Genomic DNA, 247,797 nt, shown 5'->3' on the forward strand with positions numbered 1-247,797 from the left:
GATTGTGAGGCGAAAGAGGAAAAAGAGCCATTTATCCCAATCTGGATTATGTGGTGAAGCAAAACACATATACTTTGTCTCAGCAAATGCACATTTCAGCTCATGAGATATAAAATCTGTGGTAAATGGGCTTTAAGAATATTATTTTCCTTGCTTATTTTCTCGTGTGTCCTTTACTCGAAACTTAGGAAAAAACCTCTGACATTGAGATGAGAGATACCAAAAGGAGACCAAACCAGAATGCAAGAAGAACGTCATTTACATCAAAAATCATCTGCTGGTCTTTGCTGTTAAACAAAATCTGTTAGCCTGGTTTAATGGCCACGGCTCAGTCTGAATGGGGTAAATTGTGCTGAAAGAAAATATTGTGCATTTATCTTCCTTTCCTCTGTGTGTAAAGCAGGTTCTGACATTATTTATGCAAAGAAGACTGGCATTTAATGGCTCTGTATTTGCATAATGACTATTCTTTTGCTGTCCCAGCTAATTGCCTTAGAATACCTCTACCACATCTGTTGGGTTGTACCACTTTCTAATAGATTCAAAATCCTCAATCCCAGCCAAATCCACACCACCTAAATCAAATTTTGAAACATGGGAATGTATGTAGCATCCAAAATTTGTATGATTTGCTGGTGACAAGATCATACTCTATCAGAAAGAAGGTAACAATCCAGAAAGGACACAGAGTCATAAAAGGAAAAAAAAATAAAAATGCTGGTGTTTCTATGTCCTCCGTACCTTTCTGGAATAAGCTTTGAAGAAAGCTTTGTTTCTTCTTGTGCTACAGAGATCTTCCTATTCATGGAGTCCAAGATTCTGCATGCCCGATGGTTCTCCTGAGCTCTGTTGGGTCTCTTTTACAGTATCACTAATTTCATTCATGAGGGCTCCACCTCATGACCTAATTGATGCTGGAGGGAGGGAAGCAGGGCACAACCATTACAAAAATAACCTGGTCATTGAGGACACAGCAAAAACCAAGGTTAGAACCATCTAGGTCCAAGATAGCGGAAAAATCATCTCCCAGCAGACCTTGAGCCTCATTATGCCCACAGACACCGTGACAATTCCCAGGCTGACCATAAAAGGACAAATACGGGCAGTGGCCCAATTCCTGGAAACCCTGCCTTTCCTGAAAATAGTTGGAATACTCCTCCCACTCATTAGCCTATGAAATTCCCTGCCCATAAAAACACACCACCGGGTTTCAGCCACTCTCACCTTCTGAGACAGACCACATTCTGCCAGTGGAAAGTGTGTCTCTCTCAGTAAACCTGCTTTCATTTCACTAAGGCTCCGTCTTGAATTCTTTCCTTTCATGAAGCCCAGGCCCCTCAGCTGGTGGCCCATCTTAAGAACTTTCCCAAGACCTGGAACGTGGCCATCCTCTCACACCGTGTTTTCCTGAAACCTCTTTATAAAGGATACTAATAGGAGTTCCCGTTGTGGTTTACTGGGTTAAGAACCTGATGTTGTCTCCGTGAGGACACACATTCCATCCTTGTCCTCACTCGGTGGGTTAAGTATCCAGTGCTACAGTGTAGGTTGCAGATGTGGCTTAGATCCCAGTGTTGTGGCTGTGGCTGTGGCTGTGGCTAGGCCATAGCCACAGCTCTGATTCGACCCCTGGGAACCTCCATTTGCTGCAAGTGCAGCCCTAGAAAAGACCAAAAAAAAAAGACCCCCTTCCCCGTGGGACACCACACACCTCCAGCTTTCTCAAGATTACGAGACCACCCTACCTCGAGACACCTCTGACTTTCTCATGACTATGTGACCACCAGAGTCCAGCTGGAAGCCAAAGATAAACCTAACCCCCTCCCTCCCCGCTTCAGGGAATCCAATTTCCCATCCACATGGTACAAGAAGGCCCCAAGAGAAGGCCGAGGAGGCCAGCTCTTCTCAAGCGTCAGTCACCCTCTGCCTTTCTCCTCTAATAAGTTTTCTTCTCTTTGCCTGAACACCTGGCTCATTCTCTTTTTCTCTATGCTCACCTTACACTTATCTCTTTCTTTTCCAAATTATATGTCTTCTATCATATTGTTCCATCACACAAAAATGAATTAAAATTTTTTTTAAAAATTTACAAAATATGAGAGTTGTGATGTTTCTGTCATAAATAAGGAACAAAAGGTAAAGCTACTTTATGTGGCAAGAGTTAACAATCCTCTATAAAATCACCCCATCTCCTGGGAGAAGAGTTAGGCTAAAAATAGAGCATTTGAATGCAGGCAAAGCCAAAATGTGAATAAGAAAGAGGAAATAACAAGCTGTGGACCAGGTGCCACCCTCCCCAAATAGAAAAATTTGTGTGCGTATCAGGAACCCCGGAATTGCTTTATTTATCAGTCATTTGAGGACATACAGGCTGCACAACAACTGTCTTCGTCTGCAAAGAATTTCTGCTTATTATCAGACAATTAAGGCACAATACCAAGAGATAAATGTCTAGCACAGACTTCCTGTTTCCGATGGAACACTAGATGATGTAGGTATGGTTTCTAAGGCCATTCCTGTTCCTTGGTTCTTGGCTAGCAAGCCCAAAAATTTGTTTTTTGGGTTTTTTTTTTTTTTTTTTCAGGGCCACACCTAGGGCATATGGAAGTTCCCAGGCTAGGGGTTGAATCATAGTTATAGCTGCCGGCCTACCACAGCTCATGGCAACACTGGATCCTTAACCCACTTAGCGAGGCTAGGGATCGAATCTACATCCTCATGAATCCTAGTCAGGTTCATTACCACTGAGTCACGACAGAAACTCCCGACAATTTCTCTCTCTCTCTCTTTTTTTTTTTTTTTTTTTTTTTAAGGGCTGCTCCTGCAGCATATGGAAATTCCCAGGCTAGGGATCTAATCAGAGCTACAGCTGCCGACCTATACCGAGCCACATCTGCAACTTGCACCATAGCTCACAGCAATGCCGGATGTTAACCCACTGAGTGCTGCCAGGGATCAAACCTGCAACCTCATGGTTCCCAGTCGGATTGTTTTCCGCTGCGCCATGACAAAAACTCCCAACAATTTCTTGATATAACATTTTCCTTTTCCTTTTAAGACTAATGCTGAGGTGTAAAAGTGTTTTGCTAGTCTTAACATGACTCAAGGAACTCCTGAAATATTCAAGGTAGCCTCAGGGGACAGAATGCTGCCTTCTGCTGGGAGACACTTCTCTGCAGGTACTGCATTTCTGCTTGTCTCGTGCATTACCTGCCCTTGGGTTTGACTCCCTTTTCCAGGATGTCAGTGTAGTGAACAGCCTTGGAAGCTAGTGTCCAGGCCAACCCTAGCTAATGACTCCCTCTACTGTGAAGTTCAGGCAGGTTGCCTTGCTGTCCGTTATAAAAGATATCTTACAAATAATGAAATAAAATTCATCATTTATGGTTAAACAAGAAAACTGTAAACATAAATTTTTTTTCTCTTCCCACTCAGGCCTCTTCCCTCCCCTTTAGTGTGTGTTGTGCCTCTGCCTTAACCAGGCCTCCCGAGGAGATAACCTTCCTTCTTAATTTGTAATGGATCATAATGATCTACTAGGTCTGTAAACTGTCAGTAGATCATTTGATATATAATCCTTTGTCTCAAAAACACACATAACTGCTTTGATCTCTAACAGGCGGAACAGTCCTCAGAATTTAAAGACTGTCTCTTGGGTTGTCTCGAATAACATTTTTCCTTTCTTTCTTCGATCAAACTATTGATTAATTTTTCATCGACATAAATATTCTATAAACAACCTTTAGAATCTATGTTGCCCTGCAGCCAATCACTGAGAGTCCTTTGAGACAAATGGATTGATGAAGACTAGACTTTAAACTTCTATTTTAAATTGGGAAATTTGGCCATTTAGGCAATTTCACTCCTTTTGAAAACAGACTCTAGGAGTTCTCTTGTGGCTAGAGTTCTCTTGTGGGTTAAGCATCCAGTGTTGTCCTTTCAGCGGCTTGGGTCACTGCTGTGGCACAGGTTCGATCCCTGGCCTGGGAACTTCCATGTGCCATGGGTGTGACCAAAAAAGAAAAAAATACAGAGAACACATTCTAGTTTGTATTCTTGTTAACAGTAAACCTTCAATGAATTCTCGTTTCAATGCTGCAGCTTAGTAAACAACTCTCCTTTGGGGACCTTATGATAGAGTCCAAGTTGGCCACACTTGGGGCAAAGCAGCCTGGGAGAAGCTGCAGCTGAAGGGAAACCTGTTACCTGCCCAGTGGCCAGAGGTGGCTCAGAAGCCAGAGCAGCAGCTGTTTGGACACGCACAACCAAGATGAACCTACGATAGGTTAAGTAGCCTTGTGAATTGTGAGGGGATCCTGGTCAAAGACGACTTTTTTTTTTTTTTTTAGGTCTGCAGGTGCAGCATATGGAAGTTCTCAGGCTAGGGGTCAAATTGGAGCTCCAGCTGCCAGCCTACGCCACAGCCATAGCAATGCCAGATCCCAGCCACATCTGCAAACTACACTGAAGCTCATGGCAACGCCAGAGACTTAACCCACTGAGCAGGGCCAGGGATCGAACCCGCATCGTCATGAATATTAGTCAGGTTCATTACCACTGAGCTACAACAGGAACCCCTCATTTATTTTATAAGTCATACTCGTGTTTCAGTTATCTATTTTCTGATTGATTTGCTATGAAATATGCAACAAAAAAATTTAACTTCTAGGCAGATGATCCCAATTTTTAAAATAGTAAACTTAGCAAGAAGTTTTGAATCTCCCCGAACTGCAATTTGTTTTAGACTAACATATTCCTAGATTTTAATTCACTTTCCTTGAGTCTACAGTTCTTTTTTTCATAATAAAAGAATATCTTTCTAAACAATAGCACTTATTATGTAGGAATGTTTTTCTATCATAAAGCGCTCTCTCTGTCGTCTTTTATATTATTAGTTTATCTAGTCCTTGAGCTCCATTAATTTTTTTTTTTTTTGCTTTTTGGGCTGCACCCTTGGCATATGGACACACCCAGGCTAGGCATCGAATTGGAGCTACAGCTGCCAGCCTACACCATAGGCTTGGCAACTTGGGATCCAAGTAGTGTATGCTACCTACACCACCACAGCTCATGGCAACACCAGACCCCTGATCCACTGAGGGCAGGGGTCGAACCTACATCCTCATGGATCCTTGTCAGATTTGTTTCCACTGTGTCACAGTGGGAACTCCACACTGTTAATTTTTAAATGCTTAATTACACACTCTAAAAGTTCAGGAGAAAAGTCACTTTCCCTATTATTTTTCAATGCTTACTAACCCCCAATCCCAAGGATGTGTGGAAATAAAAAATAGAAGTAGAATCAAGCCTGCCTTTTAATGGAAACCTCACTCTGTGCTGAAACCAGCCCACTCTTTAAGAAAAAATTAGGCCTAATTGTTGGTGGTTGAAGGGAGGAAAAGGAGAGTGAAAAAGGAGACTCAAAAGGATCATCAGAGGTGTTGGAAGAAAACCAGACAGGTGTTTTGTCATGAAAGTCAAGATGACAGTCTTTCTTGTTTGAGTTTGAATCTGAAGAAAAACAGAGAAGGCAGGGTTGAGCAAGAAATTATACTGACAAGCCATTTTTTTGAGAAAAAAAAAATCTTGCAGTGAAGTAGAGTTAATGCAAAATATCCAGCAGCAACTTCTAGGGCTATTATTAATCTTAGCTAAAATATAGCAAAGGCTAAAACTATTGGTATATGTGAAACCCTCAATCATAACAAAAATTACTTGGGCACAACATTATCAAACATACATAACCCTCTCTCCATGGACTTCTTGTAAATAGGAACAATAGGTCAAGGAACACCTTTCTTTAAAAGATGAGTTTAGAAACCAGACGGGGATATACATTTAAAAATACTCCAAGGGAAAAGTGAGAACAAGAAAAATTATCTGAATAATGTTGACATAAAGGAAACAGAATATGTGACCAAAGATATACCCATCAAAAAAAAAAAAAAAAAAAACAACCTTAAAAAACAACCCCACTACATAACAAGAGCACAAGGCAGAGAGATACAAAGACAACATGGTGAGAATGACATTAAAAAGTGGAAAAGCAAAACATAGGCAAAACACTCTCTGACATCAAAATCATGAATATTTTCTCAGGTCAGTCTCCCAAAGCAATAGAAATTAGAGCAAAAATAAACCCATGGGACCTCATCAAACTGAAAAGCTTTTGCACAGCAAAGGAAACCCAAAAGAAAACAAAAAGACAACTTACAGAATGGGAGAAAATAGTTTCAAATGATGCAACCGACAAGGGCTTAATCTCTAGAATATATAAACAACTTATACAACCCAACAGCAAAAAAGCCAATCAATCAATGGAAAAATGGGCAAAAGACCTGAATAGACATTTCTCCAAAGAAGATATACAGATGGCCAACAAACACATGAAAAAATGCTCAACATCGCTGATTATAAGAGAAATGCTAATCAAAACTACCATGAGATACCACCTCACACCAGTCAGAATGGCCATCATTAATAAATCCACAAATAACAAGTGCTGGAGGGGCTGTGGAGAAAAGGGAACCCTCCTGCACTGTTGGTGGGAATGTAAACTGGTGCAGCCACTATGGAGAACAGTTTGGAGATACCTTAGAAATCTATACATAGAACTTCCATATGACCCCGCAATCCCACTCTTGGGCATCTATCCGGACAAAACTCTACTTAAAAGAGACACATGCACCCGCATGTTCATTGCAGCACTATTCACAACAGCCAGGACATGGAAACAACCCAAATGTCCATCGACAGATGATTGGATTCGGAAGAGGTGGTATATATACACAATGGAATACTACTCAGCCATAAAAAAGAATGCCATAATGCCATTTGTGGCAACATGGATGGAACTAGAGAATCTCATCCTGAGTGAAATGAGCCAGAAAGACAAAGACAAATACCATATGATATCACTTATAACTGGAATCTAATATCCAGCACAAATGAACATCTCCTCAGAAAAGAAAATCATGGACTTGGAGAAGAGACTTGTGGCTGCCTGATGGGAGGGGGAGGGAGTGGAAGGGATTGGGAGCTTGGACTTATCAGACACAACTTAGAATAGATATACAAGGAGATCCTGCTGAATAGCATTGAGAACTTTGTCTAGATACTCATGTTGCAACAGAAGAAAGGGTGGGGGAAAAAATGTAATTGTAATGTATACATGTAAGGATAACTTGATCCCCTTGCTGTACAGTGGGAAAATAAAAAAATTTTTTTTAAAAAGTGGAAAAGCAGGAGTTTCCACTGCACAGTGGGTTAAGAATCCTACTGCGGCAGCTCAGGCTGCCCCAGAGATATGGGTTCGATCCCCGGAAGTGCGGTAGGTTAGAGGATCCGGTGTTACCAGTGTTGGAAGTTCCTGTTGCCGCTCAGCATGTTTCAAACCTAACTAATATCCATGAGGATGTGAATTTGATCCCTGGCCTCATCAGTGGGTTAGGGATCTGGCATTGCTTTGGCTGTGGCGTAGGCCAGCAGTTGCAGCTCTGATTCAACCCTAGTCCAAGAACTTCCAAATGCTGCAGGTGCAGCTGGAAAATAAAGGGGGGGGGGTGGGAATTCATCTAGAGGGAATTGGGAGCCAGAGAGAGACAGCCATAAACAGCCCCCCAAGGAGGTGTCAGCCACATTTGGGGAAATTTAGATGAGATCTCCAGAGATGGAGAGGTCTCCCCAAACCCCACAAGTATTAAGTAATAAGGGATGATATGAAGGGAGCAGATCTCATAGTTGATGTGCATGGGTCCCAAGCCTGCAATCAAAATAAAGCCTATAATCTTGTACAAAATTGGAAACTTAAAATAGTGCAGTGGTTGCTATAGATAGAATTTATTATGGGTTTACAGTTCATACAACCATTTGAAACTGCATCTATTAGAGGAGCTTACAAGGGCATTTTTCAAATGGGATTTAAGTAAATCATGTTTAAAATAGACCAATGAGTGTTCACTACCAGTCAGTCACCGAACCAAGAAATGTATGGGATTTAGTCATTTGATCCCTCACAGTGACCCAGTGAGATGGGAACTATCATTGTCACCTTATATAGATGAGAAAACTAAGGTGGGTAGTTAAATTACTTTTACTTTTGCGAAGTCTCATATTTGGTAAGAAGTAAAGCCATGGATTCAAACCCATGGAGACTTAGGAGCCACTGGTTCTAGCTCATACAAGGCTGTCTTGTTTGCAGACATGATGGTCCATTATCCATCCACAGGTAAACTCATATGCCCCAAATCACAGACCCTTACTTTTTTGTTTAGAAAATATTACAACCTCCCTTTAAATATCTAAAATATTTCAGTATTACACTTGCCTTCTCAATCTTGGTATTTATTTTGAAGTCACTGTTTTAGTTTATGAAACTATAACTTCTGTTTCAAAATTTGAAAGATGATTCATGCCCACTTCTCCTTAACAGTCCCAGGTTGTGACTTTGGGGTAACTGTGGGATACTTTTTAAAAGCTGCCCAGGAGTTCCCATTGTGGCTTAGTGGTAACAAACCTGACTAGCATCCATGAGGACTCGGGTTCGATCCCTGGCCTCGCTCAGTGGGTTAAGGATCCATGTTGCCGTGAGCTGAGGTGTAGTTCTCAGATGTGGCTCAGATCCCATTTGCTGTGGCTCTGGCATAGGCTGGCAGCTACAGCTCTGATTCAACCCCTAGCCTGGGAACCTCCATATGCCGCAGGTACGGCCCTAAAAAGATGATAGATAGATAGAGAGAGAGATAGATAGATAGATAGATAAAACCTGCCCAAATGACTGAAACAAACTGGTAGCTTTCCTGTTCTCCACCATGCCTGAGGGCTCTTCTGGTCTGAGTCATCTTGCTCTATAATGTCATATCCCACTGGGAGGAATTCTCAGGTACATTGACTTAGCTAGTACTGGACACCAACCATGTTCTAAGAACTTTAAAACCCATTATTTCACTTAAATAAACCATAAGAGTATCCTGTGTTATAAGACAACAAAGAGGTTAAAAGTTTTGTCCATAACCAACGAGCAGGAATAGAAGTCTTACCCACATATTTTATCAGAGGTTTCATTGATTTAACAATGTTCCATTTTAGCCTCCATTTTAGATTGCACTAAGACAAATTAAATGACTTTCTGATCAATAAAACTTTACAATGTCTTAAAATATTAAGTTTCAAGAAAAATCCTTCTATCTTGAGTCTCTGGATGAAGTAAACACTACTAAAAAGTTCAACAAGTTTTAATTATGATTGTATTCCCTGGGTTAATACCGTGACTACTTTAGGCTGGTAAATTATCATTTTGTCTGATTCCAGTTCTCTGTAGCAGAAGAAAAAAATGTTTAATGAGAAACCCAGCACCATTAAGTGCTACCTGATAAAATGCTAATTGAGACTTTTTAAAGGCAAATAGGCAGGATGGCACTTCTGGTGCCCTCTAGTGGATATAGTTGGTTTCAGAAATCACTTGCTAGGTTTTAATGTGAAACCAGCCATAGAAAGGAATCCCGGCTCCCTAAAATCAGTCCTCTCTCCTTTCTCCTTCTTTAGTCATAATCCAGGTTCCCAAGATCTGCTGACAACATCACTCAGTGTTAAAGCTAATATAACTCTATTTACAAAAATAGATTAAAAATGGTCACACCCATGCCTTCACATATTGTTTGGCAGGTTTTGTACTACAACGGGAAGAGTTAAGTAGTTTCAGCAGAGACTCTGACCCACAGGGCCTAAACTGCTATCTGCCTGTTTGCAGAAAGTCTGCTAACCTCTAGTCTGTCAGCATTAGCACCAGTTCTGAAAATGCTTGGGCCAGGAAGAGCTGGCTTGTCCCTATCAACATGTTTGGAAAACCTCCACCGCCCACCATGAAATGTACATGGGCAATAAGGAAGTCTCTTTCATTTTATTTGATTCCATATTTCCCTAATTTGTTTAATCAAGGACCTCCTTTCTCACCTAATAGCTATTAAGGTCTTGTTCAGTGGGACTTATTTTGGGAAATGCTATAGTATTATTCTTACATTTAAGACTTAAGTCTTATGGTATTATTTTGTTCATTTTTATGGCTGAGTAGTAGTCCACTGTATATATGTACCACATCTTAATCCATTCATCTACTGAGTGAAGTAAGTCAGAAAGACAAATACCATATGATGTCATTTATATGTGGAATCTAAAACAGGTGGCACAATGAACCTATCTTCAGAACAGAAACAGACTCACAGACATAGAGAACAGACTCGTCGTTGCCAAGGGGGAGGGGAAAGGGAGTGGGATAGACTGGGAGTTTGGGTTAGAAGATGCAAATTATTACATTTAGAATAGATAAGAATTAATGTCCTACTGTATAGCACAGGGAACTGTATCCAATCTTTGAGGACCTTGGGAAGACAGTGTAAGAAAAGGAATGTGTGTGTGTGTGTGTGTGTCTGTGTGTGAATGTATGGGTCACTTTGCTGTACAGCTGAAATTGGCACAGCATTCTAAATCAACTATACTTTAATTTTCAAAAATGTAAAAGAAACAAAAAACAAGACTCGTCTTATTATACTTCCTATCAATCTAAGAGGAAATTATTATTATTATTATTATTATTATTGGTCTTTTTAGGGCCGCACCCACAGCATATGGCAGTTCCCAGGCTAGGGGTTTTATCAGAGCTGTAGCTGCTGGCCTGTGCCACAGCCACAGCACAGCCAGCTCCAAGCCGTGTCTGCAACCTACACCATAGCTCACGGCAATGCTGGATCATTAACCCACTGAGTGAGGCCAGGGATCAAACCTGGGTCCTCATGGATGCTACTCAGTTTCATTTCCACTGAGCTACAACTGGAACGCCTAAGAGAAAATTCTGTCTTGCAGCATTATGCCATTGGAATCAAATAATATAGAGTATAATTTAAAATAGTTCACCAAAGGCAGTGTGACATATGTATGTTAAGTTAGCTTTAACTACCTAGGGGTAGTTAAAAGGCTTTTGAGGTACCTGAGTTACAGGTGATTATTTAGCCTTTGATTAATTCTTGTCAGTCTATAATCCAGAGGTGGCTACCAAAAGCCTTTCAAATATTGCTATCTCAGCAGATTTTAACACTAATAAATTTGTAATCAACATAAAGGAGAGGTAAGTTGTGTTCAAGATATGCATACTAGCTAGAAACATTGTACAAGCTCCTCCAAGCATGAAAAGAACTCAGAAATCCAGTTAGGCCAGTAGCCTTTACCCATTTGAGTGGTATTCTGAGCCTAAGGCTAAATTCAGTCCTATTTCCAGTCACTAAGTAAGCAGAGGATTCTGCCACCTGATTCCAACCTGCAGGTTAGCTGAATCTTGCCACTCATTATCATATCTGAATTGAGTGACTATTTCTGCCAAAAAGGCCAGGAACTAGGACTTCCCCAGGCATCTAAGAATAAGCCAAATGCCTGCTTTGTGAACGTGCGGTATTTGCATGTTTAGCAGAGTTTATCGTAATGTACCAGCCAGCAGAGAGCCTGAGAGGGAGGAGAGCTAAGGCTAATATGAACACACATCCCCGTGTGCCTGAAACATGTCTAGTTTATGCCTGTTGTCTCATTGTAATTATTAAAACACCCCCTTTCACTCTCAAAAATGCCTCATTTGGGGTGAAAATTTAAGCAGTCATCCTAGTTCTCACTCTCATCTATCTAGTAAAGACTACAAATAATCTGTCCAAAAGAGCCTATTGTGAATGGCAAAACTGACCACAGCAAAGACTAGTAAGAGTTAGTTTTTAATGACCAATGATCAAAAAATAAAATTGACAGGCAAGCTGAGATTTGAGTGTCATTATTTTGTATTTAATTGAGCAAATGAGCTATCATAAACTCAATTTTTATTTTGATGTCCTTAAGTAGAAAATTAATCTTTGAGCAATCCGTCACATTTTTAGGGGCATATTTCAAAATATTGGCCTAGCCTCCTGGAACTTTTAAAGGGTAATTAACATTTCCATGATGTTCCTGAAAACTTGATAGAAACAAACGGCATATAAAAGAAAATCATGGACTTGGAGAATAGACTCATGGTTGCCAAAGGGGAGAGGGATGGAGCAGGATGGATTAGGAACTTGGGGTTAATAGATGCAGACTATTGTCTTTGGAATAGATAAGCAATGAGATCCTGCTGTGCAGCACTGGGAACTATATCTAGTCACTTATGTTGGAGCATGATAATGTGAGAAAAAATGAGTGTATACATGTATGTGTAACTGGGTCACCATGCTGTATAGTAGAAAATTGAACAGTAGAACAGTATAAACCAGCTCTAATGAAAAACAAACAAACAAACAAAAAACATAAAAGATCAAAAAAAAAAAATCTGCAGCTGAACACAGTGCTTCTCAGACTCTGTGGTGCAACGTTTCTTAGTGTGGTGTCAAGTCCCTTAGAGTCAGGGCTTGTTAAAATCCCAAGATTTAAAACAAACAACGAAACCAAAACCCAACAACACAAATAAGATGACTGGCCAGAGACAACCCACTCTCAACCAGACCAACAAAACTGGTCAGGGCAGGTAGACCAAATTGTTGGGGAGGAAGCCTCTGGAATTGCATTTTTAGTAGCTACCCCAGTGATCATGCCCACGCATTTTGAGAACCACTGCTTTATGGAGTTCCAAAGGCTGAAAGATTCTATAAGACACCTTAGCTCTTGGCTAAGTGCAATGTGGATGTCAGAACACTAACTTTTTCATGGTCTATGCCCATACCCTGAGGTGTGATAAATGTTTTTCTGTTTGTTTGCTTGTTTTTATTTTTTGCTTGTTAGGGCTAAACCTGTGGCATATGAAAGTTCCCAAGCTAGGGGTCAAATTGGAGCTACAGCTGGCAGCCTACGCCTCAGCCACAGCTACACAGGATCTGAGCCGTGTCTGTGTCCTACACCACAGGTCACGGCAACTCCAGATACTTAACCCACTGAGTGAGGCCAGGGATCAAACCTGCATCCTCTTGGATACTAGTCAGGTTCATTACCACTGAGCCTCAATGGGAACTTTCTGTGATAAATGTTTTATCAAATTACTCTCCAGGAGAAAAAAAAAAGTTTTTAAACTGATATAAAGTCTTTGAAGCACACATGAGACAATAATAAAAATGCAATATTCTTTATGGTAAATTCCACATAGCCCACTGATTCTCAATGAGCTCTTGGATAACCAACCTGAGCTAAGATTCACAGATAAAAGTAATTCCAGTATGATGCTGGTTGATATTTTTGTTTACTCTAAGGAGGAAGAGGAAAAGTGAGATGGCACGTCCACTCCTGTTCATCAATAGACATGAACAACTGCTTTGAGAGGAATATTTCCTTAATTATTGGTGCTATTCATGTGACAGCTACAGGCAGGCAATGTGTTAAAGTTTAATCTACATTATTAACATTTCTCCATCACTTTCTTAGTTTGAGAGTAAGCAAAAATCAATACAGCAAACCCGGATATGCAGCCAAACTTCTCATTATGGCCAGTTTCAATCTACCAGAGCCAGACAACACGGAGTTGAAAAGAGATAGGACTGAATGCAAAGTTGGGAGATGAGTGGCAGCATCCCATTAGGTAGTAACCCTTTCCACCCATGCCCCGCCCCCCCATCCCAGACACAATAGACACAAACCACAGTGCATTAGGGAACCATTGACCAAAACCACCAGCTGTGACCAGGCACAATAATGCTTGCTTGAGATGTCTCACAACAGGAGGTCTTGATAAGAAACATGGAACTAACTAGTTGCCACCAAAAGGAAGAATATGGGAGGGTCCAAGGAGGAGGAGACCCCAGCCCATGATATGTCCTGCCAAACTCACAGAAACCTTTACCCCGGAATCCATCCTGACTGAGCGATGTTCGGGGCAGCACGAAGGGCCAAGTTGGACCAAATATGGGCACAAGCAAGATGACTGGCCAGAGACAACCCAGAAGGCTAAACCCACCCAACGCCATAATCCCGGAATCTGCAGCAGAGCCATCCTCCCGTTCCCTTACCTGCTGCTCTGCACCCCCAGTGGCCTTTCCCAATAAGGTCTTTGGCTTTGTCAGTACAGGTATCTCCTCCGGCAGTTCATTTCTGGGTGTTACACAAGAGCCACTCTCGGCCCTGGAAGGGGTCCCCCTTCTGGTAACATAAGTTACAGCAAAATATTTAGCAAGCAAGGAACTTTCAGTAGTACTTTCATTTTGAATATACTGTATTTAGCTGTAAGTTTATGTAATTGGATTCTTCAGGAGGGTTTGTGTTCACAGAATTCCTGAATATTAATAATTGGCTCTCAACTGTGTTGTAAACATGTTTCAGGACACACTATATCTATGCCTCCCTCTCCCTCTCAAATTTGCTCTCTTCGCAGGACATTTTTATAAACCCATGGCCCTAAACTTCCAAGAGGAAAATACTCATGCCCAGATGTGACCACCTTCTCCACCTTGCCGCAAACATTCCAAAACACAGGGCGGAAAGAATGGAGGCGCCAAGACCCACGTGAGACCTGCTGCACGAGCAGCGGTAGCAGAGGCATAGACCAGCAACCTGCTCTCAAGAGTTGTTTTGTGCCCAGGTTTTGAATCCGCAGTCTTTCTGAACCTGAAAAGTGGGGTTCACTGATCTCTTCTCACTTTTGTGCAGTTTCCTGGGAGGGTTGATGGGATGTGGACTTTAAAAACCATGGCAGCTTCCGGTGGCAGCCCTTCACTTTCCAGGATGGAAACCTCCCTTCCTCTGTCTGTGCTTTGCATTAAAATTCCCTATTGTTCTCTCTTGCCCCCAAATATCCCTTCTCTAGTTCAAGTTATTTTGAGAGCAGACTTTCTAAGAAACAGATTAGCAATAGTCTTCAAAAGATTCAAATTGTTTTATACTACATCCTGGTGGAATGTTTATTCAGACAGACCATTCATTCACATGCAAGAAAAATACCACTTTTTTTTGGCCCTTCACAAACATCCAGTTATCAGATGTGTCCTTTCCTGCCACCATGTACTGCACAATTAATTCATGCGTTGCCTCCGCATCTGAGGAGAAAGAACTGTTTCAAGTTTTAGGAAAGCTGAGTCTATCAGTTTAAAAATCAAAACAAAATCATGAGAGGTGGGGACAGACGACACATGATATGCAAACCTTTCCTCTGAGGTGAAAAGCTACAGCCCGATAATTCTAGGGTTGACCCTAAGCAAAATTATGAAATGGGTCAAGTTCTTCTTCACCATCCTACCCCCTCCTCTTTCGGAATCACCAATCCCTGCCCCTCCACCAGCGTGCCTCACCTGCCTCCTAAACACCACTCTGTGTCCCATTTAGTCTTGCCTCACTCTTAGCCTTCCTAAAAAATCTTATATTTTACAGATGGATGAAGGTACCCTATTAGGGTACCTACAGGCACCTGCATTTTAATGGAGTCTTCTGGAAGTCAGGCCTAAGGATATGAATCTCTTTTTTTTTTTTTTTTTTTTTTTTTTTTTTTTTTGGTCTTTTGTCTTTTTTTGTTGTTGTTGTTGTTGCTATTTCTTGGGCCGCTCCCACGGCATATGGAGGTTCCCAGGCTAGGGGTTGAATCGGAGCTGTAGCCACCGGCCTACGCCAGAGCCACAGCAACGCGGGATCCGAGCCGCGTCTGAGACCTACACCACAGCTCACGGCAACGCCGGATCGTTCACCCACTGAGCAAGGGCAGGGATCGAACCCGAAACCTCATGGTTCCTAGTCGGATTCGTTAACCACTGCGCCACGACGGGAACTCCCAGGATATGAATCTCTAATGGAAGAATTTCACTTGAAACTGAAAGTTATTTGGGCTGCACAAGTTTCAAAATACTCAACCCTCTTCTAAGTAGCCAACTGATAAGGTAATTCCTTTTAGGAGGCATTTCCTTAGCTGTGTGATAAATGGGCCCTGTTCCTTGCTGCTTTTACAAGGCTCCACTGCAAAGCCTCAAGTGCCTTGCTTGTCATCAGAGTTCTCATCTATCCAATGTCTTGTACTTTTACAGTTAGGATGACTTTCTCTTTCTTTAGAGTAAGTGCAGTCCACTCTTAGGCCCCATTCCTCTTACTCCTTTCCAGAGTGTCTTTCTGGATTCCTATCTTCCCCACCTCCACTCTCTTCAACAGCTTGCCATAGATGCTTGAGAGAGGCAGGTGGAATTTCAGGCTAAATTTTTCCATGTGCATGTAATTTGTAGTATTCTTTGTCTAGTTATGCTACAAGCACGAGCTAGGTATGGTTTCCACCTGCTCTTCTTATTGATTTATATTCTCATTTGGAGAATGAAAGATTTAGATTTAGCCAGACACTATTATCCTACAGACACCTGGCAATAAACAGTCTGGTTTCATTTGTCTGAAAATCTCTTTGTTTCACTTCCAACCTTGAAAGTATTCTTGTGGTTTAGAATTCAGGCTTAACCGTTTGTAGGGTTATCTTCAAAGGGTTGAAAGAAACTATCTTCTGGCTTCTGTTATTTTTGTTGAGAAGTCTATTGGTTGAATTGCTGCTACGGCTCAAGTTAGTTTTGTCTTCAGTACTCAAGACTGTTTCTCCCTTTGTCTTTAATTTCCAGCAGTTTCATGACGATGCATCTGAGTATAGGTTCCTTTTTATTTATGTTGTTTGGGATTTACTGAACTCCTTGGATCTGTAACATGATGTCCATCTTGGAAAATTCTCAGATTCTACAGTGTTCTGTTCTATCTTCTCCTCTTTCTAGGACTCCACATAAATACACGAAACTTTTTCACTGAATTCTGTATTTTTCTATAAACTTTCTTGGTCTCCTTTCCACCCTTGTTGTCTCCTTGCTTCAGCTGCAGTTATTTCTTCTGACCTATACCTATCAAATGCAGTCTTGGCTTCTCAGCTGCTTCTTCTAAGTGGGCAAACCGTCCAAGATGAAAAGCTCATCTCTCTAGACCTTCTTCTCCTGGATTTTGGTTCTCTAATACCTGCTATAATAATACGGTTGGGTGTACATTTTAAATAAAGAATATGGTGCAGTGGAAGTGAATCTGACTAGTATCCATGAGGATGCGGGTTCCAGCCCTGGCCTCACTCAGTGGGTTGGGGATCTGGCATTGCCATAAGCTATAGTGCATATCGCAGACACGGCTCAGATCCAGCATTGCTGTGGCTGTGGTGTAGGCCTGCAGCTGTAGCTCCGATTCGACCCCTAGCCTTGGAACTTCCATGTGCTGTGGGTGTGGCCCTAAAAAGCAAAATAAATAAATAAATAAATAAATAAATAAAATATCGTTCTCAGACTTTTTTTAAAAGGCATCTAATAAATCTATACAGTGAATAGCATGTCTTTATTCTATTTACAGTACATTTGTTATAAATATAATACATTTTTGAAAAGCTTAATTAACTTGAGTAGATTTATATTTTAAACAGATCAACTCAATTGTTAAAGTTACATAATAAAGAATATGATAATTTAAACGACAAAAATCCCATATTGTGAAATAGTGCACTCTATGCTGAGATGAATGAGGGCAGGGAGGGGGGAGTCAAACTCCTCCCAAAACTATATTCGAAGGAGAAAAAAATTTTTTTCTTTTTACAAAGTTATGTATAAGCCATAGGAACCACCAGATACTGAAGTATGAAGACTCTATAACCAAAGTTCAAAACTGATTTTAGAGAATTGTGTGAAGCAAGACAGGAAAATCTGTATTTAACACTCTATAGAACTTCACAGTAAAGCTGGAATTTATAGACTAATGGCTTAACAGGAGTATTGCCAACAAGGCCTTTTCTTCCTCAAAATCATCCCCTAAGGTTCATATACCATCATTCAGTTGTAACAGCAGATTTAGACATTGGTTTTAACATGGGGCTTAATAAGGTGCATGGATATGTTGAAATTCTGTTTATGAGCATGTAAATTATTACCAGGGTTTAAAGAAATACAAAAAAAGAATTTAAGTATTATCAGTCCAACGTGCTTTGCATTATCAACACATTGACAAGTCAAAGGTATTTTGCAGTGATCCAATACCAACCTCTCAAACAAGTTAGATATTTCAAATACTGCTGTAAAACCTATTCAGTAAAATAAAACTGATTCCTGTGGATCTCGGTACAAATTTGTAAGTTGTCACACATTATTGATGATGATTAGGGCAGGCATGGAGTTCTGCTGACTTGTTTCAAACACTGTGACTTGGTCCGATAACTTGGCAAATACCCTGGGAGTTCCAAGGTTATAAACACCGGTATGGACAAAACATGCTTTCAGCTGCAAACTGTGAATCTCCTGGCTTTTAAGCTGAAGTTTATATTGTGTTTGTCCAAGCCACGTAAATGATCCATGGATTTCCAATGCTTCTGGGCTAAAGGAGGAGGAAAATGTAAGTTGGAAGATGTTTTGCTTCATACATTTTCCCCAGAATCTCAATAACACATCCCTTTCATCTAGCAATTCTATTTCTAGAAATTATTTTATGATGTCAGCTGTTTATTAATAATAACAGTAATGGCAATAGCTATTATTATATAATAACTAACATTTATTAATAGTTACTGTGTTCTAGGCATGATGCTAAGGATGAATTATCTTATTTAAACCTCATAAGAGCAGCTAGTAAATGATGGAACCTGACTTAAAACCTGAGCTCTTAGTCACCTGGTTATCCATACATAATGCAATAACAATCAGTATACACTTCACATTGCTTTTCTAAAAAAATCCAAAAATTTCTGATTTCCAAAAAACATTCAGCTCTTGGAGTACCAGATGTGAAGGCATGGACCTATATATCTTTTTAAGTGTTATTTTATAAATCATAAAACAAGACAAAAAACCCTTCTATCACAAACTTGCTGATATTTAATTTTAGAATTCTTTATTACCAATGCACTTTTATAAAAGTTTTGTGTCAGGCCAAAATAATTTGCTGCTTTTGGACATTGCTTTCCATTTTGTCACTACTGAAATGCTAAGACAATTCTCTGTAACTCTTCTCTAATACTTCTGTAATACCAAACAAAAAAAATCAGGGTATGCCTGAGTAAATTTTCTTTATCCATAGTAAGTAATTATTTGCATAATTTCAAAATATAAACTGCCTCCTAATCAATCTTTAACTACAAAAAAACTTGCCCTAAATAAATCTTTACCTTGTTGTTTTATGCCGAAGATCAACTATTACATCAACGTCAGCCTTTGAACAATTGGAAAGTAAAAGGGTCACTGGTACTAAACAAAGGCTATGGGAAAAAAACAAACAATGGTTAGCAGGGTATTAAAAAGGAAAAAAAACCTTCTCGAAAATATAACTTTTTTTTTTTTTTTTTGCTTTTTAGGGCCACACCCACAGCATATGGAGGTTCCCAGGCTATGGGTCAAATCATCGCTGTAGCTGCCAGCCTACACCACAGCTCACGGCAACAGTGGAACCTTAATCCACTGAGCGAGTCCAGGGATCAAACCTGCATCCTCACAGATGACAGTCAGATTCATTAACTGCTGAGCCACAAAGGAAACTCCATTGAAAATAAAACTTAAAGAGTACCTAACAACATAGCTCCTCAAAAACAATTAGATTCAAGAAAGGAAAAAAATTGAGTTATAAAATCATTCAAGACAAAATTATTCATATAAATAAGAAGTAAGACATATTAATACAATGCCTGAATACTAAATACCAGAATATACACATCCACAAACTATTTTATTTCCATTTATTACAGGTAATCTTAAAAAATAACTCTTAGGTGGAAACTAAAATAAAGGCCTAAAAAAGAATAAGTCTGCATGACTCACTGACCCACCTGCAGTCTACCTTATCAGACCTCCACAGGCAAAACAACCAAGCCCACAAAGTGGCTGACTTTCCAAAGACAAAAACAGCCCCAAGGACAAAGTTAAATTGTATACCATGATTCCAACTGCCATCCCAGACCTGTAGAACTCAGCACATTCACCCCCTGCCTATAAAACCTGATTCTCTCCCAAAGGCGGGGGACCTGAGTTTTTTACTTGCTCAGGGCTCCTGGCCACTCTGTTGGTCTATAAACCCTGCTTGCGATCTCACTGCTCCAGCCTCTTCCTCCTTCCTCCCCGCCGCCTTAACAATAACCAAAATGTTTCTAAGTGGTTATTTCCTAAAATAAAAACCTGAAGTAAATAATTGCAACTAAGATCAATGGAGAAAAAAAAATCATGAAAACGCCAACTGGTCTTCTCTATGTTTCTTGAAAATTACTTTGAGCACCTGGCCTAAACTGACATTTGCTCTTCTGTCAAATTTGCATAAAAGCCATCATATTTGGAAGAATATGAGAGTTATTTCTGCAAAGCAAGTTATAAGGAAAGTCCTTTCAAGTAAACAGATTTGCTCAATTAACCTAATTTCCCATCTCACTTTGTAATTAATAAATCACTAAAGCATAGGAGAAGGACAGGCCGTGAAGAGAACTCATGAACAGATTGGTGCAGATTTCAGATAGAGGACATAATAAATGAACATCATCTATGCACAAATGAAGCCTGGTTACATACTATTATTTAAAATATTTTACTCTATTAACACAAAGAATAAAGAGATAACTAAAAAAAGAAAAACAATCTTATAAGCTCACACTAAATAACTATTAATTCTGCCCAAATAATGTATTTTATGCTTTCAGAAATTTTATATCCTCTTGCTAAGAAATACTTTCCAAACCATACTGCAAATAACAGATTTCCATACACAAAAACTAAAATAACTTCAAAAACTTATCCTTAGGTTGTACTGACGATATGCCCTTACCTCCCCCACAAATTTCTCACAAGGAAAGGACGGCAACAAGGACTACCAAATAGGTTTCCAGTCTAGAGCACCTCACTAAGTTAAACTCCAGTCACATCATTTGTAACCGAAAGCAAAACCTCAGGACCTTTGCTATTCTGTTCCCATTTGGCCTCAAATTCTCCATGCTTCATCTAGATGCCTCTAGCCTGAGAAGAAATGAGAACATCTGGATGTTTCCTAGCCCCAAAGTCATGCCCTTCATTTCTGTTTCCTCCATGCACTGTTTCAGTGAAGAGCTCACCCTTCTCCCCAGCAAGCCTTAAGGCATCATACCAAGTATTTAAGTAGGAGTGGGGGCTACGGCCTGCTTCTCCCCATTCCCAATTTTCTACTACTTTTCACAAATTCCTGTCAATTCTGTCTCCCACACAGCTCTGGAACCTGGTCTTTCACTCAGTCTTCACTTTCCTTACAAATTCAAGTCATCACCTCTCCTGCTTTATGCAACTTCTAGCCTCTCACTCTGATATAATCCAATCTTATTTTTATTTTTTTAAATGATTTTTTTCCCATTATCGCTGGTTTACAGTGTTCTGCCAATTTTCTACTGTACAGCAAAGTGACCCAGTCACACATATATACATACACTATTTTTCTCACATTATCCTCCATCATGCTCCATCATAAGTGACTAGATATAGTTCCAATCCAATCTTTATACAGGGTGTTTCTCATACCTGACTCGTGGTCCTCACACCATGCACCTGAGAGCTTGTTCAAAAAAAGACTGCTGGGCCCAACCCCCTGGGTTTCTGATTCAAGAATTTACATTTCTGGAGTTCCTGTCATGGCTTAGAGGAAACGAATCTGACTAGCATCCATAAGGATAAAAGTTTTATCCCTGGCCTCACTCAGTGGTTTAAGGATCCGGCACTGCCACGAGATGTGGTGTAGGTCGCAGATGCGGCTCAGGTCCCACATTGCTATGGCTGTGGTGTAGGCCGGCAGCTACAGTTCCAGCAGTTCCAGTTCAAACCCTAGCCTGGGAACCTCCATACGCCGCACAAGTGCGGCCCTAAAAAGACAAAAAAAAGAAAAGAAAAGAAAAGAAAAGAAAGAAAAAGAATTTACAGTTCTAACAAGTCCCCTGCTGCTGGTCTGGGAATACATTTTGAAAACCACTGCTTAATACAAAAGCCTTTGTAAAAATGCTAATCTGATGCACTGTCACTAAATTGTGGCATTATTAAAGGCATGAGTTCCAGAGTCAGATGCAAGGGTTCGTTTAAATGTCAGCTCAATAATTCTGTACCTCAATGTTCTCAACTGTAAACTGAGAAAAATAGCTATATCTACCTCTTTGGTTTGTTGTGGTGACTCGGTAAGATCAAATACGCTAAGTGCTGACAATAGTGTCTAACACAAGTTCAAGAGTTCCACAAACATTAACTAATATGGCTTCTGACTTTAAGGAGCTGTGGCAGGGAGTTCTTTTGTGGTACAGCGGGTTAAGGACTTGGTGTTGTCACTGCAGTGGCTTGGGTCACTGCTGTGGTGAGGGTATGATCCCTGGCCCAGGAACTTTCACATGCCACAGCAGCTAAACCCAGTATGATTCATTATCTCTGGTCACCTACTGTTTCCTATACTCTCATTCCTCTGCTGCCATGTGTTCCACTGCCATGACCAAACCTCCTCCTGTCCCATTCCTCCCACGTCTCCATTACTAAGAACATGCCACTAATCCTCAACCTCTTCTCTTTATGTTTCTACATCTTGCTTCCACTGAGATCTGGCTGAGTACACAGCTTCCTCTACAGTCCTCTCAATAACAGATGCTGCTTTTCTTCCAACATCTTCCACATCTCAGGTCAGAATGTCTTGTTAATGAAGCTAATACCACTTCTTCATTTTTTTCCCTCCTATCACACCCATAAAAACATCTCCATCCTTGTTATAAACTACTCCAAGGTTTTTATTCTTTTTATCTATCCCCATATTGACAAACTAAAACCAGTGGTAGTAAATCAGTACAGCAGAGATTCGGGGAGGGATGAGGTAAAGATGCTTCACATGCGCACGTGCGTGTGCGCGCGCACACACACTCACACCCTCTGCTTCCTCTAATACGTCTGCCAAGCAGGCATACCACTTAGACAGGACAGACTGCTCAAGGCTTCTTTTCCATATCTTCTCAGTTTTACCTATTAAAAGCTTCTGCATGAGTTTGCTTTCTTTCCTTCAACCCTGATCTCTGTCTTTCTTTTGGAGAACTTCCCTCCCAAGTTGGATGACTCATTCAGTTCCTTCTCAAACCCTGACCTGTCACCTCCACAACCACCAGTACTATTCAAAACTCAGCCATCTAACTTCCATGATGAAACTGCAAAATTTTTTTAGTCACCTTAAATAACTGCCTCTGAAATACTACTCTACTCTCTGACAACTATCTCCAACTCTCCAGCTGTCTCACTCAATTACACTTCTGATCTTTAGTTTTATAAGGATGCCCACTCACTCAACTCTCTATTTCACTGATTCTCAATCCTGGTTACTGTGGTAACTGTAATTACTGTTGGCAGTTACTCACTTCCCTTACCTTCCTACTGTGGGATTGTGGATATTACTGTTGACTGTGAAGGAGAGGCTATCTGGCCAATGGAATTATAAATGATTTTGATGCAAACAGAAGCCTTAAATGTACTATTGCGATACAGCTCACTTTTTGTACTCCAGAGATATGCCATGAGAAGAACACATCCTAGGTAGCTGCTGCCCATGTGGACTGACCCCAAAACATATGTGTCAAAGACATGAATCTAACCAACCCACAGCCTGAAGGAGAGCTTCAGCCAAATCATAGTTGGCCTGCAGACCCATGAGTGTGGGAATAAGTGCCTTGTAAGCTAGTGAATTCTGGAGGGGTTTACCACAAAGCATTATCATGGCAATAGTAACTGATACAGATTCACTCTGGTATCACCTGAGGATTTATTTAAAATATACAGACACCCAGGAGTTCCCTGGTGGCTTAGTGGTAAGGATTCAAAGTTGTCATTGCTGTGGCTCAGGTTCAATTCACAGCCTGGGAAGTTCCACATGCCATGGGTCCTACTCCCAGAGACTTTGGCTGGAGCATCATGATTTTCAAAAACTCTTCAGGGGATTCTATTGTGCAGCCAAAGTTGGAAAAAACTGCCATATCTTGTCCTTCTCAAACCAGCCTTATTTTGGTACTTCCATGCATAATTTTGATTCTGTGATGCTTTATTGTAACCCACTACTCTGCTTCAGTTTGATCAAACCTGTCCACTTTCACATACTTCTCTGCACTGCCTAAATTCTATGACACTTTTTACCATAAGAGAATCATGTGGAAAAGTCACTAGTATCCATGAAGATGTGGGTTCGATCCCTGGCATCGGTCAGTAGGTTAAGTATCCAGTGTTGCTGTGAGCTGTGGTGAAGGCCAGTAGCTACAGCTCCGATTGGACCCCTAGCCTGGGAACCTCCATATGCCATGGGAGCGGCCCAAGAAATAGCAACAACAACAACAAAAAGACAAAAAAAAAAAAAAAAAAAAAGAAGAATCTGGCATTGCTGTGAACTGTGATGTCAGTTGCAGATGCAGCTCAGATCTCATGTTGCTGTGGCTGTGGCGTAGGGTGGCTGCAACAGCTCCAATTCGACCCTTAGCCAGGGAACCTCCATATGTCTCAGGTGCAGCCCTAAAAAGATAAAAGACAAAAAAAAAAAAAGCCTTTCTATGGAAGAATGTGAAGTCAAGACAGGTTCACTAGGAATAAAACAATTTTTTTCTCAACTTTGGCTGCACATCAGAATCATCTGGAGAACTTTAGGAAATCTGGATGTCCAGCCTCCACCCTCAACCAATCAAATCAGACCCTCTGGGAGCAGGACCAAAGCATCTGTAGTTCTTCAATTTCCCAGGGATCCCAGTGTGCATCTGTGAGTCAAAAGCACACAGGATGAGTACAGAACAATTAAGACCTGGATAAAGATTTAAGACCAAACGTATTTCAGAATAACTTAAAAGGCTAAAATTTTAAAGTCTGACAATACAATGTGTTGGTGAAGGTATGAGTAGAGGGAACTCCCACACACTACTTATGGGATGCATAAATCAGTAAACTCCTAGATAAGGCAACATACATGCATCAGGAGATACATACAAAACTCAGGGAAGAATTCAAAATAGTTGAAATATAAAAATAATCTAAAAATCCATCTAGAGTGGATCTTCTTCAATATTTAGGTTACTGCCATTGTCAAAATAAGTCTGTGTGTCTCTGTGTGCATGTACACACAGGTTTGTGTATTGTGGAAAACTTTTTTTTTTGGTCTTTTTGTCTTTTAGGGCTGTAGCCACGGCATATGGAGGTTCCCAGACTACGGTTCCAATCAGAACTGTAGCCACAGGCCTACGCCACAGCCACAGCCACAGCCACTAGGGATCTGAGCCATGTCTGCAACCTACACCACAGCTCACAGCAGTGCCAGATCCTCAACCCACTGAGCAAGGCCGGGGATCAAACCCGCATTCTCATGGATGCTAGTCGGGTTCAATAACCACTGAGCCACAATGGGAACTCCTATTGTGTAAAACTTTTAACAAAAATATATCTCAAACCTTTTTTGATGAAAGGGATGATTAAAGGATTCTGGATAGTGAAGACTCATTTTAATGAGATTAGAAAGCTGCTCTACTGATGGTCTTGAAGAAACTGTAGTGTTTTCTGGCCTGAAAAATTTTAATAGTTCCATTTCTGGTGGCTCCTGAGAAAAGAAAAGAAAAAAATACATGACAATAAAAACACTGCTTTGTTAAATCAAGAATAGCATACACAAACGAAGTTAAAATTAGTAGAGATAAAGGTAAAGCATGAAAAATACTTTTCCTGCTGTTATTTAAACAACCAGTTAGAATCATACGCAATATAATCAAGGATAAAGACACTAGGATCCATAATCACTTACTATGCATTCTCTATTATGTGATGGGGTTAGACTTGAAATCCAGCAACTTCACACATTAGCTCTGTAATCCTGGCTGTGTTATTTAATACTTTTAAGACTTAATTTCCTCATGTGTAAAAAGGGGTTCACGATAATAGTAATTTCAAAAGTTGCTATGGTTCTCATCTAACAAAACTGCTTGCTACTTAGGCTGCAGATATTCAATTGCATAGCATCTGTTTTAACAGTTAAAGGACCAAAACTGCTTTAGAATTTCATTTCTGAAAATGGATTGCTGAGTTTCACAGATTACTGTGCCTCAACTACATTAACTGAAGGTTAACATGTATGTAAAAGTCTTAATATAGCTAGTGTTAGGCACACTGTAAACATTTCAATAAATATCACTGTCATCTAAATAAAAATAGAGAATAATGTCCCATTTCTATCATTATTAGTTTCTTTCTTGGTTATTTTTTTCTCTGTTTTCTTTCACCATCTAGAATATTCTGATTTTTAATTTTCTGCTAGCCTAGTTAGATTCTGATCTATACACAGGATTGGCAAACTACACCCCATGGGCCAAATGCAGCCTGCCTCCTTTTTTTATAAAGAAAGTTTTATAGAAACACAGCCACATCCACACATTGTTTACACACTAGCTACGGTTGCTTCTGGACTCCAAACAAGAGATGAGTAATTCTGACAAAGACCTTCTGACCAGCAAATTCTAAAATATTCACTATCTGGATTTCCTGAGAAAAGGTTTCCGGACCCTTGATTTATAGTTGCAAAAGCAAGAATTAATGTGCTTTTGACTTATGAGTGGGAGACACGTAACTAGAGGTTCACTCTGAAGGAGGGAAGATGCATGCCAGGAAGAGAGCACAGAACTTTTGGAGTGCTGGTCATATTCTCTTTCTTGATTGGGTCCTAGTTATGCTGAAGTGCTCTTCAATTTGTGAAAGTTGATAAGCTAGTCTACACTTTAATAAAAAGTTCAAAGAATGTACTATTGTTTAAAATCATATAAGAAAAACAAGCTATTTTGGGGACTTCTAATTATACTAAATAAAGCTCTATATACCACTTACCATAAGAAGAAAAACACACAATGAAGAGTTTCCCTTTCAGCTTAAAAGTAGCAACAAGTATTTTCACAATCAACACTGGACAATTTGTACAGTAGTTTCACAATAAGTACTTGACTCAACCTTATGACAGACAGTTCCACCAAAAGAGAACCAAGGTGTGTAATACTATTACCGCAGGTTTATAAGAAAGCTAAAGTTTATCAAGTTATGAGAGTAATTTGCACTAACTACATCATCAATCTGAAAGCCTCTGGGTCCAATATATTACTCTTAATATGATGAACCTGCTATATCTCCCAACCCAGTAAATCATATGAACAGAACATAAAATACTTCAAAGGTGAAATACAGAGAAATAAAAAAGGATATGCTCCCCCCCACACACAAAAAAAAGGATATGCCCTACATTGTTTTAGTAAAATGGGACTATAACAAGGGTAAATTTTGGAGTTCCCATTGTGTCTCAGCAGGCTAAGGACCCAACTTTGTCTCCGTGAGGATGCAGGTTTGATCTCTGGCCTCACTCAGTGGGTTAAGGATCTAGCATTGCCTCAAGCAGCAGTCTAAGTCATAGATTCAGCTCAGATTCTGCGTGGTCGTGGCTGTGGTGCAGGCCCCAGACGTGACTCCAATTCGACTCCTGGCCTGGGAACTCCATATGCCCCAGGTGAGGCCATAAAAAGAAAAAAGAGAGTAAATTTAATAGAAAACACTGCTTCATTTTCTAAATGCTAATCCTGCCTTTTTGACATATTCTAAATGATCAAAATATGACAATTTACAACTAAAACTAGGGATTCTTGTATTAATCAAACCAGTTTGAGAAAAAGAATTTTCTTAAAAATAAGAAATAGACTTGGGGTTAAATTTGATATCTTCATCAAACCTAATGGAAAATTACCATTAGTAATCACTAAAGTAAACTTTGATTCAAAGTACAGAATTACCAAAGGAAGCTAAAACTATTGACCTAACTTTAATGAGACATCAGATATTTACATAGTCCCAAATTATCTCCCCACCTTATTACTTATTGTTATAAAAAGAAAAAACAGTAACTTTATTGAGAAGAAAAGGCAGACACCTCCTTAATCAAATGATCCATCACTAATCATAGGACAAGTTAATATCATGTACCTTCTGATGTAATTTAGTGATGAAGACATAGCATCACCTAGGTAGTATTTCAGCCAAAAACGTATAATCTTAATCTGATCATGAGGAAACATAAGATAAATCCAAAGAGGTATTATTCTACATTAAAACGACTGGCTAGTGCTCTTCAAAAATGTCAATGTTATAACTGACAAAGGTTCAGAAACTGTTCCAGATTAGAGACAAGATAGGTAAATGCAATGTGTGATCCTGGACTGAATTCTTGATGGGAAAAAACAAAGTCTTACAGCCAAGGCCTTTGATGACATTTGAATATGGACTGTATAAGAGTACTGTACCAATGTTAAACTTCTGGACTTTACTAATGGTTTTGTGATGATGTAAGAGATTGTCTTTGTCCTTAGGAATACTCAATGAAGTATTTAGGGGCAGAAAAGCAAGGTGCCTGCAATTTACTTGGGAGTAATTACTTGAGAATGATTTAGAAAAAAATTAATATGTACATGAACAGAGAAAGAATAGTAAAGCAAGTAAGGCAAAATGTTAACCAACGGTAAACCTGAGTGAAAGGTATAACAGAGTCCTTAATATTATTTTTGCAGCTTTTCTCTAAGTTTGAAAATTATTTCAAAATAAAAGTCGTCAAAAATAATAGGGAGAAAAGCTTGAAAATTAAAACCCATTATTTATAAACACAATACAAGGTCACTGTTTGAATCACAGGACTAAATGTCCTTAAATTTTATTTATATATATTCTAACAACTTTTAGTAGGATTAAACAGTATTTGAGGAAAAATAAGAAAATAAACAGTATTACCAGCTGTTGCACAACTCCAGAAGCCATCCTTTACATTGTATGATAGGACCCCTACAGTTCTGAAATGGTGTGTGGGCCTGTTAAACTATAAACAAGGTAACATAGAGCATATGGTTCCCTTTCTCTCAAGCAAATCAATTCTTTTTATAACTATGAATTCTAAATTCAATAAAGATCTTAGGAAACTCCAAGATCACAAAAGCATCTTAATACTCTTACAAAATGCACTAGTGAACTTTAAAATCAATTTATGTTCATTTCTAATTTGAATCAGCCTTCTGCCACCAACACCAACTCAAATCCCAATATAAAAGCTCACACAAACAGAAAGCTTCAAAAACACAAAAAACAATCAAACAAAAAACTGCACAAGCTCACAGGAAATCCCCACAGCAAATTCGGTCATTACCTGTTTCTGAGGATAGGAAAAAGCTTCTTTTCCTATAGTGTGAAGAACAACATGATGCTGACCTTCCAAAATAAGCTGCTTATTGTCCTCCACTACGTATGCCTAAGAGGTAAAACGCACAAAAAAATGTTACCCTACCTGGCAGTAAACTCAAAAATAACCAATGCAATATTTGAGGGAAAGTAAAGGTATTCTGGCTAATATCTATCAATCATCAATACTCATAGCTGTGTCAGCATTTCTTCCTTTTTTTGGCAGCACTCACCACAAGTGGAAGTTCCTGGGCCAAGGATCAAACTTATGCCACGGCAATGACCAGAACTGCAGCAGTGAGAACATAGGATCTTTAATCCACTGAGATACAAGGGAACTCCAGCATTTCTACTTTTATTCTTTTATTCAATCAATAAAGCATCTGTCAAAATCTGCTCTGCCTCAGTATAAAACAATTGGTCTGGGGGTTCCCTGTGGTACAGCAGGTTAAGGATACAGAATTGTCACTGCAGCGGTTCAGGTCACTGCTGTGGCAAAGGTTTGATTCCTGGCTTGGGAACTTTGACATGTTGCAGGCATAGCCAAAAACCAACCAAACAAATAAACAAACGAAAAGAGTTGGCCTGGATATCCAAGAGACGTTTTGAAATCTTTTCCAATTTTCTCTAGATTGCTTAAGAAACCAGTCCAAAAGAATAGTGCCATTACATAATGCAAGCTCTTTTCTTTACTGGACTGCCAATATACAGGTAAACGGCTTTTTCTTATGGTCTTGTTTCTGAAATGCAACCATGGTTTAATCATGTAGTAGAGCAAAATCAGTGAATATAATCATAAATCCTGTAAGTGGAAAAGCCATGTCTTTGGATATCTTAAATTTAAGTGCATATACTTGGGGGGCCGGAGGGCTTTTCCTTTCCTATAGAGTGAACTGATTTCACCTATATTAAAACACTTATGGGAGGTCCCGTCATGGCACAGCGGAAACAAATCCGACTAGGAACCATGAGGTTTCAAGTTCAATCCCTGGCCTCATTCAGTGGGTTAAGGATTCAGCATTGCTGTGAGCTGTGGTGTAGGTCGCAGACGCAGCCTGGATCTGGCATTGCTGTGGCTGTGGCTAGCAGCTACGGCTCCTATTCGACCCCTAGCCTGGGAACCTCCATTTGCCGTGGGTGCAGTCCTAAAAAAGACAAAAAGACAAAAAGACAAAAAGACAAAAAACAAAAAACACCACTTATGCCAGCATCCAACTCCTTGAACTTCTGTCCTCGAGAAAATAAATTCTTATGGCTCTAATATATGGTTATTGTCACATTGTGCAAATATGAATGCTTACATTTTTTTTAACAAGCTCAATTTTTTTTACTGTTAGATTTAACAAACAGAAAATACTCAGCCAAAATCCTTACGAAAGTTCATAAAAGTTTATTTTTAATACTTCTCATGATGAATGACAATGGATCACACTTGGAGAAGGGCTGCACTAAGGCACAGCACAGCCCAGGGCCAGCTCAGCAACCATCCATACACAACCCAGAAATGTACAAGTTAAATACCTGATGGGGTGACCTTTGGATTATAGCTAATAGGTAAGGTCCTGAGACAGGTCAATTATCTTTTCCAGTGGTCTCATAAGACTGAGCAAAAGTCACCCACTATCATGAATAATCCTATAAAGCACTGTGTTCCCTGCACAAAGGCTTAGTTTTTCAGTATGAACCTGGTTTTTTTGTTTTGGTCTTTTTAGGGCTGCACTTGTGGCATATAAAAAGTCCCAGGTCGAATCGGACTGCAGCCACCGGCCTACACACACCATGGCCACAGGAATGCAGGATCCTTAACCCACTGAGCGAGGCCAGGGATGGAACCTGAATCCTCATGGATCCTAGTCGGGTTTGTGACTGCTGAGCCACAATAGGAACTCCCCAACATTTATTTTTGGTTAAGATTGGTTAAGAGTTGTACTATATCCTCTTTCCAACTACATTTTACAAGAATGTTGTCCAAGCTCGTAGTTTTCTCCTGTATCATATTTTATTAGAGTACTACACTTCATATGCATCCCACTCCACAACTTAAATGACTTGTCAAATTTTCATTCAATAGGGTCCTTTGTGCATTACCTACAGCCTTCACTAAAGAAAAGCTACTGATCACTTTCTCAAATGAGTTGAATAATAAACTTATCATAGTTCCTAGCCACTACCAAACTTAATACACTATTCTATAATCTATTCAAATTTCCATTTCCTAATCAAGGAGAATCACAATCTTGGGTAGTTTTCTTCTTCATATGATCAGCAATACTAGTAATGGGTTTTTATTCAGGGTAATTTTTTTTCAAAAGATTAACTCTTTCACCTAATTGCCCCCACCCCAAGGTTACGGTGGGCTCAACAGTGAGTACAGAATAAAGCATACATTACGCAAAATCTTGTCTCAGAAACACTAAAAATGGTTATGTAGCATGAATTTGTGGAGTGACAGTTACAAATGCCAAATGTCTATCATACATTTATTTAGTGGATGGTTGGTTTACATTAAGGGGGACAATGCTACTGAGCCTGAAAATAGGATCCTCTTGATTCTCTGCTTCAAGAACATCGGATTATCAAGCTAATAATGTATACTCATCTTTTGAACATTAAATGCCTTCACCTCTATAATCAACAAAAGTACCAATTTGCTTTAAGCAGTTTTATTAGAACTCACAAAGGCAGCTTGTTCTCAAAAGAGCTTATTTTAAAATGTGCAGTTTAGTAAAAAGAACAATCTGGAACATCTGAGTCAATTTAAAGTGCATGTTCTGTTCATCTACTATGAGTACGTCTGTGTGTTAGGTCTTATATCAGACAACACAAAATCAAACTTGTCATAGTTCATGTGAATATCACTGAGGAAGATCCTAAATTTCACTGTAAAATTATTTTCTGAAAAATAAACAAATGATACAAACTAAGTTACAAATGGGCATGCTGGGAAAAATAAATCTCCTCTGTATTATAGTTCAGTTAACTTTAGAGAAAACCAATGCTTAAACAAACTTATTCTAGCATGCTATGTGTGGATCATATTTGAATTTTTTTAAAAAAATTAAAATGAGGAGTTCCCATCATGGCTCAGTGGTTAACGAATCCAACTAGGAACCATGAGGTTGCAGATTCGATCCCTGCCCTTGCTCAGTGCGTTAAGGATCTGGCATTGCTGTGGCTCTGTAGTGTGGGCTGCAGATGCAGTTCAGATCCTGCATTGCTGTGGCTCTGGCATAGGCCGGCAGCTACAGCTCCAATGGGACCTCCAGCCTGAGAACCTCCATATGCCGCAGTAAGCAGCTCTAGAAAAGGCAAAAAGACAAAAAAAAAAAAAAAAAAAAATTAAAATGACATTTTCAAATAATCTAGAAAAATTAAAGACCAACAAGTAGATAATTAAAAATTACTCTTAATTGGGTGAGATAATAATATAGTGGGGTTACAGTCCTCATCTGCTAGAAGTACATATAAACGTATTTACATATGAAATATTATATCATTAAAAAACACAACAAAGTATAAAGGAAGGCAGAAATAAAAGAAAGGAGCTAAAAGGAAGAGATGAAATATGAACAGCAACAAATTAGTGGCTACTGAAGCCTCCTGAATAATAGATACCCAGAGGTTCCTAGTGCTATTTTTCCTTTTTCAGAGCTTGAAAAGGCCCACAATAAAGAGTTTAATAGCACTTTAAGGAGTTCCCACTATGGCACAGTAGATTAATGACCTGGCTTGTCTCTGCGGTGGCCCCGGTTTAATCCCTGGCCCAGCACAGTGGCTTGGGGATCTGGCGTTGCTGGAGCTGCAGCTCAGATTTGATCCCTGGCCCAGGAACTTCCACATGACATGAGTGTGGCTCCCCAAAAAGTAAAAATAGCACTTATCACATCTACAATATTCTCAATAGCATTCAGAAGTAATAATAAGACAGAAGAAAGTCACCTAATTTGAATGAATTTAAACTGTTAAAGAAGTCACAAAGTAACTTTAATACTGAAACTGGAAATTTTAAGTAGAAAAAATATAAGCAAGAGCTTACATTTAATCTTCAGCTTAAGAATCAAGTACAGGAGTTCCCGTCGTGGCGCAGTGGTTAACGAATCTGACTAGGAACCATGAGGTTGCGGGTTCGGTCCCTGCCCTTGCTCAGTGGGTTAACGATCCGGCGTTGCCGTGAGCTGTGGTGTAGGTTGCAGACGCGGCTCGGATCCCGTGTTGCTGTGGCTCTGGCGTAGGCCGGTGGCTACAGCTCCATTTCGACCCCTAGCCTGGGAACCTCCATATGCCGTGGGAGCGGCCCAAGAAATAGCAACAACAACAACAACAAAAGACAAAAGACAAAAAAAAAAAAAAAAAAAAAAGAATCAAGTACAAGTGAGGCTTGCTGAAATAATTTAATAACACATACCTTCCACAATACAACAATATTCAAATCTACTTCATTGCACTTCTGAATTAATCTCACAGCATCCTCTATTGACTGTTTTTCTGTATGCAGAGAAGACTGAGCTTGTGGTTTCTTCAATTCAGAGGATAAACTTCGATAAAAGAAGTCTGCACATGGGCTTGCCGAACTTACTATCTGTTAAAAGATAATCATTTGTCTATGTAAGTGTTTTCAATTAGATATACCGTCAAAATGTATATTTCTACAAGTTACATATACCCAAAATGCTTATTCAATAATTTTTTATCAGTTTGGTTGAATACAAGGAGGCCATCCCAAGACTTGAACCCCTAAAATATGTGGTACGAATTACCCTCAATCTTAAAAGCTCAAACTTCAAAATCATAAATCTACATTGCTATGACATTAGTGTTGACTTTCTGAGTATCCAGGTAGGATGAATGGGTATCACTAAGAGAATGGAGCGTTCCCGTTGTGAGTCAGTGGGTTAGGAACACAACATAAGTCTCTGTGAGGGTGCAGGTTCAATCCCTGGCCTCACTCAGTGGGTTAAGTATCCAGCACTGCAGCAAGCTGCAGCATAGGTCACAGATGCAGCTTGGATCTGGTGTTGCTGTGGCTGTGCTAGAGCTCCAATTCAACCCCTAATCTGAGAATTCCTATATGTTGCAGATGCAACTATAAAAAGAGAGAGAGGGAGGGAGGAAGGGAGGAAGGAAAGAAGGAAATGAATAAAAAGTAAATTGTTGAAAAGAAATTATTATTTTTTTACTACTAAAATAACCTAAGTGGAGTTCCCACTGTGGTAGTTGGTTAAGAATCCAATTACAGCAGCTTGGGTCACTACAGAGGGTGTTGCCACAGCTGTGCCATAGCTGTGGCATAGGTTGCAGCTGCAGCTTGGATCAATCCCTGGGAACTTCCATATGCCACAGGTAAAGCCATAAAAAAATTTTAAATTAAGACAAAAAATAAGTACTTCAAATATTTGTAACACTAGGTGATATTCAATGAATAAATGCAAATGGAGTTACTGGCATTAACTTGGCTTTTATAATTGAAGGGAGAGATCAGGAGAAAAGATTTTTAAATGGAGGACAGGACCACTTTATTAACGGAATAATGTGTTTCATAGTAAAATCTCTACACTTAATAATTTCCTGCATTATAAACTATATTATGTAGATATTAAGCTTCAAGTTAATTATTAAATATTAATAAATATATAGATTTTCCCCCTTAGATGTGACCTTTTTCTGGGAAACCATTGTCCACATAGTTATCTCATTAACCAGTAGTGTTTAGTAAGTTCTGTTTACTCTGATTCATCAAAAGGGAAAAGGCCTTTGTTTATGTCTTCTTCAGAGTGCTTATTCAAAATTAACAGCAAATACAATAAAAGTTACAACCTTAATATAATTTAAAGTTCATGATGATATTTTTAGGGATTTTAAATTTTTTCAGAAAGACATGAACAAAAAAAAAAAAAAAAAAAAAAAAAACAACAACTGAAGTCCTAAAAGCTAAACTTCACCCATTCAGGAAGCACAGTATCTCCAAAAGTCATACTTGCTTTGGAATTATTGGATTTTTAGTGCTCTGGGATATTTTTAAATAGCTGCTTCCTCAAATGACCAAAAGAGAGTTCAAAGAGTGAGTCAGACAAAGGCAAATAGTAACAGAAATACAAAAGTGTAAGTACGTTTGGAAATATCAAGAAGAGCACAAAGAAGAAATAATACCAGTAACAGCACACAACTACAGGGAATTTGGTCCAGTATTTATCAAAGCAGGTCCCCAGATCATCTCTTCATATTATTTGCAGGGCTGAATGAAAATGTGTATTCCCTAATTCCACCCAAAGTATTATGAACCAGGGCTTTATTTTTTTGTTTGTTTGATTTTTGCTTTTTAGGGCCACACATGTGGCATATGGAAGTTCCCAGGGTGGAATTGGAGCTACAGCTGCCAGCCTATGCCAGAGCCACAATTGCGGGATCCGAGTGGTATCTACAACCTACACCACAGCGCACAGCAACGCCAGATCCCTGAGTGAGGCCAAGGATCGAACCAGCATCCTCATGGATATTAGTCAGATTCGTTTCTGCTACATAATGGGAACTCCTGAACCAGAACTTTAGAAGTGGGGAGGCAAAGCTTTCATTTTTACAAAAATTCTCAATGTAAAAAGTAGGGTGTGCAGATTGATAACCCCAATACCACCTAGGAGCTTTAGCAATTTAGAACCCCAGGTCTCATTCAGTCCCACTGATTGAGAATTTGCATTTATTTTAACAAGATTCCCAGATGACTTCATATGCATATTATTTCCAAGTGTGAAAACCATTCTCTATGTGATTCTAACATATAATTAAGTTGGGAGTAACACTGTCCTAGACAACAATACATTTAAAATTACAAACGAGCATGTTATTTGGTTCTCAGAACCATACGATATTCCAAAATCCAGAGGATTATCATCTACATGTTCCACTGTGACCACTTTCCCAAATAAAGAGGTTCCCTCATATGATTCTATTTCTCTTTTTAACCCTAAGCACTATACTTATCTCATGTGGCATATGGAAGTTCCCAGGCTAGGGGTCCAACTGGAGCCGCAGCTGAGAAGGTACCAGCCTATGCCACCGCAACAGAAATGCCAGATCCAAGTAGCATCTGCGACCTACACCACAGCTTACGGCAATGACAGATCCTTAACCCATTGAACGAGGCCAGGGATCAAACCCACGTCCTTATGAATACTAGGCAGGTTCGTTACCAGTGAGCCATGAGGGGAACGCCAGAAACTATTGTAAATAACTAATTTAAATAGTATACGCCGTATAGTATTTCTCTTTGCTCTGGAGCATGAAGACAAGCTGCAAAACCCAACAAAGCTGATATGTTCACCCAGTAAAGAACATGGAGATTACTAAGGAATCTTTTGCCAAAACAGAAAAGATATTACAGAACTGTGACTTTTAAAATCAGATGCTACTGTGCTTATTTGCATACCTGTTCATTTCCAAAGATGATATCTGCAAAGGTGTACTTTTCTGGGGACTGTGTGGCAACTAAAAAAACAGGGAAAAACAAACTAATCATATCATTGACGTGAGACATAAAATGACCATTTAAGAAAGTGTGAAAATAAAATGGATTTACCTTCTTCCTCCTTACATCGTATTGCCTTGAAACAAAATTTTCCCTTCTCCCTACTGGCAAGTTTGGCATCTAGAAAGAGAAAAAAGAAAATTTCAAAGATGTTTCTCAGTTTATAGCATGGTAAAATCTAATTCATTATTCAGACATCCTCCATCAAATTGGAAATTTATTCACAATTAGAAATGTTTAATGAAAAAAACTTCATTTTCATCTCAATAAAGCAAATCTCATTCAGCTCTTAAAAAGGATAAGACTAAGTTTTCTTGAAATATATATTCATATGTACATACATATTCATATACATATGACATTACAGATAAATAGAAAGTTTGAAAAACTAGAACTTGGGAGCCAGAGAATCCACAATTCCACCAATCTATCATTTTTTTACTTCCCTTCAGTATTTTTTCATATGATTATACCAATATTATTATATAAACAAACTTTGCTATGTATGATGCATTTTTTCACTATTGCACATTTTGAAAGATAATATATCTCAATGACCACAAAATAATCTGAGCTGTAGCTTAACTGTACACTCAATTTTTCTCTATTACATGTAATCTTGCAATAAACTGCTTTGAATATATGGATCTTCTCATATTTTGAATTAATTCCTTTGTATAAATTTCAAAAAATAAAGATTATTGTGAGGCTAGGTAAGATGTTAAACATTTTTCTTTATCTTTTGAAATACATTGTATAATTCTTTCCAGAAAGAGCAAATATCATTTTGCCAGCTTCAATCCACTATTACAAGCACTAGGCATTCTCATAATACTGGCAGGATGATAAACTGATAGAAATATTTTGGAAAACAATTTGACAATATGTATTACAAGTGTGCATATTCTTTTGTTTGAATGTTATATGAGTATAGAAATAAACAGAAAAGCCAGTCAATATATAAGTATGGCTGTACACAGAAAAACCAGCCTACCAATAGCAAAGGAAACAAAGAGAAACTTTCAATTCTAATATATGTTTCTGTACTGTTTGAAATTTTTACAGTGATCACCATGTATTCAGGCATGAGTTTTACAATTAAATTTTTTTAAAGAAAAAACAACATATGAATAGAAAAGACATGGAATAAAAAGAATCGATTAAGATGGGTATGTACAGTCACGTAGTCACGTAATGAAAGCACAATTTAATGCTTTAAAAAGTTCATTATAAGGCATCAACAATCTTATGATATTCTGGTACTATTCTGTAAAAAAAAAAAATAACCAATGACAATATCAGAATTTATTATGAAGAGGGAAAAAGGCACAAACCTTTGTTTTCAGAGAGATTTACAGATTTCTGTAACTTCCAGTGTTTGCTACTACTTGATACTTGTACTATGTGGAATTCCTTAACACCTGCTTCACTCTATCCAAAAGAAATAAGCATCATTTAGGATTCAGGAGTACTAACCTTGAATATTCAAGAGATCAATATTCAGACCATGCTACCAAAGTAACTATCAATTAACATAAGATGAAATTTTTATTTGTAAATCAACAATATATATTTTAGAAATCTAAGTTACTTAAATCCCTCTATAAACTTTCTTAAAACAGTTGTCATCTTATCCAGAAATATATTTAACTATAATGCACTCCCAGTGGCAAATTTTTAAATACTGAAAGGCATTCAATTATTAGGATCTATTATAATGAGCTATTGGCAGTATCTAAAATATCGAAAATTATCTGTTGTCAATTTGTAATCAAAACTGTAGCATTTCCTTTTTACTTCTTTTGATCTTTTTATCACCATCCCAACAGGGCAAAATCCAAACAGTAAGAATCCCAGTACACAGCCAATATACATAAAGTTATTTAAATTGCATATGTTTTATTCTCCTGAACAAGAGCTAATTTGAAGTACCCTCCTTCACTGTTGGTGGGAATATAAATTGGTACAGCACTATGGAAAACTGTATGGAGGTACCTCAGAAAACTAAACACAGGACTATCATATGATCCTGCAATCTCACTCCTGGGCATATATCCAGACAAAACTTTCCTTGAAAAAGACACATGCACTAGATCACCTTGCTGTACCATAGAAAACAGAACACTGTAAACCATCTATAATGTGAAAAATAAAAATCATTATAAACCCACCCTCCCCCCACCCTCCCCCCAAAAGATACGTGCGCCCCCTACATTCACTGCAGCACTATTCCAAACAGCCAAGACATGGAAACAACCTGAATGACCACTGACAGATGAGCAGATTAAGAAGATATGGTATATACATACAATAGTATACTACTCGACCTTAAAAAAAACAAACTAATGCTATTTGCAGCAACATGGCTGGAACTAGAGATTCTCATACTAAGTGAAGGAAGCCAGAAAGAAAAAGACAAATACCATATGATATTCACTTATTTGAGGGATCTAAAATATGGCACAGATGATCTTATCTACAAAACAACAGATCACAGCCAAGGAAGGGAGATTTGAGGTTCCCAGTGAGGAAGGGGGAGGAAGTGGGATGGATGGGTGGTTTGGGGTTTTTGGATAAAAACTGTTATATTTGGGTTGGATGGGCAATGGGGCCCTACTGTACAGCACAGGGAACTGTGTACGACTGGATCACTTGCTGTAGAGAAAAAACATTATAAATCAACTACATTCTAATAAAAATTTGTTTTGTTTTGGTTTTTGTCCTTTTAGGGCCACACTAGCAGCATATGGAAGTTCCCAGGCTAGAGGTCTAATCGGAGTTATTACTGCTGGCCTACACCAGAGCCACAGCAACACCAGATCCGAGCCGCATCTGCAACCTACACCACAGCTCATGGCAACGCCGGATCTTTAACCCACTGAGCAAGGCCAGGAATCGAACCCACAACCTTATGGTTCCTAGTTGGATCTGTTTCCGCTGAGCCACGATGGGAACTCGTAAAATTTTTTTTTTTTTTTAAAAGAGCTATTTGAAATAATTAAAAATTTCTAATTCTTACAAATACTGATTTTTGGGATAGATCACAAAAGCATCAGCACACTGATGCTGATCTTAAACATCCTAAAAAGAGGTATTCTTACAAATTTATGAACCTAAAAGAAAAGGACATCACAGAATTAATAAGTAATATTTCAAGTAGGTATCTAAACTAGGTCAATCTGAAGCTATGATCTCGTTTTATTTTATTTTTTAACTTTATTTATTTATTTTTGGCTGCATTTGTGGCATGCAGAAGTTCATGGGCCAGGAATTAAGTCCACACCACAGCTATAACAATGCTGAATCGTTAACCCTCAAGCCGCCAGAGAATTTCAACTAAAACCCTATTTAATCATATTATTCCCTTCTTCAAGAATATTCATTCTGATACTAACAGGACAAAAACAAGAATGATAAAATGTTTGAAATACTTTAATATAAAGGAAATGGTATGGTGAGAAAAGTATAAGTAAAGGGTTATCAAGTTAGCACTCAATGTGAAATCCTAATAGAACTTCCGAATTTAATAATGTATGGGAGTTCCCATTGTGGCTCAGACGTAACGAACCCAATTAGGATCCATGAGGACTTGGGTTCGATCCCTGGCCTCGCTCAGTGGGTTAAGGATCTGGCATTGCCATGAGCTGTGGTGTAGGGCAGAGATGAGGCTCAGATCCCACGTTGCTGCGGCTATAGCATAGGCCAGCAGCTGCAGCTGATTCAACCCCTAGCCCAGGAACTTCTATATGTCACAGGTGTAGCCCTAAAAAGACAAAGAAACTTTAAAAAAAATAAAAACTTAAAATTAAAAAATTTTTTTTTAATTTAATTACATCAAAAGACCTATTCTCAATGGTGAGAGTAGAAAGCACTATATGACATCTCTTTTGGGTTGAATTACTGGTGTATATGGCTATATTCCATACGATTACATAATATGTTAGTGCCGCCATGTTCTTTTATTTGAAAGACTGAGGGATAAAATTACAAAGCAAATCAAGGAGTTCTCGTCGTGGTTCAGTGGTTAATGAATCCGACTAGGAACCATGAGGTTGTGAGTTCGATCCCTGGCCTTGCTCAGTGGGTTAAGGATCTGGTGTCGCCGTGAGCTGTGGTGTAGGTCACAGATGCGGATTGGATCCCATACTGCTGTGGCTCTGGCAAACGCTGACAGCTACAGCTACGATTAGACCCCTAGCCTGGGAACCTCCATATGCCATGGGAGTGGCCCTAGAAAAGGCAAAAAGACCAAAAAAAAAAAAAAAAAAAATTACAAAGCAAATCAAGAATTAACATGTTTTCACATTCTATTCTATGTGAACAATTCTAAATTCCTAGCTTTTGCTGTCCTGTGAAGGAAAAAAAAAAATCCATTATTAAAAACAACATTTAGTTTTAAACCAACTTACAGTATTGGTATTTTCCACATCCACAAAGACTAGCATATTGCCTCCTCTGCCCTCCTCATCTTCAAGAGAATTACTTCTGCAGACGGTGGCTCGTACATTCAGAGATCGACTGGTACAAATGACTGCTGTGTGTCTCAATATTCTGTGACTAAAGAGTAAAAATTACAAATTTAACCTAAGAACCACTCTGTGTTATGATTCTCTAATTCCAAATAAAGCTTTTAAAACCTCATCACTCTCAGGACCATCTACACTATAAAAAAACAAACACAATAAGGTAAAATTATCTAGTTAGCCTAACTTTAATTCACTTCTTTATTCATAATTAATTAATTAATTTGGAAGGAAACTATTAGTCTTTCTGACTCTTAAGCTTTTTCTCTGCTCCATCCATGAAAATAATCGTCATATAGTCATGTCTTGATTATGCCTCTTCTCTGACAGCAGTTCTAAAGTTAATGAATGCCTACCAAGTAAATTCTAAACTTTCACCTAGCATTTAAGGCTCACCACAATGGAGCTTTACAATTTAATGTTTATTCCCCTTTTACATATGTTTTACACTGCAGCCAAGCTAAGTGTACTCAGTTTATATTTCCTAGCTTGAATGTTTTCATTCAATATATACAGTTACTTGGAATGCTCACTACTCTACTGCCTATCCCCTTTGATATTCAAATTCTGAAATCTTTACTTTCCTTGGGAACTTGTTTAACCACTAACTTTCACAAAGCCTTTCTGGACTGCCCTGCTTTTCTATCATTTTCTTAAGGGGAATTAACATTTATTAAGGACCTAAAATGTACTTGTTCTTAAAATTATATCATTTTGTTCTCATAGTAACTTTCACAAAATATTTTGAACATTCCATTAAACATTACAATGTAGCATAGCTATTTCTTTTTTTTCTTTTTTTTTTTTTTTTTTAATGGCCACACCAACATATGGAAATTTCCAGGCCAGGGATGGAATTGGTACTTCTTCGGCAACCCAAGCCATTGCAGATTCTTTTTTTTTTTTTTTTTTTTAATTACTCAAATGAATTTATCACATCTATACTTGTATAATGATCACAACAATCTGATTTCATAGGATTTCCATCCCACAGCCCAAGCACATCCCCCCACCCCCTCAAACTGTCTCCTCTAGCGACCATAAGTTTTTCAATGTCTGCGAGTCAGCATCTGTTCTGCAAAGAAGTTCAGTCTGGCCTTTTTTCAAATTCCACATATCAGTGAAAGCATTTGATGTTGGTATCTCATTGTACGGCTGACTTCACTTAGCATGATAGTTTCTAGGTACACCCATGTTGCAAAAAATGCTGGTATTTCGTTCTTTTTAATGGCTGAGTAATATTCCATTGTGTATATGTACCACCTCTTCTTGATCCACTCCTCTGTCGATGGACATTTAGGTCATTTCCGTGTCCTGGCTATTGCAAATAGTGCTGCAGTGAACATTGGAGTACATGTGCCTTTGAGAGTCATGGTTTCCTCTGGATAGATGCCCAGGAGTGGGATTGCTGGATCAAATGGTAGTTCTATATTTAGTTTTCTGAGGCATCTCCATACTGTTTTCCACAGTGGTTGCACCAATGTACAATCCCACCAACAGTGTAATAAGGTTCCTTTTTCTCCACACCCTCTCCCACACTTATTATTTGTAGACTTTTGGATGATGGCCATTCTGGCTGGTGTAAGGTGGTACCTCATAGCAGTTTTGATGTGCATTTCTCTAATCATGAGTGATGCTGAACATCTCTTCACGTGTTTTTTGGCCATCTGTATGTCTTCTTTGGAGAATTGTCTGTTTAGATCTTCTGCCCATTTTGTGATGGGGTTGTTTGTTTTTTTGGTATGGAGCTGCAGAAGTTGTTCATAAATTTTGGAGATTAATCCCTTGTCAGTTGATTCATTTGCATAGATTTTCTCCCATTCTGTGGGTTGTCTTTTTGTGTTGTTTAGGGTTTCCTTTGCTGTGCAGACACTTTTAAGTTTGATTAGGTACCATCTGTTTATTTTTGTTTTTGTTGTCAATACTCTGAGAGGTGGATCTGAGAAGATGTTGCTGTCATTTATGTCAGAGAGTGTTTGGCCTATGTTTTCCTCTAAGAGTTTTATAGTGTCTGGTCTTCTATCTAGGTCTTTAATCCATTTGGAGTTTACTTTTGTGTATGGTGTTAGGGAGTGTTCTCATTTCATTCTTTTCCATGTGTCTGTCCAGTTTTCCCAGCACCACTTACTGAACAGGCTGTCTTTTGTCCATTGTATATTCTTGCCTCCTTTGTCATAGATGAGTTGGCTGTAGGTGTGTGGGTTGAATTCTGGGCTTTCTATCCTTTTCCACTGATCTCTATTTCTGTCTTGGTGCCAGTGCCAGGTGGTTTTGATGATTGTTGCTTTGTAGTATAGTCTGAAGTCCAGGAGCCTGATTCTTCCAGCTCCATTTTTCTTTTTTAGGATGTCTTTGGCTATTCTGGGTCTTTTGTGCTTCCACACAAACTTTAAAATGTTTTGTTCAAGTTCTGTGAAAAATGTCCTTGGTAGTTTGACAGGGATTGCATTGAATCTGTAGATTGCCTTAGGTAGTATAGTCATTTTGATAATATTAACTCTTCCAATCCATGAGCATGATATATCTTTCCATCTATTTGTGTCATCTTTGATTTCTTTCATCAGTGTCTTATAGTTTTCAGAGTACAGGTCTTTTGTCTTTTTAAGTAGGTTTACTCCAAGGTATTTTTTTCTTTTGGATGTGATGGTAAATGGGACTGCTTCCCTAATTTCTTTTTCTGCTCTTTCATTGTTAGTGCATAGCAACGCCGTCAATTTCTGTGTATTGATTTTATATCCTGCAACTTTGCCAAATTCGTGGATGAGCTCTAACAGTTTTCTGGTAGAGTCTTTAGGATTCTCTAGGTATAATATCATGTCATCTGCAAATAGTGATAGTTTTACTTCTTCCTTTCCAATTTGGATTCCTTTTATTTCTTTTACTTCTCTGATTGCTGTGGCTAGGATTTCCAGAACTATGTTGAAGAGTAGTGGCGAGAGCAGTCATCCTTGTCTTGTTCCTGATCTCAGCAGGCATTCTTTCAGCTTTTCACCATTGAGAATGATGTTTGCTTTGGGTTTGTCATATATGGCCTGTATCATGTTGAGGTAGGTTCCCGTTATGCCCACTTTCTGAAGGGTTTTTATCAGAAATGGGTGTTGGATTTTCTCAAAGGCTTTTTCCACGTCTATTGAGAGGATCATATGGTTTTTATTCTTCAGTTTGTTAATATGGTGTATCACACTGATGGATTTGTGGATATTGAAGAACCCTTGCATCCCTTGGATAAATCCCACTTGATCATGATGTATAATCCTTTTAATGTGTTGTTGGATGCGGTTTGCTAGTATTTTGTTGAGGATTTTTGCATCGATGTTCATCAGTGAAACTGGCCTGTAGTTTTCTTTTTTTGTGGTATCTTTGGTTTTGGTACCAGGGTGATGGTGGCCTCATAGAATTGGTGGCTTCCTCTGCAATTTTTTGAAATAGTTTCAGAAGGATTGGTGTTAGATCTTCTCTAAATGTTTGATAGAATTCGCCTGTGAACCCATCTGGTCCTGGACTTGTGTTTGTTGGAAGTTTTGTTTTTTTTTTTTTTTTTTTTTTCTGCCTTTCCTAGGGCCGCTCCTGTGGCATATGGATGTTCCCAGGCTAGGGGTCGAGTCAGAGCTGTAGCTGCTGCTACAACTACAGCTCATGGCAATGCCGGATCCTCAACCCACTGAGCAAGGCCAGGGATCAAACCCACAACCTCATGGTTCCTAGTCGGATTCATTAACCACTGAGCCACAACGGGAACTCCTGTTGGAAGTTTTTTAATCACAGTTTCAATTTCAGTTCTTGTGATTGGTCCATTCATCTTTTCTATTTCATCTTGGTTTAGTCTTGGAAGATTGTATTTTTCTAAGAATTTGTCCATATCTTCTAGGTTTTCCGTTTTATTGGCATATAGTTGCATATAGTAGTCTCTTATGATCCTTTGTATTTCTGTGATGTCTGTTATTACTTCTCCTTTTTCATTTCTAATTTTGTTGATTTGAGTCCTCTCTCTTTTTTGCTTGATAAGTCTGGCTAAGGGTTTATCAATTTTGTTGATCTTTTCAAAGAACCAGCTTTTCGTTTCATTGACCTTTTCTATCATTTTTTTCATTTCTATTTCATTGATTTCTGCTCTGATCTTTATGATTTCTTTCCTTCTACTAACTTTAGGTCTTGTCTGTTCTCTCTCGAGCTGCTTGAGATATAATGTTAGCTTGTTTATTTGAGCTTTTTCTTATTTCCTGAGGTGGGCTTGTATTGCTATAAACTTTCCTCTTAGAACGGCTTTTGCTGCATCCCATAGGTTTTGGAGTGTCGTATCTTCATTGTCATTTGCTTCTAGGTATTTTTTAATTTCCTCTTTGATTTCTTCAGTGTTCCATTAGTTGTTTAGTAGCATGTTGTTGAGTCTCCACATGTTTGTGTTTTTTGCAGTTTTTTTCTTGTTGTTGATTTCTAGTCATATAGCATTGTGGTTGGAAAAGATGCTTGATATGATTTCAATTTTCTTAAAGTTACCAAGGTTGGATTTGTAGCCCAGGATATAATCGATCTTAGAGAATGTTCCATGTGCACTTGAGAAGAATGTGTATTCTTCTGCTTTTGGATGAAATGTCTGTAAATATCTATTAAGTCCATCTGGTTTAATACATCATTCAGGTCCTGTGTTTCCTTATTGATTTTCTGTCTGGTTGATCTGTCTATTGCTGTATGTGAGGTGTTAAAGTCCCCCACTATGACTGTGTTATTGTCGATTTATCCTTTTAAGGTTGTTAGCAGTTGCCTTATATATTGCAGTGAACCTATGTTGGGTGCGTAGATATTTAAAATTGTTATATCATCTTCTTGGACTGATCCTTTGATCATTATGTAATGCCCTTCTTTGTCCCTTAAAATATTCTTCATTTTAAAGTCTATTTTGTCTGATATGAGTATTGCTACTAGTCATTGCAGATTCTTAGCCCACTGCACCACAGCAGGAACTCCCAACATAGTTATTTCTTGTTAATTTTGTAAAAATGAAAATGGCATTATTACAAACTATTCTGCTGTGCAATACAGAGGCGACAGATGCTTGTCGCTTGTGTTGGTTAGGTTTGATTTCTTCAGAGATCCCCCCAACACCACCCAAATCATCTCTTCTGCAAATACACATATTTTGTGAGGTAAGACAGGGAGTGAAGAGAGGAGGCAATAGGAAAAAAGAAAAGCAAAATAAAATAATTTTCTTTAAAGAGGATGACTGTAGGCAGGTTGACTTCATGCTAAATAACACTCTATGTTAATACATGCTACTTGTGAATTTCACTATTATGTGATAATTTTATCCACAATACTTAACTGTGTCAAAGAATCATGAAGTTTATAGACAGAAGCACGAAAAACATTTAATGTAGCTTAATTTTTTCCCCACTTTTGGCTACTCAAAACTTAGATTAGGGACAATCTCAGATATAAACTTCACACATAATTTGGAAGGGGGTAATTCGTCAATAAACAATGGAATATAGATGAATATTAAATACAGAGGTTAAGTCTAAAAGGTTTTTTTTTTTTTCTTTAACACTCACCGTATTTTGGGCTGCTTTTTAACACTTTCATAGTAAAACAAAAAGTTAATTTCATGGACACCTTCTTCATCTGGCCCACGCAACCACATCGGCAGCTGAACTGAAGCTCCAGGCAGAAGAACAGTGTCAGGAAGGGGAACAGGAATCACCTCTGGCTGACTTCCTGTGCCAATGCCAAAGTCTACAGAAGAAGCTGATGATGTGAGTGCTGTACACACAGAGGTAGGATCTGTCACAACAGTCTTGTAAGCACTACAGTTCTCAGAGGCTGAGGGACTTAGCGGTGTTAGAGCAGCCGTGTTACCACCGAAAGTAAAGAACTCTGGACGTTTAGAAACAACCCTCAATCCAGTAAGAGGACATTTGCTGACGTTGACAAATTCTACATATGCTTTTCGGATTTCCCCACAGAGGAGCCCTGTAGGAAAATGTATAAAGAACACCTGCATTGGAGGGAAAAAATACCATTATATTGTCTGTTAAGAATTCTGAACCTCTAACGAATAACACTTTAATTCTCTACTACAGGTTTACAAGTATTTTATTAATTCTCTTTGATATCTCCCTGAGTTATGTGGCAATTATGTGGCAATTAAGAATTTCACTTTTTTAAAAAAAGATGAGAGAGACCAGTGTTACTCAGCAACAGATTTCAAAGTTCTGAATTGAAGGAACAAGGTCATTATCTAGAGAGCTATCGGCAAAACTTTCACAACTGTGTAGATTACAGACAAGAGAAGCTGCAGGTAATTTAACATGGTCAAATGAATTAAACAATTAACAGTTGAAAACCCCTTAATATTTTCAACTTAAAAAACATATCAACTATCTATTTATACATTATTAAAACGAAAAGACACGCGGACTTCCTGTTGTGGCTCAGTGGTTAACAAATCCGACTAGGAACCATGAGGTTGCAGATTCAATGGGTTGCCTTGCTCAGTGGGTTAAGGATCTGGCATTACCATGAGGTGTGGTGTAGATCCAAGACGCAGCTTGGATCCCTCATTGCTGTGGCTCTGGCATAGGCCAGTGGCTACAGCTCCAATTAGACCCCTAACCTGGGAACCTCCATATGCCTCAGGTGCAGCCCTAGAAAGGAAACAAAAAGACAAAAAAAAAAAGAAAGAAAAAAGACATACAATATGTCTTAAAAGGGAAAAATGTACAAATGCATGATTCCATATCCATAGTTTTAAAACCCAATTGCTCTGAACATCTTCAGGCTTTCAGTAACCCATGTGGAAGCATAAACTGATCTTGCAAAACCTTATCTTCCCATGTGGTGCAGCTTGTTAAGGATCTGGCATTGCCACAGCTATGTGCAGGTCACAACTGCAGCATGGATTCAATCCCTGGCCCACCCTTCCAATGCTATGGGTGTAGCACCCCCTCAAAAAACACCTGACCGGACTAATGGAGGCTCTTTATAGTCTTTCTCATTTAGTGTGATATTCATATGGTTCACAAAGCCACATTAATGTGCTTGATGACAAGGTGCTGCCACAAACCTAACAAGCCAGATAACACTTTAGATGTAAACACACACATACACATGCACAATTTCTAAAAAAGTTTTTAAAGAACTGACTTTAAAAATCAGCTTGGGGAGTTCCCGTCGTGGCGCAGTGGTTAACGAATCCGACTAGGAACCATGAGGTTGCGGGTTCGGTCCCTGCCCTTGCTCAGTGGGTTAACGATCCAGCGTTGCCGTGAGCTGTGGTGTAGGTTGCAGATGCGGCTCGGATCCCGCGTTGCTGTGGCTCTGGCGTAGGCCGGTGGCTACAGCTCCGATTTGACCCCTAGCCTGGGAACCTCCATATGCCACGGGAGCGGCCCAAGAAATAGCAACAACAACAACAACAAAAGACAAAAGACAAAAAAAAAAAAAAAAATCAGCTTGGCTTAAGAATTTCAGATAAGGGATTACGGACCTGTACCAAAGAGTTACAAATATGGGCTAACAAAATCATCAATTAGGTCATTTTTATTTAAAAGACCCACAAGTGTAAATGTCAGAAATACACTGACAACATTTAAAAAAGGAGGAATATAAAGGCAACAGTATGAGGAATGAAGTTATAGCTGGCTGTCCCAAAGGAGTTATTAAAGGCCAGCAGAAATATCTGCGTCTTTTAATTTAAGTTTGAATGGGACTTTATTATGGCCATAGTCTTAAGAAATTAGATAAAACTGGGAGAAACCTGAGGCTTTAAAAATGGATGTAAGACAACAAGGGATTAACATAGATACCCGAAACTTCTTAATTCAAGAGATTAAGAAGACAGGAGGCGTTCTCCCGTGGCACAACAGGTTAAGGATTTAGTGTTGTCACTGCAACAGCTCAGGTCATTGCTGTGGTGTGGGTTAAATCCCTGGCCCGGGAACTTCCACATGCCATGGGTGTGGCAAAAAAAAAAAAAGGAAAAAATAAACTAAGTATAGTATTATATTGAAGACACTACCAGTGTACTGATTAGCTGGTGCTGATGAGCTTAGTCAAATAAGCTAAAATTTGTGAGGAATTTTGATTTGTTACATCAAAAACAGCTGCCTGAGTAACAAGTGAAATAGAGTACTGTAAACACACACTAAAACACACCCAGACACCTGGATACTATAAAGAAGGCTGCAACACTTGTAAAATGAGGTGAGTAATGGAATAAGTAAAAGACCAGTGATACACCATTTGTAGGACATTATGCAATTTATCTTCAGAATAAACATTTTACTAAATATACAATGTTGACTCTTTAAAGAGAATCAGTATATGGAGCCTTTACTTCAAACGCATTGTTACTAAATGTCCTTTGAAACAGCTGATGTTTTGGACAGCTTCCAATTTAAATGAAAAATAAGGCCAGGAACCAGGAATCATACTTCTAATTTATCCTAAAGATGCATGTGTGATATGCATATACATGATGCATGGTATGCGTAACGTTAGTCACTGTGGTTTTAGCTGTAACAGCAAGTGATTAGACACCTGTCTATCACAAAAGTCTGGCTGAATAAACTACATATACACAACACACTGCCTATGCAGTGGAAACCTGAAGGAGCTTGATCTTCTGTTTTTTTATAAAAAGTTTTCCTAACAAAAAGTTTAAAAAAAAAAAAAAAAAAAAAGGAATTCCTGTGGGTTAAGAATCCATCTGCAGACATTAGGATTTCTTTTTTTACTAATATTGATGTCTACTATTGTTCATCAAAAAAAATTCATAGAATATTCCCATTGCTAATATTTTATGCAGATATATCGTACAGAATTTAAAGTGTTTAAGGAACAAATTAAGTACTGCATAAACTGCTTCCATCTATACCTTGAAGTCCAGCTACTACCAATAGATAAAATCTGGACATATATTATACTTAGACTACTTGACGATTTTCTTTAGATTCCCACACTGAAGAAACAAAAACTCGAAACTTAAAGTGTCAACTTATGGATGTGCCTGAATACATGAAAGATGAAATGAAACTCATATTAGGAAACCAAACAACACAAAGAACTCATAGAAAAGGCCTCTAACTAAATCTGCACTATATCAACTCTTTGTGATTATTTTCCAGGTTTTCATTTATCTTTTTTCTTTGCTCATGTATGTTTTGCCATACAAGAGATTTGCTTGTTAAAATCTTATTATATAATTAAGTTAAATTAAATCAAAATATTTTTTCTTGGTGATTTTGAAAAAAAAAGTGAATGTACAGTTGTTATGTAGAATAGGAAGTCCTCTGCTTTAAAATATCCTCTTAAGGGAGAATGGCATCTATAACAATAAAATTTGAAAAATAAAACACTATAGTATTCAAGAAGCAAAGTATAGAACCAGCAGTATCAAAAACAAGATGAATGTAAATTTAAAGACTGTTAAAGAGAACTTAAAAGTCAAGTATCATCTGGTTCACTCTCCTATACTACTAGTGGGAAGATAAATTGGTACAACCACTATGGAAAACAGTATGGATGTTCCTTGAAAAACTAAAAACAAAACTACCATATGACCTAGAAGTCCCACTCCTGAGCATCTATCCAGAGAAAACCATAATTCAAAAAGATACATACACCCCAAAGTTCACTACAGCACTATTTACAACAGCCAAGACATGGAAACAACCTAAATGTCCATCAAAAGAGGGAAGATAAAGAAGATGTGGTAAATATATACAATGGAATATTTAAAAAAGAATGAAATAATGCCATCTGTGGCAACATGGATGGACTTAGAGATTATCATGCTGAGTGCAGTAAGGCAGACAGAAAAAGACAAATATGATATGATATCATTTCTATGTCGAATTTAAAAAAAAAAAAAAGATAGAAATGAACTTATTTACAAAACAGAAACAGACTCACAGACTTCAAAACAAACTTATGGTTACCAAAAGGGAAAGGGGCAGAGGGAGGGGATGCACTGGGAGTTTGGGATTAACATATACACACTACTACATATAAAATAATCAGCAATAAAAAAGAATGAAATAATGCTATTAGCAGCAACACAGACAACCAGAGATTATCATACTAACTGAAGTCAGAAAGAGAAGGACAAATACCATATGATATCATTTACATGTGGCATCTAAAATACGGCACAAAAGAACCTATCTACAAAACAGAAACAGACTCACAGACATAGAGAACAGACTTGTGACTTGCCAAGGGGGAGAGGGGAGAGAGTGGGATGGACTGGGATGTTAGGGTTAGTAGTCTCGAACTATTACATTTAGAATGGATAGATAACAAGGTCCTACTGTGTAACACAGGGAATTATATCCAGTCTCCTGGCATAAACCATGACGGAAAATAACATTAAAAAAGAATGTGTACATATATATGTAGGACTGAGTCACTTTGCTATACGGCAGATATTGGCACATTATAAATTAACTATACTTAAACTAATAAAAATAGATAATCAACAAGGAGCTACTGTACAGCACATAATAACCTACATGGGAAAAGGATCTGAAAAAAGAAGGGATATGTATACATATAACTGAACCACTCTGCTATACACCGGAAACGAACACAACATTGTAAATAACTATACTCCAATGTAAAGTTAAATTTTTAAAAAAGAATTACAAACTCTAAATAAAAACCACCATCTGGTTCAACTTACTTCATTATATAAGTGAACAAACTTTCCAAGATCAGTTAATTAGAGCTGGGCTTAGACAGAGGCCAAAATGCTGAACTCTATCCATTAACAATATGTGCCTGAGAAGCATGGCACTTAAAAACCACCGGTACATTTAACAATCTTAATAACTGAAAACATTTAACTGACATAGTAAAATAAAAATCATAAGCTAGTAGAACCTACAAAAATGAGTATTTTGGTATTCTCTACTGATTTATCTTGCAACTTTAACCAGAGATCAGAATCTCCCCTTTTGCAAGTAAGCTCTAACAAATTCCCATTTAAAATGTTTATTAGTTAATGACTTCTAAATTAAAGTGGTATCAGAGTTCCCGTTGTAGCTCTGTGGTAACAAACTCAACTGGTATCCATGTGGATGTAGGTTCAATCCCTGGCCCTGCTCAGTGGGTTAAGGATCCGGCATTGCCATGAGCTGTGTTGTATATCACAGACGCAGCTTGGATCTGGCATTGATGTGGCTGGGGCATAGGCCAGCTGCTGCAGCTCTGATTCAACCCTTAAGCCTGGGAATTTCCATATGCCACGGGTGCAGCCCCCTCCCCCCAAAAAACTACAATGGTATTGAATAGCCCTAAAATAACATTGGATACCAATTCATCTTCTGCCTCAAAAATCCTACCTATGGCAATGCAATCCTAATAAAATTCCAATGCCTTTATGTGGGAACCTGACAAACCTGGTCAAAAGTGGTGTAAGTATAAGAAAAAAAATTAAAAATTGTAAGGCCTTGGCTTGCTAGATTAAAAAAAAAAAAAAAAGATGATAAAGCAAGAGTATAGTACTGACACCAAAAGAGAAAAGAAAATGTCCAGGAGAATAGGCATCATGCAGAAATTTAACAGGTATGGATACTTTTAGCCTATCAGTATATTAGAAAGAGCCATCATGAGTTGCCAATATTAATGGTAATTAGGACTAGAAGCAAAGTTTGACCTGTACCCTTCAACAATCAGAAGAGTATTTTCATTTGTATTTAAAAAAAGACATTAAAAAACGAAATATAAAAGTTTTGACTATGTAAGTCTCTGTAATACAAAACCTAGAAGAAACCAAGTAGAAGACTATCAGACATGATTTCATGCAAGTTAAAAACCTTAAAATGGTGAACGATACCAATTTGAATTAAAATACGTACAAATATTTATCAACCATAAACTAGCACTGAAGTCAATTTAAGTCTTTTATTTGCCCTACACAACTCCTTAAACACAACATAATTAAGCAAGTATAAAGTCTGGGCAGAACCCAGGCAGTACCTTTCTCAACAATACCTTTCTCTCAACAAACACACACATCACCGTTTTCATGAGAATGTTCCCTACTCCACCACTACATGTATATGATTAGTACACATAAAAATCACCCAATGAGAAAAAGGAAATACACCCAACTAAAAGGAATCATTTGGATATATGAAAGAAAAAATCATATGGACAAAAAAAATACCAAGGTTGACCAATCTTATCAGTTATCAGAGAAATGCCATTTTTCACCAGCCTGATTTACAAAAGTTAAAAAAACAAACTGATAATATCCAGTATGTCATAGATGTGAAATAATGGGCACTTTAATTCTGAAGAAAAGTGCCCAATTACTACAGCCCTACTTAGGATAATTTCGTAGCATATTGCAAAATTGACCCAATAATTCCATTTCTAAAAGTCTAAACTAGAACATGGACAAAATATATACATAATGATTTTTACTGCAAAACTATTAGTAATGATAAGAAACTAGAACCACACCTATCATACCTAAGTGATTAAAATACATTACAACATATCTAAATAAAGGAATACCATATGTAGCTGTTAAAGAATTTGTACTGAATGAAAACAAAGACCAAGTTATATTGTTAAGGACAAAAAGCAAGTCACTGGCTAAAATGTGCAGAATTAATACTAAAAAGACAAGTGTATAATAAAAGGTCTGAAAGGAGAAACATCAATTTGCTCTCATTGTCACTTTCTGAAGGTGCCTACTCGGGAAATTTGAGTATGGAGGAGGAAAAACATCCTTCCAGGGTTCACACTTAAACTACAAGGCCTTGATATTGGCCTCAGATAGATATCTAATTCAGGGTAGGTCAGATCTCTCTCTTAAAAACTAGAAATTTGTAGTGATGCAGCATAAAGACCAGAAGTTGTTTTTTTGTTTGTTTGTTTGTTTGTTTTTTGTCTTCTTTTTTTTTTGCCTTTCCTAGACCCGCTCCCTCGGCATATGGAGGTTCCCAGGCTAGGGGTCGAATTAGAGCTGTAGCTGCCGGCCTACACCAGAGCCACAGCAACGAGGGATCCGAGCCACTTCTGCAACCTACACCACAGCTCACGGCAACGCCAGATCCTTAACCCACTGAGCAAGGCCAGGGATGGAACCCCCAACCTCATGGTTCCTAGTCGGATTCGTTAACCACTGAGCCATGACAGGAACTCCCATAGAGACCAGAAGTTGTTAAACTAAGATCATACTAAAGGCAATGCTTTCTAAAGGCTTTACAAACATTTGCTGCCAAATTCCCCAGAGCTGCTAAGTCCTTATTCTTTTTTGGGACAAGATGTTCTATGATACCTCAGTTTCCATGAGATATTCCAAAGTCCTTCAAACTAAATAACATTATTTTCTATTTTGGGGCATATGCTACCTAGCATCAGTTTCTACCTTTTGCAACTAAAAGACATTGAATACATATGGCATGAGAAGTAGGACAGGGTGGGATACAAAGAAAGTGAAGGGAATATTGCTTTTATTCATATGCTTATCTATACTGCTAAATTTTTCATATTGCTTAAATTTTTACAAGAATTATTTCTTATATTATTTTTACATATTACTGAAAAAGAATCATTGGTTTTAATAACAACCAAAGTGTTCTTTCAGAAGTGTTCTCCCAACTTCCAGAAATATTTTGAGGATTATATCTTATAACTTGTCTGTGACTAAATGCCAATTTGCATGATAACCTTATCTTTGTGAATTGTATCTATTTAACACTAGCTTAACAATAATTTAAAAGTTTGGTTCAACATATCAATTATCTCAAAGTCTAAAATTAATTTACCAAAGTATCATCTCACCTTATAGATCAATTATTAAGTCCATGAAATTTTAAAAAGTGAAATACCTCCAATAGTGGCATTTCCTCAGTGATTATGGGATCTAAACGTCGATCAGGACCATATTTAATAGATGTTTTCTCTTCTTTTGTGTTGTTAAGTCGAGGACCTTGAATTTCTAAATCCTGTCTCCCTCGGACTGACATACTCAAGGAATGTTTTCCTGAAATAAAAAACAATTGATGCCCTAAAATAATTTGGTATGTTAACTGATATCAATTTAGCTTGAATATATGCATTCTATAGGTTTCAGATTATTTGTAGAAAAATTTTAGACAATTACTGATTAACATGGTTAATCAAATAATTTAGCATATTTTATTTTCATGTTTAATCACCTCTATTGTATACTGCTTAAGTTCTCATTTCATAAGGATTTACTTACCTTGCAGTAGGACTACACATCACTAAATAGGAAGTTTTTTGAAACTGGTATTTAACCATAATGAGATGATAAACCAAAAAGATCTGAGAGAATAGCTTTGGTGGGACCTATAATTTGATTCAGACTAAGAAAAGACCTATTTTCAGAGGAAAAAATATTCTACAATGTTGAATAGGTCAACTTTTCACTTTTACTCATATTCATATATATATATATAAACTTTATATATACACACACACTAATTTGAATTATTTCTGGATTACAAATAACTGCATCTTCTCAATAGATTGCACAAAGAAAATTAAAGATTTTTAATCTCAAACTTAAAACTCATTTAATATTCATGCCTTTTTCCAAAGGTTTCTAAGCAGTACATGCAGGTGTGAAAAAACCTAGGGTATACAACTACATTTCTTTTTTTTTTTTTTTTGCTTTTTTTCGCTTTTCAGGGCCGCACCGGTGACATATGGAGCTTCTCAGGCTAGGGGTCTAATCAGAGCTATAGCTGCCAGCCTACACCACAGCCACAGCAATGCCAGATCTCAGCTACGCCTGCGACCTACACCACAGCTCACGGCAACACCAGATCCTTAACCCACTGAGCGAGGCCAGGGATCGAACCTGCAACCTCACGGTTCCTAGTCAGATTTGTTTCTGCTGCGCCACGATGGGAACTCCACACTACACTTCTTGCAGGAATAAGTATCCCGTTAGTGTGCTGAAGGCACCGTGACAGTCCCAGATCAGACATACTTCAATTCATCCAGATGCTTATTAGCATTTTACATAATAATGAACTACACTAAAACTTCATAAAAATTCTGCTTATAAGACGTAATTTGTTTTAATAATTAACTCAGGTTCTCCTGCCACTAATGTCATAAAGTACATAAATTATTATGTCATACCTATATATGGACGCTAAATGAAGCAATTACCTATATTTTATTGACAACCATAACTTTTACCTAGACGAACATCCTAGGTAGGTACAAGTAGGATAAGAAAAGAGTTGCAAAAAATTCTCAATACTCAGTTAATGTACTTAAAATATTCAAAAATTAGCAAGATATATATAAAAGAAACTTGTCCAGTGCTCGTCAATGAACCAAGATTTACACACACAGTATTAAAATGCAGAATACCAGAGTTCCCATTGTGGTACAGCGGAAACGACTCTGACTAGGAACCATGAGGTTGCAGGCAGGTTCGATCCCTGGCCTTGCTCAGTGGGTTAAGTATCTAGCGTTGCTGTGGCTGTGGTATAGGCCAGCAGTTGTAGTTCCGATCAGACCGGGAACCTCCGTATGCCGAGGGTTTGGCCCTAAAAAAAACACAAAAGACAAAATAAATAAATAAATAAAATGCAGAATACCATACTCAATTTTAATGTCAATTTTTTCTTTATAATTTTTGAATTCTTATGGATTCATTCTACTTCTGTATACTATTTTAAAAATGTTTTATTGAAATTATCCTAGATACACAGGCAAGTAGAAATAACTGAAGGTTAAAGGACCAACATGGCGTTCCCATGGTGGTTCAGCAGCAATAAACCCGACTGGTATCCACAAGGACGTGGGTTCAATCCATGGCCTTGTTCAGTGGGTTAAGGATCTGGAGTTGCCATGAGCTGTGGTGTAGGTCACAGACACAGCTTGGATCTGAGATTACTGTGGCTGTGGCTATGGCGTAGGGCCACAGCTCAGATTTGACCCCTAGCCTGGGAACTTCCATATGCTGCAGGTGTGGCCCTAAAAAGGAAAAAAAAAAAAAAACCCAACAAATTTTCCAAGTGTTCCCTAAAGATTTTCCAATATTAATAATCAGCTTTTATAAATGCTAAATTTGAATCTGCCAATGCCTATCAATTTGTTTTTTTAAAAATAAGGACTTAGCTACTAAAATGAAGAGATGGAAATGAGCGATTATATAGTAAACTCTCTCCCTAACATCTTGTCAAGTTAAACTCAAATAACCACATATAACAATTACAAGATAATGCTAGTTCTAGAAAAGTTCCCTGAATTTAAAGGGGAAAAAAAAGGTAAACCATGTTAAACATATATCTGGTACTTGTACTTCTCAAAAACATAAATCATATCATTTGGGGAACCAAGAATATCAGGTTAACACTAAAGCTCAATCCTATTCTCTTCGCAAAATAGATGCCAAAATTTAAGGTGTTTCACACTCAATGATGTGAAAACACTGGTCTTTATTTGCTCTACGTTTTTATAAATAGACAATATTCAAAATATTGAATATACTGAGACAGTTTTTGTATTGGCAGTAGACATCTTGAGATTGATGAATGGTTAGAATATATTAGTTGGAATTTACTAAATTTGGTTAAATTAAAAAAAAGAAAAACATATATGTAGAACCTAAGAATTACCAAAAGAAAATACATTAGAAGGGAATAAAGTTGTTTATTTCTGAAGCACTGGCAGGAGCTAAAAATAATTCATATTATTCATTCTTTCATCTGATTAAAGGCCTTATTAAAAGTATATTAAACCTATTTTTAAATACTTTATTTTCATTCGTTTTACTCAATGGAGATTTAATTATTAAATGTTTCTAATTGTTTAGCAATGCTATAGCTTTACCTGTGTGACATCCAGGAAGAGCACCAATGCCATCCACTGTCACGGAGCCCTGAATTGTGCCAAGATTATAAACAACTCCCAGAATATGCAGCTCCCCTATGTGATGGGGAAAGAGCTTTAGTCTCGCCTGTGGAGATATTTAAGCCACTCTTATTAATCCTTTGCATAATATCTTAAATAACACAATACCTACAATCTGTAATGTTGCAGAAATATAAACTAATGACCCAAACTTTTAAATTATCAACTTATTTCTCTTTTGAGAAGTATTTTCTTCAAAAGGAATTTTCTAAATTCAACAATTACAGGCCTAAATAAATATATTATTTTTGTTAATAAAAATCAAAATATTCTGGTCAACCAAGTATCATATGAAATTACCACACTGATCCCAAGAAGAAAGCAAAAACTTTTCACAGGCTTTTTTAGGAAATTAGTAAACCAAAGAGTACTGCAAACCTACTTTCCCAACTAATTTCCTCTTATGCAATTACAGTTACCTAATCTTCTAAATTTTAGTTTTTAAGAAAATTGGATGATAAAACAAACTGAATAAATTGATTTTTAAAATGTTTCATCTTACTTTTAGAAAGGTGTGACAGAAAAATATAAAGTAATTACCACTTTAGATTCTTCACTATTAATTAAGAATTCTGTAATAACTTCAGTTCCAATCATTTCAGATTCACCTTTTACCTGAAAAGTAAATTATTTTGTAAAATATACATTCTAATGAATAAAGTACCAGTGTATGAACATTTCTATATATCATTACTTAAGAACAATAATTATAGTTATCATTTATTAGGTTTTTACTATATGCTAAGCAACATGCAAAGCACTTTGTGTCACACCTGGAGTAAAGTTATGCAGTAATAGGCACTTGATATATTTTATTTTCATTTCATTCAGTACAGCTCAACTTCAGAGGATAAATGATCTACTCAAAATCGCAGCCATCCAGATAATAAAACTTCAATAAAGTTCACTTGCTCATTGTCAAAAATGGCCAAAATGGCCATTTAACTTAATCTTTCAATAAGAGCAATTTTTTTTATCTTTTATTCTATTCAGCTCTTTTTCCAAATTGGCTAATCATACATAGAAAAAGTAATGACCACTTAAGCTGGATACATAAGACTGGTGGACAATAAGGGCAGTGGGACAGCAAAAAAGTCCTGTCTCTTTCAAATCAATGATGTAAGAGACTGTGGTCTCTGGTCATTTAACAAAGCAGAACTAATTGGCTCACACTTAGGTAAACCTGATCCACATAAATTCCGTTTAAGAGGAACTTCAACCGTGAAATTAGTTATTTGACACAAAAAATAAAAATTGCGTTTCTCTAAATTCCAGTTCAGCATCTTAGTCCATCACCAGTAGAAACTCATGAAGAAACCCAAAGAGTTTGAAATTCATAGAAAAAAGTGCAACTTCGTTATATGCTATGAAAATTTTCACTTAACCTTCATAAACCTCCTTTAAAACCTGGTATCTTTTACAGACTAATACACTTTAAAAAATTAATAGATCTTTTAAAAAAGCTTTTCCAAGAGTGAACAATTCATACCCTTTTCTAATTTGCATTCCAGGTATCCAGAAAACATTAGAAAAATTACTGAGATTGCTAAAATTCAAGTCAGAATAGAGCCTGAGAAACCTCAACCTTTCAAAAGTATTCCCAATGAGTATAAATAATCAAAATGTTTCCAATGAATTTGAGCAGTAAGACTTAAAACTTAATAAGGCAATCTTTCAAAAAAAATAAAGTGCTTCAAGAGAAATAGTTTCTTTATTTATATATATATATATATATTTTTTTTTTTGCTATTTCTTGGGCCGCTCCCGCGGCATATGGAGGTTCCCAGGCTCGGGGTTGAATCGGAGCTGTAGCTGCTGGCCTATGCCAGAGCCACAGCAACTTGGGATCCGAGCCGCATCTTCGGCCTACACCACAGCTCATGGCAATGCCGGATCGTTAACCCACTGAGCAATGGCAGGGATCGAACCCACAACCTCATGGTTCCTAGTAGGATTCGTTAACCACTGCGCCATGACGGGAACTCTGTAGAGAAATAGTTTAAAGTTTGTGTAACAGACATCTCTTTTCAAGTTCTCCCTTCATAAATCAGTACCAAAATGTTGGGATATTTCCCACTTTAAAAATAATTTTTACTACATTATTAAAGCATATAGCAAGGTAATATAAAGAAGTTAAAGTTACATTAATAGATACTGATGAATAAACAAGTAAAAAAAAAAACTGTATTTGTTCAAGTTATTTCTGGTTACATTCAGCTTGATAACAAAAACTCCTGTTTCAAAAATAACTATCTTTAATATACAGAGCACTTATTAAAGGCATGAATAAGAAGAGAAAAAGATAAATATATACACAGACTATTGACAGAAGAAATATAAATATAAGAACTTCGACTTTACTAGAAATCAATGAGATGGAAAATAAAATAGTAAGATGGCATTTTTCAACCTATAAAATCAAAATTTTTTTTTTTTATAAATAAGAATACTTGGAGTTCCCACCATGGCTCAGTGGTTAACGAACCCGACTAGTATTCATGAGGACGTGGATTTGATCCCTGGCTTTGCTCAGTGGGTTAAGGATACAGCATTGCCCATGCTGTGATGGAGGCTGCAGACGCAGCTCGGATCCACATTGCTGTGGCTGAGGCCTAGGCTAGCTGCTACAGCTGTGATTCGACCGACCCCTAGCCTGGGAACCTTCATATGCCATGGGTGAGGCTCTAAAAAGAAAAAATTTAAAAAAAAAAGAATACTTAATCTTGCAAAGATGAGTTACCTACCCCATATGATGCTAGTGCAAAGCTTGTTAGTATGATTTTTAGGAAATCAAGAGTATTAAAATATTCATTCCCTAAAATGTTCTAATTTCATGCCTAGGAATTTCTCCTACAGAAGTAATCAGGATAAAAACTATGTACTCAAATTTTCACCACTGAATTACGATAGTAAACAAATGAAAACTTCCAAAACAACTACCAATGGAGAGATAAGACTACAGCCTACAGATCATTCATGTAACGGAATATTACGCAAAAATAAAATATTAATGTACTTTAATATCAAAATGTGCATATAAATTAACACAGAATGGAAAAAACAACATACATAATATAAGAGAATTCCATACATGAGGGGAAAACATACAAATGGAAATGATTAGAAAGACATAAAGTAAGTGTTAACTATTTCTAAATACTGAGAAGAATGGAACCTAAGAAACAAATGCACAAACATAAAAAAACATTAATAGTTAACAGATACAGAGAACAAACAGGTGGCTGCCAGAGGGGAGGAAGATGGAGGAAGAAAGAAACAGGTGAGGGAGATTAAAAGGTACAAACTTCCAGCTGCAAAGTAAATGAGTCACAAGATGTACAATGTGGGTAATATAGTCAATAACTATGTAACATCTTTGTATGTTGATAAATGACAGCTAGACTTCTTCGCAGTGATCATTCTTGAAATGTACAGAAATAGCAAATCACTACGTTGTACGTCAGGAACTCACACAGTGTTTTAGGTCAATTATACTTCAAAAACAAAACAAAAAAACAAATGAACAAAACTCATAGAAAAAAATATGGAACGAGTGATTATCAGAGGCAGAGGGGTGGGAGGAAGGGGGAACTGGATGAAAGCAGTCAAAAGGTAAAAATTTTCAGTTAAAAGATAAATAAGTACTACAGATGTAATGCACAGCATAATAAATATGATTCTGCTGTATGTTACATGAAAGTTACTGAGAGAAAATCCTAAGAGTGCTCATCACAGGAAAAATATTTTTTCTATTCCTTTAATCTTGTATCTATGAGATGATAGATTCTCACCAAAACTATGATAACCATTTTGTGAGGTATGTAGATCAAATCATTATGCCATATAAACTTACACAATGCTGTATGTCAGTGATTTCTCAATAAAACTGGAAGAAATAAATACTGAGAAGACAGTTTTACTTCTATTCCTTATATTCTTCTGTAATCTCAATTTTCAACAATTAGCATATATCATACTTTTTGAAACTAGGGAAAATAAGCATAAAAAAGACTAAGTTCAGCTCACTGAACAGAAGCAGCTGAAGTGGTATTATTCTATTACTGAAACATGCTTATTACAAATACCTTTTAACAACTTACTAGTTCTTTAACTTCTTCATTATCCTCTCCACTGACACCTTTGGGCTGAAACTTCCAGAGCAATGACAAATCAGTCAACAAAAGTGGAACCTTCAAAGGGTTTCTAAAAGCCACTTCCACTGTTATTGGTTCTATAAAAGAAAGACCTAAGTTAATAATTAAACACCACACATCACAGTAGGCTTCAATTCTCCGAACCACCTTGCTTTCATAGTTCTGCAGTTCTGCACAGACTATCTTTTATCACCTTGTACATGTCCATTTATTCAGGATCCAGTTTTTAGATCACCTTCTCTAGACAACTTCCCCAATTTCTTTGTACTAAAGAATGCTATTCTGGAGTTCCCGTCGTGGCGCAGTGGTTAACGAATCTGACTAGGAACCATGAGGTTGCGGGTTCGGTCCCTGCCCTTGCTCAGTGGGTTAATGATCCGGCGTTGCCGTGAGCTGTGGTGTAGGTCACAGAAGCGGCTCGGATCCTGCGTTGCTGTGGCTCTGGCGTAGGCTGGTGGCTACAGCTCTGATTCGACCCCTAGTCTGGGAACCTCCATATGCCTAGGGAGTGGCCCAAAGAAATAGCAAAAAGACAAAAAAAAAAAAAAAAAAAAAAAAAAAAATGCTATTCTCTCTTCTATACTCCAAAAAGCACACTGCATATTCCTGTATTAAAGCCCTCATTGCTTGGTCTTATAAATGCAGCTCACTAAACTATGAGTAATCAATTTACTTTCAGTTCCCAGCTTCCAGTCATACCTGGCATGCAAAAAATTATCTTGAATACACTGTAAGCAAAATAAACAAAAAAACCATGCATAATAATTAAAGTATATCACCTTCTACAACTGCAAGCGGAAATCTTGAGTTATCTGAATAACTATTCAAACAGTATTGTGTGGGGTGGAAATTGGATGGAATTACTCCTCTGTTAACCACAGCCACAACTTGTTCCTCAAGTTCTCGCCACTGTTGTGAGGATTCAGAGTCATATTCTTGATCAAGACTTACATGAGTAGCTGCTTGCTTTTCACCTTCAAAAAAAAAGTGTCACTATTAAAAACATATTTATTAACACCTGCCTTCAGATGAAATATATTTCAAATAAAAACCTATGGTATCCAAATAAATACATATACATGTTCTTGCCTATTTCCAATTATCTGAGAGAAACACATCCTCTTATTATTTCTAGCCTTGATTATATATATCAATATAATCTTGATATTATAAGATTGGACCTTATAATATCAATGTTCTTTCCCTCTTGGCTCTGAAAGAATACATTTTCCTAATCTTCCACAATTTTATATGGAATACTTCAAATATACAGAGAAAGCATGGAGAATAATTTAATAAACACTAGTATAAGAAAATTTAACAAATGTCAACTTTGTGTATGATCCCAAATATTTTTACCAAAGTGTTACAGAGAGAGTAGATGTCCTCTACGTCATCCTCCCCAATCCTATCTCTCCTTTATCTCCTCCCTGGCACTACTTCTTCCCAGAGCTATTCCAAAGTTGAAATGTAGCTGTGAATGCACATCCACTTTTTCTTTCCAAATATGAGTGTATACATTTTATGTCTGAAATCTATATAAATGGAATTAATCTGATTCATCATTCTGCAACATTTTTTACTCAACTTTATGTTGTGGGTAATTATCCACACTGAAACATGTAGAACTTGTTCACTCATGTCCTACCAGCATGAAACCATTGTATGAATATACCAAAATGTATGAATTCATTCCCTGCTTTTTTTTTTCTGCTATTAAAAACAATGCTGCTACAAGCATCCTAATATTTTTAATATAATACTACATTAGATCCCAAGGAGGCATATATTAAGCTCCAATTAAGAATGCTTAAAATTACAAAGTTTAACATGCATCAAGAGCTTTAATATGCAGTACTGCTATTCTAAGACTCGATGCTAAGGAAGATAATTCTAAAAAGTCTTATAACAAGAACAGCAGAATATTGGCAACTATTCTCTTCTTCTGTTTACATTTGAAGTTTTCCATAATAAAAAGTTAATATGAGTTTTATCCACAAAGATGCCCATTACAACTTGATTTTATATAAGCAAAAAGAGGGAAACAGTCTAACTATATAATAAGCAAATGTTAAAATACTTTATATGCACTGAATGGAGTATCTTACAACTATTGAAAGTGTTTACCAAGATTATGTAATAACATGAACACTCTACATAAACATTCTTTATATATAAGAAAAGCCATTTTATAATAACAGCAATTTTGTTATTGTTTTAGTTTTTAAGGCTGAAAGGAAAAACACTGAAGTTCAGGTGTCAGGATGATATATAGTATAGTTATTTATTTTCAAATATTCTTTAACAACTAAACATTATTTTTTAAACGGAGAAAGATGAAAAAGTTTAAAAAAATAGTCACTTGGTAACAAAGCCAAATAAAACTTTACTAACCATCTGCTGGTCGTCTGTCATGGCCAAAGAAAACCCGTGTGGCTGAACTGTTAATATATGGTAAAGGAAGCTGTGGTAAAGGACCATCTGGTGATAACTGACTTACATTCTAAGAGAAATATGAAAGAAAAAAGAATTTTTGAGAAAACTCCATTATCTTCAAATGCACGTCCTCATTTTTTTTAATATACAAGCAAGAATATTAAGAATTACTAGTTTTACTTCATATGTGAGAGCCATAAAGTTTTATAACTGGAAAGAACTCTAGGTATCATTTATTCTGGTCCAAGAGACTCTCTGTAAAGTTGCTCAACTAGTTAGCTCTCTCTGGATGTTAAACCTCCAAACTGTATTTTACTTCCTGTGACTTGTTATAGCATCTATCTGGCAAAATTCTAACCCATGTGACTTCAAATTAAAAAGTATATTTTGCAAGACAGATAAAATACTCAATATGTGTAAAATAGTCACTATTCGTGGGCCTTGAGGAAAAAAAATCTGAGAAAAAAATCATAGCTTTCCATTTTTTCCACAAAACAATGTTTCAAATTTACCTCCTATCTCAGTGAAGTATTTTTCCTTCCTATTAATTTTTCTGCATTACATCATAATAGTCTACAGATCCATACCTCCCCATCTTTCATAGGAAAAAGAGAAGAATGTACTTTCCCAAAGAACGGTGAGATGACCCAATACATCATAAAATCAGTAACAATTCAAAAATATATACTGAAGAAAGAGTCCAGAAAGCCCAAGGCATCTTTTTTTTTAAGATTCCAAGTACAGGCACAAATTAAATGTTCACTGGAATATTAAAATTCTCCTTTATGAGAACTATGGAAGGGCAACGCAACTCAGATCTAGGACCAAAAAAAGCCTACCCTGCCACACTTTAAGATGACAGATAATTATACATAGTCCAATAAAATCATTTAGACTCCTATTAGAACATGCTTTTTGCTAAAAATTGCAAATATAATTTTAATATCTACTCCTGAAAATAAATATTCACCTTGTAAACATAAAGATATTCTCTGAGGAAGGCCCCTTGTTGAGCAGCAGATTGTTTACTTTCATTGATTAAAATATGCCTAAAAGCAGACACAGCATTGTCCAGTTGCCTAAGAGTATAGGACTGACGCCCAATGGTGAAGTTAATGTGATCCTCTGCAAGAGACCAGCCTTTTCCTTTGTAAACTTGCATGGACTGACAATAGCAGCGTAAAGCATGTTTTTTCTGCAAGAAAATATAAAAAGCAAAGTATTACAATTCAACTTTCTCCTGGACTGAAAAAATATGAGTGCACACACACACACAAAATCAAGTAACTGGTGGTTAGCATGTGGTTTCCTTTCCTTAGAAGGAATATTATAAACCCCCTTAGGAATGTGAATGGTTTCATTTGTGATTATGATGTCTTTAGATCTTCTATTTAGCTTCTGAAATTACACAGCATATTGCTTTTAGGAAATGCCTAACAAGTAATGCCTTACACAGAAGTGGACAAAATGTGGGAAAGGATGAATTATTTGTAATGAGAGACATAGGACCATTCCACATGCTTAATGTATTTTGTAGATTTTTGAATAGAACACTTTTAAGCAAAGATAAACAATGGGATGTTTCAGATGCATTTATAATTATTATGAAAAAAGGGCTGTGACTAATGACAGGGTTTGGGAGTTCGCATTGTGGCTCAGCGTATTAAGGATCCAACATTGTCTCTGTGAGGATGTAGGTTTGATCCCTGGCCCTCGCTCAGTTGGTTAAGGATCCAACATTGCCGCAAGCTGTGATGTAGGCCTCATCTGCAGTGTGGATTCAACCTCTAGCCTGGGAACTTACATATGCCAAAGTCTGACCATAAAAAGAACAAAAAAATTAAAAAAAAAAAAAAAAAGAGAGAGAGAGAGTTTTAAAATTTTTCCCCACTTCAGAACCTGAGAAATTCTAATTCATAAAGTGCATCAATTATTACAAAGACCTTTAATTTTATAAATATTTTTACAGTTTTGTATTTAATATAAAGCAAGTTCACATATTTTCTACCTTGCCAGTTTCCAAAAATAGAGGAAGGAACCCAATCTTGAAAAGTTGGCTTTTATAATCCGTTCTTAAATGAAATTGAGAATAATGTTGTCTTTTTTTTTTTTAGGGCTGCACCCACAGAATATGGAGGTTCCCAGGCTAGGGGTCTAATCAAAGCTGTAGCCACTGGCCTACACCACAGCAATGCCAAATCCAAGCCAAATCTGCAACCTACACCACAGCTCATGGAAACCCCAGATCCTTAACCTACCAAGTGAGGCCCAGGATCGAACTGCGTGCTCACGGAACCTAGTCAGATTTGTTTCCACTGAGCCACAACGGGAACTCCAAGAATAATTTTTAAACATCTTTATTTATTTGTACCTTTGAAATAACATACAATTTACAACACTGGCATGTTTTGGTTATCACAGATTTTGAAAACTGTTAAGAATGTACATAAAAATTCATATAAACTAAATTTTTTTACAACCCTCATACTCTCCTACCAGATTAAAAAGTTCCTTAAGAGATAAGACCATATTAGTTTTATTGGTGTAAGCGTGGCTCCTACAAATACAGAGATGATTATTCATCCACACATCTATCCATATTTCAAGTAAACCATCATGCCTCACTGTTGTTACCACTCTCTGCTTCTAGAAAGTTCTAACTAATGCTTAAAAGAACAATTAGGGCCAGAAAAGTACCTCTAAATTAAAAAAGATCTCTTGTCCCTAAGTGCTCCCAGGGACAAGAGACAGAAGATTTTTATCCATTAAATATTTAGTAAATACCATTAAAAGACACTCTGAGAGACAAGACCAGAGTTGAAGTAGGGAGAGTTCAATCATCTTTAAGAAGAATTTAAATTACTTAAGTGCAGTACACCAGGCCTTCTCGTATATGATTTAGTTTAACCTCACAAAAACTTGGGAAAAATTCCAGATTTTATAAATGAAAAAATGGAGGCTCAAAGAAGTAACTTAACAACGTCAAGTTGTGACCAGAAGATCAAGATTGAAACTCAGATTTGCCTAAATCCAAATCTCATTTCCTTACTAATATAACACATTACCTCAGAAAAAAATTTAATTCCATTTTTAGAATTTTAAATCATAAAAAATTGACAAATAATGTACATTTATAAAATAAACAAATTATAACAAATTAAAATTAAAACAACAAATTATTTTCTCTTTAAAGAAAATGCACTCACCTGTCCTGCCTTACTAAATCGATGGCCTGCCAATATCATGTGAAAAGCGTATTTTCTGACCATGGGACTCTTCATGTTTATAAAGCAATGTGCTGCCTGTTCCAAAAGAAGTGCACTTCGAAGATCAGAGTCCTATTGAATGTTTAAAGAAAAAGGTTAGTTTCACAAAACTAAAAGATAATTACTGAAAATACATTTACATTTTAAAAATAACATACAGCATATACAATGTTTAACTTAGGCATATCTGAGGGCAAAGGTCAAGAAACAATCCAGTCTTGACGATTCTTTCTTCCAATGAGCACACACAAAAAAATTTTTAATGTTCAAAAAATTCTCTATCATGAAGTATTTTCTTTTGCTTTTCACAGAGCCAAATGTCTGGTTATGATAAGCACATGTAATAAATCTGCAAAGAAATGTAATCCCTCCTCGAATGGCAAAAAAGAATATAAACCAGGAATTTAATACAGGTATACAGATTTAAAGATATACCACAAAATGGAGTACAGAAAGAAACAGATTCACTCCAATCTAATTTCTCCTGAAAACTGATTTGTGACATACAATAGCATACTTCCATCCATCCAAGAAAAAAGGAAAGATAAAACAAAATATGTACAGTTGATGAAATAATCTAATCTACTACTTCATCCTCTGTAAAGTTTTACTGTACTTAAAAGGAATTCCCAGTTTTTGCTCTAGTTCAAGAGGGCCAAAATGACTGCTTTTCATTAACAAGTCTGGAAGGCTTCCCCTTCAAAGATTATCAGTATATTAGTAAATGATACAACTCAAATTCCACTTCAACTGACTTACAACAGTGTCTACAAAATCACTTACTGCACTTATGGCCTCACCCATAAGGACAGCCTTTCAACTCAAAGAGCCATCATCACTTTACAAAAACTGAGAAAGTACTGAAGGTTGCTGATCAGGTATCAACAACATCTTCACCAAACTTTCTCTAGGTTTTCAGCTATTCTCAAGCTGAACTTACCATGCCCTTCCATGTGTTCTGCTGCCATTATTTTCCCCAGGGAAAGTTGAAAATAGAAAACATTGACTTTAAATGAAATAATTTCAACAAATAATAGTTACATCAAAAAGTGTTCATAGACCATTGATTACTATAACTATCTCTGCAGCAATCATAAAATTATATTATGGCAGAAAAAGATCTGAGGAAAACCATCTAGAAAGCATTCAACAAATGGTAGATGATACTATCTATTTCAATCCCTTCATAACAAAAACCAAATGATCAGATGACCTTTCTAGTAAATTAGATCCAAAGGTTAATGAGTGGGAAAATCAGGACTATACATTAGCAGGCAGTTCTTAACCAAGGGTTTGCATAAAAACTACTTGGGGGAGGTAGGGAGCTTACTTTTTTATTTTTTAGGAAAATATTTTCTTGAAAATTATTAACACAGCCTCTTTCTCTAAAGAATAAATGTTTGAAGAAAAAAATGAATAGCTCTCTCTTTCCCACCTCATGCCTCATCCAATTTGCCAGAGGCAACTACCATTACCAACATAGTGTTCATTTGTGTCATTTCTCTCTCCATATTTAATTTGTGTGTGTGTTTCTAAGTATACTTATACATTAAGTACAACATTTTTTAATACTCTTACTTTCTTATACATAAATGGTATTATACAGAGTATTCTTTATCTTGCTTTTTAACTTAATATCATGGACATCTTTCCAAGACATCTACATCTCTCATTTCTTTTATTTTTTATTCTCATTTCTTCTAAAGCCACAATGTATCCCATTATATAAATGTACCATAACTTATTAACACAGTCTCCAACTGATCAATTTAATACTGCTACATATTTTTATTACTACAAAAAATGCTCCAATAAAAGTCTTTATAAATAGATTTTTGATAAATTATACAAATATTTTTATTAGACAAGTTTTTAGAAGCAGAAGTGCTGAGTTAATGAAAGCTATGTATACTTCAAGTTCTAATTGATAGGGCCAAACTGGTACAAATAAAAGTTATACCAATAATAATTCCATCAACAGAGAATGAGAGTTTGTTTTCTGCTCTACCCAACCAAAAATAATTTTTTAAAAACTTAAAAAATGGGTTTTTGTGATTATCTGGTTCTGTAAGAGCCCTCTGTACACTTAATCAATATTAGGCCTTTGTCTCATTCGCAAATAGTACTTCCAAGTTTTGACATGAAAGAGTCTACTCTTTAATAGTTATACATACTATCTTTGTTTTTATGGCTTCAAAATATTGTATCAAATTAGAAAAGAATGTTATCATTCTTAATTTTTAAAAATGCTCTCCCATATTTTCTTGTAGGTTTTATTTTTTCATATTATAACTTAATCAAGCTATATTACCATCTAATGAATAGGACAGGAATCAACTATTTGGATGTCACAATACTATTTAGTGAATAACCTCACATTCCCCACTAATATAATTAACAGCTACTCTTATTTTTTTTTTTTCCTTTGTCTTTCTGTCTTTTTCTGGGGCCACACCTACGGCATATGGAGGTTCCCAGGCTAGGGGATTAATTGGAGCTGTAGCCAAATAAAATTTTATTTTAGTTGTAGTTCATGTCCATGCTATGACAAATCTATTATATATGCTCTATAAGGAACTAAGAAAAAAAGCCTGTGATACCACCTTGACAAGAATGCCAGCCTACGAACTCTGCCCACAACCAAGACATAATTTTTTAAAAAGCTGAAGAGGCAACATTAACTTAAATATGAGGATAGGGAGTTCCTGCCCATAAGTTAAGAATCCAACAGTACTGGCTCAGGTTGCTATAGAGGCACCAGTTCAATCCCCAGCCCAGTGCAGTGGGTTAAAGGATCTGCTATAGGTCACAGCTTGGATTCAACCCTTGGCCTGGACACTTTTATCTGCCACGGTTGCAGCTACATATGTGTGTGTGTGTGTGTATTTGTATGTGTATATACATGTATACATATACTTGTGTGTATATATATATATATATATATATATATATATATACACACACACATGTGTGTGTGTGAGAGAGGGTAAACATAGGGGAAAAAAATCTTTGCGTTAGAGGCTTCAATGAGCACATCCATAAAAACAGTTATAAAGGCACCAGTTGCACAAACTTAATTGAATCAAATCTCAAGGACGGTATGATACTAAGAAATCTCTTCTTTGCATACTTGCAAAATTAGCAAAAAAGGTGCTAACAGCTGATCAACTTACAGCAGGTACAGTTCCTCCCCAGCTGGAGACACTTAAGAAAAACCTGCTGCTATTACCATCCCTGAGAAACTGATGTATTTAAAAGGAGTAACAGACAAAAGGGTCATAAGACCAAAATAAACATTCAACACTGAAACACAGACACAAATAAAAGGAAAGTATCATGTCTTATGTACCAAAATTTAGTCATACTACCTATGTGCTGGTAAATTTGGCATGTTTTATCAATAAGCTGGGTTTGGTCTGCCTTGCTGAAAACCCCAGGGCGTACACAAGAATAAGATCCTCTTGCCCATAAACTAACAGTGCAAAAAAAGGAAGTCAAAACACAACTTGTTTTATCCAGGCCTCATAGCTGTCTTTTACTATAATGGTATTAACAAAAATTTAGGAAAAGCAATTACTGAATATCAAGACTATGTAACTCAGTTCCCTAGCCTCAAGACAAGTGCACTTTTCATTTTATTCAGCCTTTCTGGTCAGCAAAATTACAAAATTTAACAATCTTAGACACATTATCCCTAGCAGTCTCTATTTTCAAGTATCTTAAAGAAATACCTGAAAGGCATACTAGAAAAGGCCACTGAAAAATCACAATTTCTGGGGAAATACATCACATTTACCCCCATTCATCACCTCAAGGCAATAAATGACAATGATAAATTCCCTAGAATTTCACAACAAAGTCAATCATCCAGGTTTGAAATAGGTGAAACAAAGAGTTGGAAAGAGTATAAAGAGTATAATGATGCAGACAGAAGAATTTGCTCTAAAGAAATTTTATTCAAGCTCCCAAACCATGTATTTCTTTTACATTCACTGATAATCTCTGGCTTGAAAAACATACAACACATTTAAACCTAAGTTAAGACTATTATAGTACAGAACATCAACACACTCAAAAGCCTACATTCAGCTCTGCCAAACAGTTTATGTCCAATAACTGTTCATACTGGGCAGTGTCCACAGAATAACAATTATTAAACAGTTTTAATATCATCCCTTAGCCTACTTAGCTATATCTTACAGAAATCCTTTCAGAATAATTATGGTTCAGTTCAACAAACATTTGTAAATCATATACCATTGTCAAGCGGTAGGCACTAGGGATAAAAATGTAAAGGCAACACAGTTCCTTATGCTCAAGAAGCTGAGAGCTTAAATATAATTTCCAATATAATACGGCAAGTCAGCAGATATGAGGGCAGGACAGAGACACTTAGGACAACCTAGGTACTAGAGACGATTATCTGGACATGACTGATACCAGTACTACCAAATTAGGTTTAGAAAGAGGAAAAAGGCCATACTAAGTCCAAAAGGACATTAAGAACATGGGCCAGGGCATCAGTGGGGGAGATATGGGAAGGAGGGGTGGTTTAAGTAAAATATTTGAAGATATAAAAAGCAGCGTGCTTGGAAGTAAAAAAAAAAAAATCCCTATTTGTGTCACTGACAGTATAGAAGAATAAAGGAGCATCTCAAGCAGTTTCTGCCTTGAGCAAATGAGAACCTGGCTGGTTATAATTTAAGATCATGAACTAAAGTGAGAAAGAAGTTTGGTCACTGATAGTCGACTCTAAAGGTGCACTGGAAACACCCAAGAAGGTAAGTCTAAACAACAGTTGGCCAATCCAAATCTAAAGCTCAAGGAGCAGTCAGGGTTGGAGAAGATTTGAGAGTGAAAATCATGACTATAAATAGATCACCCAAAACAGGTAGAGAATCAAAAAAGTACAGTGGTTCAAGGGTTAAAACCTTAGGATACATTATTTGAAGGACAAACGAAGGTGTTTGATTTTGCTTTTTCCATTCTTGAGCATTTATCTAAAAAAATATGTCTTTAACCATACTTAGAAAGAATGACTGCCATTCTTTACAAGCCTATATAGTCAATGCAACTAAATGTCTGTTGAAAACCTTAAACAGTGACTATAAATGAATTTTTCTCCCTTTTGAAATATTCATAATACAGATTTTTTAAATGCTTAAGATGATTTTTTAACAAGTTCATGAGTGAAAATAAAATTAAAAATTCCTGAGTAATTACTTTTTTAAAATATCAATCTTATACTAGGAATGATGCATATGTATGTCGCTTTAAATACTGTTATCCTTAAGTCAAAATCTAATACACAGAAGACACACAATGCATGTTTGTGTTTAATAATAATGTAGACTTAAAATCTGTAAAAAAATAAATTCAGTTTACAAAATACTGCACTTTAAAACAGTTCAACAAATCACTAAAGTAGCCAGGTTATAAATTTCCAAAGAGAGATTCCCCTCTGATTTTGTTTTGCATACCCTCTCAAGAAAAAAGAAATACTTTTAAAAATATATGAAATAATACTAATTTAAACAAAAACTATACAGTTTCAGTACCTCACTAGTTAACCGTATTAGGAGAGCTGCAGCCTCTGAATATTTGCTTTGGCTTTTTAAGATTTCAGCACTAAGTAATACACATCTTTCAGCCAACATCATATTCCTAAAGAAAAAGAGAAGAAAAATAGAATTAGCACTACGATAATACTTCCGTACATCACATGGCGTTCCCACCATGGCACAGTGGGTTAAGAATCTGAATGCAGTGACCCGGATCACTGTGGAGGTGTCTGGTGTGGTGAGTTACAGGCTCTGGTGTTGCCACAGCTGTAGCTCAGATTCAATCTCTGGCCCAGGAACCTGTATATGCCATGGGTGCAGGCAAAAAAAAAAAGCAATAGCTGGTACTTTAGTACGTCATAGTAACCATGTGTTCAAGAAAAGTTTCCACTTCCAGTTTTCATGTAAAAAGAAATACAAGTCCTTGTTTTCTACTTACTAAAAAGGTTTTTAAAAACTTTAAAGAATCTCATAACTCATCAAAATGCTTTATCACTGCATAATTTTGTAGTAAGAATACAATACAAAGTCACATTTCCTATATGAAAAAAGCTAGACCCTAGCTCATATCTCTAAATCAGCAGTTAGTAAAACTTGTTTTCAAACATAAAGGAACATAAACATTTCACCCAGATTTCTTTTCTCTTCCTTATTGTAAACTCTGGTTGTATTTCATTTTACTGATTGCTTTTAGGAATAATTAGGCATCTTCTCTCTGGTAGTACTATTGCGATATTTTACCTGGAGACAGCATGGAGCCAATGCTGCCTGACTGATTCCTGAGCAAAATCTTACCAGTTATGGTAACTTAGAATGGAGGTTATAAGGTAAATGCACGACAGTAAGTGTATTTAGAAGAAGAATATACAGTCTGTTGTGAACAAGAGAGAAAACTAGATAGCCACAGCTTATTTAGCTATCTGAGTCAAGAGGTATTAGCACTTTCCTTTTGCATCATTCTATGCGCATTTATCCAAAAGCTCTGTGTTTCATGAAAACAAGGCAAATCTTTTCAGAGAAAAGAATTTACTGCTCTGGCTTCCTTAATGCCTCACTCTTATAGTCTTTCTACCTTTTAAATCTCTCAAAAGGTTCCTCTTTTGAACAGACTTGTGGTTGCCAAGGCAGAAGGGGGAAGGAGGAATGTATTGGGAGTTTGGGGTTAACAGATACGAACTATTATATATAGACTGGATAAACAACAAGGTCCTACTATATAGCACAGGGAAATATATTCAACTTCCTGTGATAAACCATAATGGAAAAGAATATTAAAAAGAATGTACATTTGTGTTTAAATTGATCACTTTGCTGTACAGTAGATATCAACACACTGTAAAACGACTATACTTTCAATTTAAAAAATGCAACAAGTTTCTCTTTCCCAGAAAGCTGTTTCTCCTGCCAGAGTCTCCAAATATATTCTCAAATAGATTACGTAAAGTAAAAAGGGCAGGATTTAATACTGGTTCTACCATTTATTAGCTGTGTGCCCTTAGGCAAGTTAAACTCTTTACATTTCAATCTCTGTGTCTGTAAAATGGAATAATAGTACCCACTATTTCATAGGCTTGTTGTAAAGATTAAATGAGTGTATAAATTACTTTGGCATAGTGGTAAATCCTAAGCACTAAATAAATGTTATTACTACTAGTATTGTTTTAAAAACAAATTGCTATGACTACTACTTCTACTTCAACAACAATATAGAAAACAAAACTGCCTCTGTGTCTCTGTCTTCTAACCCATCCATTCTACAAAGAAAAAATCACAATCTTTTTGGAAAATAACTCATTATGTCAAGGTTCTACTCAAATATTCAGTAACTCACCACTTACTACTACATAAATCTAACTACAGCTTAAAAATAATAGTAAATAAGAGTTAGTGCTCCTTCACATTGATTTCTCTGAAAACACCTTTCCATATCCACAAAACCTCTAACCTAGCCAAGGAACAGAGATTCCTTCTCACCAGTAATGCTGAATCCAAAACACTGTTCCAGCCAGGAGTAACTCCTGAAATGTCTTCATGACTATCAAATCCCAACCACCTTCCTTTAAAGGTCTATTCCCCAAACATACCATGACACCTCTTCTGACCACTTCTGGACCCATTCACAGTCTCCTTTATAGACTGTGAGTCCTAATTCCCAGAGAGTTCCAAAAGAACTCATTATGTGTACAAAACACTTCTCATTTTCTTTCCTGGACATTATTTAACTATTTGTGTTTGCCTATTTAACAAAGGAAGTTCAAACTAGCTAACCCCTGGCTTAACAGTAGTTAGATTGCCCCAAAATACAAATCACTCCTAATAGAACACATAACCTCAACATTACCTACAAATTAGTAGGTTAGTAACAAATTCCTAACCACAAATCCAAACAACATAGGAAATGAGAATGTATCAAAACACTAATTTTAAATGATCATCTCATCTTATCTATATTAACTTGTTTTAAGAGCCTATTTAGGTTTAGAGAATAAAAAACAAAGAACCATTTATGTCTAATAACAATATAAATGTCAAATTTACCTCTAAATTGACAGAACATAAAGAGTCTAATCACCTACTTGCAGATATCCCTGTATGTCTGGATTGCTGTATCCATATAATGTGCAGGGTATGGCCTAGGAGCTCCTGGCTGAAGAAAAGCTGACACTGCTGCCATTTCCTAGAGGAAAGGACATTATTTATAATTCAAAAGGAGAATATTCTTGTAGTTTAGCATTCAGGAAGCCTAAAATTGGAATGAAGTTTGTTAAGTTTTTTTTAATGTATCCACATATATAAATTTGACAGCCTAATGAAGAACTGAAAAATATATTTATATGCTTTTAGTTTTAAAAATTCTCTAGTCAAATCCCACAGTCTGCTTTTCAAGATTTAAATGAGACTTTTCAAGACATAGCAAACACTTTCAGTATAGTGTATCTAACTACCAAGTGAGCCTAGCTTAAGATTTCTGCTACCACCTCCTCCTTATTACTCCCTATTCCTTAATAAGTAAAGAACAGATCAAGGATAGAACCACAGGCAGATATAGTAAAGTATGTCTCTTTCCAATTTACTGGCTTCGAATTTTTAAAACAGAGCTCACAACAGTTTGTACTATATATCTTCTCAGTTACTTTACACTATATTTTACATCTTATACAGAAGGCACAAAGACTATTTCTGAGACCTATATTATGTCAGTTTTCTAGGGCTTCTTATTTCATTTTAAAAACCCATTCTATGGTGTTCCCCCTGTGGCACAATAGGTTAAGAATCTGACTGCAGCAGCTCGGTTTGCTGTGGAGGCACAGGTTCAATCCCCAGCCCAGTGCAATGGGTTAAAGGATCCAACATTGCTGCAGCTTAGGTCACAGCTACAGCTTGGATTCAATCCCTGGCCCAGAACTTCCATATACCACAGGTGCAGCCATTAAAAACAACAAACTAATAAAAAAGTGTTCTAGGAGCTCCCATCATGGCACAGTGGAAACAAATCTGACTAGGAACCATGAGGTTGCAGGTTGGATCCCTGGCTTGCTCAGTGGGTTAAGGATCTGGCATTGCCATGAGCTGTGGTGTAGGTTGCAGACGCGGCTCGGATCCCGCATTGCTGTGGCTCTGGCGTAGGCCCGTGGCTACAGCTCCGATTAGACCCCTAACCTGGGAACCTCCATATGCCACAGGTGTGCCCCTAAAAAGACCAAAAAAAAAAAGATGAAAATAAAGGTGTGGGCCTCAGTAAAATGGTAAAATATTCTATTACATCCATACTTGTGGTCTCAAATAGGCCAGAAGTTTTTATAAAAATTTAACTAGACATAAATAAAACTTTCATAAACTGGGGAAAAACCTGTTAATGCCAACGCACTTTTAGGACATTTTTCTGTAACCGTTTTTAAAATATAAAAAACAAATAATTTAATTATTTAAAAACTAGGATATGGAGTTCCCGTCGTGGCGCAGTGGTTAACGAATCCGACTAGGAACCATGAGGTTGCGGGTTCGGTCCCTGCCCTTGCTCAGTGGGTTAACGATCTGGCATTGCTGTGAGCTGTGTAGGTTGCAGACGCGGCTCGGATCCCGCATTGCTGTGGCTCTGGCGTAGGCCGGTGGCTACAGCTGCGATTCAACCCCTAGCCTGGGAACCTCCACATGCCGCGGGAGCGGCCCAAAGAAATAGCAAAAAGACAAAAAAAAACCAAAAAACAAAAACTAGGATATGACTAAAGCCTTTAACCTCACAGACTGTAAGTTCCATGACAATATCAACTGTATCTGTTTCAGATTACCTCTGCATCTTAAGCACTCAGCAGTGTCTGCTCCAAAATTTACTTAAGAAACTGAATGAAAATATATCATTTCCATGTGTCACAGAGCATGTTTCTACAACTCTGAAACACCATGTTGTCTTAACTAGTTTATATTTCAACTAATGTACATAATGAATACATACAGAATTCTTTATTACACAAAACTCTAATATATATTGCATGGTATAATACTGTATAAAAATGCATTATATTTGCTACATGACCTAATATGTTGCATATATATACATCAAAAAAAGTATCAAGAATAAATTCTGTAAGAAAAATATGGCCCAAATTTTAAGTTATTTTCTAATGTAATTCTATAAGAAGTTACAAATCAATATACAAACAAACTGAAAATTCCTAGAGACAGTGAGAACATTCAGAATGATCACCCCAAGTTACTGCATGATCTTCAATAATCGACCATTAAATCATTCCTTATAGCCTACAAAAACAGATTAGTACCTTTGACAAAAACTTCCATCAAGAACTGGAGTAATATACTGAACCTCTAACTAGTTATGATGACAAATCAAACTACAAAAAAAAATTTCTCCAAAAATTCCTATTATTGGTTTTGCTATGATAAAAATTTTAACTTCATAGTTACCATCTTCTATAAGTTTCATCAAAAAAGGCAGGTAGTATAGTCTGTTATCAATTAGCTACCATGTGTATGGTAAATACGAAAGTGGTATCAGTACAAATAAAATTCTTATTCATTCATAATTTTTTTAGGCAAGGAGATCAAAAATAGCAAATACACAATTATAACCTTCAACAGGAAAGGGAAAAAGCTCTGAACATAGCTGTTGTGCAAGCAGTTTTTTAAATCTGTACTTTAAGAAAGTGTAAAATAGGGCGTTCCTGCCGTGGCGCAGTGGTTGACGAACCCAACTGGGAACCATGAGGTTGCGGGTTCGGTCCCTGCCCTTGCTCAGTGGGTTGGCGATCCGGCATTGCCTTGAGCTGTGGTGTAGGTTGCAGACGCGGCTCGGATCCCGCATTGCTGTGGCTCTGGCGTAGGCCCGTGGCTACAGCTCCGATTAGACCCCTAGCCTGGGAACCTCCGTGTGCCGCGGGAGCAGCCCAAGAAATAGCAAAAAGACAAAAAGACAAAAAAAAAAAAAAAAAGAAAGTGTAAAATGAATGCCTATACTTTGTGGCAGGGGTTTGGTCTCTACAGAGACATCTGCTCCCAGCCTTGCACAGCTCTTGGCTCAAGGCAGACTGCACCTCCTTCCATGCTCATGTTCATGGCAAATCCACTAGCTACATGCTCCTTTTCCCCACCCCAGTGTTCACATATTGATTTTGTGTGCTTTTGGTCTTTTTAGGGCCACACCTAAAGAGCCCCCAGGCTGAGGGTCAAATCGGAGCTGCAGCTACAGGCCTACACCACAGCCACAGCAACACCAGATCCAAGCAGTGTCTGCAACCTACACCAAGCTCATGACAACGCCAGATCCTTTAACCCACTGAGCAAGGCCAGAGATCAAATCCACATCTTCATAGACACTAATAGAACTCTTAACCCACTGAGCCACAACGGAAACTCCCCTGGTTCTGTGTACTTTTTTATTCCTTGAGAGAGTCTCCAGCCATGTTAAGTTGTCTCATACAAAAATATTTTATGCTCTGCTTACAAAGATAGATAGGTTTTAAGAGGACCTCCCCACCAAGCCCTATTATTCTCTACAGTCCTATTATTTTTAGGGTAGCTTTTGTAGACTACGAAGATTTTTAGGTATGCATATAATATGCTACTGCAGCTATGCCTTTATTTTCCAGTGTTAAACTACTTTTGCTCATATAGCTGCTACCTAAAATACCTTTATCTAAATGGTTTAAATGTAGTATGGATCAGATTATAGATAGAAATGAAAAAGCTTAATTACCATAAAATCACACAAATTTTTTGCCATACTTTTATTTTACCTATACACAAACGTTCAATTTGCAGATAAATATGTACAATTTTATAATTATAAACTTGTTATGAAGTACTAATGAAATAACATTTCAGTATTTCTGATTTCATATTAGATTATATTAGATGACCATAATAAAAAGACCAGAGAATATCTAGCCAAGGACAATTCACATAATTTTTCAAGTACTTCTATTTATTAAGACACTGTATTTTCAGTTCCTGAAGGTTTTTTAAAAGTTAGTTTTTCAAATTAAAACACTAGGAAATAAAAAATAGTAATTTTGCTTTACATTTAAAAATTATCCATTTTAGTTTTATGCATATATCAAAATAAATGCAAAATAGACAGCAGTTACTAGATAAGTATCTACATGATAATTACTGATGAAGTAGAGTTCTTGAATGTCTTTATTCTTTACACTTTTGTTTATGGCTTACACGTTTTGGGGGCTTTTTTGGTTGCACCCACGGCATGAGGCCGAAGTTCCCAGGCCAGGGGCTGAACCTGTGCTGCAGCTGCAGCATGGGGAACAGCTGTGGCAACGCTGGATCCTTAACCTGCTGTGCCACAGGGTAACTTTGAGCCTACGTGTTTTTGTTTTCAGGTTTTTTTTGTCTGTTGTCTTTTTAGGACCGCACCCATGGCATATGGAGGTTCCCAGGCTAGGGGTCTAATCGGAGCTGTAGCTGCCAGCCTACGCCACAGCAACACCAGATCCTTAACCCACTGAGCGAAGCCAGGGATGAAACCTGCAATCTCGTGGTTTCTGGTCAGATTGGTTTCCACTGCGCCACAATGGGAACTCCGGGGCTACATGTTTTTAAAAAGACTACACAGACAGTAACAGTGCTAGTTTACTCTTTTCTAAGCATAGAAAGCAGATTATAAATGTTTATGACATCTTTTCAAAGACATTAAAAGATTATAAGGCAACAAATAAGATTCTTTCTGAAACATCCAGATTTTATACCAATTATAAAAACACTGCTAATGCTTACTGACAGCTTATTGTATACAAGGTAATGTTAGGCACTTTACATATCTTATACCTTATCTACCCTGTACTATTAGGATTTACATTTTACAGATGAGAAAACTGAGGCTTAGAGACGTTCAATAATTTGCCTTAGATGAAAGTTTGTCTTACACTAAAGTACATATTCTTAACCAATATATAGTCTTAGATGAGAAGAAAAAATTTCAAACAATTTTAAATCATTTTTCAAGAGATCAAAAAGATCTTCTATAAAAGGTTTTTATACTGTAAATATAGTAAAAACTGTAATTCAAATTAAATAAAGTACTAATCAAATCTAAAAAACCAGTCCTCATATATGACTATGTTTGAATGCACTAATTTAAGACAAATCCATCAAGTTATCATGAATTAATTCAAAACATATAAAGCATTATATGTTATTTGGGTACAACTTTATCCCTAGGTATCTTGCCTGCCATTTCATAAAGAAAAATTTATAAGGCATTTATGGTAGCAGAAATAAGAAATTATAATACTATAGAATACCAACCAAGGCACCAGCTGCATAAAGCATTGCTTGATCATTAAGAAAATCCTTCTTTGCAGTATGATAGCAACTGTAAGCCAAATCATAATGCTGCACCAAAAAACATAAGTCAGCCATTTTTCTGATTTGAAGTTCTGGTGCTTCTGGTGGATACCTGTAAATACAAAATAAGTGAAAGGAATTTATAATTTATGACTACTAAACCATTAAATATTATAAAATGGCTAAAAAGATGCCCAACTGTCTAGAACATGAGAAAAACTAATCCTGTTTTACAAGAATTCTACCTCCAAGGAGAGTAAATTTTCTCAAGATAATTCAGAAACAAATAGTTACATCTATATCTATATAATTTATATCCCTATACTGAGAAATTCTCAAAAGTAGGCAAGCATTGTCTCCCTGGTCAAATTATAAAGTAAATGATCAATTCTAGGTAAAACTTATATACAACATGAAAGAAAATATAAAATAATTTTTATTTTCTCTTAAAATGAGATTTTATATTAAATTTCTATATATGCCAGATCTAAAAATTACTAGACCATAACATTTTAATATAGAAAAGTTAGTAAAGAATATCTAACTCCATCTTTTCACAAATAGGAAAACAAACTCAAAATAAAGTGACCTCCCTTGTTATCTTTTATTTATTTTTAGATATTCAATTACCTACAGTTCTAATTTAAAATATAATTTACTTACAGTCATTATTCTTATCTACCTGCATTCTAACCAACATGAAACTAAAAAACTAAAGAAATATTTATTTTTTACAGAACATCAAAGAGTCAAACAATAACCAGAGTTAAACATAGGAAAGCCAAAAATAATATTTACTCACAGTAATCCAGATGTATTTTTTAGCTCATTAATGCTCTTTTCTGGAACTTTACTGCCACTAAACCATTTTTTAGTTGCAGAAAATAGAGATCGACTCAAACCTTTTCTTGATATTAGCTAAGAAAAAAGATTAAAAATGTTGACAAATATAAGAATTTAATATTCTTCTTTTCATACAGAAGAAGAAACTCTAACTAAAAAGTTTTAAGAGTGAGCAAACATTCTTTTTAATAGCATTGATTTAAAGAAAACTATCCAAAATGCTGACAAAATTCCTAGAGAAAATAAATAAGCCTCATCTAGGATTTAATAGAGTTTTATCACTGATAGTAATGTTAATAAATTCTCATATTGGTCTATTCCTACAAGAAAAAAATTAAATACCTGAAATAACTTACACTACTATATTCTCACATTTACTACTTACTGACATTTTAAAAAATACTAATGCAAAAAAGTAAATCTTACCTGATCATTTAATTGCCGAATTGTTTTCTCTATATGTGGCAAAAGGCCCCGAAACGTGAACTCTTGTATAAACTGTCGAATTCTATCATGATCAGTAAGGGTTAAACATGCACCATGAATAATGCCAGTATTTGCTTTCTTTGTTTCATGTAAAGAAGCAGATTTTACATGATCTGGGCCATCAATGCTGTTAGAAGAGTCACTGGATGGGTCCAATTGGAGTGGGTGAGCTCTAAAGTTATTTGGTAAGCCATCTACTGAAAAAGAGATCTTTCGTTTACTCTCAGAAAGCCAACAGAAAATTGTGTTATTACTACCAGATTGCTAAAAGAAAAAAAGAATGTTGGAACCCTTTATCTTTCCATATGTCTTAGAAGTCTAACATTATTAAGGTATCCCCCCCTAGAATTTGAGGACATGGGTTAATATTTATTATTTATAATAAAAATTTTTTAATTCATATAAAAAATGAAGAAAAATAGCGTTAAAATATAAATTTTTTTTTTTTTGTCTTTTTGCTGTTGTTGTTGTTGCTATTTCTTGGGCCGCTCCCGCGGCATATGGAGGTTCCCAGGCTAGGGGTTGAATCTCAGCTGTAGCCACCGGCCTACGCCAGAGCCACGGCAACGCGGGATCCGAGCCGCGTCTGCAACCTACACCACAGCTCACGGCAACGCCGGATCGTTAACCCACTGAGCAAGGGCAGGGACCGAACCCGCAACCTCATGGTTCCTAGTCGGATTCGTTAACCACTGCGCCACGACGGGAACTCCTAAATAATTATTTTTAAATAGCACAACTAACCAAGAAGAAAAATTATAACAAAAAATTTTAGAGCTATCACTATCCAGACTATAATTTTTTTTTTTTTTCTTTTCTAGGGCCGCACCCGTGGCATATGAAGGTTCCCAGGCTAGGGGTCGAATCGGAGCTGTAGCCCGGCCTACGCCAGAGCCACAGCAACAAGGGATTCGAGCTGCATCTGTGACCCACACCTCAGGTCACGGCAACACCGGATCCTTAACCCACTGAGCGAGGCTAGGATTGAACCTGCAACCTCATGGTTCCTAGTCAGATTCATTAACCACTGCACCACCAAGGGAACTCCCAGACTATAACTTGAAATACAAAAATAAAGCTTTCAAAATCATCTAAATTGGGGGAATAATTATTGCTACATATCAAATCTTCCCTTGCTTTCCACAAAAAAAATTTGTAAAGAAGTCTGATTTATTACTCCTATAAAATAAATTTTTAAATGTCAAAAACCATCAAACTCAAATAACTCAAAATCTTCACAGGAAAAGCTATTATCTTTTTTCATTACAAAATTTCCCCTATCTTTTATGTATAAAGATTAGCATGCTTTAACAACAGTGCATATTTTCAATCCAAAGAGAAACTGAGAGAAAGTATATCAAGACCTTTGACTTCGTTATCTAATCCATCCAATGAAAGCAAGTTACTATCAGAATTCTTATTTGAAGTTATAGTACAAGGGCCATCTTCATATGATTCCTATCAAAATAAAATAAAAAAGCATTAACAGTTATATTTAATCATGTTTAAAATATCATCAAATTCATCAGCAACTATGGTTACTAACTGTAAACCTCATTTTTCTTTGCTACAACTTTTTCCTCCAAACCAAATTCTTAACTTTTTCCATGCATCATATTCAATCACTTTAATCCATATCTACTATATTCTTAAATTTTGTCCCATACTCAATCTACTATCCTACTTCTTCTGAATTCAAGTTACTTCTCAGTTTCTCTGTTTATATGTGATATGCATATGCCTATACGAATACCTGTATATGCATCTATGGAAAGAATAATGGCAATACAGACAGACTACCAGAGTCAAGCAAAAGTTAAAAAACAGACAAAAAAAAAGGATGGTATGGAATCTCCTGAATCATGGAAGCAGTGTTAATAGGTTGGAGTGCATTCTGAATATATAGGAGTGTTTTGGAAAAATAGCCAATGCAACATTTACTTGCATAAAGGGCACTGGTTCAGCCAACAACAACAAAAAAATTAAACTAAAAATACCCAGACTACTCCATGAGACCTAAAAATATGAGGTATTATTCTGAGTACTACACTTTGAGGAAAATATATAAACTAGAACTTAATAAGAGGAAAGTGATCAGAAGAAAAAAGTCTTAAAAAAAATTTAAGAGTTGAAAAAATCGATACATTTAGGCTAGAAAAATATTAAAAAGGAACATGAGATCTATCTTCTACAATTTGAAAATTGTCTTGATGGAAAACTAATATAGTCCCCACAGGACTGAGTATAAGCAAAGGAAGAAAATTTTTGGTTGATTCTAAAACTGCTCAGATGTGGAAGAAGTCACTTGAGAAGACAGTGCGTACTTTCACTAGATGAGGTCATTCAGTTTTAAAGCAAATTAAAGCATCAGAATAACGGTTGGGTTTGACAACCTTTAAACTATCCTCCAATTCTGGACTTCTTGGATTCTAAGCTGTAGAATTTCTGATAACTCTGTCTTCTGTTAAAAGTTCTCCAACTGGACAATCTGACTTATGTTCCTCTTTCTAACCGGAGGTGGCTGGGTTCTAAATTGAATATTTCAATATTGTTCCTATTCTGAGTGTGGCCCTGAAACACTATTTTAAAAAATTACGCTCCTCCACATCTAACTGGTTCTTCTTCTCTCAGACACTTTTCCCCAGCATTATCTTAAAGGTCGACAATTATCTCAGTATTGAAGTGAGTTAAATTATCAGTAAAGCACTGTACCTGGATTAAAAATTCCAAATATAAAATAGAAAAATAAGGCAAATAAACAAATTATTAAGCAATATTTATTAGAATATCAAAAATTACATGAACTTTATACTTCATATTTCTTAAAATAATACCACATAAAGTATAATGTAGTTTAATTGTACAAAATATAAATATATTTTCCATTTACTTAAGAAATCCTTCTAGACCAAAAACAGTCAACTCTTGATTATCTGAACTAATCATAGGAACTTGGCATCTTGACTACTAAAGTTCTATCTCAAAAGTTGGACAGAATGTGAAAACTTACACCAACACACATCAGCCAACAGAAAACAATTAACATTAGTGTAAAACTCTAGATAAGAAGAGTAGATTAGGAAGAAATAAAACTTCTTGCAAAATCAAAAGAAAGGGAAATCTGGAAAGTCAGGGAAAAAAGCCCACCCACCCAAAAAGTATAAGCTCTAAAAGGTTGGTCATAGAGAACAGCCTGTTGAAAATGAAGACAACCCCAGAGCGTGTGGATAATAAACAATTGACTGTAAGCATTCATAATGAATTAAACGTACAAGACAAAAATTCTATTCTCTACATGTCTAGCCAATCTAATTCAATTCTTAATGTGTAATTCACTTTTCTTCTTTTAAGAGACTAATTAACCCTGATATACCCGAAAGGAATACATACAAGTGATTATTACAGTTTAATTTAAAACAGCTTCTCTGGAGTTCCCGTCGTGGCTCAGTGGTTAACGAATCTGACTAGGAACCATGAGGTTGCGGGTTCGGTCCTTGGCCTTGCTCAGTGGGTTAAGGATCTGGTGTTGCTGTGAGCTGTGGTGTAGGTTGCAGACGCGGCTCAGATCCCGCATTGCTGTGGTTGTGGTGTAGGCCGGCAGCCACAGCTCTGATTCGACCCCTAGCCTGGGAACCTCCATATGCCACAGAAGCGGCCCTAGAAAATGACCAAAAAAATAAAATAAAATAAAACAGCTTCTGACCTACTGTTCACATGCTGATGGATTAAAACTAGCCAGATTCCACAAAATAACTACTAGTAATTCTACTAGTTCAACCAAGACATTAAAAATTCTACAGTGATACCATTATGTTACAAAACTGAAATACAGCTTTTGTGGTTTGCTTCATTGTTTTTTACATATACCTGGTTTTGAATACTATTTTTCTGGAGATACTGACTCCAAGGATCTGGTATCTGCTCATCTGAGGCTCGATTAGATGTTCGAGAATTAATTTTAAGTAAATAGCAACCCTGAGTTCCATATTTCTGTTTCATTTCTTCATAAATTGATTCAGCTCTAAAATTAAAAAATGGAAAAATTTCTAGTCAATGGGAAGCAGACCTTAGGCAATAATAGTTTTTAAAATACAAAAACCATCTAAGTAGTCCCCAAAAAAGACAGAACGAAGAGAAGTAAGATAATTTTAAAAATTAAAACAAAGAGCATGATCCTAAGCAAAATTTAGCTAGCCTCATGGGATAAAATTTTGCAAGATAATCCTATGTTATCCAAAGAGAAAGTTCTGGGGGTCAAATCAGTTTGGGAAACTACAATAAACAAAGCCAACCAGTTTCTCTGCAGCAGACATCTCAGAGCATTCCATTTGTAACGTGCACTATGAATTTCTAAAGAGCGACTTCAAACTTACAGATCAGAAACTCTTTCAACTATGTGGACTAGTGTCTTCAGAAAGTAAGATTTGGAGGAACTCTTAGAGAACAAACATTTATCAAAAAGTGTAAATGTTGAAATAGAAAAGTACAGTACCCCCCTTCAAAAGCCATCTTTCAGTGCTACAATTTACCCTTCTCTTAGCCCTCTCCAAAGGGATACAGTTCAGAGAAAGCAAAGAGAGAAGCAAGAAAAGCACCCGAAGTATTTATTACATAAAAATCCACCTTCCCTTGCAAAATTTGTAATAGCTGGATCCATGAGCTAATCCCAGATGTAAAAAAAAATTTTGATCTATTTAAAGTTCATTAAACTTGCTAGTTGGTAGGAGATAGATAACTCAAGTGATAAATCAGCCTAAGAATCAAATAGGACATTCTGATGGAAAATAAAATTTTGGTACATAGGGCTAACCTAATTTAAACAGGGTTTGTTTTTTTAATCAATCACTCATCTGATACCAAAAACACACACAGATAATTCTATATCATATTCAAATATAGATGCTAATACTATATAAATAACAAGCCTAACAAACAAGTTATATTCCACACTATAGAATTAAGCCTGGATAAGTAAAATAGTTATAAATTTGCATAAATACACATTTAAGTATATGGGTATGTAGATACACTTAAGTACAATAAACTAAACATCTACTCACTTTACAAATGACACTGCTAAGTATAAGAACCACTGAACTAATACTTTAATTACCGCTTAAGTATCCTAGTTACAACCATTCAATATGGAAGATATATACCACATCCAAATGCTGGAAACTAATTTTAATAGCCAGTTCAAATTATTTCTATTTATATAATATACGTTATCCAATAGGCTATAGATTGTTTATGATGTCAAAAAAATCCTGAAAATTGGTAACCCTCAGAACAATTCTTTGGTCTTACAGAGGAAAATTTATTTAAAATATGATGGCCTCTGCTCAGAACAAAGGTGAGAAATGATTTAATTGTATATCCTAAACAGCTCTGAGATGTGAGAGTAACAGTTGGAAACAAACGATTAACTTCATCCACGTCCTGAACCAAAGGTCAAAATAATCTGCAAAGCCACAAAAGCCACTTTCAATATCATCTTATTTTGCAAAAACCTTTCTTTTTATTTTTCTGGCTGCGCCTCTGGCATACATTAAGTTCCCAGGTCAGGAATAGAACATGAGCCACAGCGATGACAATGCCAAATTCTTAACCAGTAGGCCATCAGGGAACTCCTCAAGAATTTATTCTTAAAGATAAGTCATTCTCTTATCATAAAGATAAAAGGACTATGGCAAATCACTAATAACTAGTATTAAAGGGAACATAAGAAATAAGTGTTTGGATGTTTTTGAGACTGTGAAAAACATCAAGGCTAAAAACATAAAGTGATGAGAAAGTGAAGAGTGAAAAAAGAAGTGCCTGTAAGCCAGGAAATGAAAAGTTAGGGGAAAACTGGGAAAGAGAAAAGAGGGGAAAAAAATGAGAAATGATATTATATAAAATAGGAAATAACAGCTAAAACCTATACGTATAAAACGGCAAGTACTTTTGAACAAACAGCAATATATATTGAAAGAAAAGTTTGGGTAAGCACATGAAACCTAACATAAAATGATGTAATTGTTGAACATAACTCCAAATAAAGAGATACAAACTTTTATTTTCTTGGATGAAAAATATATCTAAAACTTAAGCCATGTCCAAATTAATTAACTCATTTAACAGGAAATAATTTAAAATTTAAAAAATAAAGCTTACCTCTGTTCATCTCCTGCACTTACATCATGTAAAAGTACATAATATTTAAGTGTATTTGGTATAAACCACTTGGGGTAGGAATAGTCATTGCTGTGTTGAATTCGATGCTGTTCTTGTGACAACTTTGAAAACTGTTCCACAGGTTCAGCTTCACTAGACGATGCCACCAACATGCCTTGTAAATCATATTAAGGTAATTATCACTTAACATTCAGTAATAAATATTATCCTATTAAAAAAAACTTCAGGGAAATATTTTCTACGCTAAAAGCAAAGTCTGATTTTACAGGTTTTCCTGCAAGCACAAAATAAATTCCTTAATATTTCTAAGTAATTCAAGGTTCTAAATCTTAAAGATTTTTTTGCTGGCAGTTTTTCTTAGATCATTTACATACACGATAAGGAAATGCATGAAAATGAGAACAAGTAATATGAAAATTGTGCAACTATGACCATAACGAACAACTTTGCTGAGTTGTACTCCTCTCCATTCCATCTCATTGCAATTTCACACTCTATTCCACCTCAACTTTTCTCTGCAATCTCATTAAGAAAACAAAAAAGTCATAACTATCAAAGGAGATTAATAGCTATAAAATAGGTTACTTAAAAAGTGGAAAACTGTTTTTAAATGAGCTTGTGCATAAGCAATTAATTTTGAGGCAATCAGCAAAAGCTGTTAACACTGACAGTTTACATTTTTCTTTCTAAAATAGCTTAAAATGTATTAAGCATGAAATACTCCAAGTTGGAGGATAAAGAAAAATAAGCAAGCCCTTAGTATTCTTATTTTTAATCAAAAATTATTTACACCAGTCCTGTATGTAGGATGTCATGTAACAAAAACAATAAAACTTGAAGCATCATCAATAAAAGTAATTTTTTCATCTCTACATCCTCTCAGTAATTTGGTCTTTGTATAAACTGTTTCTAAGATTAATAACTTTCAAAGCATTTGATTTTAAGAGAACATTAAGAGTCAAAGGATACATGCTAAATAGTGGTTCAGAAATTCATGATCTGATGCTGGCATCGACTGAAGAAAGGTCTCTCTGTAAGATTCAAACCATGGAGTAGTAGCTAAAATTAACAATAAATAAAAGTTAAAATTCCTCAGTTGAATCAGTTTACAAAAGACAAAACTTCAAATCCATATTCCTAAAAGGTATGAAAGATAACTTCCAGCAATAAACAATCATTTTCCATTTGTGCTTTGAGATGTATATGTGACATAGGTGGATAAGCCATAAAAACAAATATATTCATACATGACAGTATATATACCTGCAAAAATAAGTGACCTACACCACAATCCCACAACTTACATATTAATGCTTTCAATATTACTTATGTGAATAACCAGATTTTAGAACTGAATTTCTCTCTGCCACTAGCCATGCAGTCATAAGTAGCTCTTTTTCATAAACGGTATCACTTCAGAACAGTGGTTTTCAACCAAGAGTGACTGTGACCCCCAGGAAACATTTGGCTATGTCCGGAGATACTTTGGGTTGTCACAACTAGGGATAAAGACAGGGGTGATACTGGCATCTAGGGAAATAGGCCAGGAATGATGCAAAACATAATACAGTGAAGCAAACAAGACAGCCCTCTCCCCAGCTCCCAAGAATTATCTGGCTCAAAATGTCAATAGCGATGAGGCTGACAAATCCTACTTTATAATTTGATTACTTGAGTATGACAGCAACTAAACCTTTTCATACTTTATCTTATAATCAAATACGAAGTCCTGTATTTTCACTTTTTTTATACATGTATACAATGTGAGATTTTGGTTTTTTTTAAATTGCCGCACCTATGGCATATGGAAGTTCCCAGGCCAGGGGTTGTTCCGAGCTGCAGCTGCAAGCTCAAAGCAGCTGCAACAACAGCAGATCCTGTGGCAGGCTAGGGATCAAACCAGGCCTCCGCAGCAATTCAAACCACTGCAGTTAGTTTCTTAACCAATGCACCACCACAGTAACTCCTAATGTGATGCTTAAAATGTCAAATCTCTCTTGCTCCATGCTAAGCATTTTACAATACAATAATTCTATATACATATATACACATATACATAAATATACATATTATATTTTGCTTTTTAGGGCCACACATGTGGCACATGGAAGTTCCCAGGCTAGAGGCTGAATCAGAGCTGCAGCTGACGACCTATGCCACAGCCACAGCAATGTGAGTGAGATCTGAGCCACGTCTGTGACCTACACCACAGCTCACGGCAATGCCAAATCCTTAACCCACTAAGCAAGACCAGGGATCAAACCCGCATCCTCATGGATACCAGTCAAGTTCGTTACTACTGACCCACAATGAGAATACCCTATTCTAACTTTTTAAAAATTTAAATTTAGTTAAACTTAGTCATTTCACTAAGTTTTAAACAAATTATCTAAATCACAGTTTTACTAAAAGGATACTCCATTCCTAGTTACTTATGCTGACTACAAAATCTTATGTACTTTTGGTTTTACTCTTGGAATCGCTGAAAACATAGCAAATATATTTTCCGTTCATATTATCATACTATATTAAACAACTGGGAAGGTTAGGGAAAAAAAAAATCTATTCATCTAGATACTCAATAGTATATCAAACCTGGTGCCATATATACAAAAAAACCTTTCATTCCAACAAATGCCTTATGAGAATAATCCATATATTGTTTAGGAGGGCTATTACTACGAAATCTCATGTTCATTGCTCTAGAAGAGGAAAAACATTCTCAGAAATATTACTATATATATATAAAGTATATATATATATAGTAATATATATATATAAAAGTGGCAAAAACTGGAGAATAAATGAGAGGCTCTGTTAGAACAGGAAACCAATTTTCTTACCAAGCAGTAAATAAATCTTCCCTCCAAATCAGTCAAAATTAATCCTTATCTTGAAAATTAGTGTATGAGTGGCAAGAAAAGAAAATACAAAAATTGATGAAAATTTTGGTTAAATAAGAAGAAATCTTCACAGATGGAGGAAATGACTTTATAGATTCTATTTTTCTATTTACTATGTTGCTCCAATGATGCTTAAATTTAACGAATAACAGGTACATTGCAGACATATGAAAAGGGACTTGTTTCATGATGGGTTGGGGATTTCTGAATAAACAAATTAGTTCTTTTCAAAATAGCTATTCATTGCGACACTATCTGTAATAAAAGACTAGAAACCACACATGTCCATCAGGAGAGGACTGGTTAAATAAACCATGATACATACAATAAACAGATACACTATGCAGCTTTAAGGGAAAGGGGAAAATCTCCATATATCACTATAAAGTGTTCCCAGGATATACTGAGTGAAAAAAAGGAACAGCAGAAAGTATGCATTTTTGTGAAAGAAAGGGAAGACAATATAAAAAGTCACACATGAATTAGCTTATATTCTCAAAGAAAAATAACAGAAGGACAAATCTAACAAATGCCACCATGTGTAAGAAAAAGAAGAAATGAGAAAGGGGAAAGGTCTGGAACAGAAGTTAGAGTTCTGTGAATGTACTTTGTCTTATGGTTTTACTTTGGAACAATATAAACATCCACATAATGAAAAATTAAATTAAAACAAAAAAGCAAATTCATGCATATAGCAGTTCTTAAACTGAAATAATACTTTCTAAATTCTGGTACAAGAAAACACTAGGTACTTAAAGTATATAAGAAGCAAAGGAACATTTTCTAAATATATATGGCAGAAGTGGGTTTTATCCTCAGGTAGGTCACACACCAGGTTGAGGAGGTTAAGTTTTTTTTTCATCCACATGTTTCCCTGAAGGGCTAATTAAGAAGACCTCTCTGTTTACTAGCCAAGACGTCTAGGGAATCCTTCTCTTTTTGCCTTTTCAAGTGACACTTTTGCAGAAAGTAGAAAAAAAATGAGTTTAAATTTTTTAGATTAACAAAAGACTAACATTTAGTAACAATTCTCTTCCCTTAAAGTTCTCTTGTACTTATTTTGGGATGACATCAGTATTTTGCTCATATTCCTTTCCACCTCTACATGTTCTTTGGAACTGAAACAGCGACCATGCTATCCTACTAGGTAAAGTTTCTCTATGCAGAATGTACTTTGCATTGTCAAGGAAGGGTAAGGAAATCAGCAAGAGCTTAAAAACAACATAATGCTCTGTCCACTACCCACATTCACAAAATGCAACCCTCTCTCTCTCCAATTCCTCCTTTGTTCCCTTCTTAGCGCCAGGAACTTGGGACACAGTTATGAGTATTCCAGTACATATCTAACAAGGGCTGCCTGCAGTGAGCTAGAGCTAGAACAACTCTGATCCTCCTTCTATTGAAACCAAATATTATCATTTGTAACCCTAACTCCGTAAGTGAGAAAGACTAGCTATCCTAAATATAAATATTACAGATAAATCACATATTTTTAGTCACAAAAATTGAAAGTACCAGAAAGCCAATATTCAGACTAAAAAAATACTAAAAAAAAAAAATTTTTAAAAACCTGCAAATTCCACATAATGTTGGCACTCAATCTATAACTTTAGATAAAGAGTAGTAGATATACCAAAACTTAACATACTCCAGAATGAAAATATTCAAGGGAAAAAAAATCAGATAATTAGATGTCATATAATTATTTAATTCAATAAACAAACAGCCTCAAGGTCAAAAATACTTAACACTAAACACAGTGATTTTCAGAATATATGGTTTAATTCAGAGGATCTTAAGACTACAAAAACCACAACAAACTGAAACCAGAACTCATATAAAATTTATGAGCATTTTGCAAATCATAAATAATATTAAATAATATGAATAAGAAATTCCAACCCTGTATTTTTTTTTTTAATCTTTTTTTGTTTGTTTGTTTTGTCTTTTTGCTATTTCTTGGGCCACTCCCGCGGCATATGGAGGTTCCCAGGCTAGGGGTCAAATAGGAGCTGTAGCCACTGGCCTACGCCAGAACCACAGCAACGCGGGATCCAAGCCGCGTCTGCAACCTACACCACAGCTCACGGCAACGCCGGATCGTTAACCCACTGAGCAAGGGCAGGGACCGAACCCGCAACCTCATGGTTCCTAGTCGGATTCGTTAACCACTGCGCCACGACGGGAACTCCCCAACCCTGTATTTTAACAACACCCTTGAGAACTATTCTTGAGGAGATTATTTCTAATTAAGTGTTTCAGAAAAATAAGCAAAAATCAAGATATTCTAAAGAGATGAGAATCATGATTACTTATGCTCAATTATTAAATTCCTACCACAGGAGATTTTTTTAAAATCTCCTTTTTTGAAATTACATTCCTTTTAACCCTCAGTATATCAGGAAAAACAGTGCATTTACTATCTAGATCTACTTAACCCTTGATATTTTACTGTATTTTCAATTCATTTTACAAATTATTTAGAGTTAAGAATAAAACCTTGGAGTTCCTGTCGTGGCTCAGTGGTTAACGAATCCGACTAGGAACCATGAGGTTGCGGGTTCAATCCCTGGCCTCGCTCAGTGGGTTAAGGATCTGGCACTGAGTGAGCTGTGGTGTAGGTCTCAGACACGGCTTGGATCCCACATTGCTGTGGCTCTGGTGTAGGCCGGCAGCTACAGCTCCAATTGGACCCCTAGCCTGGGAACCTCCATATGCCATGGGAGCGGCCCTAGGAAAGGCAAAAAGACAAAAAAGAAAAAAAGAATAAAAACAAATTTTTTACAAATTTTAGTTAAGAACTTAAACATAGCAGGAGTTCCATTGTGGCTCAGTGGTTAATGAATGTGACATGGAACCATGAGGTTTCGGGTTGATCCCTGGCCTCGCTCATTGAGTTAAGGATCCGGCATTGCTGTGGCTCCAATTAGAGCCCTAGCCTGGGAACCTCCATATGCCATGGGTGTGGCCCTAGAAAAGGCAAAAAGACAAAAAGAAAAAGAATTTAAACATAGCAAACTCCAACTGTATTCCATATTTTCCTGGTTTTAAAGATATATGTCACAATTAGGAACATTCCTTGAATGCAACTAACTGTTCATCAATTATCATGCATAAACCTAGAAAATGACCATCATGTAAATACCAATTTCAGATTCAAATACATCTCTAACAACTTCTAGTTTATCACTACTTCTGGTTCTTCCTGCACTTGAACAGCCAAGGTGAAACATTTTAGGAAAACATGTTGGATCATAATTTTGCTGAAACAAAAGGTCATTTTTGTTTGCTCCATCACTGCAAAATATCTTCATTTTTTAGACTTCTAAATAGCAAATAGAATGGCAAGCCAATGAATTTTTCATTTCTACATCATCTAATTCCTTCCAATTACTTTCTTATATATATCTGCTTTCACCATTTGTCTACTTACAAGTCTGTAACATAAACATCATAAAAAATGAAAGAATACAGTCAAATGTCCTTTAACAAAATAGAATGGTCTGGGTTATTGTCTCAAAATATTGTATGAAGTCCTTCCCACTAAATTAGTGATTAACTGGATGAAAATATTATATTCTCTTTTTGTTCTCAGCAATACACTGCTCACTCATCAATTCTTGAATTTGAGAAAAACTTTCTAGATATCATCATCTGGACACAGAGAGACTACGATTTCCATATATTATCAATTTTACCACTGTCATCAGAGTCCAATAAGGGGTGGTCACTAGCCACATGTGGCTATTAGGCACCTGAAATGTGGCTTGTCTGAAATGAGGTGTGTTGTAGGTATAAAATACACAATTTCAAAGACAATACAAAAAAAAATAAAAATTTCCATTGATTCTATGTTGAAATTACACACATACATAATTAATAATATGTTTATTATTAATTAAAAATTAATATATTAATATTCATTTCACCTGTTTCTTTTTATTTTTTAATGCATCTACAGAACACTGAAAATAATGTAAATGGCTTACATATTTCTACTAGATAGTGTTAGTCTAAAATGCTGTATTTCACTGGATTCATCTTCTGATTATCTAATAATTATGACCAACTGTGTCTTTCATTGTCCATTTTCTTTGCCAAAATGGGCTAAAAATGATCAATTCTCAACTATGTTTAATGAAAAACAAAGAAGAAAAAGATGTTGACTAAAAAGATGGTATCTCCAGACTTCTTTCATAACTTCCTGAAAAAAGATGCAATACAAAATTTAAAACTGAAGGATGACGCAGTAGTGATGATTTATTTTACTACTACATCATCCCAGGCAATTTCATCATTCTTCCACTTTCTCATAGTTCAAAGTAATTAGTAAATGATAAATAATTCCTAGAATGAAAAATAGAAAAATATATCAAGATACTAGAAAAAAAAAAAGGCACTAAGTTCCTATTCTTGCACTACCGCATTTTAAATAAATGTCACTTTTTAAAAGGGTTCTTTGTGAGTTTTGATTTTAAGTAAAAATCTAGGGAAAAATACTAAAGAATATTTAAACAAAATCTTTTTTTTTTTTTTTTTTGTCTTTTTTGCTATTTCTTTGGGCCGCTCCTGCAGCATATGGAGGTTCCCAGGCTAGGGGTTGAATCGGAGTTGCAGCCCCCAGCCTACGCCAGAGCCACAGCAACGCGGGATCCGAGCCTTGTCTGCAACCTACACCACAGTCACGGCAACACCAGATTGTTAACCCACTGAGCAAGGGCAGGGATCGAACCCGTGATCTCATGGTTCCTAGTCGGATTCGTTAACCACTGCGCCACGACGGGAACTCCTAAACAAAATCTTTTAAAATACTTTTTTACACATGACTATTCACTGAAGTTTCATGGTATCTTTCAGAATAACAGCAATCAATAAAAAGGCAATCAGAAAAAGTATACTACATATTTAAAGGGGAGAAAATATGTTCTTTCCTATCAAAACAAGGTGCAGACCAAATTATACAATTTGAGCACAATGCCTGGATTTAGCAAGTAATCCTACAAATCAAGAGTGAACATAATAGACAACAGATGATAGAATAGATAACAAAAGTTATCACCACTTTAGAAAATTCAGACAGATATATTAACTGAAACACATACAAAAAAGTAGTAGCTGAGTAGGAAAAAAAAATATGCAAGGAGTAGAGTGTGAAAGATCTGGAAAACAGAGACCACCACAGGAAATGTCTATATACAATGAGGATTCTTCCTATTCCATCAGTGTGTCTTACCAATTATTGTACCAAGAACAATAGCTTTAGTTGACCAATCTAATGAAGAAAACATGAAACTGTTGGAGTTCCCATTGTGGCTCAGTGGAAACGAATCTGACTAGTATCCATGAAGACGCAGGATCAATCCCTGGCCTCGCTCAGTGGGTTAAGGATCCGGGGTTGCCGTGAGCTGTGGTGTAGGTCGCACATGCAGCTCGGATCTGGCGGTGCTGTGGCTAGGGATAGGCCTGCAGCTGCAGCTCCTACTCGACCACAAGCCTGGGAACCTCCATATGCCTCAGGTGCAGCCCTAAAAAGACAAAAAAAAAGAAAAAAAGAAGAAGAAAGAAAACATGGCACTGTTAAACTAAGCCTATGAGGTAAATATCTAACCTGATTTTCATAAATAGAATGGGTGAAAAGTATGCTGACTCACATTAATGGTAAAAGCCAGAAGTGTATTTCCGACAAATAGAGAGTTAATCTTACTTAAAATGGATAAAGCCACTCTTAAATCTCCAAAGTATTATTCTGTTACAATAGAATTTTGTTAAAATGAATTCAATACTTCATCATGTCACACTCCCGGTCTTCAGGAACAACATAACGATAACAACATAACAGTAAAACTAAAGAGAGGTGCCTTAAGGTAGCAGGGAAAGAAGCTGAAGCAACTGTTTTCTTCTTCTACAGTTTATCCTAACCACTTGTGGTTCTTTTTGAAAATCTGCCTACAAGATTAGTAGTACCTATAGTAGTGCCTCCACCCACTTTTAAGGGTAAATAGTACTGAATCTTTCCCTATATTGAGATGTCCCTATTGAGAGTAGGGACCTGAGGATATTAAGTAATATAATTATATAAAACTTCTCACAACCAACTCATGACCACATTGTTCCTATAAACTATAACAAACCACTTTAATAGACTCTAAAAGGATAAATAAGCCCACCCCAAGTATACAGACAACCAGACATCAGATTTAAGAATCTTTCTCTAGAACTATTAAGTGGCCCCAAATAAAAGAATTATGATTAATAAAAACTGGGCAACCCTCAAGCCTATTCACAGACTCACGACTTAATAAAGAAGTCCACAAGCTAACAAACTTTTTTATGCCCAATCAGGATTTTAATGCCTCAATTTGAAACAGAAAATAATGCCAAGGGCTCAGCAGGCATATAAGGGAAGTTTCCAATATGAAAAAGAAATCAAAACAGACTGAAAAATAATACAAATGAAAGAAAAAGCACAGGATAAAAGAAAACTTAAAAACCAAAAGAAGTCAACAACAATTTACTAACATCCTCAGAGTTAAGATACCACAACATGAAACATCACGGTACCAAAAGGGAAATCCAGAAAGCAAAGAAAGTTAAAAAAAAAAAAAAAAAAAAAGACAGTGAACATTTGAAATTCAATAGCTGGGTTGAAAGATGAAACCAATGACATCCCCCAGGATGTGAAACAAAAAGACAGAGATGTACAATATTAGAAAAAAGATAAGAACATAGGAAAAGTAACTCAGGAAGTTCTCTATCTAACCAACAATAGTTCCAGAAAGAACACAGAAAAAAACAGGGAAGATGTTAACAATATAAGAAAATTTCTCTGAATGCAACTAGAGATTCCCATACTAAGTGAAGTCAGTCAGAAAGAGAAAGACAAATACCATATGATATCACTTATATGTGGAAGCTAAAATATGGCACAAATGAACCTATCTAGAAAACAGAAACAGACTCACAGACATAGAAACAGACTTGTAGCTGCCAAGGGGGAGAGGGTAGGGAGGTGGGATGGACTGGGAGTCTGGGGTTGGTAGATGCAAACTACTACATTTAGAATGGATAAGCAATGAGGTCCTACTGTACAGCACAAGGAACTATATCAAATCTCTTGGGATAGATCATGATGGAAGACAGTATGAGAAAAAGAACATGTGTGTGTTGTGTGTGTGAGAGAGAGAGAGAGAGAAAGAGAGAGAGAGAGGGACTGGGTCACTATGCTGTACAGAAGAAATGGGCAAAATATTATAAATCAACTCTAATAAATAAATGAGATTATTGGGGAGCTTGGAGTTAACAGATACAAACTATTGCCTTTGGAATGGATTAGCAATGAGATCCTGCTGTGTAGCACTGGGAAATATGTCTAGTCACTTATGATGGAGCATGATAATGTGTGAAAACAGAATGTGTACATGTATGTGTAACTGGGTCACCATGCTGTACAGTAGGAAAAAAAACTGTATTGGGGAAATAACTACTTAAAAAATTAAAAAGTAAATTAAATTTAAAAAATGAGATTAGAAAGAAAAAGAAAATTGATAGTCTAACAGTAAAAAAAAAAAAAAAATTCTCAAGAATAAAGTGAGTATACGACCAGATTATCAAAAGGAGCTATTTAATACAGTAAGTGAAAGACATCTGCAATATAAGAAAAAAAAAAATTTTAGTATGATAGTTAATCCCTCTCTCTATGCCCCTCAGCACTTTGGCATAACCCTTATGCCATATCTCTAGTATGATGTATTGTGACTTTAAGATACTAGAAGTTAGAATATATTATAATTATTAGCTGTTATAACTATGAAGTTTTATATATAGTATGTCTTAATCATCTCTATATCTCAACACAAAACATATAGTATGAAATCAATAAACACTTTAGCAGGAGTAACAAAAATGTAAAACATAATCACAAGATTAAAGGTATAGAAAAGGCCTTAATAAATAATCTAGCCAATCCCATTTTCAGAGAATAAAACTCATTCTGAGTGACATTCAAGTTATCCAATTACTTAATAATTATGGTAGTATAAAAACCTTGACACTCTGGCATTTGAGTCATTGACCTTCATTCACACTTCAACATGAATTTTCCACTGATGACCAAAATAGTTCAAATTCCATCACTTTTTCCCAAAAATATGCAAATTTTGCCTCACACTGAAAACAATAAGCTATGCCAGGAACTGCTTAAAATACTATCCTAGAGTTCCCACTCTTGCACAGCTGAATTAGCAGTATCTTGGGAGGACTGGAACACAGGATCAGTCAGTCCCTGGCCTGGCACAGTGGGTTACGGATCCAGTGTTGCCACAGCTGCAGCTTAGGTTGAAACTGTGACTTGGATCTGATCCCTGGCCCGGGAACTCCATATGCATGGGGAAGCCAAAATAGAAAAAAAAAAATCGTGAAATGGATTCTTTTTATTTGTAAAGATACCATAATATTCTATACTTAATATTATAATGTTAACTTATCTTGCTGAAATTAAAATAACATAAAAAGGAAAAAAATTATGAACATTTAAACAAAATAAATCTATTTTACACAAGTGCAACCAACTAATTTCATGATCTAAAGTACACCACTTAAATTCTCTTCGTATGGTTGGGAAAATCTTTATGCAATTAGGGGGTGATAACAACATAAATAATATATCATACTGATCTAAAGATTACTTTATTAAGCTGCTGAAATATCCTAATTAGATGATGCATTTTTAATCTTTCCTCTCTGAAAATCTATCCCAGTCCCCCCATTAAGTCTTTTCCATACTGGAAAAGAATCACACCAAATACTGCTAACTCATTTTACATATTACTAGTAATTCTACCTACCAATCTTATTATGAAAAACCGTTCACCATTCAAATCAGATTAAGATTAAATATTTACATACTATAAACATTTCCTCCACTTAACACTAAGATAAAAAATACAATAAATTTAATGTTTTTATATAATCATAGTATTATCACAAAAGAGTAGTTGTTTTTTACCTACTGTTCTTTCATTCGAGAAATATTTTTATGCATATGTTCTAGGAATTACTTCAGATACTGGGGATAAAATAAACAGCCCAAGTTCCTGCCCTCATGAAGCTTATATTAACTTTACAATTAGAACTATAAAACAAATTTTTTCCACTATGAAAAAGTAAAATGAAATCATGTAATTCAGAGTTATTTGAATGGCTGCCTGCTTACTTGATTATAACCTCTTAAAAACAAAGACTGTTTTTTTCAACACTGCATTCAAAGAAAAATGAAATCATTTAATTCAGTTATTTGAATGGCTGCCAACTTACTTGATTATAACCCCTTAAAGGCAAAGACTGTTCTTTTTCAACACTGTATTCCCAGGCTCTAGCTCTCAGTAAGAGAGCTTGAATGTTTGCCGAATAATTTCCAAGTTACATAATTACCTTTTCTAACAAAAGAAAACTTCATTTAAAAAATAATAATAAATCTTATTACATACCACTGATGTTGAGGTCATAATCTCCTGCTGTAATCACATTAGCTACTAATCCTTCTGCAGGCTGACTGCTAGAAACAACATCATTCAAAAGCTTCCGAATGGCTCCAGGTTGAGGTGGTTGGGTAATAATGTTGCTTACTGCTATCTTCAAATTTTTAATTACATGAAGCTGATTATTGGGATCTCTCATATGAACTTAAAAAAAAAGAAAAAAACTTGAAATTAATTCTATACAAAGCATAACAAGCCAACTATTATAACAATTTAAAAATTGGGTTAATGGTTTACAAGCAAAAAGAATGCCTAATTCAGAAACCAGAAATTCCAAGTGGTACAGTCTTCCAGAATACAACTGACAACATTTCCTTATATACCAAAAGGGCTAGTGAGACAGTCTAAAATTCCTCTCCCGCAACACTACTGCTCACAACTGCTCTACTCTACATCCTTTCCTTCCTCTTATGTTTGGAGCTGCCAGGAACCAATGACCATCCATATCAAATCTCTCTCACCTCACCCTAAGGTTGGTTGAGGGCATTTCAGGGTCCATGGCATCAACAATGAACACAGTAAAAGGGAAGAAAGGGGAATTAAATGCTGCATGCAGACTTCCCAGCTTCCCCAATCATGAGGCTACATCTTCAGCCCCCATTCTACTATCATAAAAATCAATGCCTACTTTGGCTGGGTCCACGTTAGAACAGTGGGCATGCGAGAACTCTCTGTACTTTTCTTCTCAATTTTCCTATGAATTTAATCTGCTCTTTAAAAAAAAAAAAGTCTATTACAAAGAAAAAAAAAAAAAAATCATTGCCCAGATCCCTTCTCCTAACCCAATACCTCCTGCCTCCTCCCTACTATATAGGCTTTGTCTCAAATCTATGGGATTTATAACCAGTGGTTCAGAGCTTTAAGTCCAGAGAACAGGCTCTCAGGCGACTGTACCAAGACAGTGCCCAAGTGCAGAGTAGGAAATGCGAGCATATATTTTTTTCTTATAAATATAAGCAGATGAGATGATTACGTCCCATAGTAGTATTGTAAGCAGTCCACTGTACTGACTCCCCAACTTTTGGAGTTTGACTTTATTTGAAATCCCAACCCACCAGTTATTAACTGGGCTATCCTAAACAACTTTTAAACTCTTCTGGGCTTCAATTTCTTCCTCTGTAAGATGTGAAGAAAATAACCTACTTCACACAGTTATTTTAAGGATTTAGGTGAGATACTGTTAGAAGATACAGTAAGTATAAAGCTCTCAGCCTGTACCTGACACATAACATACAGTAAAGTGCTCAAGAAGTGATGGAGGCAGCATGTACAACATACTCAATTTTAAGTACATCATGGATCATCATATACAAATACTAGCCAATTCTGGAAAACTGACTTTCGGTACCTATCCACTAATAAAAGATATTTTTTCCCCAATGGAAAATGCTTTAAACCAAACTTTTAAGTTCTGGCCTGCCTATGTTTTAAATAAAATTACAGCCATTAAAAACTGTCTTCCTAAATTTCCTGTGTGTCCTCTCTGCTGACTTCTAAATTTTTAATTAAAAAACCTAAGACAAAAATCTTTTTAAAAATACTACAGGAGTTCCCGTCGTGGCTCCATGGTTAACAAATCCGACTAGGAACCATGAGGTTGCGGGTTCAATCCCTGGCCTTGCTCAGTGGGTTAAGGATCTGGCGTTGCCATGAGCTGTGGTGCAGGTCTCAGACGTGGCTCAGATCCCTCGTTGCTGTGGCTGTGGCACAGACCAGCAACTACAGCTCCGATTAGACCCCTAGCCTTATGCTGCAGGTGCAGCCCTAAAAAGACAAAAGACAATAAATAAATAAATAAATAAATAAAAATACTACATGTGACATGAATATGTGCACTTGTGTTAAAAAAAAACTAAATATACTATACATACAGAAAGTATACATGCAAATTCCATTATAATGGTTACCTATGATGAAGGAAGGGAAGAAATGGGGCTAAGGGTAGAAGGTGAAATCAACTGTATCTACAATACTTCTTTTTAAAGAAAAGGAAGATACAAAGCAAGTATGACAAGATTCGTTGGCTCTGGGTAGTAGGGAGCTGGATGTTTCTTGTATACTCTTCATCTGTAATTGCGGATGTTTTCTAAATTATTTAAACAAACATACACAGGCCTCTCTCCCTAATTAAACTTCTCAGGTGATCTATATAAGAAAAAAACTAAAAAACATTAAAATACTATGGTACATTTCTGATATTTTTAGGAACACATTGTACAAGTAGTTTCCTTGAAGGTGATCCATAATTGTCAAATAACTCAAATAGCCATGTGTGTATCAACCCTCTCTCAAAATTTTAAATTGGCTTTAGTATTCTTAAGTGTTAACACAAAAATGGTTATTCTAGTTGTACCCTATATTCAGAATGGGTTTATCAGTTATCAGGTTATTATTATTGGGTAATCCTAATAATCCAGAAATGAGTTAATGGGAGGCAGACAGCTTCTGAAATGGCACTCAATGATCCTGGTATTTCCTGGCATACACACTTGTTTCGTCCCTTCCCACCTTCCAAGACTGGTGTGTGTAAGCAATGGAACATAGCAAAAACAGTGGTATAGAGTATGGCTTCCATCCTGGGTTCTCTCTCTGATCGCTCCCTCTGAGAGAAGCTAACTGCCATGTCATAGAGACACTCAGGGAACCTATGAAGAGGCCCACAAAACAGAGAACTGAGGTTTCAGGCCAACATCTAGTGAGGAAGTGAGACTTGCCAACAGCAAATGAGTGAGCCTGGAAGCAGATCCTTCAGCCCTAGATCACTGCTGACAAACAGCTCCACCGCAACCTCAAAAGAGACCCTGAGCCAGAACCATCCAGGTAAGCCACTCCCAGATGCCTGAGAAACAAACAATAAATGCCTTTGTTTTAGGTGCTAAATTTTGGGGTAATTTGTTACACAACAATATATAAGTATTACACTGGAAGATCACAAAACCAACCTAATAAAGAGAAAGTCAAGAGCTAAAAATAATCATTTTTTTAACAGAAATGCTATTAAATAACACAAAAAGTCCAAAAGGTTCCAAATTAAATAATTATACTACGGCCTCATTAAGATTATAATATCACAAAAGGTGACTTTATACATCATATAACATCTCAATTTCAAAGTGAAATTCAGCTCTACCATTATCTTACTTTTATAGGTTGCCATATAATTTCTTTAATACTGAGAAGTAACATTTCCCAGTATGGGCTGCCCATGGAATACTGGTTGCTCAAGATAGATGTTTCTGAAAAATCAATTCCATGTTCAAATAAATTTGGGAAATACTGGATTAAGTTTTTAAAAGATCTCTTTATAGCAGGTGTTCCAGAGTAATTATATGCTAAACGACACTGTAATTCTCCCAAACACATGCTATATTAAGCAAACTTATTTGACCACAAAATTTTTTCAGTGAACATATAATACAACTGGTGTCCTATGGAATATATATATTTTTATCTTTCATTTTTATGTAGCACATAAAACTTTACTGTATTAAAAAAAACTTCAACTGCTTTAAACCACACAACTCTCCCAAAATTTTATACCCTTACTCAAAAAATCTATGACTGCCACACATTTACCATTAGATATGAAATCAAAAATTTCTTCCCTAGGAGTTCTTTTGTGGCACAGCAGGAGAAAGATCCGGTGTTGTCACTGCAGTGGCTTGGGTCACTGCTGTGGCATATGTTAAATCCCTGGACTGGGAACTCTCATATGCTGCGAGAAGAGCTAAAAAAAAAAAAAAAAAAAAAAAAAAAGGAAAATTTCTCTTCTAAAATTCAAGATCCTTCCTTATCTAGCATTTTCCCTTACTACTCTGTACTCCAATAGTGAGCTTTCCCACTAATCCCCAACCAATCATAATTTATACCTTTTGCCAATACCATTCTAACTTCATCTCTGTCCTCAACAGGGAATGTCCACCCTCTCCACTTCCACCACTCTCTACCTATCACACTCAACTGACTACGCTCCTTCGCTAAATCACTTGCGGTCTACATACGGAAAGCAAGAGTACACAGGGAAAGCAGAGTACTGATTTTAGCCTCTTCATTTTTTCTCCTCTATTCACTGCACTGTCCAGCATAGGAGGCACCAGCCACGTGTCCACTGAGCACCTGAAATATTTCTAGTCCAAACTGAGATGTGCTATGTGTAAAATGCACACGAAGTTTCAAAGACTTAGCAATTTTAAAAAATGTAAAATATCCTGTTATGATTTTTTTATATTACATGTTGAAATGGTAACATTTTAGAAACAGTGACTTAAATAAGATACATACAGAGCTATATCTCTCTATATAGATATATCTTGTTAGATATGGCACACCCATAGCATATGGAAGTTCCCAGGCCAAAGATCCAAGCCACAGCTGCAACCTATGACACAACTGCAACAACACTGGATCCTTAACCCACTGAGCTGGGCCAGGATTGAACCCTTAACACCATAGACACAACACAGGATCCTTAACCCACTGTGCCACAGCAGAAACTAAACTGGCTGGCTGCACCTGCGACATACAGAAGTTCCAGGGCCAGGGATCAAACCAGAGCCATACCCGTGACAATGCCATGCAGTTTGGTTGTACGCACCAAAAGTCCAAAGATTTTTTCTTTTTTTATGGCTGCCATTCATGGCATGTGAAAATTCCCAGGCCAGGAATTGAAATCTGAGCTGCAGCTGCAACCTACACTGCACTTGTGGCAAGGCCAAATCATTTAATCCACTCTGCCCAGCTGGGGATCAAAACCTTGCCTTGGAAGCCACCCAAGCAGCTACAGTGGGATTCTTAACCCACTGCACCACACCAGGAACTGATATATATTTAAATACATAGAGACAGATTTTTTTTTTTTTTTTTTTTTGGCCATACCCCCCTGCATGTGGTAGTTCCCAGGCCAGGGATCAAACTCACAACACAGCAGCAACCCGAGCTACTGCAATGACAATGCAGGACCCTTAACCTACTGCACAAGAGAACTCCAAAATAAATTATTTAAACTACTTTCACCCACTTCTTAGCTTTTACAACGTACCTACTAAATAACTTAAAGTTACACATGAGACTCACATCATTTTACTATTGGACAGCACTGCTCCTTCGTGTGAATAAGTATTGCCAGCAGATAAGAAGACCTGACTGAGAACACCTTCTCTTTTTTTTTTTTTTTTTTTTTTCTTTTTAGAGCCGTATCTGTCGCATATGGAGGTTCCCAAGCTAGGGGTCAAATAAGAGCTGTAGCCGTCGGCCTACACCACAGTCACGGCAACTCGAGATCCTAGCTGCGCCTGCCACCTACACCACAGCTCACGGCAATGCCCGATCCTTGACCACCAAGCAAGGCTGGGAATTGAACCTGCATCCTCATGGATACTAATTGGATTCGTTTACGCTGCATCAAGAAGGGAACTCCAGAACACCTCTTGAGTCACACTACCTGCTTTGAAAACTTTCCCACCCCTAAGACTGGACAAATTAACATCTCTATGCCTCAATGTCATCAAATTTAAGTTGGTGTTGACAGTATCTAATGACAGTACCTTTAACTCAAGGAGGACTGAGAGACAAAAGCTACATAAGCAATATCAAGTGGTATTATTCTTTATTAACAAAGTAGAAAAAAGCCTATAGATCAAAGTCAAATTGGTGCTCCCCATTTTGTTTTTTAAGAATTTAAGAATGTAGAGAGAGGACTTTGTTGTTTTTGACTTAATACTAGAGGAGATGAGACTGATGATTAACGTACAGGCTGAAGAAAATCAAGAGTTCTCAAACTGTTTTGTTTTTGTTTTTCCCTTCTTAGGGCCACACCCAGGGCATATGGAGGTTCCCGGGCTAGGGGTCCAATCAGAGCTTCAGCTTCGGGACTACACCACAACCACAGGAACGTGGGATCCCAGCTGCGTCTGCGACCTACACCACAGCTCATGGCAACGTGGGATCCTTAACACACTGAGCGAGGCCAGGGATCCAACCCGCAACCTCATGGTTCCTAGTTGGATTCGTTTCCACTTTGCCAAGACAGGAACTCTTCAAAGCGTTGTGGGGTTTGTTTTCTTTTTTAATAGCTCCCTTTCTCCTTTAAATACAAAAGAATATACACCTGTGGCATGTAAATACATAAATTTATGGCACAGCATTGTTTTTTTGTGGAGAAGTCACCATAACCAAAAAAAATCATGGTCGTTGGCTCAACACAGCTTTATTATAGGCCCGTTTATTTTATTATAGAAACTTTTTATTTTAAAGTTCTTACAAAGAACTTCACCTAAACTTTGCTATGTCCTGTTTGCAAAGTGGAGGTAAAGATACTGGTTAAACCACATTTGGGAGTTAATATTACGCTTACTTTTCCCTAATAAAGAATCCAAAGCTGGAGAAAACCAGGTAGCTCTTCAATAAGACATTTCTCCCGGTGATTAAACGCTTATCTGGAAAAAACAAATGTCAGGCCTTTTCCATTCCTATAAATGTAGATAACTCTAACTATCTCGATTAAATTAACTACAACTTGTCCTTACTTCCTAGTTCATCAGGCAAAAAAAAGGCTGTTCCAAGTTTCATTACTTTTATAATACTTCTCATTTTCTTGAGAAGTTATAATACTTTATACCTAAGGACACATTTAAATGTTGAAAAGAAAAAAGTAAAATAACTAAACATAAGTCTAGAAAAGGATGAGCCTCACTACTAAAGAATGTAATACTACTCAAGACAACTTTGAAAGCCCAGTTTAACTCCCAGGGGAAGATGATTCGTCTTCTTTACTAAGACCTCAAACGTCTAACAGGCAGATCTTACTCTCACCTTCTCTGCAACTTCCTAATTCCCTCCCTATGGCCGCAGAAACAGTCTCACTGCCCTTCTCTGGGCCCACTCTTTTTTTTACACGAATTACCTAACAGTCTAACTTGTCTGGGAAGTGCCTAGAAAAGCTGGAGGTTAGGACCACGCTGTCTTGACAACCTCTCCCCTGGCCCCTCCTCCAGCGGCCGCCCGAGAGAAAGAGGGGCCCCAGCCCGACGCCACTCTACCGGCTCCTGGATGTAAACATCGCCGTTCTCTTCCCCACCCGCGCCCAACTTCCCTCTCCCGGCCGCGGTTTTGCAGGAGCTCAGTGAAAAGGGAGACCACATACCCTCGGAAGTGAGGCGAGAGAAGGGCTTAAGCAACTCCGCGAAGCTAAGGTGATTGAGACGAGTGAGCCGCTCGGCTTCGTCGCTGCATAGCGCGGCGACACAGGGTACGAAGGAGTCCGGGATGAGCTCCTGCACCGACTGTACACACTGGGCCATCACCACGGCAGAGGCGGCGGCGTCCGCCTTTCGGCCCACTCAGAGGCTGATCCAGCGGCTGCAGCAGCTACTGCCGCCGCCCGCCAGCCTGGCCCGGCCGGGCGGGGCCCGGCACTAAAGCCTTGAAACCAATAGAAGGAACAGATGCTTCCTCGGTTCCCGGGGCACCAGCCACTGACCCCTCCCCGTCACCGCCGCTCCTCAGCACTCGCCCCGGCGTCCTCGCATTCCACCCAGATAAGTGGAGACGCCGACAATCGCCAGTTAATCCTCCCGACGGCAAAGCCTTGGTCACTGTCCCACCGGTATCGCCATATTGAGGCCGAACCCTGACCCACCAGCGTACTTATCCCATCAGCCCCCGCGCTCGCCCCTCACGTGACAGTGTCAAAGGAGGCGATAGGGGCGGAGAAAGAGAGCGGGGAGAGGGAAGTAAAAGAGCGACCGAGGCCTGTAGGGAGGCCGGCGCCGGAAGTGGGACGGGTGGGTCCCTTACTAGGCAGGGCTAGGGCGGGGACTACGAGTGCAGTGGGCGGGGCTAGGCAGACAGGCACGCAGCGTTAGGTCTGGCTTGGCAAAGCCGCTCCATGTGCGACCGGGAGTCAGTAGGTAGACGCTTGTGATCCGTGATGATACAGTGGTGGAGGCGCTCGTAAGCCTTCCACGCCCAGGGGGCCTCCCCTGGAAACAGTGGGCAAGTGATGTGGCTGTTCGCGCTGCTTCCTGCCCATTGGCCCCGCCCTTCCCACGCTCATAGTGGAGCGACTAGGGGCACCTGCTCAGGGAAGAGGTCCCCATGTCCTCCCAGTTCTTGGGGGTTTCTCTGGATCCGGCCTGAAGAGGCCGACGTATCTTTTGAACACAGCCATGCTTTTTAGAAAGCATTTAGAAAAGGTTACCACGAATGGGGACTCAAGCAGTGAGCAGAAATGTGTGCTGTTGTGGGCGCTGCAGTTAACCCGAGTGTAAGAGAAACTCCTGCGCTACTGCAGTCTTGCTGGTCTCAGAGAACGTGTGTGCCTGGGGACATCCGACCTGATCCTCCGCAGCAGCTTCCTTTTTACACTCTACTGAAATACTACTTTGTAGTGATGAAAGTGGAAAGCCAGTAATTACGTGCCAAGCGAAAGCTTGACTGGCTTCTTGCTAGCTTTCATTTTTATAGATTTTTTTTCCCTCAAAATATGTATAAGTGATTGAAAGGAAGTTTACTATATCATTCAACTGATTGGATTCCTTCAGAATTATATGCTAAAAATATAAGGCAAGGAAAAATGGAACTCTGTCATGGTTTTATGGCTCTTGATTTAAAGGACGCTTCCCCAACAACTATATCACAGATTGTCGGATTTTTTGGCACCCTGAATATTCTACCATGGTAAGAATTTATGGCAGATAAGTATGCCTTTTTCCTATAAATCAAAAAATGGGATGTAGGAAAGGACAGTAGGATATACTGACATGACACCTTAGCCACAGATCAGTCTACAAAAGATAACATGTGCAAGTTGAAGATCTGGAAAATCAGTCCCTTAAAACTTATCTGTGCCTGAGGACCTCTTGGAAATTCTTTTCTTATCCCCCGGGGTATACATATTCCCTTTTGAATACTTCAGATATATCCCTTACCTTTTTTATTTTTTATTTTTATTTATTTATTTATTTATTTTTTAATTTTTTTGGCCTGGGCCCTGGGCCAGGGGTGGAACTCACACAACAGTAGCAACCCAAGCCACTGAAGTAACAACACCAGATCCTTAACCCAATGTGCCACAAGGGAACTCCATCCCTTACCCTTTCTAATGTGAGAGTCTCCTGCAACAGAGTATAACTCAAGTTATAAGATATATTTTTTTGGTAACAGGGTTCCCCAATGCAAGCATACTACTTTGTTTATTATGCAACTCAAAACTTAAAAAGGCAATGTATTTTTTACAGTGAATGTAAAACTAGCTATATTAGACTCTTTGAGAAAGACTCTCCAAGGGTAATTTAGCCTGAATGGATTTTTGGAGATATAATTCACGTACCATAAAATTCGCTCCTTTAAAATGTACAGTTCAGTGGTTTTAAGTTTATTCAGAAAGTTGCACAACCATTACTACTAGTTCCAGAACATTTTCATCACCCCAAAAAGAAGACTGGTGCATACGAACAGTCACTCTTCATCCTAATACCCCTTCTAGGCCCTGACAATCACTAATCTACTTTCTATCTCTATGGATTTACCTATTCTGGACATTTCATATAAATAAGAATCATTCAATATGTGACCTTTGTGTCTGATTTCCTTCACTTAGCATCATGTTCATAGTTTATCCATATCATAGCATGAATCAGTACTTCATTCCTTTTTACAACTGAGCCTAAATGAATTTTTGTCCTATGCATTGACTTTACCATCTCACACCACATCTATACAGTGTTTCCAATGAATGACTTCCCTGTAAAAATCCATTTCTTTCCTAATCTATCCTAAATGATCTAAAGTGTTCATCTTCTGAAGTGTCCTCCCCTAGGAGTTCCCGTCGTGGCACAGTGGTTAACGAATCTGACTAGGAACTATGAGGTTGTGGGTTCAATCCCTGGCCTTGCTCAGTGGGTTAAGGATCTGGCATTGCCGTGAGCTGTGGTGTAGGTCGCAGACTCTGCTCAGATCCCGCGTTTCTGTGGCTGTGGCGTAGGCTGGCGGCTACAGCTCCGATTCGACCCCTAGCCTGGGAACCTCCATATGCCTCAGGAGCGTCCCTAAAAGACAAAAAGACAAATAAATAAATAAAGTGTCCTCCCCTAAAGATTAAACTGGAATCACTGCCACATTTGCTTTGCAGCCTACAGGAATGGGGAAAGAGAATGAAAAAGTATGTGACTAATGGTTTAAGATCAGATTGTAGAAATAGCATTCAACAATTTCAATCACATTCCACTGCCCCCCCCCCCAAGTCTCATGGTCACAGCTATCTCCTAAGGAGACTGGAAAATATAGGCTTGAGAGTTCTGTTGCTAAACAAAGAGGAGAATGAATACGAGATGACCGTCAAGAGTCTCCACCCTGCTTTTTTAGGAATGAGATACCCTGCAGGATAATTTTACCTAGGGTCTAAGATATCACATCTCTCATTTCTCTGACTCCTCTGGACATTGACCTTTTTTGCATCACATGTCCTTTCAACTATTTACTCTGTCCAGGAAAAATGAAGTGCTATGATTGGCCAGGCCTTGGCCTTGTGCCCACCCTCAAGGCCAAGAGGACAGGGCCTGTCACTAAAAGAGAGGAAGCTTGCTGGACAAAATAATAACAATAACACAAGCAAATAAGAACCTATTTTCCAAGTAGTAAAGATGAGCCCCAGCTTCCTTCTCTCCCCAGAATCAAAGAATCCTGTAAAATGTATGCTATGCCAATAGCCTTATACTTTGAAACACTGTGTTACCAAATGATCATGGTTTTTTTTATTTTGCATGTATGACATTGCCAGTCTCTTCTGCTGTCTGGTGTGGTCAAATTTAAAGAACACAGACACGGAAATCAGAGGTGCCTCGCATTCTTTATCTGTAAGTTTATGAACTTGGAACTAAGATTTCCGGTATTCATTTTAATTTAATGTGAAGATCTGAGAGTCTGCTCTTATTTCCATTATTATTAAATTTTACTGTGTTAACAGTAGATGGTGCTATTGGGTATTGGCTGCAAAAGCAAAAAAACAAAACAAAACAAAACATAAAGTACATGGATCTCACATAGAAGATAACCTAACTGTACATCAGAGTATTGGAGGTTGGGGGTGCTGAGAAATTTTGTTCATTAAAAGTTTATGTACAAGCTTATGTGGAATCTAAAAAACATGAATGTATATACAAAACAGAAACAGACTCACAGGCATAGAAAACAAACTAATAGTTACCAAGGGGGGAGAGGTAAGGGAGGAGGGACAAATTAGGGGTATGGGATTAACAGATACAGACCACTGTACATAAAATGGATAAGCAACAAAGATGTACTGTTTCATAGGGAAACCTACCCAATATCTTATAATAACCTACAATGGAATATAATGTGCAAAAATCCTGAATCACTAGGCTGTATGCCTGAAACTAACACAATATTATGTACAGCCGAACTTCAATTTGTAAAAAGTTTCTTTTTTATTTTTATTTATTTGTGGGTTTTGGTGTTTTGTTTTTTTTGTTTTGTTTTTTTGTTCTTGGTCTTTTTGTCTTTTTTTAGGGTTGTACCCACAGCTTATGGAGGGTCCCAGGCTAGGGGTCTAATCTGAGCTGTAGCCAGTGGCCTACACCACAGCCACAGCAACTTGGGATCCAAGCTGCATCTGCGACCTACAGCACAGCTCATGGTAACGCCAGGTCCTTAACCCACTGAGCAAGGCCAGGGATCCAACCCGCGTCCTCATGGATGCTAGTCAGGTTCGCTAACCACTGAGCCATGATGGAACTCCCAAATGTTTCTTATGTTCAAAGATTTTATAGCCTACTACTTTAAAACACTAAAAAAGAAAGATTTAAATATATAATCTACATATTGACCTACACTTTTTACTTTGTTTACTGTACTGGATGTTTTAAATCAACTTATTATCATTAAAATTCTGACTAAAACAGATGGTATCCATTTCCTGGTTATTTTAGGAATGAATCATAGCCACAGTTTTGCACTTAAAAGCTCATGATTCTATTTTATACTTACAATACATATTTAAGCCCCATATAAATCTTTGTCTAATTTAATCGGCAGCAAGTAAAAATCTTTTATACGTATTTTCTCCTTTATGCTTCTAAGATAGGGAATAATATTACTGCTTGGTTTTAAATCATATGTAAATACTTTCAAAAAGAATAGAACAAAAAGAACCAGATTTGGACAAGAAAAATATGGATGGGGGAGCAGTGAGTGGGAATACTAAAGACCTCAACTCCAAACCATTCTATAATCATTAATCCTCAAGATTCAGACTAAAAATAAATACATAGTTCTATGCCATATTGTAGATTGGTTGCATAGACCCATGACTTTCCATTTAGGAAGAGCTACAATATCATTTTGTTTTTTGTGGGTTTTTTGCTTTATTTCTGTATTTTTTTATTTGTTACTCAAATGAATTTATCACATCTGTTTTTGTATAATGATCATAACAATCCAATTTCACAGGATTTCCATCCCACAACCCAAGCACATCCTCCCACCCTTCAAACTGTCTCCTCCAGAGACCATAAGTTTTTCAATGTCTGTGAGTCAGCATCTGTTCTGCAAAGAAGTTCAATCTGTCCTATTTTCAGATTCCACATCAGAGAAAGCATTTGATGTTGGTGTCTTATTGTATGGCTGACTTCACTTAGCATGATAATTCTAGGCCCATCCATATTCCTAAGAATGCTTGTATTTCTTTCCTTTTAATGGCAGAGTAATACTCCATTTTGTATATGTACCACCTCTTCTTCTTTGTTTGTCTTTTTTTTTTTTTTTTTTGTCTTTTTGCCATTTCTTGGGCCACTCCCGTGGCATATGGAGGTTTACAGGCTAGGGTTCGTACCGGAGCTGTAGCCATCAGCCTATGCCAGAGCCATAGCAATGTAGGGTCGAGCCACATCTGCAACCTACACCACAGCTCACAGCAATGCTGGATCCTTAACCCACTGAGCAAGGCCAGGGATCGAACCCGCAACCTCATGGTTAATAGTCAGATTCATTAACCACTGAGCCACGACGGGAACTCCTGTACCACCTCTTCTTGATCCACTCCTCTATCAATGGACATTTAGGTTGTTTCCATATCTTGGCTATTGAAAAGAGTGCTGCAATGAACATTGGAGTACATGTGTCTTTGAGAGTCATGGTTTTCTCTGGATAGATGCCCAGGATTGGGATTGCTGGATCAAATGGTAGTTCTATGTTTAGTTTTCTGAGGCATCTCCATACTGTTTTCCACAGTGGTTGCACCAATGTACAATCCCACCAACAGTGTAATAAGGTTCCTTTTTCTCCACACCCTCTCCCACACTTATTGTTTGTAGACTTTTGGATGATGGCCATTCGGGCATGTAAGGTGATACCTCATCGTGGTTTTGATTTGCATTTCTCTAATCATGAGTGATGTTGAACATCTTTTCATGTGTTTTTTGGCCATCTGTATGTCTTCTTTGGAGAATTGTCTGTTTAGATCTTCTGCCCATTTTGTGATGGGGTTGTTTGTTTTTTTGGTATGGAGCTGCAGAAGTTGTTCATAAATTTTGGAGATTAATCCCTTGTCAGTTGATTCATTTGCATAGATTTTCTCCCGTTCTGTGGGTTGTCTTTTTGTTTTGTTTAGGGTTTCCTTTGCTGTGCAGACACTTTTAAGTTTGATTAGGTACCATCTGTTTATTTTTGTTTTTGTTGTCAATACTCTGAGAGGTGGATCTGAGAAGATGTTGCTGTCATTTATGTCAGAGAGTGTTTGGCCTATGTTTTCCTCGAAGAGTTTTATAGTGTCTGGTCTTCTATCTAGGTCTTTAATCCATTTGGAGTTTATTTTTGTGTATGGTGTTAGGGAGTGTTCTCATTTCATTCTTTTCCATGTGTCTGTCCAGTTTTCCCAGCACCACTTACTGAACAGGCTGTCCTTTCTCCATTGTATATCCTTGCCTCCTTTGTCATAGATGAGTTGGCTGTAGGTGTGTGGGTTGAATTCTGGGCTTTCTATCCTTTTCCACTGATCTCTATTTCTGTCTTGGTGCCAGTGCCAGGTGGTTTTGATGATTGTTGCTTTGTAGTATAGTCTGAAGTCCAGGAGCCTGATTCTTCCAGCTCCATTTTTCTTTTTCAGGATGTCTTTGGCTATTCTGGGTCTGTTGTGCTTCCAAACAAACTTTAAAATGTTTTGTTTGAGTTCTGTGAAGAATGTCCTTTGTGATTTGATAGGGATTGCATTGAATCTGTAGATTGCCTTAGGTAGTATAGTCATTTTCATAATATTAAATCTTCCAATCCATGAGCATGATATATCTTTCCATCTATTTGTGTCATCTTTGATTTCTTTCATCAGTGTCTTATAGTTTTCAGAGTACTACAGTATCATTTTAAATGTGAAGAAACAGATCTAGAGAAATCATTTCCCCAAGGTTATATCCCTAGTTAGGCACAGAGCCAGAAAAAGCTCCCCAGTTTCCTGACTTTCAGTCTCAAGCACTTTTTATCGTGCTTCTTCTGTTTATATATTAATTAAAATTGGTTTTTATTTATTTGCCCCTCCTTATTTCAGAAATAATGCCACATATATTGTTTTAATGCATACTTATTTATAAATGCTTTTAATTTCTGACTCATTAAAATGAATTTATCTATTTTAAAAAAAAGAAGAGTTACAGCTGCTAAGCAGTCCCCAAAAGCCATGTACTTTGTTAGTTAACTTGCTAGACAAGTTAAAAAAATATATGCACTTTGAAAGAAATTAAAGACCTACCTAAACACATGGAATAACATCTCACTTTCATGGATTGGAAGACTTAATACCATTAAGATGGCAACACTCCACAAATTGATCTACAGATTCACATCAAATTTGGAGGACTCAACCACCTATCTAATTGCAAGCTTACTATAGGAGTTCCCCTTGTGGCTCAGTGGGTTACAAACCAGATTGGTATTCACGAGGATGTGGGTTCCATCCCTGGCCAACCCTGGCCATCCCTGGCCTCACTCAGTGGGTTAAGCATCCAGCGTTGCCGTAAACTGGGTAGGTCATAGAGCTGCTGTGAGCTGTGGAGTATGCTCGGATCTCAAGTTGCTGTAGCTGTGGTATAGGCTTGCAGCTATAGCTCTGATTTGACCCATAGCCTGGGAACATGCCACAGGTGTGGCCCTAAAAAAAGCAAAATAAACAAACTTAGTGCAAAGCTACAGCAGAATTCCCTGATGGCCAGGGGGTTAAGAATTTGGTGTCACTTCTGTGGCTCGAGTTGCTGCTGTGGCGCATGTTTGATCCCTGGCCTAGGAACTTCCCCGTGGTTCAGGGGCATAGGAAAAAAAAAAAAAAAGCTGCAGTAATAAAAGTAGTGTGATACTGACAGGACAGACACATATATTAATGGGAATAGAAATGAGGGTCCCAAAATAAACCCTCACATTTAAGGGCAATTGATTTTTCAAAGGCTACCGAGACTATTTTAGAGGAAAATAAAATAGTCCTTTCAGCAGACAGTGCTAGGTCATCTCGTTATTTACGTGTGAAAGAATGAAGCTGAGCCCCCTACCTTACCCCATATACAAAAAAATTAACTCAAAAGACCTAAATGTTAAATCTAAAATTATAAAACTGTTAGAAGAAAACATAGGCTTGAATCATCATAATCTGGAACTAGGCAATAGTTTCTTAGATATAATAGCAAAGTCACAAACAACAACAGCAAAAAGAGATAAACTGAACATCATCATATTTTAAAAACTGTGCTTCAAAGCATACTATTAAGAAAGTGATATGAAAATTTATTTTTGTAGTATACATAGTAGTCATCAAGTCTCTTGACAGAGTATATTTTTAAAGAATTTCTTTGTGATGAATCCATAATGTCTGCAACTTTGCTGAGACATGAGTGAGGCACACTTTCCATTGTAAAGTATAACAAGGAAAAGAAAATATTAAGCAGTATTAAGAAAGTGAGATTGAGTGAGTATTCATGCAGTTGAGAAATGTGTATTAGTTACCATTTGTGACCTAGCACGGTTCTCATTTTAAACCTCAGAAGGCAAAAATGTACAAATTCTATAAATATTAATGTTCAAACACTGATAGAAATTCTAACATGAATAAAAATAATATTAAAAAAGTGAAAAGACAACCCACAGGATGGAGGAAGTTTTCTGCAAATCATATATCTAATATGATTTGATAAAAATCTGATAAAGTAAATACTGCCAAAAACTAAATATGGGTACCAAAAATATAGAAATAGAAGGGGAAAAAAATCTAGTATATATAAAGAACTATTACAACTCAGTAATAAAAAAAGACAAATTACCCTGTCAAAAATGTGCAACATCTAGTTAATATCTGTCACCATACATAGTTACAAATTGTTTTTATGGAGTTTCCTGGTGGCTCAGTTAAGGATCCAGCATTGTCGCTGCTGTGGCTCAAGCCACTGATGTGGCACTGGTTCGATCCCTGGCCAGGAACTTCTGCATGTCGCAGGCACCACCAAAAAAAAACAAAACAAAAATTGTTTTTTCTTGTGATGAGAACTTTTTAGATCTACTCTCTTAGCAACTTTCAAATGTACTAGATTTATTATGGTGACCATTTCACAATATATATAAATACTGAATCATTACCTTGTACACTTGAAAGTAGTGTGCTATTATACGTCAATGATTGTTCAATAAAAATAAAAGGAAATCCTTAACTATATATCTTTATTATGTAGCAAAGATTCATAATATTATACCTAAAGGGTAAATGTAAGAATCATTTCCTTTAAAGTCAGAATGAGACAAGAGTGTCCATTATCACTGTTTCAACACTTTTCTAGCTTCCTTATAGAAGCAGTTGGGGAGTTCCTATAGTGGCTCAGCAGTAACAAATCTGACTAGTAACCATGAGGATGTGGGTTCAATCCCTGGCCTTGCTCAGTGGGTTAAGGATCCAGCATTGCTGTGAGCTGTGGTGTAAGCTGTGGTGTGAGCTCAGATCCTGAGTTGTTATGACTGTGGCCCAGACCGGCAGCTGCAGCTCCTTCTATTCAACTCCTAGCCTGGGAACCTCCATATGCTGTGGGTGTGGACCTAAAAAAGAAAAAAAAAAAAAAAGATAAAAAGAAGCATGAAAAGAAGAAGATAAAAAGAAAAATGAAATTTTTAGGATTTCAAAAGGAAGGAAAAAAAGCCTATACTTATTTAGAAATAATATAGTGAGCTAAATATATAGTGCACCTTTATCCTCTCTTCAGTTGCTCTCCCAAAATTAGGAGGCAGAACTCATATTTTCAGCTTCTCTTATAGCTGAGACATCATCATTTGACTTGTGTTTTGTCAGCTAGACATATATGTACAAGAATCCTATTTGAAAGGAAATTATGTAAGGAAACATGTATTTGGAGAGCTTCCTTTTATGCTCACATTGATAGTGACAGAGGCACCATAAAGCTGTCTATTCCACCAAAATCAGTCCAGAGGTTCAATGCAATTGCAGTCAAAATATCCAGAGATTTTATGGAATTTGACAAACTCATCCTAAAATCCACTCTTAAGAGCAAAGATCTAAAGAATAGTTAAGATACTTCTGAAGATGAAGAAAAAGGTAGACGGAAGCAAGCAAGATATATTAAATTTATAATATGGTTATTAAGACAACAGTAGACAAACAGACCAGTGGAATAGAATGGAGAGCTGTGGGACAGACCAACTTAGAACATGAACAAAGCAATGCAGAAAGGACAGATTATTCAATAAATGGTGCTTCAATAATTGGTTATCTCTATGGAACAAAAATCCATTTAGTTTTCTATGTCACAGCATACAAAAAACTCCGATCAGGTAGAGTAAAGATGGAAACAATAATAACAAACACTTACTTCCTGCTTATTATGTGCCCAGGATGGTTTTAAGCATTTTATGTGTCCCAATTCATTTGGTCCTCATAACAACCCTGTGAAGTAGTACTACTAACATCATTCCTATTTCATAGGTGAGGAAACGGAGGCAAGAGAGATTAATTAAATTGTCCCAGGCCACAGAACCACTAAGTAAATGAGCTGTGCTTTGTACTCGGGTAATCTGCCTCTTGAGTCTCTGTTTTAAACCCCTATACTACATTACCTCCCTTTTGTGAAGAAAATAGGAACAGATTTCTTAAATAAGAATCAAAGAGTGCAAAGCATAACAAAAGTTTGATAATTGGATTACATTACATTTAAGATCTTTTTATCAGAAGATCACAAAGTGGTGAAAATAACAGCTACAAATGTACAAAGGTATAGATACACCCTAAAGAACTATAATTAATAAGAAAAAAGGTAAGCAATGCAATTGATGCTATACATGTGACAAGATACAACACATAGGATACAAGTGACAGAAAGTTACACAAGAGAAAATGTTATCAATAAGCATGTAAATATTCTGAAATTTTTTTAAAAAATGAGCAAAGGTGATAAATACATGGTTGTCCAAAAAAATGATTTACAAATAGGCAATAAACACATGAAAAGATACTCACCATTATTAACCATGATGAAAATGAAAATCAAAACCATAATAAAATACCATTTCACATCCAGTAGGATGGCTGTAATCCAAAAGACAATAACAATTGTGACAAGAATGTGGAGAAATTTGAACCTTCATGTACTGCTGGTGGGAATGCAAAGTGGTACAGCTGGTTTGGAAGACAAGCTGTTTTCCAAACTGTTAAACATAGAGTTTCTCAAGCTGTTAAACATAGAGTTACCATAAGATCCAGCAGTTTTACTCCTAAGAGAAATGAAAACATATGCCTACACAAAAACTTGTGCCTGAATGTTCATGAGTATATTCCTGACAGCCAAAGTGTGGAATCAATCCAAATGTTCATCAACAAATAAATAAGTAAAATGTGATACAGCTGTGCAATATAATATTATTTGGCAATAACAAGAAATGAAGTACTGATACATGCTACAACTTAGATGAACCTTGAAAAAATGCTAAGAGGAAGAAGCCAGTAACAAAGGGCCACATATGATTCCATTTATATAAAACATTTAGAATAGCTACATCTATAGAGACAGAAAATAGATTAGTGCTTGCCTGAAAATTGGAAGGTTATGGCTAAGGGGTACCCTGTTTCTTTTTGGAATAATGACAACATTCTAAACTGATTGTAATGATGATGTGTAATCCAGTGAATGCACTAAAAGCCATTGAACTGTAGAATTTTAAAGGGTGAATTGTATGGTATGTGAATTATATCTCAACAAAGCTGTTACCCAAAAATGTACAATGCAATGTTTTGCAGTTTAAAAAAGTCAGAGATGAGGAAAACTATTACAGTTTGTGTTGTAAGCCACAAATTTGGTAACAAAACCGCAAATCGAAAGAAAAATCTAGTCATGATTTCTCCACTGCTCAGTTGTAAAACCTTGGAACTAGTCACTTAACCTCTTTGATCTCAAGAATCATCACCTATAGATTAAGAATTGTGTGAATGCTGGTAACTCATGATTCTAAACAATGGTTCCTAGCTTTTAGAAGCACAGATCTTTTGAGAAATTGATAAACATCAGAAGCGTTCTGGTGAAAATCAGGAATGAGGCAATTAATTACTATTAATATTTAATATTGTTCTGAAACTTGGAGCTAATAAAATAAAAATAAGTATAAATTTTGGAGGAGTTCCCTTGTGGAACAGTGGGTTGAGGATCTGGCATTTTCACTTACAGCATCTTGGGTTGCTTCTATGGCACGGGTTTGATCCCTGGCTGGGGAACTTCCACGTGCTGTGGGCATGGTCAAAAAAAAAAGAAGTATAAATCTTGGAAAAGAAAAAAAGATTATTATATACTCAGAAAGGTCAGACAAATTTACAGGAAAAAAAACATAATTAATAAAAGTATTCAATAAAGGATCCTAGAGTCATAAAATCAATAGCAATAAATAAGAATAATTCAATTAGAAAAAAAATTTTAAGATACCACATTCAAATCCATATTCCTGCATGAGAAGGTTATCTCAAGCAATGAAAACGTCAATATCCATATATGACAAAAACAAAACAAAAGAAAACTCCTTAAACATTCCTCTTAAAAGGCTATAACAACAAGTAAGATCACAGTTAATGGTCAAATTCTAAATAAGCACTATTTTAGATGCATCCCACAAAATTTGGTATGTTTGGTTTTCATTTTTGTTCTCTTCAAAATACTTTCCTAATTCCTTTTGCTATTTCTTTTTCACCTACGGATTATTTAGAAGTGTGTTATTTATTTTTCAAATAGTTGGGATTTTTCAGATATGTTTCTATGATTTATTTATAATTTAATTCCATTTCAAAAGGTGCTTTGTATGATTGAGTAATTTTAAATTTCTTGAGTGTTGGTTTAAGGCTTAGAATATGGTCTATCTTGGTAAACAGAAAATGATGGGTTCTGTGGTTGTTGGAAGAATGTTCCTGTTACTGAGCCAATCTTGGATCCTCTCGCCCACATGCAATAAAGCCAATCTACTGACGTGTGGTTGTGGTGAGGCAAAGTGCAGCTTTATTGTAAGGTACCAATACAAGGAGATGAAGTGCCATGCACTCAAAACCCCCTAACTCCTCTGAAGGATTTCAGCAAAGCATTTTTTTAAAGGGAAGGTGAGGGAGGAGATCCTAGGGTGTGTGATCAACTCAGGCACAATTCTTGGTTCATGGTTGGTTCATGGTGAGGTAACATGGCAGTGTCACAGGGGTTAATGTTATCACTCCTTAGGCTCCCTAGGTCTGGGAGCTATGTGCTTTCGATCATCAAGTAGTAAACATCTTCCATTTGGTGAGCGGTTTTCATATCTGTAAAACAACTCAGCAAATGTGCACTAGATACTATTATCTAGGTACTTCAGGGAGGAGCAACAGCATAGAATATAGGGGAGGGGTCTGTCCTGGGAAAGCCTCATAGGGTCCTGCTCAGTTACGTTTTCTAAATACTAATTATGTAATATTGATTGATGAAGTTCCTCAAGTCTTCCTTATCTTTACCTTGTATTTTTCTATTTATATCTGTATTAGTTTCTTAGAGCTCCTCTAACAAAGTGCCACAAACTGAGTGGCTTTAAAACGGCAGAAATTTATTTTCTCATAGTTTTGTTACGTGATTTTTGTTTTTTAGCTGCAACTGAAACATATGGAAGTTCCCAGGTTAGGGATCAAAGTTGTGCCAAAACAGCCACCCGAGCCGCTGCAGTGACAATGCCAGATCTCCGTAACTCTCTGCACCACTAGAGAACTCCCATAGTTTTGGATTCCAAGAGTCCAAAATCAAAATATCAGCAGGACCATGCTCTCTTAGAAGGCTCAAAGGAAAAGATCCTCTTCCTTCTTCTAGCTTGTGGTGGATACTGACAATCTTTGGCATTCCTTGGCTTGTAGCAACTCCAATCTCTGCTTGTTGTCACTTGGGCTGCTTCCCTATGTCTGTGTCTTCAAAATCTCTCTTTCCTTACAAGGACCCGGCAATGCCAGATCCTTAACCCACTGAGTGAGGCCAGGGATTGAATCCGCAACCGCATGGTTCCTAGTCGGATTCATTAATCAGTGAGCCATGATGGGAACTCCTCTGGTGTATTGCTATTAATTACTCAGACAGAAGTATAGAAATCTCTGACTATAATGTGGATTTGTCTGTTTCTTACTTCAATTCTATCGGTTTTTGCTTCATGTAATTTGAAGTTCTTTATTAGGTTCATTAACTTTTAATATTGCTAAATTACTTTGATGAATTGATTCCCTTAGTTAAAAATGTCTGTGACTACTCCTATTCAGCCTAATACTGGAGGCCCTCGCTAGCATAACAAGCTAAGAAAAAGAAATACATTATTTATGGATGAGAAAGAAAAATAAATAAATCTCTTGTCATTTGGCAGAATATGTTCTGCATAGAAAATTTATTTTGTTATCACAGAAAAATTATTTACAGCAGAGAGAGTTCTAAAAGTTTACTAGATAACTGGGTCACCATGCTATACAGTAGAAAATTGACAGAGCACTGTAAACCAGTTATTATGGCAAAAAACAAAAATCATTATATAAATAAATAAATAAATAAGTTTACTAGATAAAAGATCAACATACAAAAAGATCAATTGTGTTATCACATATCAGCACAATTAGAAATTAGAAAACAGACATTTTAAAAGGTATATTTTTCAATAACAAATATTTGAGACTACTGATGTAATATTCATATGTAATAATATATGTAATTATTTTTAAAGCATGAAAATACTATGTGAGGAAAACTACAAGACTTTATTGAAAAACTTAGGAATTTAAAATATACCTAAGGGATGGAATTCCCGTCGTGGCACATTGGTTAATGAATCCAACTAGGAACCATGAGGTTGCCGGTTCGATCCCAGGCCTTGCTCAGTGGGTTAACGATCCGGCCTTGCCGTGGGCTGTGGTGTAGGTCGCAGACACGGCTCAGATCCCTCATTGCTGTGGCCCTGGCGTAGGCTGGTGGCTACAGCTCCGATTAGACTGGTAGCCTGGGAACCTCCATATGTCGAGGGAGCGGCCCTAGAAATGGCAAAAAGACAAAAAAAAAAAAAAAAAAAAGTGTACCTAAGGGAATTACCTGGTGATCTAGTGGCTAGAACTCAGTGTCTTCACCACTGTGGCCTGGGTTGAGTCCTTAAATCCTTAGTCTGAGAACCAAGATCCCACATCAAACCACTGCACACCATGGCCAAAAACCAAAAAAAAAAACGGCCAGTAATAATAATAATGAGGACACTTAAGTAGATAGATATACTCTGTTCATGAACTCAGCATTATAAAGATGACAGTTCTTCACTGTCATCTTTAATCTCTAATTCAACTCAAATTAATCTGTAAATTCAATACTAAAGTTAAGAGTATGAGAAATCAGAGTTCCCATCATGGTTCAGCTAAAAGGAATCTGACTGGTATTTATGAGGATGCAGGTTCAATCCTTGGCCTCACTCAGGGGGTTAAGGATCCAGCATTGCCATGATCTGTGGTGTAGGTTGCAGATACAGCTCAGATCTGGCATTGCTGTGGCTGTGACTAGGCCAGTGGCTACAATTCTGATTCGATCCCTAGACTGAGAACCTTCGCATGCCACTAGTCTGGCCCTGAAAAGCCAAAAAAAAAAAAAAAAAAAAAAAAACGAAAAATAAAAAAATAAATAAAATTAAAAAGAACATGAGAAATCACAAAAGAAGAAATGTGCTTTACTGATTCAAAATTTAAAACTAGGAGTTCCCATCTTGGCGCAGTGGAAATGAATCCAACTAGGAACCATGAGGTTGCGGGTTTGATCGCTGGCCTTGTTCAGTGGGTTAAGGATCCAGCATTGCCGTAAGCCGTGGTGTAGATCACAGATGCAACTCAGATCTGGCGTTGCTGTGGCTCTGGTGTAGGCTGGTGGCTACAGCTCCGATTGGACCCCTAGCCTGGGAACCTCCATATGCCATGTGTACAGCCCTATAAAGACAAACGACAAAAAAAAAAAATGTTAACTATTATTTGACCAAAAAAGTAATAAAATTCAGGAGTTCCCTGGTAGCCTAGCAGTTAAGGATTGGGTACTGTCATTGCTGTGGCTCAGATTCAAAAAAAAAGGTAATAAAATTCAGAAAACAGAGAGATAGGAGGAAAGGTTTCTCATACATGTAACAAAAACCAAACATGTTTTTCATATAAAGAGTGTCTAATAAAGACTTTAGTGAGAAACATACTTGCTTTTTTATGTATATGTGAGAAATCTTCCTCTCTTTTTGTTCTTATGCATCTCTCAAATCAGTCCCATTTCTTCTTCTCATCCTCAGTTATTGTCTTACCTTAATGCTTCATTATACCTCACCTCAATTTTTCAATGGCCACCTCAATTTTTCAATAATTATATATACTATGATATATACATAAATATTAATTGCTCTTCCCACTTCAAATCTTTCCCAGTTCCAGTTCGCTCTTCAGAGTAAACTCCCTAAAATATATATGTAAAAGAAAGTGTTACTCACTTCCATAAAAAATTTCAATGACCCTCCATAGCCTAAATCCTAGCACATATTAGGATATATCTTGACCTGGCCCTTGTCCTCCCCCCCAAGTCTTTGCTCCTCAAATGCAAAAAGTTAACGATATTTGAAACACTTGAATTTTCTTAAATCTATCAACTTTCTTTAATTACAGTAGAATTTTAATAGAATTTCCTTAAGCCTTTAGTTATAGAAAAACTGAGACCCACTCAAAGTAACTCAAGTACAATGAGAAGGAAAGTAAATTATTACAATGTAGACTTTTGCAAGGGCAGGAACTAAAATACAACTGGGCTTGATGCAAACAGAAATAGGAACGTTAGAGCCAGAGCTCCTTCCCCAGTCAGAGTTCTTAATGTCCTTTTTTATCTCAGCCTCTTTCTCTTATGGAATTTGTGCTTTTTCCTTAGCTCCTCTCTCTTTCCTCTTCTTCTCTTCCTCCCCCTCCTCCTCATTCTCTTCCTTCTCTCCCTCCTCTTTCTTCCTCTGTCTCTTACACACAGAGAGAGACACACCTCTACCTCTTTTTCTTTACTCATTTTGCACCATACTTAATATGGTTATCCAAACCCCAATTCTACATGATATAATAAAGTATCCCCTCTGTTTCCCTGTTCAATTTGTTAAAACAGATAGAAGGAGAGTTCCTGTCGTCGTGCAGTGGGGGGAAACGAACCTGACTAGGAACCATGAGGTTGTGGGTTTGATCCCTGGCCTCGCTCAGTGGGTTAAGGATCTGGCATTGCTGTGAGCTGTGGTGTGGGTTGCAGATGTGGCTGAGATCTGGCATTGTGACTGTGGTGTAGGCTGGCAGCTGTAGCTCCAATTAGACTCCTAGCCTGGGAACCTCCACCTGCCACTAGTGGAGCCCTAAAAAGAAAAGGAAAAAAAAAAAAAACAGATAAAAAGTTTGGTTGCTTTTAGGTATCCATCCTTGCTTCAACTTAGTCATGGTCAGTGACAAGAGTCATGTCTATAAAAAGTATTAGGGGAGTTCCCACTGTGGCATAATGGATTAATAATCCAACTGCAGCAGCTTGTGTTACTGTGGATGCGTGGGTTCTATCTCTGGCCTGGTGCAGTGGGTTAAAAGGATCAGGCATTGCCGCAGCTATGGCACAGGTCGCAGCTGTGACTTGGATTCAATCCCTGGCTCAGGAACCTCCATATGCTGCAGGTGTTGCCATAAAATTTAAAAAGAAGTATTGCTAGGAGAGCAGGCAAGAAACTTATATAAAACTTCTCTTTAATCCCACCACCACTTCTGCATCATCCTCTTTTCACTTTATTAATTCTTATTCTTTGAACATTAAACTCAAATTTTACCTCTTATGACATAGAATTTTCTGACCTTCAAGTCTAACCATAAGTTGTCCCTATATGTGTCTCATAGCATACCTTAATATAGAATCTATTTCATTATAATCATTTGTTTTCTTTACTGTTCTCATCTAAATTTTGAATTTTAGAGAGCACATACACAGTAGGCACTCATTTCATCACCCATGTAAGACAAATGGGTGACGGATATAAAGAAACAAGTCATAAAACTTTTACTTGGTGGTTTTGTAAATTAATGTCCAACTTATGAAAAGCAATTTGGTGGCAAGTATCAAAAGTTGTAAAAATGTTTTTACTCCTGCTCTATGAAGAATTCATTTCACTTCATTTAACAAATGTTTGTTGATGACTTTTTATAGGTTAGGCACTGATCTAAACTCTAGAGTTTAGAGCAAGGCCAACAAAGACCTGCCATAATCATAGCATGACTGTTACAAGTTTCACCTGTGTGGGTTGCTCTCCATGGTTCTGAACCATACTTGCCCATCAAGACACAAGTCTAGTTCACTAATATCTCCTATGTAATCTTATACCAGAATTGTGAAGCAGAGTAGAGAAGGGAGGATAATAAGAGAAAAATGTGGAAGAGAGAGGAAGAAATATCATTACAAAAGCATAGTCACTTAAAGAGTCAGGCAGAAAAAGATTTAAGATGATTTTCAAATAGTTTCAGCTGCAAAGTTCCACAGCAAAAAAAAACAATCCACAGAATGAAAAGGGAACATAAGTCATGGGGTAAAATATTTACAAACTAGGAGTTCCCATTGTGGCGCAGCAGAAACGAAGCTGACTAGGAACCATGAGGTTGTGGGTTTGATCCCTGGCCTCGCTCAGTGGGTTAAGGATCTGGCATTGCCGTGAGCTGTGGTGTAGGTCACAGACACGGCTTGGATCTGGCATTGCTGTGGCTGTGGTGTAGGCTGGCAGCTACAGCTCTGATTAGACCCCTAGCCTGGGAACCTCCATATGCCATGGGTGCAGCCCTAAAAACACATACACACACACACAAAAAAAATATATATATATATATATGTGTGTGTATATATATATATATATATTGTGTTGCATATATATTTATGTATTTGCAAACCATATGTTTGATAAAGGATTAATCTTTCAAAATAAGTAAGGAATTTCTACAACTCAATCTCAAATAAACTAATGATAATAAAACAGGCTAAAGACTTCAATGGACATTTCTCTTCCCCAAATACAAATGATCAACAAATATAAGAAAAATACTCAATGTCACAAATCATCAGGGAAATGCAAATCACAATTGCAATGAGATACACCTCACACCTATTAGGATGGTTATTATCGGAAAAACAAAAGACAAATGTTGGCAAGGGTATGCAGAAACTGAAACCCTTGTACACTGTTCATGGCTATGCAAAATGGTGCAGCTACTATGGAAAACAGTATGGAAGTTCCTCAAAAAAAAATTAAAAATAGAACCACCATATGCTCCAACAACCCCACTTCTGGAAATTCATCCAAAAGAATTAAAATCAAGATCTCAAAGAAGTATTAGCATTTCAGTGTTTACTACAGCACTATTCACAATGGCCAAGATATGCAAACAACCTAAATGTCCATTGACAGGTGAATGGATAAAGAAAATGTGGTGCATACATACAGTGGACTATAATTCAGCCTTAAGAAAAAGGAAATTCTACAATATGCAAAAACATGGCTGAATCTTGAGGACATTATGCTAAGTGAAATAAGTCAATCATAGAAAGAAAGACAGACCCTGCCTGATTCCACCAACATGAGGTATCTAAAAATTCATATAATCGAAGAGTGGAATAGTGGTTAACAAATGCTAAGGGAGGAGAAAATGGGGAGTTACTAATCAATGGGCACAAAGTTTCAGTCATACAAGATGACTATGCTCTGGAGATCTGCTGTACAATGTTGTACATATAGTCATCAATAATATATTGTACATTTAAAAATTTACTAAGAGGGTGTATCTCATGTGAACATCTTAAGTGTCCTTTAAGATTTAATTTAATTTTAAAATTAAATAAAAATAAAGTTGTTTGCCTAACATTATAACCTCAAAGCTATAACTAGAAGAATTTTTAAAAATAAGGAAATCTTTTTAATAATTGATAAAACAAGCAGAAATGATAGAGTCAATAAGGATATTTCATATTTGAATATTACAATTAACAAAATTGATCTAATTGTTACACAAAGTGTACATCCAACAACTAAAAAATACACCTTATTTTCAAATGCCCATGGAACAATTATTCAAATCAATCATATGGTAGCCCATAAATCAAGACTAACCATTCATCAAAGACTATAGAGTATATGCTCTCTGACTGCAAAGGAAGGAATTGAGCTAGAAATAAATAACAGAAAAGTAACTAGAGAATTTACAAATGCATGGAAATTAAGCATCATACTTCTGAATAACTCTTGGCCAAATAAAGAATCAGAATGAAGTTTGAAAAATTCTGAACTGAATGCTAATGAAAATATATCACTTTGAAATTGTGGGACTCAGCTAAATTAGTGCTTAGAGGGAAGTTTATAGACTGAAATAAATATTTATGAATAAAAAGAAATACTGAAAATCAACTACTTATGCATTCACTTAAAGAAATTAAAAGAAAATTAGCAAATCTAAAGAAAACTGGAAGAAAGTAATACAGATAGAATAAGAAATCAAAGAAATAGAAAATAAGTATACAATAGAGATAATTTAACAAAGCAAAATATTTATTCTTGGAAATTTCAGACAATAATCCTTAGCAAGATTTAACAAGAAAAAAAGCGGAATGTACAAATACGGGCACACAAAGAGAAAAGATGCTAGAGACATTAAAAGGATAATAAGAGAATGAACTACTTTACGTCAATATATTTGAATATTTAGATGAAACTACCAAACCCCTTGCAAAATGGAAACTAATAGAATATGGAGTTCCCATTGCGGCACAGCGGAAACAAATCAGACTAGGAACCATGAGGTTTCAGGTTCAATCCCTGGCCTCGCTCAGTGGGTTAAGGATCTGGCTTTGCGGTGAGTGTGGTGTAGTTCGAAGACACGGCTCAGCTCTGGCATTGCTGTGGCTGTGGTGTAGGCTGGTAGCTGTAGCTCCAATTCAACCCCTAGCCTGGGACTCTCCATATGCCACGAGTGCGGCCCTAAAAAGCAGAAAATTAAAAAAAAAATAAATACAATAATAGAACATGTGAATAAGACTATATTATGAAAGACTGCGTCTGTAATTTAAGAAACAAAAATTTCTCGCCAGGTAAATTCCAGTTCCAAGTGGCATCTTCAGTAAATTCTGTCAAATATGTAAAAAAGAAATGTATCTGAATTCTTCCAGATAAATGGGAAAGAGGAAACACTTCACAACTTATTTTACCTAGCCACCATAACACTGATACTAAAACCTGATAAATAGGGAGTTCCCATTGTGGCTCAGCGGGATAAGGATCTGGCATTGCCGTGAGCTTTGGCTTGGTCACAGATGTGGCTCAGGCTCTGCATTGCTGTGATTGTAGCAAAGGCCAGAGCTGCAGCTCCAATTCCACCCATAGCCCAGGAACTTCCATATGCTGCACCTGCAGCCCTAAAAAGAGAAGAAGAGAAAAAAAAAAAAAACCTGACAAATACATTACAAAGACAGGAACATTATACTTTACTCATAAGCATAGATGCAAAAATTATAAATAAAATGTAAGCAAATTAAATTCATGTAGATATGGGTATTACATAGTAAGTCTTATTTATTCCAGAGAATATAGAGTTCATTTAACTTTTTTTTTTTTTTTTTTTTGTCTTTTGTCTTTTGTCTTTTGTTGTTGTTGTTGTTGTTGCTATTTCTTGGGCCGCTCCCACGGCATATGGAGGTTCCCAGGCTAGGGGTCAAATCGGAGCTGTAGCCACCGGCCTATGCCAGAGCCACAGCAACACGGCATCCGAGCCGCATCTGCAACCTACACCACAGCTCACGGCAACGCCGGATCGTTAACCCACTGAGCAAGGGCAGGGACCGAACCCGCAACCTCATGGTTCCTAGTCGGATTCGTTAACCACTGCGCCACGACGGGAACTCCTCATTTAACTTTTGAAAAATCAATCATTGTAACTTATCACAATAACAAATTAAGAAAGATAAATCACTCAACAATTTCAATAGATGCTGGAAAGAATTTGGTGAAATTTGATATTCATTCATTTGAAAACACCTATTGATGCTAAAAGGTGTTAGCTAGAAGGTGACATCTTACTTGATATCAGTAAATAAGAAATAAAGGATACACCCCTTCCGATAAAAGGTATCTACAAAACTTCTACCCAAAACATATTGGATGATGAAGTATCCCAAAGCCCTCTCTGGGAAAAAGGAAACAATGTTCACTATCATCACTTTTATTCAACATTTCACTTGATGTAAACTATGCAATTAAGCAAGAAAAGGAAAGCCGCAAAGAATGGAGAGAAGAATGAAATTATTATTATTCACAGAGTATATCATTGTGTACATGAAAATACAGAACAACTCTGGATCAACTACTGCTATCAATAAGTGAATTTAATAAGGTCACTAGATATACAATCAGGATCTTAAAAAAATCACTTGTATGTCCATATACTAGAAAAAGATAAAATGTTAAAACAATATAACTTATAATAGCATTAAAAGACATCAGAGGAGTTCCCATTGTGGCTCGGTGGTAGCAAACCTGACTAGTATCCATGAGGACAAGGGTTCAATCCCTGGCCCTGCTCAATGGGTCATATGCCTGCAGCTGCAGCTCTGATTCTACCCCTAACCTGGGAACTTCCATATGCTCCAGGTATGGCCCTTTAGGGGAAAAAAAAAAAAAGACATCAGATACTTAAGGAAAAATATTAATGAAAGATATACAAGACCTATACTCAGCAAAAATAAAGCACTGAGAAGGATTAGAGGAGACCCAAGAAAATCAAGGTGTGTGCCATCTTCATGGATTTGAGGACTCAGTGTTTTAAAGATGATGATTATTCCCATATTGAAGAATCTTTTTTGTGGAAATTAAGAATTTAGTGAAAACAATTCTAAAATTTATGTCAAAATGTAAAGGACCAAGAATAAAAAATTAACATTAAAAAAAGACCAAAGTTGAGAATTTATACTATCAGATATCAAAATATTTCTAAATAAGGTATAAAAAGTGTGTTATTAATTCAAGTGCAGATAAATGGATCGGTGGAACAGGATACAAATTTCAAAAACAGACACTAAAATTTATGCCAGATGCTCATAGACTTTAGTGTGAAAAAAAAACACTTTTAAAATATAGAACATGTCCAAGACTTTAGTATATTCAAAGATTTGAATTTCAAGACACATAATGAAAGAGATTGCTAAATTGGACTTGACTAAAATTTAAATTTTTATTCAACTCAGAGTTCCTGTCATGGCTCAGTGGTTAACGAACCTGACTAGTATCCATGAGAATTCAGATTTGATTCCTGGACTTGCTCAGTGGGTTAAAGATCCAGCATTGCTGTGAGCTGTGGCATAGGTCTCAGACGTGGCTCAGATCCTATGTTGGTATGGTTGTAGTGTAGGCCAGCAGCAACACCTCTGATTCGACCCCTAGCCTGGGAACCTCCATATGCTGTGGGTGAGGCCCTAAAAAGAGTAAATAAATTTTTTTTTTTTTTTTTGTCTTTTTGCCTTTTCTGGGGCCGCTCCCGAGGCATATGGAGGTTCCCAGGCTAGGGGTTGAATCGGAGCTGTAGCCAATGGCCTACGCCAGAGCCACAGCAACACGGGATCCGAGCCGCATCTGCAACCTACCACAGCTCACGGCAATGCCAGATCCTTAACCCACTGAGCAAGGCCACAGATCGATCCCGCAACCTCATGGTTCCTAGTCGGATTCATTAACCACTGCGCCACGATGGGAACTCCTAAATAAATAATTTTTTAAAAATAAATTTTTATTCAATAAATATGCTATTAAGACAATGAAAAAGCTAGTCATGGAGTAGGAGATGATATTTGCAATACACATATATGACCAAAAAATTTACATCCAGAATATATTTGTAACTTCTACAAATCAATAAGAAAAAGACAGACTATGCATTTTTTTTCATCTTTTGAGGGCCACGCCTGAGGCATATGGCAGTTCCCAGGCTAGGGGACAAATCAGAGCTATAGCCACAGCCACATCAACGCCAGATCCGAGTCAAGTCTGTGACCTACACCGCAGCTCACCAGCAACACCAGATCCTTGACTGACTGAGGGAAGTCAGGGGTAGAACCTGCAACCTCATGAATGCTAGTCAGGTTCTTAAGCTGCTGAGCCACAACAGGAATTCCTGCAATTTTTAAATAGGCAAAGGATGTGTAGTAGTAAAAGAGGACATCCAAATGGCCATTAAACACATGAAAGGGTGCGCCACATCATTTATCACCCACAGTAATGGCTTAATTTATGCCACTGCTGATACTCAGTGTTGGCAAAAATATATAGCAACTGGAACTCTCATACTCCCCAAGTTAATTCAGTAACATTGGCTTCAGCTGTCTTTACACTTAGCATTCTGGGAATAAGTCCATTGCTAGCCTGCTTACCTAGACTAGGATCCTTTCAGGAACACAAACAAAGCACATCTCAGTTATCAAATAAAGCCAAACGTACTTTTATGGACCCAGTAATCCACTCAAATACATATTTAACCTATTTGCATATATATGCCCCAAAAGATTTATACTAGAGAGTTCATAGCAGCTTATTGATGCTGTCTCTAAACCAGAAAAACTTGGAATGTCTATTGACAAGAAATAAATTAGGATGTTTTCATATAATAGAATACTATGCAAAAAGAATAAACTAATGCTACACGTGCAAAGATACACTATACGATTCCATGTAAAGAAATAGAACAAGCAAAGTCAAGGAGTTCCTGCTTTGGTGCAATGGGTTAAGTATCTGGCATTGTTGCATCTATGGCATAGGTCGCAGCTATAAGGACAGATGTCAGAATAGTGGTTAACTTTGGTGGAGGAATATTAAATGGAAAGGGTCATAAGATAGGTTCTATGGTGTTGGTAACACTCCAGATCTTGATCTTGGGAGTGGTTGCATGGATGTATTCATTTGTAAAAGTTCATTGATCTGTAAATTTAAATTTGTTCACTTTCCTTGATATTTTATACTTTAATTTTTTAAATTACCTCCTACAAAACCTCAAGGTGACATAGATTTTTTCTCCTATTTTTCCCTAGAAGTTTTATGGGTTTTAGCTTTTGTATTTAGATTTCTAATCCATTTCAAATTAATTTTGTAAGTGGTTTGGGACAGAGTCGGTATTAATTTTTTTCATACAGATATCAAGTTATTATAGCATCATTTATTAAAAGGACTTTCATTCCCATTGAATTGCCTTGGCACCTTTGTAGAAAATCAATTTACTATATACCTGAAGGTCAATTTCAGGATTCTTTATTCTGTTCCATTAATCTGTGTCTATCCATGTGCCAGCACTGCACCGTCTTGATTACTATAGTGTTATAGTAGGTCTTGAAATCAGGTCAAGTCCTCCAACTTTGTTCTTGTTTTAAAATTGCTTTGTCTTAAATACCATATGATATCACTTATAACTGGAATCTAATATCCAGCACAAATGAACATCTCCTCAGAAAAGAAAATCATGGACTTGGAGAAGAGACTTGTGGCTGCCTGATGGGAGGGGGAGGGAGTGGGAGGGATTGGGAGCTTGGACTTATCAGACACAACTTAGAATAGATTTACAAGGAGATCCTGCTGAATAGCATTGAGAACTATGTCTAGATACTCATGTTGCAACAGAAAAAAGGGTGGGGGAAAAATGTAATTGTAATGTATACATGTAAGGATAACCTGACCCCCTTGCTATACAGTGGGAAAATAAAAAAAAAATAAAAAAATAAAAAAAATAAAATTGCTTTGTCTTATATCGTCTATCAATAAATATTTCTTGAATGAACACTGTTTTGAAAATTACTTAGCTACTCCAGGTCACATTTTAAAATAAACTTTAGAATCGGCTCAACAATTTCTACAAAAATCACCCCACTAGAATGATGATTGCGATTGTCTATTTGGGGATAACTGAGATATTACCAATATTGAATATTCTAATCCATGACACAGTGTATTTCATCGTTTATTTTGGTCTTTCTTTTCTCTCAGATATGTTCTGCACTTTTTAGAGAAGAGGTCTGCATATATTTTATTACATTTGTTCCTAGCTATTTAACACTTCATAGTAATATTGTAAATGGAATCCTTTTTTTTCAAATTTCACATTGTTTGCTACCACACATAAAAATATAATCAACTTTTGTATATTGATTTATACTTTTTTTTTTTTTTTGGTTTTTAGGGCCATACCCATGGCATATGGAGGTTCCCAGGTTAGGGGTCCAATCAGAGCTACAGCTGCCGACCTGCACCACAGCTTATGGCAACATCAGATCGTTAACCCACTGAGCGAGGCCAGGGTTTGAACCTGCAACCTCATGGTCCCTGGCCAGATTCGTTTCCACTGTGCCCTGATGGGAACTCTGACCTTATACATTTTGATCTTGCTTTTAAATTCATTATTTCTAGCAGTTGTTTTCTAGCATTTTATAAGTAAGTGGCCACATCATCTGCAAATAGAGATAGCATTACTCCTTTCTGATTTCAATGCTTTCTATTTATTTATTTATTTATTTTTATTGCTAGGACTAAGACCTCCATTACAAGAAGTAATAAAAAGAGTATCCTTAGAATTCTCTCGTGGAGCAGCAGGTTAAATATCCAACTTTGTTGCTGTAGTACTTTGGCTTGCTCCTGTGGTGTTGGTTCTGTCCCTGGCCCAGGAACTTGCACATGCCACGAGCACAACCAAAGAAAAAAGCGGCAGAGTTCCCATTGTGGCTCAGTGGGTTAAGAACCTGACTGGTATCTGTGAGGATGTGGGTTTGATCTCTGGCCTCACTCAGTGGTTTAAGGATCCGTCATTGCTGCAAGCTGCAGTATAGGTCGTACATGCAGCTCAGATCCCATGTTGCCACAGCTGTGCCATAGGCCGGCAGCTACAGCTCTGATTCGACTCCTAGCCTGGGAACTTCCATAAGTTGAGGGTGTGGCCCTAAAAAGACAAACAAAACAAACACTAAATGAAAAAATAAAAAATAAACAACAATGGAAAAAAAAGAATTTAAAGCTATAAATTTTTATCTGAGCATTGCCTTAGTTGAATTCCCCCCCAAATAGATATCTTTTTTTTTTTCTCCTTTTTTTTTTTTTTGTTTTCTTAATAGTCACACTTGCAGCATGTGGAAGTTCCTGGGCTTGGGGTCAAATCAGAGCGGCAGCTGCAGGCCTACACCACAGCCACAGCAGTACCAGATCTAAGCCATATCTGCACCCTATGCCTCAGCTTGTAGCAATGTTAGATCCTTAACCCACTGAGCAAGGCTAGGGATGGAACTAGAATCCTCATGGATGCTATCCCAGTTTCTTAATGGACTGAGCCACAACGGAAACTCCCAATATGGATATCTTGTATTTTCATTGTCATTTCATTTTGAAATCTTTTCCAATTTCTCCTGTTATTTCTTATTTAATCTATGGATTACTTAGTTTTTAACTTCTAAATATTTGAGATTTTCCAGTTGTTATGGACTGAATATTTGTGTTCCCTAAAATTCATATATCGAAGTCCTAACATGCCAGTGTAGCTGTATTGAAGATGGAACCTCTAAGGAAGAAATTAAGGTTAAATAATAGCATAAGAGTCTTATGGGGATTAGTGTCCTTATAAAAGGAAACATCAGAGTACACTGTCTTTTCTGTCACTCCTCCTCTCCCTCTATGTACCCACCAAGGAAACACCACATGAAAATGCAGCAAAAAGGTGGCTGTCTACAAGGCAGGAAGAAAGCACTTGATCTTAGACTTCCAGCCTCCAAAACTATCAGAAAATAAATTTATGTTGTTTGAGCCACCTCGGCTGTGATTTTGTTACAGCAGCTTCAGTAGCCTAATACTTCAAGATGCCTTTTTTACAATTCCTTAATTTAATCCTCTTGTAGACAGATAACATATTCTACCTGATTATGATTTTTTCATTAGATTTTTAGAAATTAGTCAATATCTTTTGGTCACTATTCATTAATCAACATGAATTCGAAAAGGAATTTGAAAATTTGAAAGGTGCAATTGAAGAGAACAAATACATAGTTATTAGGTGTCAAGTTCTGCCAGTATCATTTAACATAGTTGATGGTTTAGTTCACATTAACCATGGTGACAAATATTTTTAAGAGGTTTCTAGTATTCTTAGGTAGTAACAAAAAACAATTGATTTTGTTCTAGTTATTTTCCCATGTATGTGTAAGAACTCACTTAGTTTCATACTGATTGATGATTCTTGAGTTGACATTTTAGACTGAATCCAAGTCATGCATATTGGAATATTGGGTCCTCTCTCACATCTCAGGTTTGAGCCCTTTTTCTCCTCCTGGACAAGCATTTAGAAATAAATACACTAGCCTTGCTTTTTGCTGACAGGCAGTAGTGACACTGCAAATACAGGTTTTGGATAATATCGGCTTAAATTAAACCTAATAATGACAATTTTTTTAAACATAAAACTTAAATAGAAGTTATGCTACAACAGAGAAGTGACAGGAGCTATGTTTCCTATTTTGGGGCAAAACACTTTCACAGCCCTTTAATTTTAAGGGTCAACCTGGAAAGTTGAAACAATTATTTGCATAATTTAGTTCTTTCTTCATTCACCTTTCCTGCTGATCCCCCAATTTCCAAAATGAAGCAAACAAAATAATAAAACAAAGGAGTTCCTGTTGTGGCTAAGATGGTTAAGAAATCAACTAGAATCCATGAGAATGCAGGTTTGATCACTGGGTTAAGGATCTGGCATTGCTGTGAGCTGAGGTGTAGGTCGCAGATATGGCTCAGATCTGGCATTGCTGCAGCGGTGGCTCAGATTCAATCCCCGGTGCAGGAACTTCCATATGCCACAGGAAAGGCCCTAAAATAAAAAACAAACAAACAATAAACCAACCAATTTAGTCATAGTTATTTGGACAGTTCAAACCAAAGGGTATCATTTAGTTTGAATTATATGGTTTGTTTCCCCAGTTAATCATTCTACCTTGCCTGTGAATACATACTGTCTCAAGGTTGCTGTCATGGAAAAGCAATTGAATACATTTTCCAAAAGGTAAGGTGACTCAGCTAACTTATTTAAACAAACTCACTTTGGACTTTAACTCACCTTGCATTTAAAGCCAAGTTTATAAAAACACTAATGTGTACAAAAATGTCGACCCAAAGTTGGCTCTGGGTATTTATTTACTTTTGTTTGCAGATTATGCTTTACATGCTTAAGCAATGCTTCTTGAGATTATCAGAAGACAGAATTCCTGATATAATCTTCCTCTTTCACATCTCAGGCAAACCCCTTAATCTACATATACCTAAATTCTCTCATTTTTACACATACTTAAATTCTCTCACTTTTTAAAGAGAGAGATTTCACTTTGCATATCTAAACATTATTATATTTACATTTGTCCACTGAAGAGAGATTCTGAAATAGTAAGTGTAATTTCTAAAAAGATCAAAGATCTAGAATTATTTCACTATCCTTCAAAATATATGGTAAAATTAAGAAAACTTTTGCTTGACTTCTTAAAATCCAAGTGGAAATCCTTGTATAATGATAGCTACCACTCACAGAGCCTTTACCAAAGGCTAGGCACTGTTCAGAGTGTTCTATGTGTATTAATTCATTGAAAATTCACAACTTTTCCAAGAAGTAAGTCCTGTTATTATTTCCAGTACACAACTGAGAAAAACAAGGCACAAGAGAAATTAACTGACTCGTCCAAGAAACCACATGTAGTAAGTGGTAGAGTTAAAATATAAACACTTGGCAGGCTGTGACTCCATACTTATTATCCCTATCATATGCTACACCCTTTCTGTTGCCATGACTCTTTATAATGGCATAACTTGTATTTTGAATTTCTCCTTGATAAATACTTGATAAACGAGTCTGAATAGAATACTTGATATTGTGTTTGAGAAATAATAGAGTTGATTTTTTTGAGAAAAGCTGCAAGTTATGAAGAATATTGATTTGAAAAATAATACTTAACATTTCTGCTTTCAGAGCCGTAAGGTTAAGAATCTGACTGCAGCAGCTCAGGTTGCTGTGGAGGTACAGGTTAGATCCCCAGCCCCACACAGTGGGTTGAAGGACCTGGAGTTCTTTCATATGCTTCAGGTGTGGTCATTTAAAAAAAAAAAAAAAAAGTAATAAACCAGAACAAACTTATAAAATGCATCCTGGACCTCCTGTTCATGCTTTTAAGCAATGAAGTCAATGTCCTGGCCAAATTTCTTTCTGGACAACATTCTGCACCACAGAACTAACTCTAACTTCCAAACTACACAGTGGGCCAGAATGTGGAGTTGCAGACATGGTCTTTGTATCAGTTACTGAAAAAATAAAATACCAAGGTCATCAGTGATACCCACTAAATTTATTGACCTTTTAAAAACATTTGATATGTTCAATTTGGCAGCCATTATGCAGATGTAGGAATCCAAAAATTTCAAGAATATTTTAAAGTTTCTACAGTGTTATATTTGGTCCCATAAAATGTGAAAGAACTTTGAAAAATATAAAACAGTATTCAAATATAAAGTAGTATTTTTACCATGATCAGAATCTGTAGGCTTCTCTAGTCTTCAATACCAGTGGATTAAAATCTGAGAGTATACAGTTCTCCTTCTACATGTTCTTTAATCCATCTAAATGCCCTTCCGGAAAGGAAAGGCCACTCAATCTTTTCACAGCCGCCTTGCTCGCATCTATGCATAATCTCAACCACTCCACAGAAGGCTGTAACCACTGCTTGTAGTGGCATTGTAAGCCCTCCTTCTCCCCTTCTGCGGAGCTCCACCCTCCCATCACCCCCCCTCACCCGCCTGCATTCATTGACTCTTCTGTCACTCACACCCCCAACCCCCCACTCAGAGCAGTGCATCCATGACTGCTGCTTTATAGAGGAATCTGCCCCCACACAGGATGTGATGCCCACGGGAGGTGATTTTCTTCCTACTTCTGAAAGTCATCCTGGAATGATTCTCTGAAAATTGATAACAGGTTTTCTCTAGAAAATTGCAGGGCAAGTCGAGCTCAATCTATTTCAAGAAAATGCCCTTGAAGTTTCAATTTTTTTAAAAAGCTGCAACATTACATTTCTGGCTCTGCAAGTTATACATATCTTCAAATTATGTCCTTGAGGTCATAATAGGAGATATTTTATACTACTTATGCTGGGACATATATATCAAGAATATGAATGAGATCAAGCACAACTTTGCAGTTAGTTTAGAGCTGTGAGAAACATGGTTCCAAAAAATATCTTGATTCTGGAAGACCTAGGTTCTGTATCAAATTGTACCAGGAAAAGCTTTTCAAATGTATTACAGAATTGTACAATGTGGCCTAATTCCTTCATCAGATTCTGAGTTTTCACATTAACCAAAGGGCAAGAAGGGACATAAATTCTCATATTCAAAAAAGAATGAAAAACTACAATAATCTAGCCGGATAGTGTAGCCTCTGTTTGGTTGCCTCTGCTGATCAAATACGAAAGCAAAAATCTAGTCTACGCATTAGATTGAGCTGAAACATGCTTCCTCTGATGCCTACACTTTGTCTGCGTTTTGCTTTCCAGAGCAATATATAATACAAATGCTACCTCGTTTTACAGGTTTGAAGAGAACTCTCTGGCTATTGTGCACCATTATCATCTGCTCTTCTCTGGTCCAAAAATGCACACCCTCTTTAGCAATTCCATTCATCTATGGTTTTAAGTTCCTTCTCCATTTTTCCCTCACTTCTCTGAGAATACTTCCACTTGTCTATGTTTCTCTAAAAATGCAGTGCTTAGAATTGAACACAGTGTCCCAGATGTGATCTGACCAGTACAAAGTACAATGCAGCTATTATCTTCCATCATGGAGAGAGTATACTTTTTTTTAAAATCATCTAACAAATAAGAATTAAAAAAAAAAAAAGCAAGTTTTACAGTGACTGCCTTGTATGTAGCAGGCACTCCAAAATTACATCTAAATGTTCTTAATGAAAAGCCAGCATGTTTTGCTTGTTGGGGTTTTTTCTTTGTTTTTTGTTTGTGTGTGTTTTTGGTTTGGGTTTGGGTTTTTTTGTTTGTTTGTGTTTTGGCCACATCCTAGGCAAATGGAAGTTCCAGGGCCAGGGATCAAATTTGAGCCAAGCTGCAACCTACACCACAGCTGCTGCAATGCTAGAACCTTAACCTACTGTGTGGGGCTGGGGATTGAACCCTCGCCACAGTAACAATCCAAGCCTCTGCAGAGACAATGTCAGATCCTTAACCCACTTCACCACAGCCCCATTTGTGTGTGTTAAGGAAACTTGTACAATACAGAGTTGAAGTTTTATTGGACATTTAATTTTGTATCTACTTTCTCAATATATTACATAGTCAGGCTAATAAGGATATTCTACATTTTTTAAGGTAAGGAACAATTGCATTAGCTTCAGTAACCATTTTGAATCCGTCATCAGCCGCTCAGGAGTGAGTTTTGCCTGAATAGATTTCCTTTGGCCATGACTTAGAGCATGAATAGAGTTCTTGGCCAGCTGTTGCTGTAAGGTGGCAGCATTTATTTATATGGTTCTTCACCAGAGGAACAAAGAGGGGTGTTATTTGGGAAGCTCCCAAACAGGAAACTGGCATGATCTATTTTCTAACGTAAATGTGAGTCATGTATTTCTTTTTTTGAGCAGAGTAGATGTTTCTGTGAAATGAAGAAACTGTTTTCTGTAGCAATGGTAGTGATCAATGCTCTTATCAAAATGCACTTGGGCCGAGGTCAAAGTTAGGAATCACCATTTTGTCCAAGCAGGTAGTTTCTGGGAACAGGATGTAAAAATTATTTATTTACTATCTTATCTCCAGCTGTTGATACAATGCTTGGTGAAAAACAAGCCCCCCAGAACACTTGGAAAATAAGACAAAAAAGGAGGAGGGGAGGAAGAATTTTCAGAATTACTGTAAAAATAAAAAATATCAGATTAAAGGGCAAATATTGGTGCAGGATGGAATCTCCGAAATCAATGTCCATTGTCTCCTTATTTTAGCAATGTCAACCGGAGACACAGAAGAGTTAAGTAACTTGACTAGGGAGTTCCCACTGTGGTGCAGTGGAAACAAATCTGACTAGTATCCATGAGGATGTGGGTTCTACCCCTGGCCTCACTCAGTGGATTAAGGATCCAGCATTGCCATGAGCTGTGCTGTAGGTTGTAGATGTGGCTTGGACCCTGTGTGGCTGTGACATAGGCCGGCAGCTGTAGCGCCAATTCCACCCCTAGCCTGGGGACTTCCATATGCTGCAGGTTCAGCCCTGAAAAGTAAAAAAAAAAAAAAAATTAACTTGTCCAAGGTTACAATATTTCAGTCTAGTTGGTTACTCATTCCTAGATAGGACTCCTAACTTAATTCAGAGCTCCTTCTGTAGTAGTGGTGAAGCTGCACAAGAAATAATCAAGGGAAGACCCTGAGATCTCCCACTCTGGCCCCAGATTAGTTCCCTAAGCATGCCCAGTTTGGAGGAAGCTTGAGAGGAGGTCTTAGCTACAAACTTGGAAGAAACCATGGAATTTAAGTGAGTAATCAAAAGCAAGACATGGTAGAATATCGTGATGATCCTGAATACTACACTGAGACTGAGCAAATCAACATGTGCTGTAATTTCCTTACCGCCATGGCCACCCTCCTCTCCACACACACACCGTAGTCCCTTCTTCGTGATAATCTGAGTTAGACTGAAATAGATCAAACTCGGGGACAGGAATTATAGCTCTCACAGACAACCACTTGCCAGTAGAAATCAGAGACCACGACAGCATAAATGAAAGCTTGCTTCTCCCAACACCAGTGCTGGTGGAAGTTAATTGGTGTTATCCCTGAATACAAAAAAAAAAAAAAAAAAAAAAAAAAAAAAAATCTGCAACCAAACTTCGAAAAATGTTTAAACAGATTTCCTCATTGAAAGACTTTTATGGGATTTTAAGTACACTAATATGAGCTCTGAATCTCAAATTAGTTCTCAGACTTTGCCAAACTTATTTGACCATTGTTAAGTTAATTAAACATGGAGGGCCTTGAATCAGTGGTTCTAATACCACGTCCGTCTACTAAGCAAACTGCAGTCTAAACCTGTAAATGCCTCAAAGTTAGGAAATTGAAACCTAGGGACAAGCATTTACAAACAGTAACCTAGGCTTTAAGCTATAGCCAATCAAATAATTTCCTCTCTTTGCTTCCTTTTTTTTTTTTTTTTTTCATCTTTTGTCTTTTTAGGGCTGCTCCCTCGGAGCTGGAGGTTCCCAGGCTAGGGATTGAACTGTAGCTGTAGCTGCCAGCCTACACCACAGCTCACGGCAACGCCAGATCCTTAACCCACTGAGCAAGGCCAGGGATCGAACTCTGGTCCTCATGGGTACTAGTTGAGCTCCCTACCGCTGAGCCACAATGGAACTTCCTGCAAGACATCTTTTGACCCATGAAATGAAAGAAGGGGAATCACAACATTATATTCTAACATAGTGGATATACTGTTGCTAAGAATGAGGTACTAATTTACAACAATTCCTAAGATCATTTTTTCATTGAATAAAGCAAGATGTATAATGTTGTATACAGTATGCTTTGATTTGTGTACCAAAGGGGGGGTTATACATACTTTTATATATGTTTGGTATGCATAAAGTATCTCTGGAGTATAAACTGGTCACAGTGGTGTGTCATCAGTTGAGGTTATTGTGGAAGGGACTTTTTTCCCCACTGGATTTCATTATATATTGTTTAATATGTACATATTAAAACCACATAAATACATGTTTTAATGTATACATATTTTTCAAAAATAATATGTTATTTGATGGATAAATGAGCATATTTTATGAGAGGTGGGAAAATCTGAAAAACAAGGAAACTTCCAGGGTTCACTTTTGTAAGTCACTGCTAATGTTGATAATCTCCAGTAATTAAAAGGAAAGGTGTAGGTCCAAATCTTGAAGATGTATGTATGTGCCATAGTGATTGGTAGATATTCCACTTCATTCATTGTACTTTTTTTTTTTTTCCTGTCTTTTTAGGGCCATACGTGTGGCATATGGAAGTTCTCAGGCTAGGGGTTGAATCAGAGCTGCAGCCACCAGCCTACACCAGCCATGCCAGATCCAAGCAGCATCTGCACCCTACAGACAGCTTGAAGGAACACTGGACCCTTTAACCCGCTGAGCAAGGCCAGGGATCTAACCTGCATCCTTGTGGATACTAGTTGGGTTCTTAACCCACTGAGCTGAAACGGGAACTCCTCATTGTACTCTTGACCTTATTAACAAGAACTGTCTCTGCCTAGGATGTGCATTCTTTATTCCCCCTCTCCCCAATATCCTTTTTTTTTTTTTTTTTTTAATACAGGAAGAGGGCTCCAAATATGTTTTCTTGGGATGGTGCAGGTTTTTCTGCTTTACCTGTGGTTGAGGAGAAGCCACCAGTGGCAGAGAATAAAAGAGAAACTGAACAAGAGCAATGTCCTGAGAGGGGCAGGGCTCTGAGAAGAGAAGGCAAAAGGGGTCTATGGCTACTTTGGGTGATTCAAGAGGGATAGCAGCAGTGACTTTCAAACTTTAATATCCATCAGAATCACCAGGGGTGCTCATTAAAAGTTTAGCCTCCTGGAGTTCCTGTCATGGCGCAGCAGAAACGAATCCAACTAGGAAGCATGAGGTTGCAGGTTCAATCCCTGGCCTCGCTCAGTGGGTTAAGGACAGAGTGTTGCTGTGAGCTGTGGTATATGTTGCAGAGGCAGCTTGGATCTGGCGTTGCTGTGGCACAGGACGGCAGCTGTAGCTCCAATTAGACCCCTAGCCTGGGAACCTCCATATGCTTTGGGAGCGGCCCTAGAAAAAAAAAAAAAAGGCAAAAAAAAAAAAAAAAAAGTTTAGCTTCCTGTATCTTACTTCCAGAGTTTGTTTGTTTGTTTGTTTGTTTTTAACAGCCACACCCATGGCATATGGAAGTTCAGGCCAGGGATTGAATCAGAGCCACAGCTGTGACCTGTGCCAGGCTGGGGATCAAACCTGCGCCTAGAGGCTGCAATCAGTTTCTTAACCAACTGTGCCACAGCAAGAACTCTTAGAGATTCTATTACAAGGGAGTCTTGGAATAGATAAATTCTCTTTTCTGAAGCTTCTGGGAGAAGCCTCATTTAAAGTGAAATGTGAAAATCCTGTGGGAAACAAACACATAAAACCAAGACAAAACAAAAATAAAAAACCAAAGATCATTTCTGCTATGCATATCGCCGACACAAGGCCTGATTATATAAGAAAAAGGTCTATTTTTAAACTCTAAAGCAGATGTTCTTAAACTAGTTATAGGTACATGTAAAAACAATGCCTGGCACAGAATGTAAGTTTAAAGTGTAAGCTATTTGCTATAATTTTTTAAGGATATGTCAAGGAAAAGTTGTCATGTAGGTGAACCAACTCCATAGATGATGCAGGGATGGGTTGCAAGATCTCATATTATGATATTTCTTCATAACTTAGAGTTCTAGGTCTGAGAATGTTAGTTTTCCAGCCAGTGAGTCAAATAAATGCTTGATAGTCTTTTCAGTATCCAGACAGTGTTTGAAAGTAATGATCCAGTCCTGTCTAAAACAGTTGTAAAAGAAGTTCCCTGGTGGCCTAGCAGTTAAGGACCCAGTGTTGTCACTTCTGTGACTTGTGTACCATCCCTGGCCCCCAAACTTTTGTATGCTTCAGACACAGCCAAAAAAAAAAAAAAATTAAAAATTAAAAAGATAAAACAGCTGTGAAGAAAATGTCTAGTTGGTTTATAACGTATATCCAAATTGTCATCAATGGCACACTACAAGCAACAACATTATTAAAAGTACAACTTCACAAACATGTAAATCTACCTTTGACTCTTTTCCTTACTTCATCTCACCAGATTGTTTTCAATTTTATTTTGTTTTCGTTTGTGAAGTTGATGAATACCCAGGCACTGGTCCCAGTGTGGGTTTAAACTTTGTTCTAAATGCTTGAATAATGTCCCAGATTCTGTCTCCTTTTTTAAAGCAACAGCCTTTTTAGCCAAATGTAAGTTACTCAAACAAATGTGAGTTTCCTGTTGGCAAGGCCCATGAACCCGATCTGCAATCCCAGTGTTAACACCTCCTTGAGAGTTTCCAAACCTGGGTAATCATGTAGATAACATCATGTGTTATTGAATGCCTTGCACTCAAAGAGATTCATTAAGTAAATATTCCATATTCAGGGAGCTTCCATCGTGGCTCAGTGGTTAACACATCTGACTAGCATCCACGAGGACACAGGTTCAAACCCTGGCCTTGCTCTGTGGGTTAAGGATCTGGCGTTGTCTTGAGCTATGGTGTAGGTTGAAGACACAGCTCAGATGCTGCAATTCTGTGGCTGTGGCATAGGCCAGCAGCTGCGGCTCTGATTCAACCCCCTAGCCTGGAAACTTTCATATGCCACAGTAGTGGCCCTAAAAAATAAAGAAATAAAAAATTCCATATTGGGTATTTTAGTGCCCAGCAAAAAGAAGGCCTTTAAAACTTTCCGTGCCATTCAATTGGCCCAGTGCCTTTCAGGGGTCCCTCTCCTTCTGAGCACGGGCCGTAGGTGATTTTGAAAACATGCAGATATCTTCATCTTTACATCACCCCTTTCCAGAGGTTGTCTAGCTTTGGCTTTATATAAAGCTAGTGAAGAACTCACTTACCTGTCAAGGCAGCTCATTCTATTTTTAAGAAACTTGATAATTAGAAGGTTTTCTTTATGTTCCTTCTAAATGCGCCCATTGATGTTTACCTAGACTCATGTGCCCTTTGAAGAAAAATGGAGTGACTTCATCTCTCATGCAGGTGGCAGTTTTTCTGTTTTATTTACACGGCCATAATACTCTCCCCAGCTCTCTTTGTCTTTGCTCTGGCTCCTGAAAGAAGTGGGAGGAATTATGCATTGGGATTTACTATAAATGTGCACCTAGTTGTATTTAAGCTTACTTTATACATAGACTCAATATCCAAGAAAATCTCTAGAAATCAGAGGGAATTAGAACCCCCTTGCAACCTACTGGAAATTTTTCCTTGAAAGAGGCATGTATGATTTATTCTTTTTCAGAAGGTATACCTGGGTGGTGGATCATTTTCAGTGCAATTCTTTTGCTTTTCTAACAATATGTGTGTAAATAATTTTGAAATGTAATCAAAACAACACGTGGGAGCTGAAATTTTGACTGCGTGGGCCAGATAGAAGTTCTATGGGATACATAATTTTTTCTTGAGTGGCCCACCAGGTTTTGAGTTTCTTAAAGGCTAGGACTATTTTATTCTTCTTGGCATCATATCATACCTAAACCTGGTCTAGGTAAATACTTGTTAAACTGAATTTACTTGAATTTCCAGAAGTAGAGAGATCACCGAAGAAAGATACAGACAGTAAAAGGAGACCGAAATTACTTTATGGAAGTTTTGTTTTTGTTTTTGTTTTTCGATTTTTAGGGCCACACCTGAGGCACATGGAAGTTCCCAGGCTAGGAGTCAAATAGGAGCTGCAGCTGCTGGCCTATGCCACAGCCACAGCAATGCCAGATCCAAGCCATGTTGTTGACCTACACCACAATTATGCCAATGCCAGATCCTTAACCCACTGAGTGAGGCCAGGGATCAAACCCACATCCTCATGGATACTAGTTGGGTTTATAACCCACTGAGCCACAACAGAAGCTCCCATGGAAGATGTTTTTAACTGGACTTTTCTACTCCTATCCTTTTACTTCCCCAAAATACCTTCAAGGAATTAAAATTATACTGATAACTCTTTGGTGAATTATGTCCAGAGACACCCCCCCCCCATCTTAAAAGCTTTGCCTTTTGAAGTATCCAATAACCCAAAAGCAATGCCATCCTATGTGTCTAATCAGCATTCCTTCCCTTCAAGTCAGTGTGCATTTTTTTTTTGGCCTCACTCACAACATGTGGAAGTTCCTGGGCCGGGGATTGAACCCCACCCACTGCAGAGACAACTCAAGATCCTTAATCCACTGTGCCATAAGGGAACTCCCAATGTGCCTTTCCAAAGAAAGTGCTTTTTTAAAAAAAAGATTTTTATTTTTTCCATAGTAGCTGGTTTACAGTGTTCTGTCAATTTTCTACTGTACAGCAAGGTGATCCAGTCACACATACACATATACATTCTTTTTCTCACATTATCCTTCATCATGAGCCATCATAAGTGACTAGATATAGTTCCCAGTAGGATCTCATTGCTCATCCATTCCAAAGGCAATAGTTTGCATCTATTAACCCCAAATTCCCAGTACATCCCACTTCTTCCCCCTCCCCCTTGGCAAGCACGAGTCTGTTCTCCAAGTCCATGAGTTTCTTTTCTATGGAAAGCTTCATGTGTGCCATATATTAGATTCCAGATATAAGTGATATCACATGGCATTTGTCTTTCTCTTTCCGACTTCCTTCACTTCGTATGAGAGCCTCTAGTTCCACCCATGTTGCTGCAAATGGCATTATTTTGTTCTGTTTAATGGCTGAGTAGTATTCCATTGTGTATATGTACCACATTTTCTTAATCCATTCATCTGTCAATGGACTTAGGTTGTTGAAGACAGCGTTATTGATTAAGGTGCCTATATTATTCTTCATCCATAAATCATTCCAGAGTCATCAAATCTGGCATCAGTCAGTCCAGTGATGGTTTCTGGTTGTCTTCGAGGTTATAGTTCCTTAACCTTTTCTCCTGTGTCTGGACTCACTGAGGTTCAGGTTCTTCATGTCTCTGTGCAGAAGGAATTAAGTGAGAGACAAAGTGATAGGCAAGAAATAGATTTATTGCATGCTTGTAAGAGGTGCAAGTGGGCAGGCAGGGAAGCTCTGCCCCAAGGATCTGGGGGCGCTATGGTTTTATTATCCGAAGAGAGTGGGGAGGTTTGAAAAGACCACCTTTTCCTCTTTCTTGGAACAGTATCACCTCCTTAGTATCCGATAAGATATGATTTAAAATCAGCAGAAGGGTGGTCCTCGAACTCCTGCCCTTGGTCTGAATCTGAATGCAGGCCCCATCCCATCCCCCACCCAATGTCTCACACCTTCACTAGGCAAGCAAGCCTGCCTCATTCTGATGGCTTTTTTGAGCAATTTATTAACTTTACAGTGATGTCCCCATATCCTCTAAATTTCCGTCTTTAAATATGGTCCTTTATCAGGACTTCTACAACTACCTACTCCATCCCTATCATTCTCCCCTCCAAGTGTTTTACCCCTTTATGCTTAATATTGGGCAAAGACCATTCAGTAACTACTTTCTGCTGAGATAGGGCATAGGCCTGCCTAGGGAAGGAGTAGAACACCTGGCTAACTGTCCCTTTTCTGTTGGGAGGACTGTAAGCCAATGTCACTCTGGTTAACATTATTTTCCCAGCCACCTTAGAGATTAAAGAGCGTATGGTGAAACCAGCGGCACCAGGAGGAGGACCAGTACTTCTCTGAGCACCTTTGGATCCAGGAGCACCAATATGACCAGTGGGGCTGAGGGACCAGCATCACTTTAGCACCAGGTTGGCCGTCAGCACCAGGGGGGGCAGCGAAGCCAGCAGTGCTAGGGGATCACGCTTACCATGCTCACTGGGGAAACCTCTCTCACCTCTTGTTCCAGAGGGGCCGGGAGCACCAAGGTCTCCAGGAATACCCTATTCACTGGATTTGCCTACAGTAGGGCTAATAAGTCCAGGAGGTCCTTGGCCTCCAGCTTTTCCATCTTTGCCAGCAGGACCAACAGTGCCACGGGGTCTGGGAACACCTCGATTTCCAGCTTTGCCAGGCTCTCCAGCAGCACCTGGTCCATAACAATTGCCAAGGGGTCCAGGCAGGCCAGCAGATCTGGGTTCACCTTGGGCTCCTCACTTGTCTTCTTCTCCAGCAGGGCCAGGGGGACCTTGAATACCAGTGGAGCCAGGCTCTCTTTTGCTGCCAGGAGCACCAAGTTCACTGCTGTTGCCCCTGGGACCAGGAGTTGCCACTGGTGCCCGAGGTCCAGAGAGGCTCCTCGGGAACCAGCTTCACCTTTAGCACTAACAGCACCAGAGAGGCTAGAAGGACCACCAGGGCCCATGGGACTAGGGGGTCTAGCAGCACTAGTAGCATCATCATTTCCACAAGCACCAGCAGGATCAGGGGGTCCCGTGTGACCTCTCTCACTAGGCAGACAATGGGGGCCCATCTGACCAGGAGCTCCATTTTCACCAGGGCTACCAGGCTTTCCAACTTTACCATTCTTGCCAAGGGGATCAGGGAGACCATGGGGACCTGTGGAACCTGAGCCTTTCCAGGGGGGCTTTGGAAACCTTGGAGACCAGGTGCACCATTGTCTTCTTTGGCTCCCTCGACTCCCATGGTTTCCTGGTCTGTGGGTTGCACCTTGCCTTCGGGGAACCCTCTCTCCGTAAATGAGTTATGGTCTTAATAGTATTCTCCTCTGCCTCTGATTTTAAGGGATACTGCTTTTCTCAGGGATATTCCTGCCCAGGTTTCAACTGGATATTTTTGGCCAAGCGTGGAACCTCAATATTCTACATGCCAGGGTCCACTAAGGCTTCTACCTCAGCTTCAGATTCAATTGGATCCTCTCTGTTTTCTGTTAGAACCATTTGGTGATGAGGGTGGTTCCCTTGTTCGGCAAGAAACAGAGTGACCTCTAACTTAGTTAATAAATCTCTTCTTATTAAAGGGATGGGACAATCAGGTACAAACAGAAAGGAATGTAAAACCTGCTGGTCATTGATGTTGCCCTTGCCTCTTCCCTCACAGCCCCATTACATACTCCTTATGATTACTAAGATTTCCAGTCCTTTGGGTTAAGACCAAGAAGTTTGCACCAGTATCTATAAGAAATTCTATTAAATGGCCTGCCAAATCAATGACCACCCAAGTCTCCAGTCTCAGTATTTGTTATGTAGATGGTATGTCTAGGCAGAGCCACTTTTGGCTTCAGGCCCCCTGGATCTTCTGATTGCAAAACCATCGATGGCTGAGGGGCCCCTGTCACTCTGGCATCTGGGGCATTCCCTCTTCCAATGCCCTGGGTGCTTGCAGAAGGCACATCCATCGCAATCTTTTCTCCAGTGCCCCTTTTGTCCACACAGGGTACACTGGTCCTGTCTGGGTACCTGTTGACCTAATATCTGCCAGGCCCAGATAGGCCTGGAAAAGCCAGTCTCGCCATTGGTGGTCTCTGAGCAGACAAAGCTACTGCAATCATTTGAACCTTTTGCATATTTCTCTGGGTGCTTTCAGACTTTTTGGCCACATTCCTATTATTGAAAACCAAATAAGCCAATTGGAACAAATTGTTCATTGGAGTCTGAGGACCAGCAGTTGCTTTCTAAAGTCTGCACCTCATGTCTGAGGCAGACCGGGCTATGCAATGCATAGCCAAAAGGGCCTGTCCCTCGGGGGAGGAGGGATCCACATTTGTATACTTCCTAAAAGCCTCTACTAGTCTCCCTTGGAAGACTGCAGGATTTTCATCCTGTCTCTGTTGGACCTCTCTCAACTTCTCGTAATTTACAGGTTTTAATGTAAGTTTCTTCGTAGCCTCTATTAAACAGTTAATCATATGATCCCATCTATCTCTATCAATAGAATTCGCGTGGTAGTTCCATTGTGGATCTGCCTCAGGAACAGCATCATTCCCCACACAGTGCACTACATGGCCCCGTCGGGCCTGGGGTGCCAGTTGGTCTGCATGGGCTCTGGCCACCAGTATTATACACTTTTTTCTCAGGGCTGCAGCAGTAAGATCTGAAAATCCCCCCATCTGAGAGCAAAAGATCTCACTAGTCAGGTAAACCCCTTTGTAAAGCATTCAGTATCCACAGAAAAACCCTAACCTGTTCCTCTGCCATACTTACATTAGACATTGAGAAAGGTACATGAATTCTAATAGTTCCCTGATTTCCTTCAGGAACTTCTCTCAGGCAAAACCGTAGGGGCAGTAGATTGGTAATTTAAACCAATGGGAGTGCTAGCTGGGCTAAGTATGGGCCTCTTGGGCAATTCCTGATATAAAGAAAAGGTTTCCAAATGTGCAAGGAACCTCTTTTCATCCCCATCTCTGTCAATAGCCTCAGCTGGAGGAGGGGCTCCCACCTCAAGGGTGGTTGGTGTTGGTGCAGCCAGATCCATTTCAGACCCAACCCCAAGGTGATTTCTCTAACTCCTATATTATCCAAATTCCACTCTTAGGTCAAAATCTACCACTCAATTTTGTCAAAATTTGCACTTACTATTTTAGATGTTATCCCTTCCAAGGTAGTCTTCCAACTAGGTATTAGTGCCTGAGAAATTGCCAACAGAAGGTGCCCCCAGCAGCATCCACGATGGGTGAGAGTTGGACTGGCTGCAAGCTGGGAATAAAGCATAGCACCCTGTGTCTTGACTCACTGAGGTTCAGGTCTTCATGTCTCCTTGCAGAAGGAATTCAGCAAGAGACAAAGTGATAGGCAGTAAATAGATTTATTAAGATAGGACGCTTGTGAGAGGTGCAAGTGGGCAGGCACGGAAGCTCTGCCTCAAGGAAAGTGCTTTTAATTAAAGGAGAAATTATAATGATAGACAACAGTGTCTTGGAAAGTATTTTAGAGTCAAGTGGTGCCTAAAACCTTAAGAAAGAGAAACTCAAGTCCTTGACTTAGCAGGGAGATGGAGAGACCACCGGAGGAAAGCTGGAGAGGAGGGTAGCTGCTTGGGAGTCACAGCCAAGGTGACACTGTGGTTGCTGGAACTCCCCAAAGCACTCTGACCCAATGACCTACTTTGTGCAGAGCTGGGAGTGCTGTAGATTACAGCACAAGCGGAATTGGCAGAGACCAGTCAGTGCAAAGCTCATTGTGTCTATTTGCCCCTATTTGAGGACTGTTTGTACTTTAACCAGTTAATTGGATTAACAGCAGCACTTGCCCTATCACAGGAAGCATGACTCTTTTCTCAGAGTAAAACAGGCACTAGTCTTGAGACTTGGCCAAACTCACTCCCCTAGGAAGCGGGTGGGAGGGTCTGACTCAGCTGACAACAGAAGTCCAGCCAGGAGGGCAAAGGACAGTGTTCTCAGGTCAAGGCAATCTGTGTCTGGGAGATCTGTTGCGACCTCCACTCCCAGCCTGCCTGGGTTTCAAGGACAGGTTTTTGGTGGTCAATGAGAAGACAGGAAAATGCCAGGCAAAGATCCAGCACCAGGCGAAGTACGGATAACTAGCCTGTGCAGTACTGACTAATGCCTGTGACCTTGATATAAGTATACATAGCATCCCCTTGCATCCTCAGTAGGGTCCTGCTTCAGACGAATAATTATGTCATTCTTGGAAGGGGATGCTTGGAATACCAGGAAAACAACTTTTGCACCAGGAACCAAGGCAGAAGCCATCTTTGCAAATTAAGGCAAGAGGGAGGAAGTAGGAAATAGGAACTGTGACCCAGGACCACTTGTGGTAGGAGGATGGCAAGAAGGCTTCCCTTGCAATTGCTGGGAATCTCAGAGTCAATATCAGTGACATCCACAGCAGAATGGCAGTAAGGTTCTTTGTCCTTATTCACAATGACTCCTGCAATCCTACCAAATGCAAGAAGGATCCTTTCCAAATACATGGGCAAGGCACTGGGCCATATAAGGCAGAGATTTCAAATTACTTATAATCTAATTGGAAGTTAAATAGTTATGAGTCTTTTAAAATAGTTACCAGTTTTAAATAGTAATCCAAGACAGCAACAGAATCATTATCACAACATGGGCCTGGTTAATTGTCAAACAAACTGTGTTAGCTGTGATTTTTTTTTATATATAATTGATTTACAATGTTATGTCAATTTCTGCTGTACAGCAAAGTGACCCAGTCATATATATAATACATTCTTTTCCTCATATCATCCCCCATCACGTTCTATCCCAAGATATTGGACACAGTTCCCTGTGCTATACAGCAGGATCCTATTGTCCATCCATTCTAAATGTAAGTTTGCAGAGTTCCTGTCACAGCCCAGGAGTAACGAACCCAACTAGTATCCATGAGGATGCAGGTACTATCCCTGAGCTGGAATTGTGGTGAGCTGTGGTGTAGGTCACAGGTGCAACTCTGATGTGGCGTTGCTGTTGCTGTGGTGTAGGCCAACAGCTACAGCTCCAATTCAACCCCTAGTCTGGGAACTTCCATATGCTGTGGGTGTGGCCCTAAAAAGACAAAAAAATTAAAAATAAAAATAAATGTAATAATTTTCACCCACTAACCCCAGACTCCCAGTCCATTTCACTCTACCCCCTCTCCACCTTGGCAACCACAAGTCTGCTCTCTGTCTATGAGCCTGTTTCTGTTTTGTAGATAGTTTCATTTGTGCCATATTTTAAATTCCACATATAAATGATATCATACTGTATTTTTCTTTCTCTTTCTGACTTACTTCACTTGGTATGAGAATCTCTAATTGTATCCATGTGGCTGCAAATGGTATTATTTCCTTCTTTTTTATGCCTGAATAGTATTCCATTGTGTATATGTACATATCTTTGGCTGTAATTTTTATGACAGTTCAGAGAAAGAGTAACCACTTCAGGTTGGGAAGATGGAAGAAAATTCACGAAAGATGTAGGACTTGCCATTTATTCCTTGTTACTTGTCAGGCATTTTCACATATGGATACTGATCTCACCAAATAAATCTATGAAATAATTATCAGTATCCATGGTTTACTAAGGAGGATACTGATGTTCAGAAGGTTTTAACAACTTGTTTCAAGTCACTCAGTCAGGAAGTCAGAGAGAGCTTAAACCCACATATATCTGTAAAGGAAAAAACATACTCCTCTTGCGTGTCTTCCCTGCACTCAGTACTCCATCAACACTACCTCATTTCTTTTTTCTTTCTTTTTCTTTTTTTTTTTTTTTTTTTGGGGGGGCTGCACCCATGGCATATGGAGGTTCCCAAGCTAGGGGTCCAATCAGAGCTGTAGCCACTGACCTACCCCACAGTCACAGCAACATGGGATCTGAGCCATGTCTGCAACCTACACCACAGCTCACGGCGATGCCAGATCCATAATCCACTGAGTGGGGCCAGGGATCGAACCTGCAACCTCATGGTCCTAACTGTATTTGTTCCCACTGTGCCATGACAGGAAATCCTCAACACTACCTCATTTCTGATATCAGATGTATGGGTTTTCTACCCACCAAGGAATTATGGGACACCAGCTAGGTGTCCTATAATTTTACCCATTCTGACACCATCTACTTGGAGATAGCATCAGATCCTACAAGTGAAGTTCTGTCAAACAATTTACTAATGAGTTGGATGTCCTTTATTCAAGGGGAAAAAATCCACGGATGAGAGGGTGTAGCACCTCACCAGCCATGGAACACTCTTCCCAAAGGACATTTGGGCAAAAGTGAGTTTTATGAAATGTTAGAAGAGGCAACATGGAAACAAGGCATGATTGGCTAGGAACTTGGGGATTTCCTTATAAAGCTAGCAAGTCAACCAGGGAATCAGGAAAAAGCATTTGGCTTAAATTGATTGGCTGAGATCGCATATCTGACCTTATTTAGAACAATGAAATCATTACAGATTCTTGGCAGCTGGAGATTGACTGGCTGGATATACTGCAATTCTGATCAAGCAGAGCATTTACAGGACATGAACGTCATCTAAGTTTTGGTTTTCTGATGTGGCACCCAGAGAAGAGCAGCTCCATCTTGGGCCTAGAAATTTACTTCAACAGGGCTCAGTCCCACTGGACTGTCCCTCCCTCCCCATGCCCCCCATGCTTCATTCATCAACGGAGAGTCCAGGTTGTCACCTGTGCTTCCGACTGAACAACTACAAATTAGATGTTCCCACAACCCCCTTCTTAGTTTTGATTAATGTGCCAGAGCAGCTCACAGAACCCAGGAAAACTGTTTACTTGCCAAATTACCAGTTTATTATAAAAGGATGTAATTCAAGAACAGCCGGATGGAAGAGGAGTTCCCATCGTGGCTCAGTGGTTACCGAATCCGACTAGGAACCATGAGGTTTCGGGTTTAATCCCTGGCCCCACTTAGTGGGTTATGCATCTGGCATTGCCATGAGCTGTGATGTAGATTGCAAACGCAGCTCGGATCCTGTGTTGCTGTGGCTGTGGCATAAGCCAGCCGCTACCAGCTCCAATTTGACCCTTAGCCTGGGAATCTTCATATGCTGAGGGTGCAGCCCCCCCCCAAAAAAATTTCTTTGTCATCTATGGCTCCATAGCTATTTCAGGAATCAAAGAAAAAAAACCAAATACTATAGCAAGAGATGCTCCCCATTCTCTTATCACTTAGGAAATTCCAAGGCTTTTTGGAGAAAAAACAGAAACAGGCATAAAGACCAAATATATATTTCTTATTATAAATCACAGTATCGTAGTGTCTTACTTCAAAGTTTCTATTTTTTCCCACCAAGAGTGTTGCAAAATCCAATCAGAGTCTTCAGTCAAGTTGAACAGTGTGAATAAGTGCAGGGAGATATAATAATGAAATGTCTGTATGGGGTTCTGCAAGCAGCTGGGTTTTTCAGGAGTAGAGGTGCCAGGAGGTGGGAAGAGTGGCATTCCACCAAAGAAGTTAAGTAAGAAGTAGAGTTCCCCTGTGGCACAACAGGTTAAGGATCCATTGTTGTCACTGCAGTGGCTCAGGTCACTGCTGAGGTGTGGGTTCCACCCCTTGGCCCAGGAACTTTCACATGCTGTGGGCACAGCCAAAAGAAGAAAGAAGTTAAGTAAGGAGTACTTAAAATACCTTTAAAAAGTAAATATCGGGAGTTCCTGTTCTGGTGCAGTGGAAACAAATCTGACTAGTATCCATGAGGATACAGGTTCAATCCCTAGCCTCGCTCAATGGATCTGGGATCTGGCTTTGCCACAAACTGCAGTGTAGGTCTCAGATGTGGCTCGGATCCCACATTGCTGTGGCTGTGGTGTAGGCCAGCAGCTGTAGCTCTTATTCCACCGCTATCCTGGGAACTTCCATATGCTGCAGGTACGGCCCTGAAAAGAAAAATAAAAGAAAAAAAAGGAAAGACTTCATAAAAAGGCCTTAAGTCAAAGTCCAAATAGCAGTGGAAACTATTTAATTTGGGGCCTGACCCTCCATTCCTGGAGCCTAGGATGAGGCATAGAGCTCAGAGTCCTGGGTTGTCCATGCAGGCTGCAAGGGGCAGGGCAAGTTACCTGCTGTGATCAAAAGAAGAAGCACCCTCAAACTGGAAGGAACAGAAAAGCTGCAATCTAGGAAAGCAAACAAATGACACCAACATCATGTAGTACAAAGAACAAGGCCTTTGGAGTCAGCTGAGTTTAAATCTTGGCCCTCCCCCTCATTATATGCATGACCTTGGCTGGTGACTTGACGGAACCCTGATGAAACCTTACCTGAAGCCAGCACTACATCTGCTCTTCCTGTTCTATGAGCCAATACAGTTTCTTACTGTTTAAGTAGTCATGAGTCCTGTTTCTGTTCCTTGCAGTTTACAGCAACCTAGGGTTATCATGAAGATAAAAACAAATAAAATGAAAGTAAAGACCTTACTCCAATGCATGTTACATATGCATGATAGATATTATTATTTCAGGCAAGCAACTGATTTGTAAGTCACTCAATATAGTGATCACAACGGGGTGATCTATCTGGATACAGAGAAATTTCCTATCAGTGAGTCAGGGTTATGATGAGCAGAACCAATCTCTGAGAAAGAAAGAAGGCTAAAATAAGAGGTACAGAATTGACCTGGGATTTGCCCCTGGCAAAGCAGATTTAGATTCTAGTTGACTACGAAGAAACCATCAGAAGAAACAAAGCAGAACTGATGTAAATATTGAGAAATACAATCTCCTTCCTGGTTTCCATTTTTCAGCTAGGGGTTTTCCAATGGCCCTAGCATATCAAACAGCCAGTTCTGCTTTAGGAACTTCCTTAAGTCCTTTCCTTGGAGCTCCATTTATTAATTTCTCTGGAACGTGCTCTTACGTAAACTCTACTTCTGTTTAAATGCTTATACTACTTAAACAGGTTAAAAAAAAAAGTATAATCAAAGGAGCTCATTTAGTTCTCATTCTGTTGTAGACTTCTTTAGATTCAAATGGATTAATTATATACTTAAAGTAAAACAATAAAAACATCTGAAAATTATTCCAAAACCACATTGTTTACTTGATGGTAAACAGTTTCTAAATAAAACCAATGTAGCCAGGAAGATAGTTGCTCTAGGCCACAGGACAGCTCTTCCTTGAATTGTTGCAGTTGTTAATTAAGCTGGTATACATAGTACGACTGTTAGAGTTTTCTATTTTTATCAGTTGCTCTTCTGCATTCTGAAAACTCTTCGGTCTTGAGATACTTACGAAATTATTTCCTTGCTTTTAAGAAGCATACAGGAATTCTCTTGGGGCTCACCGGGTTAAGGATCCAGCATTGTCACTGCAGCAGCTCCGGTTGCTGCTGTAATGCTGGTTTGATCCCTAGCCCAGGAACTTCCACGCACCAAGAATGCAGCCAAAAAAAAAAAAGCATGTAAAACATCAAATTAGCTATTATGATCCTAAAGCCAAAATTAAGGAAATATGCAAGCCTTGACTGCAAGGATGGTCATTGCAGCATCATTTATAAGAGTAGAACACAAAATAACCAAATGTCCAATAATTGGGTATTAGTTAAGTCAGCTATGGTACAATGCATAAAATGCCATTAAGATATATGAAAAAAATTACATAAATTCTGATGTGTACAAATAAATAACAATATGAGTCACAAAAATACTTCATATAATTATGTATTAATATTGAAAGATACTCCTATAAATGGTAGTAACCAAGAGAGACAATTGTGCCCTTCAAAATTGTAGGGGTACCAAGCAAACAACCCTGTGGTAGACAGAGCATTGGAACATCCCTATAGGGGTTTACAGCAGCACTCTGCAAAGTGTGATGGAATCTGACGAAGTGGTTACTGTTAAGCAGTGACAGTGATCAGTGGGAAAGGACACTTTTGCAAGCATGTGTGGGATACCTCAGAATAACCTCCAGAAATAATGTGTGATCAAACTGAAAGAAAGCTGAAGTCCTGGCCAAGTGAATGCAGGGTTGTGAACCACTGACATTTAAAAGATGATTATTCCTAATCAAACTGACAAGCTTTTGCACAGCAAAAGAAACCGTTAAAAAAAAAAAACAAAAAGACATCTTATAGAATGGGAGAAAATAGTTTCAAATGATGCAACTGACAAGGGCTTAGTCTCTAGAATATACAAACAACTTATACAACTCAACAGCAAAAAAAGCCAAAAACCCTATTGAAAAATGGACAAAAGACCTGAATAGACATTTCTCCAAAGAAGATATACAGATGGCCAACAAGCACATGAAAAAATGGTCAACATCACTGATTATTAGAGAAAGGCAAATCAAAACTACTATGAGATACCACCTCATACCAATCAGAATGACCATCATTGGAGTTCCCATCATGGCGCAGTGGTTAACGAATCCGACTAGGAACCATGAGGTTGCAGGTTTGGTCCCTGTCCTTGCTCAGTGGGTTAACGATCTGGCGTTGCCGTGAGGTGTGGTGTAGGTTGCAGACACGGCTCGGATCCCGTGTTGCTGTGGCTCTGGCATAGGCCGGCGGCTACAGCTCCGATTCGACCCCTAGCCTGGGAACCTCCATATGCCGTGGGAGCAGCCAAAGAAATAGCAAAAAGACAAAAAAAAAAAAAAAAAAGAATGACCATCATTAATAAGTCCACAAATAACAAATGCTGGAGAGGATGTGGAGAAAAGGGAATAACCTTCCTGCACTGCTGGTGAGAATGTCAGTTGGTATACTACGGTGGAAAACAGTATGGAGGTACCTTAGAAATCTATGCATAGAACTACCGTATGACCCAGCAATCCCAGTCTTGGGCATATTTCCAGACAAAACTTTCTTGAAAAAGACACATGCATCCTCATGTTCATTGCAGCACTATTCACAATAGCCAAGACATGGAAACAACCTAAATGTTCATCGACAGATGCTTGGATTAAGATGTGGTGTATATATACACAATGGAATACTACTCAGCTATAAAAAAAATGCCATTTGCAGCAACATGGATGGAACTAGAGACTCTCATACTGAGTGAAGTAAGTCAGAAACAGAAAGACAAATACCATATGATTTCACTTATATCTGGAATCTAATATAAGGCACAAATAAACCTTTCCATAGAAAAGAAAATCATGGACATGGAGAACAGACTTGTGGTTGCCAAGAGCGAGGGGAAGGGAGTAGGAGGGACTGGGAATTTGGGGTTAATTGATGCAAACTATAGCCTTTGGAATGGATAAGCAATGGGATCCTGCTGTATAGCACTGGGAACTATGTCTGGTCACTTGTGTTGGAGCATGATAATGTGAGAAAAAAGAATGTATACATGTATGTGTGACTGGGCCACCTTACTGGGCAGCAGAAAATTGACAGAATACTGTAAATCAGCTACAATGGAAAAAATAAAAATATGAAAATAAGATGATTGTTAATATATTTCCATGTGTTCTATAAATAGATAAAGCCTTGGGAAACTGGCTCATTTTTTTTTCTTGTAAAGAATAGTTTTCACTACATAAATATGGATGACATATTTCCACACCTTAAGCAAACTGTTTTCAACTACTTTCAAATAATTTAGAAGATTTCTCTTACTTATAAACTTATGTTGACATTAAGATTAATAATCCAATTTCTCAGAGTTCTTGCTGTGGTGCACTGGTTTCAGGATCCACTGTTGTCTCTGAGGCAGCACAGGTTCGAGCCCCAGCCTGGCTCAGTGGTTTGAGGCTCTGGCCTTGCCAGAGCCGGGCATAGGTCACAGCTGCAGCGCAGATTCAGTCCCTGGCCTGGGAACATCAGTATGCCAAGGATGTGGCTGAAAAATAAATTAATTAAATAAATAAAAATTAAAAATAAAATAAAACTATCAGTAAATGTGCAGTTAACTATGAGTGAGTGAGTAGTCGCAAGGAATTCCACTTGGCATTTAACAAATTTTCATCCTGTTCTACCATGTTTAAGACCTTATGCTAGATGTTAGGTTGTAAGATTAACTGAGATCCTTAACTGGGGAGGTGGACAAGACAGTTGATGAGAGCATTTTTAGTTAAGTCTTGACATTAGTGATTTCAAAACCAGAACATCAAAACTGTAAAATAAACAATGACCCACTATTATAATAGCAATACAGGAGCTCCCATCATGGCTCAGTGTATTAAGAATCTGTCATCTCGATGATGATGACTTGGGTTTGACCCCTGGCCTCCCTCAGTGAATTACGGATCCAGCATTGCCGCAAGCTGTGGAGTAGGTTGCAGATGTGGCTTAGCTTTGGTGTTGCTGTGATTGGGGCATGGGCCCCAGCTGTAGCTCCAATTCAGCCCCTAGCTTGGGAACTTCCATGTGCCACAGGTAGGGCTATAAGAAAGAAAGAAAGAAAAAGGAGGGAAGGAGGGAGGGAGGAAGGAAGGAAAAAAGGGAGAAAGAGAGAGAAAGAAAGAAAGAAAGAAAAAGAAAGAGAGACAGAGAGGGAGAGAGGGAGAGAGGGAGGGAGGGAGGGAGGGAAGAAGGAAGGAAGGAAGGAAGGAAGGAAGGAAGGAAGGAAGAAAGAAAGAAAGAAAGAAAGAAAGAAAGAAAGAAAGAAAGAAAGAAAGAAAGAAAGAAAGAAAGAAAGAAAGAAAGAAAGAGGGAGTTCCCGTCGTGGCGCAGTGGTTAACGAATCCGACTAGGAACCATGAGGTTGCGGGTTCGGTCCCTGCCCTTGCTCAGTGGGTTAACGATCCGGCGTTGCCGTGAGCTGTGGTGTAGGTTGCAGACGCGGCTCGGATCCCGCGTTGCTGTGGCTCTGGCGTAGGCCGGTGGCTACAGCTCCGATTCAACCCCTAGCCTGGGAACCTCCATATGCCGTGGGAGCGGCCCAAGAAATAGCAACAACAACAACAACAAAAGACAAAAAAAGACAAAAAAAAAAAATAATAAATAAAGAACGAAAGAAAAAGAAAGAAAGGAAAGAAAGAAAATAGCCATATAAGTAAGGTCAAATAAACTAATTTGCTCATTGTTCTTCTTCTTTGCTGACATAATCCCCTGTAAAGTTTTACCTCAGTTATATTCTAGAATAGATCACCTCCCTGAGACAATTCTTTAGGCTGAAAGTATAGTTTGAGATTCCTGTGATTAAAGGAGATTAGCCTGCAAAATTTTCAAACTTCATTAGTGCTTTATATATCTTGCCTACTCAACCCATCGATCCAATTGAATTACTGATGGGGCCATATCTGGATCCCTCACCAACCTCAATTACTTCATTTCCCACTGTAAAACAGCCAAATGGTTGAGAAACTGATGACAGCTATAAGGGTATTCTCCAACCTGATAAAACCACCCCCTTCCCAGCTATTACTTCAGGGTCCTAGGCCTAAGTTATTTAAACCATTTTTATTTTGAGAATGAGCATGACTTAATTCAGTCAATAAGAGAAGTTTGTTAAGGATGTTTAGGAAATGCCTTCACTTTGAACATCCGATGACCATTCCATCCCCTTGTTATCCCCATGACCTAGAAAGCCTGCCATCAGGAAATAGGTTGCTTAATAGATGCAGCCCTTAAGAGGTGATTCTGTGCTCATGCACATCCCAGACAGGTCCAAAGAGGACACTGGATAAAAGAGAGCACCCCAGGAGTTCTCCTGTGGCGCAGCAAGTTAAGGATACCATGTTTTCACTCAGATCACTGCTGTAGCATGGGTTCGATTCCTGGCCCGGAAATCTTCCACATGCCATGGGCAGGGACGAAAGGAAAGAAAAAGAAAAGGAGTTCCTGGCGTGGCACAGCAGAAACGAATCTGACTAGGAACCATGAGGTTTCGGGTTCGGGTTCGATCTCTGGCCTCACTGCTCAGTGGGTTAAGGATCCGGCATTGCCATGAGCTCTGCTGTAGGTCGAAGATACAGCTTGGGTCTGGTGTTGCCGTGGCTGTGGTCTAGGCTGGCAGCTACAGCTCAGATTTGTCCCCTAGCCTGGGAGCCTCCATATGCTGCAGGTGCGGCCCTAAAAAGACAAAAAAAAAAAAAAAAAAAAAAAAAAAGCACCCCAGAGGATAGAAGTAGGACTTAATGAGGGGAAGAGAAAGGGTGATTCTCTCAAGGGTACAAATGACACTGCCAGTGTGGTCAACCAAAGACCTTGCCCCTCCAAATGGCCTAGAGATCTCACTGTTCCTGTCCAACAGGATATGTTTGGAACTATATGCTTTTGTCGAGTCTCCCATTTTCCAACTCTTGTATTAGTTATCTTGTTCTTTGTATACTGGGGTGTTGGGAGACATAGGCCCCCTGAGGAGCTATGGCTAGAACGGATAAAGACAACATAACGCACAGATTACTGACCTTGGCACTAATGCCACAGTTGGGTGTTTTTTGGTTGACGCCTGACTGAATGCCTCTCATGTATGAATACGATTGTACTGGATGCCGCAGCGCACCCCGCAGATCTCCCCTTCATGACCAAGGCACTCTTTCCCCACCAGCTTCACGAGTGATGTCTGCTAGTGCCTCATGACCACGTCCCACCCTAGAAATTGTACTACCTCTGAATTAGACCTATCCTCAGGGGAAGCCTGCATCCGACGTTACCCACAGGGAGGCAGAGATGTGGAATAAGAGGTGGTATAGAGCCCTCAGTGAAGGATAACTCCCTGCCCACCTCGCCCCGCTGGCTCTATTACAACTGCATCACAGTCCAGCTTCTCCCTCTTCCCAATCCTGATCTCACTCACAGCGGTTGATCCCAAGGGTACTGCCCAATAACTTTCCTGTACCTAAATTCCCATCTCCGAGTCTATTTCCTGGGAATTCAACCTAAGATAGTAACAGATAATGATAATAATTCTGGGAAACACTTAGAGAGGACTTACTATGTATTAGTCACACTTCAAAGTGCTTTGCATATGTCAACTCAATTCTCAAAACCCTATGTGGTAGGTGCCACTACTAACCTTGTTTGTTGTTGTTGTTGTTTGTTTGTTTTTAGGGCTGCACCTGAGGCATATGGAAGTTCCTAGGCTAGGGCTCGAATCAGAGTTACAGCCGCCAGCCTATACCAACCACAGGCACAGAAACGCTGGAACCAAGCCACATCTCTGACCTATACTGCAGCTCATGGCAACGCCAGATCCCTAACCCACTGAGCAAGGCCAGGGATCAAACCCACATCCTCATGGATACTAGGGTCTTTACCACTGAGCCACGACAGGTACTCCAGCTAACCTTGTTTTATAAGTAAAGCAAATGGCGCACAGAGAGGTTAAACAAACTATCCAAGGTCACACAGCTGTTAAGTGTCAAAGCTAAGTTAAAAGCCTAGGCATTCAAAATGTTCCATCAAAACACTGAGAGCTCTGTGCTCTTATCTGTGCTGTCTCTTAAGAGGGATAGTGCTTACTATGTGCTAACCACTTCCACTGCCAGTACCACTGTTGGGAAATTCAGGACAAGAAAAATATCAAGTTGCCGCAAGAAGTGGCTGCAGTCCAGATAAAGTTAGCCAAGAGGATCACCCCCTCTGGGAGATCGCTGGTTCATTCCTGGGTATCTCAGAAGCAGTAATCATCAGCCATATGGAGGAAACCGAAAAGCAAAGCCTCCTCAGTGAGGACTAAAGACACCAAACCCTCTTTAAGCAAAGAACATGACAAGGCCAGGGGCTGCTGAGGACAAGAATAAGACCCAGAGAGAAGCCAAGAATCTGAAGAGTCTCAGGCAGCCTGGCTCCACAGCCCTGCTGTTCAGACTATACCCATTGTTTCTCTGTGAAGAGGAAGAAGGGGGCCTGTAAGGATGCTAATGAGCCCAGAGTGGAACCAGAGTTCTACCCCCCACCCTAGCGTAGCAGCCGTGTTCTTCAGGAAGGTGACCCCAGCGAATCTCCATCCTGCTTTTCAGACGTTAGTTCAAGAACTCGGGCCTCACCTCAGCACGTGACATTGCCCTAGCCACAAAAATCGTAGCAAGAATTAATGTGAGATATGTTAGAGATATTAGGAAAGTTTCCTTGAACTCAGGAGTAGTTATCTACCACTTGCCTGAGAAGGGGGTGGACAGGGAAGAGGCAAGATTAAAGGAAGCAATGCTGATGCCCTCGGATGAAATCAGCCCAGAAGCCTGCGTATCCTCAGGGCTTTGTAGCTGCAGAAGCCAGGAAGTCCTCCTTGCCAGTTAAGTCAGTATGAGTAGGATTGCCTTTGCTTGCAGCTAATAGCAGAGGCATCTCCAGACTTTGCTCTGCCGCTTCTCCTCCAGACCTATTGATGTTCTGATGAGACAGACAACTGGGAAACTGCTTAAAGCATTTATTTTTTATAAAGTATTTGTTCAGATACTTTTGGTTGCAAGTGACAAGGGCCAACTTTAGCTATCTTATGCAAAAGAAAGAACTTTCTGGAAAATCAAAACATGTCACAGAATCCATGGACTGTGTCGCCACTGGGCATCAGGAATAAACCAAAGCCTGAAACACTGTAGAGACTCCAAGGTCTTCATCATTCTCCATTTCTCTCCAGTGCTTCTGCCTTTTTCTTATTGCTAAAGGCTCTCTCTATTCTGCAGTCCACAATAAAGAACAGTGACATGGAGCTTTGGAATTTTACAAGTTACAGCCAATGAAGAGAAACACCAATTCATTTTCTCTCCCCCGCTTCCTCCCTTTCTCCCTCTTTTCTCTACATTTTGAAATATCTCTGCCCGAATTTCGAAACATCTACGGAACAGACGTTTCAGCCCAGCTTAGGTCAGGTAGCCAGCCTTGAACTAATAAACAGTGGCTGGTGGCTGGGGGTGGGGTGTTGGGTGCAAGGTCATTTCTAGGAAAATGGTGACTCTTGCTGAACTGAAAGGATAGAGTAGGTGGAGGCAACAATAAATGGAAAAGAAGTTCCGGCAATATTCCTGTCAACAGTTTTAAGAGGGAAGACAAGAAAATGAAAGCAGTTTTACTCGTGCTATGGGATTGTTTGTAAAGTTATTCTTTTAAATTTCATACTTTAGGACAGAAAACAGAGAGCAGCTATTAAAACACATTGTCCTACAAACGTGTGTTCCACGCTTCACCACTTACAAGCTGCATGCCTAATGCCAGTTGTTTAGCTTCCTATGGGGGTAATAACACCAGACCAAGAGTTAAGGATGAAACGAGGTAACCTATAGGTAATGGACTTTGACTTCACTGGTGCATAGTAAGTGCCTTGTAAGGAGTAGCTAATGTTATTTATGAATTTTCTTTCACTGATTAAAACACCATTTTAACACAAAGTTAAATATCCTTCCTTTTCAAGTGGAAAAGGGAGGAAATTTCTGCTGTCTGTCTGAAAACCAAGTCATAAATCATTGGTACTGTGAGAAACAGTCTTTGCTAAGGCCTGTGGGTGAGACGGCCCCGTCAGCTTCCTCTCCCTCCCAAAGAGGTCAGTGGTTCACAAAATATGCAGTCTGCACTGCTGTATCGATCAACTGTGAAGGAATTTTTTCCACAGGGGATTTGACAATAGCAGAACCATTAGCAGCATCTCGTTGAGAGCCATCTGGCATTGATTTTTCCCCTGTTTCCTGAAGGAGGACTCTCCAGAGCCTGAAAGTGAAGGAAACACTGATTCTTCTCTTACCTCTGAAACTTGCTGACCCAGGATTACCTGACTTTCCTATATTCGCTTTTTTTTTTTGTCTTTTTGTCTTTTTAGGGCTGCATCCGCAGCATATGGAGGTTCCCAGGCTAGGGATAGAATTGGAGCTCTAGCGGCCTGGCCTACGCACTGGATCCTTAACCCACTGAGCGAGGCCATGGTTCGAACCTGCGTCCTCATGGATGCTAGTTGGGTTCGTTCACAGCTGAGCCATGGCAGCAACTCTAACACAGAGACCAGCTAGAAAGAGGCAACTACTTGCCCAGAGAAAAGGCCATGTTTTTCTGAACTAGGTCTTACATGTGCCAGGGACACAGTGGTTCAGTGTACAATTTGTGTTTCATTTTTATTAGTTTTATATTTAGGATAGAATTAACTCACAGTTGGAGTTCCCCATTGTGGTTTAGCAGGTTGAGAACCCGACTAGTATCCATGAGGATGTAGGTTCAATCCCTGGCCTTGCTCAGTGGGTTGAAGATCCGGCATTGCTGAAAGCTGCGGCTTAGGTCACAGATGTGGTGAACACAGTGTTGCCGTGACTGTGGTATAGGCCTGCAGATGCAGCTTTGATTCAACCCCTAGCCTGGTAACTTCCATGTGTGGCTGTAAAAAAGAGAGAGAAAGAAAAGAATTAATTCACAGTTAATGTTAATTTTATGTTATTCTAACATAAAAATTTTTCCATTTAAAGTTTGCTTGTCCTTTTCATCATATGCTATTGTATAAGTCACTTCAATTTTTGACCAAACTTTTGGCTATTCATTCTCATTTGGTAGTGGAGTTCCAGATAATTCCCTGAAGCAAATCTAATAAAGCAGTATTGCCATTAAATCTTTTCAGTGTGTTAGTTTATGTATTATGGTTAGCAATAGTCAATACAAAGGTTAAATATAAGACAAACATAGAGCTGTGCTTTGAGTGGAATCATCTTTGATTAGACTCATATGTAAATTAAAAAAATAATAACTTCAAATTTGACAAACCATACTAATGTGTTTCTTTTTTTTTATGGCCGCACCCATACCACCTAGAAGTTCCTGACTCAAGCCACTGCAGTCAGGTTCTTAAACCACTGCGCCATAGCAGAAGCTCCTGTATCGATATTTTTCTGCTCACAAAATTGGTCACTAGGAGTTCCCTGGTGGCTCAGTAGGTTAAGGATCTGGTGTTGTCCCTGCTGTGGCACAGGTTCAATCCCTGGCCCAGGACCTTCCACATGCTACAGGTGCAGCCAAAAAAAGAATAACAAAATTGCTCACTAAAAAGAAAAAATTGCTACACCTTCATTGGCATTTTAACAGCAACTAGTTTAATATATTGGAAAGTAAGGCAGTTTTATATTGGGAATCAATAAAAAAAGAAAATAGGCCAATACAATTCATGAGAGCTATATATATATATATATATATATTTTTTTTTTAGGGCTACACTGTCGGCATATGGAGGTTCCCAGGCTAGGGGTCGAATTGGAGCTACAGCTGCTGGCCTACCCCACAGCCACAGCAACGCTAGAGCAGGGCCGCACCTTCGACTTACACCACAGCTTACTAGATTCTTAACCCACTGAGCGAGGCCAGGGATCAAACCAGCAACCTCATGGTTCCTAGTCGGATTCGTTTCCACTGAGCCACATCGGGAACTCCACTTGTGGCACGTTCTTAACCTACTGGATCCAACTGCCTAGTTCCTTAAAAAGGAATTTATGGATTTAAGTTAATTCTCTTTGTATGATCTTTATATAAATTTGGAATATTGTGCTTCTCATAAACTTTCATTTGAGGTGATTACATACTATTTTGATATACTGAAGATGGAGAACAGCTAACACTTTTAATAATCTCAGTTGAAGTGTTAAAACTAGTAAATTTAATCCACTGCCTGTTGATCCATAACACCTCTTCTTTCAACAACTGCTGCTAATTGTAAAGGGACAGAGAATGACCCCACACAGCCATCACCTCACCTAACCTGGCTAGGCACCAGCTGCGAAAGGCCTTGCCTATCTAGCATGGCAGCTGGAGAGTTGCTTCATAGCATGTCATCACCCTAGGCCTGGGGTATGCACTTTTTGTCCATGGCCCACAATTCCCAGGTGAACTGCGTCTCTTCCACTCTGTCGCACTTTTCCTATTGCTTGTACAAAGGATCAGAAGAGCAAATGTAAACAAAGGGAAAAGATGAACACAAACACTGCACAAAGCCTGTTTGCTCTAGCACTTTCTTAGAGGCAATAGTTGTTTACTTCAACATCTGAGGGCACCACAGCTCTTTCACATGCTGCAGCTGATACAGATTTGGCTATCAGGTCAAAAAGACACACACAACTCTCACTGCTATGCTGTTTTTAAGAGGAGAAGTTATTCTTTTAGTTTGAGGCACAGAAAAATAGATCTTACTGTTAATTTTCTCAGAAATTTCTGTGTAAAATCCACACACCAGCTGCTGTTGCCACTCTAGCTCATTGGAATTTAACCTCTACCATAATTTCTCTGTGTCTATTTTTCAACTGACCTACCTTCCAAATTGTAAGGGCACAGGCTAGCTAAGGCTATTTATATGCTTGAGATTTTCATTCGTAAAATGGGGATAATAAAATTTACATCTGCTTTATTCTAAGGACATCTTTTCTTTTTGCTTTTTTTTTTAGGCCTGCACCCGTGGCATCTTTAGTACTATAATATATTTTCCATTACTTAAGTTATGCCTTAAAAACATCAAGTCTGCCTAGTTTCACCATATCCTATATTATTTTCTGATTTGAGGAACTCAATGTGTTAACCTTTTAACACATTAAATGAAGCAAGCAGCATAAACAGAAAAGACTTAGTCCTACCTATATATCTGATGGTATAATGGAAAAAATTGGTACTGTGGACCTATATGGTCGCATAGTGGCTGGAAACATAGACTTAGGAGGCTAAAACGTGTGGTATTGAACTGGCTCTTCCACATGGGGATTGTTCAAGTTTGGGCAAGTAACTCTTTTAGACTAAATTATGACAAGGGGTGAGAAAGTAATGTGTCACTGAAAACGTCAGACTACACACACACACACACACACACACACACACACACACGTGGTTATAAATGCACATGTATGTATATGAATATATACATAGCGTAATTGTTATAATACTGACACATACACATATCCATTTACATACTTGGCATTAAACACTGTTCATGATTCATAGTAATTAATCAAAATAGTATCTTTTTTGCCACACATACAGCATGCAGAAGATCCCAGGCCAGGGATCGAACCTGCACCACAGAGGCAACCAGAGCCACTGCAGTGACAGCGCCAGATCTTTAACCCACTGCACCACAAGGGAACTCCTCTGTTGTTTTTATTATCTGCTAGCTTAAAGAAGATTTCCATAATGGGAACATATTTACATACACTCATATGTACCAATAAAGTATATTTTCACCTTCCCCAGGTGATAATACGTAATTTATCTATATTATTTTCTTATAATGGCAGCACAGAAAGCGATCACATTTTTTGGAATTAAAGCCTGAAGCATTGACATTATTCTGTGATAAAACATAGCTATTTGTATAGGTAATAGAAGAATATCCAATGGTAAACTATTTACAGTTGTTGGTGTTGTACAGTCACAAAAGTTCTTATATTTGATGCAGTTAATCATTGAGCTACTTTGTTATAATGCTTCTAATTTTGTTTTAAACTATTTAGATCATTGCTACTTATCTCTTCATCATTTGAGATCCTGCCTCCCCAAATAACATCTCTTGTAAATATGCCAATACTTTTCAAGTACTCTCAATGACTTAATTTTCTTTTTTTCTTTTTTTTTCAATGACTTAATTTTCTTTAGATGTGTCCATTTGAAATATTAAAGGATGCAACATGAATGTTTTCAACCTCTTTGGGAATCAGTTTACTAAACTGCAACATGAGAGAACTGGGTCAAATTCCCTCTGTGGTCCTTCTCCATTCTAAGCATGCATGATTTCATGTTCATTGAAGTAGAACATCCCAGATGTGATTTGGTTCAAACATTACCCAGTTGTGGTGCCTAGGTTATTCCTGGAGGGCAGACAACATGTTTTAAGGCTGTGCTATAATATGACTGTCAGTGGTTAAAGAAAACTGCAATGATCAGAATGTCATGGGATGCTATACAGCAAAAGTTGACAGAACATTGTAAATCAACTGTAATTAAAAAATTAAATAAAAAAAAAAAAGAATGGCATGGGGACAGCTGCCCCTAACACACTCCCTGGGGAACCTAGGCACAAAGAGTGGTGAGACGGCTTAGCAGGAAAACTGAGGACAGTATTCAAGTGTGAAAAATCAATTATACTGAAACCAGGGCCAGAGATCCAGGTCCTTTTGGGTGGAGGGGAGAGACTCATAAGTCATGCATTCAGCAGAGTTGAACTTCCTTTAAGAAGAAAGTAATGCCTCATTTTATCATCAAATAACACTTCAGATTGTGGAGGTGTGCTATTCAGGATCACATCCCAGCTGCTTGTATTGCTGTCAAACACTATGAATCTTTATTACAATAGATAGGTTTATAGATTGGAATATTCTATTCCATTCCATTCCATTCTATTCTATTCTATTTTTGCTCTTTAGGGCCACAGGTGCGGTATGTGGAAGTTTCCAGGCTAGGAGTTAAATCCGATCTGCAGCTGCTGGCCTACAGCACAGCCACAGCAACTCAGGATCTGAAGTGCACCTGCAACTTACACCACAGCTCACGGCAATGCCAGATCCTTAACCCACTCTATCCATGAGGATACAGTATTCATGAATACCCAACTAGTATCCATGAGGATGCAGGTTTGTTACCACTGAGCCACAAAGATAACTCCTGAAATATTTTAAATTGCACTTGTAAATATAGAGATATGTATGTTTCAGTACCAGGGTATTTACCAATGTAATGTCTAGTGTTGAGGAGGCACTGCCAAGGTGGTACACCGATTACATTAGCAATGAATGTAGGTAATTCTCTTTGGGCACCTGACATCTCTGCTATTGTCAAAGTAACCTGAAGGATCTGCTGCTTGCCCATTGGGTGGAGCAACATTTCTCAAGGAATGGTCCATTAAGCCGTGCATCAGGACCAACTGGGGGACTATTAAGAATGTAGCTTTCAAGAGGTCCTGTTGTGGCACAGCAGAAACAAATCCGACTGGTATTCATGAGGATGCGGGTTTGATTCCAGGCCTCACTCAGTGGGTCAGGGATCCACTGTTGCCATGAGCTGTGGTGTAGGTCACAGATGCAGCTCGGATCTGGCATTGCTGTGGCTGTGGTGTAGGCTGGCAGGTGTAACTCCCATTCTACCCCTAGCCTGGGAACCTCCATATGCCACAGGTGCAGCCCTAAAAAAAAAAAAAAAAAAAAAAAAAAAAAAAAAAAAAAAAAAAAGAATGCAGCTTCTGTAGCTTTCTTCTGACTCCCTGTAATGAAATATCATAGAATGAGGCCATTTTAATTAGCTCCTCAGGTAATTCCGATGCTAGATAAATTCTGAGAACCCTTACGTGAACAGACAGATTGTCACAATCACAGTATGGCCATGTCATTCTTCTACCTAAACTCTCAATTGGCTCTGAGAAGCCACAGAAACAAGTTTAAATTTTTCCACCAGTTATACAGCTTTCATGATCTCCCCTCTGCCTAAGTCTCTGTTTTTTTCTCTCCTTACCACACACTGTGTGCTTAAAATTGCAGCAACACAGAACTGCTTATAGACTCTTAGAACGGAGCATGCTGCTTCTTGCCTCCTCATCTGTGCTCACCTCTCTATCTGGAATGTTCCTCCCTTCCTTCATTCCAGGGTCCTACCATCTGCAACGTTCTTTCTTTCCCCTCCCCTTCATTACCTCCCTCCTGGGGATAAGTCAGCACTAACAACACTCTTTCTCTGTGTAGATCTCCATCACTGGTTTATATTGAATTATAAAATGTGATGCTATTTTTCTGTCCATCTTACCACCAGGCCATAATAGGCCTTGAAAACACAGGATAAATATGTTTCTTGGGGTGTTTCTTTTTTTATCTTTTTAGGGCTGTACCTGTAGCATATGAAGGTTCCCAGGCTATGGGTTGAATAGGAGCTGTAGCTGCTGGCCCATACCACAGCCATAGCAACGCAGGATCCGAGCTGAGTCTGCGACCTATACCACAGCTCATGGCATTGCTGGATCCTTAACCCACTGAGTGAGGCCAGGGTTCAAACCTGCATCCTCATGGATACCAGTCAGATTCGTTTCCGCTGAGCCACGATGGGAACTCCCGACACAGGATAAATATGTGAGAACTCAACTCTGAATAAATTAATCGAGTAAAAAGTTGTAGTATTGGTAAGATACTGCCTAACTAGGAGATATAAAAGAAGTGTATTGGAGTTCCTGTTGTGATTCAGTGGGTTAAGAGCCTAACTAGTATCCAGTTCAATCCCTGGACTTGCTCAGTGGGTTAAGGATCTAGCTTTGCTGCAAGCTGCAGCATAAGTTGCAGACATGGCTCAGATCTGGTGTTGCTGTGGCTGTGGTGTAGGCGGGCAGCTGCAGCTCCAATTCAACCCATAGCCTGGGAATTTCTATATGCTATCTGTGCAGCCCTAACACAAATAAACAAGCAAAGGAACTGTGTCAACTATACTTAGGTAGGGCAGACAGCAAGGAAGCTGCAGATCCCAGTAACAGGAACTCCTTACTCATTCTAGGGGAGGGCAATGAGGAGTGAAAAGTAGACACAAGATTGGTGGCCCCACCGAGGTCACATGAAGTGATGTAAAAGTCAATTCCTCCAAAGGAAGAGTATGTGCTATTACTGGAAAATGATGATGAGATGCTTGACAGACAAAAACAACAGCTGCCCACTCCACTGAGTCTTGCTTCTGTTTCCCTAAAGTTTAGTGAGGAGCCCGACACAAGGTAAGCTATCATTTGATGTTGAATGAAGCCAGAGACAACTAACATTTATTTAACATTACCTGCCAGGCAATGAGCAAGGGTTTCAATGTTATTACTTTCAACCTCTCACAGCAGTTATAGAACTACACATTATCTGTATTTTCCAAATGAGGAAATGAAAAGCAAAGAAGTAAAGGTCACTCTGTTAGCAAGAGAAAGAGCGAGAATCTTGAACATGTACTGCAGCTTCTTCCCACAGTGAGAGATATATAACGCTATTCCTCTGTAAGTAAACAGCCCTTTTAATTTTTTTGTTTTTATTTTTATTTTTGCTTTTTTTTTTTTTAGGGCCACACCCAGGGCATACGGAAGTTCCCAGGCTAGGGGTCCAATCGGAGCTGCAGCTGCCAGCCTACACCACAGCAACGCAGGATCCAAGCCTCGCCTGCGACCTACGCCACAGCGCATGGCAACGCTGGATCCCCAACACACTGATTGAGGCCAGGGACCAAACCCGAATCTTCATGGATCCTAGTTGGGTTCGTTAACCACTGAGCCACGAAGGGAACTCCTAATATCCTTTCAAAAACATCTGTTTAGTTAAAAGTGTCTTAGAGACACTGTTATCCCACAAATGGACAGTACTGCATAGAGGTTGAATTCATAGGTATTGAAAGAGATTTCCTGGGGGTGAGGGGGCTCCCAGCTCTGCTTTTCACCATAAATATCATCTGAGACAACTTTTTAACTATTTGCACCTCTGTTTCTCTGGCAAATGAGGATTAAAAAAAATAGTTACCTAGGTCATAGGGTTATTAATAAGGTTAAATTAGTTGGCATATACTAAGCCCTGACTAATAGCTGATACATAGTTAAGTGCTATAAAATTTTGCTCATTCTTTTTTTTTTTTTTTTTTTTTTTTTTTTTAATGGCTGTACCTGCTGCGCATGGAAAGTTCCTGGGCTAGGAATTGAATCAGAGCTTTAACTGCTGGCGTATACCACAGCCACAGCAACAAAAGCCGTATCTGGAACCTGTGCTGCAGCTGTGACAAGGCCAGATCCTCAACCCACTGAATGAGACCAGAGATAGAACCCACATCCTGACAGATACTATGTCCAGTTCTTAACCCACTGAGCTACAACCGGAACTCTTTGCTCATTCTTTTTATTACTATATTGTCTTCCACGGTATGTATGTTGTATAATATAGTCAATCATTCCCCATGGAAATTTTGTTGTTTGCATATTTTTGGTATTATAAACAGTGCTTCAAAGAACATTCCTCCTTGCCCACGTTTGTCCACACATTGGTTCAAGGATTAGAATTGTGGAGTAAAGGGTATTTGTGGTTAAAATTATTAATTTTTATCTATTGCAGTGCATATACACAGTACAAATGTCAAAACATGCAAAAGACCATGCAGTAAAATTCTTTCTTCTCATTCCTCTTCCCCAGCTAATAGTTCCCCTCCCTCCACACTTATTCATTTCTTGTATACATTTTTTTAAGGATATGAATGTGTATTTATCAGTATACATATGTATGTATGAGTGTGTGTATGCATGCATATAGGCTTTTAAAAACACAAATGATGGTTTTCAATACATATAGTTGTGCTCCTAAAGCCTTTTTCACATAGTAATATATGTTGGAACACTTCCTTTGGAAAGAGTTATAGAGTTGCTTTTCTTTTTAATGATTGAATAGTATTCCATTGTAAAGATGTACCATAATGTATTTAACCAGCCTTTTATTGAAGGACATTCAAAATATTTCTAATATTTTGATATTACAAGATACTATAATAAACATCCATGTGCTTTCACCTATGTGCATTTTAAAAAATGAAATACTGCAAATGTGCCTAAAAATGGCAAGCTGCACATTTTATTTTATTTTATTTTTTTTTTTGTCTTTTTAGGGCTGAACCCATGGCATATGGAAGTTCCTAGGCTAGGGGTGGAATTGGAGCTATAGCCACTGGCCTACACCACGGCCACAGTAACATCAGATCTGAGCTACATCTGTGACCCCCCCCCACAGCTCACGCAATGCCGGATCCTTAAGTCACTGAGTGAGGCCAGGGATCGACCCTGCGTCCTCATGGATGCTAGTCAGATTTGTTTCCGCTGAGCCACAATGGGAACTCCCAAGCTGCACATTTTAAAGTGTTGCTTTACCTGTTTGTTAAGCAAATTTACCATTCTTTACAAAAACATTTTCCTGTTATGTACATTTAGTTCTCCTCTAAGTTTTTGGTAGTAATAAGAAGCTTCAAAGAATATGGAGATGTCTTTCTCTTATCTCCAACACCACTTGAAATTGTAAAGTCATTTCTTTTCATCACCCCTGCAATAAAATAAATAAGTAAAGCATGTATTTGTTTTTCTGGAAACCGTATTCTCCTTTTGGATTACTAACCATTCATCAGCCTTCTAGATACCAGAGATGTTGATTATAGAGCTTTCCATTTTCTTTTTATACTAATCTGTACTTCTGATGCCTCTCAGGACCTAGAGTCTGGATTGTAAATTTATTGTCCAGCAGATTCCATCATCATCATCATCAACAACATCATCATCACTACTGTCAATTTTATAAGTTTATTAAGAGCCTTATAAGTAATATCAGATCTTAATTTTCATCTATCTTCCCAGGTCCCAATTACCTGCCTTAATTTATAAAATTTTATCATATTTGTCTCTCCTTGCTTGCTTTTTTTTTTTTTTTTTTTTTTTTCCTTAGGGCTGCACCTGCAGCATATGGAAGTTCCCAGGCTAAGGGCTGAATGGGAGCTACAGCTGCAACCAAAACTGCAGCCTGCGTCCTGGATCCTTAACCCACTGAGCAGGTCCAGGGATTAAGCCCAAATCCTCATGGATACTAGTCCGATTCTTAACCTGCTGAGCCACAATGGGAACTCCCAATTAAGGCACTTTCAGTTGAATTTCTCTTCCACGCTGACGAAGGTATCCTACCTGATTATAGTTATCAAAGGACTAAGATCATATACTGCCTCACAGATCATGATGAGGGTTTGGAATGTAATCCTAAGAATTATGGAGAGCCATTTAGGTGTTTCGAACATGGAGTGACATAAGATATTTGCTTTTCAAAAGATCATTTTAGGAGTTCCCTGGTGGCCTAGCAGTTAAAGGGTCCAGGATTATCACTGCTGTGGCTTGGGTCACTGCTGTGGCTCAGTGGCTTGGGCCTAATCAGGGAATTTCTGATCAGGGAACTTCTGCATGCTGTGGGAGTGGCCAAATAAAAAGAAAGAAGGAAAGAAAAGAAAAAGATCACTTTAGTTGCAAGGTGGATAATAGATTGGACAGTGGCAATAGTGCTTGCAAGTGGAGCAGATAGGAATCATTGCAACATGTTACACAAGAGAACACAGTGACTTAAAGTAAGTGGTAGCTTGGAATTCCCGTTATGTCTCAGCAGGTTAAGAATATGACTGGTGTTTGTGAGGATTGTGAGGTTTGATCCCTGGCCTCACTCAGTGGGTTAAGGATCTGTCATTACTATAATCTGCAGTGTAGGCCACAGATGAAGCTCGGCTCTGGTGTTGCTGTGGCTGTGGTGTAGGATGGCAGCTGCAGCTCCGATTTGACCCCTGGCCCAGGAGCTTCCAAATGCTGCAGGTGCGGCCATAAAAAGAAAAAGAAAAAAATAAGTAAATAAATAAACTGGTAGCTGGTCCTGGGAATAGAGAAAAATGAAACAATTCAAGAACAATTGAGAGATACATGGGTGGTAGAATTGCAACTGTTGATTGGGATTGATTCAATGTGTATGAAGAAGAAGAAGAAGAAATCAAAGATGGCTCCCAGGTGTCTGGACTGAGCTACTTAGGCAGATTATGGTGCCATTTACTAAGACAGGAATAAACAACTGGATGTGGAACAGGTGGGAAGTTACTCTCATGAGTACAGCATTGGGCATGTTCAACTGAAGGTGCCTGAAGCAACCAGGTGATTATATCAAGTAAGAAGCTGAGCATTTGGATGTCTAGAGAAAAGATAAAGATTTTGGAATCTAGATGGTAACAGAGTCTGTGTGATTTTTGAGATTCTTAAGCAGGGAATGAGTGATCAGAAGGAAAAAGGTCCCAAGAGAGAATCCCATGATCTCCAGCACTTAGCTTTTTCATGGAACAGAGGAGGCCAGTGAAGGAGACTGAGAAAGAACAGCCAGAAAGAGTGAAGAAGAGCCAAATCATGTTTCTACAAGAGGGAGTGGTCAACACCGATGCATATAATTGAGAGGTTGAGCAAGAAAGGGACAAAAAAGAGCCTGTAGGATTTAGCCACATAAAGGTCACCCACTGGTGATGTTGGTGATCAGTTTTTGGACAGATGAAGGTAGAGTGGTCACTCCAGAACACAGGATGGACTGCATAAGGAAGGAGGGGGGTAATTAAGAAATGAAGACATAGGAGTTTCCACTCTGGCACAGTAGGTTAAGAATCCAGCTGCAGCAGCTCAGGTCACTGCAGTGGCTTAGATTCAATTCCCAGCCCAGTGCAGTGGGTTAAACCAGCCAGTGTTGCTACAAGGTAGGTCACAGCTACGGCTTGGATTCCAATCCCTGGCCCAGGGAACTTCCATATGCATTGGGTGTGGCCATAAAAAAAAAAAAAAAAAAGAAAGAAAGAAAAAAAGAAAACATAAAAGGAGAGAATCAGGTCAAGAAATTTGGCCTTAGGAGTTCCCATAATGGCTCAGTGGTAACGAATCCGACTAGTATCCATGAGGACTTGGGTTTGATCCCGGCCTTACTCAGTGGGTTAAGGATCCGGTATTGCCATGAGCTTCGGTGTAGGTCACAGACATAGCTCGGGATTCCGTGCGGCTGTGGTGGAGGCTGGCAGCTACAGTTCTAATTTGACCCCTAGCCAAGGACCCTCCATATGCTGTGGGTACAGCCCTAAAAAGACGAAAAAGAAATTTGGCCTTAAAGAAGACACAGAGCAAGACCTGAGGGAAATGTGGGATTAAGGGAGGGATTTTGCTTATCTTTTACAGATAGGAATTGCTATCTTTCCTTCACTCCTATCCAATTTATCAGCAAGCCATTTTAAGTCTTCTTCTTAATATACCCCAAAACCTGTCTATCTTTCTTGTGCTACCCAGGTAACTCCCTGGTTCTGGTCATTATTATCCTCCCTTGGACTAATTCAGTAGCCTCCTAACTGGTTTCTCTGCTTCCATTCTTGTTCCTGTCTTTTCCAAACCACACTGCAGTCAGAGTAAATCAAATCACAGCACCTGGAATAAAACCCAAATTCTTGGTCCTACCCTGTGTAGGATTGGGGGGTAGATTAGGCCCCGTCTCTGCTTCTTTCTGGCTTTTGTTAGTGGTGTTCTTGCCTGGCTCCATATTCCAATGCTTGGCAGGCTTCTTCCTAAATCTATGAGTGGCCGACTCCTTTTCATTATTCATAACTCTGCTAAAATGTCACTGCATCCAAAAAGCCTTCCCTGACAGTCTTATCCTTTACCCCCCTCACTCTGTTTTATCTTCTTGGCTCTTATCATCTGAAATGAACTTGTTCACTTGTTTATTTGTTGATTACTGATATCTTTTCATTAAAAGTAAAGTCTGGGAAAAACTGGGTGAAGTTTATCGGATTGTTATGTATTATGGTCTGTGTATATTGCCTACGTAGATTATGTATTACCACGGACGATTATTATTATTATTATTGTCTTTTGCGAGCTGCACCCGCAGCATATGGAGATTCCCAGGGCTAGGGGTCTAATTGGAATTGTAGCCACCCGCCTAAGCCACAGCAACGCCACATCCGAGCCGCCGCCGCTGCGATCTACACCACAGCTCACGGCAACGCCGGATTTTTAACTCTCTGAGCGAGGCCGGGGATGGAAGCCGCAACCTCATGGTTCCTAGTGGAATTCGCTTCCGCTGAGCCACGACGGGAACTCCAGATTATTTTTTACAATAAGAGTGTGAATCTATAATTACCTCCAAAAAAAATCTTTTTAAGGTCTGTTAAGACTGGGCTTTTGTTTGCTTGTTGGAAACTGTCCACTTCACCAGAAAGGAGTCTGGCATACAGCGGGCACTAAATAAGTCTTATTAAATGAGTGAATTAATAAATGATATATTTGGTCGTATTCAGGAGGATGGAGAGGGGAATACAAACAACATCAGGCGATCCTAAGGTGAGGAAACTGGGCCGGGGGCGGGAGTAGGAGGGGTCCTAGGATTTGGCACTAGCATCCCTGCCCTGGGGTTGGGATTCGAGTCCAGGTCCCAGAACTCTCTCCACTACTGCAGCTACCTCTCCTTTATGGATTGTTCATTAGGTGACTGAAGCACTGATGAGCACTTTCTTAGAAGACGCTCATAGCTCAGCTCTGTAGCCTCTTATGATCACAACAGTACAGCACTGATAGGGCCATCACCTTACAAGTGGATGTGCTCTGATTCCCTGCGCACATGACCACGCCCGCTCTTTCATTCACTTCCTACAGTGGTTCGAAGAAGGATGCGCGCACTTGGCTGGAAGGTTCACTGCCTTACCAGGTCCTCTGCTCTGCAGTTGAGGTGTCAGGTTTCAATCCTCCCAGGGGCCCGGGACGTCGCAGCGTGCAATGTGCGGCGGCCGCCTCCGCCTCCACGCCTCAACTAAGGCAGCTGGCAAAAGCTAGTCTCAGACGCGCGGCCGCGCACTCGGCGCCGCGGCGGAGGCTGCTTCTGAGCTGCACTGGCTGGGCGCGCTGGGAGGCGGCGATCGCAGCTGGGCCGGGACTTCCTTCCTCCACCGCTGGACAACAAAACAAGCAGGCAGCAGGCACCAAGCTCTTGGCCGCTGGCTGGGCGGGAGGCGCAGCAATGGGGTCGGTGCTGAGCAGCGACAACGGAAAATCCGCGCCCGCCTCGGCCACCCCACGGGCCCTGGAGCGCAGGGGGGACCCCGCGCTGCCCGTCACGTCCTTCGACTGCTCCGTATGCCTCGAAGTGTTGCACCATCCCGTCCGGACCCGCTGTGGCCACGTGTAAGTGCCAGGGAATCTGGGTTGGCACGCCCATCCCTTGGGGAGAGCGATGTTAGGGAAGCGGTGGGATGGGAGGGAGGAAGGGTGGTTCCAGAATACAAAGCTTGAAGGAAACTGCTGCAGGAAGAGACCTGGACCCGTCGGATGCGGTTCATGGGATAAGGCAGAAGGTGACACAGGGTTTCAGGAGGAGAAAACAGCAACAGGCAGCCCCCTAGAGCCGGCTCCTCCTGAAGTCCAGGTGCGGAGACCCCGAGATGGGGAATCCGGGCGCGCGAGCCGCGGGGAGCCAGGGCTCGCCTGCCGCGGAGGATGAGCTTGCTGGAGAAGCAGCACCCTCCTGGGCCCAAGGCGGAGGACTCCCTCAGAGCAGTTATCGCGCTCAACTCAGTTAATCCGAGGTTCTTCCTTCTCCGCCCAGAACCCAGGTTGGTTTTGTTTTGCGGGCTCTGTGCACGTGTTCCAGAACGCCCGCTGAGGTCTCATGAGAAAAAAAGGGGGGGGGGGGGCCTCTGTCCTTCCTTCCCCACCTCCCTTTTCCCAACTCAGACACCCAAATCCCTCAAAAATCATCAAACTGGACCGTCCAAGTGACTTTCTGTAGTGGTTAGAGCTTAACAGCCCTCCAGGGTGGGGTCTGGGGCTTGAACCTTACCCCTCAAACCGGGGAATGGAGCCGTTTAAAACCCAAGTAACCAAGTGGCGGAGGTTGCAACAGACTACCTGCCTTGCGCACCGCCTCCCACATCGGTAGGAAGTAGAGATAAAAATAACTGTCTTAAAAACCACATGCATACTCTTTAACTAAAATTCGCTGTTAGTGCACAACCGTGGTAGTTTCTAGGAAGAGTTTAAAAACAAAATCCCTGTGTAAAATTGGCACGTCCTTAATGTGTTAATGTGTGCCTGAATAAATACTAGTGGGAGTTGGGTCTGTGAATTTGTGTGTGCCTGAATGTGTGAGGGTGACTTGTGGGGGGAGGGATTGCGTAGAGCAAAAGTGAAAACTTACCCAATGTCTTCTTTGGCCCGCGGACTAGTTTGGTGACGCTCCAAGGCAGTATCCTAATGCTAATAAGCACTTTTTGGCTTACCAGGAAAAAAAGAAGTATCATATTATAAATGCAAGTGCACAAAATATCTTTAAGGGATCTAGGTGGTCCTTGACACCTATAGCCTAAGCAACTGAGAAGCAGTTTTTAACACTGAAAAGCCCAGAAGAAAGCCAGAGAGAAAAAAATCTGCAGCCCACACAATGTTTAAAGAAAGAGTACCCTGAGCATTATTTTGTGGCTGTATTTTCAGGGCCTGTTGTTTCAGCTTTGTACTTTAAACTCAAGACTAATTTACCTCCTGTCTGATTACTGATGTTGCCCAGCTGTCCAGATGTAGCTCATTGACATAATTCCCCAAGGCCAAGACAGGAAGCCAAGATGTCATTGTGTAGGGTATGAAATACATTGATTAGCTCAGGTCAGAAAGAACCTCAGGATAACTACATTTAAATTTAGTCTAGATTAGTGTTAAAACTTTTAAGTTGTACCAGAGACAATTGGGTAGCTTTGCAACTGGAGATTGTTATCTGATTGTTTTCCCTGGTTTGGATTTTGAATGCTTATAACTTGTTTGCATTGTTTTGCTTCTGCTAAAGGGTAATATAAATTTGCAAAATGTTAAATCTTTTGTTTGGTCTTTTTCTTTGTTAGAATGAATAGGAAACTAGCAACTGGAAAAATAGTCATGAAGTAGCAAGCACAACAAGGGCTGGATAAATTGCCTTCCCTCACTTTACTGTTCTTTGTTTTGACAAATCTATGTCCATTGTTCTGGCCGTAGGCAGGATTTCCATATTCCTCCTTTTGGCAAACTTACTTGGGCCCCTTCCACTTTACAAATGTTAACTAGAGTCCCTTCTGCACTGGAGATAGTGGGCTCTCTTTAACACCATTTGTCCTTCCTAAATGAATTACTTTCTTCCACTGAACTTAATTGGAAAATGAGGAAATGCAAATGAACCTCTGTGTTATCTCATATATAAGCTAATTATAAACCTATTCAAGTCAAGCAAGTGTAATGGCCACGGTACCTTGAATGAGTATGTATATATGGATTGCGATGTAGTAAATCAGCGGGCGTGATAGAGAGCAAAGTCTGAAAATCAACCCCACCACTAACTAGCTGTGTAACCACCACATTGCTTGGTCTTTTTGAATCTCAGTTTCTTTATTTGTAAAATAAGGTGGGTAATGGAATTTTTATGAATACTTAAAACGCCTATAGTAAGACTCAAAACATAGTCTCTGTCTCCATCAAAGTCTTTTCCTAAAACAAGGAAACCCATGAATCGATATTATTTCTTATCTTTTTGTTCTTTTGGGAATAAAACTGGGCCAAAACCAGAGATCTCTGACATTTCCAAGATGTCCCTCATAGCCTTACTTTTAGCTTGGTTCTTTTTTCCTTTAGTGGACTTGAGGAAGTTCCATTTTAATGTTCCATCATTTCAAACTGACGTTATTCTCATCGCATATCAGTTGTAAAACTAGATTTGGGGGGCAGCAGTCTTATCAGTGAGCTGGGGAAAGAGGGGGTAGATGAGTTGAAACTGTCTAAATAAAACTTAAAGGAAATCTGATTTACATTTGAAAGAAATGTTTAAAGAAATTCGGTGTCCAATTGGTAGATGCAGAGGTAGAAAAAAGTCAAAGACTGAGCCAAAGGGGGCAGAGTTTAGCTCAGGATTCCTAAATCATTAATGAACTCAACAATTAAGCGTATTGAATGTACAGAAGTCTGATAGGGAGACATCTAAATGGAAGTACCCCCAAGGCACTGGGAAAGTGGGATGGGGAAGGAGGTCAGGACTAGAACTAAGGGAGTTTCTGAAAAGGGTCAAGAGGTTGAGAATGGGCCTAAGAGAGCTCCGTACAAACTGGAGCAAACCATTCTGTACAGAGAACCACATCTCCATTGAACTGAGTTGGGTCGAGTTGCTCGAAGTCACAGAATTTGCCTAATATTTTAAATGAAACGAGGATAATTCTGAAATGCTTTTGGGTAAATGGATTAAAATGTTCCATTTGTGGCCAAGTATGAGGACCAAATTAGTAGTTCTCTAAGTAGAGTCTGAAGGTTTCCTGATGCTTTTAAACTGATCCAGTAATACACATCAGTGCTTTCATTCTTTTTTTTTTTTTTTTTTTTTTTTTTGTCTTTTTGCCTTTTCTAGGCCCCCTCCCATGGCATATGGAGATTCCCAGGCTAGGGGTCCAATCAGAACTGTAGCCACTGGCCTACGCCAGAGCCACCGCAACTCGGGATCCCAGCTGTGTCTGCAACCTACACACCACAGCTCACGACAAGGCTGGATCCTTAACCCACTGAGTAAGGCCAGGGATCAAACTCGCAACCTCATGGTTCCTAGTCCAATTCGTTAACCACTGTGCCATGACAGGAACTCCTACAGCATTATATTTGTTTCATGTGTGTAACATATGGTAAATATTTTGGTAAATCTTGCAAAATGATCACCAACAGTCTAGTTAACATTGGTCAGAATACATGGTTACAAAATTTTTCTTTCTCTCTCCTTTTTTTTTTTTTTTTTGGCCATTTCTGCAGTATGCAGAAGTTCCTGGGCCAGGGATCGAACCCCTGGCCACAGCTGTCACCAGAACCACATCAGTGACAATGCCAGATCCTTAACCCACTGAGCCACAAGAGAATTATGCAAAATTTTTGTTTCTTGTGATCATAACTTTTAAGATCTACTCTCTTCAGTGTCTTCCAAATAAGCAATACAGTATTATTAACTGTAGTCACCGTGCTGTATATTACATCCCATGACTTATTTATTTTATAACTTAAAGTTTGTGCCTTTGGACCCCTTTCACTCATTTTATTTCCAGCACCCACAGAGCTGTCATTCTTATGGATGTGCAATCCCAAAGACTTCTTTTTAAACCTAAGATTAAAGCTTCTTATCCTATTATTTATTATAGATATTTATTACTTATACATATTCTATCAGTGAGAGTTATCCAGAGAAATAACCCATATGTAGGTTATACATATTTATGGAGAGAGAGAGAGAAAGAAAAAGAGAGATTGATTTTAAGGAGTTGATTTACATTATTGAGGATAGCCTCTCTAAAATCAACTGATTATAGATGTTAACAACAGCTACAAAAATACCTTCACAGAAACACTTAAATGTTGGATTAAACAACGGAGAACTATAGGCCAGCTAAGTTGATACATAAGACTAACCATCACAGCTTTTCAATGAGTTTTTAAGGGTTGTTAAAATCTGGTGATCAAAAACAAAAATTAGATCATTATCAGGGGTTAGTAGAAGACTCCTCTGAATTCTCCCAAAAAAATTTGGCTATCAGGCAACCATGCACATGCCTACACATTGCTCAAGCACATGATAGGAATCCTGGTAGGAATCCACAGTTTCCTTTAAATTAAAATCACTATTCATTTAGCTTCATCATTACCATTTTGGTTTGCTGTGGGTTGTTTGGTTAGATCTACTATTGCATGGGGTGCATTCATTTTTGATCAGGTGTAGATGCAGGTGGTTGAATTGAAGTAGTGGGAGTTTGTAGTTTCCCATCTGATTACAAATTATCATTGATGTAATATCTGACATGTGATTTGATTTTTTTGTTGAAGTATATAGTTGCTGTACAATATTATATAATTTACAGGTATACAACATAGTGGTTCACAATTTTTTAAAGGTTATACTCCATTTATAGGTCTTATAGGAGTTCCTGTTGTGGCTCAGTGTTTAAAGAATCCGACTAGCATCCGTGAGGACAAGGGTTCGATCCCTGGCCCCACTTAGTTGGTTAAGGATCCAGCATTGCCATGAGCTTGTAGGTCACAGATGCAGCTTGGATCCCGTGTTGCTGTGGCTGAGGTGTAGGCCAGTGGCTACAGCTCCGATTAGACCCCTAGCCTTGGAACCTCCATATGCCGCAAGTGTGGCCTTAAAAAACACAAAAGACAAAAGACAAAAAAAAAAATTCTATAGGTATTATAAAATATTAGCTATATCCCCCATGTTGTACAATATATTCTTGTAGCTTATTTTAAACCTAGAAGTTTGTGCCTCTTAATCCCCTACCCTCATGTTGCTCCTCTCCCCCTTCCCTCTCCCTACTGGTAATCACTGGTTTGTTTTCTGTATCTCTGAGTCTGCTTCTTTTTTGTTATATTCCCTAGTTTGTTGTATTTTTTAGATTCCCAGTATAAGTAATATGATACGTTTGTCTTTCTTTGTCTGACTTACTTCAGTTAACATAATGCCCTCCAAGTCCATCCATGTTGCTGCAGATTGTAATATTTCATTCTTTTTTATGGCTGAGTAATATTCCATTGCACATATAGACCACATCTTTATCCATTCATCTGTCAGTGGACACTTAGGTTGCTTTCCTATCTTGGCAATTGTAAATAATGCTACAGTAAAACATCAGAGTGCATGTATCTTTTCAAATTAGTGGTTTTGTTTTTTTCAGATGTGTACCCAGGAGTGGAATTGCTAGGTCATGCAGTAGTTCTATTTTTAGTTTTTTTGAGACACTTCCATACTATTTTCCACAGTGGCTATACCAATTTGCATTCCAAAGTTTTGATTTGCATTTCCTTGATCATTACCAATGTTGAATATCTTATCATGTACCTGTTGCCCCGTGATTTGATTTTGAGATGAAACTTTGCAGTTTAAATATGAACCATTCAGGCTCCTGATGCTAAGATAAATTTATGTTGAATGCCTCCTCCTTCCAATATAAATGGGTAAAATATCACTTAAAATAGGATGATTGGTCTTTTGTACTATCAAGACCCAAAACTCTTGAGGGCCATTGCTCCAATCATGGAATGCTGCTCTCCTAGCTGCCACTCCTTTAAGGTCTGGCACTTAGTAGGTGTTAAATAAATATTTTAAATTAATGAATGACTCTAAGACAAAGTTTGGACCACTTTGGTGAACACCTCTTGGGACCACTTCACAGTGCCAGTCAGCGGATGCTAGTAGTTTGAGCAATAGTTGGGAGTTTCACGACATTTTTTGAACTCCTTTCCTTTTATACGGTTACTCATCTATGTATTACTGAGGAATTTAGAAAGATGTAATTAAGCTGGCCTGAAATTTGCCTCATATAATGGTTGGACTGCTGTGTGTTTACTTAGCCACATTAGTATTGTTCTAGGCAAATTAAATGTTAGTGATCTATTAAATTATGTATTCTCTAACAAACAACATAAATAATGTAGCAGGTTGAGTTTTATCAACGATTCTCTGTAGAACCCGACTGCTGGCCCCAGGACCAGCAGCACTGTAGCACCTCAGCCCCCGTCTCAGATCCACTAAATTGGAATCTGAATTTTAACAAGATGCCCATGTGATTTATGTCCGCATATGGAGGTTCCCAATCTGAGCCCCTGCTGCAGCCACAGCAACGCAAGATCCAAGCCGCATCTGTGACCTACACCACAGCTCATGGCATTGCCAGATCCTTAACCCACTGAACGAGGCCAGGGATTGAACCCGAAACCTCATAGTTCCTAGTCGGATTCATTTATGCTGCGCCACGACAGGAACTCCTATGTCCATTTTAAAGTTTGAAAAGTACAGCTTCAGCGAACCCTATTTAATTGACAGTAAGATACAGCAGGTTGAGGACAGTGTTTGAGGGCTATGGAGAAGCACCTTTGTAAGACTGTAGATTAGAGGAAATAAAATTTCCCTTAGGGGGTTAAATATAAAAATCAACACATAATGGAGTGTAAAGATATGCTGAGTCAATTTTGGGAGGCTGAATGATTCCCCAGATGGACTTTGAGCGGAACCTAATTGAATACATGGAAATTTTGAGGGGCAGGGCATGGTGGGAGGGCCTGTGCTCTGGGAATAGCTGCACTTGGGCCTGTCCATGCTGATCTATCCATCATTGCTGAACAGGGAGACTGGGGTGTGTGTGCGTGTGTGTGTGTGTGTGTGTGTGTGTGTGTGTGTGTGTGTGTGTGTGTGTGCATGCAAGAGCAACCCTATATTGGAATATTTTAGCCCCAGACTCCCATCTTCACTTTGAATAACAGTAGCGTCTCCCCTTATTCTATGTTCAAGCTCCTCAAGCAAGCTTTTCACTCAGCTTCCTTATCGGCCTACCCACAGTGAGGCAGCCCAGTGTTGAAAACATAAAGAAAATCTTATACCTGGAGTTCCCTGGTGGCCTAGTGGTTAAGGATCTGGCATTGTCACTGCTGTGTTGTGGGTTTGACCCCTGATCTGGGAACTTCAGCATGCCAGGAGCACAGCCAGCGAAAAAAAGGAGTTCCCACTGTGGCACAACAGGATTGGCCGTATCTCTGCAGCACCAGGACACGAATTCCACACCTGGCCTGGCACAGTTGGTTAAAGGATCCTGTAGGTCACAGTGGTGGCTTGGCCTCCGATTTGATCCATGTGCCAAGGGGCAGACAAAAAAAAAATTAGACCAATCACATGTTGCCAAGTGCTTTTTCCAGAACCACATTTGGGAACCACCTCCAGCTGCTTATTTTGCCTGTCTAGCCCTAAGACCACTGTGGCCCCTTTCCTCTTCAATTCTACCATGCTTAAGGGACGGTTCTCCCTCTTAAGATTGCGGACATAATTTTACCCAGTGTTCTTAGCAACCTTTTCCCCATTTCCCTGCAGTACCTCGCCCACCTTTGCATTATATGAGTTTTATTGCTAATCAGTTAATTAGAGAAACAGGAAAGTGTTACTAAAATACACAATGAGAGTGGGATAATTGTTTCCAGCTGATTTTAAAGTTCTTCGAATCATTATCTAGTGTCTGATTTATTTCCTGACGAGTTGTAGGCTCAGTAGTGGGGAGGCAAGTGGTGAGTGCTGTGAGTGGGAGGATGGGCTCCTGCAGGAAGGGGCACAGACCGGTGTGGCCACGGGGAAGCTGAGTCCACAGTTACAGGAGACTAGCTTTTCAAGAGAAGCCAGAAATATGGGTTCATGTGTGAAATCTGATTTTAAAGCAGTGACAATTCATTCTGAATTTTTGAAAACATTAAACCAGTCCAAAAAAATACAGTTGACTTCTAGTCTCAGTTTCTATCTTTCACCTACATTCTCCTCATTCTGATCACATCTGTTGTGATTCATCCTTCTCAGCCACCTTGTGGAGAGGGAGAGGGAGGCAGACAAGTAGGGATTCCTTACCTTCTTGGGTTTGTGTCCATTTTTACCCCTTGGGTTCTTCCAGAAGAACACAACACTCTTATTTATTAATGGGAACATTGGGCCCTGTCCAGAAAATTCTCCTTTGGCCCATTCCTCATAACTGATTTAGTTATTTCAAGCTACTGACCATGTATTCAGTAGCTACTATGTGCCTGGGGCTATGTGGGAGGGAGGCATACAAAATTCTAAATAGTCCTGTGCTGAATATGTGATCTTCTTCATGCAGTGTTGTTGTTACCAACCTGTTGTCACTCGCTGGGGCATTTTTTTTTTTTTTTGGTCTGTTGTATTGTGTTTTTTAGCTTTATTGAGGTGATAGAGTACAATTCACACGCAGTGTGCAATCTGATGAATTTTGGTAATTATATACAATTCTATAACTACTACCATAAACAAATCTAGAACAATTAATTCTATTACCTTAAAAAGTTCCCTTGAACATATACACACTACTATATATAAAATAGATAAACAACAAGGACCTACTGTATAGCACAGAGAACTAAATCTAATACCTTGTAATAACCTATAATGGAAATGAATCTGAAAAAGAACATATATATATATATGTATGTGTGTGTATATATATGTATGTATGTGTATATAATATATATATATGAACTCAATCACTTTGCTATATACCTAAAATGAACACAACACTGTAAATCAACTAAATTTCAATTAAAAAAAAAAAAAAGACCAGAGTTCCCTGGTGGCCTGGTGGTTAAGGATCCAGCACTGCCACTGCTGTGGCTTTGGTCACTGGTGTGGTGCAGATTCTGTCCCTGAACCAGGAACCTTTACACCTTTTGTGCTAAAAGCCACACAAATTCATTTTTTTAAAGCCATAGGTGCAAGTTTCCCCCACCCCCACCCCTCAAAAAATAAAATAAAAAGATCTAAAACTGAGAAAAACAAAATGTTTCGCAAATCCTTTGCAGTTAGTCCTCACCCCAAATTCCTGACCCCCAGGTAGCCCCATCTACTTTCTGTCACTAAATTATGGAATCATACAGTAAATAGTCTTTTGTATTTGACTTTTTTCACTTAGCATGAGGGGGCATATATTTGTTGTCATTTGGTGTATTGTAATTCCTTTTGCCTCTGCTTCCAAAAATCCATCCTAAATCTATCTGTTCACGTACACTGTCCCTTGCCACGTTGCTGCTCAGAGACACCATCCTGTCTTGAACCAGCTCTTACAGTGGACCTAACACAGGACTCTTGATGTGGCTCTTGTACCTCCTTAATCCATTCACACGGGAAGTGGTGATCTGTGTTATCGTAAATCAAGTCATTTCACTCTCCCACTAAAACCCTCCAGCACCCCCCTCCACCCCCCTCCACACACCGCTCTTAGCTCTGACTTTATGGTTTGTCTCCTACCATAAACATCACCAGTCCCTCTAGCATACTGCCCCAGACATCACCAGTTACTCTCCCCGGGGCCCCCTGCTGCCTCAGCAAAATAGTCCCTATTTTTTTTGTCTTCATCTTGGAATGCAAGTCCCAGATCTTCCCAAGATGGGTGCCTTCAAATGTCACCTCAGGGACCACCCATCTCTCTGCTCCCTCTGCCCACCCACCCACTACTTTTATTGTCAACCAGTTCGTTCTTCTCAGAACTTTTCTCCTTTGCCGGTCTATTTGCTTACCTGCTATTTCCTGTCTCCCCATTCTAGGACTCTGAGGGCAGGGACCTCAGGTACTGCCATGGTTTCATCTCTGGCATGTCAAACACTGGCTGGCAACCGTAAGCTATTACCAAAAATTTTGCCAGTGAATGCCTCCTTGTATAGTTGGGTCTGGGAAGATTTGTGCAGTTTTATGCTTTCTGTTATAAAGTCTTCATTATAACCATGGAATAGCTGTTTTTGCTAAAAGCCACACAAATTCATTTTTTAAAAGTTTTGTGTGGAGTTCCCTGGTGGCTTATTGTTTGAGGATCCACGTGTTGTTACTGCTGTGGTGTGGATTCAATCCCTAGCCCAGGAATTTTCACATGCTGTGGGAGTGACCAAAAAAAATTGAAAATAAAACTTGGGGGGTTCTTTTGGCTTTTTTTTTTTTTTTTTTTTTTTTTGTCTTTTTGCTATTTCTTGGGCTGCTCCTGTGGCATATGGAGGTTCCCAGGCTAGGGGTCAAATCGGAGCTGTAGCCACCGGCCTACGCCAGAGCCACAGCAATGACAGATCTGAGCCGAATCTGAGACCTACAACACAGCTCACGGCAATGCTTTTGGCCTTTTTTTATTTTAGGGCCACACATGTGGCATATGGAGGCTCCCAGGATGGGGGTCGAATCAGAGCTGTAGCTGCTGGCCTTTACCACGGCCACAGCAACACCAAATCCGAGCCACGTCTGCGACCTACACCACAGATCATGGCAATGCCGGATCCTTAACCCACTAACTGAGAGCAGGGATCGAATTTGTGTCCTCAGATTCATTTCTGCTTAGCCATGACAGGAACTTCAAAAATAAATAAGTAAATAAAAGTCTTATATTTTGTCCCTTCTGCCTTTTATCTTTCAAATTGTTCTGTGCTATTTATATTTAAATAATCATAAATGCAAAGTAATCTTTTCCTCACATTGAATTTGGATGCTCTTTAGAAAATATTTCTTTAAATGTTTTTCTCTTCAGGAGTTCCCGTCGTGTCTCAGTGGTTAACAAATCCGACTAGTATGTATGAGGACACGGTTCGAACCCTGGCCTCGATCAGCAGGTTAAGGATCCAGTGTTGCTGTGAGCTGTGGTGTAGGACGCAGATGAGGCTCGGATCTGGCATTGCTGTGGCTGTGGTGTAGGCCAGCAGCTGTAGCTCTGATTCAACCCCTAGCCTGGGAACCTCCATATGCCACAGGCGTGGACCTAAAAAGCAAAAAAAAAAAAAAAAAAAAAAAAAAAAAAAAAAATTCAGGGAAGTTTCCTTGTGGCGCAGAGGGTTAAGGATCCACCTTGCTACCACAGCTGTGGCACAGGTCACCACTTCAGCACGGGTTTGATCCCTGGCCCAGGAACTCCCACATACCACACATGGAGCCCAAAAATAAATAAATGAAGTAAATAAATAATAAAATTTTAAAAATTTTTTCAGGCCTCTCATACACCAAACATTTCCCTTCCTAATTTTCCAACTATATTTTTGTTAAGAGTAAAGAAAATGTAAGTCACAGTAAGGGGATGAATTTCCCATTAACATTTTATCATGAAAAATTTCAAACATACGGCTAAATTGAAAGAATTGTACAGTGAACACCCATATATCCACTATCTGTATTTCACAGTTATTAACTCCGACGTGTTTGCTTTTATCACTCACTTTATCACATACCTACCCACCCATCAATCCATCTTATTTTTTGACACATTTCAGAGTAGATTACAATCAGTACATATCAGCATGCATAATATTAACCAGAGTTCATCATTTGCTTATGGGATTTTTAAAAGGTAAATTACACATAGAGTGAAATGCATACATCCTAGGTAAAACATTTGCTGAACTTTGACCAATGTTTAGTCCAAACCCTATCAAGATACAGAATAATCTTGGGAGTTCCCATCTGGCTCAGTGGTAATGAACCCGACTAGCATCTATGAGGATGCAGGTTAGATCCCTGGCCTCACTCAGTGGGTTAAGGTTCTGGTGTTGACATGAGCAGTGGTGTAGGTCTCAGACTCAGCTTGGATCCCTCATTGCTGTGCCTCAGGTGTAGCCCTAAAACAAAGAAAAGAAAAGATACAGAATAGTTTTGGGGGAGTTCCCTGGTGGTTTAATGGTTAGGACTCAGCACTTTCACCACTGCAGCCTGACTTCAATCCCTGGTCTGGGAACTGAGATCCCACATCAAGCCACTGCACACCACGGCCAAACAAAACAAAACCCACATACTAAGGTATAAAATAGTTTCATTTCCCTTAGATGGTCCCTTCTTGCCCCTTCCCATTCATCCCCGTTCATGTACCCCCACGGGCACTCATTTTTGTGTTATTTTTTTTTCTGTCATAGATCAGTTTTGCCTATTTAAGAATTTCAGAAAAGTGGAATTACACAGGATGTACTGGCTTCTTTTAATTTTTATTTTTTGGACACACCCATAGCATACGGAAGTTCCCTGGGCCGGGAAATTCCCAGGCCAGGGATCTAACCTGAACCACAGCAGTGACTCAAACCACTGCAGTGACAAAGCTGGATCCTTAACCCACTGAGCCACCACAGAATTCCCGTCTTCTTTTTTTAAAAAATTAATTTTATTGAAGTATAGTTGATTTACAATATTATGTTGGTATCTGGTGGTCAGTAAAGTAATTCAGTTATATATGTATTCTTTTTCATATTCTTTTCCATTATGGTTTATTACAGGATATTGAATAGAGTTCCTTGTTCTAAACAGTAGGACCTTGTTGTTTATCTATTCTATACATAATAGTTTGCATCTGCTAATCCCAAACCCCCACTCCATCCCTCCTCTATCTCCCCCCTCGCCCTTGGCAACCACAAGTCTGTCCTCTAGTCTATGAGTCTGTGTCTTTTTCGTGGCTAAGTTCATGTGTCTGGCTTCTTTACTCAGTATGTCTTTGAGCTTCATCCATGTTATTGCTTGTATCAGTTATTTGTTCTTTTTTATCACTGTGTAGTATTCCATTGTAAGACTGTGCCCCAGTTTGTTTATGCATTTACTTGTGGATGGATACCTGGGTTATTTCCAGTTTGGGGCTAATATGAAAACATTCCTTCTGAATGTTCTTGTACAAATGGACTTTTTTTTTTTTGTTTAATCTCTCTTGAGTAAATACATGAGCTTGGTATTGCCCAGTCAAGGGCTCCCCTATTAGTTTTGTTTGATCAGACAGACACTACCAGTCCATTTGTCCCAAGTGGTTGTAGGTGATTAACTTTTTAAAAGAATCGTTTATTGTGTAGGTAATTTGTTCATATAGTTGAAACTTAAAAATCAACAGTGAAAATACCCTTTTTCTACCACATACACCATTCTTTCCAGTTCCTATTTCTCCAACAGGTAGGTAAATGTTCTTGTTTTCTTTACCCTGGATGTTTTTATCTGTCTACAAACCTGCAAGAAACTTATACTATATACACACTTGTATACTTTGCTTTCTAAAAGGTTTTAATTTTGAGTTGTCTGGTCTGTGTGCTCCATTATATAATATAAATTTACCTAAAGTTGAATAGCCCAGTGTGTATTCTGATTGGACAAATCACAAAACTTTTGATTGCTTGTATACTTTTCATGCCAAGGTAAAAGGGTAGGGGATGTTAGATGCTACAGCCCTCATGACTTAGATTTGATAACTATACCTTTAAGGAGAGCGTGTTTACCTCAGGTCTTCTGAACTAAGCAGTTCTACAGTTTGGTTTCTGCACCCTAGAAAGTGACACTTGAGCTGGAGTAGCATCCAGTACTTTTCCATGGTAATGCTTTTAAATATTGTGGGTTTTCAACATAGTGTCTGTGAGGATTTGGGTTCAACCCCTAGCCTCACTCAGTGGGTTAAGGATCCGGTGTTGCCACAAGTTTCGCTGTTAGGCTGCAGATGCGGCTCACATGCAGCTCAGATACCATATTTCTGTGGTTGTGGTGTAGGCCTGCAGCTGCAGCTCCAATTCGACCCCTAGCCCCGGAACTTCCATATACCACAGGTGCAGCCCTAAAAAGGAAAAGACAAAAATGACCAGCCAAGTCCAAACTCCATAGATGGGACCTTGCAAAAGTAAAATAACTTTATGTTCCTTGGTTTCCTCATCTATAAAGGAATAATGATCTTTCTTAGGCATTTGATAAGGTTAAATGAATTAAGATATGTGGAAGTGTTTTAAAATTTTGTAAATGAAAAAGAACCATGTATCAAGTAGGAAATTATATCAAAATATAAAGTTACCAAACAATATTAATACCAAAAACCCCTAGGAAGAGAAGAGTAGAAACCCAGCAGATCTGGGGTTCTAAAGAAAGAGCAGGACAGTCCCATCAAGTTGTCGCTGAATCGGTCCTTATGTCACTCTGTTTAGGAGTCATCTCCACTTAGTCTGGCTGACATCAGGCACTCTGCCTTCAGCAGGAGGTTGTGTGCAACTGGGATGAGGTCCCACTAGATTGTGTCTAACACATGATGTGTGGTTCCTGCAGAGCAAAATCAGGGTGCTATGGCAAGAAAAGGGGAAGTGGATGGTGGGCAGGCATAAACAGCAAGCAAATGCCTCAAGAACAGTGCAGACGTCAGCATGCTCTGTGTGCAGTGTAGGGATTTTGTAACAGAGGCAGAAGAGACTGCTTTTAAGAGTCAGCAATGGCTAATATACTTGGGAATTTCATTTGCATTGTTTCATGGAGGAGTTCCCGTTGTGGCTCAGTGGGTTACAAACCTGACTAGTATCCATGAGGATACAGGTTCAATCCCTGGCCTCATTCAGTGGGTTAAGGATCTGGTGTTGCCATGAGCTGTAGTGTAGGTCACAGACATGTCTCAGATCCCACATTGCTGTGGCTGTAGCTTAGGCTGGCAGCTACAGCTCAGATTCATCCCTAGCCTGGAAACTTCTGTATGCCACAGGTATGGTCCTAAAAAGCAAAGACATACATACATACATAAATTCATGGAACAATATATCTATGATAGACTGACTTTTCAGTATGTATAGTATACTTAAACTTGAAGCTCTCAGATCGTGCCAATGTGTATAACCTATCAAAAAATGCTCACTTTTACTTCTGTGCCACTTAGCCTTCAATGGCTCCTACAAATAGGTCAAGATTTTGAATTCTGTTGATTATGTTAAGACTTTATCATGATCATCTTTAAGTAAACCAGAGAATATATTTCTTGACTTGCAGGACATTCCTAATCGTGGTAATTTTGACTAGATAATTTTCAACATCTACAGATGAGGTTTTTTGGGGGTTTTTTTTGTCTTTTTTTTGCTATTTCTTGGGCCGCTCCCGCAGCACATGGAGGTTCCCAGGCTAGGGGTCCAATTGGAGCTGTAGCTGCCAGCCTACACCAGAGCCACAGCAACTCGGGATCCGAGCCTTGTCTGCAACCTACACCACAGCTCACGGCAACGCCGGATCGTCAACCCTCTGAGCAAGGGCAGAGATCGAACCCACAACCTCATGGTTCCTAGTCGGATTCGTCAACCACTGCGCCACGACGGGGACTCCCCAGATGAGTTTTAAATTATTTTATAATGACATTACTACCAAAAACCCCTAGGAAGGGAAGGGTAGGAACCCAGGCAGATCTGAGGTTCTAAATAAAGAGCAGAACAGTCCCATCAAGTTGTCACTGAATCAGTCCTATGTCACTCTGTTTAGGAGTCATCTCCCAGAGAGAGGGTTCACTTAGTCTGGCTGACATCAGGCACTCTGCCTTCAGCAGGAGGTTGTGGGCAACTGAGATGAGGTCTCACCAGATTGTATCTAAGACATGACATGTGGTTCCTGCAGAGCAAAATCAGGGTGCTATGGCAAGAAAAAGGGGAAGTGGCAGAACAGCTCTTAATATACAAAGTGTCATTTAATACAGTTTCTAAGAGTTCCCAGGTGGCTCAGTGGGTTAAGGATCTGGCATTGTCACTGCTGAGGCTTGGGTCACCGCTATGGCATGGGTCCAGTCCCTAGCCTGAAAACATCCACTTGCTGACAGCGCAGCCAAATAAAAAAATAAAATAGAGTTTCCACAAATGAGCACCTAGTGCTGTTAAGGAAAGTGATGTATTCTTGGTTGGTTTCCTGCAGATTCTGCCGTTCCTGCATTGCTACCAGTCTAAAGAACAATAAGTGGACCTGTCCTTATTGCCGGGCATATCTTCCTTCAGAAGGCGTTCCAGCAACTGATGTAGCCAAGAGAATGAAATCCGAGTTCCAGAATTGCACCGAGTGTGACACTCTGGTACGTGACCCTGCTTTTGTTCATGTTACTGGCTTAGACCTTTGAGAAAATGGTGATGGCAGCCACTCCTTTCACCTATGCCTTTGACCTCATGCTACCCTGACTTTCCAGAGTTTAATATCTCAGCCTCTTCTCTTCCTTTCTCCCAATTTCATATGTATGGGCTGCAGGACTACAGTCACATGACACCTGATTTTTCAGACACACACTTTTGCCTACCACCTCCATTTCCTCTCTCCCCATTACTCCATGACCCTCTATTACCTGGCCTCCATTCCTGCCATGCAATTGCAGCCCACCCAGCGAATAGCTTTATTTGCAAATCCAGTGGCACATTTCCACATATGTCATTCTGGGCTCTGCAGTATTTATCTCTGTTAACCACTTCCTCCTTATTGCAGTTTTTCTCCCTTGATGCGACACTAGCCTGGTTAGATCATGTGAGCTCTTGCAAGCCGTGTCAAAGATTGTAGATTTCATCTTCAGTGCAGTAGTGAGTCATAGGAGAAGTATAAGCTTTTGATCAGGTTTATATTTTTGAAATATCACTCTAGCGAGTGCATGGAAAATGTTTTGAAGGGGACAAAAGTAGGGTTGGTAAAGCCAATCAAGTGGCTTTTAGGGCAGGTAGTAAGGAAACCGGGTTAGGGCAATAGCAAACAACAAAAGAGATTATTTCCGAGTGTTTTTAGGAGAGGACTTGAAGGAAATTGGTAATTGACTGGATATGGGGGTGAGTGAGAATGAGGTATCAAAAATGCCTCCCAAGGAGTTCCCTGGTGGCCTAGTTGGTTAGGGTGTTGTCACTGCTTTGGTTCAGGAGTCACGCTGCAGCTTGAGTTTGATTCCTGACCCAGGAACTTCCGCATGCCACACGTGTGGCCAAAAAGGGAAAAAAAAAAAAAAAAAAAAAAAACCCGCCTCCTAAGTTTCTGAGATGAGTAGGTGAAGGTGCTAATTTGAGGAGCAGACTCGGGGAAGAATTTTAATACATTAAATTTGATACACTGAGTTAAATTTTAGATACATTAAATTTGAACTGCTAAGGGGAGGTTATTTCGATATTACCAGTCTAGAGGTCAAAAGAAAGATCACGTAGTGAAGATCTGAATTTCTTTAGAGAACCTTTCTTGATTGTTCATCTAAATTATAGCCTGTTTTACTGTCTCTTAGCATGCTGTACTTCCTTTATGTCATCATTTATAATTACACTTGTATGATTTTTTTTTAAATTTAATGTTCATTATCCATTATCCCCAGCAGATTCCATGAGGATAAGGTTTGGGTCTGTTTTATTGACAACTGTGTGCCCAGTGCTTTGAACAGTGACTGGCACATAATAAATATTCAATGCATTTTTGAAGATTTATTTAAGACTCAAACATCTACTGATGGCTGCCTGACTACAGAATCTATACATTGGTCTTTGGAGTAAGATATCCTGATGTCAGACACAAATTCTCTCACTTACTCTGTGATTTGGGACAAGTTACTAATCTAAGCTTTTGTTCATGTCTTTGTAAATTGAGGGAAAAGAGGATATTTGTGTCGCAGGGTGGTTGTAAAGGTAAATAATAAAACATGAGTGGCTTTTAGCACCAGGGAGCATGGTAAATGCTCGAAATCAATAGCTTTTTACATTCTTCATAATCGTTATAGCTTTTTTACTTTAATGTTTCATCATAATGTAAAATTCACCATGCACAAAATCAAACAGCGTATTTTCAGTCTGTCATCTAATTCTTCCACCCTTGGTGTCTGTCAACAAGAGCATCCTCCCAGTTATCCTGGGTGAAGAGCCCCTTTTTCCACCCCTCATTTCTGATGTTCACAAGTATTTTGATCTTTCCTTTGAGGTATGTCTTTTTTTTCTTTTTTTTTTTTTTTTTTTTTTTTTGCTTTCTAGGGCTGCACATGTGGCATGTGGAGGTTCCCAGGCTCGGGGTCGAATAGGAGCTGTAGCCACTGGCCTGCACTGCAGCCACAGCCACAGCAAGGCCATAAGGTCTCTGAGCCGCGTCTGAGACCTACACCGCAGCTCACGGCAACGCCAGATCCTTACATCCACTGATCGAGGCCAGGGATCGAACCCGAAACTTCATGGTTCCTAGTTGGATTTATTTTCACAGCACCACGATGGGAATTCCGAGGTATGTCATATCTGTCTCTTGCCCCAGGAATACGGCCTTCCCTTCTAGAGCCATTTTAAACTTTTCTAGTCTTTGGTACTGAAGCCAGATCTCCTTTTCATGAGCCTGGCTTTAGTATTCCAGTCCCCAATATCAGTTTCCTGTCTACTCATCTACACGTCTTTATTTTGTTTCTTTTGCCTCCATTAGATGATAAGCACTTTTAGTGCAAATGCATGGCTTATGCTTCTTCTGCCACCTCTTGACAGTGACTTTCACAGTTTCTATTTTTTGGCTTTCTTTTCTTTTTTCAGCATATGGAAGTTCCTAGGCCAGGGATCGAATCTAAGCCAGAGTTTCAGCCTCCACCACAGCTGCAGCAACACTGGATCCTTAACCCACTGGGCGACAAGAGAACTCTGGCTTTCACAGTTATATGTCTTGAGTAGACACTCTATGAATTCATCAATTCATTTGTCAGGATACAGTCCCCAAATTGCTAAGTTACATGAGGAATGTATCTCTCTGTTGATCATGAAATATAAAGAAGAAGAAAGAAACTTTTTAAAATTAAATTTATTTTTTATTAGCATATAGTTGATTTACAGTGTTGAGTCAATTTTTGCTGTATAGCATAGTGACCCAGTCATTCATACACACACACACACACACACACACACACACACACACACACACACACACACACACACACACATTCTTCTTCTCATACTATCTTCCATCATGATCTATCCCAAGAGATCCAAAATAGTTCCCTGTGCTGTACAGTAGGACCTCATTGCTTATCCAGAAAGAAACTTTTAACAAAAGTCATAAAGGGGGAGTTCCCTTTGTGGCTTAGCGGTAACTAACACGACTAGTATCCATCAAGACCCAAATTGAATCCCTGGCCTTGCTCAGTGGGTTAAGGATCTGGCATGCCTGTGAGCTGTGGTGTAGGTCGCACATGTGCTCAGATCCCTCATTGCTGTGGCAGTAGTGTAGGCTGGCGGCTACAGCTCTGATTCGACCCCTAGCCTGGGAACTTCCATATGCCATGGGCGAGGCCCTAAAAAAACCAAAAAAAAACAAGTCATAAAGGGAGGAGAGAGCACTGATGTGCAAAGTTGGGTGTTATAGGCTGTAAAACAGTCTGTTTCAGGGCAGCTGCCTAGATCAGTCCTTTTTACATTTTTTTAGATGGATATTTATAAAGCAAGGATTTGTACTTAGTTTTCCATTTCTTTTATTTTTGTCTTTTGTGAAGCAGTTATAACTGTTTTCTTAACATAGTAGATTTTGTGTTTGAGGTTTAGCTTCCGTAGCTTGGGCAGAGTGAAGCAGGGTGGGTCGGCCACCTTACCACAGCTGTACAGAGCTTCCTTTAGCACAAGATCTTATCAGAGTTTCTAATGACACATTTAGTAGAATATGTGTTATCTAGCAACAGATCCCTCATGGTTAGGATCTCTGAATGTATATCTGGAAGAACAAGGACTCTTTATTCTGACTTGATAAAAATGGACTGCAAGAGCTGTCTTTTATGTTTGCTCTTAATGGGGCCATTAAGTATACTGTGCATTGTGAATTCATGTTCTACTGCTGGATGTATTATAAAGCCATGGTATTTATATCTTTTCCTGAAGCACAGAGTTTCCTTTTACTTATTCTGAACATCTCTAAAATCCATCTATTTATTCTGTTTAATCTTTGTTTTTCTTTCTTTCTGTGTCTTTACCTTTTTTCTTTTCTTCCTTTTGGTCTTTTTTCTCTCCCCTTTTTCTTTCTTCCTTCTTTCCATCATCAATTTAGGTAATAATACCCTCAAAAAGTAAATTTGATTTAATATACATCTTGAAACTTTAAAAAAACATAGTTTTTGGAAGAACTAAATGCAGGGACTCAGCTTTTGGGTCTAAGTATTAAAGAAATTTTAAAATAGTGTTATTCTTGATAATGCTTAATTTGTTGTACTATAATCATGAGTCTGTCCTTTTAATCAACTGACCCCACGCGATGACCTTATTTGAAACACGGAAAGCAATAAAGCCGGGTTACAAAAGACTTCATTGACTTAAGTGAGCCCCTTTACAACAGTGAGCTTATTTTAATCTGCTTTTATATAGGTTTGCCTCAGCGAAATGAGGGCACACATACGAACATGTCAAAAGTACATTGATAAGTATGGACCACTTCAAGAACTTGGGGAGACAGCAACAAGGTTTGTTTCAATAACAGCATAGTTTAATGCTGAATTTGATATGCTTATCAAGAATTTAATGGGGTGGAAAGCTTAATTTTTTTTTTAAGCTTAGCACTTTTATCGTGAAAATATGTATGAGACAATGTTTAGGTTCCTGACCGTAATACCTATTATTAGTAGTCATTTGTTCATAGCAATAATTATGAAAGAATTTTACTCTTTCTGCTTTCTTTCTGTAGGGAAACTGCTCTCTTTCTATAGGGAGACCCAACTGACCATGGGAAAGACTGGGGAAACTTCTTCAGAAGTTTATATGAAGGAATATCCAAAAATAGAAAGCAGAACTGTTGGATTTCTGCTAGGCTCTGTTTTGTGACTAATAGATTCCTAAAGTAGGTCATGGTTAAGGGGTTATTCGTCTGCACATTTTCTTCTCCACCACTCAGTCCCCAGCTCATTCCCTCTCATTTGGTTGGTTTCTCTCTGGAAGATAGGAAGTGACATGTCAGGATATGGACTAACAGGAAAGAACAGGCCTGGGGCAGTCATTCTGAATCCTACACCTGTTTGCTGGGCAATCTTATAGGCTGGAGGAAGGGTGGAGGTGAGTAGTAGATATAGTGGAAGATATTGATCGTTAATTTTCTTTTCCTTAAAAAAATGGAGTTCCCGGAGTTCCTGTTGTGGCACAGCAGAAATGAATCTGACTAGTAACCATGACGTTGTGGGTTCGATCCCTGGCCTCACTTAGTAGGTTAAGGGTTCGGCATTGCCGTGAGCTGTGGTATAGGTTGCAGACACGGCTTGGATCTGGCATTGTTTTGGCTGTGGTGTAGGCCGGTAGCTATAGCTCCACTTCAACCCCTAGCCTGGGAACCTCCATATGCCGTGGGTGCGGCCCTAAAAAAGCAAAAAAAAAAAGCAGAGCTCCTTGGTGGCTTGGCAGGTTAAGGTTAAGGATCCAGCGTTGTCCAGGTTGCTGCTGTAGTGCACACTTGATCCTTGGCCTGGGAAATTCCCAGTGCCATAGCATGGCCAAAAAAAAAAAGAATTAAAAAAATTTTTTATTAAAGTGTAGTTGATTTACAATGTCGTATCTATTTTGGCTGTACATTAAAGTAACCTAGGCGTATATATATGTGTGTGTGTGTGTATACATATATACATGCATATATATGTGTGTGTATACATATATATATATACATATACACACACACACATATATATACACACATGCATTCTTTTTTCTCATGTTATCTCCCGTCATGTTCTGTCAAAAGAGATTAGACACAGTTCCCTGTGCTGTACAGTAGGAAAAAAAAAGAATTTGAGGCACCACTGTCTAATGGAAATATAATGCAGAACATATGTGTAACTTTAAATCCTCTAGTAGCCATACTCAAAAAGTAAAAAGAAATAAGTGAAATTAATTTTAACATATTTTATTTACCCAAATGTAGCCAGAATATTATCCTTTGAACATGTAATCAATATACAAATTGTTGAGATATTTTGCTTATATAAAGATAAAAAATATATATAGTATATATATATTTTGTGTGTGTGTGTGTGTATATATATATATATATATATATATATATATATTTTTTTTTTTTTAGGGCTGCACCCACATCATATGGAGTTTCCCAGGCTAGGGGTCAAATTGGAGCTGTAGCTGTAGGCCTATGCCACAGCCACAGCAATGCAGGATCCGAGCCACATCTTTGACCTACACCGCAACTCACACCAATGCCAGATCCATAACCCTCTGAGTGAGGCCAGGGCTTGAACCTGCATCCTCATGGATGCTAATCAGGTTCCTTAACCGCTGAACCATGACAAGAACTCCTGTGTATATATATATTTTGTATACATACATATGTATGTATGTATAGCCTTCAAAATCAGTGTGTATTTTATACTTCCAGCCTATATCAATTTGGACTAGTCACATTTCAAGTGCCTGGTAGACACATTCGGTTAATGGCTACTCCATTGGACAGTACAGATGCCAGGGACAGATACATCTAGGTGTGCATAAAGATTTAACAAGGTAGTTGCATGCTGTTTTCGATTCTTCACTGGATGCTGCTCCTGTGAATTGACACCTGCAGTCATATATCCCAGTGTCCTAAGAGATGCTAGTTGGAGAACAAGTATCAGCCAAATCAGATGTTCCCTGAATTAGGAAAGGGAGGAAGTGAAAGGGACAGAAAAAGTAACCCAGGCACAGGGGGTTGGTGTGAGCCTCTCTTTCTCCTTAATGAGGTGCTCAGACTGTACTTTTCTTCCAAAGAGATTAAAGTGTTTCAAGTGTCTATTAACTGTGTTTCTGTTCTGTCCCTGTGAGGTTACATATTTACATTTCTCATAAAAACAAAAATGTCAGTACCAAGACTAAGAATATCAAGTCCAGGAGTTCCCACCATGGCTCAGCGTGTTAAGATCCTGACTAGTATCCATGAGGATGCAGGTTCGATCCCTGGCCTTGCTTAGTGGGTTAAGGATCTGTCATTGCCACAAGCTGTGGTATAGGTCACAGATGTAGCTGGATCCCATGTGGCTGTGGCTGTGACATAGGCTGGCAGCTGCAGCTCCAAATCAGCCTCTAGGCTAGGAACTTCCATATGCCACAGGTGTGGCCCTAAAAAAAAAAAAAAAAAGAATATCAAGTTGGGGAGTTCCCACTGTGGCACAGCAGGTTAAAGATCGGTGTTGTCTCTGCAGCAGCACAAGTTCAATCCACAGCCCAGCACAGTAGATTAAGGATCCAGCATTTTTGCACTTGTGGTGTAGGTCACAGCTGTGGCTTGAATTTAACCCCTGGCCCAGGAATTTCCATATGCCTTGGGTGTGGCCCCCCAAAATGTGTATATATATATTTGATATATATATCAAGTCAGAAAGAATGAGGACTAGAAACTAGATCTACCTATGTTTTTTTTCTTTTTCTTTTTGTTGATGCTGCACTTTGTTCCTTTTATTTTATTAAAATTTTTTTTTTTTTTTTTTTGTCTTTTTGTCTTTTGTTGTTGTTGTTGTTGTTGCTATTTCTTGGGCCGCTCCCGCGGCATATGGAGGTTCCCAGGCTAGGGGTCTAATTGGAGCCGTAGCCACCAGCCTACGCCAGAGCCACAGCAACGCAGGATCTGAGCCACGTCTGCAACCTACACCACAGCTCACGGCAACGCCAGATCGTTAACCCACTGAGCAAGGGCAGGGACTGAACCTGCAACCTCACGGTTCCTAGTCAGATTCGTTAACCACTGCGCCACGATGGGAACTCCTGCTTTTCCATTTCAAAGGCAATAGTTTGGATCTATTAACCCCAGATTCCAAGTCCATCCCACTCCCTCCCTCTCCCCCTTGGCAACCACAAGTCTGTTCTCCATGTCCATGATTTTCTTTTCTGTGGAAAGGTTCATTTGTGCCGGGTATTAGATTCCAGATATAATTGACATTCTATGGTATTTGTCTTTCTCTTTCTGACTTCACTCAGTATGAGAGTGTCTAGTGCCATCCATGTTGCTGCAGATGGCAGTATTTTGTTCTTTTTATGGCTGAGTAGTATTCCATTGTGTATATATACCACATCTTCTTAATCTATTCATCTGTCGATGGACATTTAGCTTGTTTCCATGCCTTGGCTATTGTGAATAGTACTGCAGTGAACATACGGGTACATGTGTCTTTTTCAAGGAAAGTTTTGTCTGGATATATGCTCTTTTCTTTTTTTTTTTTTTTACTTTTTACTGCCACACCTGCAGCATATGGAAGTTCCCAGGCCAGGGGCTGAATCGCAGCCACAGCTGAGGCCGGCACCACAGCCATGGCAACAGTAGATCTGAGTCACATCTGCAACCTATGCCACAGCTTTCTACAACACTGGATCCTTAACCTGCTAAGCCATAATGGGAACTCTGCTGCATTCTTTTTTTTTTTTTTTTTTTTAACCTCTAGTTAAGTGACTGCTGTCTAATTATCAATAGTTTCAGTAATATTTATGTTCTATGCCATTTCCAGGTGTATATGTCCGTTTTGTCAGAGGGAATTGGATGAAGACAGCTTGCTGGATCATTGCATTACTCATCATAGATCAGAAAGGAGACCTGTGGTGAGGATTTGTGTTACTATATATATCTGGAATGTCTGAATATTTGATACATATTAGAAAATCCATTTGATGGGCTTCTATTTATAGATATAAAGGATAATTTATGTTAAGGTTATGGTGATTCTATGACATTAACAATATTTGAAAGTGTTGAGTTGAAACTAATAAGAATTATCCGTGTGCAATCACTCATTTATGAAATTAAACAGCATTATCTCTTATACATAGTCATGGGTGTAATCAACTAAGCAGATCCGAAATGCACAGTTTTAAGATCTAACTTTGGTATACCAACTGTGGTCACATCCAAAGTGAAAGATATTTTTTTAAATAATGCAAACAGGGCTATCATGACAATATACTAGAAATGAAAAGAAGAAAGTCATTTATCTTTTTTCAAGAGTTTGCGTTTTTATTTTTTAAAATTAAAGTTTTATTGAAATATAGTTGATTTACAATGTTATGATAATTTCTGCTGTACAACAAAGTGATTCATTTGTACATATACACATATCCATTCTTTTTCAGATTCTTTTCCATATAGGTTATCACAGGATGTTGAGGAGAGTTCCCTATGCTGTATAGGAGGTCCCCATTGACCTGTTTATTCTGTATACATTAGTGTGCACATGCAAATCCCAAACCCCCAATCCAACCCCCACCACCTGTCCCTTTGGTGACCATAAATTTGTTTTCAAAGTCCATGAGTCCCTTTGTTTTGTAAATAAGTTCATTTTTTTTTTTGAGTCCACATATAAGGGTTATCATATGATATTTGTTTTACTCTGACTTCACTGAGTATGATTTTTTTTTTTTTTTTTTTTTTTTTGTCTTTTTAGTGCCTCGTCCACAGCATGTGGAAGTTCCCAGGCTAGGGGTGGAATCAGAGCTGTAGCCACCGGCCTACGAAGACACAGTCACAGCAATGCCAGATCTGAGTTTGCTCTTCGACCTATGCTGCAGCCTGCAGCAACACTGGATCCTTTAACCCACAGAGCGAGGCCAAGGATCGAACCTAAATCCTCATGGATACTAGTTGGGTTCTTAACCCACTGAGCCACAACAGGAACTCCAGTATGATAATCCTTGGGTCCATCCATATTACTGCTAATGGCATTATTTCATTCTTTTTTATGGTGGGGTAATATTCCATTGAAGATATTCCACATCTTCTTTCTCTGTTCTTCTGTTGATGGACATTTAGGTTGCTTCCATGTCTTGGCTATTGTAAATAGTGCTGCAATGAACAGCGGGGTGTATGTACTTTTCAAATTATCCTGGGTATATGCCCAGGATTGGGATGATCATATGGTAGATCTAGTTTTAGTTTTTTAAAATGGAGTATTAAAGAACTAGCATGTACTCAGATAAAGAAAATTTATGGTGATCAAAAAAACTCCAGTTTAGAGTTCCCGTCGTGGCTCAGTGGTTAACAAATCCGAGTAGGAACCATGAGGTTGTGGGTTCGATCCCTGGCCTTTATCAGTGGGTTAAGGATCCAGCGTTGCTGTGAGCTGTGGTGTAGGTTGAAGATGAGGCTTGGATCCCGAGTTGCCATGGCTCTAGCATAGGCGGGCGGCTACAGCTCCGATTGGACCCCTAGCCTGGGAACCTCCATATGCCGCAGAAGCAGCGAGGAAAATGGCAAAAAGACAAAAAAAGACCAAAAAAAACCAACTCCAGTTTGGGAAGTAAGAAATGTTTTACTTTTTCAAAAAGCATTTCCACTTGTGTTTATTCTTTCACTTGTCTACAAACATACATTTATTAATTTATTTTTGTTTTATATTAATTTTATTGGAATGTAGTTGACTTACAAAGTTATGTTAATTTCAGGCATACGGCAAAGTAAATCAGTTATACATATTCATACATCCATTTCTTTTCGATTCTTTTCCCATACAGGTTATTACACAGTATTGAGTAAATTTCCCTGTGTGATGCAACAGGTCCTTGTTACCCATCTGTTTTATATACAGTAGCATGTATACAGCAATCACAACCTCCTGCTTTATCCCTCCTCCCTCAGTGTTTTCCATCTGGTAAACATGTTTCATTTCAAAATCTTTGAATTTGTTTCTGTTTTGTGAGTTCTATTGTATCATTTTTATTAGATTCCACATATTAGGGATCATATATATTTATCTATCTCTGCCTGACTTCACTTAGTGTGCCATTTTCTAGGTCCATCCATGTTGCTGAAAGTCATTTATCTTTATTATTAATCAATCTCTTGTTTATTTCATAGTCTGAGTATTGATCCATATGTTCACACATTAAATATACATATTGCTTATCATTTCCTAGGTACATTATGAATGTGGCCAATTTTCTTTTCAATCTGGCATTTTAGTTCTACTTTGCAGTGTGGTGTTTTGTTTTTTTTTTTTAATTGTTATTTCCCCCAACACCCTTATTTTTTTTCCACTGTACAGCCTGGGGACCCAGTTACACATACATGTATACATAATTTTTTCTCCCATTGTCGTGCTACGTTGTAAGTATTTAGACATAGTTCTCAGTGCTACACAGCAGGATCCCATTGTTAGTCCTTTCCAAAAGCAATAGTTTGCATCCATTAACCCCAAGCTCCCAATCCCCCCACTCCCTCCCCCTCCCCCCGGGCAACCACAGGTCTATTCTCCAAGTCCATGATTTTCTTTTCTGTGGGAAGGTTCATTTGCTGGATATTAGATACCAGATATGAGTGATAACATATGGTATTTGTCTTTCTCTTTCTGACTTACTTCACTCAGTATGAGAGTCTCTAGTTCCATCCATGTTACTGCAAATGGCATTATTTTGTTCTTTTTTATGGCTGAGTGCAGTATTCCTTTGTGTATATATACCACATCTTCCTAATCCAATAGTCTGTTAATGGACATTTGGATTGTTTCCATGTCTTGGCTATTGTAAATGGAGCTGCAATGAACATGAGGGTGCATGTGTCTTTTTTAAAGAAACTTTTGTCCAGATATATGCCCAAGAGTGGGATTGCTGGATCCTATGGTAATTCTAAGTATAGATTTCTAAGGTACCTCCATACTGTTCTCCATAGTGGTTGTAGCAACTTACATCCCCACCAACAGTGCAGGAGGGTTCCCTTTTCTCCACACCCACTCCAGCATTTGTTATTTGTGGACTTATTAATGATGGCCATTCTGACTGGTGTGAGGTGGTATCTCATGGTAGTTTTGATTTGCCTTTCTCTAATAATCAGTGATGTTGAGCATTTTTTCCTGTGCTTGTTGGTCATCTGTATATCTTCCTTGAAGAAATGTCTATTCAGGTCTTTTGCCCATTTTTCAATTGGGTTGTTGGCTTTTTTTGCTGTTGAGTTATATAAGTTGCTTGTATATTCTAGAGATTAAGCCCTTGTCAGTTGCATCATTTGAAACTATTTTCTCCCATTCTGTAAGTTGTCTTTTTGTTTTTTGGTTACCTTTGCTGTGCAAAAGCTTGTCAGTTTGCTTAGGTCCCATTGGTTTATTTTTGCTTTTATTTCTGTTGCTTTGGGAGACTGACCTGAGAAAATATTCATAAGGTTGATGTCAGAGAATGTTTTGCCTATGTTCTCTTCCAGGAATTTGATGGTGTCTTTTACAATTTTCATTTCTATATAGTTGTGAGGCAAAGCAGGATAATGATAGGTATATTATCACTTACTATTTTTGAACATTTGGACTGGTGCCAGTTTTTAAGATTTGAATTTGCATTCTTGTATATTTAAAGCTTTCTGTGAGTTCCTGACATGGCTCAGTGGTTAATGAATCCGACTGGGAACCATGAGGTTGCAGGTTCGATCCCTGGCCTTGCTCAGTGGGTTAAGGATCCGGCGTTGCCATGAGCTGTGGTGTAGGTTGCAGATGTGGCTCAGATCCTGCATTGCTGTGGCTCTAGCATAGGCCAGCGTCTACAGCTCCAATTCGACCCCTAGCCTGGGAACCTCCATATGCCACGGGAGCGGCCCTAGAAAAGGCAAAAAAAAAAAAAAAAAGACAAAAAATAAAAATAAAAAAAAAAAATAAAAATAATAAAGTTTTCTTTCTATAGGCTTCTTTCCTGAGAGGAAGTTCCTTAGGTTGGTATTTCTGGGACCAAAAGTGCAACTTTTTATTAACTCTTGAAATGCATCCTATAAAGTTTGAGTCCATTTATATCTGTGTTGGCAATTTATGAGTAAACCACTTTCACCTCAACCTGGCCAAAATTTGATACATTTATTTAAAAAACTACCCAGTCTTAACAGATGTAAAATGATACCTTGAAGACTACTTTGAATTTTATTTTAGTTTTATGGTATGTGTGTGTGTGGTTTTTATATATAAATTTAGTTGTTGTTGGTTTTTTTAAATTTTTTTAGGGCCACACTTGTGGCATGTGGAAATTCCCAGACTAGGGGTCAAATCAGAGCTGCTGCCAGCCTACACCACAACCACAGCAATGCCAGTTCTGAGTCACATCTGCAACCTATACCACAGCTCACAGCAATGCCAGATCCTTAACCCACTGATCGAGGCCAGGGATTGAACCCACATCCTCATGGATACTAGTCAGATTTGTTACTACTGAGCCACGAAGAGAACTCCATTTTCTTATATTTGAGTTTTACAGGCTTTTTATTTTTTCATTAAATCCTTCCAGAAAGTGGATGAGATTGAAATGTAACTATATTAGGTAGATGACAGATAGAGAGATAGATATATAGATAGCCCTCACAACAATCCTATGAGGTGGATATGATTATTTCCATTTTAACAAATGATAAGCCAAGGCTCAGAGAAGTTAGGTAAGCTTACAGCTGATAAGTAAACAGCTACAATTTGAACCTAATAATCTAACTCCAGGGCATAAACACCTGTTCTCTTCTGGCAAGTTCAAGAGAAAAGCCCCACATGGAGTTCTCCTGTGGCAGAGTGGGTTAGGGATCTGGTGTTGTCACTGCGGCAGCTCTGGTTACTGTTGTGGCAAGGGTTTGATCCCTGGCCCAGGAACTTTCACATGTCATGGGCATGGCCAAATAAAAGTCCTATAGCATAGTCAAAGGTATCTGTTATTCATGCTGATGGCTCAGAGGTTTGGCCTTGGAATGGCTAGCCAGGAGCTTGATATGTGTTGGGGAGCCAGGGGAGATTGTCGTGGAAGGAACTGGGCTAAGGAGGTGTTTTATGATAGGTCCCTAGGGAACCTGCCTAGAAGAAGAAGAAGCTTAAAGAAGGCATTAAGGTGACATAATAATGACTACCATTTACTGAGTTCTAGGTGCCTCTTTGTTTCCTCCGAACAACCCTGTGAAAGAGATTTTATCAAAGCTGTCTGGGAGTTCCCGTCATGACTCAGCGGAAATTAATCTGACTAGGATCCATGAGGACACAGGTTCAATCCCTGGCCTCACTCAGTGGGTTAAGGATTTGGCATTACCGTGAGCTGTGGTGTAGGTCACAGATGTGGCTCAGATCTGGCGTTGCTGTGGCTGTGGTGTAGGCCAGCAGCTACAGCTTTGATTCAACACCTAGCCTGGGAAGCTCCATATGCTGAGGGTGTAGCCCTAAAAAGCAGGGAAAACAAAACAAAACAAAACAAAAAGACTGTCTGAGCCCAGACCAGTAGTGTCTGTGGTACTGCTCTGGCCAGATGAACACAAGGCCCTCTGGACATGGGCTGGCTGCATTATAGCATCAGTCAATCCAGGGCAGACCCCATACTTGTCCATCCATTGGTACTGTGTACCTGCTGCAGCAGAAATCCAGTCCACATGCTGTTCATTTTGGCCATCATATTGAAGGTGGCCCATGAAAGCTGAGTCTTCTATGATTTAGAGGTCACTGAAGAAAGCCAACATAATAAACAAATAAACCAGGAATGGTGGGATCAGATTGCCTGTGGAATTTAATAGTTAAAAGCCTAGGCTTTGGAAGAGATAAGCTTTGGTACAAAAATCCCATTAACGTCTTTGCCTCTGTTTCATCATTTGTAAAATGGAGGTGATGATGTTGGTGATGCCTTTTTCACAGGGTAGTAGACAATGGGTCAAATGTTGATGGTGGGTTACTGCCACTTTTGCAGGTATATAAAATCAGGGCATGAGGAGTTCCCATCGTGGCGCAGTGGTTAACAAATCCAACTAAGAACCATGAGGTTGAGGGTTGGATCCCTGGCCCTGCTCAGTGGGTTAAGGATCCGGCATTGCCATGAGCTGTGGTGTAGGTCGCAGACGCGGCTCAGATCCAGTGTTGCTGTGGCTCTGGTGAAGGCCGGCAGCTACAGCTCCGATTCAACCCCTAGCCTGGGAACCTCCATATGCCATAGGAGCGGCCCAAGAAAATGGCAAAAAGATTAAAAAAAAAAAAATCAAGGCATGAGATTTCTCAGAGAAAGCCATGTACTCTCACAGGGAGCCTGAGCTAGGAGTAGGGGAGGTGAGGTGATAAAACTTTACCACAAGGCTAGGATACTGTCATGTCCTTGAGGCAGGACCAGATTGCTCAGAAAAGCCATGGTTCTGTAATACACCAGGGCTGTCTAGAGGTGGTCACTTTAGGTTTCCTAGGTTAGTGTTTGATGCTGAGTAGAAACTTTAGATACATGCCACTCTGAATGATCTAGCGCCTCTAGAATTCAGATACACACTGAGGTTATGAAAAGGCTAGAGGTCAATACTAGGGCAGGATTGGGTTTCAAGTGCTTAGGGATTCCCCCATGGGGACACTTGAGTGAAACCTCCATGATGGAATCCTTGGATGGGGAGAACTGAGTCTAAGGCTGCTTTTGAATTGGTGTGGAATTATTGCTTTAAAGGACTGATTGCTGGAGTTCCCATCGTGGCTTAGTGGAAATGAATCTGACTGGCATCCATGAGGGTGCAGGTTAGATCCCTGGCCTTGCTCAATGGGTTAAGGATTCGGCATTGCCATGAGCTGTGGTGGGGGTCGAAGATGCAGATCAAATCCCTAGGTGCTGTGGCTGTGGTGTAGGCCAGTGGCTATAGCTCCAATTTGACCCCTAGCCTGGGAACCTACATATACCATGGTACCATGGCCGGACAAAGACCAAAAAAAAAAAAAAGGACTGATTGTTGGCTTTGCCTTCAGATAAGATCAGTGACATCATCTGACTCACCAGGTGTAAGATGTTTCCTGGCAGAGATTTGGGCAAATGATGTTGCCTTCTAGATAGAATTAGATAATTCAGAGATCAAACCACAAGTGACTCATCTTTTCTTTCTGAGTTGTGCAAGTCTGGGGTAATAGGTTAAAATCATTAAGGAATTTTGACTTTTTTCAAATGTAGCCTTAAGAAGTCAAAACAGCTTATAGAGTTCCTGTTGTGGCTCAGTGGGTTGAGAACCCAACGAGTCCATGAGGATGCAGGTTTGATCCCTGGCCTCACTCAGTGGTTTAAGGATATGGTGTTGCTGTGGCTGTAGGGTAGGCTGGCAGTTGTAGCTCTGATTTGACTCCTAGCCCTGCAACTTCCATATGCCACAGGTGCAGTTGTAAAAAGATTTTTAAAAAGTCAACAGTTTCTTTTTCTGATACAGTAATTATATTCCTCTTCCATGTTTTATTTTATCTGTGGTCTATTGAACTCAAAAGGAGCAAATGACACAAACACCATGTTTCATACCAAATTATGAGGCCAATCTAAGAGAAGTTTAGTATTTTATCTTATAAACGGAAGATGTTTCAGCAAGAACCACACTTTCTGGCTTTTCTCTCTGCCCAGTTTTTTCTTTCACTGGTTGGCTCTTATTTATCCTTTAGAGCTCAACCTGAGTCCCGCTTCCTCACTTCTTTGACACACTAATTTCAGCTCTTGCTTTTCTCCCCCTTTTTTTCTTAAGTATCACAATTTGTCCCTCCTAAGTTCATGAAGCAGTAGAGCTCAATTTCTTTATTCAACACTGCATGCCCAGCTCCTGGCAGAGAACCTAGCACATAGTTAAGATGTAGTGATATGAAAAATAGGATATCACAGGAAAACTAGTAATTCTCTTGTGGCACAATGGGTTAAGGATCTATTGTCACTGAAGTGGCTCAGGTAGCTGCTGTGGCATGGGTTGGATCCCTGGCCCAGGAACTTCCACATGTCACAGGCTCAGCCAAAAGGAAGAAAGAAAGGAAGGAAGGAAGGAAGGAAGGAAGGAAGGAAGAGAGAGACAGACATAATTCCATTCACCCAGTTTCCCCAGTTTCAAAGGTAGTCTTATTTTCTGCCTTTTGCTCCTGAGATTCATTCCTTATGGGAAGGGACAGGACTTCAACCAAAATTATGTTGATAAAAGCCTGAGGCATTGTCCCTATAGCAGTTTATTTCCATGGGTTTGTTTTCAGAATATCTGAGGCTTGCCTGGGCAGTGAAAGTGTATATGCATAAATGTTTTGGAAGGAAGAACAAATTTCATTAGATTTGCTTCCAAATTCCTATTAAATTAGATGTGCAGTCTGGTACCTTAATTTTGGATACGTATTTGCCTGTAATTATTTTCAGTTCATGTCTCTTTTCTTTTGGTATTGGATTCAGGTATATTACATTTCTTTTCTAATGACATTTGCTATCATATAGAAAGTGTTCTGTAATTGGCAGAGTTGCTGTGGAGGTTAACCTAAACCACAGATAGAGCTGGGTGTCCATTGTAACAGACATTCCAGAGGACTGAAGTTGGTGGTAGCTTCTTCTATAGTGGCTGTTATTTACCTGTTGTGTTCACCATCAGGTAAAGTCCCCACTGAGATGAGGCCAACATCTTTTGAAGGTACACTGTACAATTGTTGGCTCTTAATATGAGCAATATGGCCTGGGAGTATATTTGAATAAAGACATATATTAAAGGATGAGCTGACATCAGGAAATTGGCAAGCTTAGGGAGTAGATGAACATTTAGGTACTTAGATAATGATCAATCAGTTTCTCTCTCTCTCTCTCTTTTTTTTTTTTTTTTTTTTAATGGTTTTTAGGGCCATACGCATGGCATATGGAGCTTCCCAGGCTAGGGGTCGAATAGGAGCTATAGCTACCGATATGCCATAGTGATAGCCTCCAGCCACATCTATGACCTACACCACAGCTCACAGCAATGCTGGATCCTTAACACACTGAGCGAGGCTAGGGATTGAACCCCAAACCTCATGGTTACTAGTTGGATTCATTTCTGATGTGCCACAACAGGAATTCCTATCTTTCTCTTTCTGATTCTTACCCTCTCCTTCCTCAGGTTAAGAAACAGAAGAAATTTTTGGAGTAATGTAGACACTGGCTCATTGTTTTGCAGTGTCTTTAGTCACACCATTATGTTTTCTGTATATCTAAAAGCCGAAGCCTCGGGCGTTCCCATTGTGGCACAGCTGAAACGAATCTGACTAGTATCCATGAGGATGCGAGTTTGATCCCTACCCTCACTCAGTGGTTAAGGATCCGGCATTGCTGTGAGCTGTGGTGTAGGTTGCAGATGCAGCTTGGATCCTGCGTCAACCCCTAGCCTGGGAACTTCCATGTGCCTCGGGTACGGCCCTAAAAAGACAATCAATCAAATAAAAGCTGAATCCTCCACTAATTCCCTATTAACTTCAGACTGAAAAACAAAAACTACTTGTCTTGCAAGTTCACGTTCCCAGAGGGTTATGGATCCAGCATTGCCTCAACTATGGTGCAAGCCGAAATCGTGGCGAAAGTTCAATCCCTGGCCCAGGAACGTTCTCAAGCCAAGAGTATGGCGGCAAAAAAAAAAAGTCCAGGTTTTCTGTATCTTTCTCGGCCACTAGACTCAAAGCTCCTTAATTGTGGGACCAGGGCTTAGTCTTCTCTGTACCTCTGGCTCTTGACTTTGGGACAGTCCTCAGATGAGTATATTTGAGAAGAACTGGTCCCAATTTACCATTCCAGACTCTTCTCCAACCACTCCCCCCAGCGTGCCCTATCTCCAGCTTCACTAGCTTTTCCCATTGCCTAAGCAGGCCCTGTTCTTTTAGGATTTTTTGCTTTTTCTATGTTGCTTCCTCTGCCTGTGATGCTCCTCCCCTGCCTCATTCTTCAATACTCAAAATTCAGTTACCAGAAACTCTGCTGAATCCTTTCCTGGCTTCCTGGAAAAAAAAAACTAATGGTTCCTTTTTCAGTCATGAACAGCTGTCTAATCAGATTTTGAATATACTTGCTATGCTGTATTGAATGTATCTGTTTAAGGAGTTCCTGTTGAGGGTCAGTGGGTTAAGAATGCAACATTAGTGCCCATGAGGATGTGGGGTGGATCCCTGCCCTGGCTCAGTGGGTTAAGGATCCACCACTGCACAAGCTTTGGCATAGGCTGCAGTTGCCACTTGGATCCAGTATTGCTGTGGCTGTGGCGTAGACCAGCAACTGCAACTCCAATTCGGCCCCTAGCCCGGGAACTTCCGTATGCCACAGGTGCCAGAAAAAAAAAAAGAAAGTATCTGCTTAAGTGATAAGAATAATAGCCATTTGTTATGTGTGCCAAGGATGGAGGGAATATAAGTGACTGAGCTTCAAAATGTTAAATGAGATATTATTTTAAATCTACCAGTAGCCCTGCAAAATAGAGATAATTCTTATTTTACAGGTGAAGATTGATTAATTGTTAAGTCAGTGAGAGGCTGAGATGAAACCGAAAACTATTTTCCAGGTACCGGGAAGGCAAAAGTTAACAGGACACATGTAGTTTCTTCCCTTAGGGAGACCCAGCATTTCAAGAACAGAGATCAAACAGTAGTAAATGTATGGCATTTATTAAATGCCTAATATGTACCCAGCACATTTAAGGACATTATCTGTAAACATCACAACTATAAGGTGGTGATGGCATCTCCCTTTCACAGAAGAGGGCATTTGGTGGTGAGTTGTGATGTAGGTCACAGACACAGCTTGGATCCCAAGTTGCTGTGGCTCTGGCGTAGGCCTGTGGCTACAGCTCCGATTGGACCCCTAACCTGGAACCTCCATATGCCGTGGAAGTGGCCCTAAAAAGCTAAAGAAATTAATAAATAAAAAATAAAGAGAAACGTCATTGGAGTTTCCTTGTGGCACATTGGGTTAAGGATCAGCTTTGTCACTGCAGCAGTTTGAGTCACTGCTGTGGCATGGGCTCTATCCCTAGCTGGTCACTTCCACATGCCACAGATGCAGCCAAAAAAAAAAAAAAAAAAGGAAAGGGAAGGGAAACATCATCTAAATTAGATACTGTTAATATCTGTTACTGTTAAATTAGATACTGTTAAAATAAAAAAACATTGGATTGTCTAGATCAGACATTAGATTCCACTCTGATACTTACAATACTATAAGTTTAAGCTAATTCTTTTCTGCAATTGGATTCATCGACGAAATAATGATAGTAATTCCCTGGGTTGTTGTGAGGATCAATTGAAAATACCACATCATTTATCACATAACACATACCTTGCATTCAGTAATAATTCTGCATTTCGTAGTTTTAAAAATAAAAACATGGGAGTTCCTGTTGTAGCACAATGGGTTAAGAATCAAACTACAATGGTTCAGGTCGCTGCAGAGGCACAGGTTCAATACCTGGTGTGGTGCAGTGGGTTAAAGGATCCAGTGTTGCCACAGCTGCAGTGTAGGTCACAGCTTTGCTCCGATTTAACCCCTGGCCCAGGAACTTCCATTACGCTGCAAATGCAGCTGTAAAATGAAAAAAATAATAATAATAATGCATGAAAAAGTAGAATCTTTTAAAAAACCCTATGTTAAGACATAATAAAGTAGTATCTATAAAAAGAGTCATTTATATCAGCCGTTTGGGAAATACAACTTAAAACTACAAAAGATGCCACTACATCCCTGTAAAATGACTGAAATTTAAAAAAAGGTTGATGGTACCAATTCCTGGTGAGAATGAGGAAAAAAACCAGATAATTCACATATTGCTTGTGGGTACAGTTATTCTGAAAAATAGTTTGGCATTTTTTTTTACAAAATTAATTATAACATTAACCATATGACTCAACAATCACACTCCTGGAAATTTATCCTAGAGAAATGAAAACACATTTATGCAAAACATCCATACACAGATGTTCATTGCAGCTTTTATTTTTAACAGCCCAAAACAACTGTCCTTCAGAATTAAATGGATAAACTGTGGTACTTCCATACCATGGAATACTACTCAACGGGAAAAAGGAAGGAAATACTGATACTCACAACTATTTAAATGAATCCCAAGGCCATTATGCTCGGTGAAACAAAAAATTGAATTTTAAAATTTCTGGAGAACAGATCAATGGTTGCCACTGTTCGGGAGAGAAGAGAAAGTTAAGGGGTAGCACAGGGGAATTCTTTGCAGTCATGGAACAGTTCTGATTTTTCATTGTGTTTATGTGGTAAAATTTCATAGAACTATAAATACAGACACTACAAAATATGAGTTCACACAAAAACTGGTGAAATCGAAGTCAAGTATTGTGTAGTTAATTGACAATTTTCCCCTTTCGGTAAAGCACCGTAGTTATTCAGAAGTTACCATTCGGGGAAGCTGGGTGATGGCGACATGGTACTTCTCTGCATTCTTTTTGCAATTTTATGTGCGTTTATAAATATTTCAAAATGAAGAGTTTTTGTTTTTTGGTTTATTTTAGAAAGCCATTAATGGCTACTAAAATAGGAAAATATGTATAAATACCAATACCTGATGCTGGTGTGTTAAAATCTATATTGCTGGTGGCAATATAAAACTCTAGAGCAGGAGTTTCCGTTGTTGCTCAGCGGAAATGAATCTGACTGGTATCCATGAGGATGCAGGTTTTTTTGTTTTGTTTTGTTTTGTTTTTGTCTTTTTGCCTTTTCTGGAGCCGCTTCAGCGGCATATGGAGGTTCCAAGGCTAGGGGTCAAATCGGAGCTGTAGCCACTGGCCTACACCAGAGCCATGGCAACACGGGATCCGAGCCACGTCTGCGACCTACACCACAGCTCACGGCAATGCCGTAGAGAATGCAGGTTTGATCTCCGGCCTGGATCAGTGGGTTAAGGATCCGGTATTGCCGTGAGCTGTGATATAGACTGAAGACGAAGCTCAGATCTGGCGTTGCTATGGCTGTGGTATAGGCCAGCGGCTGTAGCTCTGATTCAGCTCCTAGCACGGGAACCTCCGTATGCGATGGATGCAGCTCTAAAAAGACAAAAAAAAAAAAAAAAAAAAAACCAAACCCAGAGCTATAGAGCAGTGTATACTATGAGCCATGAATGTTCATAACTTGACTTTCTCATCTCTATTTATGGTCATTTATCCTAGGAAAATAATCCCCACAAAAGTAAATAATATAGGTAATGTAATTTATAGTAACAAAATATTCACATACAAAGAAGACTTAAGTATTCCAGAAGTCCAAGAGGTAGGTAACTAATGAAGTAAATTATTGTACATTTAACTGTAATATTAGCTAATAAATATGAAGCAAATTGCCATACTCTTTTTTTTGGCTGCATCCACAGCATGTGGAAGTTCCCAGGCTAGGATCAAACCTGTGCCAGAGTTGCCACCTGTGCCACAGCTGCAGCAACACCAGATTCTTAACCCATTATGCCACACAGGAACTTCCTAAATAGCCATACTCTTATATGAGAAATACAGATGAAGAAATAAATGTAGTTTTATTTATTTATGTTGTGTTAATATTTATGCAATTCTGAAACATAATGCTGGAGTTCCCTAGTGACCTGGTAGCTTAAGGGTCTGGTGTTGTCAATGCTGTGGCTCAGTTCATTGCTGTCGTGCAGGTTTGATCCCTGGCCCAGGAACTTCCCACATGCCTTGGGTGTGGACAAAATTTTTAAAATTTAAAAATAAAACATAGGAGTTCCCGTCGTGGTGCAGTGGTTAACGAATCCGACTAGGAACCATGAGGTTGCGGGTTCGGTCCCTGCCCTTGCTCAGTGGGTTGACAATCCGGCGTAGCCGTGAGCTGTGGTGTAGGTTGCAGACGCGGCTGGGATCCTGCATTGCTGTGGCTCTGGCATGGGCCGGTGGCTGCAGTTCTGATTAGACCCCTAGCCTGGGAACCTCCATATGCCGAGGGATCGGCCCAAGAAATAGCAAAAAGACAAAAAAATAAATAAATAAATAAAACATAATGCCAAATATGGCTAGTAGCTGCATAAAATTAAAATTCATCTTGTTAAAGTTATTTAATTTTTTAATTCTGATATTAATGATTATTTAAAATTCTTTCTTGAACTCTGATCTTGTTTATTTCCAGTTCTGTCCACTTTGCCGTTTAATACCTAATGAGAATCCAGGCAGCTTCACTGGCAGCTTAATAAGACATTTGCAAGTCAATCACACTTTGTTTTATGATGATTTCATAGTAAGTATATTTTCTTACTTTTTCATTATGTTTTTATGCTATATGTTAAATAAGCTTACCTTTCTTAATCCAAGTGAATAAGATTATAGAGGAAAAAATTACATGTAGCTGTGAAATGTTAAATATTATAGTTAAGTAGGAAATCATAAAGCACAGTATTTTTATAAATTGACTGTTAATACTGAAGTAGTTACTTGCCTTGGACAAAATCATTTTCTTTGTGATATTAGCCATTGTAAAGCCATTGTACAGCCATTGTATAAAGTCCCAGATTTCGCTTTCAAATTATTTTAATTTCTACTCTAGTGCCTCCCTATATATAGTTATAATTTTTATGAGGTTAAAAACCTACATAGCTGAGGGGAAACCATATCACTAATGAAATGGCTCAGAGAATTTGCATTCATTTTATAATACATTGAATGGCTAATAACAGATACGACACTATCAGTGTAGTGAGACACATGGGCTATATAGTTTTTTTGTTTGTTTTTTTTTTCCTTTTCCCTTTTTAGGGCCTCATCTGCAGCATATGGAAGTTCCCAGGCTAGGAATCAAATCAGAGCTTGCAGCTGCCAGCCACATCTACAACTTAGACTGCAACTCACAGCAACGCCGGATCTTTAACCCACTGATTGGGGGCAGGGATTAAACCCATGTCCTCATGGATCCTAGTCAGGTTTGTAATTGTTGAGCCACAATGAGAACTCCTTTTTTTTTTTTTTTTCCATTTCTTTTCTTTTTAGGGCCACACTTGCAGCATATGGAAGTTCCCAGGCGAGGGGTCAAATCAGAGCTGCAGCTGCCGCGTCTGTGACCTACACCTCAGCTCATGGCAACACCAAATCCTTTACCCACTGAGCAAGGACAGGAATGGAACCCGAATCCTCATGGATGCTAGTCAGGTTCTTAGCCTGCTGAACCACAGTAGGAACTCCCTACGTCTCTCCGTCAAGTCTTTTCTGGCCACTAAGGCACACAAGCCTCCAACAGAGCCTCCTTCTTCTGGTCCACATGTTCTCATTTTTACAACACATAGGGGTACCTCTTTATCTTAGCTCCATAAGACATTCTAAAAGCCAGGTTGATTCCATACCTGTTCTGGCTATTCATGTGCAGTCCCTTCTCAAGATCTTACAGAGTATGATTCCGGACTGGTCAGGATGAAGCCACTTTGATGAGAAGTCTTTCCACCCACTCAAAACCATGTTCTTGGATGAGGAAGTCAATTTGAAACAGTGTTCTTTGTTTTGATTTCTTGTTTCTTAATCTAGGAAGTACTCTGCTAGGCACTTTATTCAGATTATCTCATTTTATTCCTTGCAGCAACTTCCGTAAATTGAGTACTATTTTATTATCCTCACTTAGTTATGAAATATCTGACTCTCAAAGGTTAATAAATTGCTTCAGAACAACCTGGTGTTGAGTCCAGATCTTGTGCTCTGCTGTGCTTTATGGCTTTCCTTTGGGGGTTATTTATTTGCTTTTATGTTTTAGAGTGGACTTCCAATAAAGATTTTATTTTATTTTTTCGTTTATTGGCAAAGAGGAAATAAGTTGCAGGGGATGGGGCTCTTGATTGTTTTTGTTTTCCTTATAGAATGTGCTGACATGAAGTTTTCAATTCTGTTTCGATCTAAGGAGGCAATGAGAAAGAGAGTTTTGTTTTCAACTTTTTTTTTTTTTTTTTTCAGAACTGGATATTCAGTATTGCTGGGATTGGTAAATTCTGTCAGAATGTCCTAGCTTTATTCCATATTACAGGCTTATGTGGAGGCTAGCACTCTGACCAGGGTTTGTGATGTTAACTAAAAACTAAGAGATCATATTTTTTAAAAACTTAAAGGAATTCCCTTTATGGCTCAGTGGGTTCGATCCCTAGCCTCGCTCAGTGGGTTAAGGATCCGGCATTGCCGTGAGCTGTGGTGTAGGTTGCAGACGCTCTCGGATCTGGCGTTGCTGTGGCTGTGGTGTAGGCTGGCAGCAACAGCTCTGATTAGACCTCTAGTCTGGGAACTTCCATATGCCACAGGTGTGACCCTAAAAAAAGCGGTGGGGGGGGGGGAGGGAGAGAGAGAGGAAAAAAAACTTTTAAGTTCCTGGAGTTCCCGTCGTGGCGCAGTGGTTAGCGAATCCGACTAGGAACCATGAGGTTGCAGGTTCGGGCCCTGCCCTTGCTCAGTGGGTTGATGATCCGGCGTTGCCGTGAGCTGTAGTGTAGGTTGCAGACGCGGCTCAGATCCCGAGTTGCTGTGGCTCTGGCGTAGGCCAGTGGCTACAGCTCCGATTCGACCCCTAGCCTGGGAACCTCCATATGCCACGGGAGCGGCCCAAGAAATAGCAAAAAAAAAAAAAACTTTTGACAATTGCTAGTTAGTTGATAGGCACTAAAATGAAATAGAAAATGCACAAGCTTCAGAGTGAAAGTGCTGGATTCTATGAGTTTTTGTGGAAACTTGGGAGGTCACAAAACTCAGAGCTTTATTTTACAAAACACAGCATTGATGTAACCCCTATCCTCCAGTTTCTGAAAACTGTCATCTTTGACTGTATGTTTCTAATTATTTTTTTATTATAGGATTTTAATATAATTGAGGAAGCTCTTATCCAGAGGGTCTTAGACCGGTCACTTCTGGAATATGTGAATCACTCGAACACCACATAATTTTATTAAAAGGAAAGGGAAGGAGGCTATACAATTGCACCGTTTTTTTAAGCTGCTGCTTGAAGAATTGGAGGGAAACTCTTAATGTTTAATGGGCTAAAAAGTGTGCAACGTAATTATATGTTTGTCATGTTTATTGTTATATTGCTTTTTTAAACTGCTTTCATTTTGACAGTTTAGGTCTGTTTTACATTTTTGAGTTTCTTAGACACTTAATAGCAGAAAATAGTCTCCATCAGCCATTAATATATGAAAGAGACCATAAAGCTGGTTGTGGGTGAAGCATCTTTATTTGCAAATTAGATGACATTGTGTGTAATGCAGCCATGATAACTGCCCTCATAGTTGGGCAAGATAACTAATCTTTGTTCTATATAAAAAGATGGAGAGTGAAATAAAGTGTAGACATTCAAGGAAATATGAAATCTGTTTCAGGGCTCATGATCTAATCGCTAATAGAATAACATGAATAACCTTGTATCATAGTAGGAAAGGAAGATTTTGGAAGTCAACACATCCATTTAACCAAATTGTATAATACTGTAGCAAAGTAAATTTCATGTTGGGAATGTATACTCACACTTAGCTCTTTGACTTTTTATAACTATACACACATAAGAATTTAATATTATATTTTTCAAATATTTGTAGCTTATCATTTAGAAATATTTCTTTACACAGGCAACTTCTTACCAACCATCTGCTGATATTTAGAGTAGAAGTATGCACATCTATAATTTTTGGTGGGAAACCCTAAGGGCTTTGATTTTTTTTTTTTAATTTTCTTCTCTTAGAAAAATTATAAAATTAACAAATATTAAAAACCAAACAAAAACGGTATAGCTCATTACATTATTATAAGGAAACATTCTTTTAGAACTCTGTCACCAACCTGGGATGTCCTCTGTGTGTGTGTGTTCTGTCACAGTTAACCCTCTTCCTCAGCTCCACAAAAGTAACCACTACATGGATTTCAGTGGTACTCCCTTCCTTGTATTTTCTTTCTTATTTAAAATCTTTCTTTCTTATTAAAATCTCTACACACTAGCTTGTAATCTTATCTATTTAAAATTGCTTTATTAGATAGATCTTTTATGTCTCTTTTTAATCTATAGATTCCTCCTTCTTTCTTTTCCTTAAATTTTACCTGGTCTTAGAAATTCCCCACTGTCTGTATTTTGTTAATTGCATACTCATGGCACAATTTAGCATGTTATTCTATCCTCTGGATAGTGACATGGATCCAGAGGTTTGAGCAGACTCAGGTTCAGCCTTCTGCACAGACTGTAGGTCATGGTGTCTTCTTTCATTAGAGGGCACAGAATGTCCAATTCTCTCTTTTTGTGACATCAGCTGAAACTGATACTCAATGCCTAGATCCATTGATTTGTTGTGGGTTGGAGAATATTCTATCATTTATTTTTCATTTATTAGTTGGGACCTTTTTATAAAGAGGTATTTCCCTGCATCTACCATTTGGTTAACCAGTGGTCATGTTCATATAGGAAGGGAAAAATAAATACTTGAATTTTCCCCTTTATTCACCAATTTTCCAGACAAACTTGTTTTTTATCGTCCTCTATAGATTTCCCCCTTTTCTAAAAGTATCGTGAGCTCATGGGGTCAAACATAGGCTTTATTCCATTTTGAGTACTACGTTATTAAAGATCAAATTGTCCTATCTTTGATCATTGGGAGCCTTATCAAGTTGGCTCTGAGTCCTTTTGGCACTACTCCAGCAGTCTTTAATAGCTTCCATGTAGTCTCAGATGACAAGGTATTCCAGGCTCAACTTGTATGTTTCCTGCCCCAGTCCTGAAGTCAGCCATTTTTCTAAGAAGCCTGATTACTTTCAGTGAGAAATAATGCTTCAAAAGCATAATTGGGGCTGTTAAGTTCATTGCAGTTAGATTGGTCATTGTTTCTAGAGGAGAGCTAGGAAATAATATTTTTCTTTTTTTTTTAAGGTAAAACAATTTATGAGTTTATTTTGATACTTCCAACCCAAATTGAGTACTACGGGGTATTTGTCTAATCTTTTCTACTATATCTGTGTCTTTTATTTTTCTATACTGAGAATCCTGGTTTTCAAGGAGATAGGAGTATCCCACAATTACTCGTTTCCTTCATCTGCCTTACAAATGCAGCAATCTCAGAATAATAGTACTAATACAACCGCCACCAATACGATAACTGGAACAATTAAAAATGCTTTTTAGGAGTTCCTGTTATGGCTTAACGGGTTAAGAACCCAACATAGTGTCTGTGACGATGCTAGTTCTATCCCTGGCTTCACTCAGTGGGTTAAGGATCCAATGTTGCTGTGAGCTGTGGTATAGGTTGCAGACGTGGCTCAGGTCCACTGTTACTATGGCTGTGGCGTAGGCCTGCAGCTGCAGGTCTGATTTGTGCCCTAACCCAGGAACTTCCATATGCCTTAGGTGTGCCCACCCCCCCAAAAAATGTTTTTCTTTGGTTCTTTCCAATCTCTTTCTATTTTTTTAAGCTGTACTATAACATTTTCAGAACATGTTGGCATGACATATAATACTCTCTCCCTTCTTCTTTTTTTTAAATGGCCATAAGCATGGCACATGGAAGTTCCCGGACCAGGGATCAAATCATCACATCACAGCTGTGATATCACCAGATCCTTAACCCACCTCGACACAGTAGGAACTTCAATACTCTCTCCTTTCCCTTCACCAATTTAGTCTTAGTTCTTCAAGTAAGTGTACATTCAGTGCTTGCTATCACTCTTTAATTGATGACTGTTTTTCATATCTGGCTCTTAAAGAAGAGTCCAAGACATAGAATAATATTTCCATCTTGAAAGCAAGCAAAGAAGCTATGAAGAGTAATGATTTCAATTCCTGAAAACAAAATGTCATTTGGTTGTGGTTAGCTGCTTCCTCTTCTTCTTTTTAAATTGGTGTATAGTTGGTTTATAATGTTGTGTTAGTTTCAGGTGTACAGCAGTGATTTGGTTATACATATATCTATTCTTTTTCAGATTCTTTTCCTGTATAGGTCATTACAAATATTGAGTAGATGTCCCTGTGTTATACAGTAGGTCCTTTTGACTTATCTATTTTATATATAGTTAGCTTAATTATAATTGTTTATAAACTTCTTTTTCTCTTATACATAAATGTAGTCATAATCATGTACCCCCAAATTTTCTAGAATAAATTATCCATTACTTAAAAGACTTGCTTACTATTCTGTCATCCATTACAGGGTGGCTAGAAAAACCTAAAGCTGGATGAAATCCAGAAGGCCTTATTTCCTCCCTTTTAGATACTGTCTTCAAGCTTGCTTTTCACAGCTGCTAACAGGTAACAACAGATGTTTAATTTCACCTCTCTCCCTGCAATTTGGCTGGATTTTCTAATAAGGAGAAACCTATTGGACAACAAGGGCAAAAGGAGAGGAAACTTTTCAGAGGTAACCGTTAGATTGGAAATCTAGAACCTGAAAAATAAAATAATGTATTTCTGAGTATTAGTACTCACTGTCCAGAAAATAAATTTTTTAAAAGCTATACTTTGAATAAAGCTTTAAGTGACCTGCCTCTATTAACCTCAGTGCAGCAATTCTGTATTCTGTCAGTGGACTCCTCTCATGATAATTTTGCCCCTTACAGGACAAATTAGGTGCTGGCTGCCTGAATTATTTTGCCTTTTGAATTTTGAGTTCTAAAATAATGAAGTGCAACTATTGTTAATTGTTTACTGTGCCTTTAACTTTTTATTAAAATGAATTTATGATATACTGTTCTGAAAAAATGGAAATATGGAGTTCCCTGGTGATTGAGCAGGTTATGGATCTGGCGTTGTCACTGCAGCAGCTCGGGTCACTGCTGTAGCGCAGATTGGATCCCTGGCCCCGGAATTTCCATATGCTGCAGGTGTGGCAAAAAAAAAAAAAAAAAAAGGAAGAAAGAAAGAAAGAAACCCATATCTGAAGCTGATGACTAATAACAAAAAAGTTTCGCTCCTTTTTTTTTTTAGCTCCTCAAAATACCACTTTTTCAAGAACTTAGGAGTGAAAAACTAATTCACATATTACTCTTTGACAGCTAAGTTCTTCTAATCCTTTAAAATCCCTTTACACAGTTTTTCACCCAAGTTTCTAAAATGTAGGTGGAAAAATTGGATTGCCAATCTATGGTAAAGACAGGTCCAGGTCAGATCTCCTAAAAGAACCTGGCTCTAATGATGTTGCTTTATTACATTTACTGGGTGCTAAGTGTCTTTTGTTTTGAAGTGAGCTTACGCCAGTTATTGAATGTTTAACATATAATTAGTCCTTCCAGCATTGCAGTTTTCTTAAAAAGTCACTAAGAGGAATTCTCATCATGGCTCAGTGGTCAAGGAATCTGACTAGCATCCACGAGGATGCAGGTTCGATCCCTGACCTTGCTCAGTGGGTTAAGGATCCAGCGTTGCCGTGAGCTGTGGTGTAGGTCACAGACACAGCTCAGATCCTGGGTTGCTGTGGCTGTGGCATAAGCTGGCAGCTACAGCTCTGATTTGACCCCTAGCCTGGGAACTGCCATATGCCATGGGTGTAGCCCTAAAAAGCAAAAAAAAAGTCACTAAGAGATTCATCCTTTAATTATTCAACTACAAAAAATAATTCTGTATAATGATCAGAATTTAAAATGTACAATTCTTTTCTTCTGTAAATATGTATTGTGAGAAATAAAGAATGGCAGGACCATTGCTTTCATTAAAAGATCTACTGTGTGTGTTGTTAAGTATGGATCTTGATAATTTTTTACATTAAATATGCTTTTTATGCTTTTAAACCTGATGTGCTTTTTCAACAATATCGATCACAAAAAAAATAACTTTATTGAGGCCAGGAGTTCTCAAGTGGGGACAATTTTGCCTCCCAGAGGACATTTGACAATGTAGGTTGCCATAACTGGGATGTGCTGTTGCCCAGGGAGGTGGGTCAAGGCCAGGGGTGCTACCCAACATTCTACAATGCACAGGACAGCCACTCACAACAAAGAACTGCCTTGCCCAGAATGTCAATTGTGATGAGGTTTAGAAACCCCCATTTAAGTCAAGGTAATGCTGAGCACCATGGAGTTATTATCCGTCTGCTTCCAAGGGACTCCATCGAAATTTCAAAGGTAAGATGAAGATGAACTTTGTGTATCTTATACCCTGCTTAATAGATACGAAGTTTGGGTGGCTGAAGCCAAACTTCGTACTTCAGTTTAGAATATGCTAAAACACGAAAGTTTTTTGGATCTTTCACAAGAAGAGGCCAGGCCAGAGTACAGGTGTTAATGGCATGACCTCTGATAATTATTTGTTGAGTGACATCCTAAAAGAGGGAACCCACATCGTGGCTCAGCAGTAATGAACCCAACTAGTATCCATGAGGACAAGGGTTTGATCCTGGCCTTGCTCAGTGGGTTAAGGATCTGGCATTACTGTGGCTGCAGCTCCAATTTGATGCCTAGCCTGGGAATCTCCATGTGCTGCAGGTGCAGCCCTAAAAGGACCAAAAAAAAAAAAAAGGAATCCAGAATGGTGTGGGAAGTCTTACCCTTTTTTTTCCTGCTCTCGCCTGCAGCATGCAGAAGCTCCTGGGACAATGGTTGAATCCCTGCCACAGAAGTGACAATGACAGATCCAGGAAACTCCAAGGGAAGACTTCCTTTATCACTTAGGTTACAGTTATTGAAGTGAATGAGGTAAATTATGACAGGTTGACACCCATTTTGATCCTTGAGACTAAGAAATATTTTAAGTTTTGTGGAATTCCTATTGTGGATCAGCAGGTTAAGAACCTGACTAGTATCTATGAGGATACGGGCAATCCCTGGCCTCGATCAGTGGGTTAAGGATCTGGTGTTCCTGTGGCTGTGGCATAGGCTGGCAGCTGCACCTCTGATTCTACCCCTAGTCTGGGAACTTCCGTATGCCGTGGTGTGGCCTGAAAAAGAAAAAAAAAAATTTTAAGCCTAGCAGGTTAAGGATCTGGCATTATCACTGCTATGACACAGGTTCTATCCCTAGCCTGCGAACTTCTTCATAGCATGGATGCAGCCAAAAGAAATAAAAGAAATATTTAAGTTTTTATTTTATGGCTGGAAAGTCATCTGGTATTTTAATTCTGCCAGCTTCATAGGCCATACACTGGTCTTGATTAGGGCTAGTCATTGCCCCAAAGCATCCATTTATAAGGCCCAATGAGGAGATCCTTTTGGCACAGTGGGTTAAGTATCTGGCATTGTCACTGTAGCTGCCTGGGTTGCTGCTGTGGCTCAAGTTTAGTACCTGGACAGGGAACTTCCACATGCTGCAAGTGTGGCCAAAACACAAAAACAAAAGGCCCGATGAAGATAAAACACAGGGAGAGATAGGTCAAGATAGACTTTCATGCTTCAATTATACACAGTCCTCAAATACCCAGGTCTTGCCCAGGTCTACTACAAATCCTACCTATTCTCCAGGCAGCTGTTCTCCAGTCTCAGAATTCCAGCTTGTTCTTTTTTGTTTGTTTGTTTTTGTTTTTTTCTTTTTTGGCCACCCCGAGGCATATGGAGTTCCCAGGCAAGAGATGAGATCCGAGCCACATTGGTGACCTATGCTGCAGCTGTAGCTGTGGCAACACCAGATCCTTAACCCCGTGTGCTGGTCCAGGGGTCAAAGGAGACACTGGGGCTCCTATTGTGCCACAGTGGGAACTCCAGTTCCAGTTTGTTCTAATCTCACGGCATTTGTGTATCACTATGTGCCTCCCCAGGTTACCTTGCACCGCAATGGACTGGAGAGTTGGTTACACAGGTCATTTCCACTCATTTCATTTGCCATGCAAGGCATAGCCACATGCAATTTCAAGGCGTTGAAGATGTGCAGTCTCAGATAGAAGAGAACTGGCTGTTGGGAAATAATATCAATGCCAACCATGGAGGTACAAGCCAAGAAGAGCTGACAAAGAAGTAGAAGCCCACAGGGGAAATGTCTTAAAAACATCTGTGAAAAGGAGGGGCAAAAAGTCAAAATGAGGAGTTCCCCTCGTGGCGCAGTGGTTAACGAATCCGACTAGGAACCAAGAGGTTGCGGGTTCGGTCCCTGCTCTTGCTCAGTGGGTTAACGAGCCGGCGTTGCCGTGAGCTGTGGTGTAGGTTGCAGACGTGGCTCGGATCCTGCGTTGCTGTGGCTCTGGCGTAGGCCAGTGGCTACAGCTCCGATTAGACCCCTAGCCTGGGAACCTCCATATGCCGCGGGAGCGGCCCAAAGAAATAGCCAAAAGGCCAAAAAAAAAAAGTCAAAATGAGACTGATTTTTTTTAGAAACATGAAGTGATAATTATTTTTGCATTGGTAATTTTTTGATTAATTTCACTCAAAATTTGGATCATTTTATCAAGTAAAAACCTGTCTCTCAAACATAAAACAATAACTTCTCTTTTTTTCTTAGTCTGAATGCATTCTAAGTATGTTCTAACTGTATTTTCTCAGTATACTTTTTTTTTTTTTTGGCCATTCCTGTGGCTTGTGACAATGTTAGATCCTTAACCTGCTAGGCCATGAGAATTCCTCAGGATACTTCTTGTGTACCTTCATCAGAACCATTTGGGTTACTTGGTATAACTGCATTTTTTTTTGGCCTTCCCAAAATGTACAGAATTAGAATGTCTGAAATTTTTTTTTTTTTTTTTTCATTCAGCTGCACCTGCAGCATATGGAAGTTGCTAGGCTAGGGCTCAAACTGGAGCTGCAGCTGTCAGCCTACACCACAGCCACAGCAATGTAGGATCCAAGCTGCATCTGCGACCTACACCACAACTCACAGCAATGCCGGATCCTTTAACCCACTGATTGAGGCCAGGGATCTTAACCCACCAAGCCACAATGAGAAATCCAGAATGTCTGAAATTCTGATGGATGCATAATAAGCAAGATACCAAAATGTGTTCAAATCTATCAATTTTTCACCATCTCCATTATCACAATTTTAATCAAGCCATCATCATCTCTTTCCTGGATCCCTTCGGTGAACAATTAATTGGCTTCCCTGTCTCCACTTAGGATATTATGGACCATTATCCATAGAGCAGTCAGAGGGATCTTTAAGAGCATAAATCTGACCATGCCCTTCTCTCTCCCCACTGCTTAAAATGTTCCAAGGGCTTTTCATTATTACTTGAAAAAAATTGAAATGCCCTTCCATTCCTTTCCAAAGTCCTTCGTGACCTAGCCCTGCCTATTTCTCCAATTTCACCTCTACTCTTTCCCCTAATCCCTACATTTCAGCCACACCAATTTTTAGCTTAATTAAATGCACCAAGATAAGTGGTTCTTGCATCTTGGCACTTTTTATTCCTTCTGTTTGAAAAGACTTCTCCTCAAAGTTTGACATGGCTGCCTTCTAATCATTCAATTCCCAGCTCAAATTTCATTTTCTGGTAAAGGATTTTCTGCATAATTCTAGCCAAAGTCATTTCCCCATTTTTGTATGTTATCCTTTCTTCTTAACTGCTATTAGATTTGTAAATTAGCTTAGTTTATTTTCCTTTCTATTGAATGTCTCCCCTCTCTAAAATAGAAGTTCACCATTGATTTACCCAACATCTTAATGTGCATCTTAAGACAACATCCAAAATTGTGGCACATGGTAGGTAAATATTTCTGCTGTCTAATCTATCATCATAGTTATTAAGGATATAAAGACATGAAAAACATTGTTTCTTATTACATAAAGTTCATGAGAATAATTTTAAAACATTAAAATGCTAGCATTCTAGCTAGAAGTCTTTATGAAACCAAGCAAAAGTGTGTGAGTTAATTCATTAGTAAGAATAACTCAACAGGTGAATATCTTAGCTTAGCTGACTGTAAAAAATACCATAGACTGTTAAAAATAAATGAAATAATGCTATCTGCAACAACATGGATGGACCTTGAGATTATCACTTGAGCAAAGTGAAAGAAAGACAAATACCGTATGATATCACTTATATATAGCATCTAAAATGTAGAAAAAACTTGTCTACAAAACAGAAACAAACAGACTCACAGACAGAAAACAAACTTATGATTACCAGAGTAGAAAGGGAATAAGAGAGGGATAAATTAGGAGTTTGGGATTATCAGATACACACTACTATATATAAACTAGATTGGAGTTCCCTGGTGGCTCAAAGAATTCAGAATCCGGCACTGCCAGTGCTGTGGTTGTGGGTTTGATCCCTGACCTGGGAACTTCTGCAGGCAGTGGGCATGACCAAAAAATAATAATAAAATAAGATTTTACTGTATAGCACTGGGAACTATACTCAATATCCTATGATAAGCCATAATGGAAAAATGACTGGCTGACAAGTGGATCAAAATACGCATGTTAGCCTCTCAATATATTATTCTCCCCTAATAAAGTCTATATGAAGAGCAAACATATAGTTAAAACAGCAGCTTTTATGTCTGAATTTGATCATTATTGCTTCCCCAGAATTTAGCAGAGTGCCATTCATCTATAGGCACGCCAGAAATATCTGATGAATAAACCATAGTTTGAGAGGCACAGGCAAGATGCTCTTAAAAAATAAGGTCATGGAGTTCCCGTTGTGGCGCAGTGGTTAACAAATCCAACTAGGAACCACGAGGTTGCAGGTTCTATCCCTGGCCTTTCTTAGTGGGTTAAGGATCCGGCATTGCCGTGAGCTGTGGTGTAGGTCACAGACGTGGCTCGGATCCCACGTTGTTGTGGCTCTGGTGTAGGCCCAAGGCTACAGCTCTGATTAGACTCCTAGCCTGGAAATCTCCGTATGCCATGGGAGCGGTCCTAGAAAAGACAAAACAACAACAACAACAAAAAACAAAAACAAAAAAAATTTTAAATAAGATCTTGGAGTTCTCGTCATGGTGCAGCAGAAACTATTTTGACTGGGAACCATTAGGTTTTGGGTTTGATCCCTGCCCTTGCTCAGTGGGTTAAGGCTCTGACGTTGCTGTGAGCTGTAGCATAGGCCAAAGACGAAGCTCAGATCCTGTGTTGCTGTGTCTATGGTTTAGGCTGGCAGCTGTAGCTCTGATTTGACCCCTAGCCTGGGAACCTCCATATGCCGCAGGTATGGCCTCCCCTGCCACAAAAAGCAAAAGATAAATAATTATATAAGGTCTTCAAGCCCGATACAGCTCTTCTCTTTAGAGGTACACTTATGGAGTGAGCCAAACTACTAGACGTGGCATATGGAAGTTCCTGGGTCAGGGATTGAATCCGAGCCACAACTGCAACCCACACGCTGCAGTCAGGTTCTTAACCTGTTGTGCCACAGCAGGAACTTCATTGCTGAGTTAAACTTGCTCCGGATTATACAATGTAGAAATTTGCTACAGAGTTAACCTAGGCAACTAAATAAAATTGATCCAAGTAACCAGATAAAATGAAGAAAATGTTTAGTTCTTTTTTTTTTTTTTTTTTTGGTCTTTTTCGTCTTTTTAGGGCCGTACCTGAAGCATATGGAAGTTCCCAGGCCAGGGATCGAATTGCACTGCCGGCCTACGCCACAGCGACAGCAGCTCGAGATTGGAGCCCCATCTGGGACCTACACCACAGTTTACGGCAACGCCAGATCCTTAACCCACTGAACAAGGCCAGAGATTGAACCCACATCCTCATGGGTTCCTCACCCCCAAGTCACGACGGGAAGTCTGAAAATGTTTAGTTCTTATATCTATTGTGATACGCCTCAAAGTGTATTTTACTTTGTCCCTTTGACACGTTCTTAGTATATGTACAAGAAGGCCAATGTCTTATACGTAAAATATATACTACCTTTGACAGTATTTCAAGAGTGTCTTCTCCAGAAATTACAGCCTTGAGGCATTCTGGTTTTAAAACTTCCTTAGGGCTTCTTTGGCTGCCTGCTTGTATCTCTCACAGGCATCCTGTCTTAATAAATTTACTTCTTTCCTATCACTTGGTCTCTCTCTGAATTCTTTGTGCCCTGAGATGCAAAGAACCTGAACTTCCGTAAGTCCAGACACCAGAACTAAAACCCCCCCAACAAATGAATACAAGAGAGGAGGGCCACCAGAACCAGTCCTGGGGCCACTAAACACCAACTCTGAAGAAGGAAAGCTTGCATCTACCCTGATCCTTATCTGTGGCCCTATTCTCTACTCCCAGACTCTAAAACCACTTCTTATTCTATCCCAAAGGTGGTCACAGTATTTAGGACATTAGCCTGCTATGACCTCCTTTGCCTGGAAAGCAATAAAGCTTTTTCTTCTTCACAAAAAAAAAAAAAAAAAAAAAGCAAACTTCCTTAAAGAGAAAAACAATAACTTTCTAACTAAAAAAAAAATTGGGTTGTTCCCATCATGGCGCAGCAGAAATCAATCTGACTAGGAACCATGAGGTTGTGGGTTGATCCCTGGCCTCGCTCAGTGGGTTAAGGATCCGGCGTTGCCATGAGCTGTGGTGTAGGTCACAGACACAGCTTGGATCTGACATTGCTATGGCTGTGGTGTAGGCTGGCAGCTGTAGCTCCAATTCGACCCCTAGCCTGGGAGCCTCCATATGCCGCAGGTGCAGCCCTATAAAGACAAAAAAAAAAAAAAAAAATTTGGCATTCCCTAATGGTTCAGTAGTTTAAGGATCCAGCATTGTCATTGCTATGTCTCAGGTCACTGCTCTGGCTTGGAATTGATCCCTGGCCTAGGATCTTCCACATGCCAAGGGAGGTGCCAAAAAAATAAAAATTAAAAAATGCGTGTATTATCATGATGTAGTCAAACTCTTAGAAACAGAAAATAGAAGAGTTCCCTTGTGGCACAGCAGGTTAAGGCCCTGGTGTTGTCCCTGCTATAGCGCCTGTTCAATCCCTGGCCCAGAACTTTCACTGCGGGTGCAGCCAAAAAAAAAGAAAATAGAATACTGGTTGTCAAGAGACAGAGGCAGGAGGGAAAGAGGAGTTGTTTATGGATAAAAAGTTTCAGGTTTGCGGAGTTCCTGCTGTGGTGCAGCGGAAATGAATCCAACTAGGAACCATGAGGTTGCCGGTTCAATCCCTGGCCTCGCTCAGGGGATTAAGGATCCAGTGTTGCCATGAGCTGTGGTGTAGGTCCCAGAGGCAGCTCAGATCTGGCATTGCTGTGGCTGTGGTGTAGGCTGGCAGCTACGGCTCCAATTAGACCCCTAGCCTGGGAACCTCCATATGCCACGGGTGCAGCCCTAAAAAGAAAAAAAGAAGTTTCAGTTTTGCAAGATGAAAAAGTTCTAGAGACCTACTGCATAGCAAAGTACATACAGTTAAGGCTACTGAACAGTACAGTTAAAAATGGTTAAAATGCCAAATTTTGTATATTTTTTTACTACAATAAGCAAACAAAATTGTTGTGTGGGTAAACCAAATACCAATTTATATACCAAATATATAATTTTATGCCACCCAGTTTGGGAAATTACAATTGTTGTTGAAATTTAGGCAATTGCTGGTGAAGCCTTTGAGGTTTCAATAATAAAATAAAATATTTAAGTATAGAGACTGAACAGTGCTCCTCCCTTTTTCTATTTTTTCCATCCATAGGTCTCCAGACTTCTGATGAAGCTTAGAGCACATACTATTGTTTGCTTGGTTTTTTTTCCCCCAGTTGCTCTGGTTGTACCTTCTCTTAGATATTTATTGACTTGAGTCGCCAGTCTGAGTTAGCCACACCTATTTATAAGATTTTTTTTTTTTTTTTTGGTCTTTTCAGGATTGCACCTGTGTCATATAGAGGTTCCCAGGCTAGGGGTCGAATTGGAGCTGCAGCTGCTGGCCTGTACCACAGCCACAGCATCGCCACATCCCACACTCATCAATGACCTATGATGCATCTTGTGGCAATGCCAGGTCCTTAACCCACTGAGCACCACCAGGGATCAAACCTGCATCCTCACGGATACTAGTCAGGTTCTTAACCCACTGGGCCACAATGGGAACTACTTATAAGATTTTTGATGGGACTCTTAGGAAAAGAAGGCAATTCTAGGTTTTTTTATGGACAGTGTTGAAGCAGAGCAGGACGCTGTGGGGCCCTCCCAGGTTAAAATAACCTTTCTATGTCCCCTAATTTCTTGCTTGTAGGAGAAAGGCTTCCTTCTCCTAGACCTTCCTTGAGTTCCAAAGGGCAGATTCAGTTACTAATTAGGAAAGTGAGGGAACACAGAAACAAAGGAAAGCCAGTCAAGAAACAAAAGTGCAGGAGTTCCTTTTGTATCACAGCAGGTTAAGGATCTGGTGTTGTCAGTCCAGTGGCTCAGATCACTGCTGTGGCACAGGTTCAATCCCTGGCCCCAGAACTTCTACGTGCCTTAAGTGTGGCCAAAAAGAAAAAAAAAAAAGAAAAAACAAGAGTGCAGTGCAGTGATGAGGCAGGGTCCTAGTTCCTCTTGGGGGTGTGGGGGAACGTGCCTGGCAATCCGATATATCTCAGAGTTTTCTACAGAAACTAAGGCCCTCGCTCAGTGTGGAGGATGGTAACTTCAAGCTGAGCATAAGCACATGGACCTCAGAATGCTCAGAGCCAGAGGCTGATGATTGAGATCCTTGGACTGTCACCCCTGTTACCTCACCATCAACCAATCAGAAGAAAGCAACACACCCTGCAGCCCTCCCCCCATATCTTGTCTATAAAACTCTTCCTGAAACTCCTAAGGGAATTCAAGGCTTTTTGGAGGTGCTTATTCTCTTTGCTTGGCCCTTGCAAAAAAAACAAAAACAAAAAACAAAAACCTTTGTTCCACATGTTTTGTTTTTTTTGGTTTTTGATTTTTCTCACTGTGAGTCAGGCACAGGAACTTGGGTTGGACAACACCATTGTTGTTTTTCACACTGATCATGAGGTCAAATAATTTAGAATTTGGGGACCACCAGGAAGGAAGAATTTGCCTGAGGCCAAAGTCAACCCAAGAAAAACAGAGCCAACCCAGAGAAAGTCAGAAACTAAATCTCTTTATTTCTTTCTTATTATCTTTTTTTTAGGGCTGCACCCTGGCATATGGAAGTTCCCAGGCTAGGAGTCAAATCAGAGCTATAGATGTTACACCACAGCCACAGCAACCCAGGATCTGAGTGGCATCTGGCAACACAGGAATCTTAATTCACTGAATGTGCCGGGGTCGAACCTGCAACCTATGGATACTAGTCAGGTTTGTTACCGCTGAGCCCTGACAGGGACTCCAGAAACTAAATCTTGATGATATGTTTTAAGCCTCTGGTTTCAAACAAGCATTATCTCAGCTTTACCACTGAAATGAAGTGAGCTAGAGAATGCTATTCATTCCCAAAGACATTTTATTTATTTATTTATTTACTTACTTACTTATTTATTTATTTATGTAGGGCTGCACCTGCAGCATATGAAAGTTCCCAGGCTAGGGGTTGAAGCAGAGCTGCAGCTGCCAGCCTCCAGCACAGCCACAGCAACCTGGGGTCTGAGTGGCATCTGCAACCCAAGCGCCCAAGCTGCAGCTCATGGCAACACCGGATCCTCAACCTATGAGCAAGGCCAAGGATCAAAACTGCATCCTCATGGATACCAGTCAGGATCTTAACTCCGCTAAGCCACAACAGAAACTCCAGCTGAAGCCATTTTAATTTGGATTTCTATCACTTGCAATCCAAAGAAATTCAACTAATATGAGTTCTGTGCATTATCTCTGCATCTTTAAAATTTGTATCGCCCTTTACCTAGTTCAAGTTGGGTTCTGTAACTTTCAACCTGAGTCCTAAATGATATAAAAATTATAGAAGGATGGAGTTCCTGTCATGGTGCACCAGAAATTAATCTGACTAGGAACCATGAGGATGTGGGTTTGATCCCTGGCCTGGCTCAGTGCTTTAAGGATCCGGCATTGCCCTGAGCAGTGGTGAAGGTCACAGACGAGGCTAGGATCTGGCATTGCTGTGGCTGTGGTGTAGGCTGGCAGCTGTAGCTCCGATTCGACCCCTAGCCTGGGAACCTCCATATGCCGCTGGAGCAGCCCAAGAAATAGCAAAAAAAAAAAGAGGAAAAAAAAAAAAAAAAAGATTCCTGCATTGCTGAATGAGAAATGTAAGCCTTTGTTATGTAGGTATAAAACAATTGCCTAAGCTATCTCCTTTAGTTCCTTGGGCTCTAGGCAAATGGCCATGGTAGGTGAAACTCTAGAAGACTTGGTAGCGCATGTCAATAATGGGTTAGTATCACTATGCCGGATAGGAATCTATTAATTCTCAGCTCCAAATTTACTCCTTTTTTTGCCTGTTGTGTGAAAATGAATTACACATTTCAATGGAGCAGAATATCCTAATTCCTTAGAGTCTCAGGAATAGTCTCATTTTTGGATCCCCATACCTTTAACAAAAAGTGAACTGCCAAAGTGTTGGTCACTGTCCATGGGCCCAACCCAAGTCCCAGAGTCTGTCCAGGCTCCCCTAGCGCACACAGTTTAACGCAACCTCCTGCTCCAGGCAGTTACCTCGCAGCCTTTGTCCATACCCATTCCGGGCGCTCTGCCAATGCCCGCCCTGCCAGTGTTTGCCCTCCCCCCCCCCCCCTCCCCGGGAGACTGTTTCCAGCCCCTGCGGATCTCAGTGGTCTCTTGGCCACTGCATTGTCTGAACTTGCACTCTTTGTACACATCACATGCTGCCTGAGTCCCATGTACATCTGACTTCTGCCTCTCGTTTTGTAAGTTCTTTGAGGGCGGATAACCATATCTTGTACTTCTCTTGTATTCTCCATTGCACCTGGTGCAGTGCTGGGCACAGAGTAGGTGCTCAATAAAAACTTGTTGAATGAAAAAAAAAAAAAAGTGAACTGCAAAGGAGATATACCCCTCTCTTCTTATCATAGTGGTATTTGTTCTGCATTGTGGTACATAAGAGGTGGTTGATAAGGATTACATTTATGATTTAGGAGTTCCCGTCGTGGCACAGTGGAAACAAATCCGACTAGGAACCATGAGGTTGGGAGTTCGATCCCTGGCCTCGCTCAGTGGGTTAAGGATCTGGCATTGCCATGAGCTGTGGTGTAGGTCACAGATGCAGCTTGGATCTGGCATTGCTGTGGCTGTGGCTCCGATTCCACCCCTAGCCTGGGAACCTCCATATGCCGCAAGTGCAGCCCTAAAAAGACAAAAAACAAAACAAAACAAAAATTATGATTTAGTCTAAGACTGCAGGATGATAAGACATTAAAACTGAACTAGATTAAGGCTCAATTAAAGGAAATAGAAGATATCAGACTGAAAAAACAGCAGTTACATGACACTGCTTCTGGAAGCATTGCTCGAAACTTTGTTTTGGAGGGGATTTTTTGTCTTTTTTTTTTTTTTTTTTTTTGTCTTTTTATCACCGAACCCATGGCATAAGGAGGTTCCCAGGCTAGTGGCTGAATTGGAGCTGTAGCCACAGGCCTACCCCACAGCCACAGCAACATGGGATCTGAGCCTTGTCTGCAACCTACACCACCACTCATGGCAACGCTAGGTCCTTAACTGAGATCAAACCTGCATCCTCATGGATTCTAATCAGATTCGTTTGCATCCAGCCATGACCAGAACTCCTGGAAGGAGCTTTGGATTGTCTCCTTTTGGGGAAGTACTAAGTGCATATTTTTGTTTTTTTGCTGTGCCCAAGGCATGTGGAAGTTCCTGGGTCAGTTCCCTTGCCACTGCAGCGACCCTCTCCATTACAGTGACAATGCTGGATCCTTAACCCACTTGAGCCACCCAGAAACTCCCCAAAGTGTTTATGTATTGAGGGAGAATTGGCTGGAATAATTCACTTTTTTTTTTTTTTTTGTCTTTTGTCCGTTTAGGGCCGCACCTGCGGCATATGGAGGTTCCCAGCCTAGGGGTCCAAACAGAGGTACAGCTGCCAGCCTACATCAGGGCCACAGCAACATCAGATCCAAGGTGTGTCTGCGACCCACACCACAGCTCAGGGCAACGCCAGATCCTTAACCCACTGAACGAGGCCAGGGATCGAACCTGCAACCTCATGGTTCCTATTTGGATTCGTTAACCACTGCGCCACTATGGGAACAACGGGAATAATTCGTTTTATGAACACAAGAAGACTGTTTATATTCTGGAGGGTTTTTCTATTTCCCTAAACATTAGGCTTTGTTTGCTTTTGAAAACTGGTGTCAGGCTTTTGCCTCCACTGTTATACTGGAACTAATCTTGTAATAGTTGCCTTTGTCCTGGCCTTGTGCCTAAGACAGAACAATGCCCAGAAGATGTCAATAAATGTGTGAAGTAAATGAAAAAGGAAAAAGAAAAAAGGCGGAGGAGGAAGGGAGAAGGACAGGGAAGAGGGATCTTTTATCTTCAAATTTATATCTTTCTCTCAGATATTAATAAAACAACATAAAGAAAAGGTGGAATGTGGATTGATTTGTTGAAATCTATTGCTATTTCTGATCTAATCTATGGCTCTGCCTTTGAGGACAGTATAGCTTATCCAGTGAAACAACTTTAGCTGCGTTCAGAATGTGATTTACTGTTGGTTTTTTCTCTACTGATTGGCTTTCTCTGCTTGGGCAAGGAAGGAAGTTTCTGCCCCACAGTTCCTATTAACACAATTTCCAAGCTGACTGCACGTAATCTTTTTTTTTGTTTGTTTTGTTTTGTTTTTTTGTCTTTTTCCAGGGCCACACCTGTGGCATATGGTGATTCCCAGGCTAGGGGTCTAATCGGAGCTACAGCTGCCGGCTTACGCCACAGCCACAGCCACACAGGATCCGAGCCATGTCTGCGACCTACACCACAGCTCCCAGCAATGCTGAATCCTTAACCCGCTGAGCGCTGAGCGGGGTGAGGGATTGAACCTGCAACCTCATGGTTCCTAGTTGGATTCGTTAACCACTGAGCCACGACAGGAACTCCCGAACATAAGGATCTTGGTTTCACATTCTTCAAAGTGTGACAGTCACAAGTTGGGACTGTACATACCTCTAGTCTAATGGATTGTAACTTGGAGGCTCTATTCCACAGGATAGTGAGGGCCAATGGAGCTACCAATAGGAATATTATTTTTTTATTTTATTTTTTTTATTTTTTGCTTTTTAGGGCCACATTCATGGAGGTTCCCAGGCTAGGGGTCTAATCAGAGCTGTAGCCGCCAGCCTATGCCACAGCCACAGCAACACCAGATCCAAACTGCATCTGCGATCTATACCATAGCTCACAGCAATGCTGGATCACTAACCCACTGAGCGAGGCAAGGGATCGAACCTGAAATCTCATGGTTCCTAGTTGGATTCATTTCCGCTGTGCCACGATGGGAATTCCAGGAATACTATTTAAAATGACAGCTCTAACAGTTCCCTGGTGGCCTAGAGGTTAAGGACCTGGTATTGTTATTTACTGCTCTTATCAATGAGGAAACTTCACAGATTTTTTTAGGGACTCTGTGCCCTCCAAACAGGGACAAAGACCACACATATATTTCTTATTATAAATCACAATATCAAAAAAAAAAAAAAGAGAAGGTGGAAATATAAGGGAGTTCCCGGTCATGGCGCAGAGGAAACAAATCTGACTAGGAACCATGAGGTTGCAGGTTTGATCCCTGGCCTTGCTCAGTGGGTTAAGGATCTGGCGTTGCCGTGAGCTGTGGTATAGGTCACAGACGAGGCTCAGATCCCAAGTTGCTGTGGCTGTGGTGTAGACTGGCAGCTGTAGCTCCAATTGACCCCTAGCCTGGAAACCTCCATATGCTGCTATTGCAGCCCTAAGACATAAATAAATAAATAAATGACAATATCACGGAGGGAGAACTACCTTAGCTTCTTTCTTCCTTCTTTCTTCCAGTGTCTCCTCAGTGCCTTCCTTTGGCTGAATAGAGCCAGAAGTCAGTTTGCAAGGGAAAATGGGCAACAGTTTGCAAGGGTCAGTTCCAGCAACACAGAGCAGAACAGAAGACTACTGAGGAAAACAGATCTGATAGTCATTAAGCAAATTCCTTGCTCAGATAGTTTTAGCTACAAATAACAAAAAAGTCAACCGAGAATGGCTTAAAAGAGGAAAGTTTAACAGGAGGTAGAGAGGTTTCAAGGTTGATGAGATTTTTTTTTCAATATTTATTTATTTTTCATTTATAATGATTTTTTTCCATTATAAGTGATTTGCAGTGTTCTGTCAATTTTCTACTGCACAACAAGGTGACCCAGTCACACATGCATGTATACATTCTTTTTCTCACGTTACCATGCTCCATCACGTGACCAGACGTAGTTCCCAGTGCTATACAGCAGGATCCCATTGCTTATCCATTTCAAAGGCAATAGTTTGCATCTATTAACCCCAAATTCCCAGTCCCTCCCCCTCCCTGAAGGTTGATGAGATTAATTGAAAGGCTCAACTATATCAAGCAAGGAACTATATTCCTTCCATCTTTCAGCTTTGACTTCTTCAGGACATGAGCTTTTCCTCTAGTTTGTTCTTTTCATGGTTTTGATATAGCTGGGGAGGGAGAAGGGCACAACCTTTAAAAAAAAATGACACAGTCTTTGTGGAGACAAACTGGTTAGAACCAACTAGGACTAGGATGGCACATGATTCAACTTCCAGTAGACCTTGAATCTCATTTTATGCTTATTGTAATACATTAGCCTATGCTAAATGACATGCCCACAAGTGCCATGATGGTTTTGGAGGCCAAACATTAAAAGGCAAAAAGTAGGTATCGGCCCAATGTCCCAATTCCTGGAAATCCCCTCCAGTTCCGCTGAAATGGTTGGAATAATCCTCCCCTCATTAGCCAATGAAATTGCACAGCCCATAAAAATACCACCCCATATTCCAGGGCCTCTTGCCTTCGGAGATGGCCCATGCTTTACCTCTCTCAATAAATCTACTTCTTACCGATCACTTTGCCTCTTGCTGAATTCCTTCTGCGTGGAGACATAAAGAACCTGAAGTTCAATAAGCCCCAAGACCAGGTGTATGATTTTAATTAAAAAACAGTGGTTTCAAGCCCCAATCCAAGTCTTATCCGGGTTAGAGTGCCAGCATTGTGGGTTCAAGTTCCAATCTGAGTTGTACGATTTTGGTTTCATGACAGTTACAGAGTTCCAGGCAACATAGGCAGACTGAAAACATCCAGAAGTAGCATGGGATTGTTTATTCCTATTTGATTTTTGATCAACAAAGAAAAGCACTTGCTGAAATCCCTCAGAAGAATTCCTCTCACACCTCCTTAATCATCACTGAGTCGCACAACCTGGGCCTAAACCACTGGCAAGAGCAAATTAACCCATCCAGACTGGTTCATCTTAATTATGGTTTCCCATTCCCACCCCCACCCTCCTTGAGTTGAAAATAAAGGTTGCCTCCTAAAAGATAGCTGGGAGGAAAAAGAGAATCTGCCTAAACAAAAATCATGATTTCTTAGAGTGGGGGATGGAGGGGAGGCTTATGAATCTTGTTAATAGGAACATAGTGTCTATTACTGATTTCCTTTTCGCATTTTTCTTTTCTTTTTTTTAATTAAAATTTTAATTAATTTTGGAGTTCCTGTCGTCGTGCTGTGGTTAATGAATCTGACTAGGAACCATGAGGTTGCGGGTTCGATCCCTGGCCTTGCTCAGTGGGTTAAGGATCTGGCGTTGCCGTGAGCTGTGGTGTAGGTTGCAGACGTGGCTTGGATCCTGTGTTGCTGTGGCTCTGGCGTAGGCCGGCGGCTTCAGCTCCGATTTGACCCCTCACCTGGGAATCTCCATATGCTGCAGAAGCGGCCCTAGAAACGGCAAAAAGACCAAAAAAATTTTTTAATTAATTAAAATTTTTAGGGCCACCCTAGCCACATGGAAGTTCCCAGGCTAGGGTCTGAATCAGAGCTGCAGCTTCTGGCCTCTCCCACAGTCACAGCAATGCCAGATCCAAGCAGCGCCTGAGACCTACACCATAGCTCACAGCAATGCCAAATCCTTAACCCTCTGAGTGGGGCTAGGGATCTAACCTGAGTCCTCAAAGATACTAGTTGGATTTGTTACCGCTGAGCCACAACGAGAATGCCTCACATTTTTACTTTCTTGGACTCCTTCTACCTCAATCTGATTCATCCATCTGCCTCTGTGTGTGTGTGTGTGCAAATGTTAAGGTGAAGTGGGGAAAAGAGGAATTAGTATTAATTCAACAGGGCTGTAAAGAAGATTGTTTGTTTTTGAAAAAAGAGCATTTCCAAAACAGGCTTAAACAATTAAATTATATGCCTCCACTGAACAAGTTATTTACGTACATGGTCAGGAGTGATACTGAAAATCTGTAACAACTGAAACCAGATGGACACTGGCCATTCAGGACAGACTACTGGCCAATCAGAATGCGCAGGGCTGGTTTTGGGCCACATGGTGTAACTTGGCTTGGTCCAGTGCAAGATGCTGATAGACTTCAGGCCTGGTGCTTGAAAGATAGAATTGTACTTTCAAGAAGCTTTTCAAATTCCACCCGCTAGCCCGGGAACATCCATATGCCATGGTGCAGCCCTAAAAAGCAAAAATCAATCAATCAGTCAATAAAATAAAAGCTATTTGCACAGTGTCTTTTATTTTTTTATTTTTATTTTTTGCTTTTTTAGGGCCGCACCTGCAGCATATGAAATTTCCCTGACTAGGGGTTGAATAGGAGCTACAGCTACTGGCCTACACCACAGCCTCAGCAACACGGGATCCCTGACCCACTGAGTGAGGCCAGGGATCGAACCTACATCCTCATGGATTCTAGTCAGACTCATTTCCACTGCGCCATGAAGGGAACTCCACACTGTGTCTTTAAAAAAATATAAAAAGGAGTTTTTCAAGGAGATATGATGCATTTGAACATGAGGCAATTGATATATAAAGAGTAGGGGTTTTTGCCTTCTTTGGCCCTTTCATGGTGGAAGCAGAGGTGAACTTTTGAGAAGGTGCCAAATAGCTCTAGGAACATATATATGCCCCTTAGAGAATTTCTGTAGAACTTAATTCCATTATTTAAAATAGTTTTTCTACCAACCAGCCCCAGCCAAAAGCTTGACACAGTAACTGGACTAGATACTCTACAACTATCCTTTTCTGGGGGGTGGGGTTTTACCTGTGGCATACAGAAGTTCCTGGGCCAGGGATGGAACCTGAGCCACAGCAGTGACAATGCCCAATCCTTAACCCACTGAATCACCAGGGAACCCCAAAGGGTTATTTTTAAATCCCATTCTTTTGACTATTCTAAAAATTTTACATTTCAAAAAAACCATGATCTTTTGTGCTTCAATTTTTTTCTATAATAGAGCATTTTAATGATTAACTTTGACCCCTTTGACAGAAAACAGATCAATAGATTCCCAAAGATCAGGGAGGAATTTGTTGCATAGGTTTGGGGGTGGAGTGTATATATGTGAAGAACTGTTCTGCACTTTGATTGTGGTGGTGACTGCATTTGTCAAATTTTAGAGTGAGGTTTACTGAATGTAAATTCCACTACAATAAACATAACTTCGAAAACTTTTAAAAAAAGAATGGGCAAGACTGAAAAGGACAAGTAGAGCTATAAAGCTGCCAACCAGCTGAATTTCATCACTGCAGATGGTGCCAATTTTAAAAGATACCAGAGGGTTGACAGTGAAATGTGATCTTCCTTCCCAGTCCATCTCCCAGCTTCCCCGTTCACTTCTTCAAAGGCAACTATTTTTGTTTTTCTTTTTTTTTGTTTTTTTATGGCCTCACCCGAGGCATATGGAGGTTCCCAGGGTAGGGGTCCAATTGGAGCTACAGCTGCCGACCTACACCACAGCCACAGCAACGCTGAATCCTCAACCCACTGAGCAAGGCCAGGAATCGAACCTGCAACCTCAGGGTTCCTAGTCAGGTTCATTTCCGTTGCATCATAACGGGAACTCAAAGGCAACCACTTTTACTAGCAAAACAGTCTCTTAAGTTTTCACAGTAAGACAAAGCCAGGCTTTGTCAAGAAAGAAATTAATTTTCTAAATTCATTTATCCCCCCCTTTAGTATATTAATTACCTGGCCTAGGAGACTTAACTGAAGTGTTTTACTTATGGAGGACCAGTCAGTTGTAAATGGCAAGGGGAAAGGTCTAGTCTTTCCAGGGCAAGGGATTATATACTTGGAAAAGGGAGAGTAGGAGAAAGGTGTGTTATAGGAGTTACTGTCGTGGCTCAGTGGTAATGAACCTGACTAGTATCCATGAGGACACAGGTTCAATCTCTGGCCTCACAAAGTGGGTTAAAGGATCCGGCATTGCGGTGAGCTGAGCCGTAGGTCACAGACATGGCTCAGATCCCTTGTTGCTGTGGCTGTGGTATAGACTGGTAGCTGTAGCTCTGATTTGACCCCTATACTGGGAACTTCCATTTGACATGGATGCAGCCCTAAAAAGACCAAAAAAACAACAAAAAAAACAAACAAAACAAAAAAAAAGTGTGTTATAGGCAAGTTGAGAGGAGAGCTGAGGGCTGGGGAGGTGAAAGCACATTGCCTCATAGGTTGTGCAGAACCAACAAATTCAGTGACATTGAATGTTTGGAAGGGAGTTCCCTGGTTGCCTAGCAGTTAAGGATCTAGCATTGTCATTTCTGTGGCTTGAGTTTGATCCCTGGCCCAAGAAGTTCTGCATGCTGTGGGTACTAGGAAAAAAGTTTGGAGGGAACAAGTTTCCTTCTAGAGTGACAGACTGGAGGGCCCCAGAGAAGCTGTGGGCTATGGCTGTGTTGAGAGCACCAGAGGCCTGCTGTGTTGAGGGTCAAGGAACTGGAAGATGACTGTGGTAGATGGCTCAACCAGGGCATAGGACAGGGCCTTGATCCAGCTAAGACAGGCCAGGGTAGCCCTCACTAGCAGGTACCAAGACTCAGAAGAATGCCCAGGACTCATTGCATTTCAGAGGGCACCCAAAAAAATCCTCTGCAGAAAAGTTCAGCAAGAAATCAAAGGAGGGAGTTCCCGTCATGGCTCAGTGGTTAAGGAATCTGACTAGGAAGCATGAGGTTGCGGTTCGGATCCCTTGCCTTGCTCAGTGGGTTAAGGATCTGGCGTTGCTGTGAGGTGTGTTATAGGTCTCAGATTCGGCTCGGATCTGGTGTGGCTGGGGCTCTGGCGTAGGCCGGTGGCTACAGCTCCGATTAGACCCTTAGCCTGGGAACCTCCATATGCCTCGGGTGCAGCCTTAGAGAAAGGCAAAAAAAAAGAGAATTCAAAGGAGGGAGTTCTCATTGTGGTTCAGTGGTTAACGAATCCGACTAGGAACCATGAGGTTGTGGGTTTGATCCCTGGCCTTGCTGAGTGGGTTAAGGATCCGGCATTGCTGTGAGCTGTGGTGTAGGTTGCAGACGTGGCTTGGATCCCGCATTGTTGTGGCCTGCGTTGTTGTGGCTGTGGCATAGGCTGGCAGCTACAGCTCCGACTGGACCCCAGCCTGGGAACCTCCATATGCCTCGGGTGTGGCTCTAAAAAGACAAAAGACAAAAAAAAAAAAAAATTCAAAGGAGACCTTGTAGATCTCAGGACCAAGATTCACCAGTAGAGTCTCAAGTTCAGGTCAGCTATGCCTTGTCTTTCCTCTTATCCTCACAGATACCATTTTGAAGGGAGCTGACAGAGATGGACTATTGAGATTATTTTAACCTAAACTTAAGGGAAATGTTTAAATTATTGCAACAGACTAAGTTTATAAAATTAGTGCAACATTTAGGGTTTTTCCCCTACTGCCCAAAGGCTAAGGAAGTTTTATTTACATAGCTGAATGCATTTTAAGTAAATCTGTGACACTGCCATAAAAATATCAAGCAGTTTTTCATATGAAATGCTGCCAAGAGGGAATATTGTGTCTTTTGGCATTTATAGTTTATTTTTCTAAGCTTAACTCTCAGAGGGTAACTATGTTTTCCTTATATCCACAGTTTTGATAGATTTCCGCTATATGCTTACATGTACGCCAAATGACTTATTTGAGTCATAGATTACATGAGGAAGGAGTACAAACATGTTTGTAATGTTTGCATTACAGAGAAAGAAGGAAGAAAATGAAATTAAAGTCACAGAATTAAGGTTCTGGTTAAGGATTCTCGGTGAGTAAAGAGAAACATTCTATTGGGTAGAAAATAAACTTCACTTCCTAAAGTGGTCAAAATAAATAAAATATGCTTGGGAGATTATCAGAAATGTGGGGAGTTCCCATCTTGGCACAGAGGAAACGAATCTGACTAGGAACCATGAGGTTTCGGGTTCGATCCCTGGCCTCACTCAGTGGGTTGTGGATCCAGCGTTGCTGTGAGCTGTGGTGTAGTTCGAAGACGTGGCTCCGATCTGGTGTTGTGGCTCTGGCGTAGGCCGTCAGCAAGAGCTCTGATTAGACCCCTAGCCTGGGAACCTCCATGTGCCACAGGTGTGGCCCTAAAAAGACAAAAGACCAAAAAAAAAAAAAAAATGTGAAAGCTGGGAGTTCCCTGGTGGCTCAGCAGGTTAAGGATTTGGCATTGTCACTGCTGTGGCATAGGTTTGATCCCCGGCTGGGGAACATCCACATGCCACCTACTGCTATTAGATACCTCTCTCATCCAGTGTTCCTCCTCCCAAG

At 39.0% G+C, this 247,797-nt stretch overlaps 2 protein-coding genes and 2 long non-coding RNA genes across 20 annotated transcripts; 2 read left to right on the forward strand and 2 right to left on the reverse strand.

Moving 5' to 3' along the window:
* Positions 1–17,352: 17,352 nt before the first annotated feature.
* TRAPPC8 (trafficking protein particle complex subunit 8) lies at positions 17,353–108,973 on the reverse strand. 7 transcript variants are annotated; one of them, XM_084964415.1, is made up of 30 exons: positions 108,464–108,973; positions 101,272–101,466; positions 89,853–89,942; positions 88,863–89,037; positions 86,574–86,727; positions 84,071–84,164; positions 82,647–82,900; positions 82,180–82,295; positions 81,339–81,489; positions 76,139–76,239; positions 73,560–73,665; positions 68,942–68,962; positions 67,942–68,073; positions 65,706–65,930; positions 64,694–64,802; positions 63,079–63,273; positions 62,246–62,376; positions 58,686–58,760; positions 58,065–58,191; positions 55,076–55,230; positions 46,784–47,226; positions 41,121–41,268; positions 38,046–38,142; positions 36,763–36,831; positions 36,613–36,671; positions 33,598–33,771; positions 29,161–29,262; positions 25,397–25,542; positions 19,127–19,216; positions 17,353–18,339 (listed from the first exon to the last, which is right to left on the reverse strand). In XM_084964415.1, exons 1-30 carry the CDS (start codon positions 108,618–108,620, stop codon positions 18,105–18,107), a joined length of 4,326 nt encoding a protein of 1,441 aa, XP_084820541.1. In that variant the 5' UTR covers positions 108,621–108,973; the 3' UTR covers positions 17,353–18,104. The 7 variants fall into 7 exon arrangements, 4 of the variants coding, with proteins under 4 accessions (XP_084820541.1, XP_084820540.1, XP_020951871.2 ...); XM_084964414.1 differs by having other exon boundaries at positions 82,647–82,903; XM_021096212.2 differs by lacking the exon at positions 68,942–68,962.
* LOC146402792 (uncharacterized) lies at positions 21,288–25,176 on the reverse strand. The gene is made up of 2 exons (XR_014807829.1): positions 24,451–25,176; positions 21,288–24,254 (listed from the first exon to the last, which is right to left on the reverse strand). It is a non-coding gene; the product is annotated as an uncharacterized LOC146402792 (long non-coding RNA).
* A 108-nt stretch (positions 108,974–109,081) lies between the features above and the next one.
* On the forward strand, positions 109,082–140,814 carry LOC146402793 (uncharacterized). The gene is made up of 3 exons (XR_014807827.1): positions 109,082–109,998; positions 112,100–112,175; positions 137,860–140,814. It is a non-coding gene; the product is annotated as an uncharacterized LOC146402793 (long non-coding RNA).
* A 39,455-nt stretch (positions 140,815–180,269) lies between these two features.
* On the forward strand, positions 180,270–234,121 carry RNF125 (ring finger protein 125). 11 transcript variants are annotated; one of them, XR_014807823.1, is made up of 7 exons: positions 180,270–180,599; positions 196,621–196,774; positions 201,027–201,121; positions 205,127–205,217; positions 219,447–219,554; positions 227,815–229,945; positions 233,733–234,121. XR_014807823.1 is itself a non-coding variant. In XM_013999274.3 (6 exons), the coding sequence occupies exons 1-6, from the start codon at positions 180,436–180,438 to the stop codon at positions 227,860–227,862; spliced, it is 660 nt and encodes a 219-aa protein (XP_013854728.1). In that variant the 5' UTR covers positions 180,270–180,435; the 3' UTR covers positions 227,863–231,642. The 11 variants fall into 11 exon arrangements, 7 of the variants coding, with proteins under 7 accessions (XP_013854728.1, XP_003127936.4, XP_084820544.1 ...); XR_014807824.1 differs by lacking the exon at positions 233,733–234,121 and having other exon boundaries at positions 227,815–227,935; positions 228,991–231,642; XM_013999274.3 differs by lacking the exon at positions 233,733–234,121 and having other exon boundaries at positions 227,815–231,642.
* The last annotated feature ends 13,676 nt before the right edge of the window (positions 234,122–247,797 follow it).

The sequence above is a fragment of the Sus scrofa genome, chromosome 6 (assembly GCF_054392235.1).
Source record: "Sus scrofa isolate SSC_HxYL_T2T_F1_AM1 chromosome 6, Sscrofa_HxYL_maternal_Yorkshire_Landrace_v2.0, whole genome shotgun sequence".
NCBI lineage: Eukaryota > Metazoa > Chordata > Mammalia > Artiodactyla > Suidae > Sus > Sus scrofa.

What these genes read in the sequence shown, in the direction of transcription:
- RNF125 (XM_003127888.6), top strand. Translation starts at nt 180,436, where the DNA reads ATGGGGTCGGTGCTGAGCAGCGACAACGGAAAATCCGCGCCCGCCTCG. An exon ending in CGGACCCGCTGTGGCCACGT is followed by an intron (nt 180,600 to 196,620) that starts GTAAGTGCCAGG and finishes GGTTTCCTGCAG; the next exon opens with ATTCTGCCGTTCCTGCATTG. An exon ending in GATCAGAAAGGAGACCTGTG is followed by an intron (nt 205,218 to 219,446) that starts GTGAGGATTTGT and finishes GTTTATTTCCAG; the next exon opens with TTCTGTCCACTTTGCCGTTT.
- TRAPPC8 (XM_084964414.1), bottom strand. Translation starts at nt 108,620, where the DNA reads ATGGCCCAGTGTGTACAGTCGGTGCAGGAGCTCATCCCGGACTCCTTC. An exon ending in AAAATAGTATTCAAAACCAG is followed by an intron (nt 84,165 to 86,573) that starts GTATATGTAAAA and finishes TTATTTTGATAG; the next exon opens with GAATCATATGAAGATGGCCC. An exon ending in ATTAGATAACGAAGTCAAAG is followed by an intron (nt 82,904 to 84,070) that starts GTCTTGATATAC and finishes TCTCTTTTTCAG; the next exon opens with TAGATGGCTTACCAAATAAC.